Raw genomic sequence first — 266,048 nt, forward strand, 5'->3', positions numbered from 1 at the left:
GAACACTGGGTGCTTTTTGTTTTTTGTTTGTTTGTTTTGTTTTTTTTTCCTTCCCCCTTTTTTCTATTCACCCATCCATAAACTAGACAAAGCGGAGTGTGGTCCATATGGCTTTCCCAATCACATTGTCACCCCTCATAAGCTACATTTTTATACAATTGTATCCAAGATTCATGGGTCCTGGGTTATAATTTGATACTTTCAAGTATTTACTGCTAGCTATTCCAATTCATTAGAACCTAAAAAGGGATGTCTATATGGTGCATAAGAGTGCCCACCAGAGTGACCTCTTGGCTCCTTTTGGAATCTCTCTGCCACTGAAGCTTATTTCATTTCCTTTCACTTCCCCTTTTTGGTCAAGAAGATGTTCTCCATCCCACGGTGCCGGGTCTAGATTTCTCCCTGGGAGTCATATTCCACGTTGCCAGGGAGATTCACTCTCCTGGGTGTCAGACCCCACGTAGTGGGGAGGGCAGTGATTTCACCTGCCAAGTTGGCTTAGCTAGAGAGAGAGGACCACATCTGAGCAACAGAGGCATTCGGGAAGAGGCTCTTAGGCACAATTATAGGGAGGCCTAGCCTCTCCTTTGCAGCCACAGTCTTCCCAAGGGCAAGTCCTGTGGTAGAGGGCTCAGCCCCATCAAACCACGTCTGTGAGCACATCAGCAACCATCGAAGTAGGGAAGCCCAATACCCCTGCATTCTCCACCAGCTCCTCAAGGGGGCTCTGCATGTTTTTTTCATTGTTTGTTTTTTTTTTTTTTAATTCTCTCTCTCTTTTTTGAATCAACTATATAGAAAAAAAATTAAAAAAACATACCAAAAAAAAAAAAATTTCAAACAAACCATAACAAGGGAGTAAGAAAAAGACAACTAACCTAAGATAACTACTTTATTCCCAACATGTTCCTACTCTACCCCAAGAAAACAACCCAATATAGCAAAATTTCTATGAACTTGTTCCTACCATACCCATCAGGATTTAACAGACCATAGTCATTCCTGGGCATTCCCAAAACGTTAAATTTACCCACTATAGCTTATCTGTTCTTATTGAGTTATCATTCCCCCTTCCTTAATTGCTCTCTTTCACTAGTTCCCCTACATTCTACATTACAAACCATTTGTTTTACATTTTTCAATGTTCACATTAGCAGTAGCATATAATATTTCTCTTTTTGTGACTGGCTTATTTCGCTTAGCATTATGTCTTCAAGGTTCATCCATGTTGTCATATGTTTCATGACATCTTTCCTTCTTACAGCTGCGTAGTATTCCATCATGTGTATATACCACATTTTATTTATCTTCTCATTTGTTGAAGGTCATTTGGGTTGTTTCCATCTCTTGGCAATTGTGAATAATGCTGCTATGAACATTGGCATGCAGGTATCTGTTCGTGTCACTACTTTCAGATCTTCTGGGTATATGCTGAGAAGTGCAATTGCTGGATCGAAGGGTAACTCTATATCTAGTTTTCTAAGAAAGTGCCAGACTGACTTCCAGAGTGGCTGAACCATTATACAGTCCCACCAACAATGAATAAGAGTTCCAATTTCTCCACATCCTCTCCAGCATTTGTAGTTTCCTGTTTGTTTAATGGCAGCCATTCTAATTGGTGTGAGATGGTATCTCATTGTGGTCTTAAATTTGCATCTTTCTCTAATAGCTAGTGAAGCTGAACATCTTTTCATGTGTTTCTTGGCCATTTGTATTTCCTCTTTAGAGAACTGTCTTCATATCTTTTGCCCATTTTGTAATTGGGCTGTCTGTACTATTGTCATTGAGTTGCAGGATTTCTTTATATATGCAAGGTATCAGTCTTTTGTCAGATACATGGTTTCCAAAAACTTTTTCCCATTGAGTTGGCTGCCTCTTCACCTTTTTGACAAATTCCTTTGAGGTACAGAAACTTCTGAGCTTGAGGAGTTCCCATTTATCTATTTTTTCTTTTGTTGCTTATGCTTTGGGTGTAAAGTCTAGGAAGTGGCCGCCTAATACAAGGTCTTGAAGATGTTTCCCTACATTATCTTCTAGGAGTTTTATGGTACTATCTTTTATATTGAGGTCTTTGATCCACTTTGAGTTATTTTTTGTGTAGGGTGTGAGGTAGGGGTCCTCTTTCATTCTTTTGGATATGGATATCCAACTCTCCCAGCCCCATTTGTTGAAAAGACTGTTATGTCCCAGTTCAGTGATTTTGGGGGCCTTATCAAAGATCAGTCAGCCATAGATCTGGGGGTCTATCTCTGAATTCTCAATTCAATTCCATTGATCAATATGTCTATCTTTGTGCCAGTACCATGCCCATGCACTTTTGTAGCCATCCTTGTCCTTACATGTCTGCCTTCTTGATTCAACCACTATGCTGAGCATGTCCAAGTTTTCCAAAAAGGAACCCTTGATGATTGGCTTTACAACTATCATAGCAGCTCCTGCAGTTTTTTTTCTTAATCTCTGAAAGCTATAAGGATGAAATGGAGTTAAAAGGGCACTAAATTTCATGTCAAATTTTTAACCATTGTTTTTCTGCAATCAACAGGGAGGTATTTAAACAAAAGAATGGCAGAATAAATATGTTAATATAAAAATAAGTGTTAGAAATATAAAGGAACAATTGGAGTAAATGAAGCTGGGAGCAAGAATGATATTTAGGAATAATGGTACAGTCCACTTAAAAGACAAAGAGGATCAGGCCTGAAGTCTGGACAAAGAAAGTGAAGAAGTGGGGATAGAGATGTTTCTGAGGTAATTTAGTAACTGATTAGATGTAGGGAACAGGAGAGCAAATGACGAGTACAAGTGTCTTAATATCTTTTACCTACTTAATTGGTTAAACTATGAAATAGGGAAGTCAGGAAGAGGAATTGTTTTGACTTTCAGTCACTGGATCCATTCTCTGCCTTTCTCTTGTGCTAGTCTGCATCTCACTACATTACCCAGGCTCCCTTACCCACTGGCTTCTGGGAAGGTTTGGGTAATGACAGTCACTGGTAGAGCCTTCTGTCCTTGGTCCCAGCTTCCTCTGTGGGTGTAGCACTAGCCCAGTTAAGACTCCTAGCTCTAGCTGAGTGCCCTTGCCTTCTGGGCTCTGGAAACATCTTCCTGTTATCCCTCTTACCCCAGGAACAATAGTGGCTTCCTGCTGTTGCTGATCTCTGGGTTGTCTTGCAGTCTGTTTTGGTTTCTTGTATCTTGCATCACCTGCATAACCAATCTCTTGCATTCAATTCACTGTATGAAGAACCTAGATGGGTGAGGTTGTCAAGATGCAGACCTATTTACAGGGTTATTAATTCTGTTTTTTCTAACATGGTAGTATCAAGTAAGTATCCACAGTGCACAAACTGCTGAATGAACTTGTTTAACACTATCACTAGCATCTTGAAAAAAGACAATATTTTCATAAAATTGCTTTTTCCAAAATGCTGATCTTTACACTTAATTGACAAACTAGTAGTCCCATTGTTAATGGAAGCTAAGCTACCTGAAAATTTAGGGAAGAAAGCTAGTTTCCTATATTCTATTTATACACTGTATCAAGTATAGGAATGGTACGGCTATTTGTTGAAAACCACCAGACTGTCCCCAAACTTTGCCTAATTACCCTGAAGCTATAAATTACACTGTAGGGTATGTATAGTATTATAGTGTGTAAATATATGTGTGTGTATGTGTGTATAGTGTGTACACATTATAAACAGGAGACTGAGAAACCAAATAGATATAAAGCAATTCCCATAATAAAATTTAAGCAAATAATGTCCAGGCATCAAGTAAACAGATTGACAGGAACTGACACTTTCATGCATATATTCTAATTTTATGATGAAAAATGAATATTTTTGAAAGAATTAAATATCCAAGAGGTAATTAATACATACAACTACTTGTGTAGTTTTTAGTATATACCATGCTTTGATGACTGTATTTACATATTTTACCAAATTTAATCCTTAAACTCCAACTCTATGACATAGTATTGTTATCTCCATTTCACAGATGAGGAAATTAAGGCCTGGAGAGATTAAGTAATTTGTCCTAGGCTACTGTCAGAACCTGGATTTGAACCCAAGCAGTCTGGGTCTAAAATCCCCACTCTTATCCACTATATTGTAATATAACCTACAGCTAAACTAGCATCTTAGATATAATACCCAATGTAGTTTTTAATAATGTCTTTTTTTTTTTTTTGAGGACTATTATTTGGGGCAGAGTTGACAAGAAACATTTTTATTAACAGATCCCAAAAGACTTATTCCACATCTACTTCCCCATATTAAACTATTTTTAGCTTGAAAAATAAAATCTAACATTATTGCCCTTTCCTAAATTTATCTCTAAAGAAAAGAAAGTTTCCACAAAACAATAATTTTGTAATGTTTTAATGCACAAAAAGAACATCCCAGAACCAGAACAGGTATTGACTTATTAACAATGAAGCACTATATAAAGGAGACCCCACTCCCTTAGTAAACAGGAATGTAGTGTAAATAGACATGAACAGAGGTGAACCCTTTAGGATTAAGTGCAAACCCTAAAGTTGTATACAACATTCATATATGGCTTATTATCTCATAGCAATATTATTTTCATAACAATGTATATGACATTTATACTTATTGGTAAGACGCTTTTGACTCAACAGTAAAACAAAAATGCTGAAGAGGTAGTTTTGCCAATGCAAGGTGAGAAAAAGGCTTTACCTTGCTTTTTTTCCCTCAAAATCCGCAACTCTTTCCTTTTGTGGAACAGCCAGGAAGATAATGGTTCTTTTAGAAATAAGAAGCCAATTCACAGCCTCTAAGAACCAGTTTCTCCAAGTGGATGATGATGTTTTCCAAACAGCTGCTCCAGGGTTACCTGGGCAGTCTCCATATAGTTTCTCACTCAGCCTTGGATGGGAAATAGATTCTGGATCAATGGAAATTTAAGATCTGACCAGCAGTTGTGGGAATTCAACCAGTTTTCCCTTCAAATTCTATGCCTGGTCTTATGATGGTAACCTCTATGATAACCAATTTACAATGTTGATAAATACCCTGTTCTTGCAAATCAGTGATGGCTTTAAATTAAATATATATATAAAAGTCACAAATAAAAGTTTGAAAAATTCTCTAGTGGGTCTGTGACATTGCATGATGAGTACTATAAGTTACCGCATGTAATTCCTCATGCTTCAGTTGTACTTCATACAGTCATCACATCTTTGACCCAAAGGGCATTTTGAGTGATCACCAGATGTTGCATGCTGCTTTATCAGTGGGGGAAGAGGTGGTGGGAGGAAGGTCTGCAGATATTCAAACTCTTTGACACTGCTCATCTGACTACATGTACGAACTAGCTTATCCTACCCTTACAATGAGAAATAAACCCACAAAAAAAAAGAAAAGAAAGAAAGTTTCAAGGGGCAACAAACCATCTGTCAATTTGCAAAACTAGAACAGTCATTTACTAGACAATGGCTAGGGACCACTAGAAACAAAGTGATATAATATTAACCAGGTATGACTTGTTACACGTAAGAAAGCATAAATATACAGTAAATAAGAGGTTTATATGTAGCCCCAGAAGAATATGTACATATTAGTGTTGCTGTGGAACTCAGCAGGAATTCCTGAAGCAGATCACCAGCTAAAAGCAGTTTCATCGCACACAGTTTTGAAGGTAACAGATGCTGAGAACAACGTGTGCTAACACTAAGCAGATATCCACACACATTTACCCTTGAAAATGCAGAAGGTGGGAAATAAAGGTCACAAGTGAAATAGCACTTTGCCTGCCAAGCATCTTCTTTCACATAAATATGCACAAGTCCATTCTCCAAAGGTGGTCTGCGGCCTTATACCCCTTGCATCTCCACGGTGCCAGGGAAAGACTCTCTCAGCAGACCCGGAGCCAAGTCACATGTTGTACACGATGTCTGCTTCCACTGATTCAGGTCAATGAACTCATGCCTTCACAGTCTCCAGATTCAAATCAAAGTTATAAATAACACAGAAACCACACTGCAGCTCTTCCTTTCACAAAGTTACTGGGAACAGATACCTAGTCAAAGCAGGACAAATGCTGTACACCAGTGTGCAGGAGCAGAGAGTAGCTTTGTGCAGTTTTGCAGAAACAACCCCCCCTCCACCAAATCCACCAATTTGTCTTTTATTTTACTGGTTAGCTTTGTCTGTAGCTAGGAACACACTGTGTTGCTCCTGGGCTCTTTCTATCAGTTTCTTCTTCTTCTTCTTGTTCCTCTTCTCCTTTGCCTTTTGTGTTCTCTTCCCTACAAAGGGGAGAAAGGAAGACAGAAATGAGATGTCAGAAAAAGGCTCTTTTTTCTGTGAAAGAAAACACAAAGCATTGAGGGTTTTATGAAAAGCCCATCTGGAAAACATCACCTATGGAAAAAGCAACCTCAAAGAGAAAATTGTTCACATTAATTTTGACGGAATAATAATAATTTACTAAATTGGATATGCTGTCTAAAACAGAGACTGATCTTCCTGTTACAGGGCACTGGCATTTTTTAAACCTCCCAGTGGCCTGATCAGTCTTGCAAATATCATCCTGCCACAAAAATTCCATTTATCCCCTCCTACTTTTAACAATGCTACCCTTTACTAGACATCTTTACATCTTTCTACTGCCCCATATGTCAGTGGGTCAAAAGAAAATAAGCATCTATCTATGGCACATATACCAGAAGTTTCAAACCCCCCTCTCTCTGCCGCAGGGGAGAAAAAAAACATCTTGCTTTTTTAACGTTATTCCTGTCGTGTTCTCCAAAGGCTAATACATGAAATGACATATGGTGGAATACTTCTTTATTTTCTATAAAAATTCATGAGGACATCATTCATTATGTGGCTTATGGCTTTTCATGTAAATCTGAAAATTTGCTGTTATTGAGAGCAAGGAAAATGCTTGCGTGTTCTGATGAACTGGTGGTATGTATTTTACTACCGATCACACCAACTTATCCTGTTTCTCCTTTTTGCCTTCACCACTAGGAAGCCTAGAACCACATGCTACATAGTTGAGGAATTCTTCTATCAGGAGTTTCTGGATGCAGTTAGTTCTCCCTTTGCTTCCTGTGGTTATGGTTTATAGTCTTACTTTGCAAGGTCTCACCATTTCTTTGAAAGTATACATATGATTTAGAGAAAAAGAATAAAGAAAAATTATAAAGACCTAAGGCATTTTTTTAAACAAATTGCCTTCTAAACATGAGTCATGGAATTTTAGTGCTGAAAAGGGGTTTAAGGGTCACCTACATTTTACAGAAGGCACGTCACTACCAGGCACTTTCAATACAGGAAGAGTCTTCCTGGACGGACTGAAAAGAATTCTACTGTCAACTGTTCTTCCTCTCCTACCTGCCCTACTTCTGATTTTGTTGGGTAGTTCTATAAAATCGAAGTTACCTCTTCCTATAACTTAGCTATTATTGTAGCTCTTAATTACCACAGTAATCAGGACCACAAATAGAACAGTAAATTCTTATCCATGTTCTCCAACCTTCCCACATCTAAGGTAAGAAACTCAATATCCCAGACCCTTTCATCACAAAAACATCACTGGCCAGCTTTTCAGTCCAGACAATAAAGAAGGTAGCTGATCTAAGGAATGAAAAATAAACCATAGGTGAGCGAGATAAATGCCTTAGAAATCCAGCATCATACTAGATAAAGGGAGGCCATGAAACATCTAAAACAAGAGAGGTATTTTGCATTTCTGCTCTTACTGATCAGAAAGGGTCCGTTCTGTTTGAGGATGGAGAACTCTCTCACTCCTTAAGACCCTAGCACAGTGGCAGGGACATAGTCAATATTCAATAAATGTCTGCTGAGTAAAAATCTTTATCAAGATAAAAAAAAGATAAAAAAGAATAACTTACCTTTCATGGGACACTACATTAAAATAATGACAACATGATCATGCCCCCATATTATATTATAAAGGCCCTTGAAGTTAACTTCTGCTTCTCATTAAATTCTGGCATTAATTTTATAATGGCATTTTGCCATCTTCAAACCTAGTTAACGCTACCCAATGAAAACTTAGTCCAAGCCATCATTAATCAAAGAAGTTGTAAAGTTGCAGCTATTTAGTAACATTATGTCTAATGATGAGACACACCTTATAAGGGCAAGAGATGAAATACTTAACATAGCATATTTTAAAAGAAGTTCCAAATTCAAAGTTTCATGAAAAGTTTCTTAGTTATATATTTTCTCTAAATAAACAACAAAAATCTTTAGTTTAAAAAATTATTGATTATATATTTTAAATGCATATAAAGCCTGGGCTTTCTTTTAAAAGCAAATTAAAATGAAGTGAATGGAAAAATAATGCTAATATTATGAGATTTTAAAATGTGTTCTGCTAAAATAAAAATGTACTAAATACATGTTAAAGCCTTTCACATTCACAAGTTCAGTTGTTCAAATAAATAATGTAGTTGAAAGTTAAATGTGTTTTACTTTTCACTAACAGCAAATCTATGTTAAATGACTGGAAACTCATTTTAAGACAGTCAATTTGGTGTCATTTACCTAATATGTTACTTTGAGGTAATTGTCAATATCAAATGGCCTTGCTAGCGGATATGATATTTTGGAATAGGCAAATTAGTCAATATTTACATAGAGCAGTTTGTATCTTGGCCAAAAATTCCACAATGCTTCAAACTATCATTATTCCTTTAGCATAAAGTTATGTGGTACGGGTTTCAACTACAGGTATTTGGGGAGCTCTAATTACAACCCTAAGACTCCTGCCTAAAATTCTATTTTCAGTGAAACTTTTGTGTTTTGCTATTGGTTGGTTGTGTTTTTGGTCAATACCATTTCTCATATAAGATATATTGCAAATACCAAAGAATTAAGATGGTCAGCCAAACTTTGACCATGTATAAGTCTCAATTGAATGAAACAATTTCGTGGTCCATGGTAGGTTGTTCTGACATTAAGCCCAACTCAAAGACAAAAAAAAAAAAAAAAACAATTAAAACAGCATAACGTAAGGAATAGAAAGGGACTTACATTTTCTTCCGACTTCACTAAGATCTTCAAAGTTAAGAAAATTAATCAAGATCAAAACTAACAAAAAATACATCCCTGTTACCTATATATTTGAAAAATAAGTTATATTGGACATAAAGGCATGTTAATTTATGTTTCCAACTTCTTTACATCTGTGGACATACAGGAATCATTTAGAGACAAGATGCCAGTTATCCAAAGTGCTATTCAACTCATAGATTCAACGTTCTTACTTTGTTGTTCTCTAGAGATTACTTAAAACACATACTGCCCAAGATTAAAAGAAAGGGTTTTGAGTTTTATCAAAAATTGTCAGCCTCCAGGCATGTCCAACTCCAATGACAAATTCCGCCCCCCTTTATCCTGAGTGCTTGAAGAATGCGTCTTGCCAAACCACTACTGAGTGAGTTTCTTCATGATCAGGCAGAATCTGGTCTACACAGATCTTTGCAGCTCTGTTATATGGACACAAGAATAGCACTTGGTACAGATATTACCTACAGCTTTTAAGGAAGACAGTGTGGTTTAATAAAGAACGTCCTTGCATGGGAGAGGATCCTAAGAGCTAGGCATTGTCTTGTAACAGATGTCTGGTAAGATGCTAACTTGTGACTCAATTTCTACATTTATAAAAAGGAAATGCTTTAGTCATCTTTCACAGGAAAGTTACGAGATACAACATAAAAAAGGTTATGTTCCCAGGATGAAAAGGAGATGTGCAAAATATCTCTGGTAAAAGAAAGATTATCATCAAAATGAAAAAAGTTAGAAAGATACTAACAAAGCCACACTCTAACCAACATAATTACATTAACTTACACACATGTGGAAATGGTCCAACAGGATAACCTACCAACTCCCCTACAGAGAAAGGTGAATTGTCCCTTATGGAAATACTCCTAAGGTCCAGCTATAGATTACTGCTATTAGAATCAGAAATAGGGTAGATTATTTTTGAACTGAGATATCGGGAAGACTCACAAATTACATGAAGCTGTGCAAATACTGACTCTGTTGCTAGCCAGACACTGATTTCATTCTTTCACATGCTCCCCAATTCAAGAAAGGTCTCCATCTGGTGAACAATGGTTCTTGTACACCCATCAGTAAGGCACAGAAGCTGTCTAGGAGTTGCTTAATGATTACTAAGTATTTCTTTTGAGAGAATGACTTTCTAAAGTTAAAGACAATGAAAGAAAATAGAAGAAAAATTCAGTAGCTGTGACTATATAAAAAAAGATAAAAGCTTCTAAGCTTTTATATGTATATGTGTGTATGTGTATTAAACTGGAGTGTGAGTCTGTAAACTAAAAAAACCAGAGAGTAAGTCACAATTATGACAAACCTAATTAATGGTAATTACCCTTGTCACAGTCACAACCTGAAACCAGGACCAATTTTTAACAAATTTTGAGGATATGTTTATGATACTCTGACTTGAAACTTGGGCCTCATTACATTTAAGAAATTCACCATGGAGACTTGGGAATCACCTCAAAGTGATTCGGGAATCCTCCAAAGCAGCAAAAACTGAGAGACAAGAAGCTGGTGTCACCAACAACCTGGTGAATCTTGCTATTTCAGGGGACACTCTGGAGCAGAATATAAAAGGTTACTTCCACATCTCACATCACAAGGACCGAGTTGTGATGTGAATCGCAATTGTGTTATTTCTTTTTCTCAAATGGGCAACCTGAGCTTGCTTAAGAATGAGCAGCAACAAAGATTTATTTATTTAACAGTGATTAATGATTCTCTGGACAAGTGCCAGCTGGTCCCTAAAATATTTTAAAAGCTCATATGAAAATAGACAAAGACCTAAATACAATTCATGAAGGAAATAAAAACTCAAATATATTTAAACAATCAAGTCTCACAATTAAAACTGTCAGATAAAATGAGATGACACCACAATGATTCATAAAAGTGAAAATACCTAAAGCTGGTGAGAATGTGGTGAGATAGACATCAGAATGCATTATGAGGATATAAAATTGATACAACCTCTCTGAAAAACTATTTGGCAATGTGCACAAAAGCGCTGAAAATATTCATAACTTCTGACTCAGATCCAGGAGTCTATCCCAGGAAAATAATCTAAACCTGAACAAAGACTTACACAAAGAGAGGTTTGCTATGATACTGAAATGACTGTAAATTACCTAAATGTCCTACTACAATCTTTCATAGCCTTTTTTGTTTTATGATTACTGAGGCAGTAAAAAGTACTTTCAAGTACAAATTGAAGTCTTTTACATTTTAAGGCCATGGCAATTAAATGTATTCCCCAAAGTAGTACAATTGCAGGCCTTAAAACTCATCATAAATGAGTATAACAAAAGCCTGTAAAACCAAAGCATTCCTACTGTGGTGGTAAATGATTCTTTAGTGGCATGATCAATGAGAACTGGATCTCAGATATAAAAGTTCAAGAATTACTACCCTAAACACATCATTCAGTCTGGATGCTAATTCATGAAACTTTTTTTTAAATCCAAAAAGGAATCCAAGTGGGCAAATATGATGAACACGCCTGTGATCTGCACAGACTGGTATGTTCCACTTAGCCTAAGACAAAAATCTGCCTACTGCCAATAATCATTCAGAAAAACACACATTGATATTTATTTATTCATTCATTTTTACATCAGCTGGGGAGTCAGAGGAGAGGATAAGCTAGAAAGAATAAGGCAAACTAGTCAATTTTGGTACCTTGTTCATAGTGCAAAGTTTCATAAGTGGCATTTTTAATGACACCTCTTCTTTTCACTAAAGACATTTCACAGAGAGATAGCTGTCTTTTGAAGGAACTGGCAGCATCTGTTCTTTCAATGGTTGTTTGATGGCTCTGATCAAATTTTCTTTGAGAAAAAAAATAATCCAGAGACAAACAAACAAACGGTTCAAGTATTGAAAGGTAACAACAAGCTACCTACTAAGGAGCACTTATTTGGCATCTTAAATTTCAAGTAATAATTTTCAAAATCTTCCAAGCGGTCATTTGATCATTTTATCTTTAGGAAACTACATGGACTTTAAAAATCTACACACAATCTAGAAATAACTTTCAAGTAGCTGCTCCTCTTGCAAGGCCACGAGTAGAGGGTGACAATTATACAAAAGAAAAAAAAATAGACAAAACGGACTCTAAACATCCAAACATCATTCAGAATATCAAAATCATAATATTTAGCACCTAAAAAGTTTTACACTAATTTGTAAAACCTAATTCAAAAAGCCAATTTGATTGAATTTGAAGCCACTATGTTTAACTGTTTTTCTATCTATAAAAGTTTGCCATATTTTTATTGTAAAAAGAATTACAGAAAATGGATTTTTTTAGTCTTTCAGACTTCAACCTCTTCTTATATAAGACACTTTGTTAGGTATGAGGTCTGTTACCTATTTTGTTGTCAGAAGTCCAGTTAGATTTTTAAATCTTGTTTTATATTCAAAATGATGAAAATAGAAAAGCTTTTCGTGAAGATGATCTAAACTTTTATGAATTAATTAAATCACCATAAGATTTCCTGCACGTGGTATTTTAAACCGTCCTCAGTTTATAGCTTTGAAGAAAATCATTGTTCTTCAAGTGAATAACATGACTTTTAAAGGATGAACGAGATCTTTCTACACCTCTACCAACTCATTTAAAGAATAGCGACAACAGCAAAACAATGTGAATGAGACTTGGGCTTGTTCCATATAATGTTGGGCACTACAGCTGATTTAACTTAAGCTCTTAAATATCTAGTATCTTAAAAAAAAATCAGTTCAAAAACAGAATTCTACGGAGTTGAAAGGTAAATGAGAATAAAAATGGAGAAGAAGTTTCAAAAAATTCAAATTTCTTTTCATAAATATTTTAGGTTCATTGAAAGGACAGTTTCAAAGTAGTGGATACCACACAATTCCACAATTTCATTTGAGTTAGAAAATAAATACAAAATTCTACCACAAGGGGGCAATAACTCACTTTTAATGTACAATTACTTGTGGTTTAAAAAAAAAAGTAAAGGGAAGCTTTGGGGCTCTAACCTTAAATACTCTTTTTTTTTTTTCAAGTCACTTTCTCTTTTTATTTACTTTTCTTTTTATTAGCATACAAACTTGCCCTAGTGTCTCTTTCCTTGAAAAAAATATCTTCCCTTAAACTTTGCTATTGGTTGATTTCTCTCTTCTTTACTATAAAACTTCTTGAAAGAATTGTATGCTCATGAAGTATCTTCACCCCCTAACTTTACATTCACTCCTCAGACTGCTCTGGCCTCCCCACTACCACTCCACCAAAATTGCTCTCTCAACAATAACCAGTAAATCTCCATGCCACCCTAACATGGAGCGCTTCCGAGCTGTCATCTTTCCGGAACTTTCCTCCAACAACCAGCTGGGAATCTTTCTATTGCACATGAAAGAAAAACCAACTCAAATTGACACAAACAAAACAGTAAGTTGTTTGTATTCCTTCTTTGATAAAGCTTCTTCCCTCTGAGACTTCTCTCTTCTTTCTGGCATTAACCAGATACTGGATTGGCTGAATTAATCTTATGATTAGCTCTTCTATTGTTCATCTCTGACTGCCCCTTATGAATCTGGTATTGAATTTGTAATTTCAACTATCAGTTTTTTAGTTTCTGTATCTTGTCAAAATATTCCTTTATATTGCAACACATTGTTTCATAGATGCAGTATTTTGCATTTTTTGATGAGTAATTTTAATTATTTTTTTGTCTCCTAGTCTCTTAATTGTCACTGTTTTCTAAGTTTCATTCTTCAGTTTGTTTTGCGCCCTAGCCGAAATTTGGAAACTTTCTGAAAATGTCCCTGTGATACTACATAATCTGTTCATAGTCTACAGCGGGACACTGCACATGGGTGGTGCTTTAGGTTAGGAGGTGCTTTTAGGTTAAATACTCTTTTAAATCCAATTGGAAGCCTTTTTTTTTTTCTTTTTCTTTCTTCCTTTTTTTTTTTTTTAAGGCTTCTAGCCAAAGGTAAGCTCTGTAGCGTAATAAAGAGTAAGTAACAACACCCAAGAGCAGCAAAAGGAGAAATATAATAGTACTGCTTTTAAAAAGACATTTGACGGTGGCAGGGGCTGATGAGAGAAGGAAGAAAAAGATGAATTTGCTACCCAGTGATTTATGGAAAAAAGCATTATTCACAAACCTAGATTGCCATTTTTTTTAATGTAGAAATTAACATAAGCTACCTGTAAAATCCTTTTCTTGGTGTCTTATGTAAAGAAGTTAAAAGACTAAAAATGACTTTCAGTATCTTCTGGTCCAGGAAGTGCACACGGATTTCGTATCAAGTACGAAAGGTGACAGTTGTGTGGTGATTCCTGACATGGGATTCTGATAAGAGTTGGCCTCACAGCACCTCAACCAGTTGGCAGGGTTGGAGAGGATGGAAAGACAGCGAGTATAGTGGACACTTACCAACCCCTGCTCTGATCCAACTTTGCAAAATGACTTCAGAATGAGACAACTGAGGCATAAAAAACTAGAGTGACTGGCCCAAGTTCCTACAGCTAACTAGTAGCAGAGCTGGGCTTAGAACACAGGATTCATTCTCTCTCTTATATACCTTCACTGCTTTAAATGTTACTGGATAAGTGCACAGTTAGAGTTATTTTACAAGGCAGGCCTAGAAGCATTAGAAGATGGCTAATATTATCTCTGCCCAATTTGTATGAGATCATTGACCTCAGCACTACTGTGAAAATCTTTTATGAACTGTTAAGTCCTGCATAAATAACAACTTGTCTAAGGTATAGATAGTTTATTCTTCTTACCTTGTAACAAGAAGCAAAGTATAAAATTTCCAAGGTAGGATGAGGTAGCCAACATTTCTACCATATGCCATGCACTGTAAATGTTTTATATACATTCTCATTTAATTGAATGAGAAAAAATTTCAAGTATTCAATCCATGCTTCCAGAATGCTGTGTAGCTACTCACCCTAAATTTATTCAAAAGAAATAAAATTCACAGAAAACAGTCAGGCTCATTTGGCATGACTAAATTAAGTCAGAAAACCATCATGATTTATAGAGAAAATGATACAACTATTTCATTTGATTAGGAGGTATGAGATAACCAGAAAAGAATTTCAAGTTCCTCCATAACTGACTTCATCCTCTAATGGAAGGTACCTTTTAAGATAATTCCATTAGATCAAGAGGCTTTGATACCTTCTTCTTGGTCATAAATCAATAACCATTAACTAAATGAAAAAAAAATGTCCAAGAAATGACATTTAGGACTATCATCCTATGGCAAACATTTATTTAATTTGGATTCAACACAATTTCTATGGAACTTGAAGACACATAGGCGAGTGAGAAGAAAGCTAACGATGGTTTCTACGTGGTAGCTATGCAAGATCATGGGTTATCGGTTCAAGCCTACAGCTCACCTAAGTGGCAGGCTTTACCTGAAGACTTTCAACAAAGGAGAAGGATCTGAAAAGGATCATAAATACATTTCTTCCTCGGTGCCCCTGTACCACATTGAACCTCCATCACTGTAAATTTACCACTCTCTGGTGAAATTTTATGTTTGCATATATATCATGGGCTACAAGCTTGTGAATAATTTAAAATGGCTACAATTTGATGCCAACATATGCCACAGAATGCTGCAGTACAGTCCTTCTAGGAATGTGTTATAGATTATTCACTCAAATATACCTTAACTAATAAGGGGAGTCAGAGCAAAGATATGCGGGCTACATCTAAATATTGAACATGGTCCGGAACCAAAGCTCTGTGGTCGCTGTCTGCCACTGTAAAACAAACTCTTACTCCTCTGGGCTCCCTCATGGCTTCCACCCTCAACATCAGCTTCGAAATGTTTTTTTTGTGGGCTACCCTGGCCCTCAGTAAACTCCATGATCTTTCAGCTCACCTCCCTCATGTAACTGCATTTTCCCAAGAGAGGAATTCATTATGCCTTGCCCACCCTCACAAACTAAACCCGAGTCACGGATGCCCGGCCAGCTCGTGGATGGGTCACAACCAGGTCTAGGCTGGGGGCTGGGGAAGAGTCACATGACACTTGACGGGGCAGTCACCGAGGATAAGTTAAGTCTACGGGTCAGACAGCTCTTGTTTCTCCACCTGCCACATAGAAGCTAGTGATATTGGACCACTTACTACTTTAAAGCTCAGTTTCCTCATTTATAAAATGGTAATTGCAATGATGCCTACATCTGCACTGCTGTGAGAATGTGTATAAACTTCAAATACTATACCTGGCATGTAAAAGTGAAATAAATTATAGCATCATGTGAGGTGCTTTCTGTGTATTATTTCTATTCCTTACAGCAACCCGCAAGGTAAGCATTATTTCCATTTTGTCGATGAGGAAATAGGTTTAAAGAAGTTAAGTAAATAGTTCAAAATCACATAGCTCGGCAATGATTCAAACTAACATCTGGCAGATTCTAAAACCTACGCTCTCCACTGTACTCTTTGGATCCCTTGTGCCTGGCAAAGGGACTTTAATCTCATAATCATTTAAATGGCTGCTGAACAAACAAATTAATAAATAAATATTAGACTGGAGAAAGGCATCAGCATTCCTGCCCAATCTCTCACAAAGTATTGGGGTTCCCTTGGGCCATATTAGCTCCCCAATGAGCCTGGCCTACAACCCATGATTCTCACATTTAATTATTTCTGGGGGTTAAGGCATTCAAAGCCTCAGTTTCCTGGGGTCAAGGAACACATTTAGCAGTTCCAACTCAGTATCAACAGTGTACCCCCAGCAAAACCCAAGGGGAGGAGAAATCAGAGGTTGCTTATTTTTCAGCTGGCTGTCTATAAAGGTTTAGAGCTGTGGTTCCCAAAAGCCAGCCATAGGCCAGAGGTAGGGGAATCCTCCAGGAAACTTTTTTTTTTTTTTTTTTTTTTTTTAAATATAGGTTCCTTAGCCATATACAGGCTCCTGAATGGGACTTGGAGGGAAAGCCCAGAATTTCTTTTAGGCTTCGGAGGGGATTCAGTGTAAAGTTAAGATTGCATGCAAGTCTAGAGCATAAAGCTCTGCTGAGAAGGGTGTAGGCAGAATTTGGAACAGGATAAAGAAGGAAGTGTTACGAGACAATGCCTGAAAACAAACTGCAACCTTCTTACCAATTCTGCTGAGAATATGCCTTCTCAGATGTGATATGAAGCAAACCACATTCTGACTGGACTCTGTCCCCAAGGTTCTGTCTGTGAGTGATGCCCAAGAAGAATGGAGCAGAGATTAAGCTGTCCCAGGGTCAGAGGTATGTACACACTTGGAAAAAGGGCTCAAGCCGAGATGTTGATATAGATCATTCAAGTTACAGAAGATTCGTTGTTTCTCCTGCGGTTATATTCCAGAACATGCTTTGCTCAAAAGGATATCTCAATTTATTCAATAAACAGGTACTGTTTGGAGAAGTAATCTAGTTGCTTTACATAAATTCTAAGTAAGTACAAAAAAGAAAAATAACATAAAATTGCAGTTGAAAAAATTAAAACTATTGTCAAATTTGGGGCTTCTTCCTAAGTCAGATACAGAGTTGGTAGTCCAAAAATTGCAAAGACAAGAAAACTAACTATCCCTCAGTCAGAGTGGTACAAATACCAGAGGTGCTGCAATGTTATTAGTGGTACACAGAAAGAGGGAAAGAATGAAGTCTCTTTTCTTCTTTTAGGAAGGTGCTACCTTATCTACAAGTCTCTGCCAAATTATTAAATCAGCACCATTATTACACAGGTGTTAGCTGTGTGTCAGGTATTGTCTGGGTGCTTTATATATGTTAACTCATCTCATATACTGAAAATACCCCTATGAAACAGATAATATCTTTATCCCTACTTTGCAGAGGAGGAAACTGAGGATCAGAGAGGTTAAGTAACCTAACAAAGATGACACAGCCAATAAGTAGTTGAGTTCAGATTCGAACTCAGGTGGCCTGGCCCCAAAGCTTGCCCTCTTATCCATTATGCAATAATGGCTATAAAGGTAATAAATGTAATCTCCAAAGAGTAAAAGATATAACCAGGAAGCAAGGGTACAAGGAGGAGGTCAGTGTTACTATCTTCCCTTCAATCATAGATGACCACAAACCCAGTGGACTGATCATTTCATTAAGAGTTGGACCACTAAATTCATAATGGAGCCTGAAGCCATTGATGGTTTGATACAGGACTGGGATGACCAAGTGCATATATTCCTTGTTAATTTTACTGGACAAAAGGAAACTAAACAAACATTTGCCAAAGTAAATAATCTCTATCTATAAATAAAGGGAAGGCCAATGCTTTGGTCACTTTACAATCTCTGTCAACTATCCAAGCAGCAGCAACAGGGTTCAACTAGGGGAAAATCATTTGACAAAGAACTCTAAACAACACGTTCAATACCCCTCATGATTATGAGAGACATCATGAGCCTAAGGTTTCAAAAAATTCTACCATTTGCTGGATTATTTTAAATCCTAATATCTTTGTCTGTGATGGCCAGATATTAAAACAGCAGAGTATGGCTAATTATTTTTTTACAGTCTAATGTTTAATAAAATGGGTTTATTTCTCCTCAACTGAAAGTGGTACTTCACTCTCCAGAAAAGAGTATGTAGACTGTTAAACATAAAACATAAACTGAAGTCAGAGGAAGCTACTACACATGTGCAGACACACATATATATGCAATAAATATCTGTAATATGTTTGCCAAGCATGGTTTATTGGCAGGCTTATATCCCTATGTTCTTATCAGTTGTCTTTAGCTGCTAAAGAGGATGCATGAGAAACCTGAAAACGTCACAAATAACAGAAGAAAATTTAAGATGCTATAGAAATGATTTCAAATAAATGACACTGAACCAGATACCTGAGGATATAAGCATTCCAAACTACTGTTATAATTTCAGTGAGAGAAAGCACCGGAGGTCAAGAAGAAAAACAATGTAAAGAACATCAGTGAGCTATTACCATGTTGTACAAGACCAACTCTTCACCCTCTCAGCAGGGCAGAATCTAGGGCCTGTGCTGAAACTTGAGCTAAACGCCATCAGTGCAGTGAGTTAAACGTGTGTGCACTTAACTCGAAATAGAAATAGTCCCGGGCGCTGGGGCCGAGGCAATGGGCATAGCACTGCACATGTCCTGTGTTCCAGTTGGCTTCTGACAATTTAAGCCAGAAGATCCAAATGAGGGCACCAAAAATGAAAACCTTACTAAAACGAATAAGGACTTTTACGAAACACTCGAGAAGACTTTGCCAAGAAACAAGTAAAGATAGCAATGCTTTCAGAATTTAAAAAAAAAAAAAAAAAATTACCTTTTAAAAATAGAACTGTTTTCTACCTTTCACTAAGTCCCCAAACAAAAATAGATAAAATTATACGTACATAGCTATAAGATAGCCACAATAACTCCATTATCTATTCGGGTAGTTAGAAACAGAATTACTGAAAACAGATGTGAAGAAGCTTTCCTTTTTTTTACTATTTTCAAAAATTAGGCAACCATTTTTCTGACACTAGCTTAGGAAAAACTCAGTTGGAAGACAAGGAATGAATTAGGAGTCTTCTAGCAGTCATTCGCAATCAGTTTGATTCTAAAACATAACAGACAAAATGTGTGGGTGATAAAAGTTTAATAAGATTAATACTTATATTTGAATACTTTATATAAAATGGTAAAATATATATATATCTTAATCACCTTTAATTAATGTGCTCTACAAGTTTTTCTAAAGAAAAATTAAAAATTCCATCAAAACAATGTCCAGGGCTTATCATCTAAATGCCCTATTAAAAACTAAATTGATTCTAATGTAAAATAAGTCTCTTTGAAAGGCAACCACAGCAGTATTTTAATTACCCTTCGTTTACTCTTACATTATGGATCACAGAAAGACTCAACAGCAATGAAGTAAGCCACCTTAAAAACTGTATAGACTGTACAGTTTAAGATTCATGTGTGTGTTCATGGGTGTATGCACAGCTCAAAAATACACTTCCACCGAATATATGTGGGTACAACAGTGAGAGGACAGTTTCTTCCCATGTAAGTATGTGTGTTCATTCTAGTAAAATTATTATTTTTTTTAGGATTATTGACCTACAAACTGCAAGTTTCTTTAAAAATAAAACTAAAAATTCTGCAGAATTAAAAATGATAAACTCAAGAAGAATACAAATTCCTATAGTAAAAGTTTATGGCTTGGAGTCATAATTAAAGCTATTTTTCTGGCTCTGGAAAGAACATTTTACACTTAAAAGCAAGTCTTCTTTTGGGGTCCAGATTTTTACACCATAAAATAAGAGGAAGTAATCCCTATTAACCAAGGTCAGGGCATGACTTAGGACTTCTCTCCTGGTTTATCTATTTATAAACAAAATATTAAAACAACCAAAAATCTGGATGAGGCAAGTTGTGTAGGCAGAGAGGGAAGGAAAGAGTGAGAGAAAGAGAGACGGAGGGAAAGGAGGGAGGGAGGGATGGGGGGGGGCAACTGCCAGATGTGAAGTGCTGGTTCTCTTTCTTTCCTAAGACTTCAAAACTATGTAGAATTTAGAAATGAGTAATTATTATAGCTACTGCTCAACTCAAAAACAGATTGGCCTGGGGGATCATTTTCTAGATAACTTCTCATTTAGAAAATAATTCACTAAGATCACTTCCAATGGTAGAATATGATTTTTGAAGACTTACGGTACTTGTTATAGCTTATAAATTACTATAAAGACACAAAAGGACAAATATTTTATGATCTCACTAATACAAAATAATTAGAATAAGCAATCTCAGAGTCAGATCTATGGTGCGGGGTGGGGAATAGAGAGTTAAGGCTTAAAATGTACAGAGTTCCTATTTGGAATGATGGAAATGTTTTGGTAATGGATGGTTATGACAGTAGCACAACTTTGTCAACATAATTAACAGCACTGAAATATATATATCTGAATGTGAATGGTTAAGGATGGAAATGTTGGGTTGTACATATGGTACTAGAATAAAAATTTTTAAAAATCCATGGAACTGCACAAATACAAACAGTAAACCCTATGTTAAACCATGGACTATAGTTAGTAGCAGAAGTATAAAAATGTGCTTTCATCAGTTGTAACAAATGTACCACACCAATGCAAGCTGTTAACAATAGGGTGGTATATGGGACTCCCATATTTTATGCATGATTGTCTTGTAAACCCAAAACTTCTCTAATTAAAATAAAATAAAATAAAATAAAGTTAATACTCCAGATACACACACACAGACTGCTTTGTCTTAGAGTCCATCCAAAGGGTTTCCATTATAGAAACTCCAAAGAGACTCAGTCATAAGGAGGGTCTAAAAATATGATTCTCAAGGGAAAGTCTCCATGGAGATGTTAAAAAAACAAAATGGCAACATTTGGATCATATGGCATTTTGCTCTAAGCACTGAAGATAAAAAAAGTAGTATTCCAACATAATTTCTCTTCCAAATTTATCCCTGCATATCAGAATTTGAGTACATTGATTTAAAAACTGTTGCTTTTCCATTGAGATAATGAGCATTCTTTGGTGCCACAAAGGTTTTATTTTAGAGGTAGAAAACAGATAAGCCACTGTTAAGTGTTATATGAATACATAATGCTGTACAAGTAGAGTTCCTTCCTCAAGTGTCACTTTGTGGGAATTTTATACACTATCGACTATAATCGGCCTACACCTGTATAATTTTATATTTGAAATTAAATTCAATAAGTTAAAACATGGAACAGATTTAAAAATAATGAAGTATTCACATATATGTCTGGTTCAAATATAAAGTGATATAACCTTTCTAAAATGCATCAAAGAGCTGTCTCAAATTTCTCAAAAAGTATATACACTTTGAGTCATTTATTGCAATTAAAAGACTTAAGAAAAATATTCAAAATGCAGTAAGGATTTTAACACAGTTATCTATATAGATAGTTATCTATAATAAGTAAATGTGGACTCATCTTAGAGGTTCAACAGTGGGGGAATTGTTTGGTGAATACTTATGTCCATAAAATAGATTATATAGCCATTAAATTTATGTCTGTAGTGAGTTTTTAATGACTAGAAAAATTCTTCTGATCTAAAATAGGTTAAAAAAAAAAGGTGAGAGAGACTATAGGAACTCATTTCAACCAGTAAATTTACACAGATAATTTTATATATACACATTTAGGAAAAAGAGTGAAAGAAAAATATGTCACTTATTCTTGAATGGTAAGATAAGGGGGAGTGGTTATTTTTCCTCTGTAAGTTTCTATACTAAGTTTTTCTAACAGTAAGCCTGGCCTATATCAAAATTGTATCATTAGAAAAAAATGTTTTTAAACAAAGAAAACATATTATATAAAACACTTACATTAAGGGCTACTACCTCTTTCATGGTAGAGGTTACAAATAATTAGTGCAGGTTCCCAAATTGTGTTACTGAGAACACTAAGTCTGCAAAATACTAAGAGTTTTAGTTCTTCTCATATATATTGTGATAACATACATAAAGGTTCCAGTGTTCCCATTCTAAAATTTAGAATCACTTATTGATATTTCCTTGACTAATGTTCCATGAAATCCAGTTAAGAAAGAACTGATCTAGTTAAAAGAGTCACTCATTTGGTCTAGTCTTAAGTTTTATTTACTTAACAATATTGTAAAAGTTAGTGCATATCACAAATTTATTTTCTAAATTTGTTCATAAATGATGAATAGTTGTTATTTGCTTTCAAATATGTTGCTTCTCATTACAAAAAAATACATTCTCATTTAGGAAAATTTATAAAATATATAAAGTAGTGATAGGAAAAAAAAAAACCCATAATTTCAAAATGAAGAAAAACCAATATTAATATTTAGATTTCCCTTCTGTCACTTAGCTATGTTTTCTTTTATGTAAATGAAATAGTATAACACATGAAATGCAATTGTTTGAAAATATTTTTTTTCAGAATTTTAAGACAACATGTAAACTTTAGACAATACTTGGAGGAAAATCCCAATGCATAGTAATAAAGTAAATAAAAACCTTCCCAAATTCCACCACCCAGAGCCTCTGTAAATTTCTTTACAAACCACTGTTCTATTCATTTTGCTACTGACATAGCTGAGATCATACTAAATATGTGGACTTTTAAGCGCTGTTAACAGAGGAACAAATTATCAATTCTATTACTTGGCATTCCCCAATGAAAATGTCAATTGGGTTACTGTAGTTCTAGGTTCCCTTCAATTCTTTACCTCACCTGAAGGACATCCCCTTTAACCTGAACCTGTTGTCCTTTATCTCAGTCTGTTCACTTGTTTTCTAACCGATTTATGGTCTTCCCTACATCCTATTGAAAACAAGTCTTTTCTTCCTAAATTTTCTTCTGTTCTTATAATGCAGCAATCAGAAATATGAGCTTTGCTCAGTGTTCAGGATGATTTTCCCTCTTACTCTACAAGAGCTGTTCCATAAATTCATTCTTTCTTCTTCAAACAAGTGCAAGTTTACTCAGATCCGAGAGACGAATTGTGTGGCTGCCCCTGGACCCTTCTCTGCCCAACCAGGTGCTGATTAAACTCCATTTTCATTCCGACAGGTGAAGAGCTCCTGATTTGCCCACACCCCAACCTAACCCCAATGTTTACAGCCTTACTCAACTGCAACTCTCAACTAAAACGGAATCTTCTCACAATATCAAAGGGAAATAAATTATAACCTTAAGCATTCACTACCACCAGGGTTCTTTTCCATCATCCCTCTGACTTGTAGCACTTAAGGGAACCACACCTTCTAGGATACAACATGCCACCTACTTCCTATGTATTTGTCTTCTGGGAATCGGGGAGTATTTGTAGGAAAAGCAGTACCAGTAGGTTTTAGAGAGCAAGGTACAGGAAAGAAGAATCTGGCTTCAGAGGCAGTTTAGCATCGTGATTAGGACCATAAGACTCCAGAACCAGAATGCCTGGATTCAAAGTCTGGCTCCACTACTTAACTTGCTCCAAATCACACAGCTAACATTTATCATTTCTATGCCTCCACTTCCTCATCTGGAAATCAGGAATAATAACAGTGCCTATTCTATGGAATCATTGAAATAATGAAATTAGTTAATATACTTAATACAATATCTGGAATAAGTAATCTAAGTAATCACTATTAGGTATAATTATTCTGTTGTTGTTATGATACAAAAAGGCATGCAAAAAAAAAAAAAAAAAAAAAAAGGACATCTGCCATTCTTTAGCTTTCACCAGGCACAGTCACTACCGGCATAACACAAATGACCCTCTACTTACAGTTTCAAATCAGTGCTTTGTGTCATTTAGTTGTTGGAACTTCCTTCTGGATTGTGATACAGGTTGATAAGTGGTTTTGGTTTACAGTGTTATCTATTCCATCCTTACAAGTATTTTAAGGAGAAGTCAGGAGGGGTGATGGTAAGGACAAAATCCATCCAGATACCATTCTATACCAAAGGGTAGTGATCACTGATCAAAGTATGTTCAAATACTTTGTATTAGACAGAAAAAGTGCAACAAAAGTTTACATGACTGAGAACACCTTGCAAGTCCAATTCTGTTTTGTTTATACCAATGGCAAATGCGAAATTCTAAAAAAATCTCCTGAATAATCAGGAGTATTAAATGCAGACCAAAAAAAAAAAAAATTACATTACTCGACAACAACTTGAGGGCCCATCTACTCCATCTGTCTGTCCTGAAATGACTATACCATCTATCCTGGAAAACTATTTTAGAGAACCAAGAAGAATAAGTATATATTTTTAATAACTAAGAACCAAGGAGCTCTTGATTTTCTGAACTCCAAACCCCCTTCTGTTGTTATTTAAGTACAGTTTTTCAGAGACAGAAAGAGTTGGCCACCAGGTTCCATATTATCTTGATGTTCTTTAAACCTTATCAGTCATCCTTTACCCTTTTAAAAGTATAGTTAACAGATGTACTGCTTAGCTGACAAAGTTTGCATAAATAATTAGCTTTATAGAAACACAAACTGCCTATTCTTTTGAAATGTCATATTTATTTTAAACAAGAGAATAAAAATTTAGCCTTGCCAGATTATGTAAAGATTTCTCCAACACTGTGCTTCTAGCCTATCCATTTGATTCCCTTTACTGAAGGTACTTAGACTATACAAAAGTAATGGAACTGGGAGATGTGCCATTCCAAATTTTTTTAAAGTATGGAGAACTTACAAGGGATGAGTTTCCAAAGTGGATACTTTCCAATGATCATCTCAGTTCAGGAAAACAATATAGCACAGAGGTTCAAAACATACTCTTTGGAGACTGAGAGCCCCAGTTTAAATCTCAGCTCTGACCCCTGAACTTCTCCAAAGCCTCATGACTGGCATATTCTCTAAGGCTCAGTTTCTCATCTACTGAATATAAGAAACAATAGTTACCACCACAAAAAGTTGGTATCATGATTAAAGAAGAAAATGCAGTGACATGTTTAGCACAGATCATGGCAAAAAGTGAGCACTCAGATGTTACTGGTGGTAGTGGGTGGTAGTGGTAAAAAAGTGGTGATGATGGTGGCAATGATGATAATTTTTTTTAAATTATATTTATACATACATATCTATATCTATCCACACAAATACATACACATGCACACACATACATATCAATGAAAACCAAAGAGCAAGAATAGATCCTATTAGCCTTCTTTAAACCAACCACATAAAACAATCTAACTCAGAGCCAGACCACAAGGACGGTCTGGCCACATAGCCAGATTCTGTTCTAAGTCCCAAGTCCAGGCAGTGCTATGCCAGCTGTCACGCCAAAGACAGTTAGTTATCTGCCTCATATTAGAAGTTGCTCTTTCTACCTCTGGTGGATGATAACTGCTGATTTGGATGGGATTCATTTTGCATCCTGTCTCAAACAGCTTAGCAAAAGTAATTTTACATTGTTTTGGAAGAGTATAAGTAACACTACAGTGTACTTGTGTCCAGCAAAGAGAGGATCGTGCAACAAAAGAAAAGCACCCAAAGGAAAACAAATGTGCAGAGGAGGTAAATTCACTTCAGGATGGATGTTTACCAAAAAGAAATTACATCCTCAATTCTCTCAGTTGGGGACCAATGGCAAGTTGCATGCCCCCTGTTTAGCAGCTGAAAGCCAGCCAGATCCTGTGACTTGGCTCCTTCACAAGCTTTAAATACACAAACTCAAAGAACAGCACCCAAATAAGCAAATAATGTCCATACTTCTCTTGGCTAAGAATTGATAGAAGACAGAGAAATTTTTCAATAACTACAAGCTTGAAGAGATAGATTATGCAAGATAAATGGGGTCAGTTTTTGCTAAAGTAGAAAACATTTGACCAAGTTTTCAAAATTTCCAAAGGGCACTACTCAAAACACACACACACACACAGACTCTTTCCTTAAAAGTATCTAGCATAGGTTGTAGGAAAGTTTTAACAGGCACACACTGCTTTTCTCCTTTTGATTTCTTCTGCCCCTACTCAGTAGGTTTCCCACTATGAAGAGAGATGAAAAGCATGACTCTGACTTATAAAGAAGGTATAAGACAAGATATGTCTGCTAGAGAGGAAAAATGTTGCCTGTGGGAATATACACACCCATTCCTATATAGTAATGTACAAGAGAGGGACAGTTCCTAATTAAAGAATTAAGACTAACATTGAAATGCACACAGAGAACCAAGTATCTTCCAGAAACTTGAGGAAGCACACTTTTGCCCTTTTCCTACTCACAGTGTTATCCTATAGTGAATCTGTCACTATTGCTTCATGATGCTACAAAGTCAGGCTGCATGATAAGCACCTAGGAAGAACTCTCTAAAACTACAGGTCACCAGACCCCAATTCAGCTAATAGCATCCACAGAAAGAATCTATGTATCCATCTATCTTCCTATCTAATTTTAAGTCCTCCAGGTGATTCTAATGCTCTCTCCTTGGTTTGAGAACCACTTCTCTAGATCACCCAGTACCATTAAGATTGTTTTATTTACATTCTTTACGTGGACTGTTACCAACATCATTATTAGTTAATATTAATATGTGCTCTAGTACTTAGCCAAACATTTCACGCATATTAACCCACTTAGTAATCATTATAACTTCTGAGGTAGGATTATCATCATTTTACAGACGGAGAAAGTAAGGATTAGAGATGTTAAGTAACTGTCAAGTTCACAAAGCCATTAAGTAAAGGTGTCTGGATATGAACTCCAGAGCTTGCATTCATACACAGCATGCTATATTGCCTGGTTGTCTAAGATCTTAAAAAGTAAAGGAGGAGTGGGGTATAGGATACTGGATTTGAAATAAGGAATAGGAATTAAACTTTGTAGGTTTGTTATCCTGATCTCTGTCACTCTAATTGCAGTATTTTCCATTGTCCCTAAGCACTGAAGCAGCAAGTCTCCTTCATCTGCTTACTCACTGTTGATGAACTCTGAAGGTAGACTCAAACATCTGATCTAAAAAAATGTCCTTCGTTACACCCTACTACCACTAGGGTTTTCATGATATGCAGATGCCTTCTGAACCACAAGTTGAAAAACAAACACCAGCACACTAAAATTATATGGTCTTGGTTTTGTAATGATTTCCAAGTATGTTGCTTCATGCCTAAATAAGTCATCTAAACTCATGGTGGGTACTCAATAAAGCCTTTTGAAATATACAACTATGATCTCACACTTGGAGAAACTGGATTATTGTCAGAAGGGCACATGCGCCGCCCGGCAGATCAGCAGTAGACACACGCGCTGAAGCGGGCCTTCCTTCCAGGCACTTGGCTTGACCACCGTGTGTCATTTTTCATCCCATGACTGTATGACATGGTTCAAATCCTTAACTTAACTAACGGACATGCTTAACTACCAAGTAGGATTTTATAATCCAATTTGTTTCTCATCATTTAGGCAGCTATTTTAACCAAACTGTGCTAATTTGTTTTAAGGCATCCATAAAATCTAACATTTATGGAAACATAATAGCACTTTACCCATGAACAAAACAGTTTGGATCACTCCCATTAAAAACCTATGACATGAAATTAAGGTATAAGACACAAAATTTAAGGTTTAAACTACATACTAATTCTTCTTAATCTTGTATTTAAAATTGATAGCAACAATGGACAAGGGTTACTTTGTATACACTAGCTCTCTTCAAATTAGTGCTATTTCCTTTAGAGAAAAAAGGAATATTAATATAAAGTGGGTCTTTATTCTTCAAATATCCTCAAAATCATAGTTTTGCAGTACTTCTGGCTCCAAGATAGCCAAAGTCCAGTAATGCCCTTGGTAATTTGAGATTTGCAGTACATTTTTGACACAAACCTCCTTTATTTTGCCTCTAAGTACTGTCAAAACATGAATGTTATCACACTGAATTACTTTATATTTGGAATCTTGGCACTCAAATATTAACAGAATCCTTTTTTTGTGTATCAAGCCACAGAAACAAATCCTGTTCTAAAAAATGGAGAAATGAAATCAAATAAAATAGAACAGAATTTGCAGAGAATAGTCCTGTTACCCAAAACTAGTAATAAACAATTAACATGAAGCAAGTGACTGGAGGAAGCTTCAGAGTATTTTGTGGCCCTTGCCCCATAACAGTTGTATAGAACAGAACTAGGAAAGTCGTAGGAAAAAGTTGTCAGATAAGATGCATTTACTTAATTTTTCTTTTTATCACCCCAGCAGAGAAGTTTCCACATAGCCAGATATTAAATCTAAAATCCAACTGTGACATTCCCTAAATAATAAAAAGAAGATGTTATATATACATGTAAACTGTTCTTTGTGAGTCTGTTTTTAAGTAGAGAGGGGACTGGAAATGGGAAAGGAAGATACTACATTATACGTCTGCATCTACTTCTATCGCTACTTGGATACATTTTATTAGTAAAATATTAGAGCTCTAGGGGCAGACCCTGGGGTTAGGGGACCCATCTCTCTATCCTTTCAGAACTCCAAGGTTTCAGCCCATTTTCCTGCAGCCTGCCTATGGCAATCAATCACAGAACACTTATTAAATCATCATGACACAACCTTCTCTCAAACGCTGCCTAATGGAGACTTCATTTATACATACACACTCCTCTCCGATCATATGCTGAGTTTAAATTAACCATGTCATTATCAACAAGAAAAATAACATGCCATCATTTTTCCAGTGTTACAACCTGGACCATGCACATATTGGTCCCACTATAAAAGTAAACATAAAATCAAATAAAGTAGTCAACTTTTAAAAAGAAATTGTCCAAAGAGATTGCATACATACTCCCATGAAATATATGTGTATTTAAATTACCCATTCTCTTTCCTTTTTTGTCCATAAAAAATACTGGTCTCAAATTTATCACCCATTTAAAGTACATACCTTTATGTGTTTAAAAAAAAAAAAAAAAATGTTAAGTGCCACATTAACAACTTCTAAAAATGACAAAACCCATGAACAGATTTCTGGGGGAGCATATATGCCAAGTTTTACCTCTGGGGAATTTTTAAAAATTCATTTTTATAAAACAATTTTCCAAAAAGATGTTGACATGTCCTTAATTCTATTTGTCTTAGCCGGCACCACTCTGATTTAGAAAGCTTAGAAGACAACAGAAGCTAAAATTCTCATTGTACAATACAACAAACTATAAATCCAGCATTTTTAGTAAACTTTGGACTCATTTCAATTCATCTAAAATTAAAGACTTTGTACTTGGACCTGATAATCTAGCCCTAAGTATCCAACTGTGAAAATTTCAAATCTAGTCCTAAGTATCCAACTGTGAAAATTTCAAAAACGTGGCCACTGTGGAAGTCTTGGAAAAATCATCACACAACTTATTGTATTTCTGTTTTCTAAGCTTCTTAAGGAATGCGAACTCTCTTTGTCCAATATGGGCAAACTTTGCAAAGCCAATTCACAAATGAGGAAATGCAACTGGTAAACAAAGAAATAGAAGAGAGTTCCCTCTCATTAATAATAAAATAAAAGAACTGAAAACGGTGATGAAGTGTCATTTCTTTTAACAATTATATTTTAAAAGATACAACTTAGTTCTGGCAAGATGTGGTAAAGCTGGCACTCTCACACATTGCTGGTACCACAATGGCAAATACAAGTCCTTTGGAAAGTTCTTTGGCTCTATAACTCTGTTGGAAAAAAATGTTCATATTCTTTTATACAGTAATTCTACTCTCAATCCATTCTAAGAAAATAATACAAAATACAGATTATATTCATAATTATAGTCCAAAAATATTTTCTTGTTAAAATAGCTTTAGCTTTTTTTCCTGATTTTAATTTTGAAACAATGCTAATTACACAAAATTTAAAAATTACAAAAAGTATAATGGAAGAACACTTTTAAAATCATCCATTCCTTTACATATTTACTGTCTACCAAATTATGCATGATTAAATAATAGGTGTGATAATCTTTGCCATCTTAAACCATAATTCCGCTATCAAAAAGCAACCATTATTAATGTATTGGTAACGTCTGTTCCAGTATTTTTTCTGTGTTCAAATATATTTATTACATATTTTAATGGGCTGATACTCATGACTAGGAATGCTACTGATTCTTATTGTTGCACCTGGATCTTTTGTCAGGAAGCTTGCTAACAAAGGCAACAATACTCCTGAATGCAGGAAAACCTTAAGGGCTCAACTTTAAAATTTGGATATAGTTAAAAAAAAAAAAAAAAGTTGTAAGTTTGTGACATGCAAAACATCTTCTAATTTGTGTAAAAGGAATAAATATTTTAATAAATATATACATTACAAGACTCAGATTTAAATGTGCAGAGAAAATGATATCTGGAAAGAGACACAGATTTTAAAGTACTACTATAAATCATTAAGCTAACAATTTTAAAACTTGTTTCCAAAAACATACATTAATAACCCAAAAGTTACCCATTATGAGATAAGAGCCCAACTGGATACAATCTAAATATCCACCTTAGCATTCTGCCATCTCACGGCTTCTTACCAGGTCTTGCATTTGTGAGAAATCCTCATCCCCCTGAGAGGATGGATTGTCAGGACTTGTCAGGCCTCTCAACACAGAAACTAGAAGCAACTGCCAAAGCAGGTAGGGACACTAAACCCACGTGTGGGAAGAAACAGAAGGCACAAAGGCTCAGGACTATTGCACCAGGTCACAAAATGGTGCTCTTCTGAATAATTCCCTATGTGCCCCATGAATAAAGGAATAGGTTTATCTGCCTAACAGAAGGAGCCATGGAGTCTGGAACGATAATTCTACTTTTCGGAATCTGAAGACCTCTAGTATCTTATCAACCCAATCCAGGTCAGCTGAAAGAGTTGCCACACCCACACAGATATGAATAGCCGTTACCCAGTAAACGTTCGCTAGTGCAGATGCTACACTGTACGCTTTCCTTTAAACCTCCTAACCAGTACACAAGGTAGAGTCCATCATCTGCCCCTACTTTACAGAAAAGTAAAATAAAATCAGAGATTGTCCAAGGCCACCTAGTTATTAAGATGCAGCACTGGATATACAAGACCAGGGCTGTCCAACTCCAAAGCCTTTGCTCTCTTTACTCCTTTGCTATTCTGTCTCCTATCATTTGAAGGCTGAAAAACAAACAAACAAAAACAAATCAAAAAACAACAGAACAAAAAACAAAAACAAAACAAAACAAAAAAACAGAAGTAAATGGAACAAATGGCCAGCAATGGAGCACCAAGTTGTGGTGGCATCAGGATTGGAACAGGTTGGCATCAACTGGAGATATCAGGTCATCAGGTAACTGAAGATAACTCAGGAGCAGTCCGAAAGATTCCCCCCTGCCCTCAGGTGTCTAAACTCATAATTCTATATTATGACTTTTCTGTAAAGTTATTCTCACCAAGCCTTTTAGTAACTTAGAGTTTCCATATTAGAAATAGAGTTCCTTCTCAATATTCGCAGCAGACTAAGAAAATATACATTTTCCTCATACACACACACACACACACACACACACACACACACAGGGAATATGAATGAATGAGGTATATAAAGATTGGTATTTCTTGTATGTCTCCTTAAAATACCAAATCTTTCTACAGTAGGATCCTTAAAATGAAGCTGTATTATAGCAGTGCTGTATCAAACAATACTCTCATAACTACATAAAAATTTAGTGTCCTTTAGAGTTGAAATTTCAAATTAGAAGAAATAGATGAAACACTTAATAGAATCAGGAATCTACTGTCACAAAGAAGATTTTAGTTTTGCTACATTTCTTGACATGTTTACTACATCAAATATCTTGTTTCTGTTTATAGTAAAGTCTTTGTGAAGTCAAGGCTTGAAAATATTCAAATGAAAATTAACCCGAAATGCTCAACTGATTTCAGCCTTGTGACAGTTTACAACTACTCACCCTCTTCCCAGACAAATGCCCCAGGCACTCTTTTTAAAATATATTATCTTAAACCCTTCATTTATGAATTCCTGCAGAATTACTTAACATATTCAAATTAAAGGTTTTCTTTTCAAAATACACATTCCTTGTCCACAACACTATCAGCACAGAAGGCCATTTATTAAAGCTATAATATCCCACCCACTTGGTGAAAATACAATAACATAGACCATAACTCCCCAGCCCATCAAACATGTGGATTAAAGGTTGGGTGGCTCACCTGACCATGAATACAGAAATGTCTAAGATATCTGGAAGCTAAACACAAAGCATGAGTTCAGCCAAACAGAGCCCCTCCCAAGAGGCATATAACCTCTGAGGAGCACAGGTGACAGATGTGGCTACAGACCTAAATAAAAGAAAGATCTGGCCAACCTAGCTGAGAAGGAATTTAGGTGTCAAATATATTCTGCAATCTCTGAGAGCAAAGCATTTTGATGAATCCAGGCAGTTAAGTTATGGAATTGAATGAAAACCTCCTAAACATCTACCTTGGACTACCTCCCACAAATGCTACCTACACTTTGCCAGCGTACAAGCTAACCTCGTACCAGAATTGAGTACGAGGCACCAGAATTGAGATTTTGCTGTTATTATGTCTTTGAGGAATGGCAGAAATCAAAACAAAGCCTTGAGTCAGCACAAAATACATTTTGACCCTCTCTCCAAGAGTGAAGCCAGGTCTCAAGACAGCCTAATGTGTCTGCAGATGACCAAGGAGAGGGATCGTGGAGAAAGGAAACATGTTTGTGAGCAAAAATAAGATTATAACTCTTGTTTGTTATTAACTCTGGCCAAGCCTAAACAAACATTTTTTTTCCCTTCCAGTTATTATTGAGTCATATGGCCACCGGCAGGAACTGTTATCACTTCATTTTCTGCAGAATGTTTCAGAAACTTGAAACCGCCCACACTTTCCCCCATGTGAATACTCTGGATTTTTAAACAACCATGAAGTGTTTGCTTGCAAAACTGAATACATTTGATGGCCTGGTGGTACAGCTGATCCACCACAAACTGTTTAGTAGGAGGAATGGGGTAGGAAAAAAAAAAAAAAACTAAAAAATCTCTGAAATGTTACTAGACCAGTAATTAAAAGGTAATAATGGGACAGATACATAGAACAGCAATTTAAATCAATTACATTAGCCATTTAAACTGATTAAATTAGCATTAGCATTAAGGCTCCCTCTTTCTATTGTGCTTTTGCCTCTCTACTTTGCTGTTTAATAACTCAAAATGGAGAGCATTTGCAAGAGCACAGCTGAAAGTAAACAAGTAACACTTCAAAAATCTGTTGTAATCTTTTCCATTACTGGCCACCATGAAGTACCTTCTCAATCTGTACAGGAGGGTGAGACAAAAGATGTTTAGTAGTTAACTGCCAAGCATTTTAGCCATATTCTATTAACATAACAGGAAAAAGCCATTTAGAATCTCAAAATCTAGTGTGTGTTACTAGCTTGGTTGTAAAAGGAAACCTTGATTTTTTTTCTGAGTCTGTTTCACAACTAAAATACCCACTTTAGGGAAGTGTTTTTAAAACAGTATCTCTCCTGAAAAGTTACAATTGCTTAATATCATCTTTGACCCTGAGATAACTTTAAGGAAGTCTCTAACACCAACAGACCCAAAATGACATGCTACAAAGTCAACGGAGTAGAATCAGGCTTCCTTGAAGTTATAAGTTGTAGCCACTCCAGAATCTTCTGATTTTGCTACTTTAGCATCTTCTATTTGCTCTGTAAACAATGTGGGTGAAGTTCTGCCTTTTGCCACTGAACTGGCTAAAGAAACAGCTTTGTCCAGAGTGGATTTGCTCTCACACTAGTCTACATCTTCCCACACTTTGGGATAGTTCTTAAATTCTCACAGAGGTGGTCATTTCTGCTTAGCAGATAAAGTGTTGGATTTTGCCTAAAAGGAGCTCACAATGTAAAATACCAGGTTTCATAACTCCAGCCAAGTTAAGTATGTGTGCTTTACAACAGACACCAGCCAGAAATGCAAATTATTTCTACAAAGCTCTAATCCTGTTATCAATCCCTTGAGACACACCGCCTTACCCCTTCCTCCCTCCCCTGGCTCAGGTTCTACATTTTTATCGCATGTTTTAAAAATAAACACACTAGTAAAGCTACCCTAGATTCTGGTTTAGGAGTCCCGAGAGATGATACTGAGGTGTTGACTCCAGCGGTTTTCTAATTAAAAAGTCAGGTGGTCTGTTTCTGGTAGAAAAGCTTCAACTCGCAGAGTACATGCAATGGATGCGTTGTGCATCGCTTCTTGGCCCAAGGTCATGCAGCATCTGCCTCAACAAACCCTCTCCTGAAGTGGGGTCTAGCAAGCAGTGGGGACTCAGGATCTCAAAGAAGAAACGACTTGGATATCTGAAGAACCCTTCCCAAGAACAACTTTTGAAAGAAAATTTATTTTGTAGAAGAAGCTATTTGAAAAATATTCACAAATAGATGAATGAGGAAAAATCAAATATCACCGAACTGTTTTAGCCACTGATTAGTCACAAATCACAGTTCTCTTCTGATTTTTTTTTTAAAGAAGGGTTTAATATACCTCCTTTATGAACTCCTTAAAAGCAAATGGCATCAACCATTTTTATGGTGTTCATGCCCCCTGCTTTCATCATTTGGTTCTTGCTTTAATTTCAGTTGTAGCAGCTTTTAAACTTTTTCAAATCTTGAATCACTTTATCATCATAGCTCATGATGTTAAAAATACCTATTATATAAAGCTTCAGTGGCTGAGAGATTCCAAATGGAGTCGAGAGATCACTCTGGAGGGTATTCCTATGCGCTATACAGGTATCACCTTTTAGTCTTTAGTGTGCTGGAATAGCTAGAAGTAAATACCTGAAACTACCAAACTCCAACCCAGCAGCCTGGACTCTTGAAGATGATTGTATAACAATGTAGATTACAAGGATTGACAGTGTGATTGTGAAAACCTTGTGGATCGTACTCCCTTTATCCAGTTTACGGATGGATGAGTAGATAAATGGGGACAAAAACTAAATGAAAAATAGAGTGGGATGGAGGGGATGATTTGGGTGTTCTTTTTTATTTTTATTTTTTATTCTTAATTCTGATTCTTTCTGGTATAAGGAAAATGTTCAAAAATAGACTGGGGTGATGAATGCACAAATATATGATGGTACTGTGAACAGCTGATTGTACACCATGGATGACTGTATGGTATGTGAATATATCTCAATAAAACTGAATTTAAAAAAAATACCCATTATAATGAAAACTCACACATCTCAGCAGGGGAAAAAATGGATTTTTAAGCAGTTTCTTTCAAGCCTTTAGATCAGAAAACCCTTAGCCCAAGAAGACAGCAATTATATCCTGACTCCTAAATAATTATTTGCAACTCATTTCAGGCAATGACACAAGACCACAATCAGAATCCAGAAGAGAGGCTCAGTACATAAGTGTTAGAAGCCACTCTCTACATTCTTCATCTAATTATCTTCCGTGGTATTTTACTCTAAGTCAAACTGGACATACAAAGGCTTCACTAGATCCTTGGTCTAGATCAGAATTAAAAAAAAATAATAATAAGTGAATGGAAAAAAAAATAGATCATTATAACAATGGACAGATTCTGAGGTCATGTATGTAAAGGTAATTTCTACAAATTTTATAGGGTAAATGTGAACCATTTTAAAAACTATGTGTTTTGGGATTTCATCTGTAAAATCCATTAAGATAATCTTGCCAGATACTTAATTATCATTAAGTAATTTGAAAATAAAATCAATGAAATTTACATCACCATAAGAATGTTTACCACTCTGATAAATTTCCAAGGATATGAGCAGTCAGGCAAGTAAACCTAACTAGTCAGAACTCAGCATTTCTCTGATCCCATTCTGTTAGTACATAGAAAGGTGCTTGCTTTCACAGTTAGCAGAATCCAGTAGTACTGTAATGCTAAGCAGTCCTTGATAGAGCACTCTATAGACAATGTAAATCTAAGAAGTGAATTCTTCATAGTCAGTCATTAATAAATCAGGTTATACACACTAAAAGTTGACCAAAATTTTTTTAAAAAACGTGGAAAGTGAAAGACATTTTAATTAAGTTATACAAAGGCACAAAAGCACATGATTTTGAAGGATATAACATATATGATTTTCTCCCAAGGCCTCCTAAGCATAGAACTGCCTTCAATTATTTGCCACCAATCATCTACCCTCAATTAAACAGGCACTATCTGTTAAGAGTTCTGAAGTGGAGAAATTCTGTGTCAATTTTTGGAGTTCAAAATTCTACAGTAACTTTAGGGAATCAACTGAGATAAATGGAGAATAACCCCTAAGAGTCCAGAGAATAGCCCATTCTCCCCAGGAACCTTCAAGCGTGTCTGGGATGCCCATGGTCACTGAAGAAAATTCAGATGCTCCTTCCAATGCCAGATCCAATGTGCATTAGACTTAGAAGATCTGGGGACAGTGGGAGGTTGCTGTTCTCTTTTGTTAGGAGGTAAAAATGAACTGGTTGAACAGCAGAATGTCTTATTTAAGCCTACACAAACATTTTGAAAATACTACTGCAGTATCCTGACTTATCACCCAAACCTCCTGGAATTCTAGCATTGTAATGGTCTCTTAAACACACCAAGGTCATTACATAATTTAATTATATAAAATTCCAGTAAGTTTAATTCTCACCACATCACAAGTATCAGAAATTAAGATCTAAATTTGGGATGCTGTTGTCTCCTTTATAGTAGTGATTTGTGGGCCTTAAGTAGCCCAAGGAAGTCAATTTAAAAAACTCAGTCTTTTTCTTTGCTAATAAAATGAAATAATGTCTTATACTTTAAGTATTAAATCTTTTTTGCTCCCTCAGGAAAATCCAGCTAACCAGAACCAAAACTTTTATCCTAGTCAATAGGAACTGTATATTTGCTTTCTCTAGTTTGTGGGTGACAAAAGTTTGGGCCAATAATTCATTCTGATTTGATGGAACAGATGGTGAAATGTAGAAAAAAATAAAGTTTGAATGTGTGTACCAGCTAGTTTTGAAACAAAGATACAAAATGAACTTAAATTGTGGTTGTTCTTTGTATTTCAGCTATATTCATTTCTCACTGGGCTTCTATCTCCGGTAGCAGACAAATGCACTAATTTTCTCAATATGGAAAATGCCAGCATTAAAGCCAAATAAAGTAGGGTTTAAGATGATTACACTAGATTTCATCAAAGCAACTTGGCACTCATCAAAATTCACTCTCAGTGGATGATGAGATTTCATCAGGCTCTTCAGAAGCAGGGAAATAAACAAAAGTAGAGAGACAATGAAAACAATGTGACAACTGTCAAACAAAATGCCAAACACATTGAACATTTCCCTAAATGCAGTACTGATACTAATTCTCTCTCACACACAACCACATATTTTGAATTTTCAATCATCTTTGTACATTCATTGCACAATACTGATGAGCATGGAATCATCTGGAACAAAATATTAAAAGTTACAGAAAAAATCATCAATTTGAGGGCTGTATGATTAAAAAAAGTTTTAAAATACGAGTGCTTAGGAGGTCACCACCCTTGTTTGAACTCTTTTAAGCAAATTCTTAATAAATGTAACCTATTATAAAAGGAATGGTTCACATTAGGCTACTACTGATGTTACAGTCTTGCAACTAGATAAGCTCACATGTCATCCACCTGGTGGAATGGTTTCACATAGGGGTTATTGGGATCTACAAGGTCTTATGTTTCTGATAAAGTAGAAGCAAACTAGCAACGGCAATACAGAGTGCTCTGCTTCAAACAGAACTACAGAAGCTAGCCAAAATAACTCTTAATTCAAAGCATATTTGATGACTGTATTCAGTCAATCTGTGCTCTTCGAGTTGACAATTATACCAAATAGAGGAAGATCTAAAATGCAACAGACACTTGACATTTGAGGGAGAAATTACTTTAAATTATTCAAGTTAGCAATACCACTCTCAACATGTAATACACATTATGGAAAAAACCAAGAATACTATAAGAAATCTTTGCAAGACAGAGGCATGTAGTTTCCTTCTACAAGTTTGGACCTAAGATGAAAAGAACAGAGAGAAAGGGAAAAGACCCTACACAATATACACCTGGGTTAGTACTTGGTTGCTTTTTACCATTTCATCAGAGGTTCATTTCCTTCAGGATTTTCAAGTCAGAGGGATAAGCCCTAGGCATTTTGGAAAAATAGATTCCTAAAATCAATCAAATCTGTTTGCACATTTTCTATTTATAAGTCCAATACAATAATCAAAGACTTTTTGCTAATCAAATTTCTAGTTTTGGTTATTTTCACTAGACATTCTAATAGCTAAATTAAGACTATCAGTGACTTAAAGTGACCATAGGACTGTATCACCAAAAAGTGAACAGAAAAGACATAAGACCTGTCAGAATTTTCTCCTGTTCTACTTAATAGAATGCTAAAGAGGCAGCTAAAGATGAAATAAAATTGTGTTTTGAGCATATCATGAGTTGTGCTTTTCTACTTTGTACCATATTTACCTGTGTGCATTTTGTGAATCCAAAGGTGAGACTAAACTACTTGAAAAAAGGATTTTTAAAAAAATTGGTTCATCATAGAATCCTGAAGAATTCATCACAAATAGAAGATGTGTTACTGAATTTAGTTCATGGCTAAGTTTCATAGGATGGGTATACCTCAGAGATACTGCCAGCTCGATTCCAGGCCAGTGATAAAGCTAGTATTGCAATAAAGTGAGTCACACAAGCTTTTTGGTTTCCCAGTGCATATAAAAGTTATGATTACACTATACTGTAATATATTAAGTGTGCAATAAAATTACGTATAAAAAAACATTTAAAAATTACTTTATGGCTAAAAAATGCTAACCATCATCTGAGCCTGCAGTGAATCATAATCTTTTTTGCTGGTGGTGGGTCTTGCCTCTGTGTTGATGGCTGCTGACCCCTCAGGGTGGTGGTTGCTGAAGGTTGGGGTGGGTTGTGACAATTTCTTAAAATAAGACAACAGTGAAGTCTGACACATCAATTGACTCTTCCTTTCATGGAAGATTTCTCTGTAGCATGTGATGCTGTTTGATTGCATTTTATCCACAGTAGAACCTCTTTCAAAATTGGAGTCAGTCCTCTCAAATCCTGCTGCTGCTTTATCAACTAAGTTAATGTAGTATTATAAATCCTTCCTTATCATTTCAACAATGTTCACAGCATCTTCACGAGGAGTAGATTCCATATCAAGAAACTAATTTCTTTGATCATCCATAAAAAGCAACTCCTCATCCGTTCAAGTTTTATCATGAGATTGCACCAATTCAACCACATCTTCAGGCTCCATTTCTAATTCTAGTTCTCTTGCTATTTCTACCACATCTGCAGACACTTCCTCCACTGAAATCTTGAACCCCTCAAAGTAATCCATGAGAGTTGGAATCAACTTCTGCCAATGCTGATATTTTGACCTCCTCCCGTGAATCACAGATGTCCTTTAATGGCATCTAGAATGGTGAATCTTTGCCAGAGGGTTTTCAATGTACTTTGCCGAGATCCACTGGAGGAATCATTATCTTTGGAAGCAATAGGCTTACAAAATATATTTCTTAAGTAATAAGGCTTGAAAGTCAAAATTACTCCTTGATCCATAAGTTGCAGAATGGACATGGTGTTAGCAGGCATGAAAACAGCAGTCATCTCATTGTCCATCTCCATCAGAACTCTTCAGTGACCAGGTATATTTTCAATAAGCAGCCACAATTTGAAAGGAATCTTTTTCCTGAGCAGTTCTCAACACTGGGTGTAAAATATTCAGTAAACCATGTTGTAAACAGATATTCAGGCATCCAGGCTTTGTTGTTTCATTTATAGAACACAGGACGAGTAGATTTAGCATAATTCTTAAGGGCCCTAGAATTTCTGGAATAGTAAATGAGCATCGGCTTCAACTTCAAGTTACCAGCCGCATTACCCCTTAACAAGAAAGTCAGCCTGCCCTTTGAAACTTTGAAGCCAGGCATTGACTTCTCTTCTCTAGCAATGCAAATCCTAGATGATATCTTCTTCCAGTAGAAAGCTGATTCATCTACATTGAAAATCTATTGTTTAGTGCAGCTACTTTCATCAACTACCTTAGCTAGACCTTCTGGATAACTTGCTGCAGCTTCTATATCAGCACTTGTTGCTGCACCTTGCACTTCTAAGTTACGGAGATGGCTTCTTTCCTTAAGCCTCATGAACCCACCTCTACTAGCTTCAAATGTTTCTTCTGCAGTTTCCTCACCTTTCTCAGCCTTCACAGAATTGAAGAGAGGTAGGGCTTTGCTGTGGATTAGGTTTTGGCTTAAGGGAACTTTGTGGCAGGTTTGATCTTCTGTCCAAGCCATTAAAAGTTTCTTCATATCAGCATTAATGCTGTTTTCTTTCTTATCATTCATGTGTTCACTGGAGTAGCACTTTTCATTTTCTTCAAGAAATTTTCTTTGCATTCACAACTTAGCTGTTTGGCACAAGTGGCCTAGCTTTCAACCTATCTTGGCTTTCGACATGCTTGCCTAACTAGGCTTAATTATTGCTAGCTTTTGATTTAAAGGGAGAAATGTAGGACTCTTCCTTTCACTTGAACCCTTAGAGGCCACGGTAGGGTTATTAATTGTACTAATTTCAATATTGTTATACCTCAGAGAATAGGGAGGACCGAAGAGAGGGAGAGAGAAGGGGGAACAGCCGGTCGGGGTAACAGTCAAAACATACATACATTTATCAAGTAAGTTTGGTGTGGCTCATGGCACCCCAAAACATTCACAATAGTAACATCAAAGATCACTGATCACGTATCACCATAACAGATGCAATGAAAAAGTTTGAAAATTCCCAAAATGTGACACAGAGGCACAAAGTGAGTACATAATGTTGGGAAAATGTGCTGACAGAGTTGCTCAACATAGGGTTACACAAACCTTCAGTTTAGAAAAAAAAGAACAATATCTGCAAAGTGCAGTAAAGAGAGGTATGAGACTTGTATTACTTCCAGAGGTGACACAGCAAAAATCAAAGGCTAATCACCATAGAGGATATATACAACAACATGTAAAATCCTAGTTGTGCCACCTTTGAGAAATTTTCAAGGGTTACTGTTAGTTGAAACCTAAAGAGGCTGTATGAGACAAAGAGCTCTGGGTTTGATGTCCAAGCACAAAAAGCTTTGCCTTTTCCACCTACCATTACCTTGGAAAATTTACTCAGCTTCTCTGCAACTCAACTTCCAAAATGTAGAGGGAGGGATGTAAATGAGTATGTTTTAGAGTTTGGTTTTCTAGGAAGCCATGCTCTTTGTTAAAACAAAACAAAACAAAACAAACTCATAACATTGTGTTTTTTGGTTGTTTTAATTTTTTGATAAAGATAAAATTAAAAACTTTTTTTGTTATAATTTTTTGATAAATAAAGTAAAAAAAATAAAAAAAAAACTCATACAGAATACTAAAATGTAAAAGAAAAAAATGTACAGCTACTCTGGTTAGTTCAACCAGGGTGAGGGGCCAGAGCTCAACCTACTACACCTCCTCCCAGTCTTCAGAAAAACCATATACCACGTCCAGGCAGAAGTCGAATGAACACCCCTGAATCTAGGATTAGAGCATCCCTTCTGTAAGTACCACCCCTCCTCAAGATTAAACAACTGACATACAAAGGGATTAAGAATTCAATTTCCAACGCAAAAATATCTCTATGTACAGACAGCGGCAACACGTATCACTGAATATATCATACATCTGTACCCACATATTATTCCAACTTTAGGCTCATCAAATTCTTATGACTTGGGTGGCTAGTTTACTTGTTATAAACCATGTACCACATGCTATATTCATTCTTTAACTTTTCATATTCTTTGAACAGTAATGTACCTGAGGCTCAAGGTTTGTAAATGAAATCACCACAAGCAGGCAGAAACTCCCTCTTCTCTCTGATAATTCTTCAGTTAAATTTCAAATTCTTCCAGTACTGGCCCATCCAGGAGGCTCTATCTGGTAACCAACTCCTACTGATTTTGAAGTATCTCCTGACTTTTTTCCTTCTCCATATTTCTATTATTTTTGCCCCCAAATTTCTCCTTTTGTTACTTGACACACACTTTATTTCAAATAGATTCCCCTTTTTACATAAATATTTGCCTATGTGCATCCCACGTTTCATACCTCTGCTCATTCTATCTTCTCCCTTCAGTCTATACTCCTTTTCACTTATTGCCATCATCCCATGACTCAAGGTTTATATTCTGAGGTCTCACTTCCTCAGCCACCAGTGGCCTACCCTATTCACCCTACAACCTTCCCCCTTCTCAACATCTGTGGCATGCTCTGCAAAAGAGTAAATGGACCCTACGCTAATCAGGATACTCAGTTGCTGTCCCAGCCATTTGGGGAACCTAGTATTTCAATATTAGCCTGCAATTATATGGTAAGTGACGTGAAATGAGTTCAACTCTGCATATGCTCACATCTGTTAGCTGAAATGCAAACTAACCTTCCTCCCTCTATTGCAATGGTCTGGGTAAAGACAATCAAAACAAAGATCAATGGACAGTTGAGAAACAAGACTGGGTGGGTAACTAAAAAATTTTTTAAAGTAATAAAACCTTCTACTTTCTAATCCATCATTCTGTGGAAAGCACTATACAAATGTCTTTGCATGGTTGATGTAATTTAATCCTGCTAACAACCTTTTCAATAAGGCATCAATTATTATCCCCATAATACAAATGCTGACACTTAGCTTAGAGAGACTAAGTAAACTTCTCAAGTTTGTACACTTTTAGGTGGTTGAGTCAAGACTTGAGTCTTCATCTGTCTAAATGTGAGAAAGAGATTCCAAGATAGAGCTTACAGCCTGGTGACTGGATGCCTGGTGATGCCTTAGAAAGGATGGCCATCCCAGGAAATGTTTTGGCAAGTTAGCAAGGTATCTTTTAGCTATGTTTATTTTAACACAGCGGTAGGACATCTAGGGAGAGGCGCCCGTCAACAGCTGGATCAGGGGGCTTGCGGTGCAAATGGAAGATGCACGTCTGAATGAGAACTGAAGCCAAGAGGTGAAGAGGAATCAAAGAAGAAAGAAGGACCAAGAGCAAGCTAGCTATGAGAAGGATGGAAAATACAGGTTGAATTAACACAAAATGTGTTATTCCACAAAATGTAGAATATTAATAAGAACTCACTTCTTTGCATGCATGCTCATTTACACCTCACACCAATTCTATGACATATTATCCCCATTTCATACATGAAGAAACTAAGCTTTGGAAAATTAAGTAACTTGACTAATAACACTCAAACAGTAAGTGGCCAGGATTAGCAAATACCAAATTTAAAACTCCTTATATTACTTTTTCATACTGTTTTTTCCTAATATACAAGCATCTACCACCACTGAAGGTGTAAAATAGAAGCTAGATTATTCATCAAACTGCCAACGTGTGTATAGGGGGGCTGGCAGGAAGGCAGGAGGAAGAGTCATGAGTAAATGGCTGAAAGGGTGAGAATTAGGGGTAACAAATACCTGACAACTGCCCCACTCCATGCTGCAAGCACCACAAATTGATAGCTGCACTGTTTTCTACTGAACCTAGCACTTAACACAGAATCTTTCTCAGCACAACATTCCTGGCAGCTGCTAGTGGCATATATGCTAGATAAAACCATCTTACATGATACAACTGAAAATGGGCCTCAAGGGCACCCTTGACCTGAATAATATTTCACTTGTGTTCTTTAAATTTTCAGAGTACTCCTAGCTGGCTGGTAAGTGAAAGCCATGAGAAGGTTATCAGGGCAAGCTAGGAAACAGGGAGTAATACATCAAAGGAGCTTGGCAAATGGAAGTAGTAGTTAGACACAAATAGAATTTAGAATGAAAGCAAATGTGGGAGGGAGGGAGGGAGGGAGGAAGGAAGGAAGGAAGGAACTGCACAAATACAAACTGGGAAATGACCTGGCCTAGGAAATCAGTAGACAAAGATAAAAGACTGTAAGCCAAAGCAAAATCCTGCACTCTTTAGAAAATCAAGCATAACAGAAAAACATAAACATCAGAACCTGTGAGTATCCTCTGGTAATTCTCCCATTAAACTCAGACTCTGCTCAGCACTCTGCTCCAAAACTGAGACATACAATTGATCTTCTTAAATTTACCTTATCAACACAACCTTCAGTCTCTCCCATCTTCAATCAACTTTCTACTAAAACATCTCCTTGCTCAAAAGCCTTCCATGGCTCTTTTCTGCATACAAGGTAAAATGCAAACTCTTTTCCCTCTCCACAGAGACACTCCACAATCAATGTGTAGCATATATTTTTGCGTTGAGCTCATATAACTGAGTTCCAGCCAGGCTCATCTGCTCACCCTCCCTTGGACACAAAAGACCCACTTTGGTTCCCACATATTTCTCACAAGGTTCTCTCCATCTAGAATGACCTCCTCCTGTTTTTCACTCAGTTTCTACCCACCCCTCCTGATACAACTTAAGTTTCCCTCTTCATGAAGCACTGCCTGGCCCCAACCGCTAAAAATGATACTTTCTTTAATAATATCAGGGCCTATAAAAATACTTAGCAGGTATTCATTACATTCAACTTTGCTTCTTTTGCTGTTTTATAAGGTGTATTTTTTTCTTCCCTAACTAGACTGTAAACTCTTGCTTGTACCATACCTCTCTCCCAATGTGCCCATTTCTGTAGAACATAGGAATTAATGGATGTTTAAATAATAGATTTGATGAATCTACAGACATGGTGATGGACAAATCATGGAGTCTGTTGGAAAAACAGTTCCAACACTTACCACCTGAATTAGGTTGGGGAAGTAGTTTCAAAGAAGGAATGAGATGGCACCTTATAACATATTTTTAAAAAGTCAATTCTATTCAGTAAGCATTTACTCAAAATCCACATGGTTCTCTCTTATCAAGTATTTTTGACACAGATTAAAACTACTGAAGGCCAGCCTTGGAGAAGAAACAAAATTCACAAAAGGTTATCTAAATTATTAGTGTAGGGCCCATGAGATAATAACCAAGAATGATTTTGAATCTAAATCTATAAATCCTGATCTTAAGAATATCCTACTATCTAGGCAAGACAGCAAACTTATTGACAACAATAAAGGGCAACTTCACAATAAAGAGCAAATGTTCACCTCTGCATTTTCTAGATGCCATGAAGTTCCATGAGTAGAGCATGAAGTATTCAATATCCTTGAAAAGAAATTACTGGATGATTATAGTCAATACATGTAACAGATCAGTCAAAAAGTCTTGAGTCCACGTCACTCATGTCTCAATTAGGGCTGCAAGTTATTGGGATACTACCCTCAGCTTTCATCGAGGAACATACACCAAGCTGCCTTCTGCCTTCTGCCTTCTGGAAACATATGATTGTGATATGGATACTACTGAAGACACCGTCCACCTGACTACTCATAGCCCTGGACATGATTCTACATTTGAGAAATCTGTTTAAGTGCTGCAGAAGCTTGGTCTCTCTGCAGAACTAGAACGTTTTCTTTCCTGTGAGACTTATCATTTGTTTCCTCAATTCTATGATGTAAATTCCACATGTCCCACACTCAATGTCTAAAATTGGAATGAAGTCTTAGCATATATATTTCATGCAGTAGAGGTTCTCTCCCTCCAAAAGCTTTTATTAAAATGATATTTAATAATTAATCATTTCTTTTAAATGAAGACAGAAAGGACCACATCTATTTATTCCCTTGGCCCAGTAGGAAGACCAAAGCCAAATTTGGGCTAAACTATTTCAACTACCTAGAATCATATGGCCTATTTTCTTTATTAGTCCTGAACTCTTATACTAATTTAAGTTTTCTAGTTTTTCTTAGTTCTGATAGTTTACATTTTTGTTTTGTTTTATCTTACAATATTAGTCTAGATCTTTTTACAATAAGTTATCACTAAATCCTTTGAGTTACAGACAGCATACAAATACAGAACATCAACAATTAGATGTCTCACAACTGTACAAGTTCAAATATTTTACTACTAGTTTCCAAATAATATTGACACAAAGAAATATTAGGTCCATGTAATACATTAGAAGTTCAATTTTAAAGCAAAAATGACTGCTTTTATATTTTTGGTTTAAAATGATGGTAATAATTCTTGACACCTGAACCTGTTTGCACCTCTCGGCCACACAAAGTAATTTTATCATCTTAACCACTTCTGTATGATGACTATGGGAACCATGCTGGGATTTTAGTAAAACTCTATCATTATTTCCATTAAAATGTTTTCCTTCTGCCTCCTGATCCTGGAGGACACCCATGAGCTCTAGGTCAATCCAGTAGCTGGAAAGTATTTACAGGAAATCTAAATTAGCAAGCCACCTGTTCTCTTTTTATCACCACCACTTAAAGACTCCAAAGAGGTGTCTGATGAGGGAAATAATTTGTTCCAAGAAACCATTAGGGGATTTATACTTAAGATTTTCTTATCTTATGGGGGGGGGGGGGATATAAGAGTTGGAAAAAAAATGTACCACTGACAACATGTGTATCCTATTAAAGTTGTTTTTTGTTTTGGAGTGTTGTAAAAATCATTTCATATATTTTACATTAACATCAGAGTAGCTTACTGCTGTGTAAATTCATAAAAAGTAAGTTCCCTTTGGAATTTTCCTGTCTTTGCCTCGTTACACATAGAACTTCGGTGGCACATGCAGTTGAGAAATCCTTTTTTACAAGTACCCATAAAAGAGACTAGTACACACTGCCCTAGACTGTAATTAAACAGGGCTACTAGAGAGTCCAGATGGGAAGTGGTGGAGAGTGACACAGACCTGCAGGCAAAAGGTGTGGCCTCTTCTGCTCACTTGCTCCCAGCCCCTCTGGCAAGTAAGGATGGCGTGGCACTAGGACTGGCTCAAAATGAAACCGGGAGAAAGGACTGTCATATCTTCCCTCAGCCTCTAGGTTGCAGGCATTTTGCACCCCCTTAGACTTCCATGGCTACGCCTATGTCTACATCCAGGACTGCATTGAGTTCTGCACCCCCCCCCCCCGGGGAGACCAGGGGCTCTGAATTTTTCGTAAGCTCCTATGCACACCATTGAAGCCCACCTGTCTGCTCCCCTGTTTCCTGAGACCACCACCCTCTGATGTGTGAAAAATTAGTCAATCTGAAACAAATCCTTGCTTAACAACATCAGCAGGTGCCAATGGTCTTATTCTACCCACTTTCTAGGAAACAAGGAAAAGAAAAAATTTAAAAGCTAAAGGGGAGGCTGGGGACAGGGGAAAGATACTTGCCAGACACTGCCTAAAGGCTTTTTGTTAAGACCCCTGAAGAAGGGATTTTGGACAGTTTAGCTACTGAGAGAAATGTCTGAAGGTGGGTAGATCTTTGTTAAAGTAAAATGTCAAATTTATGTAATAATGATACATTAACATTTAAAATGTGGCTGCTTATGTAAACTCTCCCAGGTTATAATCACTATAAAATAAGCATCACAATCAGCTGCCATTTACCCAGAGTACCTGGGAAATAGTATGATTTGCTTAATTTAAAGTGACTAACACAAACTACGGATATTCAAAAATATATAATAAAGTACATAGCAGAGCAAAGAGAAGGGCATAAGAATTCACCTTTCTCAGATGCTGTATTGTTTATATAATAATTTCAATACCTACATTCCTAACAACTACAAAAATTTCAAAAGAAAAAAGAGTTTTCCTCTTATCCTCTCTTCCAAACTACTCTAGGGGTTGGCATATCTAAAGCAGAGCACATAAATTGCAACTCAAATGTAAACAAAATGTAGAAAAATAAAGAACATATGTCTAAAGCAAATCTTCTTGACCCTGCCCTACTGAAAATGTGCTTATTTCCTGCTTTCAGTTTAAGCCATCACAATCTACAACCATCTTTTGTTATATCATGTTATACCTAGTCCACATGTTGCTGTCAGTTTTCATAGAGAGAAAACATAGAGAGGTCTCATCACTGTTGCCTTTTAAAAAATAGATGTTTGCAGAGATTAAGGTTCTAAATTGCTAAATAATGTTTTCTTTTGTTTCCTACCAAGCTAAAAGCCACTTTGGAAAAGAAAAAAATAGGTAGATAATGCTCAGTTAATGTCTCATAAGAGGAATGAGTCCTTGTCAAATTGAGATAGTATGCAGTAGCAGATTTAATATTTAACTTTTTAACACAGTGCTGAGAAAACAGAATTAGGGCTTGAAGAATTGCACTGCATTATTTCCAACTACCGCAGTAAGGTGAGACTGTGGCAATCACACAGGCAAGAGGCAGAAAGCAATCCCGGTATGTTGTCAAAGCATCACCGAAATTACTTTAACAACCTGACTGCTGAAACGTGTCAGAAAGAGAAAAACCATGCTGGGCACAGAGCCATCTGACGTGGGGTGGGGTCACCCAGGGCTTCTGTGCAGGAGCAAGGGGCCACGGGTCCAAGAGGATGCGTGCTCGACACGAGGCAGCCTCACCCAAAGGGCAGGCTTCGGAAGACTAAGGGTGGAAAGAACAATTTTTAAGTCCCACTTTTTTTTTTTTTTTAATCTAACAAACTGAAGACCGATGATGCACAAATCACAGAAAAGGGGGGCCTAAATAGGAGTGGCTGAAAGAATGCAAAGCCAGTGGCATTTGTGAACTGTCAAGGTGGTAGTGGATTTCTCAGACCCTGTCTGTGGCATCCTCAGGGTTGCTGTCCTACACGAGGATCTCTGTGGTCTTAAAACAGATCCAAGTCCATGTCAAACTTGCTTACAGAGTTGCTACCCCCTAAGGACCCAGTGGACACCAGGGGCATACCATTTGGGGTGCTTCACTAGCACCTCCCAGTTGGAAGGTGTTGGGAGGGGTGGTGATGGCAGAGTGTTATGCTTTGAAAAGGATTTGAGAGCAAAAATAAAATGATACTTTCGAGTGGAGGGAGAAATAATTAAAAGTTGGCCACTTTGATGTTGGACAATTGTGGGTTCATCTTTCATCTCTATTATAGGAAACAAGGAAAAGGCACACAAAAGTTTAGGTTTCCTTGGCAGCAAGGCGTTTATCCTTGTAACTTAGCTCTGCCCTTAGTAACTTGCTGTGTATCACCTTAGAGCAGTCAGTGCCTCTCTAGGTCTCAGTTCCTTCCTCCTTCCTAAAATATGATGGTAGAATCAAGGACATTCATTCACAAAAAAAGAACTGAGTTAATAGCTAAAAAAAGAAAACCCATTCCCCTACATCTTCCAGAGCCTTGCTCCCTCCCTTCATTCAGTTCTCTGATCAAATGTCATTTCTTCAACTTCTCAGAACACCCTACCTAAACTAGAACTCCCCACCCCCACCCCAGGCATTTACTAACTCCTTATCCTGCTTTATTTTCTTTCACAGCCCTCATCTCCACGTGAGATTATACCATATACTCATACATTTCCTTCTTTATTGCCATTACCCCCAGTAGAAAAAGCTGTCTAAGGACTCCTTGAGCCATCCCATGCCTAGAACAATGACTGGCACACAGCCATGCTCAATAAATAGGTGATGAATAAATTCACAAAATTAGTTGTCATGCAGCTTTGCAAAATAATGAGGAGTCCCATATAGATGGGGCGGAATATTTGAGGATGAGGTTATCACGGAGGCCAATCCTGTGAAAAAGTGGGTTTGCAGCTACCTCCACATGACAAAAGTGTCTCCTGTACATGAGCACCCTTCAACTTCACACCTTGGCAACCACAAATTAGTTCTTTCATTAGTAAATATCTGCTAATAGCATGTGTATATTTTTTCTATTAAGAGATTGCCTAATGCACAGCATGATCCAGACATAAAATTGCTTTAAAGTTGCAGGTTATATATTAATAGAATAAAATAGCGCCAACAGGATTAATTCTATTCATTAGTGTAGTTGAGGTTGGAGCATGTGGAAACATATCTGTAAGAGTACAGCCTTCATTTTCAAATGGGCCATTCTATTTTTTTTTCTTGTTTCCTTCACTCACCATTCAACATTTCCCTCTCTCACCCACTGTCCATCTTTCTCTCTTCCATGATCTTTTACTCTCCCACTTCTTTCCTGTTTCTCATTCTCCACCCTCCTGCTATCTTGGTAGCTAAACCATAACATACATATTCAGCCATAAAAAGAGTCTTTGAGGATTGACTACAGAAGCAGAGTTCATGCAATAGGAGGGTGAAAGATGTCAGATATGCAAGGTTTGGCAAATGCTCAGTGCAGCGCCTGGAAAAGTGCTCAGTTCTTTGGTTGTACACAGTGCTCTTGAGCTTTCAAGTCTCTTCCTCACCCTCACGTGACCACCGCAGAACCTGCCCACATCTTCCAGCAATTACTCCTAGAATTATCAGACGTTTGAGCTGGACTGAACCTTAGAAATCAGCTATCCCAATATCCTCAATTTACCAGTGAGGAAATAGAGGCCAAGAGAGGTTAAGTGACTTGCCAAGGGTCATGAAGTCAATGAGTTGACAGGCTGCAGAGCCCCAGATCTCTTGATCACCAGACCAGGACCCTGAAGAATGAGTGTGCCCGAAGAGTCCAAGAGACCCCATGGGTTAAAGCATCAGAAATGAAAGAAAAGATAACTAATCAAAAAGAAAAGGAGAGATTGAGATTCAACACTGAGTAACTTTAAGTGTGCATCTATCTACTACAATTCCTAGATAATCTCAGATTTTTTTTAAAAAGCAAAGAAGTCATATGACAGTTAAGGAAAACAACACATCTAGAAATAGAGGATTATGCTGCCTTTTTTTAAATATCTTACACCATTTATTTTTTCCTTTTTAATAGTGTAATGTCTTATACACTTAGTGACTATTCCATTACACTGACCTCTAACTTATGCCTCTAAGCAATCGAAAGCAGCTGATTTTAATGTGCTGGTGCTTTAGTGTGAAGGAGGTTAAGCCTGGCTCTGAAAGGAGAAAAAGCCATACATATGTTCAAAAGATTTGAAAAATGCCTGTATTCTCAACCTGATTACACTTACATTTTTGCATGTCAAAGCAGATTCACTGAAATCAAAATCAGATGTAAAATGGGATAGAGCGGAGTGGTTTTCTTCTCTAGTCTTCCAACCTTTCTTTAATCGCCATGACCTATTGAAGAAAGGAACCTTCCCCTCTCTCACCTGAGGCAAGGTGGGATATGCCACTGGAAGTTATGCCAATTTTTATCAACTGGTACTCAAATTCCAAAATTAATTTTCAGCTTTTCATTTCCTATATTTGTAAATAGAAGTTATTTTACTGCAGGGTAATTTGCCATTTCCATCAACAATTAATTACATTTTAGTTCCCTTCTAATAAAACAATAAAACAAATTCCAATATAGCTTTTAAAACCTACTTACTTTAAAGGCCTTATAAAAACTGAACTTATTATACTGAAAATTTAAGGATCCCTGAAAAACACTGATGGCCAGTCTTTCCTAATAAGTAAAACCTGGTAAATCCCTGGTAAAATCTAAACATGAATGAAATCAAAGCCCATTACTGTTTCACTGGTTAAAAAAAAAAAACAGAATATCAGCAGATCATGCATAAGCATTTGTTTGGGCATAATTTAAGTTGCTGACAGTGTCAGGTTATAGTCCATTAAAATAGTATACTGCTGTTGGTAGCATAAAAAATTACGGATGCAATAAACATTTTGGGTTAACAATCTAGCTGTTATCTACAAAAAACTCAAGCAAGACTGAGGCTAGGTCAAAATAAAGAGCTTCGGTGACAGGGGAAGGAATGCACTGGCTCTTGTTACACATAAGCATTTTGTTACAGGAGCATTTTCAGGTTATTTTCGCTATTAACGTAAACCACAATTGGGGGACCCTGTTGCTAGAAGAGGAACGAAGGCGTAGTTATATAAACAATATACAACAAAGAAAGCCTTTATTTTCAATACCTGAATACATCAGGTTTGGTTTTAGGCACAAAGTTGCAGGTTAAATGCTCTCAGCTATGCAAGAAGTGGCTTATTAGTTTTGTAAGAAAATATTTTCTTATATTTTGCCTGAAAAATACCCAGTTTAAGTGAACAAAACGATCCTTGTTAGTGAAAAGCAGACCCCACAAAACTTTGTTTCAAAAACTCAGCGAGGAAAAGCAAAACTAATTCGAGAGGAAAAGCTGCTTTCCTAAGAGTAGCTTCTGAATCTGGATCTAATAGTTCTCAAAGGCTGACTGGAGTCTTCAAGTCTTAAAAGTTTTGTCTTTCTCCATGGATCACAGCTATCCTCTATGAGGCAGCATAATATGGATATACAACCCATTTTAAGCAGATATACATCTCTTCTTTGGCTACAGTCATAAAGCTGAAAAGCTATGCACCAATAGAAAGAATGAAGGCAGACTAAAATTCTGATTATTTCATAGGGCAGTTTTCCAAATAACTTTGTGTGTGTGCATGTGTGCGCTACAAAATCCCAACTGTTTCCCCAGCATTGTATCATTTGCTAATGATGCAATAAAAGGTAGCAAGCAATTATTGCTTCAAGAACCACAGTGACAGAGACAGAGCTGAGTGCTGTATGTCAATGCAGTGATTCTGCTTCACCCGGCACCTTCGTTATGCACATGACTCCTAATTCCTAAATGGGCCTAATCCTGTTACTACAGAATAATTACTACCAATCAGCACAATTACTACAAACACATGAATAAACACACACACACACCAGTAGTCGTTTTCCACAAATTATTCTCAAAACAAAGGGAAATGGCTAATTGTGGTAACATTAAGACAATGTTTATTGTCCCCCAATGTTTGGGGCAAGTTTATTTTAAGTTGTCATCTTCAACTAGTAATGATGCAGATGATTTTATAGAGTCCATATACCTTCTAATCTAAACTCTTCTCAAACTGCAAGTTGGCCTGCTTCCCTCAGAGCAACATTCTGCAAAGAGGCCTGATTTCATAAGAACCTGCTTTTATGGTATACTTAACAAATACACACACTCTCAGAAATCTCATTTGTAATGTACTTTTCTGATTCTTTAATATATCATGTAAGTAAATGAAACATTCCCTTTATGCCCTTCATATCTTAAGCATTTGTCTCTAAATAAGTTCCAATGTTGAATTTTACCCCCTCACAAATGTGTGTTATCAGGTTCCCTTGGGGATAAATAATCCTTTTTTTGGGAGAAAAGGTGTTTGGGAGGAGGGAGATCACCCAGCCCACCATATTGATTATCCCAACCTACCTCCTGGACAATGCCTCATGGCCATCTTACATCTCCTGGATTCCGCAATAGTTGGGCATGGAATCGTGTCTTTTGCTGGCTTTTAACAATTTGCCGTGTTTCTGGTTTCCAGACCCCACTTAAATCCACATGTGCGATTATCTCCTGCTACAAGCTCCCCATTCGCTCCAATAACCAATTCACATCCTTCTAATGAAGAAAAAAAAATACAGATAACAATTTGGTATCCATTTGCCCCGCTGTCATCAAATTATTTTATATAGCAATGTTTCTCCGTTCCCTTCCCTCCTTCAGATACCAAATTTAAGTTGCACATCCCACAAAGATTTATACTTGCATTTTGGGAACTAGATTGTTTTGAAGGGTTACTTGTATCACAACAAACAATGGTCTGTTTAATGACACTGAAATTTATCATCTTTTAAAAGATTCAGCAGCTAAAATATGCATACCATGACAGAAGACAAAATTTTACAGGTTAATTCTGAATAATAACCCCTATCCAATCCCCTCTCCAAATCCACAATGTGTTTTATTTTGAAGGTGACTGATGAAAAAGGTGGAGTTTGTTTTGCATTTTCTACTTCTCTGTATTCTTTCAACAGGCATCTGGAAACCACAGTATTCAGTATTTTTTATTCCCTATATTGGTGCTACAACTACTACAGTTTGAAAAGTAAACATCAGACATTTGAAAATGTATGTTTTTCCTAGAAACGTAAAAGTGTTTAGCATCTTCTTTGCTAAATCCATGTTGTTGAAAAGTAGGCTTACTCTATCCCTCCCTAGGGAGTTGGTAGCAGTGGAAAGATAAAAACACAAGAAAGTTAAATCTCAAATTCACCATTAAAAAGCTCCCTTTAAATTAGCAGAGGAGGACTTAGACCCATAGTCCACATACAATATTTCAGCATTCCAGATTTCAAGTGGCATCGTAGCTTTTGAAAATCTAGGAGTAGCCAAGTAAGATTTTTATTCAGGTGAATGCATAGGACTCTATTTGTAATTTAACCTATTTAATACATTTAGAGTTTCATACGAGTTTCCCACTGAAAATTTTTAACAGTGTGGGTCTTGCCTCTCAAAAGCAATTCAACATTCTGAATATATACTTCTAGTGACATTTTTAATTGGGTGTCACTTTTATGAATGTATTACAACCATAAATAGTAACACAAGTAAACATTTCTTCAAAACCCCCTCATTAAAACGTGTTCTCCTCTGCAAGCTCTCAAATATGTAATTACAGACTATTTCAGCAATACTTCTGCAGAAACAGTTCTCAATTTTCTTTTAAGTCTCAATTTTAAGGAAGTGGAAAGTCTCATTTATAATATATAGCTCTGTTGTACATCATATCAGAAGTATAAGATGTCAGATAAAATTTAGGGGTGGTAGTGGTGGGAAGGAGTGAAGATGACATTATATTTGTCATTAGACTCGGGCATTCATCAAAATGTAGCTACTGACAAATCTTGACCTTTTAATCGGTGGTATAAGAACAGCAAAACATTTTGCAAACATCCAAAAATACAAAATTTATAAACTGTGTATTCCAAGTTATTCATGAATGGTATATATTATGTACATATATTAAATTATGCAATCTAGGTATTTTAATAAAAGAAGTAAAATTGGTTTAATGCCCTTTGCAACATGTAATCATCAACAAAATTTATTTGGCACAAATGATTTCCTTCCAACTGATTTTTTTTTTTTTTTTTTTTTTACACAAATGGCTAAGAAGCTTCATAATTAATGTATCTGACAAAAGCAATAGTATTGTTAACTGACATGGTACAACTTAAAACATTTGTTTAACTTCTAAATAAAACTTTTTCTCTAACAGTTACTATTTATTTATTAAGATAATAAGAAATGAATGTGTTACACAGATGATAAAACCTTCATTATCAAGCACATTTGTACTTAGGTAGTTTAACCTGGCAAATGTACAATTTATAAATTTTGTAGTAAGATATAACATACAAGATTACCTGTCACCATGATGCCTAAAGAATTCTAAAAGGCAGCAAAGTACTTAACATTTTTTCAGTTCTAATTAACAATAAGAGAGCTGATTTGTTTTTAGGCAGAGATATATCCAACGTGCATTTTTTTCAAGAAACAGGTATTAAAATAAAGTTGCAAGTTTGAGAGTTACATTAAAACCACTCACCCACACATTCCATCGTTTCATCTAGTGGTGCAAAACCATCTGGACATTCGTCAAGCAACGGCCTCTATGCAAATAAAAGCCAACTTTTGCACTTAGTACAAAAGTCTTTGCTAAAGCAAGAATCACAGTTTTCTATTCGGCATCCTAAAAACAATTTTAAAGAGAAAAAGAAAATTTCAATCAAACAAATTTACTTGCTTGCAAATAAATTTCCACAAACTCACCATTTAGACCCATTGAAATTTTAGTGGTCAGAGAAATGTGTGCATTTCATCTGTTTCCAAATGCCATCTCTTTCTAAATCATACCTGCCTCTTCCAAAACTTCACCACACCAACGGGCTAGGCAGAACTGGCCATCCCCTTACCCTAGGCAGCAAGAGATCAATCAGATATTTTGGCAACTCTCCAAATGGAATTAAAACAAAGGGTTAAAAGAAAAAGAAAACACCCTCTACCACAATTATATTGCTGCTGGGACTAAAATGTATTCTGCCCCTCAAATGACTGACAATGAAAAACACAATTGGAACACTTTAATCAGTATTTTGTGTTTCAGGATACTAAAGAGTTAAGAGTTTTAATTTTGAAAATATTTTTAAATGCTTGGTCCATTATCTAGGATCCTGGTCAATGCTGGCATCTGCTTTTAGTCAGAGGGTAACTTGATTTAGGGTAAAATGTGGGTCCTTTTGTTGAAAGCCTACAATGTACCAAGACTTTATATACATTTCCATTTAATCTTCAAGCCAGTCCTATGAGGTGAGGAGCAGTATGCCGTTTTTGCGAATAAGGAACTGAGATTAAGAGATTAAGTCCACATTCCCAGAGGAGTGAATCCCCCTGGGAACACAGGGAAAAGACTCCTGGAGATGAGCCTGGACCAGCACTGTGGGTTTTGAGAGGATTCTTCTGACCAAAAGGGGGGAAAACAGATGAAGCAAAGTAGGGTTCCAGTGCTGAGAGATTACAAATGGAGTCAGAGGTCACTCTGGAGGGTTCTTATGCGTTACATAGATATCACCTTTTAGTCTTTAGTGTGCTGCAATGGCTAGAGGGAAATACCTGAAGCTGTCAAACTGCAACCCAGTGACCTTGATTCCTGAAGACGATTGTATACTATGTAGCTTACACAGTGTGACTGTTGTGACTGTGAAAACCTTGTGGCTCACAACTCCCTTTATCAGTGTATGGACAGATGAATGGAAAAATGGGGAACAAAATTAGATGAAAAATAGGGTGGAATGGAGGGGGTGGGAAGATTTAGGTGTTCGTGTTGCTTTTATTTTGATTTTGGAGTAAGGAAAAGGTTAAAAATTGATTTCTGGAGATGAATGCACAACCGTATGATAGTGCTGTGAATAACAGATTGTACACTGTGGAAGACTGTAGGGTGTGTGCATATATCTCAATTAAACTGTATTAAAAAAGTAATATAACAATGGGGGAAGAGAGGAATGGGATGTTTGGATATTCTTTTTTATGTTAATTTTCATTTTACTTTTTAGAGTAATGAAAATGTTCAAAGTTTGTGTAATGAAAGCACAGCTATATGACGATATACTGTGAATAACTGATTGCACACTTTGAATGAGTGTTTGTTTATACGATTACATCTCAATAAAATTGCAATAAAAAAAGAGATTAAGTCACTGTGCCGTTTTGCATGTATTATGTCCCCCCGAAAAGCCATATTCTTTGATTGCAATCTTGTGGGCAGACATAATAGTGGGGATTAAGTGGAAAGTTTGGATTAGGTTGTTTGCATGGAGATGCGCCCCACCCAACTGTAGATGATAACTGATGGGATATTTCCATGGAGGCGTGTCCCACCCATTCAGGGTGGGCCTTGATCAGGGGAGCCATCTAAATGAGCTGGCTTCAAGAGAGAAAACGAGTGCAGCTGTGAGTGACGTTTTGAAGAGGAGCAAGCTTGCTAGAGAGGAACGTCCTGGGAGAAAGCCATTTTGAAACCAGAACTTTGGAGCAGACGCCAGCCACGTGCCTTCCCAGCTAACAGAGGTTTCCCGGACGCCATTTGCCATCCTCCAGTGAAAGTACCTGATTACTGATGTGTTACCTTGGACCCTTTATGGCCTTAAGACTGTAACTGTATAGCCAAATAAACCCCCATTTTATAAAAGCCTATCCATCTCTGGTGTTTTGCATTCTGCAGCATTAGCAAACTAGAACAGTCACATAGCTAATAATAGCAGAGTTAAGTTCTGAAAGCCGAAAACTGCATGCCTCCTAACCCCATTCTCTTTTCTCTCTAATGCACTAATAGAATTCACCAGGAGCTGTTTCTAACACTTATGTGCTTGGAGGTCTGTTAGATCTGTTTTTGAATCTCAGCTCTGCCCTTACCAACACTGTGACCTTGGACAACTGCCTATTCTTGGAGCCTCTGTTACCTCATGTATGCAACAGGGATGTCATCAACTGTGCAAGGTTATTGTAAGGATTTGCAATAATACACACATTAGATGTGTGTGCAATTATACAGATATATTTACAGGCTCATAAAAGGTAGTCTGCACATAGAAGCAATAGTGGACTAGAAGCAGGTATTTTTCCACTAAACCCCATGTTACAAGAAAATATAAAAGAAAAGCCCAAATTTATAGGCTTGTATTCTGGGCAAATTCCCTGTTAGGCCAGTAGCATCTGGGCCCCAAGAACATTGGCTAGGGGGGTGGAAAATAAATACTCCAAACTGCTGTTTTCAAGATGACAAAAGAGGAGGGTGTTAGAGGTTTGGTTAACTGAAACACTGGGTTTTCAACAGACTGTATAGTATTATGACTTTTACCATATTTAACTGATGACAGCTAACAGCAGGTAAGGCTCTACAATAATTCCATGGCATCCTATTTATTCACCTAACAGGCCTCTGAATGGCAGCATATATTGGTGCTTAATGATTCTGAAAATCTTTAAAATATATAGTTTCTGCAAGCAATAAAGATAAAGCAGAAAATATAGCCCAAATGGGAATTTACTGAATATTAAATTTTTAAAATTAATAAAATAAAGCCACAAAGTAGAATTTTAATGGCTAAAAAATTTCTCTTAATAGATAATATAATAATGGTTTCTAAAGACATGTAAAAAGAAAATGGCAACTCTTCAACTCTCAATTTTGAGTCTAAACCCGGTTTTCATATATTAAATGACCACCATGAAACAGCTAGTTCAACTTCTAAAATGTTACTAAATTTATAATCAGAACAAACACCAACTCTGCATGGGTTAAGGTCCACAGTCAGATTACACTACTGCTCTTTTGGGGGTGAAATGCTGGGCACAGAAGAACAGTTTATCACCCCATAAAAGGTTCATTTGTAGTCCTGAATGCTATAACTTATATTTTAATAAAATGGTGGTCTACAGCTGGTCAGCAACCTCTTAATCATGGTCAAAATACATGATCATCATGTCCACAAATTCTGGGTTTTCTTGCTATGTTAAAAAAAAAAACAAAAAACAAAAATACAAAAAAAACAAAAAAAAAAACAAAAAAAAAAAAAGCAGCTCTTCCTGTAAGCAGAATTATTTTCCAGAAAATAATGATAAACATTCCAAAGAATAAAATAGAACTACAGGTAAAAAGAACAAAGCATTTATATTTTTAAAAAAAGAGGATGATACACTTCATAAATCAGCTGTTATCTACAAGGTCAGATTTGTCTTTAAAACATGGTCTACACCACAGTAAGCTTTAGGCCAGAATGCTTTAGCAATAAGTATTTGGAATTAATTTTATGAGGTCCCGGGCTGATCTTCATTGTTGTTCATTTTATTCCATATCCCAATACCAGTTCGTAGAATGTGGAATTTCTGAAACTCCCATCATTCCCTAGAAAGTTCCCTAGGACTTTCTTCAGGCATAAATCCTACTAAAAGAAAGCTTAATTATTTGCTCTCCAAACTTAAGCAGAATAAAAATGATACATTCAACAAGCAGAGAATACTACAATGTTTAAAAAGCACAAAGGTGAATTACAGGCAATGGCTGAGAATAAGCTCTAAGACTTATCATTAAGTAAAAAAAAAAAGGCAAGCTGCAGGATATATTTGTTGTGTGTATGCATATAAAACTGTGTATGTGCAGCTTAGATAAGTAATTGGAGAAGGGATAGTGGAATTTTGAAATACGTTTAAAAGTTATATATCTCTGAATCATACAAATCTGTTTAATTGTATTTATATATTAAAAGTATAACAGAAAAAGTTATTTCAATACACATTTGTGACCCACTTAAGTTTATCCAAAAAAACCACCATACCAATATTCTGAACCAAACCCTTCTGATTTTAACAGTCAAGAATGAACAAAGGACACATTTTCCCTCCCAAATGTCTCCAGATTTGGAGGCATGAAATTATATTCCTTAATTAATAATGCTAAACCTGCTGTAGCCTCCAATAAATACATTCATTTGACCATCTCTTACCAGTACTCTGTTTTCGATGTTGTGTTTCCTTCACTCAGATCATAAGAAAAAAACTAAAATATTCTATATATGATAAGCATGTGGAAGAAAGCTTATTGGTGCTTTATTGGTGCCAATCCTACCATCGAACGCTCCACTGACTTTCCTGGTCTCAGCTGCTTTTAGCCAAAACATAAAACCAGCACAGGCAGCTCATCCATTCAGCAGCCTGAACTTACAGAACTCATCTCATCATAAACAACTACAAATCCAAGGGTGTTTAAAGCTACCACCTGCACAAAGCCACCTCTCCTAGCAGTCTACTTCTTGATGTCCTTCAGCTCTTGAAAGCCTTTGCTCTCCAGCTCTAGGTCCCTCCACAACCCTGTCCTCTTCAGCACCTTCTCCAACAGTTCTTTCCTCTGCTCTGGAAAATCCACTACTTAGGGGACCTCATACTTCTACACTCTTTCCCTCCCAGTAGACTCTCTTACAAGAATTCCTTAAGATTTTTCTTAAAATAATTGGGATGCATATCAATTCTATTAACTCATTTTTTAACATACAAGTTAAACACAATCATTACAAATAAAAAGTCCAGACAGTACAGAGGTTTAAAGGAAAATAGAGAAATCCTCTTCCTCATCTGAATGGAACATCAGGCCTACTCTCCCCAGAAAGAGATGCTGTATTAACAATGTCGCATATATACTTCAGGAAAATCTCGACGTAAATTTTATAAGGAAATGAGGTTTAAAACACTGATGGGGTCATACAATAGATTGTTAAGCCTTAGAGGACTTTATACAATGTAAGAATATAGGTATTTCAAAACTTACTAAATGTGGGTCTTTTCTGGACTATAAGTCATTGTTCAGCAAGACCAGATCCTGGTTTAGCCAACTTATGGGCTTCCAAACTTATAGCGCCTCCTCAAAAATATAATCCACCGAATTAGGACTGCCAATATTGGTTCAAGTAAAATTACTGTCCAAGTGAAACTGTGTTCCAAGTACAGTCTGATGGGGTGGTCATTTGGCAAGAAGGGCTTAGGCTAGGCAACAAACAGAAAACTAGGCTGGGCCTTCCGCAGCACACAGTACAGGCTCTATTGTAGTATTTTTAGTTATATTGTTCAATGGTCCATTCCAAACATTCCCCAAGCACCCAGAATGTGCCAGGTAAATTGCCAGACCCTGAGAATATAAAACTATAATACCCACTCCCTGCCCTGGAGGCATCAAGGACAAGGCGAAGAGGCCATGTGGCCCTTTCAGAGCTTCGCAACATAACATAGTAGATGAAAAGGCAAAAAAAAAAAGGGACCCTGGGTGTTATGGGGGCAAAGAAAAGGGACCCATTTATGTATTAGAATAAAAATTTTCTGTTTTCAATCTGTGAATTCCCTGTTCCTAACTCAGTGCTGGCACATAGTGGAGTTTTAATATGCCTGTTGAACTAACAAGAATACCATTTAAAAACTCAATTCCTTTAATATTTGAATGCTTTGTACGGGACTGCATAGGCACTGTACACATTCTCAAGATTTAAAAAAAAAAGAGAACCATAGTTGCTTTTAAGGATTGCAAATCTCATTGGAAGAATGAATAGTTAAACACCTGGAAAAATTATAACAAAACAGAAGGTCAATATCAAAGTGTGGCAGGTAACATGCTACAGAAGTTGGACCTTCAGCTGAGCATTTTAGAGAGACAGAAAGAAAAGCAGAGCCCTGGAAAGGGTAACTACATTCATAAAAATCATGGAAAATGTAGTATATCACCATGGAATATTTCAATAAAAAAATGACATACTGATACATGTGACAACATGGATGAACCTTGATGATATCATGTTCAGTGAAATAAGCCAGACACAAAAACGACAAATATAGTTCCACTTACATGAAATAATTAGAATATGCAAATTCATAGATACAGAAAGTAGATTACAGGGTACTGGGGCAACGGTTGAGTGGGGAATGGGGAGTCAATGCATAATGGGTACAGAGTCTCTGTTTGGGGTGATGGAAAGGTTTTGGTAATGGACGATGGTGAAAGTAGCAAAACACTGTGAATATGATTAACATCATTGCATTGTATACTTTAAAGGGGTTAAAATGGGAAATGTTACATTGTATTTATGTTACCACAATAAAAGGAAAAAAACATTGGAGAAAATTAACATGGTATGTGATTGGCACAATGAAGAGGAGGTTAGGTGGAAGGGGTGGTTACTCAGGTTTAGAGGTTGGGGTGGAGAATTTCACTTATTCTATTTCATTTCAATAAAAGGAAGATTGAATTATAAATTATTTGTACTTTGAGTAGTTTTAAGTATTTAGGTAACAGTTAAAATGAATATAAATTAAGCTAATTTCAAGATTTGGGGCTTGGTGTATTAGTGAAGTGTCCCACTTGATTCTTGGGCACCTTATTTGCCCCCTCATTTAATCAGATTAAAACACCTGGGGGGCAGGCGTACGGATGGATCAACAGACACAGAGATAAAAAAGCAAGGTTCCTGCACTCCAGAATCTTCAGTCTACTGAGGAGAAGGGTACACAGGTAGGTAATTAGGTAATAAGTTGACTATTCTAATCTAGAAGTACTGACAGACTGAGCTGAGGAATAATGAGAATTTTCAAGTTAACCCTTAAAAACAGGAAGAAAGTAGAGAGAGGAAAACCATGGAGAGGCTAACTGCTCTAAAAAGTAAATGGGAATAAGAGTTAGAATGAACCAATTAAACCAACAAACTGGATGGAGGAGATGAAAAACTGAGAGAAGACAAAGATCCCACCAATCAACCCTCTTTTGGTCCCACAGCTCTCTCGGGGTACTTGGGACAACGAGTGAGCTAGTTGTTTGTTTTCCCAGCTAAATCTAGATGAACTATCTCTTAATTGAATATCTCAGTGTGGCCAACTACATAAACAAAAAATTAAAACTTTAAATTAAAAGGAGAGAAATCAATCTTTGTTTAATCCAACTGTGAAAATATAATTCTATCTATTACAATAATTGCTGGAGAAAGGGAAGAAATCAGTGAGGTAGAGGGGATTTCAGACAGTGAGGGATCAATTTCTATTATTTCTTGATGCTCTTCAGAGCTGTGGGCTTCAGACTGCCTTAGCACTCCAGAACATCTAACTGCTTTTTGTTCTTCAAATGCTCTTTATTGTCAGACCCTCAGCATCTCTATTTAGAAGGTGGCAGTCACTGACACCCACTAGGAGTCATTTAGTCCTCAGATTACAGGTGCCAGGATCAAAAAGCCTCAAGCCAACCCCTGGAAACCCTGAGAGGTTTCTCTGCTCATTCCATGCTAAAATTTGAAAAGACTAAATAACTAAAAGGTTATTCCAAATGACATTCAAAACTAGACTTTCAGCAATTTTTCACATTTAAATATTTTAGGCTTCTCTAACAACTTCAAACACTGCTGTTTAACATTCCTTTTCAAAACTTGCAATGATTTATAAATATCCATAAAGAATTTAAGATTTGACCAAAATCATGCATTTCTAATATGCATTATTATAGGAGTCCCGGTCCATTAGGGATTGGTGAAACCTGACCTAAAGGCTAAAATGACAATTTCTGTGATATGGTTCAGTGACACACAGCTCATGAGAAGCTTCGAAACATTTCACCATTAAGAAAATATAAAGGGCCTGTCCAGAGGTATCAGGACTCAAATGTTTCAGACAACTGAGTTATTTGTATGATGACACCAAAAAACAAGCATTAAGTTAACAGAAGACCCAGGGTAGAAGTCTGTGTAAAACACTGTGGAACAAGTTTAAGGTACGACTGCCTTCACTAATTAGGAGAGTCAGCATAGAATGCAATTCACTACATCAAGTGCAGAACAGCGTGCTTAGAACAAGAGCCAAAGGCAAGAAATAAGAACTGGAATGAGAATATAGTGGTCACTCAAATAGTACAGTGGTTAGCTGACCTGAGGTTAGAATCTTGGCTCACTTACTAGTTGTGTGACCCTGGGTAAAAGCACTTATTTTATTTTATTTTATTTGAGTACAGAAAAGCAAATTTACTTACTCATAAAAATTTATGAGTACATAAATTTACCAACCAGGCCTTAACAGAGGACCAAAAAATGGCAGTCTATAACGGTGGTTGGAAGGAAGCTCAAACACAATACTCTGTCAAGAAGTGTGTGTGTGTGTGTGTGTGTGTGTGTGTCTGCACATGCACGTGCCCGTGAACACAACTCAAATGAATGGCATTTTCCAAAGACCACTACCTGTGGTAAATACAGTGGCTTTACTCTAGGCAACACCGCTGAGCAAACTGAATGCAATAATTTGTTGAGCACCTACCTGGAAAACCACTTGCTTTTAACATTAGGAACAGGAGTTAGGAGAACTGACATCTAAAGGTAATTCTGAACTTTGAGGGGAGGAATCACACCCTCTGTGTCCTACTCCCATCACCATCTGACAGGAGGGGAAAATACCAGACTTACCTCTATCAGAAGACTGTTCAGAGAATTAAATTTAAAGTGAGAACAAAAATAATAGGTTAAACTGTACCATATAAAAATCATATCACACTCTAGTGCCAAATAAGCCTGTTTCCACGATTAACGCTTGAAACATGCAGTGTTCCTATCTAAACAAAATGAAAATGTTCAATTTCTGAATTGCACAAAGTACATTCTATCACACTCACAGTGGCAGGGACCGCGAGGACATTAAAATACTGCTCTAGGCAGTGATTTCAATCCTCAAGTTGCAGTTGGATAAGATGAATGGATTACCTCCTGAAACATGTAATAGTATAAGGAACATACATATAAATTTTTAGATAGCTATGAAGTTCTACCTTGATGCCATGAGTGCACTTCTGAAGAAAGAGTCAAAAAAATAACTTTTTCTCCTGAAACATTTTAACTTGTTCATTTTTAAACACTCAAGATAAACTTGTGAAATACGTTGATGGTAGTAGCTTCATTGTAATGCTTGAATGTTTAAACACTATGTCTTGTCCACCCACACAAAGAAATCTGAAGAAACGCTGAGGCTTGTATAAAATCATGTGGTCAAATAATGAGAAACTATTAAAAAATGCTGGCTTCTTTCTCATATATTCAATTGCTTATTTGAAATCATGCTCAAAATGAGTGAAATTAAAACTTAAAAACACATTGCTAGGAATACAAAGCTAGGTGTTTTCAAAAGATTTTTTTCCCATTTAAGGGGGGGGGGTAGGGAGATGAGGGGCAATTATCTCAAATAAAATAGGAAAGGAATGTGATAGCAATGAAAACAGTCAAAAAAATTTATAAACCAAATTCCTATCTCAACAGATTTTAAATTCCTGCCAGTAACAAATTCCTCATCTGGGTTATTACTTGTGCTTTTGCTTTTTTGATAATTTGTCACCCTTTCGTATTAAGGTAGAACCAGAGCAGTTTAATCAACTTCAGACCTGAGTCTTATTTGGATTTTTCCAAATGTTGAAAAACACAGGCCTCTCCACCCAAATAAACAGAAAAGCATTTTTAAGTTAATATATATCTCACCCCTTCCTCAACCCCATCCAAGGAAAATGAGAAGAATCTCTTAATCCCTTCACACTCCAATTAGGTTAGAGCAGGGGTCGGCAAACTTTTCCCGTAAAGGGTCAGATAATAAATATTTTAGGCTTTGTGGGTCATACTGTTTCTGTCAAGACTATTCAACTCTTGTTTTAGTAAAAAAAGCAGTTTAGACAATACATAAATGATTAAATGTAACTGTTTCCCACTAAAACTTTATTTGTGAAGACTGGAATTTGAATTTAATATCATTTTCCTGAAATTCTGTTCTTTTTCTTTTTTTCCGCAACCATTTAAAATCTGAGAGGAATTCTCTGCTCTAGGTCCCTACCAAAAAGGTAGCAGGGAAGATGTTACTCATGGGCCACTGTTTGCTGGCCCCTGGACTTCAGAGAGACTGAAATTCCTGGTGGACCTTGAAAGAAAAAGGAAAAGAGAAAAGGGTTTCATTTTCAAAACACCAAATGGTAGCATTTAAGCTTAAGGAGGTGTAGTGATGTCTTACATACACCATCTGGCTGTGTGTATCAGATAAATAACCAAATGAATCTGAGGATGCTGGGATTTGATATCTCAACAAAGGAACACTTTTACCTCAATATTTTTCACACTATGTTGAAAAATTTGAAAAGAAGACTCATGATTACTTCTCAGGTCAAAATCCCATTCAATTTTAATGAGCGTTTAATTTCTTGATAGCTCTAGCACTGAACAAAGGGACTGATTGGAGAGAAAGAAGGAAGAGAGAATAACTAGAAAGAAATGCAATTTAGCTGAAACCTGCCTAACTTTTATGCCTGGTCCTATGGTCTGATGTATTTTCGTCATCCATCTCTATTTGTGAAGGTGGCTCTGTCATGTCTGTCAGCCAAGTTTGATGACAGAAGTTGGCCGAGTCTCAGCTGTGCCATTTAGGGGCAGCAGAGCTTTACCCTGGTCAGTGGACTTCTCAGAACTTCTGTTACCTGATCTGTAAATGGAGATAATGCTATTTCCCTCAAGGATTGTCAGGACCAAATGAAATGAGGTATGAGAAAGCATTTTAAAAACTAAAGTGCTGAGTATATGCCTTACTTGCAAAAAAAAAAAAAAAAGAAAGCAGAGCTCAAGGTAGCATCTGCTTCAGACTATAATGATGTTGCCTAACTGGAGGCTCTCCTACAATAACAGGCATATTTGAAAAAGCTACTAAACCCACAAGAAACTTACAACATGCACTTGAAAAATAAGATTTCCTCTACTAAATAGCAGGACAGACTTTTTGCTTTCCAACAATTATTACCATTAACAACAATAAAATATTTTGTAAAGAGTAGGAAAATTACATATACATCTTTACCACAGGGAGGAAAATATTTATTCTGGCTTGTAGGGATCTATTTGGAATCATTTATCTTCCTAATCAAATAGGGAGAAAGTGTGCCATTTGAGTCTTCTACAGAGGGTTATGCAATACAATTAAAACAGTGCCTATCATAAGCAGCAGTTACCACATTGTTACTAGGGGCCAGCAAATTAAATACCTACAGTGTGCAGGAGAATAGTCATTATCGAAGTTATTAATAATATCCCTCGTCTGGCCTACTTCTTAAATCCTTGATGGTTTAGCCATTACCAGTGCTACAGATGACAATGATGAAACTAAGAGGGCTCGACAGTGATCTCTCAAAAGCACATGCCATTTTCCCTCTTAGGAATCCTTCAGTGGCCGCCCTTCATTTCTGGGACCAAGTTCAAAGCCTTCTTTTTAAAACATAAGCTCCTTCTTGCTAGAATTACCTGTCCATCTCCCAGCCTCATCTCCATGTGCACCTTTCACCCTGGCCATGCTGAACTACATATTTTTGAAGTTTCCTCAAGACTCCCCATGACCTCCAAAGCACCCAGACGCCTGGGACAAGAATTCCCCTTGCACAATAGTTACCAACCACATTCATCACCGTGCTCCCATTAAACAAATGCTCCATAAAGGGAAACAGAACATGTCACAAGGCCTAGCATCAGTGTCAGATGTGACAGGTGATAATAGGTGTTTCCGCTGAATAACAAATTTAATATTACATTTTTATCAGTTTAGAATAAATACTGTCACAGAGTCCACCTTGTATATTTTAATGCATTAGCATGATGTTGTTACCAACAAAAACACCTCAGATTACAAAGAGCTCCATTTCCAAATTAGACATCAATGTGTACTAGTTATACCATAAGATATAACTTATAAAAGATGAAGATTTTATGCTCGTTTTTTGTCTCTAAGGAACAAATTATATGCAAACCAAGCAGACATGACAGTGTGAGGAGAGAATGAATTTGGCAAAAACTACAGTTTTTCTCTAAAGTCACAAAGACATCAATTTTAAAAAGGCAACTGCCAAAAGCATATATTACTACTTAATTGAGATGTTTTTATAAACTTATGAGAGACATTAGAACTAGAAGACTCCAAAGTATGTAATTCCAAAGTATTACATAATTTGTTTAAGGTTGCAAAGCTAGTTACTGTCAGAGCTCAAATCAGAGGCAAGCTTTCCTTCCAACCCAGTGCTCTTTTAAAGATGTGGGCTTTATCTCTTTAGATTTCTCCTTGGAAGGTAATGATCTCCCTCTTTCAAAGATAAAAGTTAATGTCTTGAAATTCTTCATGAAATTTGAAAAACTTAAACCGCCATCCTTCAAGAAAAAAATTAAGTTTAAGGAACTTCGAGATTTTTCTAATACTCAGGTTTGTAATTCTATATAATAGGTTGTCTATATCACATGTTTCTTTTTAAGGAACAGTATAATGAAAAGAATATTCCACTGGTATTTGTCTTTTCAGAAATTGAGCCCACTCTGCTACTGATTAGTTGTATGACTTTGGGAAAGTACCCCCCTCATGAACTCCAGCATGCACATTTGTTGAGATAGAGAGAGAGAAAAAGAGAGAGAGAGAGGAGAATATAAAATCAATTCTATAGGCATACTGCAGATCTTTGTGTGTAATTCCTAATTAGTTTACAGCAACTTCTATATTCCTGACAGGGGCCTTACAGGATTGTAAACACACACACAGGTTAATTAGTGAAAGTGTTTACTAATTGAACAAAGCATCCTTTCCTTTAAGACCTATTTGAAATTTGCTGTCATTTCTCCTTTCTTAGGCACAACAAATAAGTTATTGCTTGTGTTTATCTGTGGAACTCTGTCTATGGAATAAAGAGATTGGGATATTGTGAGCTATTTCCTATTATAATATTTTAAATTAAAAAGAACCATATGATTATGCTCATCACCATCCACATTATCTCACTAAAAAAATAATAAAGACATTGGAAAGGTCTGTCATATGATAAATAGTGGCCTCCTGGGCTGTTTCGTTGTACCCTACCACCTTCCTAAGATAATCCATATTTAGCATCTCATCCTCTGGAAACTAGTTTCTTTCTCTTTGCAAGATTTAAATGCTAAAAGTAGTTAATAAATAGGAATGTTTTCATCAATGTAGAATTAGTTTCAAATAACAGTTTATCTGTTCCACAAATTAATAAAGTGATCCTTCTACAGAACGAAACTGAAAAACATCCTGGGATGTATATAGTCAAAGAACATGGGTTCTCATTAGACCTATGTTCCAGTATCAATTCTGTAATGAACTAGCTGGTGATCTGAACAACTATTTAACTTCTCTAGGCTTCAATTTATTTATCTCTAATAGACATGTGTCTACCATATATAGTTGTTAAAAGGATTTAGAAAAAAGGTGCCAAATAAGCTTTTGTTATTAGTAGTAAAAAGCATGGTGTCTGACACAAAAGAGCAGCTAACATCACTGAACCCTCCCTACCCTCTCAGAGATCTCAAACCACCTGCAATATTTCAATCATCTAACTACTACATATTGAGAACTGCCAGTTTGGATGTATTATGTCTCCCAGGAAAAGCCATATTCTTTAATGCAATCTTGTGGGGGGAGACATATTAGTGTTGATTAGGTTGGAACCTTTGGATTAGGTTGTTTCCATGGAGATATGACCCACCCAACTGTGGATAATTCCTTTGACTGGATTATTTCCATGGAGGTATGGCTCCACCCATTCAGCATGGATCTTGACTGGTTACTGGAATACTTTAAAAAGAGCCACACAGGCCAAGATGCTTGCTTCAGCTAAGACAGACATTTTGGAAGACAGCCATTGAAAGCTGACATTTTGGAGAACGCCATTTTGAAATGCAACCTGGGAGCAAGCAGATGCCAGCCACGTGCCTTCCCAGCTAACAGAGGTTTTCTGGATGCCAATGGCCTTTCTCCAGTGAAAGTACCCTATTGTTAACGCCTTACCTTGACACTTTATGGCCTTAAGACTGTAACTTTGTAATTAAATAAACACCCTTTATAAAAGCCAATCCATTTCTGGTATTTTGCATAATGGCAGCATTAGCAAATTGGAACAAGTACTTTTTACATGCTAGGTCCGTGACCGTCTGACCTCAGTCAGATTAAACTGTGGCCTGGTGAGACCAAACTTTTGGATTCAATCCCCTAAAATTAAAATCATTCAAAAAATGTTTTGTTTTATCCACAGGAAACAGGTGTATCCAAATATAGCCAGCTGTCATGCAGAGATGGGTTTTCCTCAGAAGAAAGAGTAAGAATTAAGACTCAGCACATTTAACAGTATCTCAGTGATCTTCTGATAAGGGGGCTGTTGTCCCATCCTTACAGCCCCTCTCAGAACTATCCCTAACCTTACTAAGAATGGCCAGTGCATTACGCTGACTGGCAGCAGCTCTTACATACTGATACAAGCCCACCGCAGGGAAATGAACTTTTTAACAGCAGTAGCCCATTAGCCAACTGAGTGACTTCTACAGAATGTGCTGCAGGGCGAGGTCCCTCTTTGGGGAAGAAACCAGCATAGAAAAATGTCCTAGTGTGTCAACTAAAAGGAAAGACCTACTATTTAACCCTCAAAAAAAAAAAAAAAAAAAAAAACAGATTCTAAAACTTATCTAATAATGTGCTTTTTATTTTGTTTGCCCCTGGAGAAGCAGCATGGAATTAAAAAAAAACAAAACAAAACAAAACAAAACATGGGAATTAGAGTCAGAGAGAATCCTGGATTCCATTCTTAGCTCTGCCTCATACTGTGTGTCTTTAGGTAGGTTTATGAACTCTCTGAGCTTGTCTTTTCAACTGTAAAATGTAAATGTTTACCTATCTCATAGGGTTACTGAAACATCTTCTTAAAAATGCTAATACTAATTACTTCTCTACTTTCTCCCCTGGTAAAAGTTTATCTTCAAGAACTACAGCCTTGTCTAGGACTAAAATAAGAGGAGGAACACTTCATTCAATTAGAAGTGACTGATATGATCCCAGTGGCCAAGAAAAGGTATTGGGATACCCATTCCCACCAGGAGGGTGTGGAGAGGGGGCTGGTCTGAAATGTCAAGGGGCAGGAACCCCTTGGAGGCACTCTGCAAATCACAGAACGTTAGGGCCAAGATTTCAAGAGTGTCTCTTAATTTTTACCGATGAGGACACTAGGGCTCAGAAACTGTGACTCGCCCTCATCAAAGAGCAAATCAGGACACCAGCTGACCTCTACAGCAGGAGCCAGCCGGGGATGGAGCAGCAAGGACTCGCTATCTGCCATCATCCCTAGATCCTGCCACAGACACTCTTCTGCTCTTTCAAAGCATGGCACAAAACAAAGGTTTAAAATGTTTCTGTTCATGTGGAAGCTAGGTTTTCAGGAGAATCTTCTGTCAGGATTTTATTAACAAAATCAAAACAAAATAATCAATTAGTTTCCAAGATACCAAGATACAATTATAAATTAGAAGACTCTATATACCTGAATACATTAAAGAGTGGTAACCTAAGAGAAGAAGGAAAAGAGAGTCATGAGAAAGTGTTGGGAGGCAAAGAAGGAAGTGAGGGAAGGGGACAGCCAGGAGCACTGGAAGCCTGCCTTGAAAGCCAGTTTCTTCTACCGTCATCCGCTCAGGAGAGTCCACAAACAGGTGTATGTACAATATCCTCATAGGCTCAGGGGCACTAAAACTTGTCTTTTCCTACATTTGAAGTATTCCATAATTAGTGGCAAGATGCTTCAAATGCAGATGGAGACAACATATTCATGGCACAGTAGCAGTGATTCTCAAAGTATGGTCTCCCAGCCAGCAGTGTCAGCAACAGCTGGAGCTTTCTAAAAATGCAAGTCTTCAAACTCCACCTCAGAGTCACTCAATCATGAGCTCGGAGGTCCCAGAAATCTGTTTTATCAGGTGCTTCTGATACAGACTTTAGTTTGAGAGTCTCCTTACTTTAGTATGAAGAAGTTTCAAGCAGTATGTGTCAAAAATTAATAATCACTAACATAGCAGACAAAAATGGATGGTCCAGAGTAGATGAGAAAAAGTCATGCCCATGCAGCAGCACAGGCAGAATAAAGGGATGGCAAGATGCACAAAGCACAGTTGTCAAGCTTCACAGGTTTGTTGTAGGATGGTCCTATTTGTCATTAAATTTGGACGGGGAAATTATTTTCCCAACATATGAGCCTCTGCTTGAAGGACTTCTGAAGGTTACTAGTGTACCACATACATATTACACAGCAGTTTTCTTTCCCATCAGAATGAGGTGTAACACTACAGTAGCATCCTGGTAAACATTTAAACTTAATAAACATTCCTGGTAATACCTCCATCTATGAACAGTATTATCAGGAGAGGTAAAGTATGAACTGATAGCAAAGAGACTTTCACCAGAATTTATCTAAAACCAACTTCGATGGAATTTATCTAAAACAGACTCTCAACTGTACATCTCTACATGAATATGTCACTTCAATCTGAGAGTTTCTAACCCTCAACTCCTTTCCCTGTCAATCAAAACCAAAACCAATAATAACAGTAAATGAGCCTAAACTAACCTCATGTTTGTATTCTCTCCCAGTGAATGTCACCAGTATTTATACAACCCTTAAAAGCAGAAATCTGAGCGTCATCTTGGACTCTTTCCTCTCTCCTACCTCATGTCCAATTAGTCACCCTCTTCTGCTAATTCTGCCTCCTTCATCTCTTGAGTCTGTCTCTTCCTCTCCACCTCAAAGCTTCAAGTCCTCTTTGATGCCTGGGATTATACCAACAGCCCCCGTGGTGTCCGTGGTCTCCCTGCCTCCAGTCTGGCCCACTCTCCAAACGATGCCCCTTGCTGCCACCAAATGACATTCTAAAATAAGAAAACTGTGTCTTCCCAGCTTAAGAATCCTCCATCCTCCTCTTTCAAGATCCCACTCCTCAAACTTTATGTTTCAATTCCCAACTGACTCTCTCCCATGAAAGCTCTTGTGGCTCTTGCTCTTATTCACTCCTGTTCCTCCTTCACAATTGTTTCAGGTAACACATTCTCTAGAAAACCTGTAGCCTTATCCACCCCAGGTGCCAGTCAGCCAAGCCCTATGGGTTCCCAAGCACCCAAGTGCATCACCATCACACTTATCACCCTGTATTCCCTCTTTTGCTTCTCTAGACGTACACATTCCCCTCCCTAGTATACAGAAGGTAAGCATTAAATATTTGCTAAATTATTTATTAAATATATGCCTCAACCATCCCCCAGATTATAGTCTGTCCCTCTCTTTCCCCTTGAGATAAATACCTACTAGCAGTATTGAGAAAACTGGGCACATACCCTTCTCCATCAGGCTTCCTCAGTTCTAGCACTGACCATGCTCCAAAATAAAGAATATTGTAGGCCCCTTAAATGGAGCCCAAATCCATTTACTAGTTTGCTAAAGATCAAAAGTAAAATAACGGAGGAGGCGGGGCAAGATGGCAGACTGGTGAGCTGTATGTTTTAGTTACTCCTCCAGGAAAGTAGGTAAAAAGCCAGGAACTGCGTGGACTGGACACCACAGAGCAATCTGTCTTTGGGCATACTTCATACAACACTCATGAAAACGTGGAACTGCTGAGATCAGCGAAATCTGTAAGTTTTTGCGGCCAGGGGACCCGCGCCCCTCCCTGCCAGGCTCAGTCCCGGGGGAGGAGGGGCTGTCAGCTCCAGGAAGGAGAAGGGAGAATTGCAGTGGCTGCTCTTACCGGAAACTCATTCTACTGATTCAAACTCCAACCATAGATAGACTGAGGCCAGACACCAGAGACTCTGAGAGCAGCCAGCCCAGCAGAGAGGAGACAGGCATAGAAGGAAAACAACACGAGAAGCTCCAAAGTAAAAGCAGAGGATTTTTGGAGTTCTGGTGAACACAGAAAGGGGAAGGGCGGAGATCAGGCCTTGAGGCGCATATGCAAATCCCGAAGCAAGGCTGATCTCTCTGCCCAGGGCACCTTTCCTTAATGGCCCTGGATGCTTTGTCTATTAGCATTTCAATAACCCATTAGATCTCTGAGGAGGGCCGTTGTTTTTTTTTTTTTTTTTTTTTTTTTTTTTTTTTTTTTTTTTTAAATCCTTTTTGCTTTTTCTAAAACAATTACTCTAAGAAGCTCAATACAGAAAGCTTCAAAGAATTGAAATTTGGGCACGTCAAGTCAAGAGCAGAACTAAGAGAGCTCTGAGACAAAAGGCAATAATCCAGTGGCTGAGAAAATTCACTAAACAACACAACTTCCCAAGAAAAGGGGGGTGTCCGCTCACAGCCACCATCCTGGTGGACAGGAAACACTCCTGCCCATCGCCAGCCCCATAGCCCAGAGCTGCCCCAGACAACCCAGTGTGACGGAAGTGCTTCAAATAACAGGCACACACCACAAAACTGGGCGTGGACATTAGCCTTCCCTGCAACCTCAGCTGAATGTCCCAGAGCTGGGAAGGGGGAGCAGTGTGAATTAACAGAGCCCCATTCAGCCATCATTTGAGCAGACTGGGAGCCTCCCAACACAGCCCAGCAGCCCAGAACTGCCCTGGGGGGACGGCACTCACCTGTGACATAGCACAGTCATCCCTCAACAGAGGACCCGGGGTGCACAGCCTGGAAGAGGGGCCCACTTGCAAGTCTCAGGAGCCATACGCCAATACCAAAGACGTGTGGGTCAGTGGCAGAGACAAACTGTGGCAGGACTGAACTGAAGGATTAGACTATTGCAGTAGCTTTAAAACTCTAGGATCATCAGGGAGATTTGATTGTTAGGGCCACCCCCCCTCCCCGACTGCCCAGAAACACGCCCCACATACAGGGCAGGCAACACCAACTACACACGCAAGCTTGGGACACCAATTGGGCCCCACAAGACTCACTCCCCCACTCACCAAAAAGGCTAAGCAGGGGAGATCGGGCTTGTGGAGAACAGGTGGCTCGTGGACGCCACCTGCTGGTTAGTTAGAGAAAGTGTACTCCACGAAGCTGTAGATCTGATAAATTAGAGATAAGGACTTCAACTGGTCTACAAACCCTAAAAGAACCCTATCAAGGTCAGCAAATGCCACGAGGCCAAAACAACAGAAAATTATAAAGCATATGAAAAAAACCAGACGATATGGATAACCCAAGCCCAAGCACCCAAATCAAAAGACCAGAAGAGACACACCTAGAGCAGCTACTCAAAGAACTAAAGATGAACAATGAGACCCTAGTACGGGATATGAAGGAAATCAAGAAGACCCTAGAAGAGCATAAAGAAGACATTGCAAGACTAAATAAAAAAATGGATGATCTTATGGAAATTAAAGAAACTGTTGACCAAATTAAAAAGATTCTGGACACTCATAGTACAAGACTAGAGGAAGTTGAACAACGAATCAGTGACCTGGAAGATGACAGAATGGAAAATGAAAGCATAAAAGAAAGAATGGGGAAAAAAATTGAAAAACTCGAAATGGACCTCAAGGATATGATAGATAATATGAAACGTCCAAATATAAGACTCATTGGTGTCCCAGAAGGGGAAGAAAAGGGTAAAGGTCTAGGAAGAGTATTCAAAGAAATTGTTGGGGAAAACTTCCCAAATCTTCTAAACAACATAAATACACAAATCATAAATGCTCAGCGAACTCCAAATAGAATAAATCCAAAAAAACCCACTCCGAGACATATACTGATCACACTGTCAAACATAGAAGAGAAGGAGCAAGTTCTGAAAGCAGCAAGAGAAAAGCAATTCACCACATACAAAGGAAACAGCATAAGACTAAGTAGTGACTACTCAGCAGCCACCATGGAGGCGAGAAGGCAGTGGCACGATATATTTAAAATTCTGAGAGAGAGGAATTTCCAGCCAAGAATACTTTATCCAGCAAAGCTCTCCTTCAAATTTGAGGGAGAGCTTAAATTTTTCACAGACAAAGAAATGCTGAGAGAATTTGCTAACAAGAGACCTGCCCTACTGGAGATACTAAAGGGAGCCCTACAGACAGAGAAACAAAGACAGGACAGAGAGACTTGGAGAAAGGTTCAGTACTAAAGAGACTCGGTATGGGTACAATAAAGGATATCAATAGAGAGAGGGAAAAATATGGCAAACATAATCCAAAGGATAAGATGGCCGATTCAAGAAATGCCTTCACGGTTTTAACGTTGAATGTAAATGGATTAAACTCCCCAATTAAAAGATATAGATTCGCAGAATGGATCAAAAAAAATGAACCATCAATATGTTGCATACAAGAGACTCATCTTAGACACAGGGACACAAAGAAATTGAAAGTGAAAGGATGGAAAAAAATATTTCATGCAAGCTACAGCCAAAAGAAAGCAGGTGTAGCAATATTAATCTCAGATAAAATAGACTTCAAATGCAGGGATGTTTTGAGAGACAAAGAAGGCCACTACATACTAATAAAAGGGGCAATTCAGCAAGAAGAAATAACAATCGTAAATGTCTATGCACCCAATCAAGGTGCCACAAAATACATGAGAGAAACATTGGCAAAACTAAAGGAAGCAATTGATGTTTCCACAATAATTGTGGGAGACTTCAACACATCACTCTCTCCTATAGATAGATCAACCAGACAGAAGACCAATAAGGAAATTGAAAACCTAAACAATCTGATAAATGAATTAGATTTAACAGACATCTACAGGACATTACATCCCAAATCACCAGGATACACATACTTTTCTAGTGCTCACGGAACTTTCTCCAGAATAGATCATATGCTGGGACATAAAACAAGCCTCAATAAATTTAAAAAGATTGAAATTATTCAAAGCACATTCTCTGACCACAATGGAATACAATTAGAAGTCAATAACCATCAGAGACTTAGAAAATTCACAAATACCTGGAGGTTAAACAACACACTCCTAAACAATCAGTGGGTTCAAGAAGAAATAGCAAGAGAAATTGCTAAATATATAGAGACGAATGAAAATGAGAACACAACATACCAAAACCTATGGGATGCAGCAAAAGCAGTGCTAAGGGGGAAATTTATAGCACTAAACGCATATATTAAAAAGGAAGAAAGAGCCAAAATCAAAGAACTAATGGATCAACTGAAGAAGCTAGAAAATGAACAGCAAACCAATCCTAAACCAAGTAGAAGAAAAGAAATAACAAGGATTAAAGCAGAAATAAATGACATAGAGAACAAAAAAACAATAGAAAGGATAAATATCACCAAAAGTTGGTTCTTTGAGAAGATCAACAAGATTGACAAGCCCCTAGCTAGACTGACAAAATCAAAAAGAGAGAAGACCCATATAAACAAAATAATGAATGAAAAAGGTGACATAACTGCAGATCCTGAAGAAATTAAAAAAATTATAAGAGGATACTATGAACAACTGTATGGCAACAAACTGGATAATGTAGAAGAAATGGACAATTTCCTGGAAACATATGAACAACCTAGACTGACCAGAGAAGAAATAGAAGACCTCAACCAACCCATCACAAGCAAAGAGATCCAATCAGTCATCAAAAATCTTCCCACAAATAAATGCCCAGGGCCAGATGGCTTCACAGGGGAATTCTACCAAACTTTCCAGAAAGAACTGACACCAATCTTACTCAAACTCTTTCAAAACATTGAAAAAAATGGAACACTACCTAACTCATTTTATGAAGCTAACATCAATCTAATACCAAAACCAGGCAAAGATGCTACAAAAAAGGAAAACTACCGGCCAATCTCCCTAATGAATATAGATGCAAAAATCCTCAACAAAATACTTGCAAATCGAATCCAAAGACACATTAAAAAAATCATACACCATGACCAAGTGGGGTTCATTCCAGGCATGCAAGGATGGTTCAACATCAGAAAAACAATCAATGTATTACAACACATTAAAAACTCGAAAGGGAAAAATCAATTGATCATCTCAATAGATGCTGAAAAAGCATTTGACAAAATCCAACATCCCTTTTGATAAAAACACTTCAAAAGGTAGGAATTGAAGGAAACTTCCTCAACATGATAAAGAGCATATATGAAAAACCCACAGCCAGCATAGTACTCAATGGTGAGAGACTGAAAGCCTTCCCTCTAAGATCAGGAACAAGACAAGGATGCCCGCTGTCACCACTGTTATTCAACATTGTGCTGGAAGTGCTAGCCAGGGCAATCCGGCAAGACAAAGAAATAAAAGGCATCCAAATTGGAAAAGAAGAAGTAAAACTGTCATTGTTTGCAGACGATATGATCTTATATCTAGAAAACCCTGAGAAATCGACGATACAGCTACTAGAGCTAATAAACAAATTTAGCAAAGTAGCGGGATACAAGATTAATGCACATAAGTCAGTAATGTTTCTATATGCTAGAAATGAACAAACTGAAGAGACACTCAAGAAAAAGATACCATTTTCAATAGCAACTAAAAAAATCAAGTACCTAGGAATCAACTTAACCAAAGATGTAAAAGACCTATACAAAGAAAACTACATAACTCTACTAAAAGAAATAGAAGGGGACCTTAAAAGATGGAAAAATATTCCATGTTCATGGATAGGAAGGCTAAATGTCATTAAGATGTCAATTCTACCCAAACTCATTTACAGATTCAATGCAATCCCAATCAAAATTCCAACAACCTACTTTGCAGACTTGGAAAAGCTAGTTATCAAATTTATTTGGAAAGGGAAGATGCCTCGAATTGCTAAAGACACTCTAAAAAAGAAAAACGAAGTGGGAGGACTTACACTCCCTGACTTTGAAGCTTATTATAAAGCCACAGTTGCCAAAACAGCATGGTACTGGCACAAAGATAGACATATAGATCAATGGAATCGAATTGAGAATTCAGAGATAGACCCCCAGATCTATGGCCGACTGATCTTTGATAAGGCCCCCAAAGTCACTGAACTGGGTCATAATGGTCTTTTCAACAAATGGGGCTGGGAGAGTTGGATATCCATATCCAAAAGAATGAAAGAGGACCCCTACCTCACCCCCTACACAAAAATTAACTCAAAATGGACCAAAGATCTCAATATAAAAGAAAGTACCATAAAACTCCTAGAAGATAATGTAGGAAAACATCTTCAAGACCTTGTATTAGGAGGCCACTTCCTAGACTTTACACCCAAAGCACAAGCAACAAAAGAGAAAATAGATAAATGGGAACTCCTCAAGCTTAGAAGTTTCTGCACCTCAAAGGAATTTCTCAAAAAGGTAAAGAGGCAGCCAACTCAATGGGAAAAAATTTTTGGAAACCATGTATCTGACAAAAGACTGATATCTTGCATATACAAAGAAATCCTACAACTCAATGACAATAGTACAGACAGCCCAATTATAAAATGGGCAAAAGATATGAAAAGACAGTTCTCTGAAGAGGAAATACAAATGGCCAAGAAACACATGAAAAAATGTTCAGCTTCACTAGCTATTAGAGAGATGCAAATTAAGACCACAATGAGATACCATCTAACACCGGTTAGAATGGCTGCCATTAAACAAACAGGAAACTACAAATGCTGGAGGGGATGTGGAGAAATTGGAACTCTTATTCATTGTTGGTGGGACTGTATAATGGTTCAGCCACTCTGGAAGTCAGTCTGGCAGTTCCTTAGAAAACTAGATATAGAGCTACCATTCGATCCAGCGATTGCACTCCTCGGTATATACCCGGAAGATCGGAAAGCAGTGACACGAACAGATATCTGCACGCCAATGTTCATAGCAGCATTATTCACAATTGCCAAGAGATGGAAACAACCCAAATGTCCTTCAACAGATGAGTGGATAAATAAAATGTGGTATATACACACGATGGAATACTACGCGGCAGTAAGAAGGAACGATCTGGTGAAACATATGACAACATGGATGAACCTTGAAGACATAATGCTGAGCGAAATAAGCCAGGCACAAAAAGAGAAATATTATATGCTACCACTAATGTGAACTTTGAAAAATGTAAAACAAATGGTTTATAATGTAGAATGTAGGGGAACTAGCAGTAGAGAGCAATTAAGGAAGGGGGAACAATAATCCAAGAAGAACAGATAAGCTATTTAACGTTCTGGGGATGCCCAGAAATGACTATGGTCTGTTAATTTCTGATGGTTGTAGTAGGAACAAGTTCACTGAAATGTTGCTATATTATGTAACTTTCTTGGGGTGGAGTAGGAACATGTTGGAAGTTAAGCAGTTATCTTAGGTTAGTTGTCTTTTTCTTACTCCCTTGCTATGGTCTCTTTGAAATGCTCTTTTATTGTATGTTTGTTTTCTTTTTAACTTTTTTTTCATACAGGTGATTTGAAAAAAGAAGGGAAAGTTAAAAAAAAAAAAAAAAAGAAAAAAGACAAACAAGGGAAAAAAAAAAACAAAAAAAGATGTAGTGCCCCCTTGAGGAGCCTGTGGAGAATGCAGGGGTATTCGCCTACCCCACCTCCATGGTTGCTAACATGACCACAGACATAGGGGACTGGTGGTTGGATGGGTTGAGCCCTCTACCATAAGTTTTACCCTTGGGAAGACGGTTGCTGCAAAGGAGAGGCTAGGCCTCCCTGTATTTGTGCCTAAGAGTCTCCTCCTGAATGCCTCTTTGTTGCTCAGATGTGGCCCTCTCTCTCTGGCTAAGCCAACTTGAAAGGTGAAATCACTGCCCTCCCCCCTACGTGGGATCAGACACCCAGGGGAGTGAATCTCCCTGGCAATGTGGAATATGACTCCCAGGGAGGAATGTAGACCTGGCACCGTGGGACGGAGAACATCTTCTTGACCAAAAGGGGGATGTGAAAGGAAATGAAATAAGCTTCAGTGGCAGAGAGATTCCAAAAGGAGCCGAGAGGTCACTCTGGTGGGCACTCTTATGCACACTTTAGACAACCCTTTTTAGGTTCTAAAGAATTGGGGTAGCTGGTGGTGGATACCTGAAACTATCAAACTACAACCCAGAACCCATGAATCTCGAAGACAGTTGTATAAAAATGTAGCTTATGAGGGGTGACAATGGGATTGGGAAAGCCATAAGGACCAAACACCACTTTGTCTAGTTTATGGATGGATGTGTAGAAAAGTAGGGGAAGGAAACAAACAGACAAAGGTACCCAGTGTTCTTTTTTACTTCAATTGCTCTTTTTCACTCTAATTATTATTCTTGTTATTTTTGTGTGTGTGCTAATGAAGGTGTCAGGGATTGATTTAGGTGATGAATGTACAACTATGTAATGGTACTGTAAACAATCGAAAGTACAATTTGTTTTGTATGACTGCGTGGTATGTGAATATATCTCAATAAAATGATGATTAAAAAAAAAAAAAAAAAAAAAAAAAAAAAAAAAAAAAAAAAAAAGTAAAATAACCCTCACCCAACACTTGATTTAAGCATCTCTGGTTTCTTTTGAGTGTAATCAGAATACAGTTCCTGAACTATATACATTGGAATCCTATTACTTTAGTTGGTGTGACATCAATCATTTATTATCTCCCAGCCTCCTGTAAAGGCCTCATTATTGGCCCTTTCATACTTTGTGCTTGTCCATTTCCTCCGAACCTGGAATGCCCAACTCTTCTCTACCTGGCCAGCCAGGCTAAATGACAAAGGAAGGGACGAATGCAGCTAAGTCCTACAACTTCCGCGGTGCCGTTAACAACTGTTCCAGCCAAACCACTGACTCTTCCCTTCTCTGACTCTTTTTATAATTATTTTACACACCTATCCTGTTCACCTGCTTGTTTTAGCAGCACTTTGTTTCATGTGCTGCAAAGTACTCTTTTTTAGTATGTTAGTATTGGTGTGGTTGTCTCATTCTACACTAATATCACAAGCAATGCAATTGCGTCTTCACAATTACATCTTACAAATGTGTTAATTTAAGTACCTTGCAGAGAAAGATATTTTTTAATTTTTAATTTTACTTTACTTTTCCTGTAATCCCACAAGTACTGCAGTTATATCAACATGTGTCAGAAGTCTACATCATTACAAAAATTTAAACATATAATATATATAGATTATGGTACTCACATTAATTATATGTAAGTCCCCTCATTTTTGGTATACAGTTGTCTGGATTTGGTTAAAAACATTTTAAACATATTTCCGTTCATTTTAAATACCCAGACCATTTTTAAATGCTTCATTAAATTGCACTATTTGATGATGGGAGGTGTTCCAAAAGGCACTCACACTTGACACGTAGTAATTCTCTACAAACACTTAAACACTGGTCTTGTTCACAAATTAAGGTAGGGTTATGTTTAACCATGGATTTTTTTATATGTTCCTAATTACTAGTTCTTAAACCTATTTCATTTCAAACACATAAGCTATAGCATTCTTCTAGCCTTACATCTTACACACACACACCAACTTCTTAGTTCATAACCTTCTAGCTATCATCAGATATTCTTTTTCAATAAGCTTAGTAGTGAAGGGAAATAAGAGCGTCTACAATCACTGTAGCTATTTCCCTATCACCCATATATTTCTCAAAACCGTATCAGGATAATGTCCCAAGCACACAATGAAATAACTCCCAGTAAGGTCAATAGCTCTATTATTTAAACAGGGCAACTCTGACATTCACCACCTGCTCCTACCTGAGCCTTCCTCCTTCTGCTTCTGGGATATCAATCTCTAGTTTTCTTTCCATTTTCCTGGTGACTCAGTTGCAGCCTCCTCCATGTGCCTTTTTTTTTTTTTTTTTTTTGCTTGATATTAAATGTCAACATTCTTCAGGATTTGGTCTTCAGAATTCTCTTTTCTCTTCAGTTTATATTCTCCTCTTCCTGCCAATGATTCAGTTTAGACATCTTTTGAGTGGGCTGGACCTTTATGTCCAACTGCCCACTGGATGTCTTCACCTAGACGTCTCATACCACTTTAAGCTCAACATGCCCCAAATCAAACACTCTACACTACCATGGTCATCCAGAGTCAAATACTGAGAATTAAGAAATTACTTTCTACTTTCTCTTTGCATCGAAGGAGACTTGCTAATGTAATTTCCCATTTTTACCCATTCTCACACATGGATTCTTTTCACAAGGTTGATTTAAAATCACTGCTCTCCTCTCCACTTCTAAGAAAAAGGATCAACTTTGCCAAAACATGCTTGTTAACCCTTGCCTAGGGGTATATCACTCTAAGGACGGCCCCAGCCATACATCAGGGACATCGCTAAGGTGGCCATCCATACTAGTTTGCCCGACACAAATCTCATGTCCCCGTATAATTGCTAATAGCAGCATATTTCACTCCCCAATGTCCCAGGTTGAGCAATACATTATATGGTCAGCCTATTGCCTAGACACAGGATGTATAAAATAATGCCTTAAACTTGGAATATCTGCCTTAAGCCATCTGCACTCTTGCCTCATCTTCCTTGCGCACTGATGATCTGGAATGAAAAAATGCACAGAATACTCATGGTCTCAAATCCCTCCACAGGTGGTCTAAATCAATCAAGGTGGACCCTATCCTCCTATGGAATTTGATAAACAGAGGCAAATTACTAGCTAGCCCAAATAATACACCCTAAGGACGAGGTCCGTTTTTGTAAAGAACACTCAGCCCATTGATAATTGTTGCTATTTGTTTCCCTCTAGTTATTAATCCAAACATTTCCACAAAATGTAGGTGGACCTGAATTTTCTCTAAATTTATATATTTCAATCTCTGCTAACGGCCGAACTATCTACCCAGTCACCTTAGCTAGAAAGCTCAGGATCAAATTTCGTTCTTTCTCTTCTCCCTATGCAATTAAGTTAACCAAGTCCCACTGATTCTATTTTAAAAGCCTCTGGAAACTTCTTACCTACAAACCTTTGACCAGATACTATTTTTAATCTGTGATTATTACAATATCCTTCCTCTACTTTATACTCTTTTTTAATTGATCTCCCTCACTTCTGCTAGAATTATTTTTGAAAAGGCAATTTCTTTAGTCTACTGCCAACTTTAAAAACTCAGATAATACCCAGAATTCTCAGACATACCGCCCACTAAGTATGTGCTACTCAATGGTTCTCTTTAAGGGATGGTATCACTCCTTTAGAAGGCATCTGAAAATGTTTGGGGACATCTGTGCTTGTCACAGTGATAAGAGGGCACAAAGGGCATTTAATGGATGGCGAACAAGGATGGTGAATATCCAGCAATGTAGGACAAGTCCCATGTAACAGGATTATCTCACCAAAATGCCAATGGCACTTCCAGGTGAGACTTTTTATTCCCAAAACACATTATCTTCTTTTAAACATATATGGATTCTTTATTTTAGAATCTACTTAACCTCCCCATTACCACTAGCTCTGCCTCCTTTCAAAATATATTTTTCCTGGTCGATACAAATCTAAAGACTTCTCATGTGAATTAAGTTATGTATAAAGTATGTTAATGAAAGATAATGGCATCACTCCTATAACACACTGGTTGCACTTAGTGTATTAAATTATGGTTAAACTGTTTACTTATTCGTCATTTCACTCCATATTCCCCTTATCCCCTCTATCCCCTAAAATATGAGCTCCTTGAGAATATGCCTTTGGTATCACATTCATTTTTTTTTAAGCTCAATTTCAATTTTTGACCTAAAAGAAGGGAATCATTCTATAAATGATTTTTGGTTTAAATGATGAAAAAATTGTACTGAATTCCTATGAACAAAATGCCATTTCTTAACAACATTTTTTGTAATTGTTAAACTTAGAACCAAGAATACTTTGAAATAAATGAAATAAACTAATTATTAGTAATGGTACTTTAAAGAACCCTAAAATGCATGTATTAAATTACAGGTTAGACAAAGGCAGGTATTACAAATTTAGGTAAAAGAGAAAAAAAAGCCACAGAAACTGTGATAAACTAAAGAGAATGTCCCCAGTATAAAGGTATTTAAATTCCTCCTTTTTCTCTTATAAATGCTGAGTTAAGTACACCTTACAAAGATCTGCCCAACAAGCTTGTGTTTGCAATCCTTCTTAAGAAAAAATATTTTGGTAACCTAACAAAAGGTGTGTGTGTGGGGGGGGGATTGTGTGTGATATGCCTCTCTATATAAAAAATAAAGTAGAAGTCCTCCGATCCCACCCCACTTTTTAAAAAAATTTGAATATAGGTGATTTCTGTGGCATATTGCAAATATACCTCATTTCTTCCAGCAATTTTTTTAACTTAGCTCACCCCTAAGTTGCACAAACAATAAAACAGAGTACACAAAACAGACGCTCACGTGCACATCTGTTCATATCTGGTGCTCGGTGTCCATAGTATCCTGATGGGCAGGAATGCAGGCACTCTCCATACTGACGCATCCCTTCTCTTCGAAGAAAGAAGAACAACTTCTGTTGACATCGGCTGCACCCGTTGTCCTTTGAACAAGACAAACAACCCTTGCAAATGGGATTTGACACATAACTAGCTGTAAAAGAGACAAACACAAAACATGTTTAAATATGAGTATGATCAGACTTTGAGTTGATACAACATAACTGTTATCCTTCTGTTCTAAGAGCATAGAAATGCTAAAAAAAAAAAAAAAAACAACCCCCCCCACCAAAAAAAATAGTTGAATACACCACCCAACTTCGAAGCAAACTGCAAACCAGAGGCAGAGTTGAGGCCAAAAGCTGAAATGGAATGGCTCTTGGGGATATTGTACCAAATAGAGGCAGATCCTACAGAAGGATTCCGGGTCCAGACTAACACATACGCACTTAAAGAGCTGAAACTTAGCTCCCTTTGGTAGACAGGAGTCATAAAGGCTGTTCTGCCCATGAAATAAGTAGTAGAACCACCACTATCACAACCCAAACTAGCCAGAAAAGAAGATGCCAACCCCAGAATGGAGGCATGGAGGGCATGAGCCCAAGAGAGAGGAAACACACCCATAAGAAATAAGAACGCCAAGCCTGTGAGACACCCAGGCGTGGGATCCAAATTCAAACTATCAATATAGAATGAGGTCCCTAAGTCAAGTAATTAACATTAAAAACTTATCCAAATCCAGGAAAACCAACAGAGAATAAAAATAAGGAACTACCATCTAGAAATTTTCTACAATTTAAAGACCTGGGGTTTTCATGGAAAACTACCTTAACATCAAAAATGAACAAGTCACACAAGGAAGCAAACCTCCATGAGGAAGCATCATCTGTCTCAGTGAAAGGGACATTTTACAATTGAAGAACCAGAGTAACAGAACTATTGGGAAAAGCCTTTAAAAAGACAGTATTCAGAATATTTCAGAAAGGACTAGAAATCACATATAGAAAAGCAAGAATGTACTAAAAATGTGCAAGTTTAAAAATTCTAAAACTGAAGAAAATTTCTATGAACAATTTGAATGGCAGACTAAATATTGCTGAAGAGAATGAATTAGCTGTAAGACAAGTTGAAAGAACTGCAGCATAAAGAAAATGAACATATGATAAAGGTAAGAAGCATGCAAAAAGAAAACAAAAAAGTTCCAATACATGACTAGTAGGTATTCTAGAAGGAGAGACTACAGAGAATGAGTACGACATGGTATTCAAAGAGATAATGGGAGATTTGTTTCCAGAATTAAAGAATGACATAAGTTCTTAGCTGAAGAATTCAGAGTCCTAGTTAGATAAGTAAAAACAAATCTGTGCAACAAGGTGAATGAATCTTGAGGACACTATGTTGAGCAAAATAAGCCAGAAACAAAAGGACAAATATTGTATGGTCTCACTAATATGAACCAACTATAATGAGCAAAGTTTGAGAATTAAATTCAAGAGCATAGGTTATCAGGAGATAGACAGGGGGCAGAGATTGGGCATTTGATGATTAAGGAGTACAGAATATTCAATAAGGCTCATTGTACAGGTTCAGAAATGGATAGCAGAAGATTGTAAATGTAATTAACAAAGTGGAGTGTGAGTATGGCTGAAAGTAAGACCTGGGGTTTTCATGGAAAACTACCTTAACATCAAAAATGAACAAGTCACACAAGGAAGCAGACCTCTAGAGCCATGTATGCCACCAGAAGGAAAGCTAGAGGATAAAAACTGGGACTGTATAACTCAGCTAAACACAGAATGGACAATGACAGTATTACTTGTATAAAATAAGAGTTCTTACATGAACTAGAAAAAATGTACATCACTATTACAAGGTGTAAATAATATGGATATGGGAAAAATACAATTAATATAAACTAAGGTGTATAGTTAACAGTAACATTGTAATATTCTTTCATTATTGTAACAAAGGCACTATACCAAAGCTTAATGTCAATAATAGGGTGATATAAGGGGTGTGGGATATTTTTTCCTCAGAAGAAATGAGAATGTTCTCCTATTAGACTGTAGTGGTGAATGCATAACTATGTGATTATACCAAGAGCCACTGATTGTATGGTGTGTGAATAGACTGTTTTAAAAAAATCTGCACCTAGACACAGCATATTTAACCAAAGAACAAAGTCAAAACCAGGGAGAAACAGCAGATTATCTACAAAAGACTAAAAACTTGACTGACAGATTTTTCATCAAAAATGATAAGTGCTGCAGCATATTGAGAGAAATCAATTATCAAACTATAATTCTATAAGCAGTTAAATGATAAATTAAAAATGAGAACAAAATAAAAACATTTTCAGGCAAAATAAAGGTAAGAGACTTATTAATCAAAAGCACTCGCAAAAAGAACGAGTAAACTGTATACTGGAGGAAATAAAATGGAACTCAGAAGAAAGTAGAATGCAATAAGCAATGGTGATCAAACCAACTAATAAATATGAGGTATATATATAAAAGTATGGTTTTTTTTAAATAAAAATTAATTTTCAGGGTTTAAAATTAATCATTATCTCACATTCAACAGCAATAACACAGAAGAGTTGAGGGAGAAGCCAAATTTAAATAATTTAAAGTTTCTATATTTTTAATGAGGAAAACCAAGATAGATTAAATTTTGTTAAGTTAAACATACTTGCTAAAACTTCAAGTTATCCACAAGTAAAAGAATATATAACTTTCAAATCAGTGGCAGTTACAAACAGATGTAATAAATACATAAAATATGAATAGGAGGAAATACCCCAAATGTTCATGAACAGGAGCATGGGATAAAGAAGTGGTGTATTGCAGACATAGGGGACTGGTGGTTTGATGGGTTGAGCCCTCTACCACAGGTTTTACCCTTGGGAAGACGGTTGCTGCAAAGGAGAGGCTAGGCCTCCCTATGGTTGTGCCTAAGAGCCTCCTCCCGAATGCCTCTTTGTTGCTCAGATGTGGCCCTGTCTCTCTAGCTAAGCCAACTTGAAAGGTGAAATCACTGCCCTCCCCCCTACGTGGGATCAGACACCCAGGGGAGTGAATCTCCCTGGCAACGTGGAATATGACTCCCGGGGAGGAATGTAGACCTGGCATCGTGGGACGGAGAACATCTTCTTGACCAAAAGGGGGATGTGAAAGGAAATGAAATAAGCTTCAGTGGCAGAGAGAATCCAAAAGGAGCCGAGAGGTCACTCTGGTGGGCACTCTTATGCACACTTTAGACAACCCTTTTTAGGTTCTAAAGAATTGGGGTAGCTGGTGGTGGATACCTGAAACTATCAAACTACAACCCAGAACCCATGAATCTCGAAGACAGTTGTGTAAAAATGTAGCTTATGAGGGGTGACAATGGGATTGGGAAAGCCATAAGGACCACACTCCACTTTGTCTAGTTTATGGATGGATGAGTAGAAAAATAGGGGAAGGAAACAAACAGACAAAGGTACCCAGTGTTCTTTTTTACTTCAATTGCTCTTTTTCACTCTAATTATTATTCTTGTTATTTTTGTGTGTGTGCTAATGAAGGTGTCAGGGATTGATTTGGGTGATGAATGTACAACTATGTAATGGTACTGTAAACAATCGAAAGTACGATTTGTTTTGTTTGCGTGGTATGTGAATATATCTCAATAAAATGAAGATTTAAAAAAAAAAAAAAAAAAAGAAGTGGTGTATTCATACTGTGAATTTTACTCAATAACAAAAAGAATCAAACTACCAGTATAGACAACATGAATGAAACTCATAACATTATGCTGAGCAAAAGAAGGCAGACACACACAAGAAGTATTTTCTGTATAATGCCACATATATTAAGATCAAATAAGGAAAAGATAATCCATGGTGATGGAAATCAGTGCACCAGATGCCTTTGAGGGGAGGGAACTGACTGGAAAGGGTCACAATGGAATTCTTTGGAGGGTGATGAAAATGTTCAATATCTTGACTGGATGCTGGGTATATAATGTATACATTTGCAAAACTCTTCTAACTGTCCATTTAGGATCTCTGTATTTTTTACTCTTAGGTAATTTATGTATCATTTTTTTTTCTTAATGTTGTCTCCCCTTGAGTTTATTGATAATACAGGAACATAACATCACATCAAATGTACTCTTATCAAACCCTCAACTTCAAAATTTTTGACATATTCATTATTTTTATCTTTAAAAGGAAAAAAAATTATTTTTAAGCCAAAAGAACATCCTTTGTGATATTTTTTAACATTACATATTCATAATTGGATTTTCCCATGGGAAAATAAAGTATAAATATGAGTTCCCTAATGGAATGGGTATTTCATAATTGTATAGGGCTTTACAGTTGTATGAGTATATTATCTCATTTAACTCTCACTGGAATGCCCCATTTTTCAGGTGTGAAAACTGAAACAGAGATGGAGTCTTCTGAGAGATGGCGGAGCCAGGACTCCTTCCTAATATTGAGTTCACTCCCTGTGAGTTCACTCCCTTCCCGCCACAACTGTTTCTCACATACTCTGTAGTCTATCTTGTAGACAAAGCAGTTTCCCATTGTTTTTATGAAAGGATATGTTAATGAGGTCCAAATTGGAACAATCCTACCAAGCTTCAGTCTCATAAAGTTCCCTCTCCACTTGAGCCTTCTTGTACGTGGGGACATCCCTCCTCTCATCAGAGCAGTGGGGTTAAAAGGGACCAGAAGGGATCTGTATCACAGATTAAATTAAACTGAAGGGGCTTCAGGGCTGGGCATATTTCAGGAACCCTGTATTCTTTACCCACTTGGTAGAAGTAGGTAATGAGTTCAAGTTTTGTACCTTACAACTATAGGAAGTCTATACACTGACTTTAAGATAATAGTTGCATATATTTTGTCTCTTTTAAAGATTCTATAAATTACAATGGATATTCACTTATTTGATATTCTTCCATTATTAGATTATTTTTTTAAACAGAAATATTCTGTTGATGGGGAGGGGAGAGAAGGAGGGAAAGAGTTGAAATGTTGAAATAGCATCCAAAAATCAATATATAAACCTCATGAAGAAGTTCACTACATCTAATGGTGAACAGGGTAATTAAAAAGAAAAGAAACAGAATACACTTTCTAGACTTCCTGGTATAAAATGTTAAAATGATATCTGAAATCCCAGTATAAATTCTAAAATATTAAAAATTCATGTAACTTGTAGTTATCACTCTACCAAGAAGGTCATAAATATAACAGGATACATGAGATCATAGTGACTTCATGTTGTTGGGTTAATCCAAAAAAAGAAAGAAGAGAGAAGGAATAGAAAACTCATCAATTATTGAACTCTTTAACTTTGAGACTACATCCTGTTTGCCCTACATATAATATTTATTGCATATAAAATTAATATCAAGTATTGAGACTAACAGAACAGCTATATAAGAAAGTACATCGCACACCATACCATTCCTTCGCTTACAATGATTCAACATCCAATATATTAATAGCTACTCATAGTGAATCTATACAGGTTTTAGTTTTACAAGATGCTTTCCCTCCTTCCCCCAGCCTCCCACAGCCCTGATTTAGTCTTACATCTTCTCTTCTACAGAGATTCAAAACCAAGGGCTTAATCTACCATACAGAAGAAGAGGCCGAAGAAAAAAAGGCAATCAAGACCAGGAATCAAGGCCAAGAGAGCTCTTTGAATTGGCCATTAAAGTCACTTGTTCCCACCTAATCCAGGATCTTTTTCTATCAATTGCTCAAGTGCTTTTATCTGCATATTCAATTTATTTTATGGACATTCTCTTCACTTGCAAACTTACGTGTGCTTTCCAAATAATTTTTAAATCACACTGTTGTCCCAACCCAAATCAATTCAGATGAAAAACCACTCCCTCAGATATAATTACAAGCAAAATTTTGGCAAGCAACTTTCCACATATCTCCTTATGAATGTACATATATATTTAATATATAATCTGTACTTTTCATTAATATGATCATACGGTGAAAAACCACTCCCTCAGATATAATTGCTAGTAAAATTTTGGCAAACAACTTTCCATATATCTCCTTATGAATGCAGGTATATATGTAATACATAATTTGTACTTTTCATTAACGTGATCATACTTTACAGGACGTATCATAATTTACTCAATTTCAGTCGAGCTGTGACCATCTCTCCATAGCAATGAACCAGGCCATTATCACTATCATACTCCTTGGAAGTGTCGGTTATACCTGCTGCCCCTACTTACCACCACCACTCATTCAGTTATCTCCAACACTACTTTTATGGTGACCAGTTTTCCAAGCACCAATTCAACACCTAACCCTGTTTCTGGCCCTCACAACTCTGGCAGTGTGGGTCACTGCTAAAAGTGTCCATCCTTCGCTGGCTACCATCGTTATGTCTTCTCCTGCAGACTTAAGACCAACCCCCTCACCCTTATGATTTCCACTGTTACTTGCTACTTTTCACTTGGACAATTATGGTCTTCTGATCACAGGCCCACCTCTCTCTCCTTCACTCTATATTCCACAGTCAAGTCAATTCTCCTTTTATACTCATCACCTCATTTCTTCTATACCATACTCTAGACCATTGTGACTTATAAAATACTCTCACAGAGCTGACAGAAAATAATTTGTAACACTTTCTCCAGCTTCCTTCTGCACAGATTTCATGCTGATATTGTCATTGGTGACATGAGCAGGATGTAAAGAGTGAGCATGAAAGTTTGGGAAAACTGGGTAGAGCTCAACTTCTCCATGTAAGAAAGGAATCAAGATTGAGGGTGGGGTGGGTAGGGAATAGAAAGGTAGGACAGGGGAACAGTAACTGGGAAAACTGATGAGGCTTCATGAGGAAATGGCTACAGTGAGGCAGGTGACTGGGGACAGTCCAGCTCATTTTAACTTCTGGAGACATTCCAAGAATATAAACCCACCATAAGAACAAAGATCCTCTGGCATGGTATCTTGGAGAAGAGCAATTAATAATTATTCTGAGTAAAGGATATCCCTTAAATTTGAGTTACCAGAAGACTAAGGTAAAAGCAGGGGGTGCTGGCTAGAGCAGCATTAAAACAGTCCCAACACTGCCGAGCTCTCTGGAACATACTTGAGAGTAGTTTTTTGGGTTATTTTCTGCTCTTGAATTAAACTAAAAAATTGAAAGGGCAATATCAAGATTACCCAAACTCCAAATTTCGCTCTGTAAATGAAGAGAATTTGGCAGGTTTACGTATGTAGCAGGAAGGCTTGAGGAGAATGCTCTCTGTGCCACAGGCATCAAAACTAAAGTGAGGTTACATTTACTTTCCTTTAAAAAGTTAAACCAAGAGCTCTTTAGCACCAATAAAAAGAGGAATGGAGGGAGAGAGAATTACAGGACAAAGAGAATCAACATCAATTAAAGCCTGTTTGTTTCATTTTGTTTTATGCATCAGAAGCCAACTTTCATCTTGCACTCAAAGATTTCAGAGTCAACAATTTGTGCCCTACATTTTTTTTTAATCAAAAGGGTATTCTTAAAAGCACTAAAAGCATTGCTTTATTTACTTGAACCTTGACTGACTTAAACAATGAAAACAAATTAGGGAATGCTTACCTGAGTCCGTACCTTAGATATCTTTATAGCCCTATACATGAGGAATTCTCTTAAAGTAAAAATGATGCAACCCCATCAAACTCTCTCGTTCCTTCCCTCAATCTTCCTCAGTCATTGTGTTCTCAATGCCAAAGGACAAGGGGAACATGCTCTTTTTTGCAATGTGAAGCTTCATACGCCAAACCTCAAACAGATTTTCCAGTTTAATTAACCGTTGTCCAGTGCTAGCTAACCTAGTGGTCTCCTCTATGTCGTAAATCAGTAGTTCAGCAATTCGAAAAGAACTTCATCTGTTATATGGTGACTACACCACTCTGTGGTCTAAAGCTAGGCAGAAGGAGACCTATAAACATGATTTTAATAAGTAAAATGCTTCTGCCCATTGCTATGAGATTTAATTCAATTGTGCAGGTGAATAAACAGATCTTAATTCCTGGCTTTGATGACCGTATTTATTTGCTCTCTCTGTAAGCTACAATTTTTCCAACCCTGAAGCCTGCTGAGATCCAGAGCTTCACCATTCCAATCAAAACACTTCTTAAAATCTATATCTGCCCCAAACTCTGAAGATGAAATATATTGCTTTAAACATTAAAAATCATCAAAAAGGTGATAGGCACTGATTTTAGAACAAACTTATCTCTGTCACAGAGAAAGGAACCTATGGCTTTGGAGAGCAAGGAAAACCATAAGGCAGAAAGGGTTACATTACTAACAATTATACCAAGAGACAAAAACTCAGCATAAGTAGAAGTCTTTATTCTTATTTGAAATAATGTTAGTGTTCCTCTTAAACTGCAAAGTATTTGACCTTTTTATGAATCTTGATATTTTAAATTTGATCCTTTGTTAAATCAAACCCAGTTATTCACATTTTATCCCATAGAGCATTTTATGTAGGTGTTGAATATCCATCTTGTTTCTAATATACTCCCGAAACTTTTTAAATGTGCTCCTGTGTTTCTGGATTTAGTCCTTGCCAAATAAGAAGAAACCTAAATTCCTTCTAGGTGCAGGTGTCCATTCCAGAAAAAGGATACTGATATTTAATTCTGAAAAGAATGACTGAACAATGGGCTACTGGCATCTCAACCTCTCTTTACTGGTTAAAAGTTCAACATAATTTTTAAATGAACAATTACTATTAACTTCAACAATCAAGCTTGAAATAAAATTGCTAATATCTGTCTACCCCCTAACCCCAAGTTCAAACCACGTATTTAAAAAAACCAACACCTCTCTCTCCTATCTCTGGTACCAATAACAGGGACCTTGTGTATCAAATCCTGTTGTGAGGACCCAGGGCCTGAGGCCCTGCCCCCTCCTCCATTGCTGAGATACACACAGAGGCTTACATGACCAGGCAACAGCCCCCCCGCCCCCCAGGGGAGAAAGCATTAAAACTTTCCTCCTCTAATCGTGGTTAGTAACCAAATCTCAGGAGACCTTGTTGTAACCAAATCTCAAGAGAAACTCTGTTGTCACAAACCTTTATAATATACCCTCCACCCCCCAATCCTTGGCACTACCCCCTCTATCTGCAGAGTGGCGGAAAGCTGGCTTCACTCTCCTGACCAGCCGCCATCAGGAAAAATTGTCTCCTGTTTTGTAAGTCCCTAATTAAACTCATGGGTAACTCTGTGCCAGGCGTGTTCTTTGGTCTTGGGGCTAATCTGGGTTCAAACACCTATATAAATCAAATTGGGTGCTAGAACCTGACACCACAGGGACAAAAATCCTGTAATCATGTATACTACCCAAGCCCCAAACTCAGTTAAGCAATCAGTGTCATGAATTAATGAGCCACACAAGATTGAGAAAAGCCTGCCTAGAATGCCTTGCTTAGTTCTATATAAAATTATATTTACATAAACTATACAATCTTATAATTGATGTGAAGCCAAATTTTACTCTCAGTTTGCACCATTATAATCATCACATCCTAGACAGAAAATGTTAAAATGAACAATGCCAATAAAGCTTAGATAAATTTCTAAATGACTAAAGATTAGAAAAACTAAACTAGCTTAACATGCATTTAATCTTAGGAAAAGAAAACAAAAACTTCTAAGTATAATAATCAAGGGCAAAAATTGTATCAAAAATTCCACAGATTTTAAACTTCCAGAAATAAGCCATATTTTCTCCTTTTTTTTTTTTTTTTTAGCTTTTGACATGGCTTCTTCAATAGAGAACAATATTTTAGGTAAAAGACTTTAACTTCCCAAAGAAGTACTAGATATGAGAAATCCATATTAAGTGCTTACACTAAAATGTTACTGTTTGTCATTTAATGTCATTTTACTCATCTAAATTATATCAATTAGGAATGAAACACTGGACATTTCCTTAGTCCTAGACATATTCCTTGGGAAAATCATACTTCTAAAAATGCATAAGCCTCCCAAATATGGAAATCATCTCCAGAAATGAAAATCTTAAGGACAAAAGGATTAAAGGTCTTTAATTATTTTGCTTCTATCAAAACATGTAGCTAACTATAGACTCAAATAAAACAAGAAGACTTTTTTACACATATTAAATGCTAAGATCTCCAGAAAAACATGAAAATTTCCACAATTATGATCCCCCCACCAATTAGTCGCCAATGCCAGCACCCCAATCTTCACAGGCTGGCCCCTCAAAGGTTCATTTACAACCATGGTAAACTATGGCCATAGTTTGGTCCACTAGAGAGGATGTCTTTTATACATCACAGGTAAGCTCAAAATAGTCTATAACTGCAGGTCAAGGAAGGATAAGCCAAGATACAGCTGCAAAATAAAGGTAGATGGACTCTTACATGGTTCTGTTTGCAGGCACAAAAGACCTGTCCAGAACACGATAAACGCAATCTCTTTCTAACTTAACATGTTATAGACATCACTAGCATTCAAGACAATGCCAAAGCTGGAGGAGAATGTCCCCAAAGAAAAAACACTGTAGTCGTGAGAGGAAAATAACTTTAGTCAACACACTTTACCTTGAGACAAAGCAGAATCTCTCTAACATATTTCACCCAAAACATGAACAGCTGAAGCAGATGTGGGTTGCACATCTAGGTTTCCCAAAGAAACTTCTGAGTGTACTTCAACAACAACGTAAGGGACGAGTGTTGTTTATTTGTTTGGGTTTTTTTTGTTTGTTTGTTTTGTTTTGTTTTGTTTTTTTGGTGCACTCATCAGGTCCAGATCCTCCAAAACACAGAGAGAGACTCAAGGAAAGCTAAACTTAGCCCTTCAACATGTCAGTTCTATGTGCTGATCAACTGAGAGTGTAAGCCAAAGTGAGAAGCTCAAGTACAAAAGAAAACTTCAAATGAAATAAATGGCATTTAGAAATTCTCCAAACACATATTTCCAATACAGTCATTAATACTCCAAGTAAAAAGACATAAGAAAATAAGAGTAGCTATAGCTATGTACCAACATTTATAAGAAATTAAAGTCATGAGCCCTCAATTTAGCACAGATAATTCCCCAAGTGATGGATTTAGTATTTCCCATAGTCAATTAACCCTCACTTTGGAAAGTCAAGCCCTATAAGTATTACTCCTTTTTTTCCCCACAAATTATTTGATGCAAATCTTAATGCATATCCCTCCACTAGATATCAGTTTTTTCCAGTAATGAAAAAATGTACAATTAAGGATCAGAACACACTCATCACAAAACTATGCTGTTACAGTGGGCAAAATATGCCACCTGGGTCATAAACTCTTCAGCTTCTACAACTGTTAACACCAATAACAGTGATTAGCTGATCAAGTCAGAAAAATACAGAATGGTTTGGGATTGCCTACTTTTCTGACAATATATGATATTTAAATACAAGAATCATATTCTGTGTTCTACAGAATAAACCACCTGCTTGAATTTGTGAGAAAAAAAATTATTCCATGAAACTGTTCCAATGCCAAACAAAAAGCAAGCTTAAAATTAGATTGTGTATGATCCTATAAGCCATGGCTAGAAACTGCTTTGTTAAAGTACAGATTATTCATGCCAAGTGCTGGCCTGGGCTTTCACAACCTACTTAAAAGACCCCGTGGAAATCCTGAGAGACTGTTGGTGCTAATGGCAACTCCAACATGAGCAGATCTAAATATAGACATTTATGAAGACTGTAAAATCCCCCACTCTGACATGGTCCCATGTTTACACAAGAAGATAACGCAATTATTTAAATAGGAAAAAAAACAGACTGCTTGCAAACAGAACCAGATTTTCTTATTACATAAAGCACTTAAATGCTTTTTAATTTTGAAATAAATTCAAACTTACAGGAACAGTTGCAAAAAATAATACAAACCCCAACACAGAACTCCAGCATACCCCAATCCCCCCCACCAAAACCCCAATCTACCAACTTTAATATTTTGTCACTTTACCATTTTTTTCTTTCCCTCCCTATTTATCATCCATCATCTATTGCTCTGTCTTCTGAACATATGAGAGCAAGTTGCACACATCCTTGAACAAATAATATAATTCACATATTCATTTCCTATGAAGAATATTCATTTATGTAATCACATTAAGTGTAGTTAAGAAGTTCAAGAAATTTAACATTGATATAAAGCTTACATTCTATATTTCATTTTTTTCCTTATGTCCCAATTGTGTCCTTTTGAGCCTTTTCTCCTCTATTCTTAGATCTCGCCCAGGATCATCTTTGGCATTTAATTGTCATCATCTATTTAGACTGTCTTTTTTTTCAGTTGTGAAAACATATCTACAGCATAAATCTTCCCATTCCAGCCCCTCCTAAGCATTCCATTTAGTGGGATTAATCACATTCACAATGTTGCAATGCCATCACCTTCCCACCATCCATTACTAGAAATTTCCCTTCACCCCAAACAGAAACCCTACACTCATTTCTTATTAACTCCCCATTGCCCCTTCCCCCACTTCTCGTAACCCATACTCAACTTTTCATCTCTATGGTCATATTCTCCAATACTTTCTTCGTGTTTACCGTGGGGCTTAAATTTAATATCCTAAATCTATAACAATCTTGTTTTCTTTGATACCAACTTCATTTCAATAGGACACATAAACTATGTCCCTATACTCCTCCATTCCCCCACCTTTATGTAGTTCATTTCAAAAGTTACATATTTTACACTGAGTCCAAAACCACTGATTTATCATTACACTTTATGTATTTTAGATCCTGTAGGAAGTAAATAGTGGAGCTACAAATAAAAAATACAGTAATATTGGTATTTATATTTACCATGTGATCTTTACTGGAAATCTTTTTTTTCTTCATGTGATTTCAGCCAATTGTTTAGTGTCCCTTCCTTTCAGCCTGCACAATTCCCTTTAGCATTTCTTATAGGACTGATCTACTGGTGATGAAGTCCCTCAGCTTTTGATTTATCTGGGAATGTTTTCATCTCCCCCTCATTTTTAACCTCCAGGTGTTTGTCAATTTTCTAAGTCTCTGATGGTTACTGACTTCTATTTGTATTCCACTGTGGTCAGAGAATGTGCTTTGAATAATTTCAATTTTTTTAAAGTTATTGAGGCTTGTTTTATGTCCCAGCCTATGGTCTATTCTGGGGAAAGTTCCATGATCACTAGAGAAGAACGTGTATCCTGGTGATTTGGGATGCAATGTTCTAAATACATCTGTTAAATTTCTCTATATCTATCTCTCCTTGTTTCTCTGTCAGTAGGGCTCCCTTTAGTATCTGAAGTAGGGCAGGTCTTTTATTTGTAAAATCTCTAAGCATTTGTTTGTGGAAAATTTAAGCTCTCCCTCAAATCTGAAGGAGAGTTTTGCTGGATAAAGTATTCTTGGTTGGAAATTTTTCTCTCTCAGAATTTTAAATATGTCATGCCACTGCCTTCTTGCCTCCATGGTGGCCGCTGAGTAGCCACTACTTACTTTTCCGTTGTTTCCTTTGTATGTGGTGAATTGCTTTTCTCTTGCTGCTTTCAGAACTTGCTCCTTCTCTTCAGTATTTGACAGTCTGATCAGAATACATCTTGGAGTGGGTTTATTTGGATTTATTCTACTTGGCGTTTGCTGGGCATTTATGCTTTGTGTATTTATATTGTGTAGAAGGTTTGGGAAGTTTTCCCCAACAATTTCTTTGAATACTCTTTCTAGACCTTTAGCCTTCTCTTCCCCTTCTGGGACACCAGTGAGTCTCATATTTGGACGTTTTATTTTATCTATCATATCCCTGAGATCCATTTCAATTTTTTCGATTTTTTTCCCCATTCTTTCATTTGTTCTTTCATTTTCCATTCCGTGGTTTTCGAGGTCATTGAGTCGTTGCTCAGCTTCCTCTCGCCTTGTACTATGAGTAGCAGAATCTTTTTAATTTGGTCAACAGTTTCTTTTATTTCCATAAGATCATCTATTTTCTTAATTTAATCTTGCAATTTCTTCTTTATGCTCTTCTAGGGTCTTCTCCATGTCCTTTATATCCTGTGCCATGCTCTTCTTCATGTCCTTTATATCTTGTACCATGCTCTCATTGTTTGTCTTTAGTTCTTTGATTAATTGCTCCAAGTACTGTGTCTTCTCTGATCTTTTCATCTGGGTGTTTGGGTTTGGGTTATCCATATCGTCTGGTTTTTTCATATGCTTTAAAATTTTATGTTGCTTTTGGGCTCTTGCCATTTGCTTTACTTGATAGTGTTCTTTTAGGATATGAAGGATTATTCAAACTCCAATCTCTAATTTGTCAGACCTATAGCTTGGTGGCGTACACTTTCTATAACTAACCAGCAGATGGCATCTGTGAGTCACCTATTCCCCTCAAGTCAGTTCTCCCCAACTTTGTCTTTGTGGTGTGTGGGGATCTGATTCTTGTAGGGTCCAATTTGTGCACCAAGTTTGGGTGTGTTCTTGGTGCTGTCCACCCTGAATGTGGGGCATGTGTCTGAGCAGTTAGGGAGGGAGGGCAGCTTTAATAATCAAACCTCCCAGGTGTTCCTGGAGATTTAAGGCTGCTCCAAGAGTTTAAACCTTCATTTCAGTCTCGCCACAGATTGTCTCTGCCACTGACCCACAAGTCCTTGGTATTGGCGCATGGTCCCTAGGATTTCCGAGTGGGTCCCTTTTCCAAGCCGTGCTCTTCCAGGACCTCTGCTGAGGGAAGGTTGTGCCACGTCACAAGTGCGCACTGTCCCTCAAGGGAAGCCCTGGGCCGGCAGACCGTGCAGGGGCGTTCCCGGCCTGCTGTAAGGATGGCTGAATGTGGCTTGTTAACCTCCCCCGTTTTGCACAGCTCCGCCTTCCCCACTCTGGGACAACCAGCTGCAGGCGCACGAAAGGCTACTGTCCATGCCTGATACTGTGGCATGTGCACAGTGTTGCAGGAAACACTTCCCATCACCCTGGTTACTTGGTGTGGCTCTGGTCTGTGGCTCCAGCACTGGGCAGGAGCATCCCCAGCCCGCTGGGAAGATGGCTGCAAGGGGCGTGTTTTTTTCCTCTTTTGGCTCACCTCTGCCCTCCTCACTCTGAGACAATTAGCAGTTGGTCCACAGAAGGCTATCTTCCATGCCAGATATTGAGGTGTTCGCACAGCCTGTTTCCGCTGTGCTTCACTGTGTGGTTCTTGCTGCCATATCTGCAGCTGCTCCTGGGGTTTTTTTAAAAAAGAACTAGTCTGCCTCCAAATGCCAACCCACAGTTTCGCCACACCACAGTGTGGCTGCCGGACATTCAGCAGGTTCACTCACTCCTTTCAGAAAGCAGACTCCCGGTTTTACCAAGTGCATGGTTCCTGTGGATTTAGCAGACCTTGTCCGGCTGGTGCATCGCTGGAACTGGTGTTCTGGGTCACTCTCTGCTTTTATCCAGTATTTTTCACAGAAATCTTTTTTGCCCTGTCTCTCCTAGCTGCCATCTTAGGTTTTCCCCTAAATGCTTCTTTATATGAACACTATTTCAAAACAATTTTGCATACTGCTTAAGTACTAAACATAAGTGCCATGGTATCTGACCTATCAAACTGCCTGTAGGAAAACTCTCCCCTTTGTTAAAAAAAAAAAGGCGGGAGGGGGTGAAGTATATTCAAAGGATATTCGTACATTTACAAGTTACTCAACTATCCTTCGGATCCCACCTGCTTTCTAGAACAGACACTAGTTGCTAACTCCTTTTTACAACGCTATCTTTATTTCAAAACAATAAATGGAAAGTAAAGTGCTTAGCTTATTTGGTGACTTAAACTCAGCCCTCAAGAAGAATTACTAACCAGATTAAAGATTCCATGTGTGGTTTGATGTCAAAACCTCCTCGGGCCATACCACTGTTTTAAAACTGGGAATGAAAACTGTTGACTACATTATGATAGAGAATAGTTTCTTCAAAGAAGATAATAAAAATTACATTTTTAGAAAGTTGTCTAAATGCAAAACTCCCTAACAAACCTTAGTTTGGCAAACATTATTGTGCAATAATTATTCTAGATACATTATAATGCAAAAAAGCGCAAGTTCCATTAACTCCAATATTTGTAAGTATCGGTAAAGTATTGCATGTTAACCAAAATCAGAATAATTCACTACTCGATCTCCACATGTGTATAGGATTTAGTTCTCAATAATTTTTAATAGTCTACATTTAACATTCATAAACAGTTTGTTTGACATGCTTTGTTGTTTGCTAACTTCACAACAATTCATACCCTAGGCTCAGTTTGAAATCTTCTTAACTAATCTTGCTCTAAAGAAGTTCTGTCTCTTCAGAACAAGAGGGAAATGAGCAAAAGGAGAGTTTAAGAAAACTTCCCAAGGTCACATAGTTTGTAATCATAAATCTGAATCCATTTTTAACTTCAAACCCATGCTTTTTATTTCCCCACTAAATGATACATATACATACAGCACCCAGGGGAGAAAACACATTATACCATGATTAAAACTGAGAACTTTCTTTCAAATAAAGCCATGCCCTTGTAATTTGCTTTCTTCACCTTTCCTCTGGTTTTAACTACCACAAAATAATCCAACTTCCTTTTAATGATTAGTCATTCAGAATATTTTACTAATTCCTTCCTAGCATAACTAGTACTGTAAAAGTCCTATAAACCTACAAAATTAAGATGTCACCCACAAAAACACTTCAGAATAAAGCTGTTGATACATCAAAAAAGATAACAAGGGGATACTGAGTTACACATTTTCTCTGGCAGAGGGTAAAGAAAAGTGTTCAAAATTCTAAATAGGAAGTCTTTAACTGGACATACAGTAAAACTTTTTAAAGCTTTTACAATAGGATCTCCACTGACAAGTTCAAAGAAAAAAAAATCACCCTCAAACCATGCAATTTCCTGTAACTGGGTCTCCTCACCATCTTTGAAGACAGATCTGTCCTGGTAAAGGGGCCTTTGAAGTAATTCAGCAAGCCTACTATGTAATTATAAAGCCTCAGCACGCCATTCAAATGGCCAGAACTATACTTTAAAGATGCACTAAAGGGAGGAGGTGGACGAATGGACAAATGGACTGATGGACAGACACAAAGAAGGAAAGCCTCCATTCCAAACAGATTTGCAGAGGAATTTGCCACTGTGCCAAGACTGTGATCCTCCCTCCACTTCCTCCAAGCCTGGAAGGCCTAAAGCAACCTGCATCATATTAATGGGAAACCATAGGTAGTGTTTGGCCACTCTCAAAAAAGTTGCAAAACTGAAAACAAACTCGTATCTGAATTGCAGCAGTACCAGTGTGACTGTGCATAAAACAAATTATTCTGTTAAGGTTCACAGGAACTTGCTATTTTAGCAGGGAAAAGCAAAAGCTTATTCCCATATAAGAAAACAAATGCCAATAATAGATTTAGTTCATTTATGGAGAGATACAAAGCATAAGTAAACACTTGTACTATTTTAAACAACTAAATTAGGAAGGAATGTCTTACAGTACAGAACAAAAGGTAAAATTTTTCAACACAGAATTTGTTATCCTACTTTATTTAACTCAAGTCCTAGAGTAAGGAGGCTGAAACATGCCGGGGAAAGAAGGGTGGTGAGAAGGAAGAATAAATAGAACGCAAAAGGAAATTTTAGAGACAAACAGCAATACACACACACACACACACACACACACACACACACACACACCTGTGTTGTATAAAAGAAAAAGACACCAGATGATGAAATCTAATCCTGCAAAATACCGAATGTTAATCAATTAAAGGTGGCTATGAAAACATGAGCAATTTAGCAGCTCTGTGTCTACCCCAGTTTTATAGATAAGAAAGCCTCAGCCATTCTGAAGTAAACTCAGAATGTAAAACTGGGGTGGAATTAAATGAGATGCTCTTCATCAGCATTTAGCACAATATCTAATACATAATCAGCTCTAAAATGTTAGTTATTGCAATTGTAGCTTATTATTTAGTGAGCCTCAACAATGGTTCTATGCTCTGGGAATTCTCTTATTTAGGAATTGTATCTTTCAAGTGAGACCAACACAAACACAAATATAATCCAATGGCAAGTGCTATAACAAAAGTGCTGTCTGAAATTTTTGTTAACTTTTTATCTTGATATAACTTCAAACTCTGGAAAATTTGCAAGACTATTATAAAGGACTCCCATGTACTCTTTACCCAGATTCACCAATCGTTTAGTTTGTCCTATTTGCTTTATCACTGGTGTTTGCTCATACTCTCTCATGCATTCTCTATCTAAAGCATACTTGTAATATGCATGTGTATATAAACATACACACATTTTTTTCTGCATCATCTGAATGTAAGTTGCAGACATAATGCCTATTTATCCGTAAATATTTTAGCATTCAGTCTGTATTTCCAAAAACAAGTATACTGTCTTATATCAACTGCATTGCTACAATACTATAATCCACAGTCCATATTCAGTTGTACTGATAATGTCCTTTGTATCTATTTTTTCTTCCAGACCAGAATCCCAACCAGGATTATTATTAAGGATTGAATCATGTACCCTACAAAAGACATGTTTAAGTTTTAATCTGCGTTCCTGTGGGTACAAACCCATTTGTAAATAGGACCTTTGAAGTTATATTATTAAAGTGTAGACTCATTTGTGAATGGGATTTTCAAAAACCCTATTCAGACGAGGCTAAATTGGATCAGGGTGGGCCTTGATCTGTTTGACTGGAGTCTTATGAAGATAGGAAATTCAGATGAAGTCAGAGAAAGCCACAGGGAGAAGTCAGAAGTCAGTGGAAGCCCGACAAGCAGAAACAAGAGGTTGTAAATTTGCAAACCACACAAATTTGGCATAGACCAGAGTCTAATAAGTCTTGCCACACTGGACCAGATCATGATACTTCCTGTCCAGGATTCTGATAATGGCACCAAAGGACATGGTGTGAGAAGAACAGCTGTTCTTTGATGTCAGCCTCAAAGGTTAGGAATGTACCCAAAACACCCTAGTTCCCTGTAATAACCCATTATGGATCTGTCATCCACAAATTTTGTTAAATCGTTTTTGAGGTTATTTATATTTTCCACCCCTATTTCCTCTTACAGTAATGGGTTCCATAAGTTTATCACTGGATGGGTAAGGTGATATTTTCTAGTTCCAATGCTCACCAAATCCTAGAAAAAGGCAGTGCTCATCTCACCAGGTCTATTGCTAACTCAATATCCTCCTTGCAACCCTTGTCTTTCAATATAGATTCCTACTGGATTTCCCCTCATAGGGCAGGTATTTTCCATCCTGACCATTTTAGAATCCTCTAGTATCTTCTCCAGTTCCATGACAGATCTTTGTGGGAGACTAAGTTCCCCACAAAGTTCATTCAAGGTATTCCAGGAGCAGATATACTACTAATTGTCAAAGATAAGGGGATGTTCTCTACACGATTTAGAAATTCCTTTCCTGATGACTCAAGACCTCAGCCAGAATCCCTCCTGTGATCCCTCATCTTCACTATTACCTGGAAACTTACTTCCCATACTTATGATTTGTTTTACTTTTTTTCTTTCTTTCTTTTTTTGTGTTTATGCCATGATCCTTATACTTGATCACAATCGTGAATATAAATTCATCTGTCTGTTTCCATTTCTACACACACAGGTTAAGTTCCAGAGCTTGTCCTACAAGTTCGCCCTATTGGGTTGGCCTTCTACTATCCGGCAGAGATGAGTTCTAACAGTCAAAAATGGAACTTTTGCACTCTTTCAAGAGTAAATAAGTAAAAATTCTACACTCTGTGTCTTAGTTTTCTAGGGCTGTCATAAGAAGGTACCACAAGCTGGATTTCTTTAAGTAACATATTATCTCACAATTCTGGAGGCTACAAGTCTGAACTCAAGGTGTCGGTGGAGCCATGCTCCATCTGAAACCTGGGGGAAGAAACTGTTCCATGTCTCTCTTCTCCTGCCTTCTGAAGGTGGCTAGAAATCCTCGGCGTTCCTTGGCTTATGGCATAATTCAATCTCTGCCTCCATCTTCATGTGGCTAACTTCTCTCTGTGTGTCTCTTCTCCCTTCTTAAAAGGACACCAGTCATACTGGGTTAAGGGAATATCTAACTCAGTATGACAACATTTTAATTTGTCCAATTCCACCTGTAGTGACCCTATTTCCAAATAAGGTCACATTTTGGGGTACTGGGGATTAGGATTTTAATATATCTTTTGGGGGACACAATTCAACCCATAAAGTTGAGCATCAATCTTTAAGCTGCCCAGCTTGCTACATATTCTCTTTCTGGGAAAGTACCCCATATTACACCTGTGATTCCTAAACCCAAGTTTATTAACCGAATTAGAAGCAGCATAAGCACACCTTCCAAATCTATGGTGACAGAGTGTCTTGAGACAAAGTTACATTACCTTCTTGTGAACTATATACATATTTGGTTTAATTCTTCCATATGGAAAATAGTTGGGCGTAATTAGCCTGAGGAGGAAAAGTAATTATTATTCTCCCCAGCAGGTTACCTAGATGTGTGCGGTGATACCCTTTATTTCATGTTCTAATAATTAGTCAAGCAAAACATAAAAAGAATTAACAAGAACTACTTTGAGACTTTTTACTCTCTAATTCTTAACCCTATATGGCACAGTTCCCCTAGGAACTCACAAGAACTTGAACCATGAAGAAAAATAAGGTACCAGCTATTAGCACCTACTATCAGCACATACAATAACTTTTGAAGGTAGGGATGCAGAAAAAGGAAAGACTCTTCTAGAGAATCACATGCTCCCAACTTCCACCACCCACCTGGATGCTGGAGAAGAACTAGAGATGAAATTAAAGAGTTACATGTAGTAAATTATTTGAAGAGGTCCCATCCTAAGGTTGAAACCTGGGAAATAAAGGGATGGATACAGAAATCTCCAGAAGGACCCAGGACCAAGGGCAGATGGGTTTTATATCCTTTTTCAACCCCCAAATCCTGGGAACCATCAGCATTTCAGAGTTCCTGGGACCAATGTGGGGTGTATACAGTTGAGAAGAAATGGGTGTTGGGCTCACATAGAAAGAAAGACGACCTGGAATTGAACATGCACTCCCTAAATCTCTCTCAGTTCCCATGTATCATGGATATATTCCATGTGACTCTGGGAAGGAAGCAAATGAAGCTGTGTGAGCTAGCTAGACAACTCACCTCCATGGGGACTAGCACAGGAAGGGCAAACTGACCTCTAACAAGAGCTCAGGAGTAAACTGCCAAAGTCAAGACCGGAACCTCAACCAGACCTCAGGAGGAACCACAATGCCAACAAAGGCCAAGGGACAGCTCAATCAGCACAGGGAGCTCCCCATAGGCTGACCACATCAAGAGAATAGACCCTGAGCTACCCCAGCAGTCACGAACACTTCAAAGCTGAGTTCCGATGTAGAGAAATAAAGAAATAAAGAAAATTACATTTCTGCTTGTGTCTCTGAAGTTTTAAACCAGCCATACTTCTAACTGAAATAATTCAAAATAAAAATTGAAATACAGCGGTTAATAAATTAAAAGGCCTGCACTAGCAATCATGATTACTGTTAAAGACATAAAAGCATAGAGTAAGGAAATAAGATTCTGGGTACGGGATTATGTGGAAGCTTAGAAGCACTGATGTGCCAGAGGCTATGTGAGGTGTTAACAATATGAAAATAGTTGTCTTATTAAAACAACTATAACTTTTGCAAGAAAAGGCATAAGACAATATTTTTTTCTTTTCAACAATGAGCTTGGGCTTCCTATTAAATTTAACCATCACATTTAACTCTAGTTCCATCAAACTCTACCAAAACAAACCATGCAATTTACTTTTAATGATATAATAAACCCTTAAGTGCAAAGAGAACAAAATTTTTGAAGTGAGAAAGCTAATGCTTTCTGAAAACTAAGTTAGCAGACCCTAGACAGCTAAGCTAGCAGTGAAAAAAGACAAGAGCAACCCAATTTACATCACAGAATGAAAAAAAAAAAAAAAAGCTTCAGATATTGGCACCAAATGCCTTTGGAAGTGGCAAAGAATTGGACTAAAACCAGGAGCAATGGTTAAAATTCTACATAAGACACAGTTTGTCTTCCAGATCTTCTCCCACACAGACCCAGATAATTGTCTCTCTCTAATACCTGAAGAAGGTTTAAAGCTTCATTTCTGAAGAGGGTAAAATAGAGCTTCCTGGAACAGAGGACACCAGGCACAGTTGAGAGTGAGGGAAAAGTGGAAGTTTGCCTATTGAAGGGTGAGAACCCTGGACTTGTGGGTTCCAAGTTGGCTCCCAGCAGCATGGAAACCAGGGGTGTCTGGGCAGAGGAGCAAAGAGTGTCTTCTCTGGGATATTGGATCAGCTCAAGGGAACAGACCCAAAAATACTAACAAAAGGGCTTTCCCAAGTAAATGGCCCAGAGGTATCATGTTACAGCAAAGACCACAGTGAACATGACCCATTTCTTTAAACATGCATAGATGCCAATCAGTTTTCTAGCACCCTGCTCTTAAAAATATTACCAGCCATTTAATTAAAGCATCTACTATGCAAGAGAGAGACTAAATTAAATTTAAGAAAAAAAAAAGAAACTGGTTAAAAGAAGAGAATATGCCAAGAAGAAACTTTTTAAAAACAGATTAGTATTCTCAAAGAGACAAAAGATATAACCATGAAATAAGAACAAGAAGGTATAAAAAAGGAATATTCACAAACAAAAAAATAGCTTATGGAAATTTAAAATGATAGCAGAAATAAAGCTCAGAAAAGCTGAAAAGATAAAACTCAAGAAATACTTCAAAGTAGAGAAAAAATGGAAAATAGGAGAAAATATCAGAAAATGTGAGGGTCACTTCAGAAGTTTCAATTTCTGAAAAAAAAAAAAAAAAAAAAAGGAGTTAGAGAAAGAGAAAATAGAAAATGGAAGGAAAGTGATCATTAACAAAATAATTCCAGAAAATGTACCAGAACCAAAATGCAAGTTTCCAAATTGGAGAATACACACAACACATAGACACACACACACACACACACACACACACACACACACAGAGCCCAAGTGGCCCAGCAGAGAGGATAAAAATATAGCACATCCCTATAAAATTTTAAAACAGTGGGTTGAAGAGATCTTACAAGCTGCAAGAGACAGAGAAAATAAGGAGAACAACATTCAACTGGACTGCTAATAGCTAGACGCAAGAGATGTAGGACAGCATTTTCAAAGTCCTGAAGGAAAATAATTCCCAAACTAGAATTCTATACCTATCCAAAATAGCCAACTGTGAAAGTTAACTATTTAGAATAAAGACATTTTCTGACATTCACGGTCCCCCAAAAAATACATATCCCATACACCCTTTCTCAGTAAGCTACTAAATGATGGGTTCCACAAAAACAGGGGAGTACACCAAAAAACAATAATAATTAAAAGATGGAATACAGGAAAGGGAGAATCCAACACGAGTTAGGGGCAGAAGGAATCCCCAAACTGATGGAGTAAAATCCCGAGGTAAAAGCTGTGAAGCAGACCAGAGAGCAACCAGTCTACACTCAATCAGATCAGAGGCTCTGGAATAAGTTTCTTTAAAAGGATACAATTAATAAAATAGCTAATATATTTCAACATTCTATGAAGAGATTTAGGCAAACAGATTTAGAATTGAATTAAGGATGTAGACAGAGAGCAAAGTCAACTCCTGAAAAATCATGAAGAAAAGGAAATGTTTTACATATAAACATACACACACACTATGTGGCTCAGCTGTAGATAATGGCTGCATAAAACACAAGGTATTCATACTTCATCAAGAATCACAATATGACTATACTGAGAGAATGGGGGAGAAGCAGTGTCCTCATGGGTTGTGAGGAAGGGAAGTAGGGAAAGGGAGCTAAATCCTTAACCTCCATAGGAATAATCAAATAGATAATGCCCCAACTAAAAAGTTAAGGAGGAATAAAAGCAAATATGAAAAGCTATGACTGTAAATACCTAGGCTCTAAAAAGAGGTGAGGCTCTAAAGAGTTAAAAGTGGTAAGGGGCAGCGGTGCAGGAAGGCACTGGCCCAGGTAGTTTCTTATAACAATATTGGTAGAACTATTTGACTCGAACCAATTGTGTGTATAACTTTGACAAAAACAAAATTTTAAAACAAAGAATGTGCTTCTTTCCTTGTAATATTAGTAATTAATGATTTATCTATACTAAGGAAAATTTCAATTTTATATAAATCAATTAGAAGAAATTACAAACTAAAGATTCAATTACAGAACACGCACATAGTCAGAGCGAGGGACATAGACAGCTGGCTGTTAACATTCTGTGGAAGGTCAGCAGTTAGTATCATATCTTCTGACTCAACATTTTTTCCAACTGCTACCAATAAAAAATCTTTCTAGAATCTCAAGTCCCGTTCTACAGAATCTTGCATCATTCAGCAATAGAAAAACAATTTGTCTGATGAGGAAAATGCAAAAACAAAACATTATTTGGTGTCACATTTTTATTTACTTGTGGATAAAAATATACCCTTAATTTTTATTTATATGTCCTTGTTAAAAGGAGACATCACTTAAATCCTGTCAGAAAGCAAGAATCAGAATTTCAAGACAGACACACAGCTCAAAACATTTGACGATGAGCCCCTTCGAGGGTCCCTTATTTCACTTAGGGGAAACTGAGGGAATTAATCCCAGCTATGACGAAAAGTACAGGGTTTACAAAGAAATAAGGTCTATATTAATGATATACAGCATTTGCAATAAAATCTTCTCACACTCTGGCATATTAGCCAATATTTCACTGTATTTCACAAACCTCAGGCAGCCAACCAGATTAACTAGGACCACATCAAATAAAGCCAGGCCACATAGAAGTACTTTCCCACGTAAGAGGCAAAACAATACATGTACAATTTAAACAGTTTCTCAAGCTGGTCCAGTGTTAGCTAACTTTTAGATAGGTCCTGACTTAGCAGATACCAACATCATCTGGTCCTAAGGAGTTTCATATATAGTAAGAATTAAACCTTTTTAGCTCTTCTTTTCCAAGATCTCTCCAAGTCTTATTAGATAGAAAAAGAAAGATGGGAAGGACATGATAGAAAATCCAGATAATGCACCAAATTTCAGTCATGCATCATCAAATACTAAGATTTTTCTGTAAACCAGCATCTAAAAGTGCCAGTACTCTAAATTTTATGCCTTCATGATCTTTTAGTGGATTTGGCTTTTATATTTAACAAGTCACACTTTAAGAACAGAGCCTTCATGCCACGATATAAATTGCATACATGCTATTGCATATGTTAAAAATAGTTTTTAAAAAGTGACTTAATGGAGGTATGTTTAAGAGTAGTTAATACAATATAGATAATTCTAAGTGTAAATACAAAAGAGACATATATAAATGCAAACGTCAGAAACATTTTTATTTATGGTTTTTGTACCTTGTGGTCTCTAAGATTCAAGTCTACAATATGAATTGAACTCAAAATATTACAGTGAACCACCAGATACTGACACTATTTTTAAAAAATCAAACACTTTCCCATTTATATCTTTATCTCCTTTATACAAAGCACCACCCAGTAGTCTTTCCCTTCTGTGGGACTCCTTCAGTGTTTTATTCTGAGCCACATTATCAGTCACATGTTTACATGAGCTTTTAAACTTTCTCTTGGTAGTTTGTTTTTTAGTCTTCACTCAAATCAAGCTGGGTGAGAAAGACCCAACTATCTCTTTTCTTTCTTCCTTTTGTTATCCTTCAGCAATTAGAACAATAATCAGACTTAAATGTTATAGCACTTGCTGACCAAGTGCATGTTAAAGATATGAGAGCCACACTTTTCTTGCAAATTTAGTAGTATGATGTATTTCCCAAAAGGTTCTTTAAAAATAATAGACTTTGTGCTCTTAGATTAATGCTGGTGGTTGTAAGACTAAAATGTAACTTATCAGGTATCAGACATTCCTAGTAGCCTACCCTTCTTTCAGAACTTCAGTTTCTTCGGGGAGGGAACAAGCTTAGCTGAAACACTGATTCCTCGGCCTGCTGGTAGTCAGGAGGCATTCATTGCATGACATTCGAGGCAGGGTCAAGGGCAAAGGCATATGCCATTTAAGTCTGTCATTTCTTTAAGAACAAGTACCTTTTCCAGAAGCCATACCCATTAGACTATAATTCTCACTCTAGAACTTGGGCTGTTCTGTGAGCCTACAAACTTTTATGACCCTAATCTTTGCCTCCATCTAACTCATTTCTTTATAAACTGTTACATATATATATAAACTGTTTTATATATCTATATATATTTTATTGAGATTGTTCACATACCATACAACTATCTAAAGATCCAAAGTGTACAATCAATTGCCCATGATACCATCATACAGCTGTGAATCCATCACATTTTTAAAATAAATTTTTAGAACATTTTCATTACTCAAGAAATAAAGACAAAAAAAGGAAACTCAAATCCTCCCATACCCCTAACCACACCCCCCTACATTATTGATTCACAGTTTTGGTATAGTACATTTCTTACTGTTGATGAAAGAATGCTAAAATATCACTAACTGTAGTATATGGTTTGCAATAGGTATACATATTTTTTCTTATATGCCCCTCTATTATTAACTTCTAGTTATAGTGTCATACATTTATTTTAGATCATGAGAGATATTTCTAATATATCTGTAGGTAATCACAGGCATTGTCCACCACAAGATTCACCATTTTATACATTCCCATCTTCTAACCTCCAACTTTCCTTCTGGTGACTCTGAGCTTCCCCTTTCCACCACCTTCACACACCTTTCAGCACTATTAGTTATTCTCACAACATGCTACCATCACCCCTGTCCATTTCCAAACGTTTAAGTTCACCCTAATTGAACATTTACTCACAATAAGCAACCACTCCTCATTCTTTAGCCTCGTTGTATATCCTGGTAACTTATATTTCATGTCTGTGAGTTTACATATTATAATTAGTTCATATCAGTGAGACCCTGCAATATTTTGGCCTCTATGTGTCTGTCTTATTTCACTCAATATAGTGCTCTCAAGGTTTCTTCATCAACCCTTTTAAGATGGTTTTGTTCACAAACCATACATTTGTCCTAAGTAAATAATCATTGGTTCCCTACATAGTCACGTATTTATGTATTCAGCACCATCACCACTATCTATAAAAAGACATCTCCATTTCTTCCACAAAGGAGGAAGAGTCAAAGAAGGCAGAGAGACAGAAGAAAAGAGAAAGAGAGAGAGAAAAACAACAACAAACATAACAGCTAGAAAGCAACAAAAGGAAAGATAGCATTAACCTCAAGTAGAATAAAGAGTCAACCAATACCACCAATGCCAGGAGTCCCATACCCTTCCCCTATCCCCACATCCCCACCCCCATATGCATTGAGTTTTGGTATATTGCCTCTGTTATATTAAAGGAAGCAAAATACAATGTTCCTGTTAATTATAGCCTCTAGTTTGCATTGATTGTATTTCCCCCCCAATCCCAATCTATTTTTAATACCTTGCTATGTTGACATTCATTTGTTCTACCTCATGTAAAAACATATTTATACCTTTTATTACAATCATTGAGCACCCTAGGTTTCCCTGAGTTACACAGTCCCAGTCTTTATCCTTCATCTTTTGTTCTGGTGTCCCACATGGTCCCAACCTTCCACTTTCAACCATACTCAACAGTCATCTTTGTTCAATGTACTTACATTGCTGTGCTACTATCTCCCAAAATTGTTTTCAAAACTTCTCACTCTTGTTGTTTCCTTTCTGTCTGCAATACTTCCTTTAGTGTTTCCTGTAGGGCAGGTAACTTGTTCACAAACTGTCATTGTCTGTTTGTCAGAGAATATTTTAAGCTCTCCCTCACACTGGAAGGACAGTTTTGCCGGATATAGGATTCTTGGTTGGTGGTTTTTCTCTTTCAGTATCTTAAATATATCACCCCACTTCCTTCTTGTCTCCATGGTTTCTATTGAGAGATCCGCACATAGTCTTATCAAGCTTCCTTTGCATGTGATGGATCGCTTTTCTCTTGCTGCTTTCAGGATTCTCTCTTTGTCTTTGACATTTGATAATCTGATTGTTAAGTGTCTTGGCATAGGCCTATTCAGATTTATTCTGTTTGGGGTATGCTGTGCTTCTGGGATCCGCAATTTTATATCTTTCATAAGAGATGGGAAATTTTCATTGATTATTTCCTCTATTATTGCTTCTGCCCCCTTTCCCTTCTCTTCTCCTTCAGGGACACCAATGACACGTACGTTCCAGGTTTTCATTCTGTCCTTAAGTTCCCAGAGATGTTGCTCTTATTTTTCCATTCTTGTTTCTATCGGTTCTTTTGCATGCAGGCTTTCAGGTGTCTTGTTCTCCGGTTTCTGAGTGTTTTCTTCTGCCTCTTGAGATCTGCTGTTTTATGTTTTCATTGTGTTTTTCATCTCTTGTGTTGTGCCTTTCATTTCCATAGATTCTGCCAGTTGATTTTTCAAACTTTTAATTTCTACCTTATGTACGCCCAGTGTTCTCATTATACAGTTCAGCTCTTTCGCTGTATCTTCCCTCAACTTTTTGAACTGACAGTATTCGTTGTTTAAATTCCTGTCTCTCAGTTGAAGTGTAAGTTTGTTCCTTTGACTGGGCCATAACTTCGTTCCTCCCAGTGTAGGTTGTAGTTTTCTGTTGTCTAGGCATGGTTTCCTTGGTTACCCCAATCAGGTTTTCCCAGACCAGAACGGGTTCAGGTCTTAGAAGAAGGCAATAGTATCACATCTCCCTGAGGTTGTGTCTTAGAAGACTGGTGCACCCTATGAGGCCTCAAGTCACTGTGCTTTTCTGCCTAGGAGGTGGCACCTGTCAGCCTGTAACTCCAGACTGGTATAAGGAGGTGTGGCAGGTGGCTGTTTTCCCCCAGGCTCTGGGGTCTGCTTCTGAATGGAAGGCCAGGTAGTAGAGCTGGGCCCCACCTCTTTCCTTTTAGGAAAGACAGACCCCCCTAGGAAGAGGTTATTAGCATTTCAATGGTCTCTCTCTGCCTGTGCTATTTCCACCCTTGTGTAGGTCAGAGCATGGAACTGAAAATGTCTGAGGCTTTCTCCACTGAGCCGAAACATGGACAGAAAGCTCCCTTCAGGGCCAGTCCATGGCCACCCTCCAGCTCTCCAAGGTCAGTCTTCACCCAAAGCCTCCCTCTGCTTGTTGGGGATTTGTATCGAGCAGCCCATGTTTGTTAATTAAAACTCCAGTTGGAGCTCAGCTGAGCTATATTCGCTTGCTCAGAGAGAGCTGCTCTCTAGCTCCATGAGGCTTTGCAACTCGGGCTGTGGGGAGAGGAGGCTCCCGGCTTGGATCCACAGTTTTTATTTACAGATTTTATGCTGCGATCTCAGGCATTCCTCCCAATTCAGGTTGGTGTATGATGAGTGGATGGTCACGTTTGTCCCCCTGAAGTTATTACAGATTATTTACTTGTTGTTCCTGGTTGTTTATTAGTTGTTCCAGGGGGACTAACTAGCTTCCACTCCTCTCTATGCTGCCATCTTAGATCTCTGTTCCTGAGATTTATTTTTAAAATAAGTAAAAATCCTATCTTCCCATCCCCCACAGTTAAAACTCTATGATTCTCGCTCCCACCTAAAGAGTAAAATCCAGCATCATCGCTGCACCATATCCGATCCCTACACAAAATAGCCACCCCATACTCTGAGTTTCTGCTTCTGCTCTTCACCTTCCATCCATAAAAACACCTTCACCTCCATTGGCCATTATTATTCCTCTTTCTAATCATAATTCAAGACATATCATTCATTCATTCATTTATTCATTCATCAAACAGTTATCATTACATACTATGTCCTACACAGTGGGGATACAATGATGAGTAAAATGGCATACAATTTCCAAAGTAAAAGATGCATATAAAAATGTTAATAATAGGGAAAACTGTGGGGGATAGGAGGGAATTCCATCCTTTCTGCATGATTCTTCTGTCAGCTAACAACTGCTCTAATAAAACAAATTAAAAGATGCAGAGGCCTATCATCCCTTCCAGGAAGACTTCCCTGGTACTCCAACCATTTCTAAGGGCTTTAGGGTCACTACAGAATGCTCCTGAGTAGGCTGGACTGCTTTCTGTAACTAGATTTGGCATATTACAGTGGAATTCCCCTGCTGCTTATATGTCTTCCTCAGTAGACAGTAAGCTTCTAAAAAACAGGTATCACTTCCTATATATTTTTATGTGCCTAGAGTCTACTTCTGCATTTGGCATCCATTAGAGATGTTTGTTATTGTGCAAGAATATATTGCTATGATACAGTGCCTTTCAATTAGCCTCTCACTTGGCTCCTGAGAAAATAAAATAATGCTCCTAGTTGCCAGAAATGTACAGTCTAATTTAACAAGTATGCATGCTACATCAAATTAGGGTAATATTAAATAATAACAAGGAAAAGCCCTAAGGTTTGGCCTCAATCATTTTGAGCAATCTTATGACAACGTTGTATAAATCATCGATTTGAAAGGCATATCAACTGTATTTCTTTGCCAAACAAACCATTAACTAGTTTACTGAGATGGTTTGACTCATTGGGATATGTTTATTACAAGTGCAACTAAAATGACAAAGAGAATAGAGAAAGAGGGAGAAGGAAAGAGAGTGGGAGGGAGGGGGCTGATTCCTTATAACGGAATCTGACTCAATAATCAAGTTTTCAAATTAAATCCCTTCAGTATTTGGATTACTAGTCATTAACTTCTTCAGAAACAGAACAACTTCCTTTCATTATTAAGGCAAATAAATAAAATTATATCATTTTAACCAAATTCAGGAAATTAAGAATTTAGAAAAATGTCCTAGTATTTGAGCATCCCTGAGCAGCACACACCACATTGTCCCCAGAGCCTACTCAGAAAATGAAGCTTAGAAAGCACCAGCTTCTGGTTAAAGTCAATCAGCCAAGAAACAACAGAGTCTTTGTCAAGGAAACCTGAGTTCAAGTGCATGAGGATCAAATAAAACACAACACATGGCATCTGAACTAAAATGATATGCTTTGATTTTAGATTAAAAGTTAAGAAACCAGCAAAATGTGAACACTTAAGAGAAAGGATGTACAAATAAAATTAAGATTGGCTTCCTCTTAGGTGGCAATTGTTGAACAGAAAAGTAGTAATAGTGAAAAGGTAATTCAGAGCAGGCCTACCAACATTTTTATTTATAAATAAATTTGTAATAAATACGGTTCTACTTAATAGGGCACTGTATTACGGTCACAGGTAACAGTTATTAGATAACCAAGTGTTTAAAAATATATTGTTTCTAAGACTACTGATAATAAAAGAACACTATTAATTTGGAAATGCACATGGCCACGTTGTGGTCTTTAAGATCTGTACCCTGTACAAGGAGGAGGAAGTGGTGGATGGAAGGAGTTATGCAGAACTGTGTCTCAATTACGGCTATAAAACCAGTTACCCAAATTCTTTCAGAACTTCTCGTTAGAAGCTACTCAGATTACCTAAGATAATAAAAAGCCAGGAAGCATAAGGGCTCTTTTGACCACACATTAAACATGAATTAAATTACTGAAATTTCATGGTGTGTAGTCCCAATATGGCATATTTCTATGTTTAAAAATAGGGGAATTTAACAATATTTTACACACTGAGGATACTTCCAAAGAAAGAAAAACAGATTAAGACACACAGAACTCCAAAATTCTCTTCATCTAAGCCAAATTGGGGGAAAAAAAAACTTGAATTAAATTGGCTTGAAGAAATAAAAATAATGAAAATACACATGCACAAGGTTATGCTTTGCTGCATTTTATGTTCCTACAAAATACTGGAAACAATCTAAATGTCCATACACAGGAGAGTGATTGGATAAATTATGATGCGTCCACACAATGGAGAGCAATGCGATCATAAAAAAGAGTGAGTAAGCCCTTTAAATTGATATGAAGCAATTTCCAAATAAACTGTTTAGCAAAAACAAAGTGCAAAAGATTATCCAATGTGTGTTACCTGTGGTTTAAGAAAAAAATGGAAATTAGAAAATATACACACCTGCTCATTTCTGCCAAAAGATACATAAGATGAATTAAGTGAGATTGCTAACCTACAGGAGGTAGGTGAAAACGGAATGAAAAAGTCAAGGCATGTGAACAGGGCAGAAGGGATGGACGAGGAAAGAAGCACACACACCTCTTTTCAGATTGTTCCGTTGTTCAGAACCATGTTGATATTTAACATACTCAATGAATAAATAAAATCAACAGGGATAGGAGTAAACAAAATGGAAGGAAAAGAGACAAATTAATATAATGAATTCAAATTACTAACATAACCACAATCAAGGGGGAGGGGAACCAATCTAAGTAAATAAGTTTTGGACACAACATTTTGACTGCATCCCTCAAGCTCAAGACAAAGAGCACCATAAACAAATACTGATTCCTAGTAGGTTTGTTTTTCACAGTGGTATGACTTAACAATTCTGAAAGTACCTGATGTATATTCTGGTACTGATAAAATAAAGTAAATATATTGTGAATAATGACTTGGGTTTCTCAATGTTAGAAAAGAGTTAAAAATATGGAAAGAGAGAACATTAGAATGAACTCTGTGGTTTAGGATTAGAGGCCACAGCATGAACTCATTATCTTTCAGATGATTGACAGACATACATACATATAAAAATAGAGATGTCTGTATAGAGATACACATAGACATATATTTCCTAGCTTTGTTTGCTGAGAGTATCTTAAAAGTAACGATACCCCAGTAGCAATGAGCATTCCTAAAATTGAGATTTGGTTTTCTAAGTACCATTCTCAACTAAAAGGAGCCAGGGCGCCTTGGAGAAATGGCTGATTCAAAGGCTGGGTCAGGGAAAGTACAAGATCAGCCTGAAACATCTAGTGCCAGAAACAGGGAAGTGTTCAAGAATGATAGAAACATGTGAAAAAGAGAAGTTAAAAGGAACACCCAGTGGCCCAATCTGTGACAATTTGAGCAACAGAATAATGACAGCAATATTACAATCCATAGAAAAAAAATAAGAAACCATATATTTATACTGCTATAGCTACATAAATGAATAAATGAGGGAGAACAGAAAGCTCTGTCCTGCAGTACAATTCCAACTAATGAATATAGAATAGTGATGGGATTAGACAATCCCCATATGGAAATCACCATTGTAATAATTATTTCAGATACTAGCTAAAGCTAGTGAGTAAATGTATGATGAGAAACAAGATATTCATGTAGTCTCAAAGTATCTCCCATGAGATACTTTACTAATTTCAAATGAAAACCTAGTAACTTTATCATAAGAAACCTTAACCTAGTGGTCAAAGTTAGTTATCACTGGAAATGGAACAAATCAACATCATTACTTCCTGAAATGATGCACTGAGAACACAACATCCTTCTGTGGTACCCCTGACAAAACTGCAAAACTGCAATCTAATGAAGAAAAAATTGAAGATATTGTACAGAATAACCAGCCAATGTTCTTCAAAACTGCCAAGGTCATGAAAGACAAAGAAAAGCTGAAGAACTGGTGCAGATTAAAGGATACTAAAGGAACATGACAACTAAATACAATGGATGATCCGGGATTGGATCTGAAACACAAAATATTCTTCCTTTTACTTCCAAAACAAAACAAAAGGAAAAAAACATTATTGGGCAAATTGGCAAAATTTGAGTAAGTTCTACAGACTAGAAAACAGTATTATATCAGTGTGAGTTTTCTTATTTCACTAACTGTACTGTGGTTATATATGAGAATGTCTTTGTTTTCAGGAAATATTGTATCACGTCTCCAACTTACAAAATTACAGGAAAAATATGGGGGGGGAGGAAGGAAGGAGAGAGGTAGGGAGGAGGGGGAGAGGAAAGGGAGAGGGAGGGAAAGAGAGAGAGAGAGTATGATATAGCAAGTGTGGTAAAATATTAACATTTGAGGAATCTGGGTAAAGGTATGTAAGAATTTTTGTACAATTTTTAAAGTTTTTCTATAAATTTGTAATTATTTCAAAATAAAAAGTTAAAACAATATAATCAATCCAATTCTAAGCAGAAGAAGCAATAACCAGCCAATCCATTTCAAAACTATTAACATAGTAATTACCTATCAGAAACTGTAACAACACAAACTAGTTTCGTGAAACAACGGATTTTTTCAACTAACTAGAGCTCTACATCATTTCTATATTTCCTGGAACTTATGTGTAAGTCATGAGATCAACCTCTGGTATTTCTTAAATATTAAGGCTCATTACCCAAAAAAGTAACATGCCAAAATATACTGCATTGTCCTCTTATGTTTCTCAGTAGAGAAAATTATCCAACCAATTGTCATTAACAAAATAGTTATTGAATGAAAGACATTATCTCAGTGCTTAAACAGATAACATATACATCTGGTTCATCCAGTTGATTAGCTCAGTGCCAACGACAAACCTCCAAGGACATTTCATGAAGTGGGCTTTGCCAGATGAATTACCAATTTAGCCAAATGAATTACCAATTTATTAATCTGGTAGAATTACTAGATACAGGCAAAACATACAATAGCCATGATAAAGAAAATATAATTCATGAAAAATAAATTAAAGGAACTTATGAAAATGAATCTTTTATTACAAAGGTATTTTTATTTGGGAAAATGCTAGAGAGTGTGCATTAAAAAAAAATCCATATGTTCAATTATAACAATTCATTCCAAATCACCATTATCCATTAAAATGGACATATCAAGATAAATACAGACTTTGGAACTGAATTCTAAATAACTCACTTCAGAGCCTAATAGAACAGTAAGAAGGGATCCCATTTCTTTCTCTTAGGATTCCATCCTTGTGCCAGTTTGGATGTATTATGTCCCCCAAAACACCATGTTCTTTAATGCAATCTTGTCTGGCCAACATATTAGTGTTGATTAGGTTGGAATCTTTGCTTTAGGCTGTTTCCATGGAGATGTGACCCACCCAACTGTGGGTAATTCCTTTGATTAGATTACTTCCATGGATGTGTGGCCCCACCCATTCAGCATGGGTCTTGATTACTTTACTAGAGCCCTAAAAAAGCTCACAAACAGAAGGACCTCAAAATAGCTGCAGCTTAGAGAGACATTTTGGAGAATACCATTTTGAAACGCAACCTAAAAGCAAGCAGATGCCAGCCACGTGCCTTCCCAGCTAATAGAGGTTTTCCAGATGCCATCGGAGTTCTTCAGTGAAGGTGCCCTATTGTTGATGCCTTTGTTTGGATATTTGCATGGCCATAAGACTATAATTTTGTAACCAAATAAACTCCCATTATAAAAGCCAATCCATTTCTGGTATTTTGCATAAAGGCAGCATTAGCAAACTGGAGCATTCCTTTTCAAAAACAGAACCCCTCTTTTTGTTTCAACTCACTCCCTTATCTGTTCTCATCTGGTTTTGTATTCAAAAGTCCTCAAGCTCCATTTTACACATTTATATACTCTAAGATTCAACATAACCCTCACAGCTCTCAAAAATCTTCGCCAATTCCCAAATACACTGCATAGCCTTTGGCTTCTCACCTTTAATTTCCAGCCTAGTGGCTCATCTGGGGAAGCACCTTAGTATACCCAAAGACCAGTGACTGGTCACATTGACCTGCCATATATATAGCCATTCTATATATTGTTCCATCCAAATAAAGAAAGCTCCAAGTTCAGCACTGAAGGGCTTCTGTTGGGAGACCAACCATCCAGTTGCCTGAGACTAAGGGGTTTCAACCCAGGACATGAGATTTTCAATGCTAACCCCAGTCTCAGGCAAGTCAGCACAGTGGGTCACTCTGGCTCTGTGTCTTAGCAACTGACCTCCTTAATCCCCCAAATGGAGCTTTGCTTCTGTTATTCACCTCCTCTAGATTATCCTGCTCCCCCATCTCCACATAGCCCAGTGAAAATTGTTCAAGGACTCATCCAAATGCCACCTTCTCTGTCAAACTTTTCTTCTTCTCCAACCCTAGAAGCAACTTCTCTCCACTGTAAATTCCAAAGGAATTTAATTGTTCTCCCCCTTGTGAAACTGGCTCTACGTTAAGCAGGAGCAGGAAAACTTTCAGTGCCCACTGGTGGTTCCTCCCTCAGGGGGGAACATCTATTCATATAATATTACTCACTCTCTCTACCCCCTTATTAACTCTTCCCCAAGGAAAGGGAAGGGGGCTCACTGAATGGGGTGTCTGGCACAAGGAAATAAACACAGAAGACCAATGTCCTCCTTCTTTTCTTCTTTGGTAACTGCTCATCAATCCCCAAGTGCTACAGGCAAGCCTCCACATGGAGTCATATGGTCATCCTGCACTATCTGTGCCTGGCTGGATGGGCTTCTTGGAATTAGTGTGGGATTGGGAAGCTCATTTTGTGTACACCAAGGCTATCCTCTAGTATCACCTCTACCAGTAATAAACATAACATCTGTCATATGAAAAACCCTGATGTCTCGTCATCATTCATAACTTGAGCAGGTAACTGACTAGCTCATCCTCTAAAGTGCAGGATCCTATAACTGGGTCTTTATTACCTTTGTGCATATTGTATAGTTCCTTGCAGGTTGGGCCATTCCATAAGTAAATGACAAAATAAAAAGCAGATATCTTATAATTGATACATATTTTTGGAATCATGACATAGTAGAGTCAGTTCAAATCTTGGTGCTGGTACTTAATGGCAAGGTGATTTGGGAGATATCTCTTAACACGTGAGTTCCAATTTTCTCACCTAAAATGGAGATGCCCTGCAGCAGGAGTCAGCAACCCATGGCCCAACAAATCTGGCCCACTGCCTGTTTTTGTAAACAGAATTTTATTGGAACACAGCCACACTCATTCATTTTTCTATTGCCTATGGCTGCTTTGCACTGCAATAGCAGAGTTGAGGGGCTGTGACAGAGGCCATATGGCCCTCAAAGTCTAGAATCTTTACTCTCAGGCCCTTTACAGAAAAAGTTTGCTGACCTTCATTCTACAGGATTATTGTGAGAATGACAGGTATGATGCTCTTTATTGTTAGGGCCAGCATATAAGCGGCTGTTATCAATTTAAATATTATGGTAATATTTAAAGCAATATGTTTTAAGTATTTTAAAATTTCTATGGACATACAAAATGGGAAGATAAAACATTCCATATTCAAATACTCCACACCTAAAATAGAGGAGAAAAAGGGCCCTCAAGAATCATAACTTTTAACTTGCCACAATTTTGGAGGCTCAAGAAAGATTGCCTACCATAAAACTTACACTGCAAAGCATCTACAAGATGGTATTTATTACAGCATTCCCAAGAACAATGATGACTCAAGGGAAATAAAAGATAGGCCAAACATTTTTTTCCACTAAAAGGAATCTTGAAATGTAACTTGAGCAACAAGAGCAAGTATATTTACATATTTAACACTCTTTAATGGATGAGAAGCAAAGGGTAGTGAAGAGAGTCACTCCAGCTTGAAATGAGCTGTGAAAACTATTCTGCCTGACTGAGGCACTAATGCTTTAACTCTGACCACTTTAACACTGTGTTAAGTGCCAGGGATCAAAGATAAAGGCAGTTCCTATTCTTGAAGAGCTCCAAGAGTCAGGTGAGGAGCACAAACTTGCATTTAACCGAGTATCTGAATTCTACCACCATGCAAATACTTTTAGCAGAAATGGACCCCCACCCCTTTTCTCAGCTCCTTGTCACTTTCATTTGGTAATTAGGGATGGAGGGAGGAGTTTTGTGAGGGCTCTGGGACAGATAAAATGACAAAACAGCTAGGCATCTCATTTTGTTTTTCCCATGAAAAATATGTATTTATTTAAAAGTAAGAAGAAGAAAAAAATAATAGAAAAGGAAAGTTTTGGAAATTCATTAGAATAAGTAAGATGTGCTGACAATTTGTCATTTAGACCATTATTTCATGTGCATTTCCTTTTTCCTATTTTTTTAAGGCATCTTTATCTCTTTGGACTGGGTTTGAGTTCCAGAAGTTAGAAAAGTGAAGAATAGTAGCTGGATAAGCTGTTTGAGAAGACAGTTTGTGGAGAAACCCAACCAGTATCCATTTATATAACCGAAGTAAAGCTCAGAGTTCGGGATGGTGTCAGGATCTCAACCTCTGCGTGGAAGGCAGCATGGCTGTTGAGAAGCTTCAGATGCAAGTGTCTTTGATCCCGCTGGTTATCTGCACAGTCACGTGCCGTGACCTGGTGAGGTTCGCCCAAGTAACTTCGTGAGCAACAGACCCTGACGAGTAGGTGACCAAGTAAGGGTGGAAAATTATGATGGATGCACATGGAGACTGCAGGTAATGCCCAGCAATAACTGGGGAAATTGAATAGGGTGGGACCACATACTTTCAGTCATCCTTCCCCTGACTTAAATATGCTCGATCCATTTAATATAGATATGAAAGTAAAACCAATACAATATGGTAAATGCTATGACAGAGGTGTGTGTAAGCTCTAAGGGGATCCAGAAGGGATTCCGAATCCAGCAAGTTGAGATGACTCAGAAAAAGCTTAGAGGATGACTGTAATGCTTTTACCAATGGAATGAGGAAAGCCATTCCTAGATCATCGGTTAACAGAGTTCTGAAACGTTTCTCTTTTACATTTCTGTCGGCTATTCAGTTTGCCTCTCTCTGAAAGTATACTGTAACAACAGAATAGGTTTTATCAAGTGCATCTAACATTCATTGAAAACACTACATAATGTCCAAGGCCCTGGAAGAACTGCAAACATGTTGCTATGGATGATTAGACTCACGTTTTAATATTCTTTAAGGATCAAGATGAATTTTTACACTAACTAGGAGAGAATGAGTGTCTTTCATCAATTAATTCTTTCAGGCTCAACTAATTCCTTTGATAAATTATTCTTGTATCTCACAGGATGTGCACCTAAGTTACATTTCCAAACTAGAACAAGCATAACTTGAACCAATCTATTTATTTAAGTCATGGTGCTACAGACTTGAAGCTATACCACCAGATTAACCTTTCTTCAAATAAAGGCTATAAAGAGGGTACTTAAAAGATTCCAAAGATGTTGCAGTACTAATGGATCACCATTACATGGTGTAGAAAACTTGACTCAGGAAGTTGTAAGAGTAAGCAGATGGAGTCCATTACGGCTTTCCTTTTTTGTGGTGCAACTAAATGGCCTTATTATGCTACCAACTTTAAAAAATAGATTGCAGTGTTTATTGCTGATTATTAAAACACTATGCATCCTATGCACTTTGAAAAATACACAGAGTAGATTGTCAATGCATTTTAAAAAGAAGAGACTCAACCTTTCATGTTTGCAAAAGTCCCCTCAGGACAAGAGGAATATAAGTATTAAGGGCTGCCTGTGTAAGAATAACAAGAAATGGTGTAAAAATCAGGTAACAATAAAAGACCATAATTTCCTACATCAAAAATCTAAAATCAGAGGAATTAAAATGTAAAAATAATAATTACTGACATTGGAAATGCTAAAGATTGAAGCTTTGGTTAGCGGATTTTGTTTCAGGGTCCCCCCACCCCCACCCTGTAAATTAGGAGTGGGGGAGAAAGGTGAACCTGAACCAGGAGATATATCAAGCTACCAAGGTTATCTGTAATTTTTTGGAGACAGTGACTAGCTTCTCCCATCTTTGGCATGAGTGGAAAAAAAAAAAAAAAAGAGAAGAAGCAAGGTTATATTAGAGGATTGGTGCCCCATATCTTACCCATAGTGCAGACTGGCCCAGCAGCTGCAATGGTGGCTTAAATTGACAGAGAACAGAGTAGGGTTGGAGTCTGGGTGGGAGACTGCCAACATATACCAACATACAGCTTGTTCAAATAGACGCCTTGGCCCAGGAACTATAACTGGACCACAGGCATATAGAGTAAATGCGATTTCTGATCCTAGTCCTACCCCTTAAACTCAACAACTTCAGTAAAATACCTCATATACATTTTTTCTAGTTTTTAAGTTAAAATTCAAAAAGAAAAAAAAATAGATAGGAAAGAAGAGAAAAAGTTATAGAAAAACCACATATTAATTTTACCCAATTTAGGCCTTCCTATGTTATTCATAAACATTTCTCTATAATGTTTATGTTATTCATAAACATTAAATTATAAACATTTAATAACATACATACTTTGTACATGGTGTGCCCTTCCAAGAACTCACTCATTCACTTTCATTCCCCACTAAAGATGAACTTCCAAGGGTGGACACTTAATTTTTTATCACTGTCACAGTTTTTAATAGTTTCTGGGATATGAGGGTTAATGTCTTATATAAATGAGTAAAATGCTTAACTCATATTCAAAATCAGTAATTTCCCAGTCTCTCCTGTGTCTTGCCACTTATTTCTGGATATTTACTATACCTTTCCCCCTTGGCTGTCTGGGATTTCAAAGTTTAGATATTGAAATAAAAGTCCAGGTCCCCCTACCAATATTCATGTCTCTTTTCAAAAGCATAACAAGCCCTTCTGTACTGCAGAACAAATTGTTGGTCACCATCTGTGCCGGTTTGAATGTATTATGTCCCCCAGAAAAAGCCATATTCTTTAATGCAATCTTGTGGGGCAGACATAATAGTGGGGAGTTTCTGGAAGAATTGTGAGGAGCTTGATAGAAAAGGCCTAAACTGCTTTAAAGAGACTGTTTATGGAAATATGGACTCTAAAGATACTTCTGATGAGGACTTAAGCAGAAATGATGAATGTGTTGTTGTAAACTGGAAGAAAGGTGATCCTTGTTTTAAAGTGGCAGAGAATTTGGCAAAATTGAGTCCTGGTGTTGGATGGAAGGAAGAATTTGAAAGTGACAACCTGGAATACTTAGCTAAGGAGCTCTCTAGACTACATGTGGAGGATGTACTCTGGCTTCTTCTTGCAGCTTATAGTAAAATGCGAGTGGAGAGAGAGAAACTTAGAACTGAACTCTTGGGTTCTAAGAAACCAGAAGCTGATGGCTTGGAAAATTATGAGCTTCCAGGGGGTGGAATCCCAGAAGCTATAGCCCAACGTGAGGATGTTACCAAACATGTTGGAATGGCTTTTTAAATGGATAATGGGGAGTGCAGCTGTGAGCCATGTTTTGAAGAGGCGCAAGCTTGCTAGAGAGGAACGTCCTGGGAGAAAGCCATTTGGAAACCAGAACTTTGGAGCAGACGCCAGCCACGTGCCTTCCCAGCTAACAGAGGTTTTCCGGACACCATTGGCCATCCTCCAATGAAGGTACCCGATTGCTGATGTGTTACCTTGGACACTTTATGGCCTTAAGACTGTAACTGTATAGCCAGATAAACCCCCTTTTTAGAAAAGCCAATCCATCTCTGGTGTTTTGCATTCTGCAGCATTAGCAAACTAGAACAGATTTTGGTACCAAGAGTGGGGTGCTTTTGCTGCTGAGTTTGCAAATACCAAACGAGAACAGATTTTGGTACCAGAAGTGGGGTGCTTTTGCTGCTGAGTTTGCAAATACCAAACTAGAACACCATCTTCTTTCCTCCACCAAGGCAAGAGGCTGTTTCTAAACCTTTCTAACGTCTCTTCTTAGCACCCAGTGTCAGGACTCTAGTCCAGCTGCTAATTAACTTGCAAATGGATTACTGCAGGAACTTCCAGGTGGCCTCCCTAATTCCAGCTTCCTCCCCTCCAAACCACTAATCCTCCCATGCCTACTTCCATCCTCCCTCAGAAGACAGGCATACCTCCACGGCAAGTGCCATGTCTTAATCAACTAAGAGTGTCCTTTCGCATGTGTGTAATAAAAACATTCATTACCCTATGGACTGAGGCACTGCCTTGGCAAAAGTTTCTGTTCAAAATTAGACTTTGTGAAGACTCTGAATTATGTTTCTTTAAGTAACATCATGGCCTTCCTCACCTAGATATGCTTAATGACCACAATATGATAGGCCCAAGTCAACAGTAGTCCCAAAACCTTAAAGAGTGCCCAGATCCCTATCTGAGACTCTAAAGGTTTCACTAAGTTTATTCGTCAGAAACTTAGATCCTTCAGAGAGCTCCTATGCCAGCAAAGTCCCAAAACCCAGAGACAATAGCCTCTTCAAGCATATCAACTAGATGTGTCCTCTATGCTCATAAAGTTAACACCCTTCTCAACATGAACAGGTTAGGGTGGTCACTGCCTGAACTAGAGGCAGGGGTAGCAACAGACAAGATGGAATTTAACAAAGGATTATGAATACTGAATCTTTATATAATTTTATTTTTCTTAGTTGCTAGGGTATTAGAATAGTTAGAAGGAAAGAACTGAAATGGAACTGTAACCCACAGCATCCTCTGAAATTTTTTTTATAGCTATTTGTTAAATGGTAATTTGAAAGCTATACCTTTTCGTACATATGTTGTATTTCACACTAAGGAAATACTGAAACTATGGCACTATAACTCATAATAACTTTGGAAATTTCCTATATATCTACTTGTTAAATCATACTTTGAAAGATAATACCTTTTTGTATATATGTTATATTTCATAATAAGGAAATAACTGAAACTGTGGAACTGTAACCTATAATATTCTTTGAAATCTGCTCTCTCACTACGTGTTAAATTGCACTTGGAAAGTTGTCACTATTATGTATATGTTTTATTCTACAATTTAAAACATGAAAAAAAAAGTATAGCCTTACAAATCTTCATAATCACAAGGAAATCAATAGCTTACTTCTTATTAAGCAGGGGCTCTTGCTATGGAGTTTTACAATTCACCTGTCTACTGTGCTTCCAAGACTACTGCCAGTCTTAAAAATAAATAATAAGTGAAGAAAAGGAAGCTGTGCTTGGGGCTGGTAGTGGTGTGTGGACAGAAAGGCACGGGGAGCAGAAAAATGCAACACCAAGTTGTACATTCTTTATGCAATTCCATCATAACTGGAAAACTAAAAACTACAACCCACTGGCAATGCCCTTTGCTGAGTCACTGTATTCTTTGTGTGCATTTTTGTAAGAGCAATCAAAATGGTAATTGTGGGACTAACTTTAGAACATGAAATCATTGCATCTGCACTGACATGGAATGCAGTGTGAATGTATTCTCTCATTAAACCAGAATCTGTGGTTTACATTGTTTAAAAAGTGCATCAGATCACTCATTCTCGGGAAACAGATCGTAGTGCTCCTTAAGGACAGAAAATTGAGAGAAAGTGTTAGTTCCTCCCACAAAATACTTATGAAATCCCATGAGGTTCTGTTACCCCCACCCCCCAACACATACACTGGTACTAAGTACACAGAATAAAATGCTTTTTAAGTATGTGTTTAGTGCTACCCTTAAAAATTCCTTTTCCCAAACTAGGACCTCAAAAAGCATTTTTGAGACAATCTGAGACATTTGATTGTGATGGGTATTAACTGGTACCAAGGAATTACTGTTAATTTGTTAGTGTGCTAATGGCATTGCAGTTGTGAAATAAAATGTCCATTTTTTATAGCTAAATAATGAAAATAAGAGCTACATACAAGGTCACTCACCTCATAAGTGGAAAAGCCGACTAAAACCCAGGCAGTTGGGCTTTAAAGTGTTTTGAATAAAATGCTTGAAATGTATTTTTTCTTGCATAAGAGCAAAAAAAAAATGTTTGAAAGATGTTTTATCATAAGGTTTCTATTCAAAAGGAAAAAAAAAAAAAAAAAGAGCCAGGTACTGAGCAGGCATCAGCTGGTCTGTGCAGCCCCCACCCCAGCTCTCCACGCTGCCCTGCCTTTCTCCCCTCTCGGGAACCTCACGGGGGTCCCACTGGCCACTGAACAGCCAGTTACACCCACCCTTTCTCACTGTTGATCATGTAATAAATAGCATAAACAAAGGATTAATCAAGAAAATAATACTGAGCACCTGCTGCTAGGAGGCGCTGAGAAACAGGAAAATAGAAGACATGACTGAAGTCCTCGAAAAATAACCAATCAGAGGGGATATATAAACAGCAATTAAAACAGCTAAAATAACAGGCAAGGTAAGTGTCATAAATATAAGTGTTGGAATTTCCTTCTTAATCCACTAACTTCTCACCTGGGGGTGATCAATGAAGGCATCATGCACTGGGTTTTTATGGGCTGGATTTCAAAAAGCAGAAGGAAGGTAAGAGGAAGGAAAGGAATTTTGGACAAGGAAAAAAAAAACCACACATGAGCAGAGGAAGAAACCACAAGGCAAACTTGGAACAGTAAGTTCTGCTGTTCAGGTGGAACACTAAATGTCTGATGGTCTAAGAGGAAGGTTGAAAACATAGGCTGGGTTCAGACCCAACAGAACATGGAATATCACACTGAGTATGAAAATTAGTCTCTAGGAAGTGAAAAGTTCCCAAAAACTGATTAGGGGAATGACAGAAACAAAGAGTAATAACAGGAAGACCAATTTGGTTTCATTTATGAGATAAAACGAATGGAGGCAGGGAGTGATTAATTCAGAGAAAAAAAGAAACCAGTTAAAAGATTTCTGCAATAATCATGACTAAAATTACTGATTCAGGCCAGAGTGTTAGCACATGGAAATGTGGAGAAAGGTATGTCAGACTGACTATAAATCAAAAAACTGAAAAGTGTTGGTAACAGATTATGTGGGGTCTGAAAGAGAGGGAATATCTGAAGATGCTATCAAGATTTCCAACCTAGGAGAACTGAGGCATTGCTAAAATCCACAACAAAGACAGTATTCATCAAGATGGGAGTGTAGAGTCGTGGGGTTTTTAATTTGTTTAGTTTTGCTGGGAGAGGGGTGTACAGTGATGAAGTCCCTTTTAGAACAAGTTAAGATGACCAAGAAGGTGGAGCTGTCCAGCATGCCAATGGGTTGCAGAGCCTGTCTCAAAGCTAGAGAGAGATGTTAAAGTTAAGGAACAATTTAAGAAGATCCTTAAAACATGAACGGAAATCTGGTTCCTTCTCCTTGTACCATTTTTCAAAGATTTCAAGAATGAATGAGTGGCAAGAAAGAAGAGTCCTATGGGGAGTGCAAGTGATTTTCTTCCAAGAAGTTGGGCAATAGAAGGAATGGCAAGGGTCAAAGATAGTAAATTTTGAAGGGTTGCCGAGTCACAGGATACTTTTATTTCATATACAAGTTTCAGGGTGTCTGTTTTAGTTTCCTGGGCTGCTCAAGAAAATACCATGCAATGATTCAGCTTAAACAATGAGAATTTATTTGCTCATGATTTTGAGGCAAAGAACAAGTCCAAATTAAGGCATCATCAATGTTTTCTCCCCAAAGACTGTGGCATTCTGGGGCTGGCTACCAGTTATCCTTGGTCCTTAGCTTGATACATGGCAAGGCACATGGCAGAATCCCCTGGTCTCTCATTTCCCTTCCAGATTCCATCGATGTTCAGCTTCTGACTGCTCCTTCTGTGGCTTTTTCTCTGAATTTTAAACCACTTACAAAGGACTCCAGTAATAGTTAGACTAAAACCCATCCTGACTGAGGTGGGCCACACCTTAAATGAAGTTACTTTATCAAAAAGTCTTACTTACAATGAGTTCACATCCACGGAATGGATTAAGTTTAAGAACAGGTTTTTCTGGGGTACATACAGCTCCAAACCACCACAGTGCCTAAGCACTTTTGAAAGGAAAAGGAGAAGTTGCCAGCGGAATTAGAGACTGAAGATCCATATGAAATGGATCCATATAAGATGGGATCAAAAGTATAAGTGGAAGCAACAGGCCTTATTTCTTTTGAAAAGGAGGAAAAAATAAATTTAAAAAGGTGAGCAAATAAATAAAGCAATTTTTAAGAAGAAAATAAGGTATGGTAACAAGAAAGTATAAGAATGGTAGTAATGAAAGGAAAAATCAGTGATCGCTCACTGTATAGCTCTGGTCCTCTAAGTAAATTAAGTGACAAGGCTATCTGAGTGACAAAAAAAGACAGCATGAAATAAAGACCTACTTGGAGGAAAACATTTGGAAGAGTCACTGTGAGGGAAATGCAATAAAGAGTCCAAAATATGATTAAAAGGGTCTTCCAACTGAGGCTGATGCATACAGCAAGCATCCCTCTGCAGCAAGGGACTGGCATCACAAAACGTCAAAGGGGAAAGGGTCAGGGTACCAAAGTCAACAGCCCAGGAATTGACCAGTGGTCAAGACAGAATCCTGAGTCTACCAAGATGACGAGAGTCTGGGGGAAAAAAAAGGAATGAAATTTAAGGACCTGTGGTTTCAACAAGGTCCAAGAATAACTTCAGTTAAACGATAGTAAGGAAGGGTTGAATGATATGAACTGTGTTCAAGAACAGGAGAGACAAATTTAAGACCTGGAGCTAGAAGGTTCTCAAGATGCAGCCACTTCATCAAGTAATTGAGGAGAAAATGAGATCAAGAATAAGATCTTGTGGGTCACCGATATGGCACCTAATGGTGCTGAGTTCAGAAGAACCCTATAAACCAAGTGTGAAGGAATTAATGGGGGACAGTGAAGGAAGGTCCTGAAAGTATGTGGTTGTGATAATGTGGGGAAAGCAGCATAAATGAGTACAGAAGACTACAAAGAAGCAGACTGTTCAATCGTGATGCTGGAAATAATGGCTAAGAAGTGGCACAAGGTAATAAGCAACAGTCCTTCCTCTTCCAAGGAAATCCAGAGAAATGAGAGAAGAAGGAAATTACAGAAAAGAGGCATCACTGCCTGCAACCTGTTTTCATTAAAGCTCAACACTGGTATTCATTAAAATATGAATAAATGATTAACATGAAGATGGAAGTAGTCATAAAGAAATATAAGTGACTTTCTCATTAATATAGTTTTCTCCTGACATCCAGGGGAACTTGGTGACAAAACAGGAGCATGGTTAAGTAAAGAGCCAAGTTCTTAAGGATGATGACTGTTGGTAGGAGCAGGATCAGTTTACCAACCATGAGAGGTAACAGATGAACAAAGCATGGATCTGACAAACTGGGAAGCAGCACAAGACTAGGAATCGGGGGAATCAAAGACTTTGTGTGGAGTCTGGCCCAGCTTTAAAACCTGGTTCCATCATGTGATAGCTGTTAAGAGCTTGTTGCCCGACTTCTATGCTTCCTTAGACTCCTTGCCTATAACTTTCAAAATCCTTATCAACTGAAAACAGCTGTTGCAATCTAAACTACAGTTTATCAGTTAAAGCTTAAGATATATAGGGTTCCTATTTGGAATGAAGGAAGAGTTTTGGTAATGGATGGTGGTGATGGTAGCACAACATTATGAATGCAATTAACAGCACTGAAATATATATCTGAATATGATTAAAAGGGGAAATGTTAGACTATATATGGTAACAGAATAAAATTGAAAAAAAAAAAATCCATGAACCTCCACTACACAGTGAACCCTAATTTAAACCACTGTCTTTAACTAATAGTACAATTATTTAAAAGTGTTATTACCAATTGTAACAAATGTTCCACACCTATGCAGGTGTTAGTGATGGGGGTGTATGAGAATCCTGGATTTTATGCATGATTTTTCTGTAAACTCACAATTTCTCTAATATAGGAAAAAAAAAGTGGGTCAATTAAAAAGCAAAAAAAAAAAAAAAAATCATTAATTTTTTATATTGGTGTGTTGAAATATTTTGGACACAGGGTCAATAAAATACATTACTAAAATTTAAAAAAAACAGTAGCCATTATAACTAGGGAGGAGGTTAGAATAGACCCAGATAGAGGCTGTGGAAAGTGAAAACAGCCTAGGGCAGCCTGTAGTTAAGGGAAAGGAAGATAAGAGCAGTTTCATACCAGCAAGAACCTTGATAAATAGGGCTTTTAAACATTAAGGGTAAGTGTACTCAATTTGTAGTGGGAAGTTTGTTTTGAGGAAACTGCTGGATCTGTTTATATGTAATGTTCATGTTTCATCACTTTAAAATCCTGCCTGTGTTTCTGTATAAATCCGAGAGAGATAAAGTCAAGGTTGCGTAGTGGTAAGCACTGGTGCGTACACACAGACTCCTTGACTGGGAGCTCTCTCACTCTGGCAAGGTAAGGATTATGTTTCATCTGCTTTGTTTCTCTAACAGTGTCAAACAGGAAGTCACATTTGGTTCATCATAAGCAATAAAAGGGAACACATCATCTCTAAAGTTGTGTCTAAAACACTATATTACTCTTTTGCCACATTACTACAGAGCAATGGTTATTTTAATTTAATTATACTCTTTACTGATAGACTTAAAAAACAAAAGTGGTATCTGGGAAATAATCCAAAAGATTGTCTTAGCACCTCTCATCCTGAAACATGCCAACATTCTCCCATCCCATGTTGAATTTGGAAAAAAAAAAATTAAAGAGATACCCATGACAACTTGGCTGAACTTTACAATTCAGATAGCCAGGCAAGTAGCAGAGGAATGTGAAAGCACTGCAGCCTGGTTGCAGCTGTCCAAGCAGGGATGAGTAAAGGAAAGGAGTCTCCCAGTGGCCAACAACACAACAGACAAAAGTGAAAGAGTCCTTTTGCAAAACATTGTTGCAATAATCAGAAATTTTAAGACCTACACATGAATAAGACTGCATTTGAACTGTCATCAAGAGCCTCTCTAGGGAAAAAAAATACTCAATGTTCCCTAAAAACAATATTTCCACCCAAAAGCAACATTTTACTAGCTTATAAATAATAACCCCATTTAGGAGAACACCTGGCACCAGTAGGAACTTAAGAGATCTTTGCTCAATGAATCCATGTCCCATGAAGAGGTGATATGGCCTGACCATCATGCCACAATGCTAAAATGGTTTCACAAAGCAGACCTCAAATGCTGCTGACTCTGCTATCCAGAAAGAAAGTGATGAATATTTATTTAGGAAGTAATTAAGGAGGGAAAAATTCTCTCATTTTCAACATCAGGAAGTAACATTATATTTATACTAATTCCTCAAAAAGCTATTGAAAGGCAAATTTAATTTCAAACCCAAAAGTTTCCCTCTTGATTACAAAGCCCATGTACTCAACAGCTGGGTTTGAAATCCAAATGTTCTGAGAACGTTAATTTCTCTCCTTTTAAGTTAGAATATAACAGGATACATTCACAATCATAAAGAAGCGTGCTTCATTCACCATCCACAAATACCGAAGCTCACAAGGATTAAAACTTTTTGGGGGGCTGGGGGCATGAGGCAGCGGGGAGAAGTCTATTCCACATGTAGCTGCAACTCCAGATTAGATGAATCATGTTCACCTTTCCTACATATCAGAAGATAGTCATCTCGTCTGTATATATTACACTGATATACACATCTTAAAACAGTTAAAGACTTTTCTCCTACATCTACATAAATGAGGTGCGGGGAAAACATTGCAAACAATTTGCTAACTGCTTACTCCACTCAGACTTCCATGGAGTCGGCACTCCAGGATATATATATGGTTGGAATTAAACTGTGTAATATAAAACACAGCTACATTTTAAAGCTCTCCTTCCTACCTTGCTATCTTTATTCACTGAAGTGGAGAATCCCTGTATCTCAGATTCACGTAAGTAAATATTCAATGAAACATGAAACACCTCTTATCTCTGGGAGGAAAAAAGCCAGGCCAGGTATAGTTAAAAGCTAAAGAGCCCCCGATTCCAGACAGCGCCAAGGCTGATGGCTGTCTCTTGAACAAGGCTTGCCCGCACACGTTTCACAGAGTATGGAAACCATTTGTTAACGAGCAGCCATAATTTAGGCCTAGGGCCTTATGAAAAAGTAAACGTTTCATACATTTGCAGAACACTGTAATAAGATTTCCCTAATGCAAAGATAAATGTGCTATCATTTATCTTGGATTGTAATATCTGGAGTTTGATTGCCTTGCGAAATGACTAAATCAAGAAAAATTACAGATTTTTCTCACACTACATATACCATGAAACATTTAACAAGGCCTTTTTTTAGAGTACTCAAAATTAGAACAGAAGAAAATTGTCTATTCAGTGGCAGACAAAGCCATTAATATGTGTATATGATACGATGTTAAGGGGAAAAATAAAGAGAACTAAGACTAGCAATGAAAATGATCACTGATACTTTTTTTAAGCCATTAGCTTTGGGAGGGAAAAATTCTGCATCATATTCTGCCATGCAAGCTTTTCCCCTGGGTTAAATCTGTGCACTCTGAGACAAAAGCATGATTTGCAAAATACCACTCTATTAACTTCATAGGTACCCCAGAGTCTGAAACAGTGCATGATCCAAGTCCATAATTTAGTATAATGATGCAATTCTGCCAAATTATACATAAAGAGGACAAGAATTTTAAATACTCGCCCCATGAATTTCCTCTCCCAATACATTTGTCCAAGACAATCCACATATAGCCCTTCTATAAATGAAACAAACCATGTGATTGTGCAGCCAAAACACTAAGTATTTTACCTACCCAGGAGATGTAACTGAAAAAAATCCTAATCTTTCTCAACCTCATCAATAAATGAAAAGATGGAAAGATTTAAGACAATTCTGAGGAGGGAAAATTGGCATTGAACCAAATTTGAGGAACCAAATGGTAATGACGTCAGTTGGTTTTTCTCTGGTCAAGACCCATTCCTCCTTCGCTAGGGGAAATAATCATGATTTGTCTTTGCGGGCCTACTGCATCCACCCCTCAACCCATATGATTTAGTTCTGGCCTCCACTCCTCCTCCCACACACACCCCTCCTCATCACAGGGTGGGCTTATGACACAGTCCAACAGGGTGTCCCATTCCCCCATCCCCTGTCATCAGTCCAGGGACAGACACATAATCAAGTCAGGCCAGAAGGAATCAGCCCCAGAACTACTGCTGAAACTTTTGGAAAACAAACTGCTGAGATGCACTGCTTGAAAGTCAACAGACCAAGAGAAAAATGATATGATCACATAATTTCAGGCCCTGAATCCAACCATATATATAAGCCAATACAGTCTTCATTTTTAAATTGTTTGCTTGAAAATTTAAACTTTTCCCAATGTGATTGGGAAAGCCATATGGACCACACTCCCCTCTGTCCAGTGTATGGAAGAATGAGTAGAAAAATGGGGGCCAAAAAAAAAAAGGCATCCAGTGTTCTTTTTTACTTTAATTGTTCTTTTTCACTTTAATTTTTATTCTTATTAATTTTGTGTGTGTGGTAATGAAAATGTTCAAAAATTAATTTTGGTGATGAACACACAACTATATAATGGTACTGTGAACAACTGAAGGTATGCTTTGTATAACTGCATGGTATGTGAATATATCTCAACAAAAATGAATTAAAAAAAAAAAAAAAAGGCAAACACCATAATGCCTCACCAATATGGACTAACTACAATGTGTAAACTCAGAACTGAATCTTAGAGCACAGCCTAACAGGGAAACGATTATTGTAATGGTCCCTAGATTGTAAGCTCTGACAGCAGTCAAATCTATTACTGAATTATAATGGCTATCTCCAAACTCTGAGATGTTGATCCCTTTGTGTATAACCTGATTGGTCTCTGGAACAATGGGTATCTCTGTGACACCTGGAACCCAGAGCTACAGCTCGACAGATATGATTGTCAGTATTAGCACATACAGCAACTGTTAAAAAAAAAAAAAAAAAAAAAGCTGAAAAACGGCCCAGACTCCAATTAGAGATATGAATGAAGCTGATCTGGATAAGACTAGGGCAAATCGGGCCAAAGGGTAAAGGTTGAAACTGACTGTTAAAACTTCAACTTCCATGTGAGATCAAGGGAAGAGATTTTTATTTGGTGTAGGATCTACACATCCTAAACAGTACAACTTCTACAGTCAGTTTCTTCAAACATCACAATTACATGGAACTTTGAATAGGAAGTGAGTTATGGTAGATCTGTATAGGTTAGCATGAGATAGCAACACATCCCAAAGTAATTTGGGCGGAGAATAAAAATTTATATTCAGGGCCCCCCTGAAGAGCTAGGGGAGGATGTAGAGGTGTTGGACTTCCTCACCTGGATTGCTGCTGATGTTCTCACAAACATTGAGGACTGACGACTTGATACGCTGAGCCCACTGTCTTGGGGCTTGCCCCTATGAAGCTTGTTTCTGCAAAGGAGAGGCTAAATTTGCTCATAATTGAGCCTGAGTCTCCCCCTGAGTACCTCTTTGTTGTTCAGATGTGGCCCTCTCTCTCTAACTAAGCCACCTCAGCAGGTGATCTCACTGCCCTCCCCGCTACGTGGGACCTGACTCCCAGGGGTGTAAAGCTCCCTGGCAATGCAGGATATGACTCCCGGGGATGAATCTGGACCTGGCATCATGGGATTGAGAACATCTTCTTGACCAAAAGGGGGATGTGAAATGAAATGAAATAAAGCTTCATGGCTGAGCGATTTCAAATGGAGTCGAGAGGACACTCTGGTGGACATTCTTACGCACCACACAGACAATACTTTTTAGGTTTTAATGTATTGAAATAGCTAGAAGTAAATACCTGAAACTATCAAACGCCAACCCTTGACTCTTGAAGATGATTGTATAACAAGGTAGATTACAAGGGGTGACAGGGTGATTGTGAAAACCTTGTGGATTGCACTCCCTTTATCCAGTGTATGGATGGATGAGTAGGAAAATGGGGACAAAAACTAAATAAAAAATAGGGTGGGACAGGGGGGATGATTTGGGTGCTCTTTTTCTCTTTTATTTTTTATTCTTATTCTTATTCTTTCCGGTGTGAGGAAAATGTTCAAAAATAGATTGGGGTGACGAATGCGTAACTATGTGATGGTACTGTGAAGAGTTGATTGTACAGCATAGATGATTGTATGGTATGTGAATATATCTCAATAAAACTGAATTTAAAAAAATGTCAATTTTCTGAGAAAGGAAATCATGAGGAACTTAAGAAAGCAAATTCCACGGCCACTGGGAAAGGAGAGTGGATCTGATCTGTCAATACCTAGTTACCTTTACATGTACACTAGGACATCACACAATAGTTGCAACTAGAAATAACAGAAAGTCACAATGGGACTTTGAGTCAGGAAAATAAATTGGAAAAAAAAATGATGTTATTTCTTTTTTATAATTTACAGCACTTAAGGTATTCATTTTCATCTACCTGGAATCTTGACTTTCCAAAATGACTCATTCTCTAGAGTTGCAAATAACTTGGGCTTTACTGTACTTTTAAAACCCTAAGGATGACAGTGTCATATTTGTTGGAAAAAAAAAGCACACACAAAAAAAGCTCTATTTCATATATTTTTTACCCCAAGCTGGGAATTATAAAACTCAAAAAAACTTTTCTGTCATGTACATAATTCCATAATCTCAGAAGGAAGAAAAAAAAAACTAGACCGCTGTTCTACTTTTTCCACTACAGTTAGTCAACGTCGAGAAATCTTTGGTATCCTACAAACCACTTATGTTTCCAGGATATATTTGTTTTATAAATATTGCCTTTTCAAATAGACATACACACTCAAAAAAAGCCTTGCAAGAAAAACCAAATTGCTTTTCATTTATAAATGTTTAATTACTAGAATGTTAACTTTCATAAGATTCTGGACTTGGAGTACAGATCAGTTATTAGAATGTTTAATTTTAAGAAGAGTTTATCCAAGAGTGAAATTCACCCTTTTGGATAATTTGACACCTCTTTCACAGATGATACAAAATAACTATAGTTTGCCTGTTAAAAACTTACGTATATAGAGACTGATGAAACAAATACGGCAACATCTTAATGTCCGATTCTAGGCTGCGGGCATGCAGATGTTCATTTTACTATTTTCCCTGTTATGATTTTTCAAAATTAAAAGTGGAAATTTTGTGTTAAGTAACAAAAGAAGGCAAGGTGGCATTAATAAAGTCCCATTTGGAAAGAACGCAAAGAAATAAATTGTAAGCAGGAATAAATGAAAGCGTCTCTAAGGAAAATTGTAGCCATTCTCTGGCACTCTGGTAAATGTTGAACAGAACCTCAAACTTGGCTTGACGATCTACCCCCACCTCACTACCCTCTGAGAGAGAGAGAGAGAGACTGTAACATTCTCTGTGAAATCCAGGAGAATATGTTAGCTATATCTTCAAGAACAGAAGAATCACCTGAGGGGCTGTGGGGGAGAAGTACTGCTCGGCAGCTTTTCCCGGGATTCTCTTTTACCGACTTGAACCTTCAGATTTCTCTCTGGGAGATAAATTACAGTGATGGCTACAGCAACATACCACAACTGGATCAAGAAGTGAAGAACCTTCTTACACCATAAAATCAAAACCACATGTAAGAATGTGTGCGAGAGCCAGAGAGTGCTGCAGGGCGTCAAGCAAGGAGCCAAGTCTTCCCTAATCCAGTGCACCTACTCCTACCAATAACACAGTTGGTAAAGAAAAGGGAAGGCTAATTGGAATTTTAAGGGAGAAAGTCAAAACCTGTAGTTGGCTTTTTAAAAACCCTCATTTAAATGTTAAAATGGGATGCCCATCACTATAAAACTAGACAGCATGTCACTGGCAGTCATCAAGTTGAGAATGAGCACTGCAGAGGCAGTTTGGAAGGAAAAAAAACATAGAGAGATCAAGGTTTCCAATTTAGCATAGTCAGGGTTTGGGATTGTGTAGTTCTGTCAGCAGGAAAAAAAAAAGGCTGCAAAGAAATTTACTTTTTTCTTTTGAACTGGGTATTTCTTGCAACATACAGAAGATGTGGGTACTAAGAGATGCCAAACGTTTTCAAAAGTTATTACCTATTCCCTAAAAATCCTCACCAGCAAAATCAGCAATGTAGACAGAAATGCATGAATGTTTAAGAGGGAGGGCAGAGGGGTCAGGGTCTTATCAGGGCTGTGATGTGAGACCTTTTGAAAGGACAAGCAGAGCGGATGAACAAAGTAGCTTTGAATCACACCCCAGTAAATGAGGAGGAAAGAAGGATGGGGAGACAGTCCTTAGAGACAGAAAGGAGAGTGGCAATCCCCTATTCAAAATCATTCTTTTAACAGGAGGCCCAGAAAGATGCAAAGACCACAGGCACAGTGAGATCTGGTGCCCCATTTGTATGCCAGCCCAGGTCTCCTGCCTTTTAAATCAGTGTTTTCTACTTAAACAACCACCAAAGAACTACAGGCACAGGCACAATCGGGGTTAAGTAAATGTCAGTTTGTTTCTGCAAGTGTTTTCTTTGGGCATTCTCCCTTCTACTTCTTTGGTAACTTATATTAAGCTAAGCATGTACATGTTAAAATACTGGTTTGCACATCTATTATTTAAAAGCCAAAATGCTATGATAATAAATATAAAGAGGAAAAGCTTGGCTTTTTCAGCTGGTGGAGTATTTCCAATGTGACTCATTTTCACAGTGAAATAAACCTATTTATTTAACAACTGGATCATACAGGAACTGGAACATATAGAAAGCCAAGAAACGGAAAAATGCTGACTTAAGAGTGCTAGATTTACATGTTTCTCTGATTTTTATAAGGTGTATTTTGCACCTTAGTAAGCAATACTGGGTATCTCTAAGACTGCACATTTTCTGTTCTTCATCAGAAGTAGCCAGTTGAAAAGGAAAAAGCTCTTGCCTTTGAGAAATTCAAATTTAGTACCTATGATTTTGATGTGGACTTCCAATGGGGGATGTATTCCCCAGTGCCATGCTCCACCATGTCAGTTTAATAAACCCATACCTCTTCTCCAACTCCTACATATTTTAAAAGTACATTTAATGGCTCAAATTAAAAGAACAAATCTTAAAGGACACAATTGCAGGGAATCTTTCGAAACCATGAATGGAGAATTTATTAGAGTCCTGTTGTGGAAGGCAAATAAAAACAAAAAACACCCAGAGTAAGTAGAAAACTTAATTAGCAGCAACAACTAAGCAGCTTGCTGTGTGTGAGGCTCTGCACCAAGAGCTCTACAGGGTCCATCTATTTAATCTTCACAATGAAGTTATAACTAGGTCATTATTAACATCACGATTTACAAATAGCAAAACTGAGGCACAGAGATGTGAAATAATCTGATCGAAGTCTCACAGCAACTACAAGCTGGGAGGATTTTAATCAGGGGGACCATCTGGTCCAAAGGAACTAGTGAAATACAAATTTTATTGTTACAAGGATTCTCAGGATCATTTAGTCCAGACCATTTATTTAAATAGGTAGAATATCTAGTAAAAAAGGTGAATTTAAGTTGCTTCTTTCTCTTCCTCCCTCTCTCCCTCCGTCTCCCCATCTCATCTCATCTCTTCCCTTCCCTCCCTCCCCCCACTTCCCCTCACACACACACTTGCACACACACACACACCAGTTAGTTGTGGCAGATCTACTTGTTAGGACAAATTTAGTTAGGGTGTTACTTTACCAATGACTTTCAAATATAACAGGAATGAAGGATTCAGGCATATATTCTAGGCCCTAACTGGGCTCCTGATCCTGTACATCTGGATCTCATACCACAAATGGTGGGTCATCTGCTACCAGCACAACACACCTCGTTCCCACAGGGCTTGCAGGGCAGGCATCCTAGTGGAATGGCGCCCACAGCTAGCAGGACACCCCCCCACTTCTACCCCAGGGCTGCCCAGGAACTTCATTAGCAGGGATTATCACTTCCTCTTATCTATCCTCATCCCTGTCCAGAATCTCAAGGCTTCCAAGAAATGAAAAAACAGGTTCTCTTCTTAAAAGGATTGGAAATCCTCAATCTTGACCAAAAAAACCGTTCCCATCATCCAGAGTACAGTGCCAGTACAATGCCCTCTCCTGAGAGCCCAAGGACATTTCTGGAAGGAACACGACTGAAACCTGGGCCCAGAATAATATTTCTATCACCAAGCAATCAAAATAACAATCTACTAAACCTTGAACATCAAGGAATTTCACTACATAAGTAATAAAAGTAGGTATTACTTCTCTTTGTATCAATTAAGAAATTCTGATGCAGGGCCCCCTGAAGAGCTGAGGTAAAATGCAGAAGTTTTGGACTTCCTCACCTGGATTGTTGCTAATGTTCTCACAAACTAAGGACTAACAGCTTGATATGCTGAGCCCACTGTCTTGGGGCTTGCCCCTATGAAGTTCATTATCGCAAAGGAGACGTTAAACCTGCTTATAGTTGTGCCTAAGAGTCTCCCGAGTGCCTCTTTGTTGCTCAGATGTGGCCCTCTCTCTCTCTAAGGCAACTCAGCAGGTGATCTCACTGCCCTCCCCACAACGTGGGATCAGACACCCAGGGGAGTGAATCTCCCTGGCAACGCAGGATATGACTCCCGGGGATGAATCTGGACCCGGCATCGTGGGATTGAGAACATCTTCTTGACAAAAGGAGGATGCAAAACGAAACCAAATAAAGTTTCAGTGGCTGAGAGATTTCAAATGGAGTTGAGAGGTCAGTCTGGTGGGCATTCTTATGCACTATATAGATAACACTTTTTAGGTTTTAATGTACTGGAATAGCTAGACATAAATACCTGAAACTATCAAACTGCAACCCAGTAGCCTGGACTCTTGAAGACGATTGTATAACAATGTAGCTTACAAGAGGCGATAGTGTGACTGTGAAAGCCTTTTGGATCACACTCCCTTTATCTAGCATGTTTGGATGAGTAGAAAAATGGGGGCAAAAATTAAATGAAAAATAGGGTAGGAGGCATGATTTGGGTGTTCTTTTTACCTTTTATTTTTTATTCTTATTCTGATTCTTTCTGGTATAAGGCAAATGTTCAAAAAATAGACTGGGGTGATGAATGCACAACTATATGATGGTACTGTGAACAGTTGCTTATATAACATGGATGATTGTATAGTATGTGAATATATTTCAATAAAACCGAATTTAATCTAAAAAAAAATCCTAACTGAAAAATAAAAGAAATTCTGGAAATAAAAGTTCTAACATATATTGGCCATAATAAGTAAGAAATACAGGGAAGACTTTTTCAATGTTTTCTAACTATAGGCATCCCACTATAAAAATCGCTTGGGAGAGCCTAACCATACGAGTTGTTACTATTAAATTCCATACTTTCAGTGTGAAATCACTGTCCTGGATCTTTGGAATATGTTTTCAAAACATTTGTGGCTAAGAAATCTAAGGACAACTTTGTAAACAGTGAATATCTGAAACTTACAAGTTAGCTTATATCCCCATTTTCATGGATCCTTTTCCTAAAGAATCATCCCATATTGCTCTTTCCCCCATTGAATCCAAAAGATATTTCCTGACTATATCATTCTGTGGGCATTCTGCCTTGAGTTGTTCATATATTGCTATTTGAATGCTGCTGTTTAAAAAATATTCTTCAATATGTTAAAATTAAAATTTCATTTAAAAAAAAATTTTTTAATACCCACAATTAGTTAAGCACCATCCTGGGCTCTGGTGATACAATGTGAAGAAAGAAAGAAGGCATCCACCCTTTTGGAGCTTATGTTCCAAAAACTCTGGTGGGGATGACAGCATGTACTGGACAGACCAAGCATGCTAGCTTTTGAGACAAACCAACCTCAACACTTCAATGACTTGACATAATAAAAGTCTGTCCTTGCTCACACAGGATCCAGTACAGATATGTCAGATAGCAGGGACACCCGATCTCTTTTCACACCATGGCCCTGCTGTCCACCAAGGGCTCAGTGTAGGGGGCTGGATACTCTGCCCCAGGTTGGCACATAGAAGAACAACAGGCTTTCCCACAGAAGCTTATTGGGGCTGGGCCTGGAAGTGGCAGATGCATCAGTTCGATCACTTCTACCCATTCATTTTCCATTCGCCAAAACTCAGGCCATGACTATATCTATCTCCAAGGGAGTCTAGGAAACAAAGATTAGCTACATGCCCAGGAGGCAAAGAAAGTGGATTTTCATGAGTACAGCGCATTCTCTGCCACAGGAATAAGAAGATAATTAGGGAAAATTCCAAAGTGTTTAAGAAATAAACAGGTGCTATAATAGAGGGCACGGCGGTGTCAAGATGAGGTGAGTGAGGCTCCTAGGGTGGAAAACTGAGGGAGGTACTTACTCTCAGGCTCAGGCAAGGGCACTTCTTAGATTTTACGTCCTAGCCCCACCCCCTGACTCATCCTAGTCCCAGCCCTGATAGAGAGTTTAGCTGCAGAAGATGGAGAGGTAGAAAAATGTGCTGCTTTAGATACGGTTATCAGGCAGAAGGCTACTGGACTAGTTCAAGCGGGGCATGACGATAGCCTGGTCTACAAGCCTGGTCTACAAAATGACAGCAGACTTAGAGGGTAGAAGAGAGATTCAAAATACACTGGAGAGGGGATGTACAAGTAATAGGTGTTTCCAAGGAAACAAGGAATAACAGTTTAAGCAACTGGGTGGATATTAATGTTATTTGGAGACAAGAAAAAAAAATGGGAGAGAATTTGTCCCCTTATTTAAATAGTGAGCTTCTTGAGGATAAGGGAGATCCTTCTTTTTATTCTCAACAGGAACAGTCCAACAAGATGTTAAAAAAAAAAAAAAAAAAAAGGTATCCAAGGTCAGGACAATGTGCACCTCATCTCCCACCTACAGAATAAGAATCAGTATAACATCCTGGAGAACAAATGGCAATAAGATCAAGAGCCTCATTTAGCTTGGTGATAAAGAGCATGGCCCAGAATGCCTAAATTGAAATTCTAGCTATACCCCTCAATAGCTGTGACCTTGGGCAAGTTATTTCACTTCCTGTGCCTCAGATTATTCAACTTCAAAATGGAGGGGAAAAAAATAGGATCTGCCTCACAAGATCATTTTGAGAAATAAAGTAATATGTAGCCTTTAAAAACTACATAATTGACAAAGTAATGACTATAGTGCATTAATTGTTGTGTCTAGTTCTGGGAAATGATCCCTAAAGGAAAAAATGCAAAAAATATTTTTGTATAAGGGTGTTCACAGCAGCATTAATACTGAAAAATTTTAATAAAATGAACTGTTTAACTCACCATCAATAAGGAAATGGGTTAAAAAAAATCCATGGGGAACAATAATTAATTATGTAGACTGTATCAATAATGTCATTAAAATAGTTAAGAATGTGTGTTGATGTATCAAGCGTCAAAAATTCATATTTATGTAGAAGGGGGAAAAAATTCAGGAAGGATAAAAACCAAAATGTTAACAGCAATCATCTCTGAGTAACAAGATTATCAGTTTTATTTTCTTCATTGTGTTATTCTCTATTTTCCAAATTTCCAACAATGAACACACGTTGGGTTTACAGTCATCAAAAAACATCCCACAGTGTTTTGTTTTTTTCATGTTTTTTAACCAATTACTTATAAGAACACAATGTAAAGCCTTTACCACTTCTTCTAAGACAAAATACCTAAACACTCAACAGTATGGAGGTTTATTTCCAAAATAATGTTCAAGATCAAATGAAAAAACAAAGGGGGTGGTGGTGGTGGTGGAGAACACAAACTATGAGCCCTGAATAGAGGATTCGGCTCATTTGTTTTCTTACTTAAAAACATACTGGTCGAAGAGGCAGGAAAAAAAAAATCCTTCTCCAGAACCATCAGTAGCAAAAGGAGCTGCTTGCATTTCCAGTTCTATTCCCCTGGCTTGCAATATAACCAATTTCTTCAGTTCATGATACTTTTTGCTCTCTTAAAAATACTGTCAAGTCACTTTACTAGTAAGAAAATCACACATCTACAGTGCTGTATTTCCTCTAGCAACAGGTCTGTTTTGAGAGTCACATATTAAATGTGTTTACATTCAAAGTTTCTAACAAGTATTTAATTTAATCCTCCCCATAGACATTTGTGTGAATTAAATTTTCAACTTCAACACATAATAAAATAATTAAACATATATATTATAGGTGTCTTCCAATGGGTCATACAAAAACTACACCAGTGGTAATGTGATTAGTAGCAATGAGCTAAGTTTTTAAATAAAGATTTCTGTAATTAGGAGTCAGCTGCAGCTAATAAGTAGGGGGAAATGTTAATTAAAAAAAAAAAAAACTCAACTGTCACTTAACCACTGAAGGCTACTACTAAGTACGTTCTTTATATGCCTTCAAGTTAAAAGACCAAACAGCAAAAAATAAGCAGTTGATGGGTTAGGAGAACAAATTCTAAGCAGTGAACTGCCATTCAGGTCAAGTTTTGTGGAAACTTTAATCTTTCTCAGGTGACATTACTTGTATTCCACCACATCCAGTTGATCTCAAATATTTTCCTTCCTCTCCTTGCTACGGCTTCCAGAGAATGTTTAAGTAGCACAAAGTACTGTTTTTCTATCCAATGAGCCTCAGATTACGCCAGGCTGAAGCTACTGTATGTTCACTTAGTAGCTTTTCTGAAAGCTGTTATCAGAAAACATTATCAGAAGATGTATAATAGAATTCAGGCTTTCAGAAGGTTTGCATTTCATTCCTGTTAGCAGAAGCCAAAAGACTTTGTTGATGTCATTCTACCACTAATGTTTCAGTGAGCAGAAACTGTTGGAAGGCTTTGCCTCTTCCATCTGACAGGGAATGTCTTGAAACAAATCAAAGCATTTTATTCACTTATAGTAAAGCTGACCCACTGGCCAAACAGTTAAGAATGGTTCTATAAGCAACAACTCCTTACTCTGAAAATTGGCAATTAATGGGGAAGAATTAAGCTTACAGCCTGCTTTTCCTAGACTAACTATATTTCAGAATAACAAAATAGCTATGGTTGAAAAGGAACAGTTCCTTTTCTATAGAAGAATTTCAGCTAGTAAATGTGGAAGGAATGATAAGTTTAGAAAAAGTTACTATTTTATAATCCCTAATGAAGCTGATGATTCAGACAAAGATCACCAAAGAAAGAAACCATCAGACGAAAGGCTAATGGGAACCTTAAAATGGAAGGCTATGGCTGTCACACCATGGGGCCACTGATTAATCACAGTATCACTAAGAATGGTGCAACGTGACCTTGTGTGTCCCCTGATGTGATGCCATAGGAAACACACAGCACCAGCTGTGACAGATCCCAGCCAAAAAGAGTTGAACCTGAATCTAATCAAACCTTCAAGGCAACTTCTAGTTTACAGAAAATATGGAGGCTAGAGGAACAACTCACATGACACCCACAAGGAAGTGGAAAAATCCAGAATGTCAGACATTCTGTAGAAAACTGACCTGGTTTCTTCAATAAGTCAGTGGCATGGAAAAACAGGAGAGAAGGAAATGCTGCCTAGAGTCAAAGGAACTTGAGAGACATACAAACCAAGTAAATGGTTATTTAAATCCTGATTCAAACATACCAGCTGTATAAAGACATATGAGGCAACCAGGGAAATTTGATTACATAGTGATTAGTATTCCGTGTTACCAAGGAATTACTACCTTCATTAGGTATGTTAGTAACACCATGGTTTTGTAAGAAAATGTCCATATTTATAAGAAATACATACAGAAATATGTAAGGTGAAATGACACAATACCTGGGATTTTCTGTATAACATTCCAGGCAATAAAAAGTAAAAAAGAAGACAAAAATAGATGAAGCAAGTGGCAAAATCTCAATATTTGTTCAATCTGGGTAATGGGGCTATAGGGTCTCACTATACAGTTCTCTCAACTCTTTTTTATATGTTTGAAATTTTTCACAATAGTTTTAAAAGAATGATCTTACTAACCCTTTATATATAGCACATAAGTGAAACTAGATCAAGCTCCTTAGCAATGCCAATATTAGATGCTACTCAAAATTAAGAGGGGTCTAATTTAAGACACCTCTAACACCAGAAGCAATGTACAACGGGCAAAATTAAAATGGTAGCAATGCTCCACAAAGGATGAGAACAGTGCTTGGAAGACATCAAATGTCAATAGGAAACCAGTGGAACAGAATGTTCAGCGTCAGCTGAAGAAGATGAATAACAAGAATACAATTTCATGCATTGACTTATCTGAAAAATTAAAAGCAGAGGTGATTCTTCTGATTCTTGCAGTTTCACAGAACGTCAGGAGCAAAAAGCACCGAGCCCAAACCCTGCGTACTTATAAAGCAGGGGGATGTCTTAAGCATCCCCACCTCCAAAGCCACTGCGTGCCCAAGTCCAGGGTTTACCACTCACATCACGCTTCATGTGCAGGACACAGTCTATGTAGCTGTGTACAGTCGCTCTACCTCTACTAATCACCCACTTCTATTACTACTTCCATTATTAATAGTAGAAATAACTACTAATAATTCTTATTCCATAGAGTTTCTGGGAACACAAAACGAGGGTCTGACACAGGTTAGTATTTTAGTTCTGCCAACGCACATTTGAAAGTAATGACATCTGGATCAAAACGTAACTCTGGTGTGAGCTGGGGACCTTAACCTGCTTTATTCTCGATTCCAGGTAAGCACCTCTCTTAATGTGGCCAATTTCTTTTCTCACCACCACACTGTAACCTCAGGATGAGTCAAGAATCAATGAAAACCCTTCGTCTCCAATGTCCTATTTTTTCATAGTTGGTTCTTTGATCTTAAGAGCTAAACTCTACCTTTACCCTGTTAAATTTTCATTCTTAAATTCATCCTGTCATCCCCACCCATCGAGATCTTTTTGTAACCAGTCATTTTAAACATTCTGTTCAACTTTGTATTATGCAAAAGTGTGGTGGGCGTGTCATGTTTTCTCAACCAAATATTTAAGAAAATAAATATTGTTCCAAACAAGGCTGAAGACAGGGTCCTTTACTACACACAAGGCCTCCCTCTAAGTTGACATCAATCCATTACTTACTACTATCTGCCAAAAGTTCAAGTAAGAAAACATATATCTGCTTTTCTCTTCTTTGTCCAAGAGGATTTTTAAAGTTTATTATGCTTTCATAAGTGCACAGTATTATTAATGAATTTGTCAACTGCTTCTTTATCTTCTGGTCTACTAACCCTGTTTAAAAAAAAAAGCAAAATATTTGTACAGCATCTCTGCTGGTTATTTGCAGCATTGAGAGCTCTGACTTTCTTACAATGAAATATTATTTTCAGAAGTATGCCTCATTTAAGAATTCAGATTCAGCTTCAATATGTGTATTATTAATACTGAAGTTCAGAATGATGAGTTAGAAGCATATGATGCAGAACGTAAAGAAGCAATTTTATTCAGTGTCCTCTATTTAGGAAGGCATGTTTTATAACTTGAGTTTGAAAAACTGTCAACAAGAATTTATATTTGAGTATCTATAGGATACAAGATGCATGACAGATGCCCTCATTGTGGCTCTTGTGCTGTGAATGGGGCTTAGTGGTCCCTTAAACTCAGTGCAGTCACCTGCTTTACAAACAGTCTTAAGAGACACTCTGCTATTAGAAAAAGGCCGTTTTCAAAGTCGGAGAGTCAAGGCATCAAGAAAGTGTGTCTTCCATTAATAGACAGTTTCTTAAATATAATCCTTAACTTTCCTCCCTATTACCTTCCTTCATTTTGCCTTAACTCCAAAAGTTGGAATAAGTCACATTCTTCTTCCACCTGACAGGCCTTTAAGTCTTAGAAATGAGTGATCTTGTTCCTGCTCATTCTTTCCTCCCCTAGGTCCTGCCTCCCATTTCTTCAAACCTTTCTCTCTGAATTTAACAAAAAGACTTCTTGATGCACAGAAGCTTGCCAAAGCCTTTAAAACAGTTATTATTCACTGTGTCACTTTCAAATCAAGATCATGTTGAAATCATCTATAGCAACTGCAAAGAAATAAGTCTCTTCACTTCTGTAAAAGGGAAAAATTAAATTGCACCAAATTCATCATTCTGGACAGTTTTCAAGAGATAATTTTTAACGTCTAGATCAATTTTCAGTGTTACATTATTTGAATGAGAGAACAAAAAGATCTTTCCTACGTTACTGGATTCAGTCAAGAACCACATCAGCCACTCTGTCACTTAGTGACCAGGAGGAGTGATGCTGATCACTTCCTTAACTCCACCACTAACTAACCTCGGCATGCTAAGGATGCTTCCGGGAACCACAAGGGTCAGTGGACAAGTCACTGACCCCAACAACGTTTCTCTACCGTGCTAAGCTGGGGACAGGAAAGTGCCACAAGATCTCTCACACTGGGGGAAGGAATGCTACAAAACAGGACAGCTCTGATTTCTCTCAAAGCATGACAGATGTCCAGATCCTTGGATAAATAGAAAACTTGAAGCTGGTTTGCTCATTCCATTCACCCAACCTACAGCTGTTCTCCACCTCTTCCTCATATCTACTTAGAAGAGCCCAGAACCAATACCAGAGAGTCCCTCAAAACTCCTCTAAACACCTGATCCATAAACACACACACACACACACACACACACATACACACATAGAAAGCAAACTTCTAAAAAATCATCAAGCAGCAAGTGTCAAGAATTGGTATTAATTATAATTAAGTCTCCTTTTACCTCCAAGAACCACTCGAAGGACATAACAAATCAAAGATTAGTCACTACCTTAATTTAATCTGTATCTAGGTATAGTAAACTGGGACCCCTGGAAACAATTTCTCCCAATCCACTAGGCTGTCAGGGGTCTCTTATTTGGAACAAGTCTTCAAAGATCATCAACGGCACAGAAAGAGCTAAGAACAACAAATACCACAGTTTTTCCTGAAACATTATTTTGGGGATATGGCAAATTTGGCCACAATATATTATGCCCACTATGATTCAACTAAACATGGTCTCGCAGGTTGATGATATAGCACAAACCTCTCAAAGTTAAAAGCCAGCTTTTGACAATCAGAAAGAGGCAAACACAGCAAGTGAGATGAACAACAAATGAGGCACAAGAGAAGTTTTAAACCCTAAGTCATACTTCATCACATGAGGAAGGAAGAAAACCTATTTAAAATTATCAAACCTTGGATTTTCAAATTAAGGTCAAATTTCACCTTTCTCAAAGGGCTAAACATATGAGAGACCAAACCCATCAATACAAAAGGGTCTCTCCAAAGAAATTAAAGAATGTGGCAATTAATTTGGGAGTATTAATTTGGAGTCATTTGGGTGACTACTCCATCCTTTACCAGATACTTAATGTTTAGGCATAAACTTTATGAAAAATATATTTAAAAAAAAAAAAACACACACTGATGTCTTCAATATGCCTATAGAAGCTGGAATCTATTTCAAGGTGAACTCCAAGTCTGGCTTTAATAGCTGTCCCACAGGATGCCAAACAGTAAGGCTGGTTAAGTTTGCCTTTTAGTGAAGAGGTCTTGTCAGAAGGAGATTAGGAACCCAAACCAGAAATGCCCAGTCAGACTAAAAGCTCTCTTTATTCATTCCTTTCTTTCCCTCTGTAATGACAAGATGATCACAGCATCAATCTTCACGGAGAGAGCAGGTTTGCCACCCAAACCAACAGGGCGAAGCAAAGCACAAAACTTCAGAGAACAAAGCGCAAGGAAAAGAATGCAAAGTGTGCCCTCTATCGGTGTGTGTGCCTCAACTGCTCGACATGGTTGGTTGGCAAGTTTTAGCCAGCCACAGGTGAGAGGATGACAAAGACGATCACAATACAAAAATGCTAGAATATGCTGACACAGCAGCAAGGATCTAGCAGAAACCCATTTGGCCAGAATTGATGAGTGCTATGCTCTGTTTTTTTCTGACCATTTTGTGAAAAGGTAGCATGATGTACACAAGTCACATCAATGCCAGAACCATATTTGGCTATTTCTAAAACTATATAATTAACTGTTTTATTAATAAGATAGAAATCAGATCATAAGAGAAGTTTAAACAAAAATACTGCATATTTATATGGCACTTTTAAAGACTTTTTTAGGGAACGGAGAATTTAACAACTATGTCTTTGACTAAGGGATTATTGACCACGTAATTATTTACTGAAATAAATCTTGAGATAGTGTTCCAATGTGGTCTCATATTGTTAATATATGTATACACATGCCAATGGATAAAAATTCTATAGGAGTGCCAGAAATAAAAGCACCTCCTATCTTTCATATAAAAGAATAATAATGATGGAACAAATTTAGCAATACAAATAACCACTAGTACAGAGTTCCAAGGCCTTAAAGGATTCAGGTATGCAAATGTTTACTAGAACACACTTGGGTGCTAGACCTCAATTACTCTACTCCCTCAGCCTTTAGTTATTTAATATCCACAACTTAATTAGCATAAATAGGAGTTGGAGAAAGTTCTGAGACTCAATAAAAGTCTGTGGTCTAAAGAACTTCTGAGTGAGTTCAGACGGGATTTCTTTTTTCCTTTTTGAATATGAATGTGTATATTGAAAGCATACTTTGTACAGGAAAAGCCAGTGAATTCATAGAGTTGGATTCCAGTTCTAGCTCTCTTCCATTTAACAGTTGGTCTTTAAAAGCACACATTTCAGTGAAAAGCTCACCATCCTTGTAAGTCAAACCAGTCCAGTCCCACCTCCTTCCAAGTGTAAGGAGATGTCAGTGCTTTCCTGGAAGACACTACACAAAAAAACACTACATAGTCCATCACACCTACGTAACCTGTTCTAAAATACACGACACATCTGCATCTCTCCTATATGTCACCATAACTACATTTATTATCTTAAGTCATAAACAAAAGAATAACATTGATTAAACATTTTCCTGCACTAACATATCTATGTTATTAAAGGGAATGCTTTTTAAGAAGATAAATGCTACTTTCTTTTATTCTCCCCTAAATGATTATTCATATGGGCAAGGTGTTTATGATTTTTTAAAAAGCCCTGATTGGCATGTTCTCGAGAAAAAACGTTTTAAAAATATAAGCTGTCCCCACATAGTTTTCCCTACCCTATCCCAAACTCAATTGCCATTTGGGAGACTATCATTCAAATAATAAACAGGTATATGGATGCACAAACTGGCACCAGTATACTCTGTGAAATTCTGAATATTTTAAGAAGAGACTTCATAATAATGAGTGCTGGGTTGGGAGTGCATTTACAACGCTGTTTTCTTTTTACACTGTAAAGAAATATAGCAAATAATGTGACTACACCTATTATAAGCAATGTATAATGATTCATTCAAACTTCAACTATGTACAAAGAACTTTGAATTTCCAAAAAATATATTTCCCATTAAGTCATCAAAATTATTTTAAGGGCAAACAATAAAATCTCATATTCAATGACTTTTTTCAGCCACAATTTGTGGAGAAAGCCCTCTGTTAGGCCTGGTGTAGGGAATACAATGACAGTAAGCTGTAGTCCTGCCCTCGAGAAGCTTAAAATATAATAAGGATGAGACAAGTGCCAAAATAACCAGAATAAAGGGGGAAATAAGAGTCCTTTAAGAACAGCACAAAAAGCTTAGAAAACCATGAAGGAATCTTTGATTCCTGGCTTCGGCAAGGAGAGGCAGAAAATTCCAGGAAGGCTTCACAGAGGCAGTGGCATTTTAGCTAGGCACCACCGCATGCTCAACAATAGAGAGAGCAAGAAAACACAGTGTGCTTAAACACAACATAATCTGTTATAGCTTAAGCATATAGTGCTTTCGAGGTAGGGAAACATCGGTGGAAACAGGCCGCAGTCAGATGATGGGGAACCCTGAATGTCACGTGAAAAGAAGCTGGTGTTTATTCTGCAGGCAATGCTGGAGCCATGAGAGGTTTGGGGTTTATTAGCAAAAGAGGTAACATGACCAGATCAGCAGCTGAGAAATAATCAAGGCAGCATCACTGAAAGGATGGATGGAAGAAGTAGATGCCAGGAGATCAGGAGCAAGGGAGAGCCTGGGCTAGGGAAAACCTTTAGAAAGAAAAGGATGAAATGGGTATAAACGACATTTTTGAGGCAGACTCACTAAATTGAATGAGCTAATAAAGAGGCAACTGAAAAATCAAAGACTACAATGAGGCTTCCAGACTTGAAACACAGTAACTTCATGAATAGAAATAAGGAGCGTGGGCAGAAGCACACATTTGGGAGATGGCACAGGAGAGGAAGTGAGTTGTCAAGTTTGAGTGTGCATGGAATATTTAGCCATATGGCAGGAGTTGGGCAATCAGAGGGTAATAGTCTGAAGCTTAAAAAAAAAAAAAAAAGTTTTGGCTAGAGTTGAAGGATTCTATGTGGAAATAACAGGTGAAGACACAGGTATGGATAAAATCCTCCAAGAAAAAGAACAAAAGTGAATGAAGCAATACTACTCTATACTTACCCTAAATAAGCGGATGAAAAAAGAGAGAAAAGGGCATAAAAGAGGGAGGACAAACTAGAGCACAGTATCACTAGCCAAAGGAAGAGACTTTCTTTGGAAAGAGGTGATCCAGAGAATCTGGAAGAGAGGACTGTGCTGCCGTTGTTGGAGCTGGCAATTAAGTAAGCATGGATGGCCGTTAAGAAAACCCTTTCAGCAAAATGAAGAGGGTAGAAGCCAGGTTGTAGCCAATTGGAAAGTGACTAAGGCGGGATTATTAAGCAAGAGAAGGGCAGAGGAGAACTGAAGAAAAAGGGAAGAGATTAGCCTGCAATGTGAGAAGGAAGGAAATTAAGAATTTCAGGATTAGGGATACAGTGGCTTGCTTCAAAACGAGTGACTAATACAGACATGTCCTAGAGCAGAGAAAAACAGGCATGAGGGTGGTCCTTGGAAAGAGTAAAAGAAAAAAACTCTAACCTTATTCATTCATTCTCTATTTCTTTATCTCTATATATAATTACTAATATACAAATGCACACCCATATATACACATATACACATGTATGTAAATATATATCTATATACACCCTCTCTGTTATCATTACATGTTGTATACACTTTAACACCTTCCCTATTTATTCCAGATGAAAATAATTAAACTTTTTTAAAATGGACATGCAACATTGTTTTCTTCTAGTGATCAATTCTTGAATGTTGGTGATAGCAGGGCAAAAAAAAAAAAAAAATGATGAACATCGTGACATTCTGAAAAGACAGGGAATTTGAAACCTTATTTTCATCCCAAAGTTTACCACATCCTTTTAGCAAAGTGGTTATCAAGTGTTATAGCAAATGATCTGTCTGTCATCTATTTTCCTGTACTTGGGAGGAGTAAGAATGCTTATTTTCAGGGGAAAAAAGGCAGTCAGTTGGAAGAAAAGAAGTAAAAAGTAGCCTGGATAATCCATAATCTGGCAGGTCAGTCTCTGAATAAATCAAGAGGTAGTTTTACATTAAAGAATTAAGAAGTATCATATCAAACTTGTGATCTCTGCAAATATTGGAGTCTACCCAAGCTGAATTTTAAAAGCAGAGAAAGCTAGAATGCAATGGAAGCCTGGGGGAATGTCACCTATTGTCAATCACTTCCAAATTTCAGTAGCAAAATAAGATGTTGATTTGAGCATGGCGAATTTCTGACTTCACTGCACTGGTAAATCACTGGCCAGAAAAAAAAACTAATGGAATTATGCTGGAAGAAAAAGCAGCCCATTAACAACAGAGAGAGCAAAAGAAAAGAAACATGTTTATGTTTCAAAGTTAAACATCACATCAGCTTTTCTGAAATACTCTGGAGCTTAAAAAAGCAAGCACACAAAAAGTATTCCGAAGCTTTTTCCTTTAAGTGTAGGTTAATATGTTCCATGTGCCCTTTTGTGTTTTGAAAGACTACCACGAGAAATAAACTGTTATTAAAAGTAGTTGTAAAAACAAATCTCTCTAAATTTCTTCATTAAATTTTGAAAATAAAAACACAGATTAATTTAGCTATATAAATAAACGTCCATTTATTTTTCCAGCCTCAGTTGCTAGAAAAACACCACACTATTTGTGACAAACACTTCAATTCCATGGAAGATCCAAATCTAATCTTCTGAAAATAGATCTCATGGAGGAAGGTGAGGCTCCAGAATGGTACAAGGTATAGGAGAACACTTGTTGTACCACGCCCCCTACCACCAGAAACGTGAATTAGATGTTTTGGAGCCTTGCTGTTAAAAAGCTATCAAGAAATTATCATAAATCCCTGGTGAAAATATGCTTGGGCACACAAACAGAACGAAAGAGCTACAAAATTAAGTCACTGCATATCAAGCTCCAGAAATTCCAGGACACCATAATAAAGTTATAAATTGTGTAGTTCAGCCTGAAACGTGGCTTACGACTGGTCCCAAAACAAAACTAACCGAATAACCCCATTTATCATACAAATAAGTCATAAGTATAAGAGCTCCCAAGACATATCTAGGCAGTAGGGGCTAACAGTAGCTAATAATGACTATGCCTTCGAAGTGGAGACAAGAAGTCGTACTACCACCATCACGGAGATGAAACATTAGTAGTCAACCAGCTTTTCAAAAAGTGGACACGTCTCCCCTCCCCAAGGTGTTCACTGTCAGTACTGTGCTGGTGTCTAACTGGTTAATAAAAAATGACTGCACCCAGACCCCATTAGTGATTATTGAATGGATTATCTGATGATTTTGTTTTCAAAATAATGGGAAGAAAGAATGGTAGGTGACTGGTACTGTTTAGAACGGTCTCCCCTACATACAAAGTTTTGTCCAAAAGCAGGAAAGGCTGACATTGTATTCTCTCAATATTCTGGCTCTATTTTGAAATAAAACATAGAGTGAAATGATATATTTGCTCTCTATTCCAGACTGGATGCAACTGATTTTAACTGACTAAATTATTTGATCTCTGCCAAGAATTTTATTTCATTAAGAAAATGATATTATGGAGCATCTGAGATCATAGAGCAGACTAAACATAATGCCAAAGGAGTTCTGAGAATGCTCCACAGTGAAGGTTTGATTATTTGCAGATGGAATATGAAGAAGAAAAAAAAAGAAAAAGAATCAGGTCCCAGGCATTAGACTAACCAATCTAGTACCACTACTACCTACATCCTAGCACAAAGCCAAGAAAATAACTGATCTTCTAAGCTACAGCACCTTTTTTAAAGGGTACAAGTCATTGTTTCTTCCTAGAAAGTAATATTTAACTGCCACTGTTCCAAAACAAAGGGAAATGGTGGTACCACAATAGGATCTAGCATGTCAACTGTCACTGCTGACATGATTTGGCTAGTAGTCAAGCATTCACCAAGGAATTAATTTAAATCAATCTCCTTGGGGAGAGCCAATTGTTTGGTGTGCAGAACAATTGGTGTTGGATCAATCAATGAACATGAGATCAATTAAAACCAGCTTAACTTTGTGAAGAGGGATAATTCACACAACTTGAGTTAGATCTCTATTCATTTCAGTACTCTCACAATACAATCCTTAAGCTTCCTTGCAAAGCAGAAAAGCTACTATCACCCTACGCTGTCTAGCCAGCCCTTTAAGTAGTTCCACTTTTAATTAAAAGCACAGTACACCCTTTGTTGGCACAGATAGTGTGGTCACTTTTAAGGACCTCAGATATTTTAGCCAGAAACTTGGGATTTGGAAAGGGACAGCTGTTAAGGAAAAAAAAAGAAAAAAGAAAAAAAACTTTTTTTTTTTTTACACAACCCTAACAATTTACATGCACTTGAAAGAATTTCAATTTTATTAAAAGAAAAGGTTGGTTTGGCAAAAGTTACTATTACACACTCTAGAATTGGGTTTCTAAATGTCAGCGCTTGAGGATGTGGATGGTAATTGCTACAAGGGATTTTGCTAAAGCAAGCTTTGAAATAAATAGGTTTTGCCTCAGATACATAAGAAGTCACAGGCAAAAGGACAGAGATGGTCCTGCTAGAAATGCCTGCAGTAATGTGTATGGCCACAGGAGCGCTGTAATGTCATTCTCCACCAAACAGCACCTCCACGTTAAAGTTATACTATAACAACATGCTTGATTGTTCTCCACTCAACCACAACGGGCAGTGTGGATCAGAAAATGATCGCTGAATTAGTAAATAATCTAATAAACAAAAAAGAATTTGGCACAGGGGTTTAGATATCTCTATATTTCACAAACTTTAAGCACCTGAGTTTTTTTTAACCGAACAGACTGCAGCTTCTGCTTAAAAGAAGGAAAAAGGCCTCTCCAAACACTTCTGACCACAGTGTAAAAAAAATTGCCAGCTCTGCCGAATAATACCTTGAGAGAAAATAGTGACCTGGAGAACAGTGCCGGGTGTGTGGGGGGGGAGGAGATGGAAAGGGACTTTACGCAGACAAATATCAATATTGAACTTTTATGGCCTCTCAGAAGAAAGTTCCCCCTAGTATTTCTAAGTGGAATAATTTCTGAAAATAGGAAGCATTTTCCAAAAGTCAGAAAGGAGAGAGAGACATAGAGAAGAGACAGAGACGTGTCTTATGAACCACAGATGCATCGTGTCAATCGGAGAGCAGATGCTACCTAAGTTGCACACCACCAGTTAACTGGAGCTCTATCCTAGGGGCGGCCAACATCCAGCCCTTCCCGTAAGCGAGTGCAGTTTAGCGACGTCCTTTAAAAAAGAAAAAAATAAAAATAAAAAAATACCATCAAGAAATAGGGTGCAATAAGCCCTCTCCAAAATCTGGATGCAGGACCATAGATTCCATAAGACGAGTTAAATAACTCACATCTCAGGTAGACTAAAACATTTATATCCCAGGAAAATCAAGATCTATTAGCTATAAATTCTAAGTATGCAAAAATCCAGATTGCTGGAGGAGAACAAATAGCTTCACCAGGTGATGCTGCGCCCTTCCCATGCGAGGATAATGTAAGTGTGTGTGTGGTGTGTGTGTGCGCGCGCGCACGCGTTGAGATTTGTATTTAAATCCCCCAGAAGACTTAATTGCGTCTTGCAGTCCTTCGCTTAAAATGCGGTTAGATTGGCTGCAGCCTCAACGGGACAAAATAAGCCCCAGGAGAACTAAATTAGTGAACACAAAATCTTTAAGAAAGCGAACTCTAAGACCTTTCTGGAGGATTCCACCACCTTCCTCACTAAGCACACACGTGAAGGAGAGGGAGAGAGTTAAAAAAACGAGAGGGAGGGTTAAAAAAAATGCAAGTGAATTTCTTTAGGAACAGAAACTGCTCTCCCAAATAGTTACTTTTGAGGAAGCCAACAGAAGGTACAGAGTCGGGCCGATCCAAAAACACTCGCAGGAGCTCTCCCCAGAAAACCAGCGCACGAGTTGCCACCTAATTCTCAAAGTTCAGTAGATCATCCCATTTCGTTTTAGGGTCTTGGGCGGGGGGGGGAGGGGGGGTGTCAATGTTGCCTTTTTCCTGGAAATGTAGGTCCTCCACCTCGACTCGGTACCCTTCCCAGATCCCAAATGCGCACCCACATAAAAACACAGGATGCTTGTCCAAGGCATCTGGGGCCAGGAATTGGGGTGCACGTGTGTGAGGAAGGCAGACAGACGTGCTGCAGATGGCTAATAGGATAAAAAAGATGGGAGGGAAGGTAGGAAAAGAGAGGGAAAAAAGGAATAAAAACGAAAAATGGGTGCCAGACCTGCGACCGAAAGAGAAAACAGTTCTGGAGCGGAGGCGCGGCCGCTAACGTGGGTGTGGACCGCACGACTTCACACTGAGAGCCCGCAGGAACGCCGGGCGCTCTCGGCTCCAGGCGAGTGACACCAGGACTCGCAGCACCGACTGCGGACAGAAAAGACCAAGCGTTCTGCAAAGTAGGACCTGGAAAGTGGAGAGCGGTGGCGCGCAAGAGTAGGGGTGGAGGCACCCCCTGCCCGGCTGGACCCTAGAAGCCCGGGCTGGAGCGAGCGCCGCGCGCCCCAGACCCGCACGCAATTCTGACAAGGTGGGACCCACCTCGCTTGCTGCGTCTCCATCGGTTGCCTTGGCAGTGGCTGTAATCCATACAGTTCAGAATGATGAGGGCAAAAGAGAAGAGGCGAAACTGCATTTGGGCGGTCAAGAAGGGTAGAGACCTCTCTCAAAGTCGGGAACTGGAGGGCTCATCCGAGGAGCCGGCGCTGACTGCGCTGCTGGGGAGGACGCAGAGGAGTCGTCGCCACTAGTCCTGGAGCCGCACTGGTCAATTCGGCGCGTTCAGCATCTCTCCGCTGCGAACCTGCGAGATGAGGGCGCGAGAAACTGAGTGAGTGGGAGGGTAGAGAGCCCCAAGGAGGCAGCTGCGCCTTAGCGCGTCCCAACTTAAAGAAGGGGAGGGGAAGGAGCGAACCTACTGCCTGGCACGAGCCACGAAGCAGCTTAACCCCGCGCCCGCAGCTGCCGACGAATTGTAAGGGAAGGTGATTACAATCAGTGAATTAGCAACCTCTGCCAAACCCAGGCTCCAACCTCGGAGAAAGAGCGTTGTGCCTGCACTCCCGGGAAGGAAAGCGCTTCACGGGCACCGAAGGCGCAGAGTCAAAGGAAACGCCTTCGACCCCTCCGGCCCCATGGTGGGGACCCCGAGCACTGCAGAGGCCGGGCGCGGGTCGCCTACCGTGCGCACCAACGTCTCCGGCGGCGCAGCGTGCCTAGGCGCTGCGCTCCATCCGGAGCCCTGGAGGCTAGCCGCCTAGCTGGCACGTGGATTGAGGCAAAGTTTGCCCCGACGCGCCTGGAGCGCCTGGCAGCTTCGGGATTCCAGCAGCCGCCGCGAGGTCGGCGTGTGCGGAGAGTCTTTCGAGTCCGCGGCGCCTGGCAACGCAGCAGGGCGGGCGCGTCTGCCGCCACTTGGATGCTGCGTCCCGGCGAATGAGTTGGATTCTCGGCGAAGGGAGCGTCCGCTCACGTTCTCTGCGTCGCTATCCAATCCCGCCGCTTCCCGGCTCTCTTTCCACGGTCACTTCACCTCTAAGGTCTAGATTTCTGTCTTTCCAAGCTGGGGGAGACGAAACGCGCTGGCGAGTCGGAGGGGATGCGGCGAGCGCACTTTCCAATGGAGATGCAGACCCGCCGAGGCTCGGGATGCTTCTATAAGTAGGGGGTGCTGTGGTCCAAGGCATCTAAGTCTTGACTGCCTCGGAGTTCCTGGGTCCTAAAGCCAGAAACGCTCCGGTTTCCCTGAGGTCCTAAAGAGCGCTGACCGCTTCCAGCGAGTCTAAACCCAGGCGAATCCCCTCTGGGCTTTCCAGGAGCGGGTGGCAAAACTGAAAAGTCGCTGGGGTGGGAGTGCCCCATGACTTGGCTGCGCCCGGGAGCCTCGCTGTCTTTACTACAGGCGGCCTTTCGGGCGCTCGGGAGTGGGTTCCCAACCTCATCGCCGATCTTCCTGCAGGGGGATCTGACAGATGGCTTCCCGAGCCCGGCCTGGACTACTGCTTCTGACAAGTCGAGTTTAAACAGGAGCTGTCTCCTGCAAGATGCCACACCTCTGCCACGTTCTAATTTACGCCTTGGTGCTTTGTTTTATGGGAAAGTCTGTTAGCGAGGCTGAGATTATAACGTGCTCGTAGTTTAGGGAGTGAAAAGAGGATTGCCGGTAGCTTTGCTTATCCTCAGAAGTGTTACTTCTTGACTTTATTTCTCCTACAGAAAACTTATAAAAACCTGTGATGACTTGCTTGCAGTACTCAAGGAAATGAGAAGCTACTTTTTTAAAGAAAAATTCAGTTTTCACTCATTCTTATCCCTCCTCCCTCCCCCTTCCCAACAAAATCTCGTGAATTAAACTTTTAGGGCCTTGAGTTTGGGGAAATACTCCGTTTAACAAAGCATTACATTAAATACTCGAGATGTTCCCTGATTTCATTCTGGTGAAATCTGTCCTGCATTCACTGCTGCAGTAAAGAATGTATCTACTTCTTAGTTAAAAGGTAAGAATTTATACTGCTAATCAGGGCCTAAAATGTCTATAGATATCCCCACAGGTATATTGTCCTGTTTAAATTTCCTTTTCTATGCCTCTAGTTTCGGATGTACAGGAATGGGGCAACATGAAACAATCATATAGAACAACTGGAATCAATATTAAAATAGTCACATTTATTGACTATTCCATTATTTGCCTAACCACAACTATTTTACAAATAGCACTATTATGTAACAATATTTATGTGCAAAGAGTTTTTAGTGTTGTTCCCCTTATGCATGTCTGGAATACCCATGTAAATCCGAGTTGGGGTTACATGCTCATAGATAAAAAAATGCAGCCCCAGAGACTGGCCCACAAGACACAAAACACATTGAAGAAACAGTGCAGCATTTTGGATTCTTGTTTTTTATCACAGAATTTGTAAGTGATTTTACACATTTCAGCTTAGGGAGTAGTCCAACATTTGGCATAATGATTTGATAATTCCAGTGAATAGTCCTCCAGCATAATAAATACCACTCCCCTGAATATACACACACCAAAGTTTATTGCATTCATAAAGGAATTGAATCAGTGGGAGAATAAAGTCTTCTCTAAGGAAGCCCCCTGCTCTCCTGTACAGCTTTGGAACCCATTCAAGTTCCATTGCTATCAGTGTCCTTTAAAATATTTTAAAGCAAAAATAAGCACAAGACTGAGCACATCCAACTCCACTTGTGTGGTTTTGGGCAACTCTCGGGATCTCAAATTCCTCACAGTATTCTTGGGAAATTAGACCAAGTTCCCTTTCACCACTACTCTGTTCTGGTTTATAATCCATTTTCTGTTTTTATCAGGAAGTTTGCTGTGGCAAACCAGTGTCAGGACAAACTCAGCAATGATGGCTTCTCCAGGTAGAAAGATAAGAGATGGCCACTGTCATGCTTAGTTAAATTGACAAACCACTTTCAACTGTTTCTCTTCAAAGATAGCTACATAATTTTAATCATTTGTGGGGCACAGTAGCATTTTAAAAATCAGAGCCCTTTTGCAATTCAGCTTCCTTTTATTTCTAAACTCAGAATATGTTGTTGAGGCTCAGATCTCACAGTTTCTCCTTTTTGGAGATCCAATGGAATTTTTCTTCAAACTGTTTAGAGACCGTGGTTTCACTAAACTAGCTTTGTAAACAAGCATGTGCCTGGTGTCTGATGAGCTTGACGCCAATATAACTCAGCAGTGGAGGAAGTTGATGAGGACTGGGGTGGAGGAAGATGTTATAGATGGGAGGCACACACACATAAATATTTTTACTGTTTTGTCTTACAGTGAATACATATAGCTCAAAATTCAGTCCTCCACAAAAGAGTCTACAGGGAAAAGTCTCTCCCACCTCTCTCTCTCAGCCACCGAGTTCTCCTCAGAGACAATCAATGTTATTCTTATATAACCTTCCAGGTTTTGAGTATCTTTCCAGAGATATTTTGTGTTTATCGAATAAATATGTGACGTGTATATATTTGTGTATTATATTATCCCCTCTTTCCTTTCTGCAAATAGTAGTATACTATATTCACTGACCTGCACCTTGATAGTTTTTCATATATCTAAGAGTTCATTCTTTATCAGTTCATGAAGAACTTCCCCTTCCCTGTTCTATTTTTTACAACCACATATCATTTCACTATATAGATGTCCTAATGTATTTAGCCAGGTCCCTACCAATAGGCACTTAGTAATTTTCATTCATTTTCTGTTATAAGTAATGCTTAAATTAACAACCTTTTCATGGGTCATTTTTCCTTTATCTGCATTATAAACCCCTAAAATAAAAGAAAAATTGGATCAATCAATCACGCGCACGCGTGTGTGCGCGCGCGCGCACAGACATCTAGTTTCCAAATTGCCTTCCATAGAAGTTCTAGCAAACTACATTGTATGAGAGTGGCTGTTTCCCCATATACCAGACAACATTTTTGATCTTTTCTACTCCTAGGCAAAAAAGTGGTATCTTAGTAAAGTTGTAATATGTATTGATCTTCTTTTAAATGAAATTATGCATCTTTGCTATACTCAAGGCATTGATAGTTCCTTTGCCATGAACTTTCTGAAGAAATTATCTGCCTCTTTTTCTATTATGTTCTTGGTTACTTATTTTTGCTTGTTACATATACATATATAGATATAGTATATAGATATATATTAGCTTTTGTGATTTTTGTCATAGATTTTTTCCAGTTTATCATATGTCTCTTAACTTTGCTTTTGATGTTTATTACTATGCAGAGAATTTTAAAATATTTTTATATGGTTAAATTTGTCAGTCTTATTTTTTTACAGTTCTGTGTTTGTGTCATACTTGAAAGACTCTTCCCCCTACTTTCTTTTTTTTTTTTTCATTTGGGAATTTTCTAATGCATTTTTCTAAATGTTGAAAAACATAGGATGCCTGTGATTTTATGATTGTACAACATAGGCTACCATAGAAGGGATTTAAATTTTCTTCTGAATGATTCTTCTGAATCATTCTTAAGTTAATATTTATATTCACAGATTTGTTTGACTTTGGCACTGACTCTTGTTTTCATTAGCTAATTGATTTAGGGTTCTCTTATCTTTTATGTTATCAGATACTCATATTCTCAGATTTAAAGCTTCCCACAATCTTTTTATCCATGTTGATATGTATTAATGTACTCACACTTCCAGTCTAGAATTTATCTTTTAATTGCTTTAGAACAAATTATGACATTTTTGCCACTGTGTCAATATTGACAGCAGCATTTTCTCTGTTAAATATAAGCAGAATGTGCATTTTGGTAGTTTCATGTGATAGCCTATATTCATTTATTAGTTTTTTGTATGAAGTAATTAAATTAATAAATACGAAAGATATTCAAAAAGGTCATTGACCAGTCTTTATCTAGGCTAATTTGTTGTTTAAAAGGCTACACCATAATCACTTATTTAAAATTTGAAAAATATGTAAATATTTGACTCCTCCAAATGTTAATACTGTGTGTTGCCACTTGAGCCCTCTTCTGTAGACTGATGTGATAAGGTCAAATTCTCATTTTGCTCTCTAGCCCCATGGAAGAGATCCAGGAGGCAGTTTTGTTGACTTCAAAGGAAGTTGAACCCAGATCAGCCAAAAAGTAAAAACTCAAGATTTGACCTGAAGTTTTAAATCCTGTGTACCCTGAACTCTTTTGAATTAATGTGTCTTTTCCATTCTCTTTTGTGTGAACATGGTAGCTGGAAAGAAGCGTCACTACACCCTAACACTATGAGATACATAAAGATTTTCAGCTATTTAAGAATTAGGCTCAGTTTTCATTAATAGGAGTAGAATGTCTGTTTTCATTTATTTGTAAGCAATGAACAAGTAGCTCCCAACAGTAGGAAATACCCTCCCAAGAACTTTTTCAGTCCTAATATCTTTTGCTAATATCTTTGTCATTATTTCTTTGACTATTCCTTCTGCTCCTTTCTCTTCTCTTTTAGGGACTCCCATAATGTGTATATTGGTGCATTTAATGGTGTCCCATAGCTGTCTTAGGCTATTTTCTTTTTTAATATTTCTTTTTTTCTTTCTGCTCCTCAGCCTGACTCATTCAAGTGTCTTATCTTCAAGTCCACTGATTTTTTCTTCTGCTGGCTCCAGTCTGTTCTTGAAACCCTTCTGGGCATTTTTCATTTCACTTACTATGGTCTTCAACTCCAGTAGTTCTGTTTGGTTCCTTTTAAAATTTCTATTTACCAAGTTTCTGATGTTGTTCATTCATTATTTCCCTGATATCCTATAGTTCTTTATCTGTACTTTCCTTCATCTCCTGAGCATTGTTTTAAAATTCACTTTTACTGAAATATATTCACATACCATACAGTCATCCACAGTGTACAATCAACTGTCACAGTACCATCATATAGTTGTACATTCATCACCACAGTTCATTTTTAACATATTCATTAATCCCCCAAAATAAAAATAATAACAATAAAAGTAAAAAAGAACACCCAAAGCATTCCATCCCCCTCCATCCCACCCTATTTTTCATTTAATTTTTGTCTCCATTTTTCTACTCATCTGTCCATACACCGGATAAAGGGAGTGCAATCCACAAGTTTTTCACAATCACACAGTCATACCATGTAAGCTACATAGTTATGCAATCATCTTCAAGAATCAAGGATACTGGGTTGCAGTTCAACAATTTCAAATATTTCCTTCTAGCTATTCCAATACACTAAAAACTAAAAAGGGATAGCTATGTAGCGCATAAGAATGCCCTCCAGAGTGATCTCTCAACTCCATTTGAAATCTCTCAGCCACTGAAACTTTATTTTGTTTCATTTCTCTTCCCCTTTTTTCTCAATCCCAGGATGCCAGGTCCAGGCTCATCCCTGGGAGTGATGTCCCACATTACCAGAGAGATTTATACCCCTGGGAGTCATGTACCACGTAGGGGAGAGGGTAGTGAGTTCACCTGCCCAGTGGGCTTAGAGAGAGAAGCCACATCTGAGAAACAAAAGAGGTTCTCTGGCGGAGATCCTTGAGCATTTTTAAGATCAATTTTTAAAGACTTTGTTTGGTACATCTACATTCTCATTTTCTTCACTGATGTTTTCTGTGTCTTTATCCTCTTCCTTTGGATAGGCCATCATTTCCTGTTTCTTTGTTTGTCTTGTACTCGTGTTGCACCTGTACATTTTAATATTATAAATGTTAACTCTAGGATTTACTCCCTGGGACGTCTGTTTCTTGGTTTTGCAACCAGCTATCTTCCCAAAGTAAATGCAGTGTATAGGGTTTTCTGTGTCTTTCTGGGCCTCTGTCTTGTCCTGAACCTTTGCTTATTAGTTGTTTTGGAGTTCCCCTATTTACAGGAGTTTGGTTGTCTTCTCTGCTTCCCAGGAGACAGATCTCCCTCTCCCAGATATCTGAAGCTGGCAGGCAGGACTTTGTCCCAGACTGTCTGCCTCTATAGTTTTTTACATTCCTTTTGTTGTCTCACACTTCTTTTGCCTGGAGGACAATTTCTGGAGAAGGGTCACCCCGTGGAGGGCTTTCCCAAATCCTCCCCAGCCAACACAGGAAAAGGGGGTACAGACTGGCTCCAAAGTACCCTGGAGAAGGGATCAGGACGGATGCCAAATATTCTCCGATGGCTCCCTGAAGCTGAGCTTTCCTGGCCTGCCCAGTAAGTGCAGCCCTTCAGCTAACTTTCCCCTACAGCCCTGAGGAAGGCAGTGTCTTTAAATCTCCACTGTCTCCACCTCTGTCCAGGGAGGGTTGAAACAATAGCTGCTCTCAGAGCCAGGACACAGAGAGCCAAACTCACTAATCAAAAGCCATGATCAGTGGTTTTATTGTATAATATTATAATTTTATAATATTAAAATGTACAGGTGCAACACGAGTACAAGACAAAGAAACAGGAAATGACAGCCTATCCAAAGGAAGAGGATAAAGATACAGAAAACATCAATGAAGAAAATGAGAATGTAGATGTACTAAACAAAGCCTTTAAAATTGTTTCTGTGCCAAAGACTGTTGTTGGGGAAGAGGATTTTTATCTCCCTTTCTGTCACAGCGAGCTAGCCAGGGACTGGACCCCACAGCAGCCTGCTGTGTGGGAGGGGGGTGGGCACCAGTGACCACCCTGCAGAGAGAGCAATTCACCGTTCTTGATCGTAATGTATCAGTTTCTCCCTCTCGCACTTCCCTGGATGCTGTACAGGGTTCTTCTGGGTTCTGGGGTGTCAATATAATTATTTCAGACAGTTCCTGTCTAATAGTTGTTCCGGTGGAAGGACTGAGTCCTGGAGCTCCCTACTCCACCATCTTCCCCTTTTGCATAGTTTTCTGTGACCATAAAACATTCAACCACAAACTCCTTTCTAGACAGCTTGATCACCTCTTAATATATTCATTCATACCAATAGGCTATCAATTTCATCTTCTTAAAGGCCCTCTTGAAGGCTTCTGGCATGCTTCGGCTGGACTAGTTACCCTTTGTGCCTCATACGCTGTTGTCATCCTGAGCCGTCCCTTCCCCATCTTCCTGGGGAATCCCTTCCCCTCTCCTGATGGTGGGTTTTTGTTTTCTGTGAGCTACGTCTTCGTCTTTCCCAGTTATACCCCCTTCATTGTGGTGGAGGATATTCTCTAACAGTTTTCTGGAAAAAAAATTGTATGGGAGTAAACTTTTTGAGGCTTTGCATGTCTAAAAATGTCTCTATTCTATCCTCACAACTGATTGTTTGGCTGGTATAAAATGTTAAACTGAAATAATTTTCCTTTAGTAATTTGAAGACATTACTCCATTGCCTTTTACCTTCCAATGTGGCTTTTGAGAAGTCCAAAGCCATTACTGATTCTTTTTCTGTGCCTATCTGCTGCCCACTCCCAGAAGCCTGGAGGTCTGAACTTTCACAGAAAGTAAGTTGTTGTGGGTCTTTTTTCACCGATTATTCTGGGATTTGGGTGGTCCTTAAAACCTGATAATTCATGTCCGTAAGTTCTGGAAATATTCTTGAGTTACTTTGTAGATTTTTTTTTCTCCTACATTTTCTCTCCTCTGTTTTTTTTAATACCTTTTGTTCAAATATTAGACATCCTAGACTGGTCCTATTATTTTCCTATATTTTCTCTCCTATTTTCCATCTCTTTGTCTTTTTTATTTCTATTTTCTGGAATATTCTCTCAACTTTATTTTCCAAGTCTTCTAATAAGTTCTCCATTGTTCCTTCCATTTATTTTTTTTTTAAGGTTACAGATATACATAATTTTTATTACCAATTTCTAGTGAAACCTATGTTGCTATTTGATTATACAATTACAAATTTCATCTTCCTTACTCTATCTTTACACCGCCATCTTGGAAGAGAAATGAACACTCAACAGCTGCTTCCATTTATTTTTAATGCCAAGATCTCTTTTTTTCTTTTTTAAAATTTTCTTGACAATATATAGTCTCTGTTTCTTCCAAGTTGCTTTTCTCTGTGTGTTTGTTTGGGTCTTTATCTTTAGTGTTTGAGACATTTCTTAATATTTAGTCATTCTTGGCTGTTTACTTGTATTTAAAAGTGAAAGACTAAAAAGCTGAATAAAATCTCTGAGCATATAGGTGATGCTTGTCAACTTGACCTTTACCGTACAGTAAAAATGAACTATACATAAACTGAGATATTATTGGAGGTCAAAATATAATTTATTTATTTCCACTAGGGTTGGGCAGTTTCCCCAGAGAAAAGTTCCCAATATTCTGTGCAGACAGTAACAGCTAGAGGAACAGAGAGGGTTGGGGGTGGGGGTGGAGGCAGGGACTTTCTTTTTTCTTCCTTTCCTTGTGGATTTTACCCCTTTTGAAAAAAATTATTTTATTTTAGATTTAATGGAGTTTCAGGAGAGAGAAAAATTAGAGGCATGGAAATCTATTCTATTGTTTGTCTTCATATGTTTTTCCTTTATTCATTCAACAAATATTTATTGAAGTCCTATATACTGACACTGTTATGGGTGTTGAGGATACAGACATAAAAAAAGCCACTTAGAAGTTTTGAACTTTCATTTTCTGGGGAAGACAAGGGTCTCTCATGGGAAGAGAAATAGAAACTAAAACCCAGGGTCCACACTAGTTGGCGAGTTAAATAGGAAGGCTTCACAATAAGCCGGTGCCCCAAATGGCTATATTCTTAGGGTCAGGGTGACTCAGGCCTCACCACAACTTGCATCTCAGATTTACAACATCTGGGTAATCCAGGAAACCTCAAGCATTAAATTTAGATTAAGTTTATCCTGGATTGATAGTGCCCACAGGTGCTAGCAGAAGCAAATTCAAAACTTGTCTAGTAGTAAAGTAACTTCATCCTAGCTTCACATTATTCCTATGAATAATTTTTCAGATACAATGACCAGCACAAAATAAAAAATAAATGCACACACACACACGCACACATACACAAAAGGTACTGTGGGCAAGAAACAGCAGACAACATAAACAAACCCAAAAGATTCCAAATCTTTTGGTGTAATCAGACAAACTAGAAAATAACCATGCTTTCATGTGTTTAAAGAATACATCCCCTTTTGCTGCTGAAGCCAGTTTGACTTGGGTTTCTGTAACTTGCAAACAAAGGGTCCTGATTTATAAGAACTGTATTCAGAGCCCTGGACTAAGCACAGAGGATAAAAATACCTGAAAGAGAAAAAAAGAGTTAGTCAATGAAAGGAAAAGGAAATTTAAAAAGAGGAAATGGTAAGAAAATTCAGAGAATGAAACTGAATTATCGGCCCATCCTAAAATAATCCTCTTCTGAATTTCCATAGCACTTTATCAATTACACTTAGAACATTTTAATTTGTAGTGTAACCAACTTTGTATATCTTTGTCTCTCCTACAAATCTGCATACCATTGACAACAAATAATCATAGGATTTCAGAGCTATAAAGAACCTTGGACAGACTTAGTAGGACTTTCTCATTTTGTAATTTGAGGTAGGGACCATGTCTATTTTATCCTTGTATCTTAGTTGAATTCAGGAGGTAATATTGGCTGAATGAAGGAATGAGTTAATGAAATGAAAAGATAAAAGGGAATAGGAAAGAGGATAAATTATGAAAAAGAAAATTTATATATTTGTGGGGAAAGGAAAAGATTAGAGGACAGAAGACAGAAAGAAGGAGAAAAAGAATGAGAGGAGATGGCAGAGATTAGGAACATTGAGCAATACTTGAGGAACTGTGTATGTCTCCAGTTGGGGGCTCATTGTAATACTTTTATTTTAGAATATTGATCCTTCTAATTTTTCTCTGCTTATTCAAATTATGAAATCATTTTTAATATCCTGAGTACACACCAAACAACAGGAGGAAGGAGCTTTGGATGTGTTCTAGATGTCAGAGGAAGTCCCAAGTCAAATCAGAAACATATGATAGAGACTGGAAGCACCGCAGTGATGGGTTTATGGAAGTTCCTGTCGCTCATACACAGGATGAGCACCTGGTAAATCAGACTATGGTTATCACTTACTCGCTCCACCTTTCCTTTAGGGTAATTATTCATCTCAAACATTGCCATGGGACCTGCAGTGACTTCTTGTGGGAGAAATACACTTCCTGGACCTACTGACCTCAGTCTTGGCCATGTGACTTGGTTCGGTCAACAGTGTATGTGACCCATGCCACATCCAAGCAGAAAAAGAAAGAGCCATGGTGTGTTTCCACCAGCTTTCTTGCTCTTTTTCTTTAGCTTAGAGAATGGTATCTCCCAAATAAGAGCTGTTCCTTTATCCTGGATTCTGTAATAAGAGGACATACTTTGAAAACATAATGCTGAGTGAAATAAGCCAGGCCACAAAAAGAGAAATATTATATGCTACCACTAATGTGAACATTGCTGGGGGAGAATGCAGGGGTGTTGGGCTTCCCCACCTCGATGGTTGCTGACATGCTCACAGACATAGGGGACTGGTGGTTTGATGGGCTGAGCCCTCAATCACCGGACTTGCCCTTGGGAAGACTGTTACTGCAAAGGAGAGGCTAGGCCTGCTTATAATTGTGCCTAAGAGCCTCCTCCCGAATGCCTCTTTGTTGCTCAGATGTGGCCCTCTCTCTCTACCTAAGCCAACTTGGCAGGTGAAATCACTGCCCTCCCCCCTACATGAGATCTGACACCCAGGGGTATAAATACCCGTGACAACGTGGAATATGACTCCTGGGGAGGAATCTAGACCCGGCATCGTGGAATGGAGAACATCTTGTTGACCAAAAGGGGAATGTGAAATGAAATGAAATAAGTTTCAGTGGCAGATAGATTCCAAAAGGAGCCAAGAGGTCATGCTGGTGGGCACTCTTATGCACAATATAGATAACCCTTTTTAGGTTCTAATGAATTGGAATAGCTAGCAGTAAATATCTGAAACTATCAAACTACAACCCAGAACCCTTGAATCTTGAAGACAATTGTATAAAAATGTAGCTTATGAGGGGTGACAATGTGATTGGGAAAGCCATGTGGATCACCCTCCCCTGTGTCCAGTGTATGGATGGATAAGTAGAAAAACGGGGGCAAAAAAAAAAAAAAAGCACCCAATGTTCTTTTTTACTTTAATTGTTCTTTTTCACTTTAATTTTTATTCTTATTACTTTTGTGTGTGTGGTAATGAAAATGTTCAAAAATTAATTTTGGTGATGGATGCACAACTATCTGGTGGTACTGTGAACAATTGAATATATGCTTTGTGTGACTGCATGGCATGTGAAGGTATCTCAATAAAATGGAATTAAAAAAAAAAAAAAAGAAAGAGGACATAGGCAGTCAGCTCCAACTGGACCCAAGGCACAGACACTCAGACATAGCAGATCCTCTGATACCTCTGACTCTTCCGCTGTTCTAAGTCACTGAGATTTGAGGAATCATTTGTGTCTACAGGAAAGCTGACTTGTACATCATTAAATAGCCTTTAAGGCACAAACAATATTTTTAAAAGTAAACTCCTAAGTTATTTGATTCCAGGACTACATCCTCTGAGATAAAACTGATTCGGAAAAAAATTGCAATATTTGAAGGATATCTTTGTCCAGGTTTATGAACATTTCCTATTTCTCAACAATATCTATGTCATATATGAACAAAAGCACAAAAATCAGTCCACATCTACGTAACTCACAGACCCACTGCATCTGAAAAGGCAATAAAAAGGAGTCACCAGAATTCCTCACAGCAGAGACTTAGATTGCTTTGCTCACATTGCAGGAAAAATAGACTTTACTTTTAAATACCAAAAAAAAAAAAATCATAAGGCAGTCTGTGTAAATGGGGAAGACCACCCCTTTCTTCACCACTACTGCCATAAAAATATTTACAGACTATAAATATCTTGGTTTCAGGACCCAACTGGTCATCTGATAGTTCAGTAATAATCTCGGTGCAGAAAGAAAAATATGTTTCTTGGTTTTAGAGGAAGGAAAAGGAAAACAACTCCAATAGTTGCATTTTTAATTCCAAACTGCAAAGGAAATGTTTTCTTTCATGAAAAACCAGTGAAGCAAGACTCCCCAGAACTTTTATATAAAGCTCCACAAAAAGAAAAACGGACAAAAAAGCAAGAATAACGACCAAGAGTACCACCTGGAATACTGTATGTATGTCTTGTATGGATATATCCAATGTGCTATACAGTCCTCTTCCTCAAAAATTCAAAATTATTTTTCCTCTAAATCTAACAAACAGTAACATTTCATTTTTCCCCTTTCTTTTCAAATCACAGAAAAAAAGTGAGAACTAGAGAAAACATAAAGGGAGGGCTTTTATAATTCATTTGAGTTTCAGTTCTAGATTTTTTTTCCAAAAGGCTAAATACACATAAATATAAGAAGAAAAATATGCTGCACACTGCATCCTGAATCCTCATCTTTCAAACTGGACCTATTTGCAAGTGTCAGTTAGAGCCTGCCAGCCGTAGAAGCCATATTCGTGTTGGAAAGTCCTAGTGCATGAATATCATATTTCTTCTGGAGTGTACCCATTGCAATTTGCTAATATTCTTAAGGTGAAAGGGCAAATTCCAGTTTGCCAGCTGTACCCACCAAGTCGGTTTTGGAAAATGATGACTGTTGGGTGCCCAGAAAGAGATTTTTTAGATTCCAAATGTTTTTTTTATTTGTTTCTTAAAAGAAATACTAATCCTTAAAATGAATGGGTTAGATTTCCTTTTCTGTTTGGGAAAGAATCTTTTCTGTCTGTCTTTTTGGTGGCAATTCTTTATTTTTACAAGGTTAATCACTGACCATAAATCTCAAACGTATAAGGTACTTGGCCTGCTCTTTGCTGCATCACTGTAAAATGTTAGTAAATCTAATATAACAGATTGTGTCATCCAATGTATGCGTTTTTGAAAGTGAAAGCCAAATGCAAGTAAATTGAATTGGCTGATGTCTAAGAACTAGGGAGCTGTATGAGGTAGTTTGGACTGCGTACAATCTCAGTCCTCCTCCATTCTCCTCTTCCCTCTTCAGCAACCAAATTCTTTAATTTTAAGCCCCTGGCTAAGGAAAGACTGGTCTTTGTTTATGAGGAAGGACCATTACGCAGGCCAGTGGAATGGAATTTGGAATTTTCTGGTGCTTTTCCCTTCTTCTCCGAATGCACAAACAGTTGCATCAGATTTGTCCCCAAAGGTGGTAGTTGTTATTCTGCAGGTGTGTATTCCCTCCAACTCTAACCACAACTCCCCATCAGGTCCAACTGGATTTCACTCTGTATTTTTGGAAGAGGAAGAGAAGACACCCTCTTCCTCCCTGTGTTCCTTTTTGGTGCAGAAGATACTAATTCAACCAGCTATTAGGAATCAGGTGGGGAATATAAATGAGTAAAGTGAGCAGGGGGACTGTTTGAATGGGAGATTGCTTGTCCCTTCTAGAGAAGGCATCCACTACATACTTCTGACCAATTTTTTTCACAGGAGAATTTGACCTACTGAAGCCAGATCTTTCCATTTTTCAAGAGACAATGGTGTATCAGTCAAGATTCAATCAAGAAAACCATGCAAATCCAAATTTTATGACATCTAATTTTCACATGTTGGCAACTAATTCAAAATTTTAAAACACATATATACATACAAACATTGCTTACCAAATTATGCCTGTGGGCTTCCAGTTTGTATGTGAGTGACAACATTTCTTTAGATATGTAAGTAGATAGAGTGGACCTCAAAATATTTTGCTGCAACCTGAAGTTACAGTGGCTTTGTTTTATCCACAGTTTCACCCTTTCAGAATTGGAAGACACATTCAACGTGGCAACCTCAGGATATTAACCTTGGGATCATTCATTTATTTATTCATTCATCCATCAAACATTAGGGAGTGCCTATGATGCTGGGGGGTGGATGTACAAAGAGAAATAAGGCATGGTATCTTCCTTCAAAAGCCTACAAACAAACTGGTGCACCCACTGTGGAAAACAGGTGGGCAGTTTCTTGGAAAGTTAACTATAAATTACCGTATAACTCAGCAATCCCACTTCTAGGTATATACTCAAAAGAATTGAAAGCAGGGACTGGAACAGATATTTGCACGTTGATGTTCATTGTGGCATTACTCACAATTGCTAAAAGGGTAAGTAACCCAAGTGTCCATTAATGGAAAAATAGGTAAACAAAATGTGTTATATACATATAATGGAACATTATTCATCCTTGAAAAGGAATGGAGTTCCAGTACATTCTACAACAGGGATGAACCTGGAAGACATCATGTTGCGTGAAATAAACCAGAGAGAAAAAGGCAAATATTGTATAATCTCACTGGTATGAAATAATTAGAATATACAAATTTATGGAGTCAGAAATTAGAATCAGGTTACTAGATGCTTGGGTCGAGGTGGGCAATGGGGAATTAATGCTTAATTGATACAGAGTTCCTCCGTGGGGTGATAGAAATCTTTTGGTAATGGATTGTAGTGATGGTAGCACAACATTGTGGATGAAATTAACAGTACTGAGCTGTATACTTGAAAGTGGTTAAAATGGGAAATTTTAGGTCATATATATGATACCAGAATAAAAATTTTTTAAAAACATAGGAAAAAAAAAGCTTACAAACTACCCAGGGAAATTGACAAATACACTAAATGAGTATGGATATGAACAGCCTATTATAGGAATTTATTGAATGCAAAGAGATAAACTGTCATTGTGTTGATTTTAAAATCAACTCTCAAAACTCCAGTGATTCTTAGCCTCCCCTCATGCCCAGCTCCGCATACTGTTCCTGTCACATACACTAATATACTGAAGGAGTTGGAAATGTCTGTTGGCTGCTTCACACTCTCCAAACTCTATTACTCTACCAAGTTGTGCATGTTGAGAAGCCAGTTATACAGGCCCCATTTCCAGACCCTTTGCATATGTGAGTGGGTACACATAACTTAAGGTGGAAAGTAATTAGAGTGTTTCATATTGCTCTCACTTTTTTCATTATAGCTGATGTCTCCCTTTTTCTCCTCACCCCCTGATCCCTCACCTTAACATTCATAGCTCATTTGTAGGTAGAACATAATAAAATGCCTGGCATGACTTTAAGCCACTAGAAATCAATGGAATGAAAATAAAAAATCTCTAAAAGAAATTGTATGCCATTTACCCTTGATACACCCTCTTTAAACCCTAAAATGAATATATATCTAAATATATTGGGACTGAGAAAGGGAGTTAGAATAGAAGGGTTTTCAGATGCTTTGGAATCATTCTCTGTGTAATTTGCAGCTATATTTTGGGGTCTCTATATTGTTCAAAATCAGCAGATCAAGAGTTTTCACTCAGGACAGAAACTGTTGCTGTCCTCTGAAATAAATTATAAGCTATCTTTAAAGGACAGTGTTTATTGAGCACCTTCTATTTTTCAGGCACTATGTTAGAGGATTTAGGGTGTCTAACTTAAGTCATACAATTACTAGATGATGTAACCACATTTCCAGATGGGGAAAGAGACTCGGGAAAGTTGAATAACCTATGCAAGAATCACAAACGAGTCAGCGGCAAGGCCAAAGTGTAAATGCAGGTCTGTCTGACCCTGGGCCCTTGCTCCTTCTACTAACCACACTGCCAACAATCCAATTCAGATACCTCGTTCCCTGACTACCACCCTCTATCCTTCCAACTCCCTTCCTCTCGCCTTGGCACTCCCGTCATGCCAAGGGGACCTCCACTCCATTATTCATACTACTCTTTTCCATTTTTGATCACTCTCATCTTGTCTTTACTACTATCCTTACTATGTCAGTTTCTCATCTGCTAAAACAAATACCACACAATGGTTGGCTTAAACAATAGGAATTTATTGGCTCACAGTTTTGCGGCTATAAGTCCAAAATCAAGGTGTCAGCAAGGCCATGCTTTCTCCCCAAAGACGGTGGTGGTCTGAGGCTGGCTTCTGGCAATCCTTAATTCCTTGGCTTTTCTGTCACATGGCGATATCTTCTTCCTTTCCTTCCAAGTGCCAAGGTCCTCTCCTTTCTCTTCTGGGTTCTGGTCCATTGACTTCCAGTTTCTGCTCTTTTGTGAGGTTTTGTCTTCATAAACCTTCCAGTAATAGGATTCAAGCCCAATCTCATTCAGTTGGGCCACACCTTAACTAAAAATAACATCTCCAAAAGGTCCTAAGTACAATGGGTTCACACCCATAGGAATGAATTAAGATAGAGCATATCTTTTCTTTTTTTTTTTTCCCCTGGTGTATATAGCTCAACCTACTATACTTACCTAGCTTGGATTCCATGGCACAATACTACAAATACTTCCTTGCAATGCTCTTAAGTCCCTAGCCCCTCTCTCCTTCTGTCATGCTTACTTCTACAAAACACACCACTAAAATTGATTCCCAAAAGCTAAAAGTTATCATGGGACTTTGGTTAAAGTCCCAACTCTGCTTAACGCAAATATGTAACAACTATATATATATGTACCTAACACCGCATGATTGCTGAAGAAACTCTTAAAACCACACCAACTTTTCTCATTTTAACTTTGACAAATGAGCTCACAGTGCATTTATCAATGCTGGGCAATTAAACTATATTTCCACCAACAAATTGGTTTTCCCATTCTCCCAGGCAACTATTTCATAGATTTTCTCTCCTTAGACCTCAAACCCTTGTTCCTATCCCCTGGTGCTCTGGATCCCATCCTTTCTTGCCAACCTTAGGGCTTCTCCTGCAGTTAAGGCTTTATGTCCTGCATCATCTATTTCTCCCACTCCACTGGGTCATTCCCAAGCAAACAAACAGGGTTTATCACTGCCAATCTTTTTTTAAAAGGGGGGTGGGGGGTGGGCGGGCTTTCTGGGACTTCAATTCCTCCTCCCAGGAAAAGCCCCATTTCTTTACCCTCTTTCACAACAAAACATACAGAAAGACAAAACAGACAAAATTGACAAAAAGAGAACTCTTGATTGCTCACCCCACCAAATTTGCTTCACCCTCAGTCTTACCTGTTTGTTAATTCGTACCATTTACTCCACATCCAACTAATCAGCAAGTCCTCCTCAGACCTACATCTGAAAAAAACTCGGAATTTAATTACTTTTCACCACCGCCATTGTGACTACCCTAGAGAAGCCATGATTATCTGTCCTCTTTACTGGTCCCCCACCCCTACCCCAACTTTCACTCATTTCTGGCTATGATGAATCATCCACATTGGTCTTTTAAAAATGTAACTCAGATCAAAAAAATAAATAAATAAATTTTGAAATTTTGAAATTCACATTGCTGAATGTATCAGTAGTCTGCTTCTTTATATTGCTATGTAATATTCCATTGCATGGATCGTCTACAATTTGTTGATGAACATTTAGGTTGTTTCCAGTTTAGGGCTCTTATAAATAAAGCGGTTATAAACATTTGCATACATGTCTGAACATGCTATCTTCATTTTTCTAGAAATGGATTACCAAGTAATATAGTAAGTGTATGTCAAATTTTATAAGAAAATGACAAACTATTTTCCAAAGTGGCTTTTCCATTTTGTATTCTCCCCAGCAATGCATGACAGTGACAGTTGCTTCACCTATTTACCATCACTTGGTATTGTCAGGTTTTATTATTTGGGGTTTTCTTTTAGACATTCTAGTAGGTGCATAATGGTGTTTCCTTGTGGTTTTAATTTGCATTTCTTGGATGGCTAGTGATGTTGAGCATTTTCTCATGTTCTAATTTGACATCTCTATCTATTCTCTGGTGAGGTACAAGTGGTCAGTTCAAATCTTTTGCCCATTTTTAAATTAGTTTGCTTGTTTTATATTATTGAGTTGTAAGGATTTTTAAAATATAGAGAGTCTGGATAGAAGTCCTTTAACAAATACACAAGTATTTTCTCTCAGTCTGTGGAATAGAATACTTTTCTTCACATGAAATTTCATACTGAAAGTGCAGATTTAATAGGAATGTCATGTAAACTCAAGAATCCCACTTTATCAGAGATTCACTAACCCAGTATTCACTCCTTAAGGGTGATTCCATCATGGATGACTTGACAAGGAGTAAAGAAAAGTGAGAGAAAAGTGTTTTTATGTTTAAAATAAAAATCCATTGGGCTTATGAAGCAGCCTAGAAAATCCACCGTAACTGTGGATAAAAGAAGGTTTATTCAAAGATAAAACTTTATTTGCTCAAATTAAAACTTACTTTTATTTCCCACTCCCACTCTTCCCCCAAAAGCAGCCTGTCACCCTTATCAGATATAACTCGTTTTACAATGACGGTACTATGATGTTCTTTAAGAATGTTTTCTAGTCAAGTTACAGTAGACAAGGATTATTTAAGGAATTTTGGATAGTAACTAAACCAGATAAGCCCTGACTAATATATATGACTTAGCTCATGAATACATATCAGAATGCATGTCCACTAAAGTATTTCAGTGTAAAAAAGAGCATCTTTTGGCAAAATATTCCATAACTTCAACAAGCAGATGCAAATTACCTGAGTGTTGGCAAATACATTGAAAATGGGGATAAATTTCACCCCCACCACTTTCTTTTAAAAAGTTGTTTAATAAACTTATTATAGATTTTTAAAAATTTATTTATCATCCTATCTATTTTTAACTTCCTTACATAAAAAAGAGGAAGTGTGGGGAGAGAGATTAGCATGATACTTATTTATACAAAGAGCTGATGAAAGAATATTCCTATCTTATTTGCATTATAAATACATTACTAAAGTATCTTCATAGTACATTTGTCCTAGAGTAAATACTATAATAAGATATGGTTTAAATAGGTCCCTATAAGTTTGTCTTTCTCTATCATCTACCTAATAATCTATTTTAATACTGGCCACTGAAACTAACAAGTAGTCCTTTAAGAGTGAAATGTAATTAAATTAAATTAAATACTAAAATATAACTGAAAAGACTCTCAACAACCATGTTTAAACAAATACATTAAAAGTACATATGCTTATGTAGCTTACAGGGGGTGACAGTGTGATTGTGAAAGCCTTGTGGGTTGCACCCCCTTTATCCAGTGTATGGACGGATGAATAGAAAAATGGGGACAAAAGCTAAATGAAAAATAGGGTGGGGGTGGGGGTGATTTGGGTGTTCTTTTTACTTTTATTTTTTATTCTTATTTTTACTTTTTCCGGTATAAGGAAAATGTTCAAAAACTAGATTGGGATGATGTATGTACAACTATATGGTGGTACTGTGAACAGTTGATTGTACACCATGGATGACTGTATGATATGTAATATATATCAATAAAATGAATTTTTTAAAAAAGTACATTTGCTTAATTGTCATATGATCCAGCAATTCCATTACTAGGTATATACTCAGAGGAACTGAAAGCTAAGACATGAACAGACATTTGTAAACCAGTGTTTATAGCAGCATTATTCACAATTGCAAAGAGATGGAAACAGCCCAAATGTTCATCAATGGACAAGTGGATAAACAAACTGTGGTGTATACACACAATGGAATATTACGCAGATGTAAGACAGAACAAAGTCATGGAACATATAACAACGTGGATGAACCTTGAGGACCTTATGTTGAGCGAAGTTAGCCAGAAACAAAAGGACATATACTGTTCGGTCTCACTAATATGAATGAACATTGATGAGCAAACTTTGAGAGATAAAGCTGAGAACACAGGCTACCAGGAAATGGAAAGAGGGTAGATATCAGGCATTTGATGCTGATGGAGTACAGAATGTTCAACAGTATTGATTGTATAAATCCATAAATGGATAGCATAATACTGTGTGATGGTAGCACAATAGTCTAAGTACACTAAACAAGGATGTCTGCGAGAAAAGCTGAAAGAGGAAGGCTAGGGGCATGTATGACACCAGAAGGAAAGATAGACAATGAAGCCTGGCACTGTATAACTTAGTGAAACCTCGAGTGGTCAATGACGGTGACTAACTGTACAAATACAAAAATGTTTTTACCTGTGGGAGAACAAATGAATGTCAACCTTGCAAGGTGTTGAAATAGGGATGGTATTGGGGAAAAATATAATCAAAGCAAAGTGGAGTCTATGGTTAACAGTAACATTGTAATATATTTCCATTAAATGTAACAAAGGCAATATACCAAAGCTAAATGTGCATGAGAGGGGGATATAAGGGAGGGGTATGGGATTCTTGGTAGTGGTGGTGTTGTCTGACTTAATTATTGTATTGCATTGTATTTTATTTTAATTTTTTAAATCTTTTTTATTATTAAAAATTTTATTGGAGTAATGAATATGTTCAAGTGCTGATTGTGGTGATGAATGCACAATTATATGATGATACTGTGAACAATTGTACACTGTGGATGATTGTATGATATGTGAATATATCTCTATAAAATTGCAGGGAAAATATATACAGAGGGATACAAGTGCTGGAGAAAACATGGAGAGAGGGATGTCCTTATTACTGTTGGTGGGGAGTAGAATGGTGTAGCCTTTCTGGAGGACAGTGTGGTGGTTCCACAAGAAGCTAAGCATGTGGTGCCATAAGGTCCTGCAGCCTCATTATGGGGTATATACTTGGAAGATCTGAGAGCAGGGACGCAAATGGACATTTGCATACTGGTGTCTATGGCAGCAGTATTCATGATTTGCCAACATTGACTAATGAACACAATGGTGACCTGTGGTGTATGCATACAATAGAATATTGAGAGCTACAAGAAGGAATGAAGCTATGAGACATGCAACTAGGTGAATGGATCTTGAGGACAGCATTTGGAATGAAATATGCCAGAAACAGAAAGACAAACATTATAAGGCCTCACTACTATGGACTAACTATAATGTGTAAACTCTGAGAATTGAATCTTAGAGCACAGCTTATCAGGGGAATGCTTACTGTAATGGCCCCTAGATTGTAAGTTCTTACAGCAGTAACATCTATTCCTGAGTTGTAATTACCTGGGGATGTATCAATATTTTGCATTAACCTGCATAAACCTACCAGTTGTAATGGCTATCTCCAAATTCTGAGATGCTGAACTCTTTGTGTATAACCTGGTCAGTCTCTGGAACTTTGGGTTATCTGTGTGAAACCTGAAACTCAGAGCTAGAGCTCGGCAGCTATGAATGTCAGTATTATCTCATACAGCAACTGTTTAAAAAAAAAAAAGCTGAAAAAAGAGTTCAGACTTCAATTAGAGATACGAATGAAGAGGATTTGGTTAGGACTAAGGCAAATCAGGCCAAAGGGTAAAGGACACTATTGACTGTGTTTTAAAACCTCAACTTCTGTGTAAGACCAAGGGATGAGATGTTTATTTGGTACAGGATCTACACTTGTCTGTAGCACACTAAATAGTTTAACTTGTGGTCAGTTTATTCAAACACCATAATTACATGGAACTTTGAATAGGAACAAGAGCTGGTAGGTTTGTGCAAAATACTGATACATTTAAAAGTAATTTGGGTAGAGAATAAAAATTTATTTGCAGGGCCCCCCCTTGAGGAACTGAGGGAAAATGTAATGTTGGACTTCCCCACCTGGGTTATTACTAATATTCTCACAAACATTGAGGACTAACAATTTAGTAGGCCAAGCCCTCAATCTTGGGGCTTCCCTTATGAAGCTTGTTACTGCAAAGGAGAGTTAAGCCTACTTATAATTGTGCCTAAGAGTCTCCCCTGGAGAACCTCTTTGTTGCTCAGATGTGGGCTCTCTCTCTCTCTCTCTCCAAGCCCACTTGGCATGTGAGCTCACTGCCCTCCCAGCTACATGGGACATGACTCCCAGGGGTGTAAATCTCCCTGGCAACACAGAATATGACTCCTGGGAATGAGCCTGGACCTGGCATCGTGGGATTGAGAAAATCTTGACCAAAAGGGGGAAGAGAAATGAAACAAAATAGTTTCAGTGGCTGAGAGATTTCAATGGAGTCAAGAGGTCACTCTGGAGGGCATTCTTTATGTGCTATACAGATATCTCTTTTTAGTTTTCAGTGTATTGGAATAGCTAGAAGGAAATACCTGAAACTGTGGAAATGTAACCCAGTAGACTTGATTCTTGAAGACAATTGCATAACTGTGTAGCTTACATGGTGTGACTGTGTGATTGTGAAAACCTTGTGGATTGCACTCCCTTTTCCCAGTCTATGGACAGATGAGTAGAAAAATGGGGACAAAAACTAAATGAAAAATAGAGTGGGATGGTAGGGGATAGGATGCTTTGGGGGTTCTTTTTCACTCTTATTTTTATTCTTTTTGGAGTAAGGAAAATGTTCAAAAATAGATTGGGGTGATGAATGCACAACTATACAATGGTACTGTGAACAGCTGATTGTACGCTGTGGATGACTGTATGGTATGTGAACATATCTCAATAAAACTGAATTTAAAATTTTAAAAAAGTACATATGCTTGAATTTAATTTCTGGTGCCTCAATAAAACTACTCTAAACTTCACTGGTGTTTACTATGCTGGACACAAAGTTCACATTATTATATATTTATTGCTGATTGATATAATTTATTTCAACAACATTTACACTATCACTTTTTTACTAGACACTTATTACAGTGTCTAAAAAGAATAGTGATGAAATATTGATAAAGATATACAAGATCACATCCATCTGCAAGGAGATAACTATCTAACTAGAGAGAGAAAATTAACAAAGATGAAGGGGTAAGAGAATAAATAACTGATTTGTGATATGATATTAACTATATGTGTATGGGGAGTATCAAGTAGGGATTATATTAAGCTGTGAATGACCTAAACAGGGGTTTATTTCTCTCATATAACAAAATATGTCTAGAGAGACAGGCAGTGTGGGGCTGTATAGTAGGCCCACAATGCAGCCTCCCCAGCTCCTTCTCTTTCCACTTTGCCATCCTAAATCTTTAGTTTTCATTCCCTTTGTCATTTTATAAGTATAAGAGAAGTCTGCTCTGCCTTCCAGTCCATGTACCAGAAAGAAGATGAAAGAAATGTCCATGAGGAAAAGGTGGTGCCATGTTTATATCTGGAAAGCAATTCCTAGTAATTCATTTATGTCTCCCTGGCCAGAATACGCTCACTCGCTGCAACAGAGCTACCCAGATCAAAATTGGAGAGAGCATGTTAGGTAGGTGACCATTTGTATCTGCAATAACTGAGAGTTCAACAAAGGCAGAAATTTCTTGACAAGCATTACTGGAAAAGACTTAAGGAAGGAAGTGGGACAAGGGCTACATCTTGAAAGATGGCAGCTATTCAGATGAGGACAGTAAGTTTATTCCAGTATGAACAGAAGAAGAAGTTAGGTTTGAATGATTAGCCTGACACATTCAGAGAACAGATTAAAGCGGACACTGCACAGGAGCAAAGAGAGGACTGAATTGGTGGAGTGAGTTCGAAGTTGTGGAGATCTTTGACAGGTATAGTTTGGACTTGATATGGTGCACACCAGGGATCCATTGGAAGTTTTAGGGAAGAATGTATTTAACCATTAGTTTAGAAAGCTTGCTGTGGCTGCAGAATGTGGTATAGATTAAAGTGGAAAAAGATTGGCTCTATTTGTCTATGAAGTCACTGAATAACATTCATTCAAATGCTTTCACTGGAACAATTATGGTTGTGGCCCAACTGAAAGTCTTAGAGTTACCCTAGCACAGTGTGTCCTGACAAATGGTTCACAAACTGGCAATCGCCCATGATATGCTTTCTGATCCTCCCAGAAAATATATTATCAGTTCTTGAGACTTCACTAACAGTCATTATCAGAACAACATTATCACTAAATTTTTCAATATTTGAGATATTCTTTACCTTGGGTTGTGGCAATTGAGCTTTTGAGAAGAAAATCTAAGTGGTGGTTTTTTAAAAGCAGGCTCTTTTTATTTGGTCAACCTGTTTAAAGTTAAGTGTTGATGGCATCCATGTGTGGAGAATTGTGTGAAGACTAATTTTTATGCCAGTACCCTTTTGAAACTATGTATATCCAAAACCTAATGTAAAATGGCCTATCTGAGTCACTCTCCTTTCCTTCTCCCATCCCTTCACTCCCATCCCTGGGGCAACTTTGATTTCTGCTTCAGGCTGGAGCTCAGCCCCACCTCTGGCTTGGGGACCAATCATCATCCCTCCTATTAGAGTGGAAACTCTGGAACCCATGGTCAGGTATTCAGTGATTCAACAACCTAGCATGGAGTGGGCCTTGGTTAGACTTTGGATCTATTTCTAGTGATTAGTTCTTCATCCTTCCAGAGCTGAGGTCCTATCTGTGTCCCACTGGTTCTTCTAATTGCCAGTGTCCTATCCCTGAGTCTCAATCCATCTGCCCTCTGATAAGCCTTCCTATGCTACCTCCCTTCTTGCTGACATTTCTAGCTATTGCTTGCTGCCAAATAACCAGAAGCTCATCTGCCAGTACTTATTTTCTCCTATTTCCTATGACTTAGAGTTTTTTGGTCTCTTGAACCAGTCCCATTGAACAGCTGATTACACCCTGAAGCAGACTTATTTATTTTTATACATGGTCACATCTCAGGACCTATCAGCTAGGCACAGGCTTTTTTGTCAGGAGTATTTATAATTATAAATAAGGAATATTATTTACATTTTTCCCTTCCTTTGCTATTTCAAGCAGGTAACCAGGCCCAGAGAATTTTGCTGGGAATAAAGCAGAAGCTGCCTGAAGAAAATAGCTCATTTTCATCTTTTGAAGAGTTTATATTAAATATCTTGTCAGATGAATAGAAAAATATGGTCTGTGGAAAATACGGGGAGTGGGGACTCAGGCCCTTCTCAGAGGAGAACCTGGAAGTTGACAAGATCTCAGAGGGGATAACTATATGAGTTACAAAGAAATCTAGGCCAGTAACCCCGGTGCCTAAGCTTCCCCCTCTCCAAGAGTGGTACAGAGATTGCTGAGCTTCAGAAACCGAACGGATGCTCCAACTGGGACCAAGGTGTGTTGGCCGTGAGCAGTATGCACTGATGGCGGGAGGGGGCAATGATGGCTGAGATCCTTCAGCCCACTAGGATAGGGGTTCAAAGAGGGGCTTTACTTGATTTTTTTAAAAAGGAATTTCTAGAAAAATGGGGAAGATACACATCTTTCTGTGCCATGAAAGATGTTTAAAAAAAATTGCCTATGATCCGAAGGTTCAGAAACATCTTCACAGGGATCTAAAAAGACTAATAAAATATGCATAAGTGAAAAAAAGAAAGAAAGAAAATAGCTCAAGTTGGGAAAGAACAAAGATATTTAAGCAAGATTCAGCGAGATATCCATTTAGCTGGAACCTACAGTGCCTGAAGTATTGTGATGGGTGATAAAGCTAGAGATGAAACAGGACTTGTTGACCCCTTGTTCTACCGATAGGGTAAACAGCATACACAAAGTGATCAGAAGAACTGTGTTAGCAATGTAGGAGACAGATTCCAGACAATACAGCCATCTTGCTCCCTCAAGAATTAGCTGGGACGTAAATACAAACTAACAATCTTTTATCCCATTTATGACAAATAGTAGAATCAATCAGCATAAAATAAGATTGGCAACTGCTGTGAGATCTTCAATTTGACCCGGGAAAGTTAGATTTAGTAGATATAGGGACCAAAAAGCGGTCAAAAATTACAAATAGAAGAAGCTTTCACTGGTAATACTTGATACGGACAAAAACCCAAACAACGAATCAAATTTGCAAAGTCTACACAGGGAAAAAGAGCTCAGTAAAATAAATTAGTAAAATAAAAATGAAAATGGAAATATTGGAAATAGTTTAACTGTACTCAATAGAAAACTGATCAAAGAATTAAATTGAGGTAGTACAATTCAATCCAGAAATATATTTTTTATCAACAAAAATAATCAATTTTGGAATAGCTCTGAGGAACTTCTCCACACCAGCATCATAGTACAAGAACACAAGCACACAGGAGTAGGGACTTTGTTTTGGTCACTGCCAAGGCCTCAGTGTTTAATTCAGTAGAGGTGCTTAAACTTATTTTCCCATTTTATTTCATTTGATCTATTCAACAATTCTTTGTCAAGTACTTGGTAACAAGTCTTCGTTAGGCACCATGGATAGAGCTGTGAACAAGAGACGTGTTGGCCCTGAGTCGAACGATCTCACAGTGACTCTGGATCTCAAAAAGAAATCTTCCAAGCCTGCTTTGCTGCCTGTAGAAGTCCAACAGGATTCCGAGTCCACTCCACGTTCTTCCGGGTCTCATCACACTAAAGCCGAGGCTGCTGTCTCTAGCTCAGGCATTATGATGAGCCATGTGGAACAAGGTTTTATGAATGATTTGGTCCTTTCCATTTTTTTCCTTTTTTCAAACTGGCAGCATATTCATCATCCCCCCCAGCCCCCAGCAAGTATTTAGGTATATGAGTATATCCAATTTTTCTGCTCCCCTGCCATTATGAGTTGAATTGTGGCCCCCAAAAGACATGTTCAGGTCCTAACTCCCAGTCTTGTGAATGTGACTCTATTTGGAAATAGGGTCTTTGAAGATGTTGTTAGTCAAGATGAGGTCAAACCAGATTAGAGTGGGCCCCAATCCAATAGGACCAGTGTCCTTAGAAGAAGGGGAGAATTGGCACAGAGAGGGAGGAAAACACCATGTGATGACCGAGACAGAGAATGCTAGAGATTCTGGAAGCCACAGCCAGAAGCCAAGAAAGGTATGGAAAAGATTCTTTCCTAGAGACTTCAGAGAAAGCATGGCCTTGATGACAACTTGATTTTGACTTCTGTCCTCCAGAACTGTGGGACAATAAATTTCTGTTGGTTAAGCCACCCAGTTTGTGGTACTTTCCTACACAGACCTAGGAATCTAAGACACCCACTTAGTTAAAGGTTGAACAATGATCTTCAACAACAGGTAAATTAGAATTCAGAATCAGACTTCAGTCCAGCCCCATTAAGAATATATGTAATTATTCCATATCTACAGAAATTATGATCCTGGCTGTTTATAACTTTATATTTTGTCATTTAAAAGCAACTGAATTATTTTTAAAATTAAAATCAAGGTAATCCTTGTCTCATCTTCTCATATATTTATCAAAAATGTCCTTTCCTTTATGTCTTCCAAACTATAGTTTCTGGAACTGAGCAAGAATGAAAGTCTTTCTCTTCAAATTGTTGGGGCAGTTATGACAAAAAAGTCATCTTGGGGCCATTGCTGACAAGTGCTGAACGACATGATCGTGTCACAAAAGAGAAAAGGTCGCTGAGTTTGGGTTCCTCTTGGAATACCAAAGTAAAAACAGACTTAAGTTCTAATAAAAAAATACCCCCAACCATGTTACCACAGAGAAAGGTTGAGCCTTTCCACTACCCCCGATTTCTAAAGCCAGGATTGCAAGGGATTTTGATTGTGGCGAGAGGAGACACCAGCTTTGGCTTCCCATGAGTGTACCATCATTCTACTCCTCACTTCTCCTAGCTCTTTGCCCCCATCTCCATCCCCATCCACTGTTTCCCCAAAACTAGCTCACCCATTTAACATACATTCATCGAGCATCCACATCACCACAGACGTTTGTTATTGAAGGGAATACACATATTCCTCTTCTGTTCTCTCTTGTCATGAAAATTTGCCAGTGTGTTTAAGGTGGGGGCTGGGGGCAGGGGATGGATAGGCAGGACATTGAGTCCAAGGGAAGACATGTGGGACAGCCTGCAACCTGTAACCTTGCCCATCATCATGCAACAGGATGGTATTTAAAGGTCCACAAGAAGAACAAAGCAATATAACAGAACATCCCTTTTCTGTTCTGCCAAATACGTTGCCACATTGCAGTGCTTTGAGGGGCCAAAACATGCCTTTTATTAATCCTATTACAAAGACTCAATCCCGTTGGAGCAAGACCTACATCCCAACCCAATTCTGACACAATAGAATACTCAGAAGCAAAGCCTTCTTAGGGAAAGAGCAATAAATCAGGACACAGCTACTACTGAGTCCTCTCCAGCAAATGTCGTATTTTCCAGGCAAATAGGGCAAGTAGTAAAAAAAAAAAAACAAGTGAGCTCAGGTATCCCTGTGATGTGATTACTACCTTGAGGGAGGGCAAGGGGGGTGGAAGGAGAGAAAATCTGACCCTACCTTGGGTTCAAGAAAAAAAAGAAAAAAAGCTGGCCTTTTGGCAGTCCGTCTACAATTGCTTTCTGAATGCCAAGTTCACTGTAGAACACAGCCAGAAACAGAGACCTCCGGAGCCTTGTGATAAGCCACTGTTTCACTCGCTCCTCTTTTCAATAGTGTCAGGTGAACAGCACCTTGTGCTGCAACCTTAGAGTTGCAACCTTAGGGAGAACAGCGGCTGCAAGGCAACCCAACACCCCCACCAACATGCGGCCGCACTGCCAGGCAGGGCAGGAAGAGGCCGGGCTTTCAGTCTTCAAAGAAAGATCTTACTATTTTGCCCTTTTTCTTAACCTTTCCTTTTCTGCACTGTACTCCAGTCAGGTTTATCAGTTAGTAGGCAAATTTGGATCAGCCACACCACACCTTTGCCTGGGCAATTGCACCCTTGGGGCTTTTCAAGGGTGGAGTTTGACTTCTGCATTGCCATCCTCCCTTTACACTTAGTGTTGGGAGCCAGACTTGGGTGTCCCACAAACCAGACGCGGACTCGGGTGTCCTATGAACCAGATGTGGACTTTGGCCATGAGTTGGGCAACATACTGAACCTTTCTGCATTTCAGTTTCCTCATCTGTAAAATAAGGATAGTTATACCTGCCCTTCATACCTGGTTAGGGGCTAATAAAATAAGACACAAAGTGCTTAAGATAGGGTCTAGCACATAGAAAGCACTGGAATATCAGGCATTAAATGCAGGAGTGTGCACAGTAGGTGTGTAAAAACATGGATTTTACTTTACTTGGAAGTTTCTTTAAATGCCTTAAATGCAGTTACCTCTTCTGATAATGACCCCATGTTCATTTGGTCCTCCTGCTCCTTGTCAGGATTCAACCCAAACTTCTCTGCCTCTAGAAAAATCTTGCCTAACTTCGTAGAGTTCAGTGATTCTTGATCTGTGTTACCAAAGCCCACTGTTTGAGAGCCTACACTGCAGCAATTCTTGCACTGCTGTATGCAGTCACTTCCTCGTCAGTCAGCCCCAACCTGCCGTGCTCTGAACACCTGGAAGGCAAAGGAGAGATTGTTCTTGTGATGGTCACACATGTGGGCTCTGGAGCCAGACTGCCTGGGGCCCCTTTTCGCAAGTTAACTCTGGGCCTCACCATTCTTCCTGCAACTGGTGGTGGTAATAATAGTATCTACCTCCCACGTTTACCTTAAAAGAGTACCCAGATTGAGAAGCGATATGAAACAAAATAAAGTTTCAGTGGCTGAGAGATTTCAAATGGAGTCTAGAGGTCACTCTGGAGGGCATTATTATGCATTATATAAATATTCCTTTTTAGTTTCTAGTGTATTGGAATAGCTAGAAGGAAATACCTGAAACTGTGGAAATGCAACCCAGTAGCCTTCATTCTTTTAGATGACTGCATAACTATGTAGCTTACATGGTGTGACTGTGTGATTGTGAAAACCTTGTGGCTCCCACTCCCTTTATCCAATGTATGGACAGACGAGTAGTAAAATGGGGACAAAAACTAAATGAAAAATAGGGTTGGAGAGGGGAATGGAATGCTTTGGGTGTTCTTTTTTACTTTTATTTTTATTTTTATTTTTATTTTTTGGAGTAATGAAGATGTTCAAAAAATTGTGGTGATGAATGCACAACTATATGATGGTACCGTGAACAACTGTACACTGTGGATGATTGTAGGGTATGTGGCTATATCGCAATAAAACTGAAAAAAAAAGAGTACCCAGAACATAGTATGCACCATAGAAGTATTAGCTTTTATTCTCCTTTGCAACCCCAGAAGCTGGAAATAGCAGGGGCTTGATATATGTGTGTCTTACTTTTCCAGGCTACTATGACAAATACCATGCAATGGGTTGACTTAAGCAATGGTAATTTATCAGATCATGGTTTTGGAACTTGGAAGGCTTGCTTCCTTCCTGGGTTGGTAGCATTCTGATGTTGGCTTGCTGGCAATCCTTAGGGTTCCTTGGCTTTGTATCTCTTTAGGTCACATGTCCCTTCCTTTCTCTTCTGGGTTCCTTTGACTTCCAACTTCTGGTTCCTTCCTTAAGGCTGTCTCTCTTTATAAGACTTCCAGTAATAGGATTAAGACCCATTCTGATTCAGTTGGCCCCACCCTAACTAAAAATAACATCTTCAAAAGGTCCTATTTAGGATGGATTCAAACCCACAGGAATGGGATTAAGATTAAGACCACATTTTTTCTGGTATACATAACTCACCCTATTGTAATGGGGGTTGGAGGAACCAGACAACTGCAGCAAGCTACAAGGTGAGTGATCTATGCATTTCATTCAGGGGCACCACATTATATAGTAGTTCAAGAATAACTAAATTGGGTGTGACAAGCTTAGCACTATAAACTGATTTCTGCACAGCCCTCTCCTGAGGTTAGTGCCTGTCTACATGGGACCCTCAATTCTTAGTCAATTCTGAACTGAATCATGGTTCTTTCCTTATGACAAGTATATATGTATCTATGTCAGCACAAGTGTGTTTACCTTTGCTGAGCACCCACTAACATCACTTGAGAGTCCTGAAACATTCAATTTGGGAAAAACTGTACAGAATGAATGAGATACCTGAGGCATCGATGCTTTACTTCCTCTTTTCCTCAAGGAGTATTTTGCTTTCCAAGCAAGTCTTCTCCTACATTTCCTGCTTTATTTTTCTCACAGGACTTAGCTCCCCTGACATTACCTAATATATTTACTGGTTTTCTGGCCCAATGCCTTTTAGTAGAATATAACTCCATGAGAGCACGGACTTAATTTTATTCACTACTGTATCCCCAACACTTGGAAGTAGTTATAGTGCATAGTAGGTGTTCAATAAACATTTGTTGAATAAATGAATGAATGAGTGTTCTGGTGTGAGAAAGATGGGGGGTAAAGAACTGTTCCTAGCTAACCATCAAGATTAAGGTGCTAAAGTTGAATAGAAAATTGTCTTTAGAAGGATAGATTTCCTTAATCTCCTTGCATTGCATTGTTTTACGTCTTTAAACAGGAGTACAGGTCTCGGTGCCACTCTGCTACACAGCAAATGTGACTTTAGTTATAATTCTTTAACTAGTCATGTCCAGAGCACACTAAACTTCATAGACTTTTTAACAGCCAGAAAATTCCAGGAATTGAACTTAGTGACAAGAACTCATTAGACATAAGGAGAGAGAGTGAATCAATCAGGTAGGGCCAAGAAGACAGGTATAATTATATCCTGAGTCATTTTAAAACACTCCCAGATAACATCACTTGAAACTGTATCCAGGAGCAAAAAAAGGAGAAGTGTCTGAAATGCACAGACAGATTATTGCCCCTGTATTAGTCTAATCAGCCTTAAAGTTTGAGTCCTCACCCTGAGTTAAAGTTTGTCCTCTTTATTCCTTTAAAGCCAACCAAATTTTCCAACTAAGATGTCTGCTAGCTTTGTAAGGCTTGGAATCCTGGAATTGCAGAGTCATTCTGTATGGATCCTGATGCCTTGATTACATGCTTATTAAGAGGAAGACCAAACTCTGACCCGAGGAGTTCCTGTGTCTGCAACCATCAAGAGGGAACTGCTCGCCCTGAAGCTCCTGTTCGCCTGGGTCAGCCTTTCGGTCTGCAGCATCTAATGGCATCCCTCCTGCTGGCCCAATGAGGATTACTTTACTTGCTTCATTGGGGTTTTCTTACAAAATACTGGGTCAGAGCCCCTTGTGGAATGATAATTGGGGCAACTGCAAAAGCTTCAGAGGGAGAAGATACCAATGGCATCTTCTTCTCTGGTTTCCTCTGTAACAATGCCTAGGAGGAGGTTTGGAGGCATCTTGGCTGGGCTCATGAACCCCTGCATCAACCAACAGCCAAAGAAACTGTGTCAGTAGCTTACTAAGCATGGCAGTTTCAAAACCAAAATAAACTGCCAAGAAGAAGAGCCATTTCACTGCAAGATTTCACTGCATTTTTCTCTCTTGTTTAACCCAGGCTTCCTTCCACCTTCTGTCTCAGAGACCATTTCATGGGAGGGATAATTTCCCTTTCCCCACTTCAAGCATGTGCCCCATGAATGCGTCTGTAGTTTATAAGACTCCTCAGTTAGATTGGATGTGGCAGGAAAAGACTTCGGAGGGATCGGAGTGTGAGACAAGGATCTGAGACTGTGGGTTTTCTTCCAACCTCACTTGTGATCAGGGTGGCCCATGGAGAACTCAGGGTCAAGGGACTCACACAAAAACAGCAAACACTTGTATACAAGTAAAATCCAGATTAAAAACAAATTCAGTTGCAACATTCAAAGGGTTAATGTGGTAGAAAGCTGCTGGCAGATATACATGAAAAAGAAAAAGGATTTAATCTCAGTAAGACAGTAGGCAGACCCACTGAGGAGTGGTGTGTCTGTGGCTTTAACATTAAAGATAATAATAATAGAATAACAGGAGTTATCATCTGCCGTGCTCCGTTATGTTAAGTTCTTCCCATACATCAACTCCTTTGGGCACAATGCAATGTATGCAGTGATCTTTAACGCCATCTCTCAGATAAGGGACTTAAGACAGGGAAATTAATAACTTGAGCATGGCCATTCAGTTACAAAGAAGGGCTCAGGTCTGTCTGACTTTAATTGTGTTACCCTATCCCCCATGCAGGGCTGCTGTACTGGGAGCTTTAGAGTAGCCTTTGGATGCAATATTCAGGTTCTGACTAGTGCCCTCCTTCTTTCCAGCCATCTGCTTGCCAAATTAATGCATAGAGGGAAAGGAGGGTAAGTGGAGGAAGCAAGGCCTGCTTTATTCCTTCAGTAGGCTCAGCTCTGCTCTAATTCTAGGATTGGGGCTGATTTATCTTTTTAACGGGATAACAGATAGCAGAGAGAAGTCCACAGATGGGTAATTTTGTCACATCCCCTGCACGATGTATCTGCCCAGGGCCTGTGGGATTTCAGGATGTTGACCTGCATTCAGTCTAGATTCCTTCGTTATTTTCCCATCAGAAAGCTCAATTTGTCAGTAATTCTCCTGTTTCTAATAAACTTTAGCCCAGCCAAGCTCTTGCCGAGTCTTCACATGGCTCCCCATGAACGTCGCTTCTTTCAGCTGCCAATGTGGAGGGCAGCTGGGTGGGGGCACTGCAGGGAAGCCTGGGAGCCCCACAGCTCTCACTTCATTGGCAGCCGGCTTTTCAATCTGGTAATGGACATGCAAGAGCTCCCAAGAACATAAATATTCCCATTTTCCTTTTTGGAACAATTAAAAAGTAAATGTTTAACAAGGACAGGAAGATGGCAAGGTTAGGTGGGGAGGAAAGGGGTGAGGAGGAAAGACCTCTGACCAGATAAGAACCCCACAGTGGAACTCATCCTCCACACTGCTAGGAGTGTTTGTACCGCATACTTTAAACTCACCCAGACGAAAGTCTTGTCTCCTGTATTCTCAGCAGTAGTTACCACATTGTCAGAGCTCCACACATTTTGACTTTCTGTGGTGGTAACAAAAACACATCTTTTCCCCAAAGCTATTTGTGCTGGTTTGAATGGATTATGTCCTCCCAAATGCCATTATCTTTGATGTAATCTTGTATGGGCAGACATATCAGTGTTGATTAGATTGTAATTCTTTGAGTGTTTCCGTGGAGATGGCCCCACCCAACTGTGAGTGATGACTCTGATTGGATAATTTCCATGGAGGTGTTACCCCACCCATTGAGGGTGGATCTATATTAAATCACTGGAGCCATATAAATGAGCTAACAGAAGGAACTCAGTGCAGCTGAGAGTGACATTTTGAAGAGGAGCTACAGCCAAGAGGGACACTTTGAAGAATGCACAGAAGCTGAGAGAGTAGCTGCAGATGAGAGACAGTTTGAAGATGGCCATTGAAAATAGACTTTTGCTTCGGAGAAGCTAAGAGAGGACAAATGCCCCAAGAGCAACTAAGGTGACATTTTTGAGGAGCTGAAGCCTAGAGAGGAATGTCCTGGGAGGAAGCCATTTTGAAACCAGAACTCTGGAGCAGATGCCAGCCATGTGCCTTCCCAGCTAACAGAGGTTTTCCAGATGCCATTGGCCATCCTTCAGTGAAGGTACCCGATTGTTGATGACTTACCTTGGACACTTTATGGCCTTAAGACTGTAACTGTGTAACCAAATAAACCCCCTTTTATAAAAGCCAGTCCATTTCTGGTGTTTTGTATTCCAGCAACATTAGCAAACTAGAACACTATTGACAGCAATGATAATAGATGTAATATCCTGAGCGCCTCATATATATGAGATCCTGTGCTAGATACTTTACACGATGGAGATAAAGATGAGGGTGAGGAGGATGAGGATGATACTAGCTCATACTTTCATAGTCCTTCTGTGTGCCAGGCAATGTTCTAAGTGTTTTACAAACATCAACTCACATGTTAATATATATGTATATATATTAATATATTAATTAATCTTCACAGCAAAACTATGAGGTAGGTACTATTATTCTCCCATTTTACAGATAAAGAAACTGAAGAACAAAGAGATTAAATTCCTTGTCCAAGATCATGAGCCTGAATGGTGGGCATTTATCCCTTAGGCAACTAAGTTTCAGAGGGGATAATAACCTGCTCAAGGCCACACAGAAAATAATGAAATCGAATTTCAAACCAAATCTGCCTGACTCCAAAGCATATGTTAAGAGCCACTATGCTAGATGAACTATAACACTCTTTCTCCATACGTGTATGAATGTATGCATGAACACACACACATACACGTATACACACAGCCTAGAAAACGAAGTTTGGTGTATTCAAATAGTCGTCTTATGTTCCTATCCATGGATTTGAGACTCTTAGTTTCTAAGACAGCATTCCTCAGAGCACTGTCTCCAGGACACATCCTGTTATACAGGGAAAAGGATAATATTTGGCCATAGCTTAGGTGCAGCTTGAGGTCCCACTTGACCTCCTGCCTGCGAGCTGAAGATCAATATTTTGGCACATCTGAAATCTACCCTGGTTGGAAAGTTCTGCCTCAGAGAAATGTTCCAGACGTGCAAGCAAAGTGAATTCAGAACCTGCACCACCTTCTCCCCTTTTCACCTCTTCCACTTCTTTGCTCCTTCACTCGCTCTGAGTTTCAGTGTCCCCAAGCATAAAAAGAAATGTGTTGAATACGGTCAGGTTCACCACTAAAACATAACAAAGGTGCCCCACCACCTGGAAGATCTGTTTCAACTTTCCTTTTTTTTTTCTTTTCTCTTCCTCCAGGAGCACAAAACAATAGCAATTAAAATGGAGGGATTAGGAGGTCCAGAGCATTTTGCAAACATCATTTGCCCAAAAGACTACCAAGCTGCAGAATCCACTTTCTTCCTGCCCCAAATAAACAGCAACTACCATCTTGCAATGCTAAAATCAAAACCTGCCTGCTGCATGTGCAGCAGAAGCTGTGTGACAGCACATCGTTTCCCTTCAAGCCAAAGCAGTGTGAGCTGCACCATTTGAGGCATCTTTTTTTTTTTTTTTTTTTTTTTCTGCCATAACAGAATAAACACTGGCTCACACATGATTGGGGGCAGGCGTGCCCTGGCAGAAGGGCATACTGTGTGACTGGCAGCCAGGTCCTCTCTGGCTTTCAGTTTTGTATTTCCCAAATTCTAATTGACTTGCAACCACACTAGAGGAGTTCTGCTTCACTTCTGCATTACGTAAGGCTGGACAGCCCCAGGGCCTGTGGACTGTTGAATCTCTTTGTAGCTCAGGGTCGGAGTGAAGGGCCTATATCCAAGGCTGCCGTTTCCCAGGGGAAGGAGAGAATAGAGGACAGCAACTGTGCGCCTCTTCTTTTCAGTCTTTTTCACCACGAAAGTCACATGTAATGGATGCTCCATAGACCCTGTTGCTTCTGATGCCAGATGCAGTGTGCATGTGTTGTCAAACTAGGATTAGTTTGTTATTTCTCTTTTAAGTAGGTTAAGCTTTTTAAAGCAGGGGTAATTAAGATTATGACTAGACAATGAATGAAAGAAATCATGGGGCTTAATGAGCGTACCAGAGTTACCCTTAAATAGAAAGGATAACAAATTTGCTTTTTGTGGTATGAGAAGAGGGGGGTAAAAAGTCTGCAATGAAAGGAGTGGAGATACATAGCTCCATCCTTCATTCCCTGGTGTAATTGGAAACACACCTTACCATCCATGTAACTTGACCTTAGGTTTTGGAACTGGTTTATAAGAGGGTTTTCTCCCCATTTCTCCCACTGCTTATTTGTTCCTTAAATTCTCTGTGGCTACTAATTTCAAAATATTAAAAATATATATCCTTATCCCCAAAGATAAACATGGTGATGTTGGCACATATACATTCTGATTACAAGTTCTAGTTATCTGCAAAAAGAATTTAGTGGGAAATAGAAGGGCACAGGAGGAGAAACTAGAGCAGTCCAGAAAAGTTAGGCAAAACCTTGCGAAGCCTTTCTTCATCGATCCTATCCAAAACCTGTTTCTCCAACCTGTTCTCTACTCATAATGCCCAATGTCAGTGCACTTGAATAGTTTTCATCACCTCTCACCTGATGAAATGCAAGAGACTCTTGGGAGGTCTCCTTACTTCAAATGACTCCCCCTCCACTCCATCCCCCACACAGCTGCCAGAGTGATGCCTCTAAAATGCCAATTTGTTCATGCCATTCCCGTTTAAATTCCTTCCTAGAATGAGCTTCGCCCTGGCATCGGGGGATTGGAAATGCCTACTTGACCAAAAGGGGGAAAAGAAAGGTATCAAAATAAGGTTACAGTGGCTAAGAGATCTCAAATAACTTCGAGAGGCTATCCTGGAGGTTTCTCTTATGCAAGCTCCAGCTAGACACCTGAAATGGCCACAGTATGCCATGCCCTTACCAGAAGTAGTCCCCAAATACCTAGGTCCCTATCTGAGATTCTATAAAAGATTCACTCACTAAGCTTTATCTCTCTGAAATTTAAATCCACCAAAGTGTTCCTATGCCAGACAAGTCCTAAAAACCAGAGGCAACAGCTTAAGAACAACAATCAGAAACAGCCCCTTCCCCATAATGTCAACACCGCCTTTCAATATGAACAAGTTAGAGTGGACACTGCCTAGATCAAGATCAAGAAAGTGATTAAATGAGAGGAAGGGGGAGCAACAGACAAGATAGGATTTAACAAAGGATTACCAATACTGAAACTTTATATAAATATATATATATATATTTTAGATGCTTGGGTGTTTAACTATTCTTGTATATTAAAATAGCTAGAAGGAAATAACTGAAATGATGGAAATGTAACCTATAACATTCTTTGAAATCTGCTCTATAGCTAGTCATTGAATTGTGCTTTGAAAGTTATCAGTTTTCTGTATATATCCTATATTTCACAATAAGGAAAGAACTGAAACTGTGGAACTATAACCCATAACATAAAAGTGCTTTTTGAGCTATACTTTGAAAGTTAACACCTTTCTGTATATATGTTATACTTTACAATAAATAATTGAAATTGTGGTACTGTAACCCATAACATTCTTTGAAATTTGCGTTCTAATTACTAGATAAATCATACTCTGAAAGTTATCACTGTTATGTATATATGTTAAAGTTTACCAAAATAATGCATTAAAAAAATTCCTTCCTAGGGGCACAGAAATTCCACTTCTATAAGAACCTTCTGTAGGTAATGCTCTCACATGTGTTCAAAGACAAGAATATTCAAATCACTATTGTTTGTTGACTGGCAACATATTTTATGTCCATCATTAGTGGACTGGTTAAATAAATCAAGATACAACCACATAATTAGAAAGCATGGATGGAAAAGAATGAGACAGATCTAAAGGTGTCAATGTGCCTGTATGCTCCCATGTATGCAACAAAGGATGAAGAAAGGATGCAAAGATACATAAGAAATTAGTAACAGTTGCTTTTCAGCAGGGAGGCTATGGAGCTGAGGATCTGGGGTGGCAATAGAATTTTTATTGTATGCCCTCTGTAGATTTTGTAATCTTGTGTATATATTACCTTTTAAATAAGAAACATTAATTTAAAAAAAAGAACCTCCATGTATGGAGATACTATATCACCCCAACCTACCTTTGATGCCTCCTCTGTTGACTCAGGTCATGCCACACCATTTGCCACCATCTGACCTCTCCGGCTACCCATGAGTATGCCACATATATGCACACAGCTGGTGTCCTCATCCATAGAGGGGGGATAATAACAGTGCCCATCTCATAGAGTTTTTTGAGGATTAAATGAGATAAAGCCTAACAAGTGCTTAGGACGGTGCCTAGCAAATAACAAGTCCAAAAAATGCTAATTGCTATCCATTTGTTTTCTCATATGGCAATCCTCTTCTCCAGAAAGGCTTTGTTCCATTCTTTGCCTGGTGAAAGGCTACTTAGATTCTAAAGCATAGTTCAAATGTCATCTTCTCTGTGCTCTCACAACCTCCAAGCTCTGAGCACTTTGTTCATATCCTTTGTGTATTGCTTTGCATATTCTATCATAAGTAATAACAGGCAAATCTGCTTCTGTCCATGACTTGTAGAGTATATATGACAAGGACTGTGAAATATATGTTTTTCCAGAGTCTAATACAGTTTTTCAATAACCATTTAGAGAATTTAATGTAATAAAAGCAACAGCTATCAAAATCCTCTCACAGTGTGTCTGCTAATGGTTTCCCCACTTGTGACACTAGAGGAACCTTCTGGGAAATAGGGATCAGTGTCAGGATCCTCCCTAAGGTGATCTAAGCATTTCACACCATTTCGGTTGTCAGGCCTCACTGCTCACAGCTCATCCTTCTTGCCAGAAAGCTGGGCCAGCTTTTAGTACTTAGCAATATAGATTGTGAGCTAATACTTGGCTGATGTCTAATTTTAAAAATTGACTGTGCATTAAAAGCCCTAGAAGATGAAAAAATAGACTTGAATAAACCATTACAGGAGGAACCTCTTGGCTGACTATTGGTATGGATTTGAATTTCTAACAGTAGCACAGGAGAATATTCAGTTGTCCTCCATGCGCATGTGGAAAAAAATATATTATTCAGAGGTAAAAAAAACAATTCCAGAATTAAAATATCCAAGAGGGAAAGGTTATTTAGATGAAATTTCTCCATGGGTCATGTGTTTTCATAATCTTGTTTAAAACTCAGGTTCTCAAGCTCCACCCAAGTCCAACTAAATTAGAATCTCTGGCAATGAGGATACAATATCTACTTTTTCTTAAAAGATCCCTTAGTGAGTCTTAAGAATATTAAACCTTGAGAGCCAATGACTTATAATAGCATTCAAGAAATGTCAACTTGAATAAAAAATTACAACAAATGTAAAAATCTCATGAAATGTCAGGCTTCACCAAATCACCAAATGCCTGCTCTGAGGTAAGGTGACCGTGTTGCCTCCCATCATATGCCCCTTCTCGGCAGGGACCCTGTTTCTTCAGTTTTGCAAAGACTTTAAGGACATGGTAAGGTTTGGACAACTGTGGAGTATTGAAATGTGTTTAGCTAGTGATTGATTTTCTTTTCCTTAGGCCCCATGTTGGGTTTCTCAATTTTAATGTGTTACACTTTACTGTGCCTCAGACCTGATTGGGGGCAATGGCCTTGGGAAGGAAAAGGGCAAGGAACATAGTTTCTCTTGGGTCTCAAGGAATGTGCAACCCAAATAATGAAAATTGACTAAAAATATGTACTTTACCCTTTTCAGCAGCTTTTGCATTTTTTAAATGCCTTTCTTTTGAGTAGATCCATTTGCCCTCCCAGTACTTCTTTTCTTTATCATATTTTTTATTGTAGAATATAACATATATACATAGAAGTGATAACTTTCCAAGTGAAATTTAACAAGTAGTTAGAGAACAAATTTCAAAGACTATTATAGGTTACAGTTCCACAGTTTCAGCTATTTCCTCATGTGAAATACAACATATACACCAAAAAGGTAGTATCTTTCAACATATGCTCCAACAAGTAGCTTTATAGGAAATCTCCAAAGTTGCCATGAGTCACAGCACCACAGCTTCAGCTACCTCCCCACTGTGAAACACAACATATATACAAAAATGTGATAGCCCTCAAACCACAATCCAACAAGCACCTCTCTACACAGCCCTGAATGTACAAGGCATAATATTAACAATCAGAAGCAATACACTCCACTCAATACATTCCTCTTCCCCCAGGGTAAATGAGTCAGCTCAGTATGGCTTTGGAGTCATTGTGTTTTATGAATGAATTTATATATTAACCAACAATTACTGCTGTGCCAGTTTGAATGTATTATGTCCCCCCAAATGCCATTATCTTTGATATAATCTTGTGTGGGCAGACCTATCAGTGTTAATTAGATTGTAATTCTTCAAGTGTTTCCATGGAGATTCGCCCCACCCAACTGTGGGTGATGACTCTGGATAATTTCCATGGAGGTGTTGGTCCGCCCATTCAGGATGGGTCTGAATTAAATTACTGGAGCACTATAAGATCAGACAGGGAGGAATGTAGACCTGGCATCGTGGGACGGAGAACATCTTGACCAAAAGGGGGATGTGAAAGGAAATGAAATAAGCTTCAGTGGCAGAGAGATTCCAAAAGGAGCCGACAGGTCACTCTGGTGGGCACTCTTATGCACACTTTAGACAACCCTTTTTAGGTTCTAAAGAATTGGGGTGGCTGGTGGTGGATACCTGAAACTATCAAACTACAACCCAGAACCCATGAATCTCGAAGACAGTTGTATAAAAATGTAGCTTATGAGGGGTGACAATGGGATTGGGAAAGCCATAAGGACCACACTCCACTTTGTCTAGTTTAGGGATGGATGAGTAGAAAAATAGGGGAAGGAAACAAACAGACAAAGGTACCCAGTGTTCCTTTTTACTTCAATTGCTCTTTTTCACTCTAATTATTATTCTTGTTATTTTTGTGTGTGTGCTAATGAAGGTGTCAGGGATTGATTTGGGTGATGAATGTACCACTATGTAATGGTACTGTAAACAATCGAAAGTACGATTTGTTTTGTATGACTGCATGGTATGTGAATATATCTCAATAAAATGAAGATTAAAAAAAAAAAAAAAAAAAAAAAAGATCAGACAGAAGGAGCAAGCTGCTACAGCCAAGAGGGACACTTTGAAGAACGCACTGGAACTGAGAGGAGCTTCAGCTTACAGAGACATTCTGGAGACAGCCTTTGAAAGCAGACTTTTGCCTCGAAGAAGCTAAGAGAGGACAAATGCCCCAAGAGCATCTAAGAGTGACATTTTTGAGGAACTGCAGCCTAGAGAAGAACATCCCGGGAAAAAGCCATTTTGAAACCAGAACTCTGGAGCAGATGCCAGCCACGTGACTTCCCAGCTAACAGAGGTTTTCCAGATGCCATTGGCCATCCTCCAGTGAAGGTACTCTATTGCTGATGTGTTACCCTGGACACTTTATGTGCTTGACACTGTAACTGGGTAACCAAATAACCCCCGTTTGATAAAAGCCAATCCATTTCTGGTGTTTTGCATTCCAGCAGCATTAGCAAACTAGAACAACTGCAAAGCTATGGTCTCCTATGGAAAGAGCATTTGTTTTCAAATCAGTTATCTATGTTTAGGACCTACTTCACCTTAAGCATACAACCTTAAGCAATTCACTTTTCCTTTTGAGCAACTGTTACCTTGGCTGCAAAATGGGGAAAAGAAACCCCACTTTCAGACTGTTGTCATAAGGATAAAATAAATATTTAAAAAGTACTTGGAAATGGTACATAGTAGATATTTAGTAATAGTCATTAACTCAATCATGAATCAAATAAAAAGCATCTATTGATTTCCAATTATGTGTTATCAATGAACTGCATTGTTTTGGGAAATACTAATCGCACAGGTCATGCTTAAGCTACTAAGGTGCTTGTCAACAAGATAAAACTGAAACACATAAACTACAGCAACATTTTATAAGACTAAGTAATACAAAATACATCAAAAGGCAATATTGTGATTAATTACTTAAGAGTAAGGTTATAACTGAAAACATGCAATAAATAAAAGGAGAAATAATTCAGAAATCAGGAAAGAAATTTACTAAGATCTCCCTGAATATTACTAAGGCATTTGTGAAAGTGTATTTTTATTCATTCAACAAATATTTCCTGAGTGCCTACTAAGACCAGCCACTCTTCTCGGCTCTGAGATGTCATGATAAACAAGATAGAAAACGTCCCTGTTACCATGAAGCCTATATGTTAATGGCAGGAGAAGATGACAAAAAAATAGAACATGTAAGTTCATGCTCAAAACTAATATAATATAAAGTAGTGAGTGATAAATGTATGAAGAAAAAGCAAAGAGGAGTAAGGGATTGCAGGGACCAGTTGATGGTTATTTTAGAAACAGAGAGTCAAGGAAATCCTCTCTCAAGAGGGAATGTTTGATCAGAGACCTCAATGAAGTGAAGAGAGTGAGCCAGGAAAGATCAGAGGGAAGAAGAGGGATCAGTAAGTGCAAAAGCAGGAATGAGGTTGGTGTGCAAGATCCTGCAAGAAGATCAGTGTGCCTGGAGGGAGGTAAGCCTGGGGTCGGGTCAAGAGTCAAAAGTGAGAGAAGAAAGTGGAGAGCAGATCACACAGGATCTGCTAGATCATGGAAAAAGAGGATGTTACTTTTGGTAAGAGAGACTTTGAGTCTATCACAAGGCTTTGAGTAAGAGAGTGGCATAATTTGATTTTTTTTTTTTTTTTTTTTTTTTGCTTTACAATGATCAGTTTGGCCACTATGAGGAAAATAGACTAAAAGGGGAAAAAGAATAAATATCAGACCAGTTAGGAAACTAAAACACTGGTCTGGGAAAGATGATGGTGGCTTAGGCCATTGGAGAACAGAAAAGTAACTGAAAATAGAGTCACTGAAAGGAAAACAAATTTAAGAGATTCTCAAAAGGAGAAATGGTAGTGAATAAAGAAGAAGAAATATGACAACACGATGGATGATAAAGGCAAAAAGAATACAGAATTAATTAGAGCTGGGGTGAGAAATAGGAAGTTCAGAAAGAGATTATTTGGTAAATATGGTAAATAGATTACCTGGAATTTTGAGCCTTGCACGCTTGAATTTGAATACTAAGTCTACCACTTATCATGTGCATTTGGACATGTTGTTTAACCTTTCTGAGCCAGTTTCCTCACTTGTAAAATGGGAATAAAAATATCTACATCATAAAATTGCAAGAGTCAAATGAGAAAGCACATTAATTCCTTGACACATAGCAGGTACTCCTTGAATTTAAACTTTATGCATCCCCTTTTAATAAAAAGAAACCTCTAAACACCGCAAATGTCATTTAGAAACATGTTTGACTCCCTCATGGAGACTTTGTTTCAGTGGATCAATAATAACAGTTTATTTTTGTTAAGTACTGTATTCTGCAGTAATAGAGAGTTGTAAAAACTGACAGCATTATGGCAAGAAACGAGGAGACTTCCAGAGTGAGCCCTGCAAAGCCAAACTGTGGTGGGACCTTCTTGAGGGGAATCTTTGTGCCATGCCCTGTTTACCAGATGGCTCAATTTTGGGTTCATGGCAGTAGGGAACGGTTAGCAGTCACATTGTGGGGCAATTGTGCTCGACTGTGGCACTGTGTAGGGGGAGGCAGGCTTTAAGATAATGAAAATAAAAAATCTATAGGACTCTATGCATTAAGGTCACAGACCCTCAAGGAATACATAATGCCCCAAAGATGATTCCCATTTGCTTATCAAAAGGAGAAATGGAGGAAAAAAGCCACAGGAAAAAGTTGAAAGTCTACAGGCCCCGGAAGAGAAAGAAAACGCCACCATATGCACTGCCATGTGACAGAAAAGCCAAGGATCGAGGATCACCAGCAGCCAGTTCCAGAAGGCCATAGTCTTGTGGGAGAAAGTACTGCCTTGATGATACCTTAATTTTGGACTTCTCCTAGCCTCAAAATCATGAGCCAATAAATTTGCATTGTTTAAGCCAATCCATTGCATGGTATTTGTTTTAGCAGCCAGAAACTAAAACATCATGTAACAGAAAAGCTGAGGAATCTCACCAATTACCAGCCAGCCATGGAAGGAAGGAAGTCTTCTAGCCTCTGAAACATGGGACAATAAATTCCTGTTATTAAGCCAACCCATTGTAAAGTACTTGTTTTAGGATCCAGGAAACTAAAACAGTTTTTGGTACCAGAAAGTGGGGTGCTGCTATTGCAAATACCTAAAAATGTAGAAGTGGCTTTGGAGTTGGGTAATGGGTAGAGGCTGGAAGAACTGTGATGTACTTAATGGAAAAAGACTAAATTACTTTGAAGAGACTGCTGGTAGAAATATGGATGTTAAAGGTACGTCTGATAAAGCCTTAGAAGGAAATTACGAATGTGTTATTGGAAACTGAAGGAATGGTGATCCTTCTTATAAAGAAGCAGAGGACTTGGCAAAAATTGTGTTCTGATATGGATGGAAGGCAGAATCTGAATGTGAAGAACTTGGATATTTCAGAGAGATTTCCAAGCCTAGAGTGGAAGGTACAGCCTGATTTCTCCTTGCAGCCTATAGTGAAATGAGAGAGGAAAGAGATAAACTGAGGATTGATCTGTTAAGCACAAGGAAACCAGTAATTAATAATTTGGAAAATTCTTGGTCTATCAAGCTAGTGTGCTCTAAGTAAGACTAGGGTCAGCAGCAGCTCTATCAGAAATGTCCCTGATCTTCTGGGAAGTGAGGCCCCAGAGAATCCTCCACGTGAGGGTTTAATCCTTTGCTTAAGAGGGTGTGACTGAACATGGATCCAGTCAACCTTTTCAGTGGAAGTCAGGATTGGAAACGCAGTTATCCAGGAAGGATCTGTGGGAAGTTCTATTGTCTAATGGATTGTATACACTTGAACTGTACACAAAGCTAATAAGGTTTTTGCAAAAGGGGCAGAGAAGGGATGAATTGAAAGAAGAATGACTTCATGGGCAGAACCATGGAAGCCGAGGTCTGGGCTGAAGATATCTTGGGCCAAGAAAGGAGGCCCATTTACATGTGTGGAAAGCGTGGGTCAGCTCCTGTGCTTGAAGGAAGCAGGCTTCTCCCCGGCACTTAGAGGGGCAGGCCTTGTGCCCTGTTGTTCAGGAAAAGTGCCACCATTCCAATGCTCAGAGATGGGGTTGGGGGGCTTCACAACAGTGTTTGGGGAGAACATGGCCCTGCCCAATCTCCTGGAAGGGGTGGGGCTGCTGTTCTATCAAGCATGGAGGACAAAAATCAATTCACAAATGAATCGGATCTTGAAATCTAATGGGGTTTTCTCTACTGGGTTTTAGACTTTTTTGGAACCCGTGACCCCTCTTTTCCTTCCAATTTTTCCCTCTTGGAATGAGAATGTTTATCCTATGCCTGTTCCTCCATACTGGAAGAAGAGAACTGTTTTCTAGGTTTCACGGGTCCATCACAGGGAGTAATTTTGCCCTAGGATGGCTACACCCACAAGTTATTTTAATGAGACTTTGTACTTAGCATGGTTCTAAAATAGCTTAAAGCTTTGAGGATGTTGTGCTGGAATTCATTTATTTTGCATGTGGGAAGAACTTGTCTTTTGGGGGTCCAGAGGGCAGACTGTTGGGAATTGAATTACGTCCCTCGCAAAAGGTATGTTCAGATCCCAACCCCTTGTCCTGTGGGTGTGAACCCATTTGAAATAGAAAGTTTGAAGGTGTTATTAGTTGAGGTGTGCCCCAACTGAATGAAGGTGGGCCTTAATCTAATATGGCTGAAGTCCTTATAAGCAAAGGAAATTGGACACCAAGACAGAAGCCATGGGAAGCAGCCAGAAGCTGGAAGTCAACTGAATCCTAAGAGAAAGGAAAAGATGCCATAATATGCATTGCCATATGATAGAAAAGCCAAGGAACCCCAAAGATTGCTGGCCAGCAAGAGAAATGGCAGGAAGCAAGTCTTCTAAAAAAGGAGAAATGGAATGACAGAAGGGAGGTGACTTTTATTTCCATTCTCCTGGACTAAGTGACTCTGTAACTCACTGAAATTTCCTATTAGGGCCTCTTTTTTAGTATGGCTTCCTATTCATCATGCAGTATATGGGAAAATTGAACAATTTTCTAAAAATTAGAATGAATTTCATTAGGCAGTTGAAGATGAAATGTTGAGTCAGAGTTTCTGGGTGTGAGACACATCTTAAGGCTTGGCCTTTAATACTGCTAGAAGCACTTTATTTAACAACAGACACACGGGGTGATGATGTGTGATAGGCTTAGAGGACAATGCTTCACAGCAGTAGACTGGAGCTTTAGAAAGAACTTCCTGCAAGGGAGGAAGCAGAATCCTATTCACTTATGTCAACAAATATGTATGGAGGCCCTAATCGGTGCTTAGTAGCTACACAGCAATACATCTTTTTATATGTCCTCAGTGGGCAAGAGCCTAACAGGTGGGTTTGAACCCTGGAGGGTTTCACCATCTACTAGCATCCTGGAAACTGTCTGCATATGTGGCAAGGAAGTAAATGCCCTTCCTCGTCCTATCTGGTTGCATTTCTCTTATCCCTTGCACACCCTTACCTCAATGTCCAGATGACCCCATGTACCTTACTGTCTTTCCTTCTTCCCCTAAACCATAAAATGTACCTATCCAACATCTGGCCTCTGTTATCATAATAAGTGTGTTTCTCCCTGTAGGTAACAAGTTGTAATTCCCTTAAAATGCACATGAGTAATTGCAGTGTCTGGACATCTGTATCCCTGGAACCAACTTCTATGTTGTTCTACAGAACCCTAATGTTTTTGTGTTGTTCAATATAGTTTCTTTATTCAGGTACTCTGGAAGTATCAAGGGTAGAATGAAATTTAGGTTTTCCATTAAGAAACAAACCAATAAAAATTTTCTCTTCCACATTTCAAGGACTTCATGTTGTTTTGCTATCCAACGAAAGTATCTATACACTACTCAAACTTCACTTATCAAATAAATATTTATGAGCTTCTATTATGTTTCCTGTTGACATGAATAAAAGACAAAAAGATAACATGTCTGTCCTCAAGAAACCTATAGTCTAATAGATAGAGACACAATTGGCTTTAGGGAGAGAAGCTGTCAAATGCAGATTCATAAAGGCAGGGAACATAAAGTCAATTTGTAGCTGATTTTTTTTTTTATTTCCGAGGAATCATTTGAGTATGAAAACTCAGTTATAAAAATGTAAGTCTTGAAAGAAGCCAGGTAAGGAATATAATGGAAACTTCAGTGGTCTCCCAGGGAGCCTGGGAGAGTTTTTGATGTTTCCCTTGGGATGCAGAGCTTCTTGCTAACTAGATGACCACTGATGCTCAGAAGGAGCCCAGAGGCTTCTGGGAGGGATGGGCCAACATGCCAACAACAGCTCAGAAACATACAAGGACAAGAAAACAAGAAGGGGTGGTCCTAGGTGACTCTGATTAGGGGTCCCAAATGGGAAAGCCCTAGAGGGCAGTAGTTTCAGCACAAAGAGCCAAAGGCTTCATGGAGAGTAATGTAGCATGGGAAAGCAACTTACCAAAGTCTCCTAGAGTACTTCAGTGACAAAGGAGCTAGACGGTTGGGGAATATTTGCAAAACTCATACAGCAGCCCAAAGTCTACGGGCTAAAAGCAGCACTGTTTTTATTATCAAATTGATACAGCATAGATTATTCACCTACCTTGGCTGCTGTTGCTGTTTCCTCCCCCGACCACTGATGTTGGCAACCATGAGTTGCAGTTTTCAATAATGTATCATCTATAGTTGTATAACTCCAAGTGATGGGATGTAAGTGTGGAACTTAAGTGAGTTGTGATCATGAGTGATAACAGCCTGTCTTGGACTTTGTGGCTTAATTGTAGGTGTTTGTATGAGGTAGTGCTAATTTAATTTTAACATTGTGAACACTTGGCTACTCTTTCCAAGAGTTCAGATAATGAAGGTGAGAACATTACGATATCAGTTCCAGGATAACCCAGACATCCAAAAAGAAGTCTAACTGACTGTTATTTTAATGACAGATGGAAAGAGACATACAACTGGTTTTGGGGGGTAAGTAACCAAAAGAAACCATACTGTTGGCACAATATTGATGCAATAGGCAGAAAAGAATTTGGAGTTGAACATGGTAGACAAGAAGATATGAAAACACACATGGAAACTAAATCTCACGAGTCCAGGATGAAACAGGCAGGTATATCTAAATCAGTCAAAAGCTTTTTATTTCCCAAAAAGACATCAACGCTCAGTTGAATGCAGAGGCCATTGAGTTAGCTAGGGCATACCACATAAACCCACATTAACATATGTTTCCCTTAATGATTCTGTGATACTAAGTAAAGTTGCATTTCCTGATTCAGAGGTTCCGACTAAAATGTCCTGAGGGCAAACAAAAGGGGTGATTTTGATTACCAATATGTTGGTCCTTTAGCAGAGCTGATTTTGTCAGATATTACCAATGATCATGCTTTCTGGTACAGAACACTGCTAAAAAGGGGTATGATTTGCTTACTTGCGATATTGAGGTTTTCATAAAGAAAGTTTTTGGTCATTTTTTAATTTTCTAAAAATAAATACTATTTGAGACTCTATAAAAATTTCACTAAGTTTATTTTTCAGAAACTTAAATTCATCAACCAGATATAGCCCCCTTTCCCATAATGTTGATATTCCTTTTTAATATGAACAAGTTAGGGCGGTCACTGCCTAGATACCCCTAAAGATCAAGAAAGTGATTAAACTAGAGGAAAGGGGAGTAACAGATAAGATAGAACTTAACAAAAGATTACGAATACTGAATCTTTATATAACATGTATAAATAAATATATATATATTTAGATGCTAGCATATTAGAATAGCTAGAAGGAAATAACTGAAATGGTGGAACTGTAACCTATAACATTCCTCAAAATTTGCTCTACAGCTACTCATTAAATTGTGCTTTGGAAGTTATCACCTGTCTGTAATATCTTATATTTCACAATAAGGAAAGAACTGAAACTGTGGAACTGTAACCCATAACGTTCTTTGAAATTTGCTAACTACTTGTTAAATCATACTTTGAAAGTTATCACTGCTCTGTACATATGCTAAATTTCACAATTAAAAAAATGTATAAATAAATAAATAAATCCTACAAGTCTAAAATCCTGCTTAGTATCTTATGCTCAAATTATTTTGTTGAGAAGATAGAGTAGAGCTTCAAGTCAAGGTGAATTTTACATTTGACTGTATTCAGTTTTACCACTACATAAAAGAAAAAGAATATCCCAAAGTTTGCAGGCAGTTCAACGATGTATTATTGGAAAAGAAAATAAAAGATTAAAAATATCTAAAGAGGGAATTTAGTTAGTCCCCTGGAGCAACTAATAAATAACCAGGAACAACTAGTAAATAATCTGGAACAACTGCTGGTGTCAACCATGACTGTCTACACATCGTACACCGATCTGAATTGGGTAGAATGGTTGAAATTGCAGCATAAAGTCTGCCCCTCCCCTCATGGCAGGCTGAGCTGCAGGACCTCACTGTGGGAGAAAGCAGCATTCTTGGAGCAAGTGAATATAGCTCAGCCCAGCTCCAGCTGGGGTTTTAATTAACAAAAGTGGACTGCTGAATACCAGCTGCAAACACAAAACCCTAACAAGAAGCAAAGTACCTTGAGGTCACTCCCAGTGGAGAGGAGGTAGAGCTGATGGAAAAAAAAATTAATTAAAAAAAAGTACCTTGGAGAGCCGGAGGACACCAGTGCCCCAGGAGAGGGAGCCCAGAGGACCAGGTGCTCTATCTGTCTGAAGGGCAAAACCAGGCGACCATGAACTGGCTCTGAAAGGGGACTTTCTTTCCCTTTTTCTCTCTCTCAACCTGAGTGGCCATTTTCAGTTTGCAGCACTCTGACCCAGACAGGGGTGGAGTTACAGAGTTAGAGACACAACAGAGCCATTCAAATGCAGAAGATAACTCCCTACAGGTGTACCTTCCCTAAGAGGAAGGAGGTAGGGCCCAGCTCTAGTGCCAGCCTGCCCTTCAGAACTCAGACCCCCAGAGCCAGGGGATAACAGTCAAAACAGAAACAAACTAAGCTAAGAATTAAAGGGGACACACCTTCTTACACCAGTTGGGAGCGACAGGCTGACAAGCACCACATGCTGGGCAGGATAGGAAAAGCAGAGCGGCTAGAGGCCTCACAGAAAAGTCTGTGAATCTTCTAAGACACACCCTCAAGGAAACTTGACTCTGAATATAGCCCCACTCTGAGACCTGAACCTAGTCTGGTCTGGGAAAATCTGATTGGGGTAACCAAGGAAACCAGATGCCTAGACAACAGAAAACTACAAATTACATTAGGAAAAATGAAGATATGGCCCAGTCAAAAGAACAAACTTATACCTCAGTTGAGATGAGATATTGTTTCACTTTAATGAAACAATCAATTAAAGATTTTCAAAGAAATATGCTAAATCATATCAAAAACCAAGTTGAAGAGTTCAGGGAAGATATGGCAAAAAGAGATGAAGGATATAAAGAAAACATTTGGCGAACAGAAGGTAGAAATAGAAAGTTTGAGAAAACTGCTGGCATAATCTATGGAAATGAAAGGCACAACACAAGAGATGAAAAACACAATAGAGATATTCAACAGCAGAGGTTCAAGAGGCAGAAGAAAACACTCAGGAATTGGAGAGCATGACACCTGAAATCCTATACGCAAAAGAACAGATAGGAAAAAGGATGGAAAAATATGAGCAACATCTCAGGGAACTGAATGACAACATGAAGTGTATGATTGTATGTGTCATGGTGTCCCAGAAGGAGAAGAGAAGAGAAAAGGAGCAGAAGCAAAAATCGAGGAAATAATCAATGAAAATTTCCCATCGCTTTTGAAAGACATAAAATTACATATCCAAGAAGCACACGGTACCCCAAACAGAATAGATCTTAATAGACCTATGCCAAGACACTTAATAATCAGATTATCAAATGTCAAAGACAAAGAATCCTGAAAGCAGAAAGGGAAAAGCGATCCATCACATACAAAGGAAGCTTGATAAGATTATGTGCGGATTTCTCAGTAGAAACCATGGAGGCAAGAAGGAAGTGGTGTGATATATTTAAGACACTGAAAGAGAAAAACCACCAACCAAGAATCCTATATCTGGCAAAACTGTCCTTAAAATATAAGGGAGAGCTTAAAATATTCTCTGACAAACAGACAATGACAGAGTTTGTGAACAAGATACCTGCTCTACAGGAAATACTAAAGGGAGCACTACAGACAGGAAAAGACAGGAGTGAGAGGTTTGAAACATGATTTTGGGTGATGGTAGCAAAACAATGTAAGTACACAGAACAAAGATGACTGTGAGTATGGTTGAAAGAGGAAGGTTAGGAGGATGTGGGACACCAGAAGGAAAGAGGAAAGATAAAGACTGGGATCGTATATAACTCAGGAAACCTAGAGTGCTCAACAATTGTGATAAAATGTACAAATATGTTTTTTCATGAGGGAGAACAAATGAATGTCAACCTAGCAAGGTGATAAAAATGGGTTGGAATTGGGGGAAAATACAATCAATGCAAGCTAGAGACTATAGTTAACAGAAACATTGTATTATGCTTCCTTTAATGTAACAAAGGCAATATACCAAAGCTAAATGCTTATGGGGAGGGTGGATATAGGGGAAGGATATGGGACTCCTGGCATTGGTAATGTTGTCTGATTCTTTCATTCTACTTTAGTTTAATTCTATCTTTCCTTTTGTTGTTTTTTAGCTGTCATTTCTTTCTCTTTCTTTTTCTTTTGTCTCTCTACATTCTTTGACTCTTCCTCCTTCTCTGCAGAAGAAATGGAAATGTCCTTATATAAATAGTGGTGATGGTGGTGAATGCATAAATACATGATTATACAGGGAACCATTGATTGTTTACTTAGGATGGAATGTATGGTGTATGAACAAAACTGTCTTAAAAACAAACAAACAAACAAAACGAGTTGGTGAAGAAATCTTGAGGGCACTATATTGAGTGAAATAAGTCATACACACAAGGACAAATATTGTATGGTCTCACTAATATGAACTAATTATAACATGCAGAATCATAGACATGAAATATAAGTTACTAGGATATAGAACGAGGCTAAAGAATGGGGAGCAGTTGCTTATTATGAACAGAATGTTTTACTAGGTCGAGCATAAGTGTTTGTAAATGGACAGAGGTGATGGTAGCATGTTATTGTGTGAATAACTAACAGTGCTGAATGGTTTGTGAATGTGGTGGAAAGGGGAAGCTTAGAGTCACATATGTCACCAGAAGAAAAGGTGGAGGTTAAAATATGGGAATGTATAAAACAGTGAATCTTGTGGCGGAAATGTCCATGATTAACTGTACAAATATTAGAAATCTCTTTCATGAACTAGAACAAATATATGACACTGTAACTGGAAGTTAATAATAGAGGGGTATATAGGGAAAAATATACCTATTGCAAACTATGTACTACAGTTAGTAGTATTTTAACATTCTTTCATCAACAGTAACAAATGTACTATACCAATACTAGGAGTCAATAATGGAGGAGAGGAGTGGTTAGGGGTATGGGAGGATTTGAGTTTTCTCTTTTGTTTTTACTTCTTTTCTGGAATGGATGCACAGCTGTATTTTGGTATCGTGGGCAATTGATTGTGCACTTTGGATGATTGTATGGTATGTGAACAATCTCAATAAAATTGAATTAAAAAAAAATCTAAAGAAACATTTCATTTTTTTTTTACTAAGTATAGGTAATAAAAACCTAAACTTAATATAGGTTTAATTAGTAGTGTTTATATTCTACTTTTTAAAAGCTTACATTTATTTATCTTAAAAATTTACACTAATATAGCCTAAAAAATAGTAATATCCAATAAGGAGAGAAGAGTTAAATTGCTATATCAGAAGAAATATTGTCAAAATATTTTGTTTTTTTACTCATATTTTAATTAGTCCTATTATAAATTACTACTAATTGTCACTGCTAACCAACTGTATTGTTTGGTTTAAATAATAGCATTTATATAACAGAAAAGGAAAAAATACAGAATTTAATATAATTTCCAATAAACACCCATTTTTCATATATTTATGTTAAACTAATAACATAACACGTTATTATGTATTTATTTATATGGCTATGTCCTAGGTTGGATCACACTACTTTGTTCACCCTACTTCTCTCCCACCCAATCCCGGATCCTCTCTCCCTTACTGCTTCCAAGGGCACTCTCTATAAACCTTTCTCACGCAGCTCCATATCCGCCAGGGTCTGATTCCAGAGAACCCAATGACAATGACCAATACAGAAATGTTTCCCTCCTTCATGACCTTAGAGTGTAGCAGGAAAGAAAAGCATCAAGCAGGTAATCATAAAAAGTGTGTGGAGAAGAAGGATAGGGGATGTATAGAGGATTATAGAAAGTACAACTGGGACAGCTAACCCAGCCAGCCCAGGTTTCCAGCACTGGAATAAGTCATGGATTGCAAATCAATTGCCTATAGGGGCAGATTCAGCCTTCTGGCATGCTTTGTTCAGCGCATGTAATGTTTTGCAAAAACTTAGGCCCAATATAGTCATTTTAATTTTGTTTTTTCAAATCAGGAGACTTTTACTTAAAAGCTGGATTTCTGGCCTCTTTTGAAAAATAAGAAATTTAGCGACATGGGGCCTAAATCCGTTGTTACAATGATCAGCATGATCTAAGTAGCCACTGCCCTCTTTAGATCATACAGCTCCCATCACTCTCACCCACTGCCCTACATTAAGACTGTGTAACATGTCACATATCTTCATGCATGCTCTTTCTTATGGCAGAAACACATTTCTTATAAAAATAAGAAAAAAAAGGACTGAGTGTCCATTTACACCCAGCCTACTTCACTTATTTGGGTCGCTTTAGGAAATTGAGTTTGTGATGCCCTGTACAAGCCACTCGTTTTTTTAAAAAAAGGTCTGTTTGCACATAAAAATCAGAAGTCATTTTTGTAGAGAGCTGCAGTTCAGAACCCATATAGAGACTCCCTCTCCCAACCAATCCTCCCAAACAGTATTTCTAAAACTAAATTCCTTTCTTGATTTATGTAACCTGGCTGACCTTTTGCTGAGGTAGAGATCTCAAGCTGGAATTTCCATCCTCCTAAACTTCTCCTGTATCCCATTCAGTCTATGTCTCTGGGACTGTTCTTCTGTCTTTCAGACATGTGTTTAGGTTGGGGGTCTCCAAAGTGCCATGAATGCATGCCACAGAGTGCAATGGGGTGCAGGAAGAAAATGTTAGCATTTCTATTTGTTTGTATCTTATAAGATGAAAGGAATTAAGATTTATGAACATTCAACATATCACCTGACACTGGTATCACCCCATTCATGAGCTGGGCTGTTATGTGTCTGAGTATCCCTACCCATTTTTCAATTTCAGTGAAATGATGATATACTGCAGCTCACATTTCACAGTTTGGTGAAGTGATTGACTAAGTTTTGATGGTATTTTAGAGGCAGAAATGGGACCATAATCGATGCCTTAGAGGACTTAGTCCAAATACACTATGTTGAGTCTTTCCAATTTGGGGGCAAGCATCAGTTTCTCCCAGTTTTTTCAGACTCCATCTTCAGCTTTCCCTTAGGAAGCTGCTTCCTTGTGCTTGCTAGTAAACAGCCCTCACCTGCACCCCTGACGGATTTCATCAGCTTATGAAGATACACCGATCCCTCTGGGAACCAGCCTCCCATCCTCCCGTCTATGTGACCATCTCTGATAAGATTCTCTTTCAAGTCACCTTCTTAAGAAACTAGTCATTGTTTTAACTACTGTTTTGGCTTTGTGTTCAGACAGAACTCAGTTGGCATCCTAGCATCAGTATATGTCCTTGGTCAAGTTATTCAATCTCACTGAGCCTCAGTTTCCTTATCTAGAAAAATACCAATTTTCCAAGAGTTTTGAGGGATTATGTCAAGTGTCTAGCATTTCATATACCAACCACCACAACAACAAAAAAACATTATAAGAAGGCAAGATATATTTGCTATGGTATTCTAATATTCCCTCTACTTAGTCTTGAACATTTACTTTGTTCCCTGAATAATATTCTACAGAGATTGAGTAGTGAGGGAAAGGAGGTTGATTTTGATTGAATCCAAATAATACAGACATACTTCCAAATATTCATCTCTTACTTGATTGGCTATTAAAACATCCTAAGAGTCTCAGAATGGATTTTTTTCCCTGCTGGCTAAATTCTAGAGGCATTCAAATAGAATATCAAACTTTTAGATTCTAGCGCCCACTTGCTTGGCTTGTATCTTATTTTCTTGACAGCAGGCTTAAAAGAAAGAAAGCAATGAGCAATGGAGTATCTGGGGCAGATTTCAGACACAGGAGATAAACTCCAAGTGTCTAAACTTGCACATATATCAGTTTATATCTCTTTCTGATCTTTGTAGTAGGAGTACATTCCTTTGGCTTATCCTCACTCAATCTCTTCCATTTCCCCACTGAGGACTGACCAGGCTCTACTTCAGTTATACCCTCTAAAGCGGGATGAATTCCATCATTCCCTTCAGTGGGTGTCATTTGTCAACTGGAATAAGGGCCTCAATTGTGAGGGGGAAGCCCTTAATATCGATAGACAGCTCCTGGCTATCAACACCTCTCTCCTGCCTTGTGCCTGATAGCCAAGCCCAGCTAGCTAGGTGTCAGAGGCAACATTCCTCTCAGGGCTTTCAATACCTTCAACTGTGACCCCTTGACTCTGCATATGAGTAAGGTGAGATTTTTAAACTTACAGAGGGGAAAAAGCTACAAACTGGATGGTATTTAACATTCACAAAGAAATGGAATAAATATCAACCCATTTGTTTTTAATTCCTACCACTTTGGTTGGGCTTGCTATCTTCTTGGATGCCATTCACATTTATTTTTAAATAATTTTACTTTTTATTGTGAAATATATTAGCCATCCAAAGGGTGTAAATAGCATGCACATACATTTTTAAATGGTTGTAAAGCTGTTACTTCTCCAATTTTGTTCTCTTTTTTTCAAAATTGTTTGGCTATTCTTGTTGTTTTACCTTTCTATATTTATTTTAGAATCAACTTATCAATCTATAAATTATTTTGTTGAGATTTAGACTGAGATTGCATTGAATTTATAAATCAATTTGGGGAGAATTGTCATCGTAACAATATTGAAATTTCCAGTTCATAAACATGGTGTGTGTGTGTGTGTGTGTGTATCTCCATTTATTATTCTTTAATGTATATATAGAATATATAGTATATACATATATATACATTATATATATATAAAGAGTATATATATACTCTTTAATGTGTGTGTGTGTATACATATATATATCCATTTATTACTCTTTAACTTCTTTAGGCAGTATTTTGTAGTTTCAGCATATAAATCCCATGTAGATTTTGTTAGATTTATACCTGTGTTCCATTGTTATTAGTGCTATTGTAAATGTTACAGTTTTTTAAGTTTCCGTTTACAATTGTTTATTGCTAATATATAAAAATAAAACTGATGTTTGACTATATTGGCCTAGTATACTACAACCTTGATTAACTCATTTATTAATTCTAGGAGTTTTTTGTTATTCTATAGGATTTTTTGTGTAGACAAACATGTCATCTGCAAATAAAGATAGTTTTGCTTCCTCCTTTTCCAACTGTAAATCTTTTCTTGTGCTGTGTTTGTCTGATTTTGGTATCAGAGAAATGATCTCCTCTCTTCTATTTTCTGGAACAGTTTCTGTAGAATTCATATTACTTCTTCCTCTGAAACGTTTTGCAAAAATTGTCAGTTTTTCTTGTTGTTGTTTTTGGAAAGCTTTTAACATATAAATTCAATTTCTTTAATAGATAACAAGTCAAGTTATCTGTTTCTTCTAGAGGGAGTTTTGGTCTTTCAAAGAATTTGCCCGTTTCATCTGTTATAGAATATATAGCCATAGAGTTTTTCATCAAATTCCCTTTTATCTTTCTAACTTCCTTAGGATTTTAGATATACCCTCCTTTCATTCCTGATATTGGTAATTTGTGTTTTCTTTCTTTCTTGATCAATCTTGCTAAAGATTTATCTATCAGAATGATGTTTACAAAAAGTCAACTTTTGGTTTCACTGGTTTCTGTTTTTCTGTTTTCAATTTCATTGATTTGTGTTCTTGTCTTATTATTTCCTTCTTTCTGCTTGCTTTGAATTTAATTTTTTGTTCCTTTTCTAGTTTCTTAAAGTAGACAATTAGATTATTTATTTAAAACTATTCTTCTTTTCCAATACATGCACTGTAGCTGCATTACACAAATTTTAACATGTATTTTCACTTTCACTCGGGGCTAAGAGATTAAAAAGGGGAAAAAATAGGGATGTCCCCATGCTCTCACTTGCAGGGTCCACTTTTCCCAGACTTCTGGTCATAAAGATAAATTTTTCTTGGAGTTTTTGCCTACTCTTGGTTTTAAGTTATAAGATAGGGGTGGGGGGTGGGGGCCACAGGAAACTTGCTACTGCCTTAAGTGTGAGAAAGAGGATGTGGTAGGCTTATTCCGTCTTGGCTGGCACTGGACTAGAAGCATTATAAACAAGAATCCACAAAGATTCTACTACTTATGGTTCCTGATTGATCTTTAAAGCACCACAACAAGGTAGTCATCATCAGTAGGAGGTAGCAAATCCCAAATAAGAGTAATGTTTGAATAAGGCTCTTATGATTTGCCTAACCATATTTTGTCTCATCACTAATGTTATCATTTTACAATGTTAATTTATGTCATTTAATTATTAGAACAAATTTAGCTGGGAAAGTCAACAGCCACTTCAAATGAGTAAATGTGGGTTTTCATTCTCCCCAACAACACCTTCCCAAATACCTGTTTATATTTCAAATAGGTACAGACTTTTCTCACAGTTAAGTATTTGAAATTTTAATTGTTCTTGATCAGAAGAAGTTTCTATGGTTTATGTGATCATGAATTAAAAATAAAGTTATGGAAATTTCAGGAGATAATACCAAATGTTTTCAGATGTCCTTTATACTTATGCTGACTTGGGAAAAACAAATTGGGGGAAGAAATGATTCAAGAATCTAAGCTATTAAAATTCAGATATCCATTTACCCCTGTCTGCCAAAGGACAAGAGAAATGATTTGGAAAAAGCCCAATGCCAATCTTCTTTCTGGGGGTTCCAAAATATATGACTAAGTTATTTCTTTAAGTCTAGGCCCAATTTCTGTTTGTCCTATAATGTTCAAATCAAGGATGCCACTGTACTGGATTCAAAAGGATTCATCCATATTTTAAGATATCCAAAACTGACTTAATAAAATAAATATGCTGGAAGAAAGGAGTGTTTTGGTTTGCTAAAGCTGCTGGAATCCAATATACCAGAAATGGGTTGGCTTTTCAATGGGGTTTTATTAGGTTACAAATTTACTGTTCTAAGGCCATGAAAATGTCCAAATTAAGGCATCAAATGGAATATACCTTCTCGAGGAAAGGCTGCTGGCATCTGGGATTCCTATGTCACATGGGAAAGCACATGGTGACATTTGTTGATCCTTCTCTCCTGGTTTCAATGGCTGTCTCCAAATGTCTCTGGGCATTTCTCTCTATGCTCTACTGCTTTAACTGCCTTTTATTCTCTCATAGACGACTCCAGTGAAGGATTAAGACCCACCCTGAATGGGCTGGGTCACATCTCAATTAAACCAAAAGGTCCTGCTCACAGTAGGTCTGTCCCCACAGGGATGGATTAAAAGTACATTGTCTTTTGTGGGGTACATAACAGCTCCAAACCAGCAAAGGAGGTTCTAAGGAGTATTTTTAAAATACCACTTTTTATTTTAATAAAGATATTTTTTGAAAAATAGAAATTTACCTAACAGTCCTCTAAAATCACCTTAATTTTTCAATCCTTTCACTACCTTTTAAATATTCTCCAAGCACCTCTATGCTGCCCTGTTAAAGACCCTTCTCCAGAATATTACCAAAAGTTAGAGTAATCACACAACCCAGTTCAGATATAAATCATAATGTCACCCTACCTAAAATGAGTTTGAGTCAAAGAAATCAATATAAAATCAATGATTCATTAGAGCATATAGTAACTGAGCAACACTAAATGCATAGCAGTGGAGAGATAAAAAGAAGTAATGTCTTCTACTTTTAAGGAAATGACACCACCATAAGGTGGTGTATACAAGCACTATCAAGTAATGAGATGGATTTTTTCAGTACCATTATTTATATGTTTAAAGAACATAACTGAAAAAATAAATATGCATATAAGCAGCATAAAATTCAAAGTATGTATGCCTTGATTCCTACTTTATTCTTGGACCTAGGACAGTGCCTAGAAATCAGTGAATACTCAATAAATATTTGTTTTCTGATTGAAAATCTGGTGATTAAATACACGGTCTTGGAAATCAGATGTAGGTCAAAATCTTCCCTTACCCAGGTAAGTATATACTAAGGATTTTCATTAAAGGCAGTATTATTCAGTCTATTCTTCCTTCTTAGTCATAAGACATGAATATGAAAGTCTTCTATTTCTAAATATCAAATCTACTCTCAAAGGTTAAGATTACTGCCAATGAAAAATCAGATCATTTACAATTGAATAGGAATTTGATCTTTCTCAGGAAAAAATCAAGTGTATGGAGTGAATGAAAATATTTTCAGACATACAAGAATCAAATATTTTACCATATGTAACCCTTCTGTGGATGCCACTGGAGTACATCCTCTAGGAATACTGGAGAGTAATCTAGACTAAAAGAAACCATGGGAACCAAGAAACTGGAGATCCAACCCAGAAGAATAGTAAACGATAGTCTATGATGAGAGCTATGCAGCACGCTGAAAGAATATCTGTATGGATAGAGCAGAAAGAGAATTCTAAGAGGATATCTCCAGACACAAAATGGGCACTATTTGTGGCAGATAGTATTTTCCAGAGATGACCACATCAAAATATACCCCATTCCCCTAAGCTGTTGTATAATGTGACAGCAACACTCCTCCACTGAGAGGTAGGGTATGCGTTCACTCCCCTTGAACCTGTGTGGACTGTGTAAGTGCCTTGATCAAAAAGAATACAGTAGAAGTGAGGAGGTGTGAATTCTAAAGCTAGGTCATAAAAGGTATCACAGCATCCACCTTATTCTTTTGGATCACTTGTTCTGCTGAACATAATACATAGGAAAGCTTATATCCCAGAAGGGAAAAGACAATGGAGTAAGAGAAAACAGTAGGTGAGCTACTTCAGTAAATTTTTAGAAGTCCAAAAGTGGATAAGGAAGAAGTTGATAACTTACCAGAACAGAAAAAGTTCCAATTGAAGGGCCTCCTATTAAGAAGAAAGTTAATTTGTCCCACAGAAGCTGAAAAGCCCTCCTCAGCTGACATGCCATCAAGACATTCAAGCAGCCTTCTGGAGTGTTCTACATGGAGAAAAACTGAGGCCCCTTGCTTACAGACAGCACAAGTTTGCCTCCTTGAACTAGATACTCCAGCATCAGTCAAACCTTTGGAAAACTGTAGCCCCACGCAACATAGAGCTGTAACATTGTGAATGATCCTCAAAACTATACAGCTGAGCTCATCCTGAATATGTGACCATGAGAAACAATGAACGATAATAAATGATTATTATTGTTTTAAGCCAGAAAGTTTTAGACTTATTTATTATACAGCATTAGATTACTAATATGGTATTATGATATGCGTATGGCAAAGATATCAGACCATTTAGGAAAAGAAAATCACACTTGGTGCAGAGGAAAACAGATATCAGCTGAGAATTTTCCCAGAACTGATGAAAGGTATACTCTACTGATTCAAATAATTCAGTGAATTCTAAGTAAGATTAAAATCACACCTAGATATTATAATGAAACTGAAGAACCTCAAAGATAAAAGGTAGATCTTCAGAGAAGCCTGAGAGAGAGACAAATGATCCTTAAAGGATCAATAATTAGAATGACAGCAGACTTTTCAATATCAACAATGGAACCCAGATGTCTATGAAATGATGTATTCAAGTTTGCTAGGAAAAAAGAACTGTCAGTCAGAATTCTATACCCAGAAAGTCTATATCCAAAAAGTCATTAAAAATGAAGCTGACCTATAGTAAATTATGGACTGTAGTTAATAATATAATTATAATAATATTGCCTGTCAATTGTAACAGAGGTACCATGCTAATGCAAATATTTATAATAGGGAAAACTGTCTGTGTGGGGTGTTACATGGGAACTCTGTACTTTCTGCATGATTTTTCTAAAAACCTACAACAACTCTAAAATTTTTTTTTGATGAAGTTGAAATAGAAATGTTTTTAGAGAAGCAAACACTGAGTTTGCCATCAACAAAATATTGCTAAACAAAGTTTCAAAATATGTACTTCAGGCACATGGAATGTGATCTCTGATGGAAAGTTTGAAGGAAAGAGTTTTATGGATAAATTCAAACAAACCCTGCCTGTATAAAACAACAATAATCATGTATTTGGGGATTCAAAGGAAAATAAGGATATTAAAATTAAAATACACGGCAATAACAAGATATAAATGAGGAGCAGGAATCACCTGTATTAAGGTCCTTGTACTGTTCAGAAGGAGAGTGAAGACTTTATTAAATCTAGATATTGATAAATTAATATTCATGTTAACATTTCAAGGAAAATCCCTGGGAGAATACTTCTCTTATTAATTAATAGCTTTAGCAGCTATTAATAAGATTGATCTAGAGTAGTAAAGAGAAATAAACACTTGGAAAAGAAGGAAAGAAAGAAAGAAGAAAAGCAACATAGAAAAAAATAGGACAAAAAAGCACAAAATGTTAGGAAAAAAAATCCATTATGTGTGTATAGTAATTAAAACATATATAAAACAGACTAAAACATATATATCACATGTTTATTCACCTATATGTATATAGTAATATATCTCTATATAGTGACTAAAATAAATTTTAGCAGACTAACTGTTTCCATTAAAGAGCAAAGATTATCAGCATACATTTAAAGAAAAAGAGTCTACACTAAAACTTAATATTAGGTTTAGGCCCCTGGGCCCTCACCCCACCCCCACCCTTTGGAATTCTGCAAGTTTCAGATAAAAGCCTCACCCTACGCCCCACCTTAGGCCCTAGGAATCCTACAGGTCCACAATAAATCCTGAAAACTTAAAATTTTAGACCTTCCACTCCCAAGCCCCTGCTCTCAAACCAGCCAATGGAAGCCTGCCACCTACCCCCTTTCCCAAAGTAGCCACTGAAAGACTGCAAACCTAAACCTGCCAGCCTCCCCATCCCTGGACAAAGAACTTCTGCTAACCATCCTTTATAAGCCCTACTGTTCCCTCGGCTCGGGGCTGTCGCCATTTTCTTAGGCTTCAGCCCACCTGTGCATGGCCAGACAATAAAACTTCTTTTGATGGAGTTTTGTCTCTTCTCTTCTCTATTGAAAAACCTAACACTTAAGGCTATACCAATTTTAAACATAAAACGTTGGAAAAATACCAGGAAATACTGACCAGAAGAAAACTAGTGTCACTATATTACTATCAGACAAAACAGATTTTATCATGAAAAACACTACAAAGACTGCAAAAAGTTCAATAACTTCTGATACTGAGGCAAGCTACATCAGGGACGTGAGAGGAGAGAGAAGATGCCATGAAGAAGCGCTCCGAGCAATGACCGTTGAGCAACGATGTTTAATCAAGGTCAGGAGAGCCTGTCCTGCACAGACAACCTGCCTGGGGCTACCACCTATGCAAAACACCCGGTGGCAGCTGACCAGCCCCAAAGCACTATCTACCTGGAGAGAAGGGAGGGTAGGAGAAAGAGCCCTGAACAGGAAGGAGGGAGGGGAAGTAAGTAAAGCTAAGTGGGAAAAAAAAGCAGATTGTCCCACATTGCTGGGGCCTGTCGTCTCTTACCTCTTCCTTGCGAGAGTGCCCACAGGCCTTCTTGCGTGTATACTTAATAAATTTTCTACCTGCTTTCTCTATCTATGCTGTGTCTTTGAATTCTTTCTTGCGGTATGGCCAAGAACCTAGGAACTCAATGCCAGCAACAATACCAACCGCAAATAGTACTCAATTCTGACTCAGACTACTTGGAGTTATTAGGCTCGACTCCAGAGTGAAAGGCCAATCTTCTACAAGATGGTTTTCAGACACTAGTCCCAAGTTCAGGGGCCTAGGGCACCAGCAGATATGATCAACTGACTACAAATTTGGGTCAATAACTACCCTCTTGGGTCAATAACCCACTGGAATGATTCACAGAAATGCACATAAGTGCTGTTCTTATGGTTAAAGTTTTATTATAGTAAAACAACACAAATAAGAAGAAGCCAAAAAAAAAAAGAGACACATAAGGCAAGGTCTTGAAGGGTCTTAAACACAAGCTTCTAAGTCTTCTCTAAGTGGAGTCAGAATGTGACACCCTCCCAGCACAGGGATATATCTTATCAATCACCCAAGTTTGGAGCGTCCAGAGTTTATATGGGGTTTCATTATGCAGACATGATTAGTAGAAACAATACCCAGGTAGTTGAACTCAATCTTCAATCTCCAGCACCCCTCCCCTCCTCAGAGGTTAGACTGACATGATATGGCTCAAAGCCCTAAATTCCTTTATCATATAGTTGGTCCCTCTGGTGTAACCAGCTCCCACCCTGAGGACAGGTCTGGCTGGCCCTACCCTGTCTTCTCGTTAGCATATGAACTATCAGGTGTGGTCCTGGGTCCACCATAAAGAACAAAAGAAACTTCTATCATGGGAAATTCCAAAGATTTAGAGTTTACCTCCCAGAAGGTCAAATTCATTACTCTATGAGCATTATTAAAATAAAGAGGTTCACTACATATTGATGCATAGAAATTTAACATGTCTAGACTTGTATGTGCCTAATAACATGGCCTTGAAACATATAAAGCAGTAATCAACAGACTTCAAGGAAAGCCAGACAAATCTACAATAATAATGGGAGATTTTAACACAACTCTCTCATAATTGACAGTTCTAGAAGAAAAAAAATTAGAAATAATATAGACAATAAGATTGAACTAATGTTAGTCTAGAGAACAATGCATGCAACAACTGTAGAATGTACTTTTTCATCAGGCACAAGTGAAACATTTACCAAAACAGGACACAAAACAACTTTGAACCAACTTGAAATGATTGGAATCACAGACCTTTTTCTCTGACTACAATGTGATTAAATCATAAATCAGTACTAGAAAGATAACCAAATAAAGATATCAGAAACAGATACCTTTCTATGGTTAATTGCCATATGACAAAGGAGAATCCACTCTAAAGAATTAAAACAGAAAATGAATTTTGCAAAGTATATTATGTGGTCACTGAATTTCTGGTAGGACCAGCTATCCCAACTTGGAGACTATGCAGACAGAAATGATTATTTCTAGCCCAAATAATTCTGCTAGATGGTTCCAGTGGAGATGCCACTTTGGCAGACTCAGGGTAGATACTGCAGCTGGGCATATTCAGCACTGGATATTGTCACAAGCATCTCTATCCCTGGAAGCTGTACAACCCTCCTCCCACCAACATTGGAATGGATTTCTAGATCACCTTATTTGTGACAGTAATTTTAAAATGATGGAACTTAAGTCACAGGCTGCACAGGTCGAACACAGCAAAACTCTTGAGGGAATCATTCTCATTGTAGATTATGTGACTGCCATCTCCTGACACTGTGCAGTGCAGTCTCAGGAATTTGCAGAAATCCTGGCACATGCTTCAAAAACGAATTTCTGAATTCTATCTTACAGACCTCAAAAGGTGGGAAACTCCCCAAATACAGGAAGGGTGTTCAAAATTATTGGGTGGCCAAAAAGAAGGGTAAGTGTTCACTGAAACTACTCACAGGAGAAAAAAAATGAGAAATTTTTTTCAAATTAGAATAGTGATTACCTTTGGAGAGGTTTTGACTGCACTGTTGGAACCTTCTATATCTTGATTTTGGAGTGGTTACACAGGTGTATGTGTGTGTGTGTGTGTGTGTGTGTGTGTGTGTGTGTATGCCCATGTATGCATATGTATAAAGTTTCACTGAGCTACACACTTTAGGTTTGTTCACTTTATCATATGTATGTTATACCTCAAACAAAAAGAAAATTTTAATAAACGACCTCAAAAATTCTTGACACCAGCATTACTGGCAAGTTCTTTCATATTTTCAAAAAGTAAGTATTTCTCAGGCTATACAAACTGCCACAGAGTTAGAAAAAAAAATGGAAACCTTGGGAATTAACTTTATGAAATTAGCATATGTCTGGCTGTGAACCTACAGAACAGGTTCTGCCAAAGTTTGATGGGCATGTAAGACTGAAAAAATGAAGCAGGCTACTCTATATAGCAAATTAACAACAGTTTTCTAGGGAACTTACAGACTGGGAAGCTGGTCCTGGGTGGCTGCAGGACATTCAGACCAGTGCTCAGCACTACCCGGCACGTTACGGAGGGTTATATAGGGTAAAACAAGGAAGGCACAGAGCCATGTTGGGATCTGCAATATCATAAACATACCTCTGAGATGTAGCAGAAGAGGTTCTAATACAGCTAGCTATCGTGCTTAGGAATGTGCATGTGCGCTTTAAGATGCCATTACAGACTGGTGGCGTCTTACCTAGGACTTTATGGCGTATCTGGTTGTATGACCTCAGAGCATAACTCTGAAACTGAGAACTAAAGAACTGTAGTTCCACACAAATGCAAGGTGTTGGTGGTGGGTTGGTGTATGGGAATTCTGTATTTTATGCATGATTGTTCTGTAAACTACGACTTCTCTAATAAAGGAAAAAAAAAAGAACTGCTGTTCAATTTTACTTAAGAATATAGATTTTTAAAATAAAACTGGAAGAAACAGAAGTGTGTAGTGGCTCTATAATGTATCAATTCTCATTTATGTTTCTCAGAGTGGACAAGAGAGATCCTAATGGGAGATTTGGAGGGCGGAAGTGAAACAGTAGCCATTTCGTAGCTTAGACACGTCACTGATGTGCTCGCTTACCTCACAGACGTGAGGCAGTGGCTGGCGCTGCAGGTGTTCCACCTTCACCTGGATCCTCCATCAGCTGCTCTGACTCCTGGGCCAGGTGTGTGCGCTTAGTCCCTGACCAAAGTCTCCGGTTTCTGCAGACACCCACAGCACCAAGGTTGGAGGCCACAAGAACTGTCATGGGTTTCACTCCTTAACTGTGGGGCTCCAGCTCATGCTTGTGGTTCCAGCTTGCCTTTGTTTCTCCTATTGACATCCGTCTTCTTTTCCCAACTGTGGACTTCAATTTCCAGCATCAGATCCAAAGACAGTAGCCTTGCAGAGACTGCTTAACAAGCTCTTACAAATGCACAAGATCAAATCCCTGTAACAAATCTGTGTGTGTGTTTCGTAGTGATTCTGCTTCTCAGATGGAAGCTTGACTGATACAAGGTAGAAACTATTAGTGTGGAGAACTTTTAGAATAGTTCCATTAGAATAATGGAAGAAATCACAGAGAGTGAGAATTATGACTATATATTGTTAAAAGAAAAACTTTTCATGAAATTTAGGATCTCACAACTTTATTGAGTGATTCATGAATACACAGCATTCCATTTGGAAAATAGAAGGAAGCTCCACTGAGGGAGTGGAAAGGGAAAGCTCACATAGTATGAACACAGAAGCAAGTGGGAAGTGTTCTGACTGGCTGACAAGTTTCTCTTTTATGTGGGTGGCCATACAGAGTGAAGAGCAGTTACACACTGATGATGTGTGTTATGCTTGTCCATCTGATAAGCTATGTCTACTGGACCTAAACTGACTTATCTGCAGGTTTTGCTTACCAGAAGTCCCGTAGAGTAGGTTCCATTTTCTCAGAAATCCCCTGCAGGTCAATCATTTTTGTCTTCTCGAAAAGACCATCTCAGAAAGGAGTTCCTTTCGACAATGCCCAGTGCAGGTGGCCATTTTATTATACTTAACAATATAAATGTATTATAGATAAAGGTTTAATATCCTTAATATGTACAGCATCTTATGAATAAATTCACAAAAAAACTAAAATACAGCCAAAAAAAAGGGAGGAGGTATGTGTATAGGCATGTTGAAGCAAAAATATAATTGGCCATTAGATATATCAAATCAATATTGAATCCCAATTTTATTTCAAGAAGGACAAATTAACATAAAAATTGCCGACATAATCTACCAAACATAATTTATCAAACTATTAAAAAAAAAAGGTCTAACCTCACATACTGATGGTAAGAAAGTGAATTGATACATGCTTTTCAGCGGCAATTTGGCAACACATACCAAGAGCTTTGGGGGAATTACTAGTTCCACTTCTAGAAACCTAACCTTACAAAATAATTAGCATTTGAATAATTAATAATAAACAAAGTTGTTCATTGCAGGGTTTGTTGCCTATGTTAACAAATTACTGCATGACATAATTATTTGTGAATAGGAATCTGGTTAAATATATCATAGTACATTTATAAGATGGAGTAATATTAAAATAATGAAGTAATATAATGTTGTCTGAAAACAATGGCCTACAAAGCTTTGTAAATTATGAGCCTAAGTTTGATTAAAAATTATAAATGCATAGTAAAATATAAAACTGGAAAATAAATACACCAAAATGTAAGTGGTGAGAATATATAGGATTATGGATTTTTTTTACTTTTTTCTTTTACATTTATAATAACTGTTTTCTCTATACTTTTCTATATTTAAATGTTCTATAATATTAGTTTTATAATAATAAAAAGTAGACACTATTAATATACCAAGCAGTTGAAAATGACAGTCACTGGGTTGTGGGATTAGAGGCAGATTTCAGGTTTTAATTATACTTTTTATATAAGTTTATAATCAGATTTTTTATCAAATTAAGTTTTTTCACATTATAGGCTCATCTCAGGGACCACATGAACTTTTGAGGCTCTCCAACATTATTGCAAAAAATAAGCTACCTTTCTGTTCCCTGAAAGTGTGAGATCTCTGAGATAGAAGATAAGATACTTGCTCTACTCTACTGCTTACTGTATGATCTTGAGCATTCTATTGAAACTGTTTCAGTTTCCTTCACTGTAAAATGGATGGTAAGAATAGTAAACATCCCATAGGTTATTGAGAATGAAATAGGATAATGTATGCTAAGCACTTAAGTCACAGTGCCTGGCACATGGCAAAGTCCTGATAACTTAGATAAAAATACTTTATATAAATTCTTTTTTTAAAATGCAATTTTATTGAGATATATTCACATAACATACAATCCTTCAAAGTATACAATCAGTTGTTCATAGTATCATCATATAGTTGTGCATTCATTACCACAATCAATCTTTGAACATTTTCATTGCTCCAAAAAATAAAATAAAAATTAAAAAAACATCCAAAACATTCCATTCCCCTTCTCCCCCCTTTCAATTACTTTTTTTTAAACATTCGTTCATTATTCTTTTAATTTTATCAAAAAATTAGAAAACAAACAATAAAAAAATTTCAAACAAAACCAAAACAAAGGAATAAGAAAAAACAAATAATCCAAAATAACTACATTGCTTCCAACATGTTCCTACCCTACCCCAATAAAATTAACAAACCACAACTGAACAAAGGAATAAGAAAAACAAATAACCTAAAATAAGTACACTGCTTCCAACATGTTCCTACCCTACCTCAAGAAAATAGACTATAACCCAAGAAAGAATAAGAAAAACAAATAACCTAAAATAACTACATTTCTGCGAACTTGTTCCTAGCATACCTCCCAGAAATTAACAAACCATAGTCTTTCCTGAGCATTCCCATAACATTAAGTTTACCCACCATAACTTATCTGTTCTTATTAGAGTATCATTCCCCTCCTCACTATTTGCTGTTATCACTAGGTCCCCTACATTCTACAATATAAACCATTTATTTTACATTTTTCCTGGTGTTTACATTAGTGGTAACATACAATATCTCTCATTTTGTGCCTGGCTTATTTCACTCAGCATCATGTCTTCAAGGTTCATAAATGTCATGTGTTTCACGACCTCGTTCCTTCTTACTGCCGCGCATAGTATTCCATCGTGAATATGTACCACATTTTGTTTATCCACTCATCTGGTGAAGGACATTTGGGTTGTTTCCATCTCTTGGCAATTGTGAATAATGCTGCTATGAACATCAGTGTGCAAATATCTGTTCGTGTCACTGCTTTCAGCTTTTCCAGGTATATACCAAGAAGTGAAATTGCTGGATTGAAGGGTAGCTCTTTATCTAGTTTTCTAAGGAATCCCCAGATTGTCTTCCAGAATGGCTGTACCATTATACAGTCCCACCAACAATGAATAAGAGTTCCAATTTCTCCACATCCTCTCCAGCATTTGTAGTTTCCTGTTTGTTTAGTGGCAGCCAATCTAATTGGTATGAGATGATATCTCACTGTGGTCTTAATTTGCATCTCCCTAATAGCTAGTGAAGATGAACATTTTTTCATGTGTTTTTTTGGCCATTTGTATTTCCTCTTCAGAGAAATGTCTTTTCATATCTTTTGCCCATTTTATAATTGGGGGGTCTGTACTATTGTTGTTGAGTTGTAGGATTTCTTTATATGTGTAAGATAACATCTTCTGTCAGATACATGGCTTCCAAATATTTTTTCCCATTGAGTTGGCTGCCTCTTCACCTTTTTGACAAATTCCTTTGAGGTGCAGAAGCTTTTAAGTTTGAGGAGTTCCCGTCAACCTATTTTTTCTTTTGTTGCTTGTGCTTTGGGTGTAAAGTCTAAGAAGTGACCTCCTAACCAAGGTCTTGAAGATGTTTCCCAATGTTATCTTCTTGGAGTTTTATGGTACTGTCTCTCATATTGAGGTCTTTAATCCATTTTGAGTTAATTTTTGTTTAGGGTATGGGGTAGGGGTCCTCTTTCATTCTTTTGGATATGGATATCCAGCTCTCCCAGCCCCATTTGTTGAGTAGACAGTTATGTCCCAGTTCAGTGGTTTTGGGCCTTATCAAAGATCAGTCAACCATAGATCTGGGGGTCTATCTCTGAATTCTCAATTTGATTCCATTGATCAATATGTCTATCTTTGTGCCAGTACCATGCTGTTTTGACTACTGTGGCTTTATAATAAGCTTCAAAGTCATGCGGTGTAAGTCCTCCTGTTTCGTTTTGCTTTTTTAGAATGTTTTTAGCAATTCGAGGCATCTTTCCCTTCCAAATGAATTTGATAACTAGCTTTTCCAAGTATGCTAATTAGGTTGTTGGAATTTACATAGGAATTGCATTGACTCAGTAGATGAGTTTGGGTAGAATTGACATCTTAATGACATTTAGCCTTCCTATCCTTGAACATGGAATATTTTTCCATCTTTTTAGGTCCCCTTCTATTTCTTTTAGTAAAGTTACATAGTTTTCTATGTATAGATCTTTTACATATTTGGTTAAGTTTATTCCTAGGTACTTGATTTTTTTAGTTGCTATTGAGAACGGATCTTTTACTTGTCAGTTAGGTCATTTCTAGTGTATAGGAACATTACTGTCTCATGTGCATTAATCTTGTATCCCACTACTTTGCTAAATTTATTTATTAGTTCAAGTAGCTATGTCATTGATTTCTCAGGGTTTTCCAGATATAAGATCATATCATCTGCAGATAATGAGAGTTTTACTTCTTCCTTTCCAATTTGGATGCCTTTTATTTCTTTGTCTTGCTGGATTGCTCTGGCTAGCACTTGTAGCACAATGTTGAATAACGGTGGTGACAGCGGGCATCCTTGTCTTGTTTGTGATCTTAGAGGGAAGGCTTTCAGTTTCTTGCCATTTAGTACTATGCTGGCTGTGGGATTTTCATATATGCCCTTTATCATATTGAGGAAGTTTCCTTCAGTTCCTATTATTTGAAGTGTTTTTATCAAAAAAGGATGCTGGATTTTGACGAATCTTTTTCAGCATCTGTTGAGATGATCATTTGCTTTTCCATTTGTGATTTGTTAATGTATTGTATTACATTGATTTTCTTATGTTGAACCATCCTTGAATGCCTGGAATGAACCCCACTTGGTCATGGTGTATGATTTTTTTAATGTGCCTTTGGATTCGATTTGCAAGTATTTTGTTGAGAATTTTTGCATCTATATTCATTAGGGAGATTGGCCTGTAGTTTTCCTTTCTTGTAACATCTCTACCTGGTTTTGGTATTAGAGTGATGTTAGCTTCATAAAATGAGTTATGTAGTTTTCCATTTTCTTCAATGTTTTGAAACAGCTTAAGTAAGATTGGAGCCAGTTCTTTTTGGAAAGTTTGGTAGAATTCCCCTGTGAAGCCATCTGGCCCTGGGCATCTATTTGTGGGAAGATTTTTGATGACTGATTGGATCTCTTTGCTTGTGATTGGTTGGTTGGGGTCTTCTATTTCTTCTCTGGTCAGTCTAGGTTGTTCATGTGTTTCCAGGAAATTGCCCATTTCCTCTATATTATATAGTTTGTTGGCATATAGTTGTTCATAGTATCCTCAATTTTTTTAATTTCTTTGGGATCTGCATTAATGTCACCTCTCTCATTTATTATTTTGTTTATTTGGGTCTTCTCTCTTTTTGATTTTGTCAGTCTAGCTAGGGGCTTGTCAATCTTGTTGATCTTCTCAAAGAACCAACTTTTGGTTTTATTTATCCTCCCTATTGATTTTGTTTTCTATGTCATTTATTTCTGTTTAATCCTTGTTATTTCTTTTCTTCTATTTGGTTTAGGATTAGTTTGCTGTTCATTTTCTAGCTTCTTCAGTTGCTCCATTAGTTCTTTGATTTTATCTCTTTCTTCTTTTTTAATGTATGCAGTTAGAGCTATAAATTTCCCCCTCAATACCGCCTTCACTTCATCCTATAAGTTTTGACATGTTGTCTCCTGTTTTCATTCATCTCTATATATTTGGCAATTTCTCTTGCTATTTCTTCTTTAACCCACTGATTGTTTAGGAGTGTGTTGTTTAACCTCCAGATATTTTTGAATGTTCTAAATCTCTGATGGTTATTGATTTCTAATTGTATTCCACTGTGATCAGAGAATGTACTTTGAATAATTTCAGTCTTTTTAAACTTACTGAGGATTGCTTTATGGACCAGCATATGATCTATTCTGGAGAAAGTTCTGTGAGCACAGGAGAAGAATGTGTATCCTGGTGACTGGAATGTAATGTTCTATATATGTCTGTTAATTCAAATTCATTTATCAGATTGTTTAGGCTTTCATTTTCCTTACTGGTTCTCTGTTTGGTTGATCTATCTATAGGAGAGTGATGTATTGAAGTCTCCCACAATTATTGTGAAAACATCTGTTGCTTCCTTCAGTTTTGACAACGTTTGTCTCATGTACTTTGGGGCACCTTGATTGGGTGCAGAAACATTTATGACTATTATTTCTTCTTGTTGAAGTGCCCCTTTTATTAGTATATAGTGACCTTCTTTGTCTCTTATAACATCCTTGCATTTATAGTCCATTTTATCTGAGATTAATATTGCTACTCCTGCTTTCTTTTGGCTGTAGCTTTCATGGAATATTTTTTTCCATCCTTTTACTTTCAATTTTTTTGTGTCCCTGTGTCTAAGATGAGTCTCTTGTATGCAACATATTGATGTTCATATTTTTTAATCCATTCTGTCAATCTATATCTTTTAATTGGGGAGTTTAATCCATTCACATTTAATGTTATTACTGTGAAGGCATTTCTTGAATCAGCCATCCTATCCTTTGGTTTTTGTTTGTCAGACATATTTTTTCCCTCTATTTCCTTTAACATACACTTACTAAAACTCTTTAGTTCTGAACCATTCTCCATACCTCTCTCTCCTTTCTTTGTTTCTCTGCCAGTAGGGCTCCCTTTAGTATCTCTTGTAGGGCAGGTCTCTTGTTAGCAAATTCTCTCAGTATTTGTTTGTCTGTGAAGATTTTAAGCTCTCCCTCAAATTTGAAGAAGAGCTTTGCTGGATAAAGAATTCTTGGTTGGCAAATTTTCTCTTTCAGAATTTTAAATCAAACCACAGCCTTCTTGCCTTCATGGAGGACACTGAGTAGTCACTACTTAGTCTTATGTTGTTCCCTTTGTATGTGGTGAATTGCTTCTCTCTTGCTGCTTTCAGAACTTGCTCCTTCTCTTCAACATTTGACAATCTGATCAGAATATGACTCAGAGTGGGTTTATTTGGATTTATTCTGTTTGGAGTTCACTGGGCATCTATGATTTGCATATTTATGTCATTTAGAAGGGCTGAGAAGTTTTTCCCCAACAATTTCTTTGATTAGTCTTCCTAGACCTTTACTCTTTTCTTCCCCTTCTGGAATACCAATGATTCTTTTATTTGTGTTCTTCATGTTGTCCATCATATCCCTGAGATCCATGTCAAATTTTCTGATTTTTTTTGTCCATTTGTTCTTTTGTACTTTTACTCTCCAGAATGGTTTCTTCAAGTTCATCTACTCATTCTTTGAGTTCATCTAATCTGCTGCTATGTGTTTCCAAGATCTTTTTAATTTGATCAACAATTTCTTTTTTTCCATAAATTCATCTATTTTTTTTAATCTTGCAAGTTCTTCTTTATGCTCTTCTGGGGTCTTCTTCATGTCCTTTACATCCTGAGCCATGGTCTTGTTGTTTGTGGTTACTTCTTTGATTAATTGCTCCAAGTACTGTGTCTCCTCTGGTTTTTTGGTTTGGGTATTTGGGTTATCCATATCTTCTGGTTTCTTCATATGCTTTAAAATTTCCTGTTGTTTTTGGCCTCTTGGCATTTGTTTATCTTGATAGGGTTCTTTCAGGATAGGCAGGCTTATTTGAAAAATTATCTATAATTTGTCAGAGCTACAGCTTGGTAGAGTACACTTTCCCTGATTTACCAGCAGATGGCGCTCCTGAGCCACATCTTAACCTCAAGCTAGTTTTCCCCAACTTTGTCTATGTGGCAAGTGGGGATACAAAACTTTTGGAGGTCCAGTCAGTTCACCAAATTTCTGTGTGCAATAGGGACCACCAGCCCTGAGGGTGGGGGAGGGGTATGCCCCTGAGCAGTTAGGCAGGGAAGCCAGCTTTAAGACCCCAAACTCCCAACCTTTCCCAGAGTCTTAAAGCTGTTGCACAAGTCCAACCCTTCAGTTCAGACTCCCCACAGTCTCTGTCTGCCATGGGCCCTCAAGTCCCTGGGATTGATATAGGGTGCTTGGGACCTCCATGCAGGACCCCACCTCCAAGCTATGCACTCCATGAGCTTCCGCAGAGGAAGACTGCACAATGTCACAGGCAAGCAGAATCCCCAAGGGAAGCTCTCAGCCGTGGCACTGCAAAGAGGCATCTCCTGGCCCACTGAAAAGATGGATATACAGGACATGGTAACTTCCCACTTCTGTGGACCTCTGCCTGCTGCAGTGGGCTGTTCCTAGCTCCAGGAAAATTAGCTATGGGTATGAGAAAGGCTATCATCCATGCCAGATACTGAGGCGGGGACCTGGGGCATGGAAAGCACTCCCGACCATGCTCAACTGCGTGGCTCTCACTGCTGGATCTGTAGCCGCTTGTGGGGTTTTTAAACTAACCCACCTCCAAACACTGACCCCAGGTTTCTCCCCACTGTGAAACATCTGCCATTTCCCCAGCAGCCTCACTCATTCAATTGCAAACACAGACTCTTGGTTTCACCAAGTGCACAGTCACTGTGGATGCTGTGAATCTTGTCTAACCAGTACAACCCTGGAACTGGTAGTCCAGAGTACTTTCTGTCTTTTATCTAGTGTTTTTCATGGAGAAGTATTTTGCTCTGCCTCTCCTAATCTGACATCTTGGATCCTTCTCCTATATTCATTCTTAACATCATCCAGAAGTCTACATCAAAACAGGTCTATTTATGAAGACAGTGACTAGAAATGTTCAGAATGCAATAGCATTATAGTTATAAATAGCAGTATTTCATTTTCCAATCCTAAATGTATGATTTAATTAAAAAACTGTGCTTTTACAAATTCAAGTCAATAGACACAAAAATTTATTGTGAACGACACAGTAAACAGGGCAAGGGGACCAATTAGCTAAATTCAGTATTGCAAGGGAGGAATTATGACAGCTTGATTAAGGATAGTGGAGAAGAGGATGCCGTTTTATGACAACAATGAAAACCATCATTTTAGGGGACTCCCAGGGAAGATGGCAGAGTAGTGAACTTGGGATGCAGTCCTTCCACCAAAATGGCTGTTGAACAGGCAGGAACTGAGACAACCGTTGTGAGGTTCAGGAGGCCAGAACACTGTACAGAATCCAGGGAAGAGTGTGACGAAAGGCTGATAAACTATGGTTGGGAACAGCGATTTCCTGTCTTCACACAGCAGTTGTGGGTGCCCACCCCCCACTCTTGCAGCAGGCCACTATGGGATCCAGTTCCTGGCTGCTCACTGGAGACAGAAAGGGATCTAAAAATCCTCTTCCCCAAGAACAGGGGTGGGCATGGCCGATCACCGATCATGTCTTTTGACTATCAAAGTCAGATCACTGGGTCTCTGCCATGAGCTACTGTTTCAACCCACCCTGAACAAAGGCAGCAGTACCAGTGGTGCCATTTCAACCCTTCACTGGTTAGAGGCTAAGGCAGGGAAGATTTAAAGATGCAATATTTCCTTCAGAGCTATGCTTTGGGAAGCTATCAAAAAGTCTTTTGGCATCCTTCCTGATCTGCTCCCAGGGCACTTTGGAGCCAGTCTGCACCCCCTTCATGGGACCCTGGCCCTATTTTGGCTGGGAAATACTGACTTGGGAAAGTCCTCTCCAGAGTGACCCTCCTTCCAGAATTTTCCCACCAGGCAAAAGCACTAGTGACAATGAAAAGAGTGTTTAAAAAACTATAGAGGCAAAACAAAAACAAACAGAACAGAGTAAGATTCGTAGAGAAGGAAGAAAGGAAAGGAAGCTTTCTTCTGGAGGTGAAACAATTGCACAGAAATTACAATTTTAAAATTTGTACCACATATCAAGGGAAAGAAGCAGATGAAGAAGAGCTGAAACAACCTGGTCAGCTAAACTGGGCTAGTCTACAGGTCTAGAAGAAATTGAAACAAGCATTAAAGAAGAGCCTTAACAAAGACAGTCAGCAATAAAATTCTAGACAAGAAAGAGAAACTGACCTTCAGAGTAAACTCATCAAGACAGTCAGATGCCTAGATAGCAGCAAAAAATTACAAGCCCATACTAAGAAACAGGAAGATATGGTCCAGTCAAGAGAAAAATTAAAATTCAGAGAAGACAAAGAATTTGGAACAATTAATCAAAGATGTTCAAAAAACCCTTCTCAATCAATTCAAAGAGATGAAGGAAATTATGACTAAAGAGATAAAAGATATTAAGAAGACAATCTGTGAAAATACAGAAGAATTTGAAAGTATAAAAAGAAACATAATTCTCATCACTAGACAGAATACCTAGACAAAGGATCAATAAGGAAACAAGAGAACTTGACTAATGTGATAAATGAACTAGCCCTAAAAGACATTACAGAACACTGTACCACCAAACAGCAGAGTATTCAGTCTTCTCAAGTGTGCATGGATCATTCTCAAGGATAGACCACATACTGGGTCACAAAACAGGACACAATAAATTAAAAAAGATTGAAATTATACAAAGCACTTTCTTTGATCATAATGGAATTAAGGTGGAAATCAAGAATAGGCAGAGAATTGGAAAATTCACCAATACAGGGAAGTTAACACATTTGTAAACAACCAGTGGGTCAAAGTAGAAATTGCAAGGGAAATCAGCAAATATTTCAAGAAGAATGAAATGAGAACACAACATGTCAAAACGAATGGGATGCAGTAAAGCAGAGCTAAGAGGGAAATTTATAGCCCTAAATGCTTACGTTAAAAAAGAAAAGAAGAGCTAAAATCAAAGATCTAACTGCATATCTGGAGGAAATAAAAAAAGTACAGTAAAGTAATCCCAAACAAACAGAAGGAAAGAAATAAAAAAGACTAGAGCACAAATAAATGAAATTGAGAAGTAAAAAAAAAAAAAAAGAGAATTCCCAAAACCAAAAGTTGGTTCTTTGGGAAGATCAATGTTCTAGTTTGCTAATGTTGCCGGAATGCAAAACACCAGAAATGGATTGGCTTTTATATAATGGGGTTTATTTGGTTACACAGCTACAGTCTTAAGGCCATAAAGTGTCCATCAATAAATGGTACCTTCACTGGAGAAAGGCCATTGGCATCTGGAAAACCTGTGTTAGCTGGGAAGGCACATGGCTGGCGTCTGCTTGCTCCTAGGTTGCATTTCAAAATGGCATTCTCCAAAATGTCTGCATCAGCTTCCAACAGCCATCTTCAAAATGTCTGTCTCAGCTCCAGGTCACTATGAGCTCCTTCTGTCTGAGCTTGTGTAGAGCTCCAGTAAACTAAACAAGGCCCATGCTGAATGGATGGGGCCAGGCCTCCTTGGAAATTATCCAGTCAGAGTTATCACCTACAGTTGGGTTGGTCACATCTCCACAGACACTGAACCAATAGGTTTTAATTCAATCCACATAATATGTCTGCCCCCTCAAGAATGCATTAAAGAATATGGCTTTTTCTGGGGGATATAAATATACAAACCAGCACATTCCACCCCCTGGACACCAGAAAAACATATTCTTTCCAAATAAAAAATACATTCATGCCATCACAATATCCCAAAAACTTAAATCATTTTAGTAGCAATAAGTAAGTATAAGATCCCATCAAAATCAGTTACAAGCATGGTCTGTCCAAAAGCAAAATTACCGTCTGGCTCTGTACCTGTGAAACTTAGAAAAGTTATCTGCTTCCAATAGACAAAGGAGGGACAGTCATAGGGTAAACATTCCCATTGCCATAAGGACAAACTGAAAGGAAAACAGGGTTTAAGGGACCAAAACAGTTCCTAAAACCTGCAAGCAAACTCCATTAGATTTCAAAGTCTGAGAGTCATTAACAGAACAATGTTGTATCCATGGGGCTTGAGAGTGTGGGAGTCCAACCCTTTCCAAAGGCTTTCATGGCAGCCCTTTTCTCTCCAAACGCTGGGGTGAGTACTCCAACATATCCACATATTGGGGAGACCACCTTCTCAGACGCACCCTCCTAAAGCATCAGGGTGCCACCTGGACTCTGCCTTTCCAGGGCAAAGGCTCTACCTTCTCTGAATGGTGGGGTGGTGGCCAGGCTCTCCCCAATTCCCTGGGAATATGCTCCACCCTCTTTGGGGCCTGGGAAGGCAAAACTCTTCCAGAGCATTGAGGCGGAAGGCCCACCCTCGACCTCTGGGACAAACTCACCCTTTCCATGCATGTGGGCAACTCCACTCTCCCAGCCCAAGACCTCTTGACTCCAGACCACAACCTCCATGGCTCTGTCTTTGAAGAAATTTTTCCTTCAGTTTGTTCCTTGTCTGTCCCCTCCAGTCCAGACTGGCAGCATCTCTGTCTATAAAGATCTTGCAAAAATTCGGGTGGCTTTGCATGAAGCACACAGGAGTCAAAGCCATCAGACAATAGAACTTTCCACAAATCCTTTCTGGATAATTCCATCTCCAATCTTGGCTTGTACTGAGATGGTGCTGGGTTCCATGTTTGGTTAAATCCTCATGTTGGGCTGTAGCTTCTGGGGTCACTTTTTGGAAGCCCAGAATTCTCCAAATTATCAATTTCTGGTTTCTTTGTACCCAAGAGTTCAGTTCTAAGTTCATCTCTGTCCCATTGCATTTTACTATAAGCTGCAAGTAGAAGCCAGGCTACTACTTCTATACTTTGCTTGGAGCTCTTATCAGCTAAATATTCCAGGTTGTTGCTTTTAAATTCTGCCTTCCACCCAACACCAGGACTCAATTTTTTCAAATTCTCTGTCACTTTAAAACAAGGATTGCCTTTCTTCCAGTTCCCAACAACACATTCATCATTTCTGCTCAAGTCCTCATCAGAAGTATCCTTAGAGTCCATATTTCTACAAACAGTCTCTTCAAAGCAGTTTAGGCCTTTTATATCAAGCTCCTCACCATTCTTCTAGAATCTTCCCCTTATCCATTTAAAAAGCTGTTCCACCATATTTGGTGTTGCAAACACAGTAGCACCAGCACCCCACTTCTCTGGTACCAAAATCTGTTCTAGTTTGCTAATGCTGCCAGAATGCAAAACACCAGAAATGAATTGGCTTTTATAAAATGGGGTTTATTTGGTTACACAGTTACAGTCTTAAGGCCATAAAGTATCCATCAACAAATGGTACCTTCACTGGAGAAAGGCCATTGGCATCTGGAAAACCTGTGTTAGCTGGGAAGGCATGTGGCTGGCGTCTGCTTGCTCCTAGGTTGCATTTCAAAATGGCATTCTCCAAAATGTCTGCATCAGCTTCCAACGGCCATCTTCAAAATGTCTGTCTCAGCTTCAGGTCACTATGAGCTCCTTCTGTCTGAGCTTGTGTAGAGCTCCAGTAAACTAAACAAGGCCCATGCTGAATGGATGGAGCCATGCCTCCATGGAAATTATCCAATCAGAATTATCACCTACAGTTGGGTTGGTCACATCTCCACAGACAATGAACCAATAGATTCCAACCCAATCCACATTAATACGTCTGCCCCCTCAAGAATGCATTAAAGAATATGGCTTTTTCTGGGGGACATAAATGTACAAACCAGCACAATCTATAAATTGACAAACCCTTAGCTAGAATGACAAAGAAAGAAAGAGAAGATGCAAATAAAATCAGAAATGAGAGGTGGGACATTACCACTGACCCCAGAGAAATTAAAAGGATCATAAGAGGATACTATGAACAACTGTATGCCAACAAATTAGACAACTTAGATGAAATGGACAAATTCCTAGAAACACATGAACAACATACATTGACTCTAGAACAAATAGAAGACATCAACACACCAATCACAAGTAAAGAGATTGACTCAGTCATCAAAAATCTCCCAACAGGGAGGATCTAAGGTGGCAGCATAGAGAGGAGTGGAAGCTGGTTAGTCCCCCTGGAAGAACTAATGAACAACCAGGAACAACTAGTAAATAATCCAGAATAACTGCAGGGCGACAAATGTGACTGTTCACTATTCATACACTAGCCTGAACTGGGAGGAATGCCCAAGATTGCAGCATAAAATCTGTAAGCAAAAACTGCACATCCAAGCTGGGAGCCCTCTCCTCCCCATAGCCCAAGCTGCAAAGCCTTGTAGTGCTAGAGAGCAGAACTCTCCAAGCAAAGGAATACAGCTCAGCTGAGCTCTAACTGGGGTTTTAATTAACAAGCATGGACTGCTTGCTACAAGCTATGAATCCCCAACAAGCAGACAGAGGCTCTGGGTGATGACTGACCTTGTAGAACTGGAGAGTGGCCACAGATTGGCCCTGAAGGTGGCTTTCTGTCCCTATTTCAGTTGAGTGGAGAAAGCCTCAGCCATTTTCATTTCCCAGTGCTCTGACCCAGACAAGGGTAGAGATAGCACAGGCAGAGCCTATTCAAATGCAAATGACATATCCTTAGTATGTTTATCTTCCCTAAGAGGAAAGAGGTGGGGCCCAGCTCTACTACCTGCCTTCCATTCAGAAACAGACCCCAGAGCCTGGGGGAAAACAGCCATGGTTCACACCTCCCTCACATCAGTCTGGAGTTACAGGCTGACAGGCACCACCTACCGGGCAGAAAATCACAGTGACCTGAGGCCTCACAGGGTGTACTAATCTTCTAAGACACACTCTCAGGAAAACTGGATACTGAATATTTCTTCCTTCTAGGACTGGAGTCCGTTTCGGTCTGGGAAAACCTGATTGAGGTAACCAAGGAAACTATACCTAGACAACAGAAAACTATAACCTACACTAAGAAAAACAAAGTTATAGCCCAGTCAAAGGAACAAACTTACACTTCAACTGAGAGACAGGAACTTAAACAACTAATAATAAGTCAATTCAAAAAGTTTAGGGAAGATACAGCAAAAGAGATGAACTGTATAATGAAAACACTGGGCATACATAGGTAGAAATCAAAAGTTTGAAAAACCAACTGGCAGAATCTATGGAAATGAAAGGCACAATACAAGAGATGAAAGACACAATGGAAACATCCAACAGATCTCAAGAGGCAGAAGAAAACACTCAGGAACTGGAGAACAACGCATCTGAAAGCCTACACACAAAAGAACAGATAGAAAAAAGAATGGAAAATATGAGCAACATCTCTGGGAACTTAAGGACAAAATGAAAAGCAAGAATGTACGTGTCATGGGTGTCCCAGAAGGAGAAGAGAAGGGAAAAGGGGCAAAGCAATAATAGAGGAAATAATCAAAGAAAATTTCCCATCTTTTATGAAAGATGTAAAATTACAGATCCAAGAAGTACAGCATACCCCAAACAGAACAGATCTGAATAGGCCTATGCCAAGACACTTAAAAATCAGATTTTCAAATGTCAAAGATAAAGAGAATTCTGAAAGCAGCAAGAGAAAAGTGATCCATCACATACAAAGGAAGCTTGGTAAGACCATGTGTGGATTTCTCAGTAGAAATCATGGAGACAAGAAGGAAGTGGGGTGATATATTTAAGATACTGAAAGAGAAGAACCACCAACCAAGAATCCTATATCCAGCAAAACTATCCTTCAAATATGAGGGAGAGCTTAAAATATTCTCTGACAAACACACAATGACAGAGTTTGTGAACAAGATACATGCTCTACAGGAAACACTAAAGGAAGCACTGCAGACAGAAAGGAAGACAGGAGTGAGATGTTTCAATTTTGGGAGATAGTAGCACAGCAATGTAAGTGCACTGAACAAAGATGACTGTGAATATGGTTGAAAGAGGAAGGTTGGGACCATGTGGGAAACCAGAACAAAAGATGAAGGATAAAGACAGGGACTGTGTAACTCAGGGAAACCTAGGGTGCTCAACAATTGTAATAAAAGGTACAAATATGTTCTTAAATGAGGTAGAACAAATGAATGCCAACATTGCAGGGTGTTAAAAATGGGGTGGGATTGGGGGGAAAATACAATCAATGCAAACTAGAGACTATCATTTACGGAAACATTGTATTATGCTTCCTTTAATATAACAAAGGCAATATACCAAAGCTAAATGCATATGGGGGTGGGGATGGGGGTTAGGGGAAGGGTATGGGACTCCTGGCATTGGTGATGTTGTCTGACTATTCTACTTTAGGTTAATGCTGTCTTTCCTTTTGTTGCTTTCTATCTGTCATGTTTGTTTGTTTTTTCTCTTTCTCTTTCTCTCTTTTTCTTTTGTCTCTCTGCCTTCTTTGACTCTTCTTCCTTCTTTGTGGAAGAAATGGAGATGTCCTTATATAGATAGTGGTAATGGTGCTGAATACATAAATATGTGACTATACAGGGAACCAACGATTGTTTACTTAGGATGGAATGTATGGTGTGTGAACAAAACCATCCTAAAAGAAATGGCTTGATGAAGAAATCTTGAGGGCACTATATTGAGTTAAATAAGACAGATACATAAAGACAAATATTGCAGGGTCTCACTGATAGGAACTAATTATAATATGTAAACTCATAGACATGAAATATAAGTTACCAGGATATAGAATGAGGCTAAAGAATTGGGAGCAGTTGCTTATTATGAGCAGAATGTTCAACTAGGGTGAACTTAAATGTTTGGAAATGGACAGGGGTGATGGTAGCATGTTGTGAGAATAACTAACAGTGCTAAAAGGTGTGTGAAGGTGGTAGAAAGGGTAAGTTCAGTGTCACATATGTCACCAGAAGGAAAGTCTGAGGTTAAAAGATGGGAATGTATAAAACAGTGAATCTTGTGGTGGACAATGTCCATGATTAACTATACAAATATTAGAAATCTCTCTCACGAACTAGAACAAATGTATGACACTATAACTAGAAGTTAATAATAGAGAGGCATATAGGAAAAATACATATACCTATTGCAAACTATGTACTACAGTTAGTAGTATTTTAACATTCTTTCATCAACAGTAACAAATGTACTATACCAAAACTGTGAATCAATAATGGAAGGGGGGTGGTGGTTAGGGTTATGGGAGGATTTGAGTTTCCTTTTTTCATCTTTATTTCTTTTCTGGAGTAACAAAAGTGTTCTAAAAGTTGAAAAAAAATTAATTGCAGTGATGGATCCACAGCTGTACGATGGTACCATGGGCAATTGATTGTACACTTTGGATCTTTAGATAGTTGTATGGTATATGAACAATCTCAATAAAATATATATATATCCCCCAATAAAGAAAAGCCCAGGACCAGACGGCTTCACAGGTGTATTCTACCAGTCATTCCAAGAAGAATTAATACCAATCCTGCTCAAATTCTTCCAAAATATTGAAGAGGAAGGCATACTACCTAACTCATTCTATAAAGTCAACATCAACCTAATAGCAAAGCCTGATAAAGATACTACAAGAAAAGACAATTATAGACCAGTTCCTCTTATGAATGTACACGCAAAAACCATCAACAAAATATTTGCAAATCGAAGCCAACAGCACATTAAAATAATTACACATCATGATCAAGTGGATTTTATCCCAGGTATGCAATGGCAGTTCAACACAAGAAAATCAGTTAATGGAATATACCACATTAACCAAAAGGGAAAAACACATGATCATCTTTATTGATGCATGAAAGGCATTTGAAAAAAATCCAGCTCCGTTTTTTGATAAAAACAATTTGAAAAATAGGAGTAGAAGGAAATTTCCTCAACATGATTAAGGACATATGTGAAAAACTCACAACTAACATAGTACTCAGTGGTGAAAGACGGCAAGCTTTCCCTTGAGGTCTGGAACAAGACAACGATGCCCACTGTCACCATTGTTATTTAACGTTGTAGCAGAAGTTCTAGCTTGAGCAGTTAGGCAAGAAAAAGAAATAAAAGGCATCCAAATTGGAAAGGAAGAAACAAAAATTTCACATTTGCAGATGATATGATCCTATATATAGAAAGTCCTGAAAAATCTACCACAAAGCTACTAGAGCTAACAAACAAGTTCAGCAAAGTGGTGGGAAACAAGATCAACATGCAAACATCAGTAGGGTTTCTATATACTAATAACACACAATCAGTGGGAGAAATAAAGAAAAAATATCCATTTATAATATCAAAGAATCAAATATCCTGGGATAAATTTAGCCAAAGGTGTAAAGGATATGTACACAGAAAACTACAAAACATTGCCAAAGGTGTAAAGCATATGTACACAGAAAACTACAAAACATTGCTAAAAGAAATCAAAGAAGACATAAATAAACAGAAGAACATCCCATGTTCATAGATTGGAAGACTAAATATCACTAAGATGTCAGTTCTACCCAAATTGATTTACTGATTCAATGCAATCCCCATCAAATTCTAACAGCCTACTTTGTAGAAATGGAAAAACCAATTATCATTGGTTAAGTTTATTCCTAGGTACTTGATTTTTTTAGTTGCTATTGAAAATGGTATCTTTTTCTTGAGTGTCTCTTCAGTTTGTTCATTTCTAGCATATAGAAACATTACTGACTTATGTGCATTAATCTTGTATCCCGCTACTTTGCTAAATTTGTTTATTAGCTCTAGTAGGTGTATCGTTGATTTCTCAGGGTTTTCTAGATATAAGATCATATCATCTGCAAACAATGACAGTTTTACTTCTTCTTTTCCAATTTGGATGCCTTTTATTTCTTTGTCTTGCCGGATTGCCCTGGCTAGCACTTCCAGCACAATGTTGAATAACAGTGGTGACAGCGGGCATCCTTGTCTTGTTCCTGATCTTAGAGGGAAGGCTTTCAGTCTCTCACCATTGAGTACTATGCTGGCTGTGGGTTTTTCATATATGCTCTTTATCATGTTGAGGAAGTTTCCTTCAATTCCTACCTTTTGAAGTGTTTTTATCAAAAAGGGATGTTGGATTTTGTCAAATGCTTTTTCAGCATCTATTGAGATGATCAATTGATTTTTCCCTTTCGAGTTTTTAATGTGTTGTAATACATTGATTGTTTTTCTTATGTTGAACCATCCTTGCATGCCTGGAATGAACCCCACTTGGTCATGGTGTATGATTTTTTTAATGTGTCTTTGGATTCGATTTGCAAGTATTTTGTTGAGGATTTTTGCATCTATATTCATTAGGGAGATTGGCCGGTAGTTTTCCTTTTTTGTAGCATCTTTGCCTGGTTTTGGTATTAGATTGATGTTAGCTTCATAAAATGAATTAGGTAGTGTTCCATTTTTTTCAATGTTTTGAAAGAGTTTGAGTAAGATTGGTGTCAGTTCTTTCTGGAAAGTTTGGTAGAATTCCCCTGTGAAGCCATCTGGCCCTGGGCATTTATTTGTGGGAAGATTTTTGATGACTGATTGGATCTCTTTGCTTGTGATGGGTTGGTTGAGGTCTTCTATTTCTTCTCTGGTCAGTCTAGGTTGTTCATATGTTTCCAGGAAATTGTCCATTTCTTCTACATTATCCAGTTTGTTGCCATACAGTTGTTCATAATATCCTCTTATAATTTTTTTAATTTCTTCAGGATCTGCAGTTATGTCACCTTTTTCATTCATTATTTTGTTTATATGGGTCTTCTCTCTTTTTGATTTTGTCAGTCTAGCTAGGGGCTTGTCAATCTTGTTGATCTTCTCAAAGAACCAACTTTTGGTGATATTTATCCTTTCTATTGTTTTTTTGTTCTCTATGTCATTTATTTCTGCTTTAATCCTTGTTATTTCTTTTCTTGTACTTGGTTTAGGATTGGTTTGCTGTTCATTTTCTAGCTTCTTCAGTTGATCCATTAGTTCTTTGATTTTGGCTCTTTCTTCCTTTTTAATATATGCGTTTAGTGCTATAAATTTCCCCCTTAGCACTGCTTTTGCTGCATCCCATAGGTTTTGGTATGTTGTGTTCTCATTTTCATTCGTCTCTATATATTTAGCAATTTCTCTTGCTATTTCTTCTTTAACCCACTGATTGTTTAGGAGTGTGTTGTTTAACCTCCAGGTATTTGTGAATTTTCTAAGTCTCTGATGGTTATTGACTTCTAATTGTATTCCATTGTGGTCAGAGAATGTGCTTTGAATAATTTCAATCTTTTTAAATTTATTGAGGCTTGTTTTATGTCCCAGCATATGATCTATTCTGGAGAAAGTTCCGTGAGCACTAGAAAAGTATGTGTATCCTGTTGATTTGGGATGTAATGTCCTGTAGATGTCTGTTAAATCTAATTCATTTATCAGATTGTTTAGGTTTTCAATTTCCTTATTGGTCTTCTGTCTGGTTGATCTATCTATAGGAGAGAGTGATGTGTTGAAGTCTCCCACAATTATTGTGGAAATATCAATTGCTTCCTTTAGTTTTGCCAAAGTTTCTCTCATGTATTTTGTGGCACCTTGATTGGGTGCATAGACATTTACGATTGTTATTTCTTCTTGCTGAATTGCCCCTTTTATTAGTATGTAAAAGACCTATACAAAGAAAACTACATAACTCTACTAAAAGAAATAGAAGGGGACCTTAAAAGATGGAAAAATATTCCATGTTCATGGATAGGAAGGCTAAATGTCATTAAGATGTCAATTCTACCCAAACTCATCTACAGATTCAATGCAATCCCAATCAAAATTCCAACAACCTACTTTGCAGACTTGGAAAAGCTAGTTATCAAATTTATTTGGAAAGGGAAGATGCCTCGAATTGCTAAAGACACTTTAAAAAAGAAAAACGAAGTGGGAGGACTTACACTCCCTGACTTTGAAGCTTATTATAAAGCCACAGTTGCCAAAACAGCATGGTACTGGCACAAAGATAGACATATAGATCAATGGAATCGAATTGAGAATTCAGAGATAGACCCTCAGATCTATGGCCGACTGATCTTTGATAAGGCCCCCAAAGTCACCGAACTGAGCCATAATGGTCTTTTCAACAAATGGGGCTGGGAGAGTTGGATATCCATATCCAAAAGAATGAAAGAGGACCCCTACCTCACCCCCTACACAAAAATTAACTCAAAATGGACCAAAGATCTCAATATAAAAGAAAGTACCATTAAACTCCTAGAAGATAATGTAGGAAAACATCTTCAAGACCTTGTATTAGGAGGCCACTTCCTAGACTTTACACCCAAAGCACAAGCAACAAAAGAGAAAATAGATAAATGGGAACTCCTCAAGCTTAGAAGTTTCTGCACCTCAAAGGAATTTCTCAAAAAGGTAAAGAGGCAGCCAACTCAATGGGAAAAAATTTTTGGAAACCATGTATCTGACAAAAGACTGATATCTTGCATATACAAAGAAATCCTACAACTCAATGACAATAGTACAGACAGCCCAATTATAAAATGGGCAAAAGATATGAAAAGACAGTTCTCTGAAGAGGAAATACAAATGGCCAAGAAACACATGAAAAAATGTTCAGCTTCACTAGCTATTAGAGAGATGCAAATTAAGACCACAATGAGATACCATCTAACACCGGTTAGAATCGCTGCCATTAAACAAACAGGAAACTACAAATGCTGGAGGGGATGTGGAGAAATTGGAACTCTTATTCATTGTTGGTGGGACTGTATAATGGTTCAGCCACTCTGGAAGTCAGTCTGGCAGTTCCTTAGAAAACTAGAGATAGAGCTACCATTCGATCCAGCGATTGCACTTCTCGGGATATACCCGGAAGATCGGAAAGCAGTGACACGAACAGATATCTGCACGCCAATGTTCATAGCAGCATTATTCACAATTGCCAAGAGATGGAAACAACCCAAATGTCCATCAACAGATGAGTGGATAAATAAAATGTGGTATATACACACGATGGAATACTACGCGGCAGTAAGAAGGAACGATCTGGTGAAACATATGACAACATGGATGAACCTTGAAGACATAATGCTGAGCGAAATAAGCCAGGCACAAAAAGAGAAATATTATATGCTACCACTAATGTGAACTTTGAAAAATGTAAAACAAATGGTTTATAATGTAGAATGTAGGGGATCTAGCAGTAGAGAGCAATTAAGGAAGGGGGAACAATAATCCAAGAAGAACAGATAAGCTATTTAACGTTCTGGGGATGCCCAGAAATGACTATGGTCTGTTAATTTCTGATGGATGTAGTAGGAACAAGTTCACTGAAATGTTGCTATAGTATGTAACTTTCTTGGGGTAAAGTAGGAACATGTTGGAAGTTAAGCAGTTATCTTAGGTTAGTTGTCTTTTTCTTACTCCCTTGCTATGGTCTCTCTGAAATGTTCTTTTATTGTATGTTTGTTTTCTTTTTAACTTTTTTTTTCATACAGTTGATTTGAAAAAAGAAGGGAAAGTTAAAAAAAAAAAAAAAGAAAAAAGACAAACAAGGAAAAAAAAAAAAAAAAAAAAAAGATGTAGTGCCCCCTTGGGGAGCCTGTGGAGAATGCAGGGGTATTCGCCTACCCCACCTCCATGGTTGCTAACATGACCACAGACGTAGGGGACTGGTGGTTTGATGGGTTGAGCCCTCTACCATAAGTTTCACCCTTGGGAGGACGGTTGCTGCAAAGGGGAGGCTAGGCCTCCCTGTATTTGTGCCTGGGAGTCTCCTCCTGAGTGCCTCTTTGTTGCTCAGATGTGGCCCTCTCTCTCTGGCTAAGCCAACTTGAAAGGTGGGGTCACTGCCCTCCCCCCTACGTGGGATCAGACACCCAGGGAAGTGAATCTCCCTGGCAACGTGGAGTGTGACTCCCGGGGAGGAATGTAGACCCGGCGTCGTGGGATGGAGAGCATCTTCTTGACCAAGGGGGGGATGTGAAAGGAGATGAAATAAGCTTCGGTGGCAGAGAGATTCCAAAACGAGCCGAGAGATCACTCTGGTGGGCACTCTTACACACACTTTAGACAACCTTTTTTAGGTTCTAAAGAATTGGGGTAGCTGGTGGTGGATACCTGAAACTATTAAACTGCAACCCAGAACCCATGAATCTCGAAGACAGTTGTATAGAAATGTAGCTTATGAGGGGTGACAGTGGGATTGGGAATGCCATAAGGACCAAACTCCACTTTGTCTAGTTTATGGATCGATGTGTAGAAAAGCAGGGGAAGCAAACAAACAGACAAAGGTACCTAGTGTTCTTTTTTACTTCAATTGCTCTTTTTCACTCTAATTATTATTCTTGTTATTTTTGTGTGTGTGCTAATGAAGGTGTCAGGGATTGATTTAGGTGATGAATGTACAACTATGTAATGGTACTGTAAACAATCGAAAGTACAATTTGTTTTGTATGACTGCGTGGTATGTGAATATATCTCAATAAAATGATGATTAAAAAAAAAAAAAAAAAAAAAAAAAAAAAAAAAAAACCAATTATCAGATTAATTTGAAAGGGAAAGGGGCCCTGAACAGCCAAAACATCTTGAAAGATAAAAATGAAGTTGGAGGACTCACTTCCTAACTTTAAAGCATATTACAAAGTTACAGTGGTCAAAAAAGGATAGATAGTACTGGCACAAGGATAGATAAAGTGATAAATGGAATCAAATTGAGAGTTCAGAAATAGACCCCCAAATCTATGGTCAATTGATTTTTGACAAGGCTGCCAAGACCACTCAACCGGGAAAGAATAGTCTTTTCAACAAATGGTGCTGGGAGAACTGGATAGCCATATCCAAAATAATGAAACAGGACCCCTATCTCACACCCTATACAAAAATTAACTCAAAATGAATCAAAGACCTAATTATAAGAACCAGGACTATAAAGCTCAGAAGAAAATTTAGGGATGTATCTTCAGGATCTTGTGATAGACAATGGTTTCTTAGACTTTATACCCAAAGCACAAGTGTTCCGGTTTGCTAATGATGCCATTATACAAAATAGCAGAAATGGATTGGCTTTTATAAGGGAGGTTTATTTGGCTACAAAGCTGCAGTCTGAAGGCCATGAAAATGTCCAAATTAAGGCATCAACACAAGTAAACCTTCACTGAAGGAAGGCCAATGGGGTCTGGAAAACCTCTGTTAGCTGGGAAGGCACATGGCTGGTGTCTGCTGATCCTGGGTTGTGTTCCAGCTCCTCTCTCAGCTCCTGGGTGTTCTTCAAAATGTTGCTCTTGGGGCATTTTGTCCTCTCTTAGCCTATCCAGAGCAAACTCTGGGCTAGCATAAGTCTGCTTTCAATGGCCGTCTCCAAAATGTCTCAGTTGCTCTTCAAAATGTCACTCACAGGTGCACTGAGGTCCTTCAGTTTGTGAGTTCTTTTATCGGACTCCAGTGATTAAATCAAGATCCACCTTGAATGGGCAGGTCCATATCTCCAAAGAAATATTTAATCAAACATTTCACCCACAGTTGATTGAGACACACCTCCATGGAAACACTTAATTCAAAGATTCCAACCTAAGCAATACTAACCTGTCTGCCCCTACAGGAATGCATTAAAGAACATGGCATTTTGAGGGACATAATACACCCAAACCAGCACAGCAAGCAATGAAATAAGTAATAAATGTGACCTCCTCCAAATTAAAAACTTTTGTGCATCAAAGGTTTTGTCATGAAAGTGAAAAGACAACCTACACAATGGGAGAAAATACTTGGAAACCACATATCCAATAAGGGTTTAATATCCAGGATATGTAAAGAAATCCTTCAATTCAAAAATAAAATGACAAACAATCCAATTTAAAAATGGGCAAAAGACTTGAATAGATATTTCTCTAAAGAGGAAATACAAATGACCGAAAAGCACATGGAAAGATGCTTAACATCACTAGTTATTAGGGAAATGCAAGTCAAAACCACAATGAGATATCATTTCACTCCTACTAGAATGATCACTATTAAAGAAACAGAAAACTGCAAGTGTTGAAGAGGATGTGGAGAAAGAGGAACACTCATTTATTGTTGGTCGGAATGTAAAATGGTGCAACCATTGTGGAAGAGTTTGGTGGTTCCTCAGGAAGCTAAGTATAGAATTACCATATGATCCAATAATCCCACTACTAGTTATATATCCAGAAGAAATGAAAGCAGTGACTCAAGCAGGTATTTGCACACTGATGCTCGTAGTGGCATTATTCACAATTGTCAGAAGATGGAAGTAACACAAGTGTCAATCAGCAGATGGATGGATAAACAAAATGTGGTATATTCATACAGTGTAATATTATGCAGCTGTTAAAAGGAATGAAGTCCTGATGTATGCAACAACATGGATGAACCATGAGGACATTATGTGGAGTGAAATAAGCCAGGCACAAAAGGACAAATATTGCATGACCCCACTGTTATGAACTAAATTTGATAAGCAAACTCATAGTATTAGATTCTGGAATATAAGTTAGCAGGAGATAGATTGGGTTAGAGAATGGGGAGTTGATGAGTAACTTGTACAGAATTTCTATTTAGCCTGATGGTAAAGGTTTATTGTGAGTGTAATAAACAGCACTGAAATATGTAGGTAAATGTGATTAAAAGGGAAAACTTTAGTTTGTACATATTACTAGAATAAAAATTAAGAGATAAAACATAGAACTGTACAACACAGAGAACCCAATTGTAGACAATGAACTATAGTTAATATTACAATTTAAGAAGGTTCTTTCATGAATTATAACAATTGTATGATATGGATACAAGGTGGTAATAATAAGATGGTATATGAGAAAAAGTACACCTAATGTAAATAATGGATGATAGAAGAACTATTTAATCATCTTCCATCAATTGTAACAAAGGTAACTACTGTTAAAAAAATAGTACAATTATAAAAAGTGCTATTATCAATTGTAATGTTTGGTTCCACACCAATGCAAGGTGGTGGTGGTGGGGGGCAGTGTACAGGAATTCTGTATTTTTTGCATGTTTTGTTTTGTAAATTCACAACTTCTCTAATAAAAACTAATAATGAATAAAAGATTTATTGGAAGATAGTTTTGAAAAAAAATGTATTAAATACCAAAATCTATTGATGGATGTAGTAATCTCATACCTTTGACATAGTGATGAGTGTAAACAATATTTCAACATATTGCAACAACTGTCATATGATACGAAAATATATGATTTCTGCCAATGACAAAGGAGCAGATTCTGTTAATATGTTTGTTGCCTACAACAGTTGAAGGAACTGCTATATTACAGGTACAGGTTAGTGAAAATAAAGATGTAATTTTTTTCCCATCCAAGTTCAAGGACCCCAGATCATAAGAAACACTAGTCAGAAGAAATCCATCTCTTCTCAATCCCTAGGAGCCACAGACCTTAACTGAGACTAGTAGAACAGGACCCATTATCTGCTAAAATGGGCACAGGGAGAGAGAAAGTGCATGCATACGTTAATATCTCAACAAAATTTTTCTACTCTACCTTCTTTGTGGTTTATTTACTCCAGTTTACACACAATCCTAAAAAGCCTGTGTTCCAGTTTGCTAATGCTGCCATAATGCAAAATACCAGAAATGGATTGGCTTTTATAAAGACGGTTTATTTGGTTACAAAGTTATAGTCCTAATGCCATAAAAGTGTCCAAAGGCATCAACAATAGGGTACCTTCACTGAAAACCAATGATGGTATCTGGAAAACCTCTGTTAGCTGGGAAGGCACAGGCATGTGGCTGGTGTCTGCTCTGGGATTCTGGTTTCAAAATGGCTTTCTCCCAGAACATTTCTTTCTATGCATCTGTGGGTGTTCTCTTAGTTTTTCCAGGCAAACTCCGGACTAGCAAAAGTCTACTTTCAACGGCCGTCTCCAAAATGTCTCTCTAAGCTGCAGCTGTGAGCTCCTTCTGTCTGAGCTCTTTTATAGGACTCCATTGATTAAATCACGACCCATGCTAAAGGAGTGGGGCCACACCTCCATGGAAATAATCTAATCAAAGGTATTACCCATAGTTGGGTGGGTCATATCTCCATGGAAACAACCTAATGCAAAGATTCCAACCTAATCAACACTAATACCTCTGCCCCCACAAGACTGCATTAAAGAACATTGTGTTTGGGGGGACATAATACATCCAAACAGGCACAGCCTGATGATCTTTTTCTTAGAAGCAACAGAATAAAAAAGGGTTTAGGAACTGCTAAGAGAACACATTTATAATACCTAAGGTGGCTGCACACAGCCTGAAATAGAAGAAGAAGAGTTTTTAAAAGTCAGACAAGAACTCAAATATCAGAGAAAATTGGGAAGATTTAGTTAGTGTAGGAGCAAATAACTGTATATACTTTAATTTCCCTGGTTGCTTCTCTGTGATTATAATTGATATTCATCACCATTGCCCTAGATCCTGAAAAAAAAAAAAAAATCTTAAGAATGCATGCTTACTAACATATACTTAGGGAAGAAGGGGCAGGTGCAATATATTTAGTATACTTTCCAAGCAAGATGGTTAAAATAAAGTTTTGGTGTTTACAGGCCATACATCTGCAGGTTCCGGAGAGCTGAGGTTTTGTTGTCTAGGATATCATGCCCAGGACCCCATGCTCATTAACCCTGGGCTCTTCTTGAAGGACACTTCTAAGTTTCTTATTCTCCACTGGGGGTAAAGGGCTGTGGCGATGATTCCAGGGACACTGAGGGAGGGTCCATCTCAGTTCAGAGGGCAACACCCGTAGCAGATAATAGATGATGGAGAACAGGGTCCAGGTAGTTCCCATTCATCTACTGGTAGGCAGTGGGTAACAAACCACAAAATTCTTAAATATTTTCCCGTCAAAGCCAAATGTCCTCAATTTCACCTTTGGACTGGAGCCTCCCAGAAGGAGAGCCAAAAGAGACATCAAGGACTGACACTGGAAGAGACATTGAGCTTAGCTGGTTCAACACCTTCTTTACAGATGAGGAAACTGAGGCCCAGAGAAGTTAATGTGAAGTTAGCTTTATATTTCCCTTAAGTATTTGGCAGAATTCAACAATAAAGTCATCTGGGTCTAGAGTTGCTTTTTAGGTAAGTTTTCAAGTATGGATTTAATTTCATTAACAGATAAAGAACAATTCAGATTTTCCATTTCTTCTTGATCTGTTTTGGTAAGTTTAACATTTCTTGAAATTTGCCCTTTCAAAGAAAATGTAGCAAGTAGTTTAATAAACTTTTTTGTAACATCTTTTTTTTTTTTTTTTTTAGAAAGCACTATGTTTTTATTGAGTGCTTATCCTGGAACACTCACTTGAAGAGGAGGAAGTAGAGGAGGAAAAGGAAGGGCAGGGGGAGGAGGTGGGAGAGTGAGAGGGGAGAGACGGTAGAGAGGGAAGAGGGTGAAGAGTGAGTGGTGGCTAATTGTTGAGAGCAGGCAATGTGTTCTTTCCCTTACATGAATTCATTTGATCCCCAAACCCTACTTGAAACAGGCTTCAGAGAGGTTAAGTAACTTGCCCAAAGCCACATCATTTACAACAGGCAAAGCAGGATTCAAACAGCAGTTCTTAATCCTAAATTATTGTTGAAACAAACAATGTTGGGGATTGTTTGGACAGGAGGAACAAAAGGACAGGGAAGAAAAGACAAAGATTTTAGGGTCTACGTGATAGAATTGGGGTGTTAAGAAGTAAAAAGACTAGAATGATTGTTTTGGCTTTGCAGATCTTAAAGCAATATCCATTATATTCTAAGTAAAGAACATTGAGACTTTTAGATTACACTAAATCAATTTCACATTAGAAAGGACTGAATGCTAAAAGGTCAATAACAACACTTAAAAGACTAGGTAACATTTTCGCCATTCCTTTTCCGATTTCTGGGAAAGTTAAATGAAACATGAAAGATAACGAAAACACTTTCCTATTCTTCTTTTGTTTTTCACCAAGGTAATTTTTAAGTTTGGAAACTTTAGAAAGAACCATGTTTGTCTCAATCTGGTAAAATAAAGCTTAGAAAACGGAAATGGTTTTAACCATTATTTCCTTACATTCATACACCAAAGGAAACCTTTCAGGACCCAGCAGCATGTTTTAGTCATTCCTTGTTCACTCTCGGGGAGATTCACAGTCTGGCTGGTGATATTGCCATCCCAGTGCTTTCTTGTTGTTACACACCTGATTAAAGGCTACAGGAACAAAGAGCAAACCACTTACAGCAAAGTGCTGCACACCCAAAAGCTCATTTGTGAACAGAATCACTTAAAACTATTTTAAAGGGTCATCACAAAGAGGATGCTTATTTTTAGAAATGAGTTTTCTTTTGATACAAAGAAAAATGTTGACCATTTCCCTTATGTTTATAACAACATTCCAATTTAATCTTCAGTTTAAAAATTCTTTAATTATTGCACAACATGCTTTGTTGATTGCACAACACTCACATCTCTGTTTGATACTAAAAATCTACTTTTCTGTGTGTGTGTGCGTGTGTGTGAGTGGATGTGTATGTAAGAGCACATGTTCTTTTTCTTTTTGGTAATGATATATATTAAAGCTATTTACAATTTTAATTCTGCTCTCGGGAAAACTACAAACTGAACGATAGAAACAATGTCCTTTATAAGAACATTATATTTGTCCTTTTTTATTTTAACCACATTTTTTCTGACAACAGCAATGAGCTGAAAGGATTATGTATTGCACAGGTATCATTTTGCTTCTGTTCTAAAAGTTTATTCTTGAATTCCATGTCTCTATTTTCCACCACTAAATGTCATCAACATGTGAGTAAATAAGGTCTTCAAGCAAAAGTAACCATTAAGTGTTGGAATTTTTCTTAGGGTGATGATCAGAATCTCATACAGAAAAAGGCCTTCCAATCTAAATTTCCTTTGTTGGTTTATCATGACTATCACTGAAAAATCTGGAAGAACATATGCCAAAACACACAACCACATGTTTTTTGTCCAGTCATACATAAGAACCCAGCATAATTATTCTTGAATTAAAATCAAAAGCAAGTTTATACAAAGAGATCTGTTCTTTTAAATACTGAGACTTCATCTGCTATTCAGTTGATAATAATCATTGTATTTACTTCACCTTTGTTTATAGTAAAATTAAAAGTTGAAAGACAAAACAATCCCACCAATTTAAATAAATTATATGCAAAAAAACATTGCATACCACTTTATACCTTTATATGCCTTTAGCATTTCTATTTAGAGCATATACATTGTTCTAGCATAGTGTAACTTCAAAAGTTTACCTTATCTTACATTGTTTTTAAAATTTGAGTGAATTTTTAAAACAAGCAAATAAACAAAACACAAAAGAAGTTTGTTTGCTCCTAGAAGACAAAACTAAAAAAACATTGGGTGAATTTTAAAATACACACACATTAGTTTTGCTTCTCTACAATTTAGTCATTATAGTAGAATATAAGTTTCAAGCACACAAAACCTCGAGTCTCCTGGTGCATCTTGTGTTACCATCTCTTGTTCCACTGGCATTCCTATGTTGGAGCAGAGTGTTTTTAGGATAATTTAGCTAAAAAAAAAAAAAAAAAGAATCTACAGTTCTTCCTTGTTGTCTATTCAAGTATCCAGAGATGCCAAGGGAGTTTTCACTTTTTTCCTTAAATGCTCTAAAAGGAAGCAAAACATTTCTGTTGTTTTTTTCTCTGACGAATGGTGCTTCAGTTGTTTTTTTCTCATCCTTTTATTATATCCTAATAAGAGAATTTAGTGTCTCATAAAAGAAATAATTTTGTTAGCATGGGACTATACATCATTTATAATTAACTCTTTCCCAAACTTCCGTAAGTCATTAATGGTCAGACAAAACAAAGTTGCCAAATGAATAACTGGGTAAACCTGAAGAATAATGCCCAATTTACCTTCAAGACCCATTTGAATTAACGTGCATGAAGGTGCTACAGGTGAACGTTAAATAAAAGTGAAGACAGAAAGCAAATCAGAGGCAATATTATTGAATGTCAGTGAAACCTCATTTGAGTCCTACAGTCCTCAAAGAATTAGGCCACAAATCCCAGAGCAAGGGAGTTATTGCTAGACAAATAAGGGTTGCCTAATTTTACCATCCACCAAATCATGAGGCATGCCGGTTATGGAGAGCACTAGATGATTTCTGAATCAATGAGATCATCCACGTTCCACCATTTTCTAGGACTGGTTATGTAAACTCCCCAGTAGAAATTTAACTTTTTAAGTAAAAATAAAAGTTCCTCTGCTTGTCTGTCATAGCTTAATTTTTGTCCCTATCTTAAACTGTTTACATGGACAGCAGCATGTGATACTGACCTTTGAATATAAAAAATAAAGCTAATGATCTGCCATTCGTGCTTTTTATTGTGTTTCTTTTGTTTTAACAAGTTGTGACGATTTTAAGCTGACCTATCCTGCACTCTTTTCAGGTCTCCTAAGTGGCATGAGCTGAGGAAACTGCTGGCAGAGGTTCACGGTCTATGGCCAGGATGGAGGAACACTAACTGGCTATGCAGAGATGGAGCAATGACTCTGGTCTGATGAGCCAAGTGAACAAAGACACACTGATCATGTGCTTCCTCTCTACACAGACAATTTATCTTTAAAGTGAAGTGAAAAGCTGCATACTTCCTTAGTATAGGAAACCAAGGGAAACACAGCAAAGTTATCTCTGCCAGACTGCTGCTTTAATATTTCCCAAATACCACCTGTCTACCTGAATGAGTGAATAAGTGAGTAGTGATCAAGTAAATATCTAAGTATGTACTATGATTTCTATTGTTTGAGGAGTACAAAGATGAATGAATCATGGTTACTGTGCTTAAAAGGCAATGTAGAAGGCAAGAAAAAAAATCATAAATGCAATCCAATAGTATTTTATTCCACTAGGAGAGCTGCCAGATTTCAAGTTCTGATTAAATAAGAGTGTCATTCTGTAATCCATTTTTCTCCCCCATGCCATTCTGCACATAAGCCGTTCCTCTGGTCCTCAAAACAAATGCCTTCTGGCATTGATCAATGGGAATCTTAGATGCACACCTTTAAGCAACTGTGTGTAAATAAATACACATAAGCATACTTACCTTATTTACCTGGAATTGTGCCTAAGTGTCCAAGCTGTTTCCCAGATTAAAATGTCAACTTCTAACAACATTCTCCTCACCCCTCAATTGTCCTCAGAACACTTAAAACAAAATTAATCAATCTGGCACTGTTCTCCCAATCTCAACAGACTAAATGGAAGTCAGAACAAGAGTCACAATTTTAGATCCAAAATAGGAGATGCCTTAGATTAATAATATTTCTTGTAGATTCTAAAAGTCAAACAGTTTATTAAATACACAAGATGAAAAATTAACAAAACATAACAATGTTTGTGCTACCTTTCCAGAAGTTAACGCTTTTCCAAAGGATGGCTTAATCTCTGAGAGAATTAAAAATGCATGGGAATAAATTATGCATGGGACACACACAAAATGGTTTAACCCTGGGCTATTTTCTAGAAGTCTAATGAAAGCCTCATTGGAAGCTTTAAACATTTCACTCTAGCAGATCGTTTGGCCCTGACCTAGACTACTTCTTACTGCTGGTCATTACTACTATTTTACTACTGACCTTTACTGTTGAGGCAGAACTGGCTTAGGCTTTCAATTGCTCCCAATGTTTGGCACTAGCCAAAACAGTTTACTTCCCAAGTGATCTGTTTGAGATACTTGAGGATATCTGAGCATACCTGTACCATTTTCCTTCACGTGCATTGGCTGGAAAGCAGAAAAGTGGTCATATGTGGGGATCAATAGAACAGGCTGGCAAGCAGCATGAGTTCAAATATTGCAGATTTGGAAGGGAATAGTTCTGCATGTTGTCCAGTTGTTTCCCTCACCACTGGGAAATTGAGAGGAAAGAAAATATCTGAGATCACTAGTGTATCTGCCTCTCTCCACTTTTACTTACACCATTAACAAGACAGAGCCCAGGCCAAGAGAAAGATAAGTTTAGAAATTTATAAAGTGTAGCACCCTGATGATTTTCAATTGACCTTAACCATATAACAAAAACATATAAAACAAAAAACTGTACTTCATAAGCCTAATGCTTTCACATACAACAGTACTTACCATATTATATTATGTTTGCCTGTATTCCAGACTTAAATGTGAACTCATGGAGAGAAGGGTTGTGGCAGTCTTCGCTTTTAATCCCAAGTAGCCAATCATACAATGCAGTTAATATTGCCACTAGACAGATTAGGAAATCTGAGAATAAGAAACGATTTTGCTTGAGATCACCTGACAGTAAAAGAATGAGAATTATGGCTTTTGGCAAGTACAGTTTTCAACCTTTTTTCCCTTCAAACCCATATTTTTTTCTCATTATACATTCATTCATTCAACAATTTATTGAGGGACAAATATGAGCCAGGTATTAGGGATTCAGTAGTGAACAAGACATATACCATCCCTAAACAAATGAAAATGACAGTCTAGAAAAGACATTAACCACACAATTCTAAAATCAACAAGTGGGATAAACAATACAAATGATATTGGGACTGTAACAGAAAATTTATGCTAGATTGGAAGTAAGGGAAATTTTCCTTGGGAAAGGAAAAGTCAATTTTCCTTGACATCTGAGTTGAGTTCTAGAGGATAAATAAAAAAATAAACTAGAATGTGCATGTGCGCATGGGGTGGGAGGTACTGGGATCATGGGAGAAAGTTCATTCCTGTGAAAATACTAAAACATAGGAAGGATCTCAGTGTTCTTTAGAGCAGGATTTTTCAAATGTGGATTGATACCAATTAGTGGGCATGAACTCAATCTATGGGATACAGTCACCATTAAATACATACATACATATCAGAAATCATTGCATATAGTGAGTAGAGTTTTACAAAAACTTCTGCATCAAACCCAATATTGGGTCATGACGTAAAATAGTTTCCTTACTCTGCAGCTAAAAAAAACTTGAAGCCACTGCTTTGGCTTTCTCTTAGAAAGCCTGTGTGACTAAACTGCAGCAAACAGACGACAGATAATGAGAGCCATGTTAAGGATTCAGTCTTTAGGCTAAAAACAATAGGGACCCCTGGAGAGGCTTGAACCAGGAGGGAAAAACAATCAGATTCAAATTTGAAAAGATCACTCTAACTCTATAATGTGGGGAACAGGTGGAGATGGAGAAGGAGGTCAAGATAGTCACAGGGAGACTAGTTTGGAATGTATTGTACTTATTTGACAGATGACAGCTTGAGCAAGAATGATGACAGAGTAGACAGATTCAAAACAAAATATAAAATATGCTTAAGGAATACAAGTGAGCATTGAAAGTATGATAAAATAAGAGATCACAAAAGATGAAAAATATAATTGAAATGGGAAATGCAATGGGTGATTAATGACAAATTAGACATAGTTGAAGAGATCACTAGTGAACTGAAGACAGATCTGAAGAAATGACCCAGAATGTAGTGAAACACAGATTGCAGCGATTAAAAAATAGGAAAAGGAGGGAGGCTTTTCTGGGGTGAGGATTCTGGGAAACAAAACAAATAAAAATCTGAAGAACCAGGAAGAAGAAATATTTAAAAAGATAATTTTCCAGAATTAATGAAAGACAAAACCAATCATCAGAATCAGGAGGAGCCCATTGAATCCCAAACAGTGTAAGTAAAAGAAAATTCACATTTAGACATAGTGAACTGCAGAACACCAATGAAAAGGAAATCCTAAAGGCAACCTGAGAAAAAGTCCAGTTACAAAATGAATAAGGAAAATATTAATGTACAAACAATAACATCTAATTTTTGAGTTTACAATAAAAGGAATAGAATATAGACAAAAATAACACAAGTTGGGAGGAAAACGATTGCAATAAAAGCTTTCCTCCCTCCTATTGTTGCGGGTGGACAGAGATATTAATTTTAAGATTTTAAGTTAAAAACACATTAAAATTTCGAGGGTAACCAGTATAACGGAAATAGGTTGTTAACTGAAAAACTAGAAGGGAGAAAAATTGGAACTGAGGAGAGGATCAATCCACTAGAGGGTAAGAAGAAGGGAGAGGGGGAGAAATGGAACAAATAAATAGCTGATTTAAGATGGTAGATGTTCTGGGTTTGCTGAAGCTACCATTACACAAAATACCAGAAATGGGTTGGCTTTTATAAAGGGGATTTATTACGTTACAGATTTACAGTTTTAAGGCCATGAAAGTGTCCAAACTAAGGCATCAACAAGAGGATACCTTCACTGAAGGAATGCCAGTGGTGTCTGGAACACCTCTGTCAGCAGGGAAGGCATGTGGCTGGTGTCTGCTGTTCCTTTGCTCCCGGACTCTGGTCTCAAAATAGCTTTTTCCAAAATGTCTCTGGCTTCTCTCTTAGCTTCTCAGCTTTCTACTTGGTTTTCCTGAGGCATTTCTCTCTATGCCTCTGGGAGCCCTCTCCTAGCTTCTCTGGGGCACTCTGGGCTTCATCTCTTAGCTTTGCATCTTCAAACGTCCTTCCGTCTGTGTTTCTCATCATCTCCTGTGTCCGGGTCTATCAGCTCTTAGCTTCTCTCTTAAGCACTCCAGTGAACAAATCAAAACCCACCCTTAATAGGCAGGGCCCACTCCTCCATGGAAATGATCTAATCAAAGGTCTCAACCATGGTTGGGTGAGTCACATCTCCGTGGAAACAATCAAAAGTTTCTATCCAACAAGACTGAATTAAAAGATCATGGCTCTTCTGGGGTCCATAACAGTTTCAAACTGGCACAGGAGATACAAACCCACATATATTAGTAATCATAATAAATGGAAATGAACTTAACTTCCCACTTAAAAGACAAAATTTTCAGGCTAATTCCAAAAGCCCTAGATAGGCATGAAGCTGGAAACAACTGTGTCCTTCAACACTAGAATGAATAATTATGGTATATTCATACAATGTAATACTACGAAGTGTGAATAACAATGAATTAGATATGGCTGCATATATCAACACGGAAGGGATAAATCAATATGGAATGGATAAATAAATGCAAAGATGAATCACAGTGCTGGGTAAAGTAAGCCAAAGAACACCAAGTATGATCTCAAATAAATGTAGTTTGAAACCGGCAAAACTCAGCACTTCTGTTAGGGATACATATATGGGATAAAACCATAAATAAAAGCAAAACAATTATTAATGAAAAGTCACAGCATGGTTACTTGTCAGGAGCAAAGGGTGAAATATAGTGAAATGCTCACAGGCTCTTCAAAGTTAGTAAGACCATTTTATTTCTTAAGCTGAGTAGCAGGTAAGAGGTACTGGACAAATCGATGTTGATTTTGTTTCCTTAAACTGGACACACATGCACACTTTTGCATATTTCATCATTAAAAGAGAATAAATACATGTTTCTATCTGCATAGAAAATTTATGAAAAGGCACATAAGCAACTATTACATAAATGTAAGCTTCACAAACAGTTTTTTGATGTGTTCCCAGTACCTGTAAAAGCTGCTGACACAGGAGAGTCTCAATATTTATTGAATGCAATAATAATAAAGAGCACAATAAAATTAATCAGGACTTATTTTGTGATCAACACCTTACTGGGACAATTTACCTGTTATCTAAAACTTAATCCAGAACTCTGCAATTTGTTTTTAGGCACACTCTGAGAATGCATTTAACAACAGATTGGTAATGTATAAAAATGGACAGTTCTATACAGATTATTTTTCTATTGATAATACTGATCCATGGTGGCACCATCTTTCAAGTTCATAAGGCAGCAATATATGAAAAGCAAAATGTGGTAAAAAAGCAGCTACATGGCACATTAATTATTCATTTAACAGATAAGCTAGAAGGAGCAGAGTAAACAGGAAAAAAAATCGAGACATTTATCAATGTTTTGTTATGTTCTCATAGGTTTTTTATGACGCTAAGAGCATCCAATAATTGTACTGGTAGAAACCAAAGAATACCCTTTGCTCTCATTTGAAGATAATGGTGCTGAGAGACTCATCGTTTTTTGGATCCAGACCCTCTTACGCACAACCTACTAAACATATCTTCCTTAACCCTTTGCAAGTTTAATCTGAGACAACTACAAGGCAACAATGATGTGACCAGGGGCAGTGTGATGTCAGGGAAAGGCCCATTTCAATTCCTTGATTTAATGTTTACTAAGTATATGAACTTAAACAACCATCTGAGTCTGTTTCCTCTTCAAAAATATATAAATACCATCTACTTTTAGTGTTTACAGGCTTAAGTGGAGATTCCTTCTCTTTTCCTTAGGGTTTTTGAGAAATAGAAGATGTGAAAACACCTAATATTAATTTCCTTTCTTTCTTCTCTGAGGTTTTTACTAGTCCACAAGGCCACGTTCAGTAACTGTTAGACGGGGTTCCCAGACTATGTATCTGCCTGGCTACATAATCATCTAGAAATCTTGTTTGCTATTATTAATGTGATTTGGTTGAGCTATTGTCTTAAAATAAACAGTGAATACTGATGAGGCCTGAGTAAGAACTTTTTGCCCTTGGGTCATTGGTGAATAGAAGGGGGAACACGGAGTTAACATCTTTTCCATTTTTACATACCCTGAAAATAATGTATACATTCTGAAAACTTAGTTTTGTATAACTCTATCTCTATTTCTAGTTTATATGATTTGGACTTTTGATTCATGGAATTAGCTCCTATGCATGAAGGCATCTAGTTACTGCTATGTTATTTTTGGTACTTGCTACAGAAATCTTGACCATTTTGTACTACATATGATTGTCTGCATTTTTTCCTGTCTTATACTTGGTATTTTCATATCACTGGTAATAGAGAATTTAAAAAGTTAGCACTTGGCTTATCCTGACTGGTAATCCTTCTGCTAGCTTCAGTACCTTCAGATTACATTTTAGAGGAATCAATACCCAAGTCAGAAGTCAGCAGCTACAGCACACGGGTCAAATCCAGCCCTCTGCCTGTTTTTGTAAATAAAGTTTTATTGGAACACAGTCATAACTATTTATTTACATGGTATCTAAGGCTACTTTTGAGCTACATGAAAGAGTTGAGAAGTTGAAACAGAGAGCAATATAGCCCACAAAGGCTAAAATATTTACTCTCTGGCCCTTTACAGAAAGTTTGCAGATTCCTGCCCTTAGTTCAGCATGGGAAGAGCTCTCTATGCTCTTTAAATGCAGAGGCAATTTGAGAATAATGCAAATGCAACATTCTCTAAGCTTAACTGAATGTCAAAGGTCACCTGATCAGACGCCAGATAAAAAGAACAATATGCATATATTTTTTATCCTTCTACCACTCCTTGAGAATAGAAAGGGAAAATTTCTATTATATGATTGGTTTTATTTCAACAACCAAATGAAAATCAAACTACTTCTGGGTAAAGGAGGCCCAACGATTTATATACTTCTTAAATATCTTGGGTATATATTAAACATTGTGTATGTGTGTACCCACACACACACATACAGCTTACTGGATACCCAGTATGATATTATATATATATATATATCATAATATTAGGGAGGCATTTTTACAATTCAACTGTTACTCTTATTTAGTCTCTATCGCAACACAGTGAATAGCTTAAGGAGCCACTTTAATTAAGGAATAGCAACTTTGTTTGTAATAGCCCTAAAGTGAAACAACCAAAATATTCTTCAATGGGTGATTAAAATATGTGGTACATCAAAAATACTACAGAAGAGTACTCAGCAATAAAAAGGAACAAACTATCGATGTGTGTGACAACTTGAATGGATCTCAAGGACTTTATGCTGAGTGAAAAAAACTAATCTCAAAAAGTCATATACTTTATGATTACATTCATACAACATTCGCAAAATGACAAAATTGAAGAGACGAGGAA

The 266,048-nt window shown here is 37.8% G+C and overlaps 1 protein-coding gene across 1 annotated transcript; it reads right to left on the reverse strand.

The window, feature by feature from the left end:
- Positions 1-4,369: 4,369 nt before the first annotated feature.
- Positions 4,370-161,303, reverse strand: RSPO2 (R-spondin 2). The gene is given in 10 exon segments (XM_037803013.1): positions 4,370-6,277; positions 53,775-53,916; positions 53,918-53,952; positions 53,955-53,963; positions 55,954-56,007; positions 56,010-56,040; positions 56,042-56,097; positions 85,532-85,720; positions 160,223-160,484; positions 160,863-161,303. Coding segments are annotated over 9 exon segments (726 nt in total). The 5' UTR covers positions 160,317-160,484; positions 160,863-161,303; the 3' UTR covers positions 4,370-6,161.
- Between the last annotated feature and the right edge of the window lie 104,745 nt (positions 161,304-266,048).

This window comes from Choloepus didactylus, chromosome 14 (assembly GCF_015220235.1).
Source record: "Choloepus didactylus isolate mChoDid1 chromosome 14, mChoDid1.pri, whole genome shotgun sequence".
Classification (NCBI taxonomy): Eukaryota; Metazoa; Chordata; class Mammalia; order Pilosa; family Megalonychidae; genus Choloepus; species Choloepus didactylus.